At 38.9% G+C, this 288,358-nt stretch overlaps 1 protein-coding gene across 3 annotated transcripts; it reads left to right on the plus strand.

Annotated features, from left to right (window-relative positions):
• Window positions 1–42,305: 42,305 nt before the first annotated feature.
• LOC129726729 (B-cell lymphoma/leukemia 11B) lies at window positions 42,306–230,921 on the plus strand. Of its 3 annotated transcripts, none has more exons than XM_055683769.1 (5): window positions 42,306–44,387; window positions 201,764–201,913; window positions 202,009–202,197; window positions 209,394–209,735; window positions 226,546–230,921. In XM_055683769.1, exons 1-5 carry the CDS (start codon window positions 44,351–44,353, stop codon window positions 229,095–229,097), a joined length of 3,270 nt encoding a protein of 1,089 aa, XP_055539744.1. In that variant the 5' UTR covers window positions 42,306–44,350; the 3' UTR covers window positions 229,098–230,921. The 3 variants fall into 3 exon arrangements, with proteins under 3 accessions (XP_055539744.1, XP_055539745.1, XP_055539743.1); XM_055683770.1 differs by lacking the exon at window positions 42,306–44,387 and adding an exon at window positions 167,114–167,138; XM_055683768.1 differs by lacking the exon at window positions 42,306–44,387 and adding an exon at window positions 183,954–184,813.
• The last annotated feature ends 57,437 nt before the right edge of the window (window positions 230,922–288,358 follow it).

The following is a 288,358-nucleotide window of genomic DNA, read 5'->3' on the forward strand; positions in this document are numbered from 1 at the left end:
CCATACATGTTCATGCAGTGTATAGGCCTCCATCCTATGATTTTGGACGTTTTTTGTCAAAGATGGACTCAATACTAACGGCGCAAGGAATAGATACTTCCTGTGTGGTCGTAGGCGATTTGAATGTTCCGGTGAATCAACAAAGCAATCCCTCTGTCATTGAGTACTGTAGTCTATTAGGCTGTTACAATTTTGAAGTTAAAAATTCCTATACCACGCGACCGGCAAGTAATAATCTCCTGGACCATGTAGTTTGTTCCGATGCGATTCGGCGTAACGTTATTAACGAAACCATATTAACGGATATAAGTGACCACTACCCAATTTTATCGACCTTCAGCCTGGGTAGGACAATACAGAAACGCACGCTAGAGAAGACTATTGTTAATATCCACAAACTTAATGAGGCCTTTATGGTTGCAGTTCGAGAAATTACATACGTATCCGCTGAAGATCGGTTGCGCAAAGTGATTGATTTACATTGCGCTTTGAAAGAAAAAATTTCTAAGAAAGTTACTGTACAGGCGAGGATTAAGAGCCACTGCCCGTGGATGAGTTTTGACCTCTGGAAGCTTCTACGCATCAAAGAAAATGTACTGGCAAGCTGTAAGCGACGACCGTCTGAAAGAAGACCCAGAGAGCTCTTGACGCACGTTTCCAGGATGGTGCAAAAAGTTAAGGATAAATGTAAAAAGGAGTATTATGAGAACTTATTCCACTCAAACAACCATAAACAAAACTGGACTAACTTGAACAGAGTATTAGGAAGAGAAAACGATCGTCCATCCGAAATAAAACTATCGATAAATGGACGGCTAACCAACGGACGGTCGGTTGCGGATGCCTTCAACGATTTCTTTTGTACCATTGGACCCCAGCTCACCTCAACAATAAACAGTCGCCGAGAAATCAACAAATACAATACGCTTTCGCCACTTAATACCTCGTTTTTTCTACGACCCGCGACGGAACAAGAGGTTGTTATAGAGATAAAAAACTTAAACACAAATAAAAGCTGTGGGCCAGATGGCATATCTGCAAAATTTATCCAAGACCATCACCAGACTTTTTCAACATTGATTAGAGACGTTTTCAACCAATCAATATGTGTAGGTACCTTCCGAACTATTTGAAAGTAGCACGAGTAACTCCTTTTCATAAGTCTGGGTCCAAAACCGACGTTAACAATTACAGACCAATATCTGTACTATCGACCTTGAGTAAAATTGTAGAAAAAATGCTCGCAACTAGGCTGCAGAACTTTGTAAATGCTCACAAGATCCTGTATAGTCATCAATATGGATTCAGGACGGGCTCCAGTACACTATCTGCAGCCAGTGAGTTAGTTGATGAGATATACTTGGCATTAGATTCTAAGAAACTCTCGGGAGTTCTCTACCTGGACTTAAAAAAGGCATTCGACACCATCGACCATGATATATTGCTAAAGAAGCTAGAATATTATGGAGTTAGAGGGGTTTCAAATGACCTGATTCGTGGCTATCTCTCGGGGAGAAGTCAATTCGTCTGCGTAAACGGGATAAACAGCTCACTTCGCCCAGTGACGGTTGGCGTTCCGCAAGGTAGCAACCTTGGGCCACTATTATTTCTCCTCTACGTGAATGATTTACCCAAACTCAATCTACATGGAAAGCCCCGGTTATTTGCTGACGATACTTCGTTATCGTACGAGGATGCAAACCCTGAGAATATACTACGTCGAATGAAGGAAGATTTGGTTGAACTCCAAGCATTCTTTAAAGAAAATCTGCTCTCATTGAATTCATCCAAAACAAAATACATGTTATTGCACTCGCCACGTTTAGCATGCCACTACAAAATGATCTAGTAGTTGAATCAACAACGATCGATAAAGTTGAAAGTTTCAAACATCTCGGTTTAATAATGGATTAAAAATTAACATGGAGTGATCATGTGAAGTCGTTACAGCGAAACACCACAGCAATGTGTGGCCTACTATGGAAGGTCTCCAAGTTTCTACCATCCAGAACTATAATAACATTGTACCATGCGTTTATCCAATCGAGGCTACAATACCTAGTCTCTATCTGGGGAGCTGCAACAAAAACCCGCTTGAAACCCCTGCAAACTATCCAAAACTGCTGCCTGAAAGCCATCCTTAAAAAGCCGAGGTTATACTCAACTCTGGATTTGTACAATGCTAGTCCTCCATCAGTGCTACCAGTTCTTGCCATGCGAGAGCTCCAATGTTTGCTCCAGCTTCACAATAATCTGCACAACCAGAAAGCGCATCATAATCAAAATTTGGAACGGCCATTACACAGATATTCACTAAGAAACCCTACAGTTCTACCTATGCGGCCAATACAAACAGAAATGGCGAAGAGATCGGTTTCACATTTCAGCAGGAAGTGTTTCAACTCTCTACCCAGAGAACTGAAATCGGAGCAAAATGCGAACAAATTCAAGGAAGCTGTAAAATCTATATTACGTACGAGGATTCACCGATTTATAATTTGAAACCGGCATGCGCGATAATCTAGTACCTCTACACCACTGGCCACCTTATCAGCTGTCAGAGTTTCAGTACCTCCAGAACCGTGTGAATGAATCCGCCTTCGAGTCCAGCAGCTCCAATTCCATCGATCAGCCATCTTAGTTCATCCGGGACGTATGCAACAAGGCACTATGAGGGCCCCGTTGGCTCTGACCCAGTCGTGATTCTCTGGACAAATCACCATAGATTAATACATTTACCTTATCTTTGTTAGAGTTAGTTATGCACTCCCTTTAAAGAGTTTTTTTTCGCTCACTGGAAGTGCAAGTTATTGTAAAATAATTCAATAAAGACTTTTGTGTTAAATTAAAAAAAAAAGATAAAACCCTTCAAAACACATATGTGTATATATATATATATATATATATATATATATATATATATATATATATATATATATATATATATATATATATATATATATATATATATATATATATATATATATATATATATATATATATATATATATATATATATATACATATATATATATATATATACATATATATATATATATATATATATATATATATATATATATATATATATATATATATATATAAAGTAATCAGTTCGGTTTCCGGAAGGGCAGGTCCACGCTGGATGCTATCCTCTCCGCCACCAAGACTCCAGCGCAAATGAAGGGGCATACGCTATAATCTGTGCAATCTTATGCGACTTCTGGTTGTCTGGGTATTGCCCAATCGTTACGCTTGGTGTGAAGAATGCGCTCAATAGCGCCAGCTGGGACTCCATAACGCTTGCGCTCAGGAGCATCCATGTACCGGTGTCGCTGTACAAGATTCTGGAAAATTACTTCCAGAACCGAGTACTAGCTTACAACACGGAGGAGGGTCAGAAGTGCATCTCAATTACCGCAGGTTCTATCCTGGAATGTCATGTATGACGGGGTGTTGAAACTCAAGTTCCCTGTTGGCCCTGCAGGGGTTTTGATCGTCGGCTTTGCAGACGACATAACGCTAGAGGTCTACGTAGGTCGAGTTGACGGCCGCGCACTGTATACGCAAAGTCGAAGACTGGACGCACTCCAGGAAACTGGAGTTAGCGCACCATAAGACGGAGGTCACGGTTGTGGATAACCGCAAATCAGAGCAACAGGCGGTGGTCAGAATCGGAGATTTCACTATTACCTCAAAGCGATCTTTGAAGCTTTTGGGGGTTATGGTTGACGATTAGGTCACATTTAAGAGTCACTTCAACTATGCTTGTAAGAGGGCTTAACGGCTATTGCAGCACTATCTCGAATGATGTCGAATAGCTCAGCGGTGCATGGCAGCAAGCGTAAACTTCTTGCCAGCGTGGTTTCGTCCACACTTAGGTATGGGAGATACCACTCCGGAGAACCTAGTTCAGAGGATATGTGAAGACCCGAACATCTGGAGGGCGGTGAGTGCGGTCGCCTCTCAATTAGTCCTAGAGTTGCAAATCAGGCGACAGGTTGACCTCCGACACACGAGTGTTAGCCAACTGCCAGTCTCCAGGTTAATTAGCTAATTAGCTTGGAGACTGGATAGAGCCTAGCAGTTGCACAGAGCATGAGAGCCGCTCCCGGAAGCAATGCCTAGCGGTCGTCCCGGGAAGTATTGTGGGCTGGAGACTGGATGGTTTTTAGTAGGTCAAACCCCACACTACTTGGGGTTGGTCTCTCATATGTTTGGGCTAGCAAATTTTCCCTCTACCTGAAATAAAAAATTCCACAGATCAATTCTGCGTTTAAAGTTGAATATCCCATGTTAAAAATACACTTTGATTAATATTTTGAAATCTAAGCCCGTATTGAAATGATACATGCCACTCGGGCTTTTAGGACTCGAGTTCATTTTATGGTTTCGATTGATTTTACGACCTTTGTTTTAGTGTAACAAAGGTAAAATACATAAGTTGGAGTCCGCAAATCAGGGTTGAATTCAAGAACGGATTAGCGGATCGGCGTAAAAGTTGTGTGTAGGTGAGAGGGCTGCCATACAAATGAAACATATATATTAGACAGGGACACGATGATATGGGAAAAAAGCGATGGTGTTATTTTGCACTTTTCGTGTTTCTTATGGGTCCTACAACAACTGTGGACCCATAAGAAACACGAAAAGTGCATGAGAGCGAACATTTATTTTTTGTCCCACCTTAATATATATATATATATATATATATATATATATATATATATATATATATATATATATATATATATATATATATATATATATATATATATATATATATATATATATATATATATATATATATATATATATATATATATATCTGCATAACTCAAGAACTAATTAAGCAAATAGAACCAAATTCGGCATGCAAATGCAAAAGTTTTGGAAGCAAGAAAGTTTTCCATGGTGGTTCGTTACCCTTCTCTCTAACAAAAGGGACGGTTTCCATAAAAATGAAACATAAATTTCTACAGAACTCGAGAGCAAATCGAACCAAATTTGGCACGTGGAAGTTGTTTGAAGTGAAAAATATTTCTCTGGTGGTACAAAACCCTTCCCTTCTCCGGAAGGGAGGGCTGCCTTGCGAATGAAACTCAAATTTCCGCATAGCTCAAGATAATTAAGTTTTAATTGAGTTAATTAAGTAAATTAAACAAAATTTGGCATGTGGAGGTTCTACAGAGCAAGAAATATTTATGCGGCAGTTCGTAATCTTTCTCCCCTCTGGAATTGGAACACAATTCTCTATGTAACTCGATGATTATTGAAGAAAATCGAACCAAATTTGACACGGGGAGGTTTTAGGGGACAAAACATGACGTAGATCCAAGTGAACAGTTTTTTAGTAAACCGAATGAATTTCTCGCTCTTGTATTGAAGTGGGTGCCTACGTCACTTTGTTTTTTTTTTATTATTATTTTATACAACGTTCAAATAAGTAGCAACGAAAAAAAAGATACCAAAAGCTAGGTCATCGAATAATGAACAAATTGGCATGAAAACCCCATATTCGAAAAAATGGCCTTTACGCCACTTTGTCATCTCACGGCAGCATACAAATGAAATACAAATTTCTGGTCATTAAATGTATTTTCGATCAATAAATGTATTGAATTCTATTTATAGTATGATAAATCAGTAGATTGTAAGAATTATCACTATTCAACCATCCAAAAGATAATTCTAAGCAACTTTAACCAACCAAAATTACGGATTGGACGTGAAGCATTGAAAAACTTATGTATTATAAGTAACGATAAAACCAATCATTTCAAGCGATTTACATTTTGAACTTGAAGGTATTCAACGTATATATGAGTCGTCATGCGTTCACAGGCTATAAACAAATTGCGAGGTCAGTCTTTGGATGTATGTGGAATCAATTAAAAATTACCATGCTTTCAATCTTCAAATTCAATTGAATGGAGAGAAAATAATTGGTGGGATGAAGTTTGTTATAATAAAGATCGCAACATAAACCTCGGTGAATCTAGATCAATACCTTCCTTAGTAGGAAGTTTCTACCTATGATACTTGTAGATGATGCAAATTTCTCTGTCTCAAGTATAAAACCTATATTTCCAAGATCCCTTCCTTAATTCATCTGCTTTCAAAGTGTGAAGTTTGTTGAATCAACTGGTCAACTGATCAAGGTTATAACCAAAGATGACTAGAACAAGATACCTGACTCTCGCAGAACTCATCGGACATGATTGTCGCGTGAGCAAAAGTCGAACTAATTTATACACTGTTAATATGATGTATACATAATAGGGTGGGGAAAAATGATCGATTTTCCAGAACCAAGTTTTTTTGGTTCCTTTTGGGGCCCCAAACACCCCTAAACTTACTGGAAGTCGACTGGTTTTATCTCCGCTTGGCGCATTGCATTTCAAATTTGTATGAAAGTTTATATGGGAAACCTACTGTTTTGCATTTACCTTTCTAGAGAGCTCAATAATGATCTAATAATGCACTACATTATGTATAAGTATAGTATTTTAGATGCCTAACAACTTTGCAGAAGGCACTGAAGAGCTAGGATGTTCCTAAGAAGAACTATGGCTGTTCAAAGTTGAGTATGTCGATTTAAATGCAAAAAATCTTGTTTTCTGCCAACATTACCACTGTACCAGCGCCAGTACACTGAAATAATCTCACCTATTCATATTATATGGGAGTGTTATAAATTTGCACTATTAGAACTTCCAATCAAAACGATGTGATCGGAAGTGTGTAATGCATTCTTCATAGGATCGTCTGATAGACTCTCATTACTACCAAGCTTTTAAAATAGATAAGAAAATCCTTTAAAAACTTAAGAACAAATAATACATTAGACTCATTGGAAATGCCATAATTTATATCTTGGCATATAATAACAATTTCATAGGAAAATCTCATACATTTTGTGTTATTATCCTACAGAAATAACTTCACTAAAGGGACTGTTTCTTTCATATAATATGTACATGAAAACAAATCGAAGTGCTTTTTTTATAAAGGATACAAGAATTTATTATAAAAATAATATTTATTTTGAGAAATTGGTACTTGATTGTTGACTGTTGAACGGCAATCTTATAAATTAAAGCAAAAAACAATTACGTCGGTCAGTGGCAGTCACAACTTTCGAGAGATTTCACTACCGACTTCTTGACAAATGATAAATAAAAAAGAAACTACCGGTTCAACGCTGGCCACTTGATCCGAGTTCCAATGGTCTGTTCGTTGTTTGCCCTACGATTATATATGTGTCAATTTCTTCGGTGTGATCTATAGTTGTGAATATCTATGTAAGTTTAAACTCAAAAGAAGTAAAGAAAAATAACTTACTCATTGGAGATAAGAAAAAATCCTTCCAATCGCTCAATAAGACGCCGTCTTCTTGTGGTGTAGCCATTTTGAATAACAATCTGGATTATTCGATGCCAAATCCAAATGTCAAAACAAAACTTCACAAGTTAAACTGACAAAAAGTCACGGCGACATGTGTTTTTAATGGATTTATCAATAAGATTTATATGTTGGTTTCGATACATGACGGTTTTATATTCCTACTTTATGAAATGTATTCCGCAATGTTGCCTGTAAATTTAAATTTTTACGGCACATGTTAGACGTAAATGAATTTTAAATAAAATGGATGTGAAAATCCGATAATTATTATTCCATTGAGCGATTCGTTAAAATTATTGTATCACATTTAATTTACAAATGGATTTCCAATGGAATCATATAAAATTGAGAGATCTTTTGGTACGTTACATTCATTGGACAAATTTAATGGAGAATATATGTCGACTTGTTTCAGTGTAGGATTCCCATCAGAAATAACCTGTCGTAACGAGTTTATACACTCAGCTGGATCAAACAAACAAATTCAGGTCAATATTCTAGGCGTAGGAAGAATCTAAAACGTGTTTCAGAGGTTACTTCTGATGGAAATCTAACTAACGCCGGCACACTGGCAGTGTTGGCAGAAAAAATGATTTGCAACATAAATTTCGATATACTCAACTTTTAACAGCTCCAGTATTTTTTTGGGACATCCTAGCTCTTTGATGTCTTGGGCCAAGTTGTTAGGCATTAAAAAACCTACCATTTGAAGTCATGAAACCTATGGTTTGAGCCGCTTTGAGCTCTTTTGAATGGAAAATGCAAAAACGTTGGTTTTTTCATACAAATCTCCATATAAATTTGAAATGCAATGCGCCAAGCGGAGACTAAACCAATCGATTTCCGATAAATTTAAGATTGTTTGGGGCTCCAAAAAGAACAAAAAAGTAGGAGGTTGTATCCAAGACACGACCGCATAAATGACGTAGAACTATGACACAAATGCATTGAGTGTGTCATTACCCTAGTAACACAACTGGTTTTATCAAAGTTTTATGGCGCCTTTTTGGCTTTATTGAGCGCTATAAAACTTTGATAAAACCAATATTTTTACTTGGGTAATGAGTTATAATGTCTACTAATGAAAGGTTGTGAATTTCGTGAACCGGATTCATTAATTAGCAATTAGCAATTAGCAGAACGTGCCGAGTTAAAAACCATACACAGCACGCACACACACAAATCATGCCACACACACATCATACCATATCATACAGACACACACACATTTTATCATATCATACACACACAAACACACACACACACACATCATACCATATCATTATACCATACACACATCATACCATATCACACACACACAGCAAGCAAGCGACCAATCAGAGGACGTTATTTTTATTTCAACAAGGCTTGACAATTTTCAATAGTGCAATAGTTCTTAGATTCAAACAACATTTTTCATTTGGGCAGATGCGTGTATAATTTTCCAATCGATTGCTGCAAGAATGAGGAAAATCGGTTGAAAACCAACCGACCTATAAGCATTTGAAAAGGGACAAATTTCGTCCCAGTTTTTCAGTTTGCATCCCTGTGTGGTATGCTAATGTAGAACGTAGTTCTACGTCAAAAATAATATTCCGTTATTTCATCATTATCAATATTTATTATTATAATTATTATTATAAATATTCATTTAATTCCACTTTTGTTTACTTAGAAATTTCAATAGAATAATCATAAAAGAGCTTAACTGCAAAAGTTAACAAACACTGTTAGAATTATCATTTACTAAACTAGTGCAGCAGAACAAACTCCCACATGGAACCTGCGTTACGGAAGTCAGTCACTTACATCCAAGGTTTTAACCTGCAAGCGGTCTAATGTATAGGAAAATTAGTAGCCAGATAGAACAAAGCATGATTAGAAAAGTATCTTCACTAAAAAAATACTTTGTTATTCTGTCTTCCCTAAGACACGTTATTAAAAATAACACAAAACATACCCTTCTTCTCCACCATTAGGTGGACAACCATCAGAAGGATTGCCGTCGCACGGGATGCATCCAGACGGCCAATTATAGCCAACCGAAGGTGACATCGGCTCCGAGGGCCGATATCGTTCGTCTTAAAAATGTTTGGATTCCCTGCAATATGAGACCACAAAAACTTGGCTATGTTATTTGTCTACATTACATTTCCTACACTCAACCAAACGACCAGCAGGAAAAAAGAAATACAATTTTTGGTTGAGTATCCAGCGACGCATTAAATGTGTCTCACATGTGTGGCATTCCACGGCCAAGAGGTGCAGCACTATCTACTACATCAACTCTTTCCCCGGGGTTTGCACTCCCCTATCCGATCGTTGATGGCGTTTATGCTGAACGCTCAAGTCATAATTTGAACATTTCCGAACGACTCCTTGGTCCACAACGGTTGTTCTTCGCGGTTGCAGCTCATCATCATCTCATACCGCGTGTGTGTGTGAGCGTCGTGCGACGCGATTTTCTTCGCTTAATCTCTAGCTGAAAAATCTCACAAAGTGGCTTTGTTTGCCTAAGCCGCAGGCAAACCGCAAGCAATGCGGCGGGAGGAGGGAAAGCGATCATCTTTGCTTTCAAGAGCTCGGCCGGCAGCCGTAATTTATCGCTCAGTCACTTTGGCCAGCATATGTTTCCCATTATTCAAGCGGTCAAAAAATTGACGAAAAATAAAGAGAAAATCACGACAGTCTGTCGGGTGCCACTGTTATGCCTTCGTTAGTATTGTTCAAGATTTCTAGAATACTTTAGACGTGACAATTGATGAAAGAATGATATTTGTAACATTAGCACTGTTACTATGCTACCTTACCCGTTTAAACTATTAACAATAATTATTTGTTGGATCATAGATGTGTTGAATCTATTAAAAGTTCAGAAGAAAATAAAAAAAATGAACAATATAAAAATTGTAGAATTATAGGAAGATGTTTTGTGTACATTTATTTTTAATTTGATCCCTACCACTCAATGATTTAAGAAAATTCCTATATGTTTTCTCAGCCCAGTCGTGATCTTCGGTACAGCGAAAGTGCTTTCCGACGCTGCTGCTGCCCACTCATAATTCATTATCGGCCAAACCATCTCCCGGTGCAGGGCAGGCAACTCAGTTCGTGATGAGCGCCTCTTCCGGCAGGCGCAACGCGGGACCAAATTAGAAGGCACTTCGTTTACTTTGTCTGACTTTGGTTGACTGGGTGCCTCTGAAATCTCTATTGTTGCAGCACGACTCTCCAATCAAAACTCACCCACACCTGCGCTCGGTATCACGTGGGGGTGGGATAAGTGTGTTCTAATGCCGCAACATGACTTTCTAACGAGCTCTCGTTCGGTTAATGAGTTACGTTGATTGAGCTTTGGCCAAGAAAACGCTTTGTCGTCTTGAGCGCAAAATATTTTCCGTTGAATGCCGATATTCGAATGCTAGATTATATTCAGAATAATTTTCAATCGAGCCGCATTCGAGCAAGACTTGCTGCCGTAACAGCATCTCAGGTTACTGGTACCATGCTTCAATGAGAAACCGACTGTGGTTAGGGTGAAGGTTGCATTTACCGATCCTTGAAAATGTTATACCAAAAAATAAAATTTAAATTCCTTCTACGATAATACCGACTAGCGGAAATCCTCTTTCCACTATAATACTGGGAGACTTGAGATTGGATCAAACTTTGCTCATTGCCCCTAGAAAATGGTACAATTACTGGACCAGAATAAAGTTGAACCGAGCGATGTTCTTGATTTTTTGCCAACGTCCCTTCAGTAACTTCTCTTGACTTTCGGCTGCCGTCGGAAGCGCGCTGTTTTTTTACATCTCTTAAGGAAGTGGATGAAAAATTAAAGTGAGTGAATAAAAAATAATACTCCAACTTCACGAGAGCCAAGTGCGCCATTCGTGGTACCTTGGCTCTGGCAGAAGAACAAAGCGGGAAACAGTGCCAAAGAGAGCCGACCGAACTCCGGCATCGCACTGTTGCACCACCCGACTCGACTTGTACGGGCACAGGAAAGAAAAGCGTTTATGAAGCCTTGATTTTATGCACCGTATTTACCGGTAAACTCCCGGCCCAGCAGCAGCAGCCGGTGTGCAGTCATAAGCCGACGGTGATGACGATAATGATGCTGATGATAATCATCATTGCCATCAAACGAAAACAGCTCGTTGTTCTGCCGGTGTGGCGGTTTGTAAGAACCTGCCGCCCTGGATGGCGATGCAAAGCAAGGATGGATGCTTATTTCGGAATGCATCCCCGCAGTGTATCCGAACGCAGCGGACGAGGTGTCATAACTCTCGAACGAAAGCGAGAGTGAACCGATGCGATGAAAGGTTTATTGCTTTGTGATGAACTACGCGAATGAAGTGTGAAAGATGAACTTAAACATTTGGGAAGCTATATGTCGAGAAGCAAGATTTTATGATGCCCTTGAAATAGGGCCATTGGGCTTAATCAAATGGCCTTTTACAAGAGCATATCTGTTCCAGTAGTTGAATTCTTTAGAAAACTGCTCTCCAAAACCACACCTAGAAGTTGGAAGGTACGAAACACGTCAATATGTTGCAAATTTAGCGCAAAATTTTGAATTGGTTTGAACCCAGGACAACACAAGTATCTTAATCATAAAGTACTTTTGCATCATTCAAATTTTTGAACTTTTGGTCCGTGAAAACCACACAAGCACACAAGCACACAAGCAAAATATTTACCAATTATGACGAACTACTGTCAGATATGGTTCTGTGTAGCTTTAAGGCTGTTAAATGCGTTATGCTATTCTCGAAACATTTGTGTAAAATCGGATCAAAATTTGTTCGAGAAACACCAATTTATCAACCTAACGGTGTAAACTGGCCTTTCTCATACGAACATACTTATTTGTAAAAATAAGATAGCACAGAGGCTTTTAAATCTGAAAATATATTTGATCTCGGCGCTAAAATAATCCAAAAGCAATAGAGGACAACTGTATTCAATTTTTTAATCTTTTCTTCAATTACAGGACAACTGCCTTCAATTCTTTGGCCTTCGAGACTAAATAAGTGTTTCTATCTGTAACTCTCAAACCACATGTTTAACCCTCTTGTGCCCAGTGCCGCCTTTAGACGGTCTTCAGTCAAACCTCTAAAAAGCTTCTAAAAGAACTCAGAAAATGTTTTTAAAGCTTTATAGTAATTTTTTCGAAGTCCGTCTAAAAAGTAATTTAGGGCACTAGAGGGTTAAGCATTAAGGCATTTTTTTGTTAGAAGTTTGAGCACTGATCTTTTTTTTTGACGTAGAATACGTCTTACGGCAACATATACAGGGACCCAACTTCAATACAGGGATCCAATTTCAAAACCGAAAACATCGAGAGCGTCACGAAAATTGTCCAATTTCAAACGTTTCAAACTCAGTCATTTTCCAACCGATTACTGTCATTTTTGCAGCAATCGATTGGAAAATCATTTAAGCACCCATCCAAATGCAGAAAATTGTAATTTGATTGTTCGAACTGTTGTACTATTGAAAATTCTTGAACATTGTCGAAACACAAATGTCGATTTTTGATTGGTCGCTTTGTTGCCTTTCCCTAAAAAGGACGACAGAATGGAATACCTAGTTAACCGGGAATGCACTCTTTGGGCTATATTAGAGACTGTTTCTCCTCAAGCAAATCAGTTCACTAGCAGCAGGTAGCAGCAGCGGACATCAACACCGATGGCAGTAGGCGAAGTGAATCAGCAGCGGGCAACAGCGGCGGTGGTAGTGGTTAGCTGCAGTTCCTACCTCTTTCAGTTCGGCTTCCCTTCGATCTGAGTTGGACCCCACCAGCGGTAATCCAATTCAGATATCGTTGGGTGAATACAACTCGAAACTGAAAGAAACACGCACCGTCAGGTGGTTTGAGGCGCCATCATCCAGCGTATTTATACAGGATGTGTGCACAAAACGTGTGTGACGCGTGCACAAACGTGTCTACAGCGTGTGTCGCTAGCTATATAAGGTGTGTGGCTTGCTATGTAGCGTGTGTGGCTTGCTATATAGCGTGTAATTTGTTATATAGCGTGCTTGGCTTGCTATGTAGCGTGCGTGGCTTGCTATATAGCGTACGTGGCTTGCTATATAGCGTGTGTGGTTACTATATAGCGTGTGTGGCTAGCTATATAGCGTGTGTATGTCTATAGCGTGTCTGTGCATGTTTATAGCGTGTATGGCTTGTTATATAGCGTGCGTGGTTTGCTATATAGCGTGTATGGCTAGTAGTATAGCTACTATCCTATAGTAGTATAGCAATTATAGATGGGGGAATGCCTTATTTGCCCTCGTCTATAGCTGCTTCGTAGCCACTACCTAAATTAGGATATCTTATTGCAACTTGATACAAAAGACAGCCTCAAAACAATTCGATTTTATTCTTGTTTTAGATACGGCAGCAAGTGAAAACGCATAGCTACACATAGCATCTGCTATTATTCATTGTCGTTACCAGTGCCGGCTATAGAGATAAACGTCATCTGGAGCAGAGAGACATGAAATTAGTTAACCCCAATTGAGTGTATTCCCTCACCTATTCCAAGAAATACATTGACATAAGACAGGCTGTCGTATTCTACGTAATTCTGCGGTCGTGTCTTATAAACAACCTCTTCAACTTTTTTTCATTACTCAAGGGGCTTAGAAAATTTCATACACACAAAAATGTCAATATGAATCACCTATTTTTAAATATATATTGAAAATATTCACTTTTTTCACTGCCTGGAACATTTATATGAGCAAAAACAACCATTCCTCCATGCGTCAAACCACCCAGCCTACGAAATTAATCGTTTTAATCATGGTTTCTTGTTAGATGTAATAGTCGACGCTAGAAAAACAACTAATAACTTATTTATATCATCTTTAGTCAGTAACATTCATAAAATTCTCTGACGTTCCACAAGGGAGCAATTTTGGTCCCCTACTTTTCACACTTCACTGTCACCTAGGAGCCACTCACTTCACGCAGATGATGTGAAAATATTTGCGATAATCAAAGCCTAATCCAATTGTCTGGAATTACAACATTTGATCAACGAGTTAGAAGCATGATACACAATGGATCTATTGACATTGAGTGTTCAAAAGTAAATTTGTTTTAAGGATAGCTACCGAGTTTCTGGATCATTTTTTTTTATGTGGAATTGCACTGCTGTGTCCATAAATTGGAATTTTTGTAGGGTAGCCGACGTTCACGAAGAATGTATGGATTAAATACCACAATTTCACGAAATCATTGAACAAATAAACAAAATAAGGTTACATGCTCTCATGGAATCGCCCAGCAATGGAAATTTATAAAATTTAGCTAGATTTGTACTGAATTTTGTTTAATAAACCATTTTTCACAACGCTCCCATTCTCATCTCAGAACTAAAATCACTGTTAATCACTTTGAGATGAGCCGCATACAGTCGTAGTAGGTTACCTAGTTACCTAGTAAGTATCCGCTGTAGTTGTTTACTCGCAAAAAACCACTGCAGCAGTGCTGTCGATTTATGTCAATCAGGTATGTCGGAATAATTCAACATTTTTAGTATGGCTGATAGGCTCTATCCTTGAGACTTAGTCCGGTGCCCATCTGAGCAAACTGGATCGCTAGAGTTGAACCAGTCTGAAAAAAAAATCTTCGATTTGCTTCCCGGAATAACTCGTCGGACTTACCTCCATAAAATATTCATACTATGGAGCTCGATGTAAGCTACTCGCTGCTAAATTTTTATATACTACTTTTGAATACTACAGCATACAAAAAAAGTAAATTATAAAATTCAATTCATTGTCCTTCTTGCAAATAAATATGAAATTCCGTAACGCAGTTGATTGGTATTATTTCCTTCGTTTATAAGGTGTATCCAATTTTTTTTAAGCCGTGATTATGCTCACAGTTTTGAATCCTCAGTCGTCATTTCAAATCCAAAATGTCTAGAGTAGTGAGGGGCAAAAGTACGCACCTAATTGTTTTTGCAACAAAACTTTTCCAATATACTATCATAAATTTTGGCTTTGTTTCCAAGCGGTACATGAACCTTTTGTCTTCAACACGTAGTACCCTTTGGTACTTATCGAATTTTGTTCGCAGCATGATAATTTCACTTTTTGTAAAAAGTTCTCAAATGCGAACTTTTACCCTGCATGCGTAAAACGCAGTACGCAGTTTACGGGGTAAAAGTTCGCACTGTATGAACAGTGCATTTATTGCTATCCCTAATGAAGTTAATCAGTTTTCTGCTAATTTTGCACCGATTTATTTTAGCTGCTCGCTCGAAATATTTTTTTATCCCCGGTTTTCCGGGGATATGTACCGAAACTGAGGGACTGTCTGGGTATTTGAACAGAATTTTACGATTATTGGTTCAAAGCTCATAAAATTACTTTCACAGGCCGTTTTTATGGTTTTGGGTGTTTTGGTGGTATGCCCCAAAAATGAACCTTCCGGAATAGATTCCACTGGGGCTTCTAGAGCCCATAGAATAAATAAACGAAACAAGGTCAAATACCAACCAACATGGGTATTTCGGACCCGGGATGATGCCCAGAGACCCGAAAACGTCTCTGGACGGCATTCTGAATTCCAAAATGGCGAGTTCCGGTTTCCGAGAAACTGTTTAAAGTGACCAAAAATATCATTCAGCTCTGATATTCCTGATAAAGCGCACGCTAAAATACATATGCTCTTACAGAAAACTACTAGTGACTTTTCACCATTTGAGGAAAATGCTTAGTTTACTTATAATTATTATTATAATATTTATCCTAGTAGAGGTACGTGTGACAAATTTTTATTTTTAATCTTCTTGTGATATGTCCCATAAGAAAAATATACGAACTAAACCTAAAGGATTTGACCAGACCTTTACTATGCAGAATTTACTGGTTGTCAAAATAGGTGAACTACATTTTTGAAAGATTTATGTACCATTGGTTGTATTACTTACCTACTTTATCACTAAACTCATATTTGCGGGTTTGCTGTTGGGCATTCTTACAACATGTCTCACCCATTGTACTCTTCCAGCTTCAGCGACTTTTTGGATACTGGATTTGCCGTAGAGATGCACCAGCTCGTGATTCATTCTTCGCCTCCATACGGCATCCTTGCATACTCCGCCGAAACGGCTAGTGCTTGCAAGTTCTCCTTGAGCATTGTCCATATCTCGCGCCCGTAGAGGACCAAGAGTCTTATGAGCGTCTTGTACATGGTGCACTTTGTAATATCTTGTGGAGCTTGTAGCAGGCACGAAATCCGGCCACAATACGTCTGCGGATTTCTCTGCTGAGGTCTGACGTTACCAATGACCCGAGGTACACAAATTCGTTAACTATCTTGAACTGACCGCCGTCGATTACTACGCTACTGCCTATGCGAGCCTTATCGCATTTGGTTCCCCCTGCTATCAAATACTTGGTCTCATACATATTCACTTTCAACCCAACCTTTTCTGTTTCAGGTTTCAGCTTGGTGTACTGTCCAGCAATTACCTGGAATGTCCTCCCGACAAGGTCCACGTCGTCAGCAAAGGAGATGAACTGGCTAGATTAATTAAGATCGTGTCCCGCTTGTTGATGGCTGCGCGTTTCATAATACTTTCAACATACTTGTTGAACAGGAGGCAAAAAAGACCGTCTCCTTGTCGAAGTCCCTTGCGTGTTTCAAACGGGTTTGATACCGCGCCTGAAACCTCCACACAGCACTGTATACCTTTTATCTTGGCCTTAATCAGACTTGTTAGCTTCGCAAGGGAGCCACTTTAGCCCATGTCTTTCTATAGCTCTACACGGTCGATAGTGTAGTAAACGACCTCAAAATTGATGAATTCGTGGTACGTGGGGACTTGAATCTCTAATCAACAAAACCGGCTAGATAACTTCCCACAAACCTTCGTGATCTGGGAGAGCACTTTGTAGGCTGCATTGAGAATCGTGATTGCTCGGTAGTTCTCATACTTCCAACATTTCTTGTATATTGCTGTTCTGTATTCCAGATCCTGACTATCAGCTGATGCAGACATGAAGCCAACCAACCCGGGCCCAGCTTGATAAGCTCCGCTGCGATGCAATTCTTTCCAGCTGATTTGTTGTTCTTGAGCTGCTTGATAGCATCCTAAACTCCACTAACGAGGAGGGCGGTGTGTCTCTCTCATCCTTTGACGAAGTCGTTCTTCCTACCGTCTTGGTACTCTGCCTCTGCATAATAAAGGTGTTCATTGTAGTGCTGCTTCATCCTATCGATCACCTCACGTGCATCCGTCAAGATTTCGCTATCTTTATCTCGACACATTTCAGCTCGTGGTACAAAGCCTGCGCTGGATGCATTTAGTTTCTTGTAGAATCTACGTGTTTCTTGGGAACGATACAGATGCTCCATTTCCTTACACTCCAGCTCCTTCAGGCATTCAGGCTTCTGTCTTCGTTTCTGTCTGTAGCGGTTCACGTTATGACGGGTCCTCTGTTGCAGCAATAATGCCCGCGCTGCATTCTTCTCGTATAAAATCGCTTGACACTCCTCGTCGAACCAACCGTTACGTTGATTTCTCCCGACGAATCTAAAAGCACCTTTCGCTGCGTTGTTAATGGCTGGTTTCATAGTACTCCAGCAGTCCTCCAGAGGGGCTTCGGTAAGCTCTCCCTCATCCGGCAACACTGCCTCAAGGCTTTACACATACTTAGTAGCGACTTCGGGGATTTTCAGTTGTTCTAAATCATACCTTGGCGGGCGACGGTAGGGGATGTTGTTGACAACCGAAAGTTTTTGGCGCATTTCGACCATTAGAAGATAGTGGTCAAAATTGACTTTTGCGCCACGATAGGTTCGACTGTCTTAAACATCCGGGAAATGCCTTTTGTTAATAAAAACGTGATCGATTTGTGTTTCAGTCTGTTGTGGTGATCTCTAGGTGTACCGATATGGGAGGCTATAATGGAAGTAGGCACAACGTATGACTATGTTTCTGGAGGCGGCGACGTTCGGTTTCGTTCATGAGCTGGTGAGCACTGAACTTTCGAATAACCGGTCTGAATTCCTCCTCCTGGTCAACCTGAGCATTAGGATCTCTGATAGCGATTTTGACGTTGTGTTTCGAACAGCTATCGTATGCACGCTCCAGCTACGCGTAGAAGGCGTTTTTATCGTCATTTCACTCCCTAGGTGAGGGCTTTCCGCAGCTCTGATAGATGGTGTAACTATCTCTGTATGTATGTACAGATATAGAGGCATTCTCTACCAGGACTTGTGATTACTTAAGAATAAAAAATACGAGGTCCTGTACACGCAATTACGCGGAATCACCTCTCTTGGATGATGGAAAATGATTCACTTTATTGAGTTACAATTTGGCTTAAGGGCTTATATATCTTTTTGGTCGAGAAAAATGAGGGCAGTTTGAATCTATTTTTAAGTGCATAGCACCATTTTCATTGCATCAAAAGGGTATTTTTCTGAAAGTACAGTTTATCAACAAAAAAAAATACTTTTGATTTTAAGATATACCCATTATTACTGGAGTAATGGCCGTTTCCCCGAAACGCTATTTTTTTGCAGAGGCTTGCGGTGATCCTGATAGAGACTCAGCGGATCAACCGAAATCAAAAAACTCATATTATTTCATTAGTTTAGAAGTGTGCCGGGTCCTTGAACGATCGCTTTTATGAGTATTTTGTTTTCAGTGCCAACGGAAACGTTTTTCCCAAAAAATGCACGTTTTGAGCGCTAAAAATTGCATTACATTTTTTTTTTGCGGCAAAATGTAACTGTATGTTTCAAAAAGCGATTGTTCAAGGACCGGCGAATTCAATAACGAAAATTTAAAAAAAAAGATGAAGGAAATCGGTTCAGTAGTTTTCCCGCAATCAGGATCACGGCAAAGTCATTTTTCGGAAAACACTATTCCGAGATAATCGCGTGTAAAGTTTCAAGTTTAGCTTATGCGGCCGTGGCGAGGCGAGCTGCGAATCACTCTAACTTTCTTCCTATTGCTCAGATCTTTATGAAAATTTGTGAAAATGTTCTCAAGATGTTGTATTTGAAGATAATACAATAAATTTTTTTTCGGTTTTTTGAAAACTAAAAAGGTATATAACCCCTTAAATATGAACCTACGGGTAGCTCAGAGCGAGAGACTCTCAGACTACCGTTTATCAAGCTATCTTATTTAGGCCTATAGTACTTCTTGGCCTGTCTCTATTTCGAGCTTATTTTTAGTACATACATTCGACTATTTGCTGAGAACATTAGGGCGCGTGAGAGAGCGCGTATTCACTCAGAACCACGCGCAACCGTGAGAGCCTGAGAGCAACCTTGAGTGACGTTGTGCCTCCGGCTTCGGTTCTGTTTATAGTTAAATTAAAAAGGTATACATGGTGTGGCATGATCGTTAGGATATTAACATTTCGTAAGCCACCGGTCGGACGATGGTTCGTAACTCGGATGCTAAGTTATTGTTCTGAACGATGATAAGGATGTTTTGTTTTGTACGGCTTGGTTCACAATAAAAGTGCCTTGATATTGTTTTGTTCGGCCAACGATTCATAATAAGGATGCCCTAGAATGCTATGTTATTGCACGATGTTTCCTGTGTTAAGTAAACTCTTCGGCAAGCTTCATGTTAAAATTGTTTTGATTTACGTTCAAACTGCTTTTATCTACGGTATTGAGTGACTTCGGCAGCAAACTATGGTTCTAGCCTGAATTCTGATGCCAATGTGACAAAACATTGGGTAATTTTCGCGGGGTGTTGCGTCACACAGATATTCCCTTCCAGGATACCTCCTTCTGCGCTACAATGCCGATCTTGCGGATCGTCAAAAAGTCGGATAGAATGCGGGTTTTTCCCAAAAAATTTAAAGACTTACAGTTCCATGCTCCGAGTTTTCATTCGCTAGTCCATATTTTTTGCCTACATAAATGCCAATTGTTACAGTTCGTATTAACGTTATATGGAGTTATTATGAAGAACAGACGCTGCTTTGAGCCGCACAATGTTGGTGAACAGACGCTTAGGTTGTCGAATCATTTTCTCTACAGCCGAGTTATGGTTAACGTGTCAATGATCGCGTCGCACCGCACCTTCTCACTTGTCGGATTACAACACTGCCCGGGATACACAAACCAGTTGTGTCCATGTTTCAGCTGGCAGTCTAGTATGATCGTATGACTTGTTGAGGTGTGAGATAGAACTTGTGAAGACCGGAGCTAAGTCTGACGCTCCTTTCAGGTTGTCAACTCACCATTTGAATCCCTCCATCGCTTGTATGAAGAACATAATAAAATTGTCTGCTTACCTACAGTTTCAAAGCAACTAAGTTGTACTTCTTCACTCGTCGAATCGATGATGCAACATCCTGAAGGCAGAAAATTGAAAAAATTATCAAAATACTAGTCACTTAAAAGTTACTATTCACATTTAAATGTCACTAAAATCACTGTTCTAGCTGAAAATGAGTGAAAATAATAATTTCTAAATTGAAACTAAAATTGGAAATTTTGACAAGGCCTTTTCGATTATTTTTACACATGGAAGACTCATGCCACGCAATGTTTCCGAACGTGAACAGTGTAGAATAATCCTGAACGAAGACAAAAAGCTAAAAATAAGTGTAAAAGCTAATTCGATCTAACTCAAATAGAATCGAAATCTTGATTGAACTAATCATACAAACATTCAACAGGTTGTTCAAAGTAGCGAACTACCGGCTTTAAAGGGCTATTAAAAAACGGAATGTGATGGAGGCAGTATTAGCCTAGCTTATGATGGAAAAAGTTTATTCTGTTCGAAAACTACTGACCAAGAAGGAAAGAGCAGCTTGTTGAGATAAAGAAGGTCCGTCTTATCACTAATTTCTATGGCAAGAGAGATTAAACTTTGAACAAATCAACATATCTCAATCTTATGTTCTAAAAAATCTTTTGAATGAATTATCACCTACCCGAGGTGACACAGTGACCTGAAAGCTCTATACTATTCACTTTTGAAGTGGAATACTTCTCTCAGGAAGTTCGGCTACATAGAGATGTGAAATGAAAATCTAAAACCGAAAAAAGTGAAAAATATGTCCAATTTCAAACGCTAATAACGGTTAGTATTCGATGGATTTCCTTCGTTCTTGCAGCAATAGACTGGAAAATCTTCTAAGATTCTTCCCAAAAGAAGATAATTGTAGTTTTATTATTCACACTATTGTACTATTGAAAATAGTCAAGCCTTGTCAAAACGAAAAATTCGACCTCTGATTGGTCGTTATATGATTGCTTCCCAAGCACAGCCGACAGAAACATAGATCTTGCAATTTGAAATGTGCTATTTGTCAGTATAAGAGTAAGGATGGGAAATATCGACTGATATGGCTATCGATAGTTATCGATGATTTCTTACTCCTATCGATAACTATCGATAAGTTTTTCATATCTATATAAGAGCCTGTTTCAGTCGAAGCCGCTCATAATAGCTCTAGACAGCGACAACAGCAGTCGTCCTCCCTCAGCAGCAGCACTAGCATAGCACTGCAGTGGATACCAGCGATAGCGGATAGCGGCCACAGCTATGGCGTAGCAATGGATAGCGCACTATTTGCAGCGGATCCCAGCAACGATAGCAGCTGGGCCAGCTGATGCAGGGACAGTGGATACCAATGGCAGCGTATAGCGGCCACAACTGTGGCATGGCTATGGTCTCTGTGCGATAGTGGGTACTGGTAAATGCATTCAATAAAAAGTTGACTTATTTTGACAACACATGAGCCGTCTACTGTTTACTTTATCACAACGAATACTTTGTTCGCACTGTCAGTGATAACGCAAAGATGTAATCGGCATCTTATCCGATACTAAATTGAACAACACATACAATACAAACAAATCCAATTCCAGAATGAAATAAAAACCTGATGATTAAAGCGTTAATATTTTCTCTTGAGTTAATTCACATTTTTAAATTTGTAACAGTTATAAGTTTTTTTTTTTATTCTCGCTTATTTTCCGTCGGTCTAGTTCCGTCACTGTTGTGGCCAATTACCGACGCCCAGGGAGGCGACTCCACACCCAGGACCCTAACTCACGACCCGTTTATTAACGGACCGGCGCCAACAGCTTTACTTCCTCATGCGATGGAAGGCGTGATCCCAGAGATTTTTTCGCCTCAGAAAATCTCCCGGTGTCGGCTAGGATTGAATCTAGACCAGTTGGGTTGGTTGTGAGTGGATCACGCCACCTCACAACCATCGACACCTATGTCGGCGGTGGGATTCGAACCCAGGCGTCGAGCGTGGTTGGCGGAGACGTTACCAACCACACTAGGCCCCCGCTGGTTATAAGTTTTACTTTATTTCCGTGTCTCAGAACGTTCTGAATTATCTTTTCCTTCAGTATGAGCACGACATCCGAAAAAATTTCATCTTAAAATTTAAAAATTGTCAAGCCCCAATCTTGACAAGCAACTTACTATATTATTGAAAATGGTCAATCCTTGTTGAAGCGCACAATTCGATTGATCTGATAAGTCAACGTTTATTTACTTGAAAAAATGACTGACAAGCAAGCAGCCGGGTTATCTTTTTTTTTGTAAAAGTATTCTACTTCAACCTTGCGGTCGTGGCTTTGTAACAACCCTCCTGTTATTTGGTCACTGTTTTAATAGAAAGAGTCACTATCATTTTACTCCAAAACCGATACTAGGCTTGTTGCTAGAAAATTGGTAAACCGAACTACTACAAAACTAAACACGATGTAATGCACAAACTATGTGACGAAAGAATTTAGATTTCCGACTCTCGTCCTAACGTTCTATAGGACTCCCCTGAAATTGTGTAACGCTGAACGAGCTACCTCTCCACAAATTTAATTCAATTGAAAAAATACCCAATTTAAAACTAGTTATTTACCGGTCCCAAGTACAGAGCACTTTTACTTAAAATTGCAAATAAAATCGTACTTCGTAGTCAAAATATTTTGTTTACATAAGTGTAAAAGTTGTAAGATCCAGAAATCTTCTGAGAAATTGCAAAAACACAGCTTGTAGAACAACTTGTGATAACTTCTCAATAACGTTCATTCACAAAAACTTTAAAAAAACCGGATTTGGCAAGAAAAAATGCGAAAATTTTTAAATTTTTATTAAGGGCATCAATGGAAAACTGGATCACGCCTTTCGAATGTAGTCATCTGGTATTGAGTGCCACATATACGCTATGACATACTTCAGGGCCTTCAACATACGTTCAAATCGAATGATCTAACGGGTTAACATCTAGACTACTAGGGAGCCACGAATCGTTCAACCATAACTTCATGTTATCCATCGGTCTTTGTTAGGACCGATTTGACATGTGACATGGCGCTCCATCCTGTTGTGGGATGACATATTGATTCTAAAAAACGTTGACCTTCTCCCAGGGAAGCACTTGGTCGTTCAAAATACGAATCAAAAGGTACCGGTTAGCGAGTAGTCTTGGCACGGACCGATTTTATCAAGTTTGGTGTACTCTCGAAGCGCTAACTTGCATTTTCGGCTCCCACTGTTAAGTACTGTCTTGTAGAAATAAACTGTCACCAAATGGCATCCCACCACCTTGACATTCTTCTTCTGCGTCTTTTTGACGAGCAGCAAAACTCGTAATCACTGTTTTGGCGAATATTTTCACAATAAAAAAAACAGTTCGTAAACGTAAACAAATACACTGTCACCAGAAGTAAGTCATTAGTGATACAAATGTATTCAATATTAATTCTCAACATTTTTATTTTTATAAGCTGTCTAACCTTGTAACCGTAGTGCTTCTTTGTTTAAAATTAGTGAAATAGACCTCTTCTTCAACCTGTTAGTCTGTATTTCCATTTCAAAAATCGATTTTCACAATTCGTTCTAAGACACTATACTACCACACAATATGAAACAGCTCATAGTTGAGCCGTTGAGAGCAAAAGTGGTACATGTGCCATTAAGTAAATTTTTCAGGAAACGCGATAAACGAAAACACTCAAATAGTAAATCATTTTCAACAATTTTTTCCAACATAACTGCATTAAATCATTGCTGGAAAGGTTTCGAAAGACGGTACTTGAAAGCATAACGAGTTCAGGTTGAGAAACTTACACGAACTTCAATGGAAAAACATGTACCACTTTTGTTCTATGGGAAAAATAATGACAACCAGAAAACGTTGAGAGCAAAAGTGGTACATGTCCAGTGTGAAGGATGCATTATATCTCTCTAATCTCAGGACGTAGAACATTTATGTCTTCAGCAGAGTTGTCCAAGTGATTGAGTACTATAGAATGATGATCTGTTTGTTAAGGAATTCTGTCTCTTCGTGCCGCTAGTGTATATGTATTTGTTAACAGCTTACGAGTTGATACTGAAATAGGTAAAATGCTTTCTGTTACAAAATAGTCACGGATACACTAGCGCCACGTATTGAGAAAATTCCAAAGCAGACAGATCTTCATCTGAAAGTACTCAATCACTTGACCAACTTTGCTGAAGACGTGATTGTTTTATATCCTAAGATACTCGACTGACAATTCATCTAACATGCACTGATTGGACATGTACCACTTTTGCTCTCAACGAAATTTTGATTATGTTCATTACCAAAAATTGTGTTGGCTATAACTTTGGTTTAGGTTATCAGATCTCGGTTTTTCTTGGATATTCTAGTACATTATTGCGTTCTGCATCAATTTATGCAACAAACCCAAAAAGTGTAAAAATGGCACATGTACCACTTTTAATCTCAACGGCTCAGTTCTAAAAATAGTTCTGAAAAAGATACGTTCGTCAAATAGTAACGCCTGAGTCAAAATGATCCAAAAACTTGTGGACATTTTATGATTGTCAAAAACAATTTTTCTCTACAGTTTTCAAACTTTTTGACTCAGCAGCCCCCTTTGCGAAGCACAAAAAACTGCGCGGGCCCTCAAATGAATTTCAAATACGTGTTTTGGAATACGAGGCAGCGCTTTTCAGTCTCATATCGTCCTGCAAGTCTGATTTGTTTCACTCCTTGGTTCTAATACGCAGAGGAGTCGAAACTCCGCTTTCACAGAGATATCAAGAAAGATATTCAATTACCTGTCAAATTTACCAAGAGCTTCGCGGCCCACTCAGATGAGTCTTGCACTGGCCTTGCCGGCTGCGGAACTCCGGTTGGGAACCACTGCGTTATATGTTACAATCTATGGTACTTCAATTTTTCGATTAAATGCTATTGCGTTGCGGAATATATGTTACTTATATGCAAAATTAAAAGAAGTTGACCTAAATGCGAACCCCGGGTAGAGGTTTTCATAATAACATGTTATTTAAAAAAAAATTGGTATGCTGTAAAAAAGGCAATCCCACTTGATTTGAAAATATACACCTAAAAAGAAGGTTCCCAAGTTTCGGGAAGTTTGATGTTTCTAAGCTTTGTAGTTTTATAATGATTGACAAATATGTCGTTAAAGAATGCGTGGTCTTCTTGGGAAAATGTGGAATATATTTTCTACGAAAAATTCGCAAAAAGAAAACAAATTTTGGAAAAATTCTGACTTTCATTTCTATCCAAATTCAATTAACATCCAAAATCAATATCCCGAATATTGACTGTTTTTTTCTGATTTTTTTTCATCATATTTCACAAGTAGGAGATATTTGGTATTTAGCAGACAATCGACACTATGAAAAACATTTCACGAGTGAAGTTTTTTCATGAATCTCAAAACGATTTTTATGCGGAAATGTACACGCATTTGACACGGGGATTTCTAAGTTTATATTGTTTTGTTCTGCTTTAATTTAAGGTTTTATGTAGTTTATGCGAATTTTGGGCTTTCTGCCATTTCTACCTACGTTTTAGAATTTACTCGATGGTTTTTTATAAATTTTTGAAATTTACCTGCACGTATAGCTTGCGTTTCTATCTCTGAGTTAAAATTAAATTAACGTTTAGTTAAAAATATGTTAAATCTTCTCTATGCCAAAGTAAAATAATGTTTTTTTTTTTTACAGAAATCCATGAAAAGGCCTCTTATCACATATAATTTTCGATGCAATAGCAAGCGCAAACAACTTTCTCATACCCTTCAAATTCAGTTTAACATACACTAATTTTTTGTGCTGTGATCGGGTCCTTAAATAGTACAATTGAAATTAGATCAGTATTTCAATAGTGAATCTTCTCCCATCATTTTCTCATCAGAAAAAAAATGCGATTACTCAGCTCAAATGATCACAATCTAAGGTAACAAACTGCTTGTATCTAACCTTTTCTCGATTGCAGTAATAAATCTCTCAAGTTTTCAATTTATTGCACTAAGTGGGTAAAATGAACTACGAACTCAATAAGCTCATGCATTATTGAATCCGTCAGATGAGACTGCTCTCGTGCGGCAGTTGCGTGTGTCATAGTTAACGTTCATTTCTTCGTGTATCTGCTTTTCCAATAAGTGCGAATAAATTTACACAACTTACTGTCTTGGGTAGCATTCGAACACTTTCAAGCAACTGTCAATTGTTTTGAATAGATAATTGAAAGTGAGGTTACCGACGCTTTGACGTAATTTAGTATGCAGAACCTTGAGCTCAAAATGTCTTTTACAGATTTTCGATTTTATCGGTGGATACCACAGCCTATATGTCGGTACGAATGTTTAACAGTGAATCGAAATTTCAATATTATTCTGTTATGTTCGCTGCCCAAAAATTAGAAGCTGGCAAACATCTCACAGCAATGTTCAATCCTTCTACTACCAGCATCATGCTACCGTAAAAATTCTTCCTGAAAAACAGCAAAGTACTGTGGGAGGCGGGGGAGTTAGTCCTGTTGTTCTGTATTTCTGAACACATAGACACCGAAGACCCGCTTTTTTGGCGGTGGGTGATTCCGGTGGCTCCCTACCGTGCGGTGGTGAATTCGCTGGACCTTTTCTGCCCTCACATTTCGGTATACATCTTCCTCCTACTACGCTACACTTACGTGCACACGACACACGGCACACGTACGTGTCGGTCGCTATCTGTTTCCAATACGTATGTGATATCGGTGGTGGTGGGGATGAAAGGACAGTTGCGTGCGCATGTGGCTAGTCGGAACGGCTCTCCAGCAAGATACGTTTCGTTCGTAGCTCGCATGCAAATACACTCCAGTTTACCTCCGCGAGTCCCTTTCAACCGTGGTTTCCTCCTTCAGCCTCCATCCTGAAATTGTAAGGATTTTCGTTGTATTGTCCCTAGCAGAGGGTTAGTTTCGGATGAGAGCGTGTTTGTGTTTGAAAGCAAGGGGGTGAATATATGTTAATCGAAGTCCAGCGCTGATGGGTATCGAATGTACAGAAAGGAGCGAAAGAGACAGAAAGCGAGAGAAAACAGCTCTTGTGTGAATCTGCAACAGAGTATGTTTGTATGTGGCGAGTTGTGAGAGCGAGCGGTTTTCCGCTAGCTGCACGAGTAACAATCAACAACACGAGCGAGAGGCTTTCGGTTTGTTTTGATAGAAACGAATTCCCGAAAATACTTTTATCGGGTTGTGTTGTTCAGTTGCGTTTATTGATGATGGCAGTACAGCTTTGCAACATCGTTACAAGTGTTGCAATCGGGAAGCGGTAGACTTGAAGGAAAGTTGTGTGACAAGAGCATGAAATATAAAATTCTGAAGAATATAAATTAGAATGAGTGAAAAATTAAGACAAAATTCATTATTCGTTAATTCATTCTAATTCATTAAGTCAACTTCCTGTGTTATTCTGGGAAGCTATTCCGTTTGTTTAGATCTAACTTGTGTATTTCTTGTTGAAATTAAATCCTTAATTTGCTGCTGAAAAAAACTATCATAAAAAAGTATTATATACTATATACAACATATTTTCCAAAAATGTTTAACAGAAGCAATTTTTATTCAACTAGCATTTGTTTTTATTAGGACCAAATTCCATTTTATGTTCTTCATTGTTTAATTTAATCCCATTCAACTTTATATATACGCCGAAACGTACCTATTTAACTTCGGTATGAAGTCTTCTTCAGTGCCAAGTAAGCACTTATTTTCTTTTTAGCTGGACTCTTTACTACGAGCAGTAAAACTTGATTTATTGTGATATTGCCCAGGTATTTCTTATACTCCGCACTTTATACTATTGGCAATAACGCTATCATCTGGCAGAGCGAAATGCTTTCGTCATTATCAGTGGATCACATAGTCGTATCTTCTCCATCGCATATGGTGTTCCGCAAGGCAGCTTTCTGAGGGCGCTGCTTTCGATCAAAATCTGACAAATTGCTGTACGCTGATGATTTCCAATTTATCGCATTGTAAAGTCTCTTTTTGCTTGTTAAGCGCTACAGACGGATATAGATGAGCTACAATGTTGGGGCCTTAAATATGGATTGTTAAACCATTGCATTTACTCGCCAGTAAACTGGAATTAAACTGTATTTTTCTATTGGAGCAGAAACCTCGCAACACGTTGTTTCTATCCCTGACCATGGAGTAATCACTAATAGTAAACTTCGGTCTATTGATCACATCACCATTCCTGCTGTCAAATCGTTCGCGACGACATTTACGGTGCTGTATTACTTCTATCGTTTACTTATGAAATAAACTCGAGAATTTTATTAGGTACTACGCCATATGCCAACTGCCTTGATCGGGCCCAGCTGATCGGTCCAATTATGAAACTTACCGTCTAGAAGACGCACTTATGAAACTTACCGTCTAGAAGACGCTCAATTTCAGGCATATCAACTTGGCAAATGCTTTTTGTGTTTGTCCTGACTCCGGGTAGATTGATGAATTTGATTTTTTTGCTATGATATTGTGCTCTGTATTTCTATTTTGAAACATTTTTTTTTACTCTCAATATTCAATATAGTGACTGTTTGCTTTCGCTTTTTGGTTACGATGGTTGTCATTTTTCTTGTACCATGTTTTTGGCATCCCTTATCTTACTTTTTATAATTTTTTTTAAGTTTGACGCTATGAAGAATTATACAAATTTCTAATTCTAAACGCCAAGTCTGTCTCAGTATATATCTGACCCGATAATTTGATTTCTTTCTTGATTCGATCAGCTGTAAAACTGAGAAAAAATTCATCTAGAAATGGGTTTTTCCATCTCAATTGTGCACACTTCATGTCAACCACCTTCTCAGATTTGGTTCAAAGTTGAATAAAATGAAATTATCAAATTGGAAATCAAAACATACTCATTTGCCGAAAAACACCATTTAATTTTTCAAACATATCTGACAACACTGACACTCAAAACACAATCAGTTTATATTATGAAGTTGTGCTTCTGTAACCATGATTAGAAGAAAATAAGGGTTTTTGGCGAAAACAGCATTTTTATAAAAAAAAAAAACTAGCTGACCCGGCAAACTTCGTCTCGCCCACTTTTGTGTTTAATTTAATAATTTTAAACATTCCAAATTCAATAATTACTAGCGATTTGCTTACAGTCTGCAAATGCACGACTAATCGGCCATGGGATATGACCAAGTCAAAAGTCGAATCGTTTGAAATGATTGGTTTTATCGAAATGACAGCATCCTCGACTTTTGGCTTCTGTACATCACCTCTATTCTAATAATATCCATATTGAGTGGTATTCGATCATTTTCAGCTGCATCAATCTGATTCCAGAAATAACCATATTGGGTGGTGTTCAGTAAATTTGTAGTTTTCCAGAAACGGAAAGTGGTCATCTTTAAATTCTAAATAGTGTCCAGGGTCAATGCTTGGCTTCTATGCATCATCTCGATTACGGATATATCTATATTAAGTCATATTCGGTCTTTTTCGGCGGTTGTTCCGAAACCGGAAGTCGCCATATTGGATATCAAAATGGCATTTGGAGACAATTTCCGGCAACCAAAAGTCGCCATCCTTTAATTCATAATGGTGTCTGTGGTAAATTTTTAGCTTCTGATTCCGGAGATACTCATAGTGGGTGATATTTGGTCATTTTCGGCTGTTTTCCAGTCACCGGAAGTAGCCATCTTAGAATTCGAAATGTTGTATGAGTTCGACTTAGGGCTTCAGTGCACCATTACGATTCCGGAAATACCCATTTTTTGTAAGATTTGGACCACTGTGACCATTATTTTGTTTTTTTATATGATCTAATATGGGTTTTACCCATATTAGAAACCAGAAGTTTCCATCTTAAATTTAAAACATGACATATTATGAACATTTTTGTTACCCCCAAGAATATTCACCTGCCAAATTTGGTTTCATTTACTTGGTTAGTTCTCCAGATGTGCAGAAATTTATATTTAATTTGTATGGCACCCCTTCCTTTCAGAAGAGGGAGGAGTGTCGAACCATTATGGACATATTTGTTACCTCTTAAAACATTCACATGCCAAATTTGGTTATATTTACTTGATTGGTTCTTGGGCTGTGCGAAATTTGTGTTTCATTTGTATGGGATCCCTCCCTTATAGTTAATGAACCTATAGATATGAGAAATGACAAGACACTCACCGTTAAGGCAACTGTCAACATCAAAACGGATAACGGCAATGCAAAATTATACAGATCGCCCGTTTTGATGTTGACAGTTGCCTTAACGGTGAGTGTCTCGGCGTCTCTCTGGTGTATAGGCTGACTACTTATAGTAGAGGGAGGAGTGTTAAACAATTATGGGCATATTTGTTATCCCTAAAAATATTCACTTGCCGAACTTGGTTCCATTTACTTGGTTAGTTCTCGAGATGTGCGAAAATTTGTGTTTCATTTGTATGGAACCCCTCGCTTCCAGAAGAGGGAGGGGTTTCGAACCAATATGGACATATTTGTTACATCTAGAGACATCCATAGGCCAGCTTTGGTTCCATTTGCTTGGTCAGTTTTCAAGATGTGCAGAAATTTGTGTTTTTTTTTGTATGGGACCCCTCTCTTTCAGAAAAGAATGGGGTCTCGAACTATTTTTTTTTTTATTCTCGCTTATTTTCCGTCGGTCTAGTTCCGCCACTGTTGTGGCCAATCACCGACGCCCAGGGAGGCGACTCCACACCCAGGACCCTAACTCACGACCCGTTTATTAACGGATCGGCGCCAACGGCTTTACTTCCTCATGCGATGGAAGGCGTGATCCCAGAGATTTTTTCGCCTCAGAAAATCTCCCGGTGTCGGCTAGGATTGAATCTAGACCAGTTGGGTTGGTTGTGAGTGGATCACGCCACCTCACAACCATCGACACCTATGTCGGCGGTGGGATACGAACCCAGGCGTCGAGCGTGGTTGGCGGAGACGTTACCAACCACACTAGGCCCCCGCTCAGGGGTCTCGAACTATGTTAGTCACATTTCTCGGCCCCTGAAACCCCTATATACAAAATTTCACACCGATCGGTACAGTGGTTTCCAAGCCTATATGGATCAGACGGACAGAGCTGCATTTTTATATGTTAAGATAGTTCAACCGATTACAGTGACGGTAGCCACCAGTCGAGCGTACTTCTATTTGTATTTAATTTTTGGTGTTAGCTTTTAAAGGATGATTATAAAATAACTGTCGAGATTCAACTGTTTTGAATTACTGTCATATTATTGTTGTTCATTGCGCCTTCTGTGATCTCATTTCTTCGTTGAATGGAAATTCTAGTTTCATGAATTGCACCATTTTCCTTTGAATTTTCCTAGTTTTCTCGCCGTAACAATTTACCTCGGACAAAGACGAACACAACAAAACAAAGCCAGCTCAAATCAGACGCTCCGTTGTAAAGTTATGAGCGGTCGCACATATGTAACTTTATTTTATATATAAGAAATTCAATTAAATAAGCTTCACGGAGACGGGAGTGTTTTAATCGGCACAAAAGATAGGATTTTTATCATAGTGGCCCTATATGAAAAATTACTCAAACTTTGAGCCAAATCTGAGAAGCTCATAAACACGAAAGATGATATTTTACGCATCCATACCCATATAGCCATTCAACATGTGATATTACTTTAGAGTCAACATGAAGTCTAACGAAAAAGCATGAACTAGATCGAGTTCAACAGATTTTAAAATACTAGCTTATTCCATTTACAGAACAGGTTATGGTTATTTGAGAGAATTAAATATTTTAATATTTTTTTTAAATTGTCATTTTTGATTTGGTCCAGTAATGGAGGGTTTAAGCACCAGTGTTTTTTTTTAAAACGACAATATCAATATTCATATCGCATATATCAAACCCATTTCTCTTTGGTGTGATAGAAAATATCATAAACTGTCATGTACAATTACAGTTCGTATATGTTTTTAACAAATTAAGTATGAAAAATGAATAATTGTACGCCAATCTTATGTTCCAGTTATGGATGCAATGTTCCTATAATAGTGGAAACTGTGCCAGTAATAATGGTAGTTGATTTTTTCATAGGCTGCAGCAAATGAATTACGATTTAGTTGTTTTTATGCTCTAAGGTAGCATTCCAAACCTCTTCTTCCACCCTGGGCAATCGTCTAGCATGAGCTGTGATAATTATTCGTTTTGAATTTAATAGTGAAAAAGTTGTGAGATGAAAAAAACTACTTTTTTTGCTCCAGATGATGCATCGCAATGCTAGAAGGATCTTTTCCGGTAGTTTTACCCAACTCTACTTTTGATCTTTGTGTCTGCTCAATTTTGTTCTTCAAAGCAAGGGACACGTTACGAGTGCTTGTATGAATCAAAAAATTTGAATGTTATAATGAAAATATAAAAGAAAAACAAACAGTTCATGTAACAATTGTTTAAATAGTCCAAATCAGAGAAAATCAGCAGTAAATAATGTACTGTATCACATTAGCGCTTGGAATGCTTTGAAGCTTGAAGAAGCTCAAGTTTGTCCTTCTGCATCTCATCAACTTTCAGCTGTTCTCTCATTTTTTTTCTCTGTTATATATCCTTGCGTTTCGGCGGTAACTACCACTGGTGTAAAGTGAAATAGAAACTTACCTATGATATCAAAATGTAAGAATAATGGTAACTGGACTGTATTGTGTGAACCGGAGTCAGATTTACACACGAAAGTAGTTCGCGCACTAAAATATGGAAAAATGTAAACAAGATTTTGGTCAGGAAAAATGAAAATCGACAGCAAAATAATAAACTTAGGAACAATGGGCACAAAACGAGTAATAATCAAGAAGTTTGCGAAATCTTCAACGAATACTTTGCGGGCGTTAACGAGAATCTAGCTAAAAGTATTCCTAAAAGCAACTTGAATCCTGTGAGCACTGTTACCCCTGAGAATATATCCATATTTCTAAAGCCTACAAATGAAGAAGTTGTCACTTCTCTTACAAAGGAGCTCAACACTAAGTTATGGACCTGATAATCTTCCAGAAATTATCATACAAAATAATTTTCATGTGTTATCGACAATTTTCTCTGAAGTCTTCAATAAACTGCTAAGAAATTGGGAGTATCGCGACTCTCTTAGACTATTAGTCTACAGATTAGTATTTTTTATGTGGCACCTCTACTGCAATAACTAAGTTGGTTGATTTTCAATAAGAAAAAATAGATAGTGATCACTTCATTGATTTGAAAAGGACACTTTAAATCATAATATTATTTTGAAAAAAAAAAATCAGAACATTTTGGAATACGTGGATCGGCTATTGATATCATATGCAGCTACCTGAGTAAAATACCATAGTTAATGGTGATACAAAATGCGCAGAGTACTCTCCGTTCCTTAGAAGTGGGAGCTCCTCAAAGGAGCAATATTGGACCTCTCCTGTTCCTTCTTTACATAAATGACTTAGGTAATTTGCCACACAAAGGAATACCAAGATTGTTGGCGGATTATACTGCACTATTTTACCCTAACCCTAACCATATCACAACCGTGTGGGAGAGCTAGCCAATCGACATTACTAACCACAGAGCTACGAGTGATTTTCAAGTCCTAGTGAAATATTTTGAAACCAATTTTCTCTCATTCAACTTATCAAAAAACAAATACTTGGTATTCCATTCTCCTAGGAAAAAAATTCCTCACACATGAAACCGTCATTGCGGTCTGAATTTATTAAAAATTATTTAATTTTAAGTAACTAGGCCTGGTGCTGAGTTCCATACATTTAGGCCTGCTGCTGAGTTCCATATTGAATATGTGCAAAGGAAAGTCTCATCCTTATGCAGGATCATGTATCGTGTTGGTAAATTTGTTCCCAGAAATGCCCTCTTAACTTTTTATCATAATTGTATACACTCTCATTTCTAGTATTTGAATATTGTTTAGGCCATGCTTGCAAGACTAAACTAAGGAAGCTTCAAGTATTGCAAAACAGGTGTCTAAAAATAATTTAGAACTTGCCGCTACTACATCCCACTCTACAAATATATATGAATGCTTCACACAATATTCTTCCTATACAAGTATTACGCGCGTTGCAGTTCTACTTATCATCAAAAACCAGAATATGCATCGCAATCTTATTTTGCCAATCAGAAACCATCAACATAACACCCTGTATGCGAGCAACCTTATACGTTCAAGAACCTTCAAAAAACTTGGTCAAATGCGGATTTCTTTCTTACGGTCCATCTGTGTACAACATCCTTCTGGAATATTTGAAAAATACCAACAATCAACTGCTATTCAAAACCAAATTAAACCTCCGAGCACAAAAGATGTCCAAGTTCTCCAAAAAGTTTTTCATTTGGCAAGCAATTTGTTCCTGTGTTACAAGCTTCGTTACCTCGAACACCATGAATAGGCAGGTGTATTTGGAAGAGTGTCTCCAAAATCGGCTTCTGAAGGTTGTACGATCTTTTGGTTGGATTTGATTTCTCACTACGTGAAGGACGTGCTGGAGTGGCATATGGCAAATTATGGCGATTCTCCGATCAATACTGGACTATTATTAAGGATCCTCTTCTGTGACTCCTTAGTATGGGTCAATATACGGAAAATTTTCGATTCCAAGGTTAACCTCATGGCCGGGGTCAGGGCCAAAGTGCCTTAAGATATGAAGACGAAAAAAAATCAATGATGGCAGAACTAACTTTGATTGTTTTAATACACACTAAAAATTTGATAACAATCGAGTGAAGATCTGGATTTAGGGAATTAATATTGTGTGTGCTAATTTTAACCTATCTATTGATATTTTACAGCAAGCAATGTTTCTTTTACCTGCCACAATTTCAAGGTGTTGTCAAAAATAGAAATCATGTTGTTAACACATAAAATGAAAAGAAGAGGTTCTAATTGAGAGCCTTGAGGAACTTCTGAGGTTACTTGAATGGGTTTTGAAAATCTACTTTTGAATTGTTGCAATTAACAGTTAATTGACAATCTGCCAGAGGCGATTTAATCCATTTGAGTATTTGAGAATAAGTTCTTGTTTTGACGTAGAATTTCGTCCTACTGCAGCATTCTGCGGTAGGGGTGCAAATTGAAATACCGAAAAAAATCGAGATCGCCACGAAAATTGTATAATTTCAATTGCCTATACCCCAGAGAGGTTTCGACGGAAATCAAACATTTTTGCAACACAACATCCACCAAAATGCAAAAAATTGTGATTTTATAATTCTAGCTACTGTACTTTTGAAAAAATGTGTAGCCTCAACCAACCAGGGCCGATAAAATCATATATACAAAAACCTAAATTAATCCACCTAGCGGTCAGACCCAGCCTTTCTCATTTAATTTTTTATTTGTAAAAATAGATTTACGTCATGCTTCAATCCAATAAATGTATATTCACTCTTTAGGTTCTAAAATATTGATGTTGTAATCTTTACATATAAAAATGCAGTCAAGTCTGTCTGTCTGTCTGTCTGATCCATATAGGCCCGAAAACTACCGAACCGATCGACGTGAAAATTTGTATGTAGGGGTTTTTAGTGCCGATAAAGGTTCCTATGATAGTTTGAGACCCCTCCCTCTTCTGGAAGGGAGGAGTCCCATACAAATGAAACATAAATTTCTGCACAAGTCAAGAACAAACCAAGCAAATGAAAACGAATTTGGCATGTGGATGTTTTAAGGGGTAACTAATATGTCCATTATAGTTGGATGAAACACAAATTTGTGCACATCTCGAGAACTAATCAACCAAATGGAACAAAATTTGGCAGGTAAATGTTTTTAGTGGTAACAAATATGTACATAATGGTTTGACACCCGACTCCCTCTTCTATAAGGGAGGGATCCCATGAAAATGAAACACAAATTTCGCACAGCTCAAGAACCAATCAAGAAAATACAACCAAATTTTGTATGTGAATGTTTTTAGAGGTAACAAATATGTCCATAATAGTTTACGCCCCTCCCTCTTCTGGAAGTACATGTTTCTTCACAAATTTTTGCACATCTCGCGAGCTAATCAACTGAATGGAACCATATTGACAGGTGAATGTTTTTAGTGGTAACAGATATGTTCCACAATAGACCTCAGACAACATTTTGGATTGTAAGATGGCAACTTCCGGTTTCTGGAAAACAGCCAAAAATGGCCGATTTCCACCCAATATACTAATATCCGGATCTAGAATAATACACAGGAGCTTAAATCGACCACAGATAGCATTTTAAATTCTAAGATGGCGACTTCCGGTTTCTGAAAACAGCTGAAAATGACCAAATACCACCCAATATCAGTTTTTCTTTAACCAGTATGCCGTTCAAAATCCAGAAATTGTCTCCAAATGCCATTATGAAATCCAAAATGGCGACTTCCGGTGTCGGAAAAACAGCAGCAAATGACCAAATACCACCCAATATGGGTATTTCCGGAACCGTAATGATGCACAGGAGCCTCAAATCGACTTCAGACAACATTTTGAATTGTAAGATGGCAACTTCCGGTTTCTTGAAAACAGCCTGGAATGGACGATTCCCATTAAATATTGGTATTTCTGGAACCAGAAAGATGCACAGAAGCTAAAAATTTATCACAGACACAATCTTGAATTTTAAGATGGTGACTTCCGGTGTCTGGCAAACAGCCGGAAATGACCAAATACCATTTAGTATGAATGTTTTCGGAACCAGAATTACGCCCAGATGACAGAAATTGATTTCACAGGCAATTTTAGAGTCCAAAATGACGACTTTCGGCTTCTGAAAAACAGTCCAAAGTGACAAAATATCACCCAATATGAGTTTTTCTTTAACCAGTATCCTAAAAACAATTTTGAAATCCAAGATGGCGACTACCGGTTTTTGAAAAACAGCCTAAAATAAACAAATACTATCCAATATGAGTATCTCTGGAACCAGAATGATGCAAGGAGCTAACGATTGACCTCAGGCACCATTTTTAATTGCTAAATGGCAACTTATAGGCAACAGTCGGAAATGACCGAATAATACTCAATATGGATATTTCCGTAAACGTGATGATGCATAGAAACCAAACATTGACCCTGGACACCATTTTGAATTTAAAGACGACCACTTTTAGTTTCTGGAAAATAACCAAAAATACCTCCCAATATGGGTATTTCCCGTGTCAGATTGACGCTAGAAAGTCTGCTGAAAATGACAGAATACCACTCAATATGAATATATTCAGAATTAAGGCGATGTACAGAAGCCAAAAGTTGAGGATATTGTCATTTCGACTTTGATCATATCCTATGACCGATTCGTCGTGCATTTGCAGACTTTAAACACATTGCAAGAAATCAATGAATTTGGAACGTTCAAATAGCACGATACCATATTTAAATTATGTTGAGGCCACATATATCGATCAAAGCAGGTATAGTTTTAAATAGTCTTTGAATTTCTCTTCTTTCCATAACTTTTGAGCCACATATCAAATTGTTATGAAGTTTGTTATTTGTAAGTTTGAGAGATGACTCGTTCCTATGACACTAGTTATGTTCAAATAAGTCATGTAATCTTTGAGATAATAGACTTTCGTTGTTTTATTAACAATTTAATACATAACGGTTGCTTAAGTTCGATTATAATCAAATGAAATGGGAACGTGTAGGGCAGCCAAACTTTGAAACCACGTGTTCAATCATAATTCATCAGTTAACCCTTAACTAGCCCGCTCATCTGATAATAAAAATCAAATCGGTTGTGTAGTTTCTGAGATAATGAAGTTTCGTGATTTTCACAAGTCGGTACATTACAAATGAAGTTACAGTTCTATTACAGTGAAATTCAAAAGGGGCTTCTGAGGCAGCTAGACCATTCATTTGAAACTAATTTTGTGGAGATCGGGTCGGCCATCCCTGAGATAAGTGAGTGAGTCCAAGTAGTCTTCGGAATATGTTCCTTTGCATAGCTGGATTTCACATTTTTAAACATAACAGGTAAAATAATAGTCCGATTGCAAAACAAATCAATAGGGTCTTATGGGGCAACTAGACCTTCCATTTGACACTGATTTCATGAAAATCGGTTCAGCCATCTCTGAGAAACATGAGTGAGATTAGGTAGTCTTCAAAACACGTATCTTTTCATAACTTTTGAACCACATGTCCAATCTTCATAAAATTCAAAAGTTAAGGCTTTTTAGGTAGCCCGTTCTTTTGAGACCAATTTTGTTCAAATCGGCTGTGTAGTTTCTGAGATATTGTTATTTCGTGATTTTTACATTTTTAAACATAACCTCTAAACTAAAAATTCGATTACAATAAAATTCAATAGGATCTTATGGGGCTACAGGACCTTTCATTTGCAATTAACTTCATGAAAATCGGTACAGCCATCTCTGAGAAAAGTGAGTGAGAATAAAAATCTGCACATACACACACACACACACATACAGAAAATGCTCAGCTCGTCGAGCCTAGTCGATTGATATATGCCATTCGGCCCTTTGGAGCACTTTTATAGTTTCGGTTTTGCAAGTGATTGCTATACCTTTCTAGGAGAAAGGCAAAACGTAAAATACCATCCGATATGGGTATTTTCGAATTGGAGATAATATCCAGAGGCCGAAAACTGACCCTATACTCAATTTTTATAGTTCATAATGGCAAATTCCGGTTTATGGAAAACGGCCCGAGACGCCATTTTGTACTTCAATATGATTACTTCCGGTTTCTGTTAAATATTTAAAAATGACTTAATATCCCCTAATATAAGTAATGCCGGAATCGGGATGATACCCAGCAACCTAAAATCAATTCAGACGCAATTGGGTATTTTCGGAATTAAAAAGATGTCTGGAGCTTACCTGAAATACATCAACATAAAGAGCCTTCGTCACATTGCGGTCATGTCTCATGCACAATCTCTTCAACTTTCTTTGACGTAGAGTTACGTCTTACGGCAACATACGCTAAACTTTTTTCGTTAAAATTCAGTAAATTTTCACTGAATTTTGCCACGCTGAAACTTCAATAGTCCATTCAGCAATGAAAAATTACTGAACGTTTCAGCAATGTGAAATGTCATTTTGTTTGACGGGACTTTACTGAATTTTCAGCAATATGAAATGTCATCCATGTTTGACAGACTTCTACTGAATTTCCAGCATTATTCAAAGCGTTGCCGAACATTCAGTAATGTCGGCTGCCGCATATTGTGACAGTACTTTGCTGATAGAGTTCAGCTAAGGTCCGTCAGATTACTGAAATATCAGTTGAGTGAGAATTCTTTATATGGGAAAACACGTTTAAAATTTATTTTTTCTAAAGGTTTATTTCATCTAACCCTTATTGTACACATATAAGCATTTTTATTGTAAAATGTGCCGCCGAAGTCCATCCGATAGCCGAGGAATATATGCCAATGCCCTCTACCGTACAGCGAACTGAAAATTCGAGAATAATTAACTATTCTACTCACCAAGCAGATTCTCCACGTCGCAACGGTCGGCTTTTAGGTTCTGAAGCACTTCCCCGAGGTCCGGACCCATTTTTCAAATAAATTTCTTCCCTGACAAATCTACGCGCGGTAAACAAATTGACAACAAACTATTTTTTTCTTCATTTTGATAGGCGCAGTACGAAGCAGTCGATGACAGATAACGAATATTTAGCAATTGAAGTAAAGATCGCTGAATGTTGGTGAAGCGATAGGAGTTGCTGAATTTTCAGTACACTGTTAAATTGCTGAAATTTCAGTATATGGCTTTCAAATTGCAAAATCGAAAACATTGAGGACGTCACGAAAATTGTCCAGTCTCAGCTAGTTTCTAAAGGATTTTATTTTTTCTTAAGACAATCTGTTGAACCGATAGAGCAGCAGCTGATTTTAGCGCAGCTAGGCTGAGCAGGCGACTCATCCGAACGCAGCGTTCCACCCGAACCAACCGGTGGACCGTAGCACTGTAAAGCATGGCTGAATCCAAAATCAACGCTTCTCTCGAAGGTTGGTGCCCCTAGCCATTACCAAAACGCGTCAACTTACGTGAGATTTCGCTTAGTAATTGCTCACTGGGTTCGTCGCTTCAACGTCATGTTTACGAGAAACCTCTTTCAAGTCTCTGAAAAAAGTCAGTGGCTAGGGACACCAAAATTCACAGGAATGTTTGAATATTCATAATCTTTCACTTTTCCCGGTTTGGGCTTTTGAAGTGCACCTGTTGACCAGTGATTATCGATACTTTATAATTCTTATAACATTCACGATTTTTTTGTTTATTGTACCAAATAGGGTATTTAGAATTACCATGACTTCCTTTTTTCAAAGATTTTACGTTAATGATTAAATCAGACAATTTTAGAACCCTCTCCGTTCGGCCAGCTATGGATTTTATTCAGGAATATTATATCTTTCAAAATTGTCATCGCTCGTAAAAAAGGCCAGTTTTTGGTGATTTTAGTAATTTTTTATAAATTTATTCAAACATGCGAAAAGAAACAACAAACTTCGAACAAAAAACCTACCGTCACTAGATATTCTGGATAAAACCCGTTATAGGAGTTGTATCGATAAAACAGTTTATGGATCATTTTGTTCAAAGGTATTTTTCTACAAAAAAATTAAGATATTCGATTTCCTGGCTTCGCCACGTGTTCGATTCAACAAGAAACGGTGTTGTTTGTCGTAAATTTTACCCTAGTTCATTGATCTTAACGTCATTATTTCCTTCAGTTTCTGCGTACCAAAGTATATTTCAACCAGTGGGCACTATGTAGTTATACCAATTAAAAAAGTTATTTTACATTTAAGTGGCTACTTGGAGAATCCCCTGCTAGCCTTTGAAATAAATTAGACTACCCAAACAACCCGCGAACATATCGCAATACTAATCCCCTCTTATGTTGCAATGTAATGTTGCACGACGGAAAGCAACATACACACGAGCCGATCTTATCTGGCTGGGTGGTAGGTGGCGAGGCTGGTGGGTATCGTGCAGCGGGTGGTGGATCTACAAACAAAAACAAACGCGAATATCGGGAGAATGATGGGGCTCGCTCAGAGAATAATCCAGAGCGAGAGCTCTCTCATGTTCGGCACATGTTTGCTTTCCGCTGTTTGGCGGTGGTCGTGTTGTGTGGACTTCGAGTCGCGCTGGACTTTCTAAGCATGTGTGTAAACTCCCCTTCCACTGCTGCCTCCCCCATGACCAACCCCGTGGTGACGATAAAGACAAACACACGGCTCGAAGGGGAGGGAAACATGACCGCGGCCTAATCGCACGCGCTCGCGAATGGGTTGGAAATTGAATAGTGAGCGCGAGAGAGCAAACAGAAAACGCGCTCGCAGGAGAATTGTGCAGATTAGAACAAAAGCGCGCGCTTGCTTGTGGTGGTAGTGCGCGGCCAGATGTGAGTGGACTCATATGGAAATTCGGTGTTTTTATTGTTTGAGGGGAGAAAGGACACGGCCGTATTTTGGGTTATTTTGGCGAAGTCAGACACACGTGATGTGGCAGTGCGAGCGAGAGGCACAAGTGTGACGCGTGTGCATGTGTGTCCCATTACCCCGAAAAGGGGTCGTCGTGTGTGGGTTCGGGATTTCGTGGATTGTACATAATAGTGGCCGCACAGTACATTATCGGAACGGGAACGGCGCGATTCGGACCTTCTCTCCCACAGAACGGTACAGTGGCACTTTAGTAGCAGCGGAGTTGCGTTGGTGTGCGTTTGCGATTTGTGGTGGACAGCTCCTGGCAGTCTTGCACATAAATCTTGCCTATATTTGCCGGTCGGAGGAGACTACAGGACAGGTAGGACTGTGAGAGAGCGAGAGCGCGTGGGACGAGCGGCTCACGTCGTGAAGTGAACGATCTGTAGAGAGATAGCCAAGTCCACAACAACGCGCGCGGTGGACTCTCTTCTTCTCCCCGTTCCAGGTTGGGTCCGGCGGTGGCAACGACAACGACGACGGCGGCGTGACAAAACATGCTCATGTTGGGTGGGAGTTTGGGTGTGCGGTGATTGTATAGCACCAGGCAAAGCACGACGTCCTCCTATGTTCGGTGCGCCAGTGTTTAGTCTTGGTTGTTTTATGCTCACGTTCGCCTCATCGTCATCACCGTCATCATCGCCATCATCGGCAGTCAGTAGCGACGGCGGCACCAGCAGCAGCAGCAGCAGCAGCAGTGGCAGCTCAATGGTCCCAGAAGAGATGTGCTGTTTTGGTTGATGATCGTGTGTACTGGCGAAATAGCGAGTGGAACACGGAACGGAACGTGGTGGCTTGGCGTGGATCTTATCCAAAGTAGCGGACAACCAGACGAGCGAGAGAGAGGACGGGTACTGCAGCAGAGTGGCCGTTCGGATACTCCAACGACGAGTACAACGACGACGACGTGCGCTCTCCACTGGCGTTGTTGTTGCCTTCGAGTTCTCGACTCGAAAGGAGTCATCGCGCGCGCCAACAGACGACGGTGTGATATAACGTTTTAGTTGGACCTAGCACATTAGATGCAAACGGACTGTCGCGAAGTGAGGATGTCATAGTAGTAGAAAGCGTATCTCCGGAATAGTTTGCCATCCCGCGCGGATACCTGGTTCAAGCTCGAGCCAACAGAGCACTCCCAAGACCCCTGGGTCCAGTCAGTGTCCGAATACAGCTGACCCCGGATGGGTATCCTATCGGATCCAACAATCAAAAATCAGTGATCTAGTATAAATCTACATACCACACACCTATCCAAGTTAAGCATTAATCAAAACCTACTTCATCCAGTGCAATTGGAATACGGAGCTGCCGAAATTCCGGAACCCTCAGTGATCAAAAATCTTCAAACAAAAACAAAAACAAGTGCGAAGAAAAAAATGTTCTCCAGATGCGTTTTTGTGAGAGATAACCTTTTTGTGTATTGTGTGAATCCTTCCGCTGGAATACCCGGGTTTGTAATACGACGCCTAATTCACCCAGCACTAGTATAGAGAAGAAACAAAAAATCGGACCCAGACCGGAAGACAGCAACAAAGTTTCTGAAGAGGCAAATCGGCGTGATTGTTTGCGTGTGAACGCTAGGGGAAAATTTCCTGAAACTGTTTTTTTTTCGTTTCTCCATCTCCGTGATAGTAAGCCGCTTCCTTGAAGGAAACAGCGAATAAAAAAACACGAATGATCCCGTTGAATCTGTGAATGAAAAACTTCCCAAGTTAATTGAGTTGATCAAGAAGGAACCTAACAGGAAGATACCGAGATAAATTATAAAAAAAAATACTCCCAACCGGGTGCTGCCGCTAATTGCTGGCATCCCACTTCGTCCTGCTTTTGGTTCTGAGTGAGAAAATTTATATAGCCAACAAACCCGGAACGAGAGTGTACTTTCGCGGGGGAAAAAGAAAGTGTGCTCCGCGCGCATTACTACGGCCGTCGCGAATAAAAAAAAAACTCGCGAAAATCAGCTGGTGGTGCGAAGAAAAATAAAAAAGTTGAAAAATAAGTACCAAAACGACTATCGCGAGTGCGGTTGGTTGCTCTAGTATAGGAGCTGCCCCCGGGGGAAGCCCCAGCCGAACCGAGATACATCACAAGAAGAAGCGTTAAAAAAACACAATTCTGAGTGTCTGTGTGCATAGCAAAAAGGACGTTGTGCCCGGCCGGAGCAAGGCCGGAAAAACAACAATCCTGCCAAAATGAGAATTAAAATGCCAGCTGTTCGGATCGCACAAGGTAAGGACGGACCCGTGCAGGGATGATTTCGGGTGCCTATTCGCAAAATTTCCTCTTCTGGTGGTTCGTATTTTCACTGCCGCAGCGTTCGACTACGAAAGTCAGCAAACGGCACCGAAGCCCACTCTGGATGACAAGTTGAAGACTTTAAAGTTGGGCGGAGAAATTTTGCATTGTTTTCTACGCCTTCGCCTTCGCCTTCGCCTTGCACACCCGTCAGTTGGCTGCTGCGGTGCGTCCTGGAATCGATTTTTCCCGACCGGGCGTCGCCGGGTGGGTGACTGCTGCTGCTGGTGAACAAGACGCAGGACTCGCGGGTGTAATTGTGACGTTTGCTAGCTTTAAGTTTTGCTTGCCAAACTCTGGCGGAGTACGGAGAAAATTGGCGTGAATTGTAACGCAAATGTTTCGGTTTTGTCTGACGCAGTCAGTCCTAAATTAATTGTGAAGTAAAGTTTTTCTGAAGGAGTTGGACGCAAGTTTACTGTAGCAAGTGTTTCGGGAGTAAGTTTTTGGTTTGGTTGCGTGGAAAAATAGGTCTTTGTATGTTGATTTAATGTGATATTATTTTATATCAAATATCAATTACCGGTAAATTTTTTGGTTAAATTGGTTAATTGGATCGTTATTAATTGGTTTAAATTGGATCGTTATTATTTTCAAATTAACTTATTATTGCGTAGCGGCAGAAGTTACATACATTGTTATGTGCACAAGCTTTGAAACCCAATTATAGGTTATTTGTGTAGCAAATGAATGTAGCAAATAAATTTGAAATAATTGGGTGTTGGTTTCATGCAAATTCAGGAGGTTACCAGTACCTTGTAATTTTCTACCGATAAATATAGATAGATCTAAAATTAGTAACCAATGTTTGAAAAATGTTAAGATGATTGAAAGACTATATGGTAAAAACTATAATTAGAATAATTATATTGTTGAATCATCGATCATTAAAACTAAAAAATCTGGGATTCACACATTTATGATTTTAGCTAGCTGCTTTTTGCAAATATCTGGAACTAGGCAATGCTAAAACAACCTTTTTCCAATTAAAATCTCTGCTGTGCTTTAAACAGGTTTCTCAGCATTATTGTTGTGGTTATTTTTTGCCTGCCAAATAACATAAAAGTCTTGTTCCGATGTATCAACTAGCATTTGCTTTTGTACTATGTTTAAATATTTAATAGAACATTATTTTATAAACAAGTTCCAATTTCTTTTAGTATATTGAATTTTTGCCTCTGAATTAATATTTTTCTTCTAAGACGATGGAAAAATCCTTAATGTTAGTTAAAATTTGAATGAAATCGCAAACTCTTAATTTTTCGTATCTGCAGCTTTCAAAGCCAACCAGAAACTATACTTAAAAGTAGTCCCTCAATCCATCTTTTTGATATTCCTCTTAAACATGACCGACCACTTGTAATAAATGTGGCTAAACGAAACGAAAGTTCAACGCGAAAGAATTGCGTAGCGACGACAAGGTTTCGGACGATTGAATTTAACTCGAGAAGATTCAGTTTAGATCCTTTCTATTCAACGATGCGATTTAAGTGACTTATAACTAAAGCCGTCTTAGCACTACTACTTCTCACCAGAAGCCTTTTTATTAGAAATCGGAAGAGGATGTACAAATATTTGGTTTAGTGAATTAATATGATTTTGTACCTACTTCAATTTATGTAATAAACACTACCCACCTTTAATTTTCGCTACATCCGAATTCACGTTTATCCCAATCTCGCCAGAGCAGATATGGAAAAATAATATTCTATTACATTCATTCACAAGACGTGATTTTTTAGAATGCAGAACTAAACATAAACCGTGATTTTTTTGTTATCTACACTTTGTTCAAGACGTGTTTTTTTTCGAAAGTAATGAAAAAAGTTTTTTATGGCGTGCAGATAATTCAGAGTTTACATTTTCCAACAGTGAAGTTTCAGCGTTTGTTTATAAAAAATAATAATTATTGGCTAAGAAATCATTATTTTCGTATAAGGCTTGCGGTAATTACAATGGAAGTATAGCAGTTCAACTTGAATCATTAAACCTAATAAATGCTTAAGTTTATCGTTTTCCCAAAAGCTTGGGTTTTCAATCGCAAGAAGCTATTTTTTTAGCACAAAAGTTTCTTCAGTAGTAACCAAACACACTCTTAAACGTTGTAACTTGCTTCTTATTCATTGCTCAAATTTCTATAAAAATTTGGGAAAATAAAAAAAACCTTATTTTCAAGTAAGGTGTATAACCCCTCTATTGTATGCAAAGTTACAATAAAATTTAAAAGAAAAAAAAAACCAAATTCAGCATAATCTTTTTTTAAGGTAGATTTTCAAAGATAAATAACCTGTCCCAGCGTTTGTTAGGTAGAGAGATTATCATCACTATTATCATAAACGGTGATTGTGCCTCTCTTGATCGTAGTAGTTTATTCTCCGTGATGGATCTGAGCTAGTGAAGTTGCACGGAGAACCACGTTTCAAGGAAAGGAAAGGTTGTGTCACCGTAGTAATTGACGGAATCGAACGAAATTGCGCCATAAACTGATTGCTCGCGCCTCTCATAGATAAAATTGCAATCGCATAAATTTACCTGCTGCGAATTACCTGCTACTCTATGGTTTCAGCTGACAGTTTTGGAAAGGTTGAAATGTTTGCAAATTATAATCATCAGGTAATTTTTGTTAATAAAAATACGACAGAGGAAGAATACAGCAGAATAAATTTATAAAAAAGTTCTAACATTTTTCTCTTGCTTTTATTTTCTTTTGAAAGCTCGTAAATTTGTATATTTTGATTAGAGCATTATTTTTTTGGTTAGAAATGTTCAAATAAAGAGATATAATTTTTCACGGGAAGCGCCATAGGTTTGTTAGTTTCCACAATTACTTCGTGAATTTATTTTCAGCACAAGAAAGTGATCGAACACTAATGCTTGTTTATTTAACTCCTTGAGAGAATCGGCCGTTTGGTAACTTTTAAGCAGGTATTAGACGAAGCGAATATTTGCTATTTTTGGTACAAATTTTATTTGCACAAAATAAAATCCGTACCAGAAATAGCAAATATTTGCTCCGTGTAATACCAGCTTTAGTAAGACGGCATTTTTCAAAAGCTGAGTGAATCATGAGCGCAAAAGTTCGAACTTGAATCAGTACCTGTGTTTTTCTGATTCGCACAAGTTTAAATCTGATTTTGCTTAGAACTTGCAGTTTCTGTCGATTAAACCATCACATTAGTATAACTTTTACGCGTTCAAACCATTTCTAATAGAACAAGTATATCACCTTAAAGGAGGTGCAACTAAAGCTAAGCTAATGAACATTCGAGAACATCCCTTCGAATAGCAATCATATTCTCTACATTCAGTTCAGTCTATTTGTTTTTAATAAAAATGCAACATTGTTTTTTTGAAAAAAATAAAATAAAATATAAATCGTTCAAAGTATTGCTGCAAGTTTGCCCCATCTTTCTGGCAGAGCTCAAGTTTAGGAATTCTAATAACGTTACGATAACATTTTTTGTCTTTTGAGGCTATCCACGAGTCAGTTGGTTTCGAGGTATGATGCTGATCTAATAAGTTACTCGTCGCATGTTCGAATCTTAGCAGGAAGAGTCAATAGGATCATGGCATAGTCTGTCAAATAAACAGAAGGTCAAATTCCAGAAGGAATGTAGTATGTACCTGGGCTCTGCTTTGCTTTTAGGTAAAACCATATTTCGATGTTTTCGTATAAGCAGAACTGCTGATAAACTAGACCAAATTTAAGCGTTTTCATATAAGCTTCAACGACTTTAGTATCGTGAGACCGAGCGTTGTCATGCAGTAGAATTTCTTTTTCGTGCCTATGTTCGTATTGTTGCTGTTCTTTGGGCACTGTTCGGCTTAACCGCATCTATCGAAGCCGATACCTTTCCTCAGTGATTGTTTTGTACACGCAAAGTTTTACTAATACTACTAGTACTACTACGTATTACTAAATTAGCAATAACGTGGAATGACTCTTTAGGTAACAAATCTGTTACTTAAAAAGCAATAAAGTTCATCTCCAGTCAAGTAACAACACATACTGTCACATATTTAGCACGTGTTACGGGAGTACGATTATCTAACAATGGACGTTTCAACCACATGCAAAATTTTCTCTGTCGAAAAATGCTCCCTTTCCATTTCCAGTCAAGAAACAACACCGTCGCATATGTTTTTTTTTCTTCACAAATAACCGTCGCATATGTTATACATGCGCTGCGAGGGCGACTCTCCCTGCCGCAGGTTAATGTACAGCACTACTTAGAGCACATTACATTTATACCATTATTCTGCGATATTTTATTTGCGATATTTATTTGCGATATTTGGTGTACCCGTTCAACGAATGCGAATTACCAAAATGACTGCCCCGTTAGCGCAAGCGGAGTGCTAAAATAATGTTCAATACCATTTTTCTGTGCTAAAAACACGTTTCATAATAGAAACCTATCAAAAATATATACCTAAGGCTTATTCCTTTAGAGTTCATCTGGTACTTTTTACTTTATTTGAAAACTTCGCAAAAAATATGGTTTCTATTAATATTATATTACGAGGTAAATATTCATGATAAATCTACAATCGCACGTAAATTTATTGTATTTAATCACAATACCAACCTATCAATAAATTGTCCTTATTCTATCAATAAATTGTCATGATAGTTTCTAGAATGAAGAGCCACGATTATTTTCGTGGGTAATCTGTTTTGTATGTATTAGAAACAACCATCAGCGAATGAAGTTTTAATTCAATTGTGCAATTTGTTTATGACCTTTTAATAACAGGCCACAATTTGTTGGCACTGGAAATGTAAGAGTGGTGGTTATGGTCGTTGTAAAGTTGTCATATATAAGTCGTGTGAAAAATTCATTTCAAGTTGAATATATGTGTTATATTGGCTACGCCCCTTGCGCTTTTTGAGTTGTTAACAAGTTGTTCAAACGTTATTGCAACAGTGACGTGATTTGCCGTATATCAATTACCTATACTTATTAAAAACTAACCGTGTTACTTGGGTAGAAACATGACTGGCCAGTCCTCATGATTTTTTCGACGTTGGGTTGCTGTAATGAATCTATTTTTCACTACCCGTTACAATGCGATGAAGAAAACATGTCCTTTTTTGCCGCTGATGTAGTTGTTCACAAACAAATCGAATCTAAAGGAACCCAAAATAATTGTTTTAGAGTCATTTCCAGAGCATGCAATCGCTTGGAAAGAGAATGACGGGTAATTACTAATGCCGACGTAAGCTGTTTCTGCGATTGGCATGGATCCTAATTGAACCATTTCTCCAAATCAGTGCCTTCAAAGGTTTTTGGCCTTCGGTCACGCGGACAATTGTCAATATCGAAATTATTGTATTGTGCCGTGTCAAATAAATGTTGTGTGAACATCGAAATTACCATCTTATAAAACGGAATTAGTCGTGGCACTTGAATTCATTTAGAGCAGTATTTCCGTAAACATTTTTTTAACTCTCGATGCGCTTGAGCCGCCCTTTTTTGGATGAAATTAAAAATGCCAAAATAAAAACTTTCCGCAAATGAAAATTGCTTGGCACAAAATCAGATGTTTTCACAATATGAAAAGTATATAACATCACAATAAAATTTCTGCTTCGTTCATCAGTTTTTAAAATGTCAAAATCTTCCAGCACTTACTGCTGACGCTTTGACAAATGGTAAGAACTGCGTATATGATGCGTAGATTTTGACGTAGAACTCAAGAAGCTCTGCTACAAAGAAAAAGTGAAAAATATGTCCAATTTTAAATGTTAAGGCGTCGTACACAAATTACGTAACGCTAAAAATCTAGACTGAACAGCCTGACCCATCTCCGAAATTTTCGATTTCAAGCAAATATCACAGTTAAGTAACTATCTCTACTACCCCCCCTCCCCCCTATGTACCGATAAGTAACGCAGACTCAACTCCCCTCCCTCCTTCATGCGTTACGTAATTTGTGTACGACGCCTAATCAGTCGGTTAGTTTTCAATGGAATTTATTCGTTCTTGCCGCCTGAATATAGACAACTGTAATTTGATTATTTGAACTATCGTATAAGGTACTGAAAATTAATTAGCCCTTGCCAATAGCATATTTCGACCTCTGAATGGTCGTTTAATACTTACTTTCCCTAGCTCGTTCGACAAGATTATACACCGAATAAACCGGGAATGTACTTTTTTGGGTATATTAGAGCCTGCTTCTGGTTAAACTAGTCAGATTATTAGTGGATGGCGACCAGGACAGTCCCAACTGAGCAGAAAATAACAGCAGCATTCACAGCGGATAGCAACAGTAAAAGTGGCAGCCCCAGAGAGTTATTTTATTAGTGTTGGATAAAAAATATCAATATTGATATAAGACAGTTTAATGTAATCTTAGTGTCTATCGTCCAAAGAATTATTGCAAAGGAGAAATTTGCTTCGAACTTATCACTTGCAGACATTCCCGAATGCATTAATGCGAGTATTGTAACAAACAGCTTTATGGAGTTGAACATCAACTTTGCCGTCGTGATTTTTCACACAGCTCTTGTATATTTTTCATTAACTTTATTAGTTTTTTTGTTTCATATATTTTTTGAGTCGGTAGTTTCCCTGTGCACGCAAAAAAAAATGAGCCTACGCTCAAGGCATATTGGATGGTCTCTATAAAGACAAGCGGCCAAAATTACAAAAATTCAAATTTAATTTCAAGTTTTGAGCACATTAATTTAAGGTATTTTGTTTTTAAATTTTTATTTTTGAATGAAATATTGATACAGTCCTTCTGAATATGTTGGAATATATAAAATTCTACTAAAGTAGTTGTGGTAAACATACAATTGGAATCCTTTTATATTAGATTCCAAATACTGAAAGAGTGAAAGAAATTAACTTCACAGAATCTGGTTCGTTCCACATACAATATGTAACATTTTCCTTACTTTGACTATCAAAACCAACTAATGTAAGCACGTGTAAGCACAGTTTCTAATAGTGTGTCTGAGAGCTCTACTTATGACCTCCCCCCCCCCTTTCCTTGTAGAAAATGATGATTGAATTTTGGGAGACGTATATTATATCAATTTAGTCCAAACACATTGAAAAAGAAACGAAAAATAATAAAATTATTCGTTTGTATCCACTGCAAACCATTATATTATTTCTTCATTTTCGCCCCTTGTCAATACAACACTTTTCAATTACCTATAACAAAATCATCTACAGTAGAAAACAGACAATTTGATACCAAATAAAAATTCTTGTCGCAAATCCCAATTTTCTGAGGGTAACGTAACATTTTTGAGACATTGACTTCGACGCCACGGATGTAAATTATTTTTATAATCTTTATATACAGGGTGTTGTTAAGATTCTTATTTGGAAACCCACATTTCATGAAAAAAAAACTCTCCTAGGCGACGTTAATATACTAAACGTAAGTTAACTTTTTCTCGATTAGTCTTTACTTGAAGTAACTGTAACTTGTAGATTGCAATCTTTATATGTTTTAATAACTTAAAAAAATAATACATTTCAAAAGCAACAATACTTAAAAGTAATGCTCGTATTTTGTTGATTTCTCACAACAAACGTGAACAATATTTTTAGTTTTTCAGTTTAAATTGAAAACCGCTCACCAACTGCTTCAAGAAACTTAAAAGTTGCATAATTCAGAGTAGGGAGTTTTTTCTTCGAATGCGACTTTCTATCAGCTTCTGAGATAAACCCAACAAGTAACCCAATACCCTGTGTATACTAATAAACTATAAAAACCAAGTACTAAGTACTGTTTACATTTGATGTAGAAAAAATTCTGAAAACCTGTTACAAATCGCGCTTCAGGGTTGAACGCTCTGAGATGCCATAACTATTTCGTATAAATGAGTAAACTCTACGGATTTAACCGTATACTGTACATCTGCAGAAGTGAAACAAATTCGTAGATTCTATAGAGAAATGAATAAATCTGGCAAGCCTGAGTACCACCACCCTCCAACGCAAACACGTTTTTTGCTCAAAGAACTGGGCAATACAAATCCTGTAAAATAGTTTCGCTCACTAGAGGTATTATTGAAATTCGAATTTGGTACTGTTTCCTGGCTCAATCTTATAAAAGACAAACAAACTACTGACAATTAATAAAAAAACAATATAAACTTTTTAAACTGTTGGCGAAGCGGCTGATTTTATAACACAATTATTAGATATAAACAAATCAAATAATAAGCTCATGGTACTCGACAACATTTAGATACAATTCATTCCATCCATCGTTACAAATAGTAAGCAGTAAATCATTTCGAAGCCAATTTATGAATGTGAATGAAAATTTCAAAAGTGAAATTTTGTTAACTTGAAATCAAACAACATCTCGGTTAAGACAAATATTTATTTGTTTATCTCTATAGATGAACATTTTTTCAATGTTTAATAGCATCAACTTCGTTTGTTGCGTGCGAAATAAATATCTGTAAATAATAGAGTAGAACTTAGGATCACGTACACTAGATGTCTATTCACATTCGGGGTAACCTTGTGAGGCTGATACATTGGAATATGGTTATATTATACGTTCGAAAAAGTTGTGTTATAGCTGAGACACTTCTGGTTTAGAATTCAATAAGAAAATGTGCCATCTCAATTTTTGCGTGTAACGTACTGCTCTAGGAATAAACAACTAATTTTGCTGTAGTTTTGATGTTAAAATTTTATGACACTCTTTTATACTATTAAATGTTCTGCTAAGTTTTATCCGTCAATACGAAAAATCCGTAAAATTTGTTGTACTTTAATTTACACTTTACATTGCTGTCTAATGTAAATAAATAAACAGTTAATATTAGCTTTGCCACCAAAAAAGTATACTGTATCGGTTTCCAAAGCGAGGCAAGTTCCTTTTTGCAATAGTTAAAAATTCATACCGAACGTCTGAACTACGAGCCCGTCCAAATGTAATCGCGATTCCAGTTTACCGTCGGCTTTCCTCTGCTGGTAGGAAACGTTCGATACTATCAATGCCCCAACCTCAACGTCCTTCGTGGGTCTCTGTTCCGCGCTTCATCCGCGTGAAATCAATGCGCTCAGCTAAGCTCCGCTCGAAATTGAATGGTAAACCTCCAATCCAATAGTGGACCCAGGACGACATCAATGCCAGTGAGTTGAAAATCCAATTTACCCGTTTTCGTTTTCCTTTCATTTCACTTCTCAACCCATCATCTACCTGCCGTAGTAGTAACCCCCCGAACGGACAGATATCCACAAAAATATACTGTTCAAAATTTAATGAACACTGAGCAGCTCAGGGCTCGCGCTCGCGAGGAAACATGAAAAATCTCCCATTGGCAGGAACTGCATCCTCTCGAAATTCATCGACGTTGTCGCCGTCGTCGTCGTCGTCATCTTCCACACCGTCGACTCTGGTAGTGGCGTGAAAAACCGCCAACACTCACACCACGAACCGCGAGCAAAAGTTTTGAGCTTTTCTTTCTTATTTCCACTTGGCAGCTTCTTAGTTTGCATCATTTTCTTACTTTTCCTCGGTGCCAGTCACGAACACTACAAAGCGATCGTGACACAGTTCACGCGACTCGCGCTAAATACAGATGCACTCTATTCCCGCAACCGCTTTTTAGGGCTCGTTGAAGCCACTACTACCATTCACCCACCGCATACCGGCTGCGATGTTTCAAGGAGAGGTTGGTGGCCAGGGGCTTGATGGAGAAAATTGCGAAGAGCTCAGCTGGGTACGGTACCGTGAAAAGTGTCCTCTTCTTTGCGTGTCGCTATCGCCACAGCAGCCGTGAAGAATGAAGCCGCGGAAAAGTGCAGTACCGTTGCAACCGCTACGACGGCGACGGGCATCGAGAAGAACACAGACATCCCCTCGGTGAAAGGCGACTAATACATAAAATAAATAAAACTTTGCAGCGCGGATTTTTTTCCTTCACTTCATTTCTCTGTTTTTGTTGCATCCTGACGAGAAGTTTGCACTTCGCAGACGGTACGAAGAAAACAAAAAAAAACCCACGGCAGGTTAAAGCTTCGACTGGCCTTGGGAAAACCGGAGCACAGATAAAGTAAGATGATAAGCATCCGAAAATCGGAAAGATAACGGATCGGGGTTGCGTGCTGCCATACTAACTAGCGGAATTCACATGATTTTTGGTTTAACTGAAAACGGTGTGTGTTTGGGTGTAGCCAAGTAAGTTGAAACTGTCGGTGATGGGAAGTTGTCTTTTCTTCACATATCTTGGCGTGTTTGCGCTGGACGGATGAGCTTATTAATGAAGCTGGTAAGCAAGGGCGACTGAACTCAACCGAACTAGATAAAGAGGAGTTGGTTTGAAAAAATGGATTAATCAGCTAATGTGAAATACTTGAATGCTTGTTTCGCGTTTGAATTGTTACGAGCAACAGAAGAAAAAGCAAAGCTAAATGAATTCATACCAAAATAAGCTCTTTATATTTAAGATATTTTTCTTAGCTGTTAATCGTCAGTGAAAAATAAGCCATCGAGCCAATAATAAAGAGAACTTATTCTTTCATGCATGACGCAGTAACCAAAACTTAGAGGCGAAGAAGAAAATGAGAAAAGAAGAAAGGACAGCTCAAACCTACTGTGGGTTTATAGGTGTTATACAACAAGATGGAATTATTAATACCCTCAATTCATTTTTTCACGCGTGAGAACTCTGATTTTTACTAACAAATGTACCAAGCAGCAAATTAATAAGACGAAATTATGAAATTGAAACAAAGCACTAAAAACTTCTTATGAGATTTTGTAAATGGTTTCTCGACAAATAAAGAAAAGTTCAATTACCTAGGAAAACTGCTCCATTATTCATCTCATTAAGCCGATATTCACGACGAATGCACGGAATTAACACCAAATTTTCACGAAATCATTGAAGAAATAAACAAAATACGCTTACGTGCTCTTATGGAATCCTTCAGCCTTGTATATATAGTCAACTTAGCTAGATTTATCCTGAATTTTGTAAAACAAATCATTTTTCACAACGCTTCCATATCCATCTAAAAACTTGAATCACTGCTCAATTATTCATCTCACGACGCTCCCATACTCATTGCACTGTTAATCATGAATGAATCACATTATCATGAATGAACGTAGGCGCAGCCCGTCGTAGTAGGTTACCTAGATATCCGCTGTAGTTGTTTACGTGCAAATTGGTAACCTAGGTAATCACTGCAGTGATGTCGATTTATGTCAATTATGTCGGAATAATGTAACATTTTCAGTATGATTTTTCGTATTCGTATTAAATTTGAGGTGAACATTTAAAAGATTAAAGTATTCTTAGTGTAGTGAGTGATTTTGTTTAGTGATTAAAATAAAAAGTGGTCCATTGTAGCCGTATAGAACAATGCGCGGATTTTGTTTTCTTAGGGAGGTGATTGAATGAAATCAGTTTTCGAGTGCAGATGCCCGACAATAATATCAAATTTAGAGCTTTTAAGAGGGTTTTTGAGGATTCTACTTTATGAGAAATCTAAAGTAAACTAAAAAGAATACATTCCATGGATTAGCAGATTGGTTTAGTTAGAAAATATGTGTTTTATTTCCTGTTTTCAATTGTGTTTTCATGTTGTATGAGATGACTGAGATGAATAATGGAACAGTTCCTCTACAACATTGTGTCTGACGTCCTTTTGAACGCATTTGCAGGTTTAAAGTAATATATTAGCTAATTTTTCGAATACACCCTTCTGAAATGTTATTCTAAATGGTAATAGAAAATACAATTTCGTGTGGAAGCCATCGTATCAGCAAAGTTACATTAAAATTTGAGAATATTGAGAGAAAAATGACGTTTCTCTTTAGCATAAGTTTTTCAAAACAGGTCTATTTTCTTACCCGTTTAAACGTATTCAATAGGAATGTCCGTAGATAATGTATGTTTTTTTTTTAAGAACCAGTAAATGTAGCTTTTTCCAACTAATTTATATATTTACAACGACTTTTACCCGTCAACATTCAAGTTATATTTAAGAACAGAACCACCGTCACAGTAGTTTACTTGGTCAAAACACCATGCCGGAGATAAGGAGATTGCGGGTTCAAGTGCAGTCTGTATGCGGTACATTTTTTCTGTATCATGTTTTTAGTTCGCTTATTTTTCGCTTTCCCAGCTGCACACGTTGTCTGCCTTTAGTAAATGTAGTTATGAAGAGATAGGATCACAAGGTCAACGTAGAACAATGCTGTTTTATTCATTTATCAGTACAAGCTGTAGAATGAGATGTAGTGCTTGATTTTTCGTACAGTTGTATCTAATAGTACTCTCGAATTGCTAAGAGACGATAGGAGGATTTTTGACTCTTCATCGTTACGAAGCAGTAATAGTGTAAACCGTACGCACCTATACAGGTCAACAGATAGAGGCCTAATACCACATGCGTCACTTTAAACTGTGTGGGACGGTACTGCACGAATCATATCCTCAGCAAATATGTCTACCTGCACGGGTCGCCATGTAGACACCAATTGAAACGATTCGCTTGAGTTATATTTTTTACTAAATTTCGCTGTATTGTTTTTCTTCATTTTACAATACAAGTAGTTTGCTAGAGCATTTTATCGTTGGATCCTTTTCTTTTTGAGTTGATTTTGTTGATCTTGAAATGCTATTTGAAGTTTGTACATCTTGTTTTCTTTTTTAACTAGGGAGCTCACGGATAACTGAATGCTTGAACGGGGACACCTTACGCCATGTTCAATACAATATCGGTTGAATTTAACTTCCCAGGTATACAACTTCGCGAGTTCGTATACCTCACTTGATTACTTGGTTGTTTTGTTTTACACTGGGACTTCGTAGTCCAACGTGGGGTAGATTGTTTGTTTGTAGACAGCCATCTGATTCCTCCGACACTTACAAATCACGGAGTACAGTGATGAGAACACTACATTTGTTCACAGTCGTATCCACATGTGACCTAAAAAAAGATATCCAGGGTGAGTTCAAGATAATACCCCACGTTTGACCTATAAGGGAGCCACCGAGTCGTATCCTGCAATCGTCAGCAGAAACAAGCCTAGGCAGAAACAAGCCGAGGCCAGAACGACCTGGGTTCTGGGCATTAATCACAATTCTCTAGTAGGTATAATACTCATTCAGAGCGTCTTGGTCTCCCTGTAACTTGTGTGTCAGAGCTCGAATGATGATTATACTTGATCGCGGTACTATCCGCGAGTTTAGAGAACACTCTACCCCCAGGAAGAAGTGTGATGTCCGAGTTGTTGATGTTGTACAGAAGTGGACCAAAGATACGACCTTGGGGCACTCCTGTAGTGCTTGATTTTTCGTACAGTTGTATCTAATAGTACTCTCGAGTTGCTCTGAGCACACATTGAGCAAGGACACCCGAAAAGCTTTGTCTCGAAGATAGTTCTTAATGATTTTGATTAGATACATTGGAAGATTGTGGATGGTGATCCTACCTTTTTTCCTCTTTTTTTGCAAGGCGGGGAAATCTGCTCACAGACTTGAGAAGAGAGCACAGGGAAAGGGGTTGACTGAAACCGAACTCACTAAAACTCCTCCTGTCTTCAACCCTTATCTTCCTGGAACGACGATTAAGTGTTACGTGGAACATTGTCTTTTTGTGATTCATGCACTTTCTATACTCTTATCCCTCATAGTTAATTACCTAGAAAATTACTGTTAGCTACCAATGGCGTGTTGTGATTGACCCGCTACACACTTCAGAACTATCTGAGAGGTGGTTGCATAAACCGCAGCAGTGTACGGATCTTCGAACACCTTCCGAACCAAGGTGTCCGGAGTAGTATCTGGCTCATCTCATTACCATTATGTCGCTTCTCGCACGCGCAAAACGAGGGCGCACGATGAAGACATGCTCAGCGGTTTCCCCCACACCTATGCGTTCGGGGTACATGGCGCCTCTCGACCTATCCGGATATCTCCGGGATAAGTCGGTGTGTCCATGCACCCTTCGCGGAGTTGGACCATTCCCACTGCTATCGAGAATGACCTTCTGGTACCTCGTATACCCCTTAGGTTACGTTGATCGACGCTTAATGGCGATGCTGGTAGGTATCATGACGGACAAGGCGCAGTTTGCGTCGTACGATACGTACACGGAACCCTCAGCCACATGAGCCTGTATACACTGTATACACTTTTTACCTATACACTAAAACCACGCTGGTAAGAAGTTGGAGATGGATAGGCATTCGAGATAGTGTCGCAATATCCGTAAAGCTCTCTTATAGACATAGTTGACGTGGATAATGAAGTAAGCTCGTTGTCAACCGTAGTCCCCAAGAGTTTTAATGATAGCTTTGAGGTAATGGTGCAATCTCCGACTCTGGCCACTGCCTATTGCTCTGATTTACGGTTATTCACAACCCCTGTCCATCGTGTTCTCGACCTTGGCTTGCGCATGCAGTGCGCGGCCGTAAACTCGACCTCTCCGTTCGCCGTAGACCGCCAGCGTTATGTTGTCCGCAACCCCTACGGAAGCTTTAGCTTCAACACTCCTTCGTACATGACATTTCACAACACGTGGCCCAGGATGGTGCCCTGCGGTACTCCTGGTCGATTGGGTCGCAGGTCTGACCTTCCTTCGTGTTGTAAACTAGTACTCAATTTTAGAAGTAATTTTCCAAAATCTTGTACAACAACAACGGTACATGGATGTTCTTTAGCGCGAATGTATTCTTCACCTCAAGCATGATGATTGGGCAATAGCGAATACCCCTTGCGCTTGACAACCACCTCCGCCCTCTTGGTGACGGAGATTATTGCGTCCAACGTGGACCTATTTCTGAAGGCCAGACCGTTACATCCATTGTGTTCTTTAACAGTCTGTTGAGAATAATCCTCTCAAGCACCTTGCCGGTAGTGTCCACCAGACACTCGTCTGGCGGTTTCCCAGTCTTCGGCGATGGATCTACTCTTGCAAATTCAAATCTGTTTCTCAGAGAGGACACTATTCTCAGTGGTGAATGACAGCAGACGGCTCTGGATTGTTTTCTCAAACATTTTGGAGATGGCAGAGAGTAAACTGATGGACGGTAACTCTTTGTAATTCCCCGGCTTGAATACTTTGACTTTAACTAATTTCCATATAGGGAGGAAGAAGCCAAGCTCCCACCATCGCTTAGCACACCTGTCATCAAATCTACTGAGTTATCGGGGTTGAATGTGTTATCAAAGCCGGGGTCTTCATATCCCTTGACCTCCTTGCAAGACTGTTGAGGTCCACCTGCTCGAAATCCTCCGGAGTATTTGAAGCGCGATCGGAGTGGATGTTTTCATTGACAATCCATCGAAACCGGACCGAGTTGGCGCGTTGGTAGTTTCACCGGAGATAACTGGCCACCGTCTCACTAGTGGCACCCAAGGCCAGCAGCACCGGGTAGTTTTTCGACGATAGCTCTTCAAAGACAAATGGAACCACGGCAAGGAAACCGAAATGCTCTATGTGTTTGTTCCTGAGAAAACAAGCATTCCAATTTCGAATAACGAAGAGCTTACCCTCTTACTTTGTTGGCCGACGGATCAATGACCGGTCTAGGGTTGTACTAGGCTAGGTCTTTGCTTAATGTTCCTTTCCTTTTCTATAATTTCGTTGCAACAACAACTTACGACTGATTATTACTTAAGTAAAAATTGGTTATTTCGGCTTTCCAGTCATCTGCTTATCAAAACAAAAATTTATTTTCTATTACCGACGTTTCGATTTAATATAAAACCTTTTGCATAAAAGTTACCAGCATTTGAAAACTTCCTCTCGGAACACATTTTAGTTTTTACAGACTGCACCTCAAACATAGTCCTACGTCAAAACGAATGAACCAAAATTATGATAGTATACATTTAAAAAAAACCTAGTTTTGTTCATTGTTTGTACATACAATATAGATCAAATAGGGCAAATATTTTTTATTTGAGAAATGTAGAAGATATTTACAGTAAAGTCGTTTTTACGCGTTTTTTCACGCGGGCTGCTTTCCTCCATTACTCAAAACCAGTACAAGATATCAACCTGATTTCAATCACGTTTTCCGTTTTAGGCCACGAGTCTGTTTTGCGATATCAGTTTTCAAAATATATTCACAATTCTTGGTGCAAATACTCAAAATTTAAAATATTGCATTTTGGTCTCTAGATTGGTTACTATCATATTCAAACGACGTTTTAACGTTTTAGGACGGTTTCCTTTGTTATATTTGCATCTCAAAAAAGTCGTTTTTTACGTGGGCCCATACAAATTTGGAACGCATCCCCCGCGTAAAAAACGACCTTAGTGTACATAACTTATTCTGGTCAATTTCAGTACAGCGTTTTTAATTTGAGATGCTAACGACACAACGGTTAAATCAGTATTTGAAACTTGGTTTGGGATCGCCATTTGCATGCCATAATCTGTTAACTTTTTACTAATATTCCTATAGTAAACAATTTTCCAGCTAAAATATACTGTGCAGCAGAACCTACCCATCAACAAAAAATAAATAAATATCACAATCATGCATCGCACACTTTCGATGACACGCAGGCAAAGTAGTTCCGCAAAAAAATGCCAACCAAATCGTTCGTCCAACTATGATGCATCGGCTCTGAGGGCTAGAGCGATAAAGCTCGACCAACCATGATGCAACTTTCGTCCCTCTTCCTCCCCCACACACACACCTCGAACAAAAGAGTCGAACTTTAATGAAGCGGAAAATATTCACAGTTATTATTTTTCCTCCCTTGAGTGAGTTTTGTCTCTTTTCTGGTGCTGTCGGAGAGCTCGACCTGCAAACAGTCGCGTTTTGCCACGTGACGAGAAGCCAACATGTACGACCGTAGGGTGGCCAACTTCAAAGGGCTATTCTGGTGTCATTGAAGCAGCCGAAAAATATCGGTAACCCTAGAACTGAATAACCGCTGGACGGAGCTGCCTTGCTACTGCTGCTGCTTGGTCGATACCATCCCTTTCCTCCGTTGTTCCGCTAAGGTATTTACAGGTCGTTCCCAATACGTTTTCGTTGCTGGCCCCGGTCGAAGCGAGCGGAGACAACCCGAAATAACTAGAGCATGTCAAAGAATGGATCGGATTGTTTAATTCGTACCCAGTGAGCAATAAAGCACCATAAACGGTAGATCGATCAACGCACGAAAGTGGAGCTTTACTTCCTTGACTGGCGAAGTGCTTTGGTTGTTATTAGTATTTTTTGTTTAATTTGGACAATCGATTATGGCCTACCTCGGAAATGGTCCCAGTCAGGCGTGACCAATCGCTAGACTTCGACGACGAGGTCGGATTAAAGATCAAGATCGGTAGATCTGCCAGTTGTTTCTGGCTTATTTTTTCTGTTTTCGGGCAAAGGTGTGGCATTCGACGGCGCGTATGTGGCAACTGGAGTAAGTAGGCATAAGTAAACCTCTCGTGCAAGTATTTTCGGTATGACACCGGTGAGGGAAGACAGATAAAGAAACGTATTGTTTTTCGAAAGAATTGAAAACCAGTCCAGGTCGACCGACTGCTGATAATGTTCGCATATGAACGATTTTCGCCCGCACTTGGAGTCACTGCCTGCGTGTGTGACGAATCGCTGTGGGTTAATTGCGAAATTAATCAAATATTAGCAGACACTAGATTTTAGATTGAGGTTGAGGTTGAGGTGCGGTAAGCGATGTATTAAAAGTGAATAGTCTGTTTCACCGTGTTTCAAATCAAGATTGGAAATTTTATCAACTGCTAAAATACTTAACAATATCATTAACCTTTTAACTAATTTCGTAACAAAACAACACATCATAACCTCAATTTAGCCGCAAGGTGATTCAGAACAGATGACACACAGGTTGCTTGCTCTTCCCTCTGGGGTGCTACAAATGCGAGCGGAAAAAGTTGCGTTACGGTTCTACGAAAAGCCGTTTTCCTCCGTTTCGATCAGAGCGCTGCTGTCCACGGTCGCCACAGATACGACCGAGCGTGTTATCTTGTGGGCTGTATAATAACACTAATAAAAAAATGCGACCGGCCTGCGTTTAGTTGCTGCTGCTGTTGTTGTGATTGTTGTTAAGGTGCACTGTTTTCATTTTCGCGCGCTTTCATATATTGTTTATAGTCGGCACACAATCGTGCGGGTCATATTAAATAAAAACGGTCACATTCGCTCGATGCCATGCCACGGAAGGAAGGGAGGTAAATGGCAGGTAAGGGGAGAGTTTATGATAACAGTCGGTTCAAGACTGTAGGACAGACGATGACTTCCCCCATTCGCGTTCCCTCCGCCCATTCTCAAAATAATCGAAATCGGGCAGTTGCTAAAGGTGGGGGCCGATGATAGTGCCAGGAGACATCGTCACTAGTTAGCAACAGTGTGGAATCGATATTTGTTTCGGCTACATAGACTGCAGCCGCCAGCAGCCTCGGCCAGCAGCGAGTCTGGGTGTGGTTTCAGCAGCACAAATATAACGACTTTCAGTCGGTCCAAACTCGAGGTGAGTCGTGAAACAAACAACAGGCAAAAAAGCCAAATGAGCTGGCATGGAAAAACAAACCGGGCCACTTAATGAGGCCATCCGAGCGACAATGATACTGTGGTGACACGGGGCACTATTCCACTAAATACTATACTGGTTGTGACAGGTCTCGGATATGGGGGTGAGTTTATACCGGCTCCACTTGACAGCTTGATCCAACTGGGTCAGGGAAAAAGTGATAGCAGAGTTTGGCTGTTCGTCATGGGGCAGACGTGTGTGGACTCGATTTTATGTTTTTTTTTGCTCAAATGTTACAAACTCGTTGGAATACGAAAAAAAATCAGTTACAATATCGCTTACCACACAATACTAGAAACAGGCAATTATAAATTGCAGGATTTATTTTGTGAGCATTTCATTGTTTGTTACACCCGCAGGTTTTGGGGCTACCGCTTCCATTCGGTTAGAACATGTTTGTTCCAAGCGTAGCTTGATGGCCAACACATCAAAACCAAAGAAAAAACAACCTTCAGCTAGCCCCGATGTCCATCTGCGCCAATATTTACCATCTCAACACACTGTACATACCAAATTTTTATCTATCCATTTTTTCTCTGTCATTCCGTGAAACCGTGTACCGGTGCTTTTTTATCACTGTAAGGCCACATTTTACGTAAGCTTTACACAGTTGTTGCGAACGTAGAATGACCCACTCTACTGGCCCTCCCGCTAGCTAGTCGGCGATGTCGCAACCAAAATTGCCAACAAAAGATTACAGCAGCACAGAAGCCGTTCCGTGTCCGTGTCATCAGCAGGGCGGCTTGGAATTACCGGATGGGGAGTACTGTTTCGCTGCTTAGCTGTGTGGTTGTGGTTACACGAATAATATTTATCCGAATGGTTTGAAAAACAGTAGTGGTATGATAATTTGTTAAGCTGGAGTGATTACAAATCCAACCTCCAACGTGGGATTTTTAGTTCTCAAAAATCAACTAGATTCCAGTCGGAGTCATTTGATTTCGAACGAGCGCTAGTAGCCAAACACCCAAAAAATAAGTTGTTTGACGGTTCCAACTCGTCGCTTATATTGAAAAATAACATGTGGAGTTTTCCAAAAGCAGATCTTTTGTTTGTCACGGTCGCCATACGACTTTAATCATCAATACCTTCCCAAAATAGCATTTATCAATAGCTTCTCATAAATAAGTCGTTTTCCAAAAAATTAAGCCAAAAGCAAAAAATGGCATATTTTGCCTATAGAAACGTCTATGCAAAGTTTCAGCCAAATCAAAAATGACAATTTAAAAAAATATTAAAACTGAAACATTTTTTGTGGAACTGCTCTATGGTATGTTTGCATACAATTTAAAGTTTTAAAACGGATTTTAACCCTACAGAGTATACCGTAAATGTTCTGATTGCTGAAAATTTGCTCTTTTGTATAAAGAAATGATAGAAAGTTTCCTGCAAGTTTTGAATTTTTAGGTGGCTTATTAACGAATTTCATCGTAGGTATATCGTAGCAATCTGGTCTAAAACACATCGAGCAAACGGTAAATTAGTATAATTACTCGTTTATAAAAACCAACAGTTTTTTTCATAAAAATTGATATATTCCTCAGTTTACGTGGTTTATGGACAACACTTTGTCACTAGCACTTTTCTCGAACGACAAAATCTTTGACAGTATAAAACCAACAATTTGATACCAGAAATTATTATTTTGGCCTGACCTTTGTCAGGTGCACAATGGGAATCATTCCAAGTGAGGGGCTTATGGTTCATATGCTTACGTCATTCACCGCTTTCGATTTGAACTCCTGTACTACAGCCGGTTCGCGTATAGCCTCCGTGAGCAGTGTCGTGGTTTCAAGTTCATAGAGAGCTACTGGTTTAGTTCGAGTTTTGTGCTTCTGGATCGAAGTTTCCTGGGAAGCCTATGAGTTGAATACCTTTGCTGAAAATCGTGCCTTTTGTTACGATGCTCGTTTGTCGGATTTCACCCTCAAGAGCAATTTTGAACAAGTTTTGATGAATTGTGTCAGTTTATCCGGGAAACCGTAGTCGTGCATAATTTGCTATAGCTGGTCTCGGTCGACTGCATCGTACGCTGCTTTAAATTCCACGAAAATTCAATGGCCCGTTATAATCCTAATATTTCTGAAAGATTACCGGAATTTGACAATTTAATCTGTAGTAGCCAGTGCTTGATACTAACCTACGCATCCTTTTGCTAAAGGAGGTAGACGGCGGAACAGAATTTCATGTTTGATCTCCAGGATATCGTGAACTAGGACACTGCAATCGTTTATAGGCACTCCAAGGTTAAATTGCCTTACGCTTCCTTCCGTTGCGCCGCTATCGAGGTGTTCGTCCACCTGTTGACCACCTCGCGCGCGCTCATGATGAGGATTTCTTCTGTGATCCTACACATATATGGACTAGGTGTGTGGCTTTTGCTGAAAGGGTTTGCCTGCTCATAAAACATGTGTGTGTCAAAAGCCCAATAGAGTTGCTGCAGTTATTCACGATCTCTGTTCATCTGCTGGCGTTTTTTGCTTCTCAGAATCGAGGTCAATTCGTTTCAAGCTCGTCGTATTTGACCGCGTTCTCTCTTGTGGTGATACTTAGTTAGTTCTTCCAAACTCTTTATTTCTCTCCATCGCACATACGACGGTCCCTAGTTATATAGAGACCAAAAGAGTGTCCAAAATTACCAAAATGCGAATTTCATATTCAGGATGTTTTGAGCACATGATTTTGTAATATTTTATCTATAGGGTAGATGATCCAATAGTTGTGGTAGCACCAATAGTTGCGGCATCGCTTCTAAATTCATCGTTTAAACTAATTAGAACCGAATTGCTTATGCTACATGTTGAATCTATTATCTGCTATTATTTAATAGATTAAACATAAGTACATATGTTACTACCACAAAATACACTGAAAATATCCGAATTACTGATCAATACTGTATTTTTCAGAAACTTACCCGGAAGGCACCACTCACTACCCATTTTCTTATTTTGTCCATGATTGTTTTAAGATATGTGTGTGGTTTTAGTACGATTATTACTCATATAATTATTTTCCCAGATAACAGTTTATTATGGAAACTGTTGCACAGGTGAAGTTCGTTAATAGATGATCATATTATTTATAAATTACTTCCTCCACTATTGGATCACAGGATACACTATGCTCTTATAGTTGCGGTATGTTTCGCAATTCTGATTTACGTTTATCAGAACATATTAGGGACGAGCAGGTACTAGGGGACATACCTAAATGATGTAACTTATTACTATTCAATTTTTGAACCCCACCTTCCCCTGCCACCGTGTATTTACCGATACTTCATACATGATCGGCCACAAAAGCTATCGCTCTCACCCCTAAAATGCTGTATTATGCATTTATGACTTCTTAATCGATGCTTACCCACTGCTTTTGGTGTTGTAATTCTTTTAACGAACCTTTCACAGCTTCAGTCGCTCTTTTAGTAAACACTAACGTCAAAAATGTAAGCGCAAACATGGTACGAAGCAGAGGTAATAGGCTCTAACTTCCAGTGTTGAGAAGTCACCATTTGCGAAAAAAAAATTCTTCTGAATATTTCAAAATGAGCGCCATTGGTCTTTCTCTTCAGCCAATTTCAGCCCTTTTCAAATGTTAGTCTAAAGACATTTTATAAAAAGTATGCACAATTTGTTTTATTTTAATAAAACCTACATACCCTCACTGAATTTTGCCAACATCTGACCAAATTGGCGCAAAATCCGTCTCTTAGTTAACTTCGTGCATTTTTGTATTGACTTGCAAATCGACTTGTCAACCTATTAAAAACAATATGATAAATAGTAAAACAATCAAAAACCACTTCAAGCGAGGCAAATACCTTCATTTAACCAAGCAAACACGAATGTTTTATATACCGCAACTACAGGAACACCCATTCACAACTATAGGAACTCTACCGCAACTATTGGAACAAAAGCGTGCAACTTATTTTAGTTAATTTAAACCCTCAAAGCGGGTTCAAAGTCAATTTTAAGGTGCAAAATTATCAAATAGAACCCATTTCAACAGAAAATAGTGAAAAGGACCAGCTAGATTCGTTTTTCTTAGCCAAAACATGGCTAAACATGCATAACTCGTGCTTAGCTCCTCCACTATTGGGTCATTTACCCTATTCTTATAATTCCTGAATGAAATCTTGATACAAAAAACGGTATATGTTGAAAATGCCTCTAAAATTATCTATTTCAGAAACGGAGAAAAATAGTTTTTTTTTTCAATATTTTGGAATACAGTAAAGTCTTTTTTTACACGGTTTTTTTTTACACAGTTCTTTTTTACGACGTTTTACCAAATAACGCGGTTTTTTACAACGTTTTTCAAAATAACGCGGTTTTTTTTACACGGGTTTTTCTGCACGGTAAATAGAATCGTGTAAAAAAGAACTTTTCTGTATATAAAAATCTACTTAAGCTATCATGGTATGCTCACATATATTTGAAAGCTTATTAAATTAGTTTCCTAAAACAGGAAGAGTAATGGATTTCAACCCTACAGAGTCAATCGCAGGCCACATTGAAAATATGCTTGATTTTTCTAATTTTGACCATCACAGCACCAGACAGTGTGTTTAAGAGCCCTACTTGTACCCTTCAAGAATCTGTCTTGAAAGTTTGCGGAAAATTTACGTTTTGGTGAAAAAAGATTATAAAAAGTTTTTATCAACGTATTGCAATGTCATTTAATTCAAAAATATGGTGGAACAACGTAAAATTAGTAAGACTATTTGTTTGTATGTACACTTTAGTAGAATTTTTTTTCATTTTGTTCGAAAAAAATTAGTTAATATTAGCAATGGTATGTAGAGGTAGCATAGGGTAGGGAACAGCTTGAACAGTAGCGCCTATTTTATTCAGTTGAAGAAAACAGGCCTCAAACTCCTGCATTTTGATCACTATCGACAATTTCAATGATGGGAACGAAAACTTTGATTATCTAGCTGTCTTGCGAATATGAGAAATACCGTTAATCCCAAAGAAATCTGCGAACAATTGCAATTGGAACAAATCGACCTATATTGCAGCCATTCAGGAGCCACTTCGGGTGCTAAAAAAAACCGCCTGCAAAACAGATGGAAACTGCTTAAAATAGGTTCGGGGTGATTGGAATAGTGTCCCTCGATTGGTAACTTTGATTGATGATTGTTAAAGTTTGCTTTTTGGTACAATTTTTATTTGCACAAAATTAAATCTGTATTGAAAAATAGCAAATATTTGCTTCGTCTAATACTTGCTTTAGTTTTACAATCTGAAAACAAGTTCTGACAGAGAAAACGATAAGGAACAGATTGATATACTACTGTTTAGTTTCACCCAACACATTTCGAGTATTTCGTCTGAATACACAGGCGGTTCCTAAAGCTGCTTAGAATATGTTCCCTACCCTACTTAAAGTAGATGAAAATTTGAAAATTAATTTTCATACTATTCTGGTATCTCTAGCATGTCAATTACCGATTGACATTGATAGTTTAGAAGCTTGTGTAATGAAACAGCGGAAATCTATGTAAAAAATATAAATGGCAACCTAAGACCCCTACGCTACACAAAATCTTAATGCATGGTGTAGACATTCTCAAAATAATGCCATTGCCAGTGGGTCAGATGTCTAAAGAAGCGGCAGAACGATATTGGTCAAGACACTCGCGTCGAACGTCACGGGTTAATAATTTGGAAAATGTGTTCAACCGTCTGTTGGACTCCAGTGACTCGATTATTTCCAGTGATTATTTGGAAGAGGGACTTCTGAAGAAAAAACACAAAATGCTTCCACATCGTGCGCCAACAATTATTGCAAAATTGAGAGGAGATGGAAGTTTGACGTCTTCAGTAGTTTTGTTTGAATTGAATAGCTCTACAACTTTGCTGAAGAAACCATATCTCTAGGATGTTCCTATCAAAAGTTAGATTCGCGCACCATCTTCACGGACAAATCGCGAACTAACTCTCGAAGACATAAGAAGCGTTTTACTATTATGTGCATTTTCACATCATCCATCTCGTTCCAATAACAAGTTATTTCCGTTTTTTTCGAAAACTTATGATATTTGCTTCAGTTTACGTGGTTTATGGATGACCCCTTGTCAGCACAAAATTTTTCTCATAAGACAATAATCCACAGTGAAAAACCAACAATTTGGCACGAAAAAATGAATTTTGGCCGGAAATTTCAATTTTCCCACCATTGTGCATCGCTTGCTGGCATTCCAATCATTTTGTTAGCCCGAAGTTACCTTCGCTAGGGCCGTGGTTGCGGCCACTCCGATGGCCGAAAGTAGCTAGCTTGTAATCGTCATGAATATCATGATTCAAGATTTTGAAGCAATGGTTTTTCATTTTAAACTTATATTTTTTGAGGTTTTTCACGACATTATTAGAACAGTTTTACCATCTTCATATCTGCTACACTGAGCAAACTTAGTCGAGCGTGAATTAATTCATTGGGTTTTGGTAACTTTCAACAATGGTTAACTAATGGTTCCAAATACCCATTTCATTTTTCCAAAATTTGAAGCACAAAATTAAAATGCCTATGAATTTTGAGTATTTTTATGTGAAACTTGAAAGTAGAGGTGTAAAAACAAAAAAAAAATACAAATATTTTTAAGAAGTTTAATTGTCTGTTGCGGTCGCCATATGCATGGGCCAGTTTGACCATTTTTGTTTTGAAGCATGTTTTTTTGCAGTTTTGAGATATAACTGCTATTAAATTTTGACGTCCAATAATGAAAGGTTAATAAGTTTAATTTAACTTATTTGTAATAATTTTCAAAGTGTGAAAAATCATTGAATTCTTATGAGCTAGTGAAATGTGTTGGATATAAATTGAATTATAACATTATTGTTTCGAGGAAAATGTTTTGATTGATCGATATACGTTTGAATCATAAATAAAACTTACGTAAAGTGATTGGAATGCCTGTTTGTATGTGACCCGCCTTGACCTCCATTATGCAAAATGCGTGAGGGTTGTGAAATTCAAAAATATCAAATAAAATTATCAGCAATGCGAAATTTTCGTAACCACGTGAATGTATTTTAATTAGAATTATAACTCAATAACAAAATAAAAGTTAAATCGGTCACAAAAATTTAAAGTTTTACTTTTCAAAAAATTTATATTGATTGCTCTTTCAACAAATACAAATCAGTCTTAAAGTGATGCTTATCTAGGGCGCGAAATCCTTTAAACTATTTGTGTTGAGGTCAAAGTTTTAGATTTTACGAAGCTTGTAATATTTCAAATAATTTCGATTCACGAATCCAGATTTTACTTAGCTTGAAATATTTAAATAATAAACGAAGTATCTTTGAGCACTTTCATGCCTTGTCATGGTCGCCATATGCATTGGACTGTTTCCAAATATATTTAATACCAATATAGTTCACTTACGTGAAATTATGAAGACAAATTGAAAATGACAGAAGCGTTAGTCACCTTTTCGACCGCTAGGTGCGCCACTTCTGATTTTGTTCTTCACGACATGCGAAATAGAGCAACTTTTGACAATAATATTACCCTAATGGGTACACTGAAAAAAATGCACATTTTATTGTGAAGTGGACTCGGCCGAATATTTTATAAAAATAAAGTTCGCCTATGTATGAGGCAATCCATGGGTGGTGTTCCACGGTTTGTACGTTTGTCGACCTCCGACAATATTTTGAGTTGTAAAATGGCGACTTCCGGTGACTGGAAAACTGCTGAAAATGACCAAATACCACCTAATATAGGTGTTTTTTTTTTCAACCAGAATGACGCTCAGAGGCCAGAAATTGCCTCGAAATGCCAGTTTTAAATCCAAGATGGCGACTTCCGGTTTTTGAAAAATCAGACAAAATTTTGAATTGTAAGATGGCGACTTCCAGTGATTGGAAAAAAGAGGAAAATGACCAAATACCACCAATATGGATGTTTCTTTAACTAGAATGACGCTCAGAGGCCAGAAATTGTCTCTGAATACCATTTTGAAATCCAAGATGGCGACTTCCGGTTTCTGAGAAACAGCGAGATATGACCAAATACCATCCAATATGGGTATTTCCGAAATCGTGATGATGCACTGAAACCACGAATCGACCTCACACAACATTTTGAGTAGTAAAATGGCGACTTTTGGTGACTGGAAAACTGCCGAAAATGACCCAAAAACAACCAAATATGGGTGTTTCTTTAACCAGAATGATGCTCAGAGGCCAGAAATTGTCTCCAAATGCCATTTTGAAATCCAATATGGCGACTTCCGGTTCCTAAACAACAGTGGCAAAAGACCAAATAACACTCATTATGGGTATTTCCGGGACTGTTATGATGCACTGAAGCTACAAATCGACCTCAGATAACATTATGAATTGTAAAATGACGACTTCCGGTAGATGGGAAACTGCTGAAAATAACCAAATATCACCCAATATGGGTATTTCTTCAACCGGCTGATTTCCATCCAATATGAGATGTTTCGATACCAGAATGATACACAGGAGCTAGAATCGACCACAGACAACATTTTGAATTCTAAGATGGTGACTTCCGGTTTCTGTAGAACAGCCGAAAATGACTAAATAACACCTATTATTGGTGTTTCTTAAACCAGAATGACGCTCAGGGGCCAGAAATTGTCTCCAAAAAAAAAGCCTAAAGGGACCAAATACCACCAAATATGAGTGTTTCTTTAACCAGAATGATGCATGGAGCTAAAAATTGACCTCAGACACCATTTTGAATTGTAAGATAGCAACTTCTGGGAAACAGCCGAGTACTACTGCATATGAATATTTCCGTAATCGAAATAATGTATACAAGCCAAGCATTGACCCTGGACACCATAATGAATTCGAAGATGACCACTTTCAGTTTCTGGAAAACAACGAAAATAACTGAATACCACCTAGCATGAGTGTTTTCGGAATAGAGGTGATGTACTAAAGGCAAAAGTCGAGGATGTTGTCATTCCGATAAAACCAATAATTTCAAACGATATAAACAAATCGCAAGAAATCAATGAATTTGGAATGTTGAAAATTATTGAATTAAGCACAAAAATAGGCGGGACGAAGTTTGCCGGGTCAGCTAGTAAATACATAAATATGCTGGTTAAAGCAAAGCTGCAAGTGATGAATACGAAGATTAGAACTCGAGAGCAAAAAATTCGGAGGGATACAAAAAAACAAAAAATACTTTCAAAAAGAAGAAAACTAAACATTAAATAATAGTTTTTGCATAACAGTTGTTATCACTAATTATGTTTGTTTTGTTGAATATCTTTTATATATAATATAAAAAAGCTTTTAAACCAATTACAACATGATATGTATCCATACTTAAATTGTTAAATTGATAGAACATTCAAGTGTTATCTAAGCTAAAAGTTGCACAACAACCATATACGACTATTGACAACCATTGTGCGGTTTCTCCTTTTATCTTTTTCACGAGGTAATTGAAATATTCATTTAATTGTACACTTCGTGGCCTGATTATTGAGCTTGAGCTTGACGGCAGCACATTTCGTAGTTGCTTCCCGTGATGGATCTGAGCTAGTGAAGTTACACAGGGAACCACGTATATAGCAACTTGGGATTTGTTTACCATTTACACGTCATGGCCTGATTATTTGAATATTTCTTCTTCGTGCCTCGATAAGCTACATCTATTATATTATCAATATTTAACTCCCGGAATGGCGTTAGTTTTACATACAAACAATATACGCACGAAATCTGCAACATATTTTTTTCAGTGAAAGTATGAAATTGAGTCAACTAAATCTAAAATTGAGTAAATTCAGTTTCGTGTGTGAGAATGTCACACGCTCACAGAAATTCAACAACAATGCACAGTGATACAGTAAGGCAATATAGGCGGACAAAGTAAAATTTTTTTCTAAGAACTTGTTTCTTATATTTAGTCTATCTTTTATGTGCAAATGAAAATTAGGGTGGTCCTGAAATCGACTAAATGAAAAAACTAACTTTTTATTTGCATAAATAAATGTATACATTCATCGGCACAGTTGTAGATCAACTAATTTTAAGCAACTTTCGGTATTTCTTTACAATACTTATACAATATTTGTTCTATCAAATGATACCAAAAAATATTATTTATGTTTGCCCTAAACGGAGACATCAATATATCAAAAGTGCCTATTTTTAAAATAGAAATAGTGAAAACTCTTCATCTGTATAATATATCGACAATGTTTTTTCGTCAAAATTGGCGTATTTTTGATTAAAGTAACCGAAGAAAACTTTGTTTTTAAATTTGAATTGAAAAAATAGAGCGAAAAGACTGTTTTTGGAAACCCAATTTCATGTCTACAAATAAGTTTTTTTACAAAGTTACTTAGAATTAGTTGGTCTACAAGTTTGCCAAAGAATGTTTTATTTCGTTGATTCTAGGACCACCCTAATTTTCATTCGCACATGAATAGAGGACTATGTATAAGAAACAACTTTTTACAAAAACTATGGCTTTAAACCGCAAACCAAAATCGCAACGAAAAGCCTATGTCCGCCTAAATTGCCTTACTGTACCACTGTGCAATGAGTTTAGTTACCTTTTTCACCACAAGAGGGGGTGTTCCCTGTCTGTCTTCACGGGAATATATGGGAAATTCGAGAGTGAACTATATTGTTATTTTAAGATATTTGCTGTTTCACTATGTTGAGCTAGAGCATGAATTTGTTCGCAGTTTTGAAATATCTTCGCAATTAAATACAGTAAGGTCGCTTTTACGCGTTTTTTTACGCGGGTTGCTTTCCTCCATTACTTAAAAACGGTACAAGATATCGACCTCATTTCAATCACGTTTTTTGTTTTAGGCCACAAGTGATCATATATTAGATTTCAAAAAGATTCACAATTTTTGGTGTAAATACTCAAAATTTAAAATATTGAATTTTGGTCTATTATATTCAAACGAGGTTTTAATGTTTGAGGACGGTTTACTTTGTTATATTTACAACTCAAAAAAGTCGTTTTTTACGCGGGCCCATAAAAATTTGGAACGCAACCCCCGCATAAAAAACGACCTTAGTGTATTTGGTATCCAATACTCCAATAATACTAGTCAAAAGATATTGCTCTTACAACACTAGGCAATGTTTTTTTTTTTTTTTATTCTCGCTTATTTCCCGTCGGTCTAGTTCCGCCACTGTTGTGGCCAATTACCGACGCCCAGGGAGGCGACTCCACACCCAGGTCCCTAACTCACGACCCGTTTATTAACGGACCGGCGCCAACGGCTTTACTTCCTCATGCGATGGAAGGCGTGATCCCAGAGATTTTTCGCCTCAGAGAATCTCCCGGTGTCGGCTAGGATTGAATTTAGACCAGTTGGGTTGGTTGTGAGTGGATCACGCCACCCCACAACCATCGACACCTATGTCGGCGGTGGGATTCGAACCCAGGCGTCGAGCGTGGTTGGCGGAGACGTTACCGACCACACTAGGCCCCCGCTCGACTAGGCAATGTTAACGTGTCCTCAAACGCAACTTTTGCATGATTCACATACTTGTCAAAGTTAACCCTTGCATGCCCGGTGCAATTTTTCATATTTTCGAAAAATTCTTTTTACTCAGTTAAAACTCAATCAAATTTGATCAAAAAAGTTTCCGAATAACAAAAAAAAAATATTGAATTGACCTAAAGTAATCTTAGTTGAGGGTTAATTACGTTAAATATGGAGAAGTATGTAAAGTTTGATAAAAGCTCAAAAAATGTAATTTTTAACAATGATCATTCCATACCATTATAGAAATACTGATGAATTCGCAGGAAACCACAAAGATTTTAATTTCAGAGCTAGTTTTTGAGCTTTTGCAACAAACCGAATTAAATCGGTCTAACGACGATTTGATAAGAGCAAATTTAGCAACAAGCAGCTCGTGAACCAAAATAGTCAAATTTTTATCGGAAATATCGTTATTTCCCTTTTCAAACTAGCTGTAAATGATATTTTTCAGTACAGAAATCATCTTAACGTATCGAAAAAAAGCACATTGCCAAAAGAATGTTGGATTTCAAAGGTGATCAATTTCACCTCAATTTACCTCATAGTACCTCATAGAATAATCGAATTTATTTCATGAAGTAGACGATAGAAATTTCACCAATAGCCATAGAGGTTTACTGATGCAAAGACCAGTACTTGTTTTAAAATTATACTATTTGGGGAAAAATGTGCATGAAGCTAGTTAATTGAAAATTGTTATAAAAATTGATCGATTTCACCCCGTTCCATGGTACTTGTAAACTTGGACTTGGAATTGTAGACTTGGACCTGTGGACTTGGAATTGTGGTTTGAGACTTGTCGATTTATGGATTTGTGGATTGTGGATATAAAAACTTGGATCTGTGGACTTGGATTTGTGAACTTGGAATTGTGGACTTGCGGATTTGTGGACTTAGAATTGTGGTCTTAGACTTGTAAATTTGGGCTTGTGGATTTGACCTGTGGTTTTGTGAGCTTGGTATTATGGATATGGATTCGCGGGCTTGGACTTGTGGATTTGGAATTGGTGACTTGGGATTACAGACTTAGAATCACTGACTCCGACTTGGATTTGTGGATTTGTGAATATAGAATTGCGGAATTGTGGATTTGTTGACTTGGACTTGTGGACTTAGACGTGTAGGTTTGGGCTTGTAGACTCGGGTTTGTAAACTAAAACTTGTAAACTTGAACTTATGCACCGGGACTTGTGAACTTCGACTAGTGGACTTGGGCATGTGAACTTTGATTTATGGGCGTGGAATTGTGGACTTGGACTTGTCGTTTTGTGGACTTGGATTTGTGGATTCAAGAACTTGGAATTGTGGACTCGAACTTGTGGATTTGTGAACTTGGAATTGTGGATTTAGACTTAGGGATATAGTTTTGTGGACTGGGGCTTGAAAACTTGGATTTGAGGATTTGGACTTGTGAACTTCGACCAATAAACTTGGAATTGTGGACTTGGAATTGCAGATGTGGGTTTGTGAACTTGGAATTGTGGACTTAGACCTGTGGATTCATGGACTTGGAATTGTGAACTTGAACCTATTGACTTAGACTTGTGGGCTCGGACTTGTCGAGTCAAGTTTGTGAACTGGGACTTGTAAACTTTGATTTGTCGACTCCAACTTGTGAACTTCGACTAGTGGACTTGGAGTTGTGAACTTTGAGTTGTGCACTTTCGAATTTGTGGACTTAGAATTGTGTACTTGGACCTTGGATTTGTGGACCTCGACCTGTGGATTTGTGGACTTGGACCTGCAGGCTTAAAAATGTAGACTTGGAATTATGGACTTGGGCTTGTGGACTTGGATCTGTGGACTCGGATTCGTGGACTTGGGTTTGTGGAGCTGGACTTGAACTTGGTCTTGGTATAGGTTTTAATTCGGTTTGTAATCTTGGTTTCAATCCAGGTTTATATCTAAATCAATCTTTATCAATAAGTCAAGGATTTTAACTTATATTTTTTGGGTTTTTGTAAGAATGTTTGAGAATAGTTTTATTGTACACTGAACAAACTCAGCCGACTGTGAAATAAATATTGGATCTTGCTCGCTGGCTAGTAAATCGGAAAGATTCCAGATGTCCATTTTGTTTTGCGATTACAACAAAGTATGACAAGAATTTGAAGCACAAATTTCAGAAATTACCACGTGATGTTTAAGTAAGAGCCATTCCATACGACGTGTACATGCCCCTTGGGGTGAATTTTTTATCTAGTGTCATTTTGGAAAAATTCCCCCGCTCTGTGGGACCCCCCTTTGTTTCAAGATAACGCATTTTTTGTCAAAACTACTTTTTTCTAATTCCTACAATTTATAGACGTAAGACGTCTGAAAAATAGTGTAAGGTGATTTCTGAAGAAAATAAAGTAGGGAATCCATAAAAAAAAATATTTTCGACCGGATTTGTTGCCAGATAGTTTATTTTTGTAATTAATAACTAAATTTGCACTTTTCGGCAAATGTAGCCAACTTTACTTTAAATTTGATAGATTCATCATATTTCTCGAAAAATTTTACGTAAAAAACACTTATCACCCCGTGGTAATCTGAACCAATTTCGAGATAAAGCAATTTTACGAAATATTAATTCCGAAATTTAGAAACTATTTTCGATATTGTTTGTTTTAAGATCCGACTAGTTCAAATGTAATACTGTTGTTTTCCCGTTTCATTGTATGTATCGACACTGGAAAGATATTTTTATTGTTACCTTTATGTTATACCATTGGGGCACCTGCTTGCCAGTTGGTGAAAAGACAAATAAATAAATAAACTTACTCTTCAACAGAATTTAAAAAAAACATTTTACATGATAAAAATAGTTTTCAACTCCAACTTTGTTGGTGTCTGCTTTAATATCTTCATTGTAACATGATTTCATGATTATTATACTTATAATAAAATTAACTAATAAATAATTTCTATGAGATTTTTTCATATCAATCTTATTTTATCAGGTTTCCTCGTAAGTTCCTATGTTACGGAACTTTCCTATAATTACTACTACTAAGAACCCAATCGAAAGGTTCAAATCATTTCGGACAAAATCAATTCTCTCGTCTCTTCGTGATTTCTTTTTATTTTTGCTATGCGCCGGAAATAAATAAATCCCACACCAAACAAAACACACCGAGTTTCCAACAGCAATTCGGCCAAATTCAGGTCATATCTTCCCAGGCAAGCCAGCTGCCACCTGGTCGTCATCCGGAGCGGAGACCGCGGCTGGCCTGGCCACAATGTTTGCTTCGGTCGCCAGTGGCGACTTGCCAGTCCGATGGTCCCGAAAACGGTGTGCCACACCGGAGAAGCGAAGAAACTTTCCATATCATAAATAATTTTCCAAGAAAGTTTGATCGATTCTTGTAACAATTTTTCCCACTACCTTTCCTGGGGGAGGGGGAGGTCGTGGCAAGGCGGATGTCCTGCCCTGTGAAGAGAGTGAACGGTTTGGTGGACCGAACTACCGCCAGAACTTGCTGGGACCAAATCGCACAAAAGTCCATTCGGTCCGAATAAATCGCAATACCCGGTGGAAGGAAGAGTGGCTGAACAGGGCCGGAAGCGGGGTTGATTGAAACCGAACGAACGAGTACGGGAAGGTACCAGATTATTATTTTCCGCTGAAGGAATTCTTCGTACACCGTCCGTAGCGTTGCGAGGGGAAGAGAGAAGCGGGTATTCGTGTGGGAAAATCGGACTGGCCAAGTAAGCTGGAGCAAGAACTCTATGTGCCCGGTTCTCATGGCGTTTCGTGCCAACAAAGGAAATATTAAAGGACAGGGGCGATGATTTGGGGAAACACAGCGGACGGAGGGGCAAAGTTTGGAGCTGTTTGTGAAGTCCATTCGTTAGTTTGATGCTATCCACGCGTTTGGTTCATATTTTCCCGACCAAAGGATCGTCAATTTGACTGACAGGGATGACAGACTTAAACTTTGAGCGCTAGTTCCGACAATTGACATCGAACGGTAATACCGTGACACAATGTATGATGAAGTTTCATCCCTGATTGCCAAACCGTCGTCTACTGGCTCGGCACATTTTCTTCTGTCAAGGACCTAGCCGTAGCCACAATGCGACGATGAGTAACCCTCGCAAACTTTCGAAAAATCGTTTCTCATATTCTAATGTGTGCTGCTGATGATTGCCCACCGCATTGTTATTTGGCCTCAAGTCGAACGCTGGAACGAGGGGTTCGTTGTTTATATCGATCTAATAAAAGCAGCCACTCACTGACAGAGGCGGCAAACGGTGTCTCCGGAGTGGAAAGGCTATTTTCGAGCTAATTTGAACGCATCACGAGCAGCTCGTGAAAATGTGAGCTCATTCGGCTGGGGGTGAATCAACCTGCTGACATCCTCGGGGCTCGAGCAGAGGGAAGCGCTTGCGACCGGTAAGACGTCGTACGTGCAATTGTTTAAAGTTGATTACTGTTATTAACCGTTGATACAGATGTTCAATTAGTCGGAATGATTTCATCAATCATCGAATCGCTGCTACAGTCTACAGATTGGCAGGTGAGTGATCGATTTGCATAAATCACCGCGTGATATGCGATCTGGTATCGGGTTCTAATTATCTGCAGTACGGCCTTTTGTGACTCACCCCAAGACAAAACTCTTGGAAATGATGGCATCAGGATGACTGGTAGGCGCCAAATGAAGTTAGTGTCCCATTTTCAACTTAGTCGTTGCATTTAAACAATTGCCCAACTACGCCACCGTGTTCCTACGACGCACCACTCGGAGTAATTGTTTCAACTACACGCCGCTCTGCGACAAAGGATTCCCTCTCGAAGAAGGAATCACAGCGCGGAATTCAAATCGACCGTCGCGGCATTGTGTGTCTGACTCTGCTGCGATTCAGGCCAAGTCAAAACACAATAATGATCATCATAATTACAGTGCCGATTTGCCCGCTAGAAGTCAGCACAATCCCTTCACGACGCAGTCGGTCGTCATCGTTCACATCGTTCGCGGCTCGAGGGTCCTCCGATTTCAGCGAACATATTAAATTACACTAGGATTACCCGAAAACTGACTTTGAGACGGCGAACGCGCGTCAGTCCCTAAAATCAACAACAAAAAAAAACGCGACTTGACCTCAAATTAAGAAAAGGTCTTTCAAGTACCGAAGGGGCAGTAGAGGGACAAAAAAATACACGAACTCTTTATTCATTCATGCTCGTACCATTTGCAAAGCAGAAGACGGGTTCTTGCGTAAAGCCGGCGATGGATGGACGACTGAACGCGGATGGACTGCGAAGGGACTGCCACGGAGTTTGTTTTCATTCAGGTTTTTCAAAGACGACAACGACGATAGAACAACGGGGTATGCGAAGAAAAAAACACTTACGCGCATTCGTTTCTTGCATGCCCGGCTATCCGTCGGCCGGCCTGTCCTGACATTCATCTTCAACTGGACGGAAAACTTCGTTTTCAACGGGGATTATGTGTATGAAGTCATCATCGCCACAGTTCGGCCCGAACACGATGGAAAAAGATTTACTCTCACAGAATAGGCAAACGACTAATGATATTTTCGAATAAGGATTATAAATTACTATGAAACTACTTAGCAAATTTAGCAATCTGTTAAGTCTAACAATAAACATTAGTATTTTGGCTCAAAAGACACATTTAGTTGGGTTCTCACGTTGAAACGTCATTGCTTGTGAAATCTTTCACCTTTGATCGAAATCTTTCACTCACATAAGGTCATTTTTTCTTCTCAACAGCGTTGATCTTGAAAGTCCGTTAACATTAACAATTTTTTATTAATTTATAATTTTTAAAATCGAAAAGTGAAACAGGAGACCAGTACCGCATACAGATCCCATAACTTGACCCTTTTATTGTTTTCTTATCCACTCTATGCTTTATATTTTCCCCCCTAAATAATTCACTTTTGGACGCGTGAATGCAAATCGTCGTCACGCCGGAGCCACTCAGGTCAGGCAAGAAATCAGACTGCTTCTAGGGCTTCCCCCAGCCCAGCCGAGCCGGACAAGCTCTTGCTGGGTTAAGATGCACTGACCCCTTCTGCCAGGGCCTCACACAGCAGTCCGGCAAGATATCCGGGAAGTCGACTATTATGAAATTGTCCATCATGTGCATTCATGAATCCGAACAAAAGGTAAACCTTTCAAGAGGCAGAAGGGTTCGGTGCTCGACAAAGGATTAATGGTCTTTTTTATGTGGGGTTTTACACATAAGAAAGTTAATCGCTGACCAGTGGCTACCCGAGACGATAGAATTGTTTTGTGGCTTCTGCGGCAGTTTATTAGCGGAAATCGTTCGGGTTGTTTCAAACTGGAAGGGGAAGAAAGAAGCACCTGTGCGATGTCAACATTTGATGTCATAATTTGTTGGACAGTCTTTAAAAGGGCGTTCTTAGGAACATGTTTTGTTTTAGAATTAAGCCATTCTCTTTGACCCTGCTATCTTTGACATTTACCCGATTATATTTCTCGTACTAATAGTATTATTTTTTGTTCCAGGTACATGTCTACTATAACTGCTTTGCAACTTTTATCGTAAGTATAAAACCTGCAATAAAAAAATCAATTTTTCGATGGACTACAAACAATCTAACGCAATCTTGAGCAAACATCAATGTCATGTATCACCCCGTCGTAAAATTATTGCCACTGTCATGAAGTGCCACATTTTAGCGGAGGATTGGTCAGTGTAAAAAGAATTCGCCGCACATCCAGGCCGATTGGTGGGACCGGCAAAGCTTTGATTGCGAGCTGATATCAAGCGAGAGCCGCGCAACGGCCTGTTTTTATAATCCAGTTCGAGCATTGAAGAAATCATTCCGTCCAGCTGTAAATCTATCCAATTTAAGCAATTCAAGTGTTTAGGTCACTGATTGTTTCCCGAGAGAGAGAGGGGCCCTTATCACGTAGCGATTTCTTTGTCGGCGTTGGTGTCTTTGAAGTTGCAATTGTGATGCAGTTTACTGCGAATTTGCAACTAATTTTACCTAGCGTCGAAATGTCTGCGCTGGAATCGTGTCGCGGAATTGAGTCGATACGTTTTTAGCCCGGTGATGTTGCTTTGGGTTTTCAGTTTCAAGTGCGCTAAGATGTAGGTTTATTTTATGTTTGAGTTTCTCAGCAAGATCAGCTACAGATTTTTTTTTGACGTAGAATACGTCTTACGGCAACATATACAGGAACCCAACTTCAAAACAGGGGTCCAATTTCAAAACCGAAATATTTAAGAGAAGTATTGAAAACGAATGGTTCAGTTCAACAACATCCAGTCATCTTGATCTCTATGAGACAAATATGTTTCTAGTTGTCTACCGTTAGATACAAAAGATGCTTTTTAAATATTAGATTTCGGAATAACACCACAAACTTTTTACCACTATAATGCCATCAAATATAAACAGCGATTTGTCGAAATCTTCAAAAAAACCGTGGACCAATATATGATGAACTACTGTAACTTACGCCGTATTCTAGTTTGGGTGGATTGGTACTAATAGAATCTATAACAGTTTTAAGTATTTCATCTAAGCTTATGCTATGCATTTGCAAGGAAAAGTTCTCAAGATATCTTCTGAAACTTTGCTGAAGAAACCGATCCTGTATCTCTTAATAAAAATCAGTTAGTTTTTTCTAATAATTCATACAGTGTCTAAAAATGATGAAAAATATTTCTAGGATCAATTGACGCGTTATACACAAACTACGTAACGCTTAAAATCCACTTTTTAGACCCCCACTCGCCAATGTAACGATAAGTAACGTTAAATATGATCCCTCCCCTAAAATTACGTAACGCTGTACCCTCAAAAATTTTCGATTTTGAAGGTATATCACAGTTACGTAACTGTTTCAACTACACCCCCCCCCCCCCCATTTTTAATATGTAACAAGAAGTAACTAGCGTTGCTTCCCTCCCCCTTCATGCGTTACGTAATTTGTTACGACACCTGGAGATAATTAATCCTTGAGATAATTAATTATTTATACACACACATACACACACACACAAATACACACACATAAACAAACACACATAAACACACACACATAAACACACACACTTACACTCTTACACACACACGATACACACATACACGCAATACACCCACACACGCGATACACACACTCATTACAAACACGCAATACACACCCACACACCCCACGCGATACACATCCACACGCGATACCCACCTACACGCGATACACGCCCACACGCAAAACACACCCACATGCAACATACACCCTCACGCGATACACACCCACACGCTATACACACCTACACGTGACACACTCCTGCACGCGAGACACACCCACACGCGATACACACCCGCACGCGATACACATCCCCACGCGATACACAACCACACGCGATACACACCCACACGCGATACACAACCACATGCAATCCACACTCACACACAATACACACCCACCAGCGATACACACCCACGCGCGATAAATACACACCCACACGCGATACACACCTACACGTGACACACTCCTGCACGCGATACACAACCACACGCGATACACACCCACACGCAATACACACCCACACGCGATACACACCTACACGTGACACACTTCTGCACGCGATACACATCCACACGCGTTACACACCCACACGCAATACACACCCACACGCGATACACACCTACACGTGACACACTCCTGCACGCGATACATACCCACACGCGATACACACCCACATGCGATACACACCCACACGCGATACACAACCACACGCGATACACACCCACACGCGATACACAACCACATGCGATCCACACTCACACGCAATACACACCCACCAGCGATACACACACACGCGATACACACCCACACGCGATACCCACCCACACGCAATACACACACACGCGATACACATCCACACACGGTACGCACCCACACGCAATACACATCCTCACGCGATACACAACCACACGCGATCCACACCCACAAGCAATACACACCCACACACGGTACACACTCACACGCGATACACACCCACACGCGATCCACACCCACACGCAACAAACCCACACGCGATACATATCTACACGCGATACACAACTACACGCGATCCACATCTACACGCGATCCACATCCACACGCGATCCACACCCACACGCGATATACACACACGCTATACTCACTCGACTTATTGTTGGCAGTAACCAAACGGTTTCCAAGTCCTTCAATAAATGGTTCAGAACACTGCACAATGGTCGGAAAATTAATATTTACGGCCAAAATTATTTATTTGTTTTCAAATTGTTTTGTTTTTATTTCCATGTTGGGTATTTTATCACCGTGACCAATTTTTGATCTTTTGTGAGAAATTGTTTTCGAATTGTTAGATTTCTACTGGAGATGATTTTGTCTTATGAAAAAGTATCGTAGTGACAAGGGGCTGTCCATAAGCAACGTGAACTGAGGCATATACATCGGGTTTTTCGAAACAATGAAAAAACTCTTCAGTGTTTACAAAAAAGCAAAGCCTTGGTGCTATATTCCGATTCGGTGTTTGACCTTCTGTTTACTATACACAGACTTTGCAGCCAACCGTTAAGTGTACAGGAATTGCGGGGCTAGCGCTACGATCCTACTGACACTATCAGTCTCTCCCGAGTCAAGACTCGAACCTACGACGACTGGCTTGTTAGGCCAGCATCGTACCTCCCGACCAGTTGTGGAGGCGCGTCAGTGTATACAAACGAATAATCATACTGATTTTACGTTTTTGCAATGTGTTTTGGGCAAAAATGGTGTGATATAAGAAAAATTTCGTTGATAAATCACTTAAAAAAATTAAAATATACAGAAAAAAATTAAATAGTTTTAATCTTCTTTTTCTACAAAAACGCAAATTTTACGCAAACTTTTAACATTGATTCTTGAATAGCACGAGCAGGGCTCTCAGGCACACTATCAGGAGCAGTGCTTACACGTGTTTACATTTGATGTTTTTGAAGGTCAAAATTAGGGAAATTCCCGATACTTTCCACGTGGTCTGCGGCAGACTTCGATTTCCGCTGTCTAGAAAACATCTAGAAGCAACCAAATACAACACAATATGGCTATTCCCGTGATTGTGACGACACCATTTTGAATTCAAAGACGACGACTTCCGGTTTCTGGAAAACAACCCAAAATTACCAGTACGATGCAATACAGATATTTTCGGAACCAGAATGATGCACAGGAGCAAAAACTCCACCCCGGACATTATTTTGAATTCTAAGATGGCGACTTCCGCTCTCTAGAAAACAGCCGAAAGTGGCCGAATACAACCCAATGTGAGTATATCCGGAACTAGAATGACGTCCCAGAGGCCAGAAATTAACTTTAAATGTTATTTTGAAATTCAAATTACAACTTAAGGTGTCTGAAAAACAACCGATAGTGATCAAATATATTTCCGTAATCATGATGATGCACAGATCCTAAAAATCCACCTTAGACACCATTCTGAATTCTAGGATGGTGAACTCCGGTTTCTGGGAAAAAGCCAAAAATGACTGAATGACTGTGTATTCTGTCCAGTAACTCAATTTTCGAGCCTATTTCTATATTACAAATATGTCACAGTAAATCTGATTATTTTCTTGGTGATAGTTGTTAATTTCAGGTTATAATCAAAAAGCTATTTGGAACTTACCATCTATTACTCTGGCAACTTTGTAATGATAACGATTGAGCGAGAGCTTCATAGCATGTTAAAGTTGGTGTGTGCAAAAAAATATTTCATTCATCTCTTCTTCGCAAAATGTTTTGCTCCAAATCGCTTTTTTCGGAAAATATTGTGATTTTTGCTATGCGGAACGTTAAGAATGGGAAAACAGGTACATCTTGTTGTGAATATTTCTGAATGGCTTTATGTAGATCTTTTATGCCAAATAAGTAAAAAAAATAACTTAAGACACGTGGCTAACCTACACATTGACAGGCAATCATCGTCGTCAGCTCTAGTTACTGACGGTGCCTTGAACCTTAACTTGTTTTCAGACAGTTCTTCCAACAATGCTTTAAATAAAGTCCTAGCTAAAATACCAACGCTCTATCAGAAATTTATTTTTGAATCTAAAAAATCGTTTCACACACGAAAAATACTTTGCGCTTGGGCAAAATTTTATTCAAACCCCGAAATGATCGAATGAATTTACGCGGATTTTCTGATTTTTCAGGCTGAAAACGCTCCACTGTCAATTTATTATGTATTACGAAAACGATAAGCAGCTCTCTTAAACCTGAAATCTTAAAAGTTCAATGTAGTATTTCATTATTCCGGTATTAAATTTGATTGAAGTTAATGAATTCGATTCCAGTTTGTGGTAGTGTTTCCCCTAACTGTCATAAAAAAATGTGTTGAAGTAGTTTTATCTTCAATGCTAAACAATATTGTCTCTAATGCTTCTAATTGTTTTGTAATACTGGAACGATAATAGTTAAAATGGTAAATTTTTTCAAGACTAAATCAGATTTGAAATGGGTACTGAGTGAGAATATTTCCAAATTTCTAGAACCGTAAGATGTATGGCGATATTGCGATAAAGTTTAAGTGACACCGGCATGCTCACGACCCGCAGAAGAGTTCTATAGACTGTTCCGAAAATTATAAATACATCTTCTTTCTTAAATAAAACAAGAAATACAGGATTTTTCGGGTCAATTTATTCTAAAATATAGATAATAAGTGTTTTCTTTCCAGTTTCAATTCAAGTTGGGATTATTTTTCGTAGGATACGCGAGTTCTCTAACTTTTCTCTTAACGCTACACTGGGGTCTTTTTAAACGCGGGTTATTTTTATGAATTTTATTAAACGCGATTTTTTTACAATAAAGCGGATTATTTTCACGCGATTCGGAAGATTATTTGTACGCGGTTTCAAATCAGTTCAGTATAAGTAAATCTAATCTAATCTTTTAAACGCGGTACAACCAACCGCGTAAAAAAAGACCCCAGTGTACTCATAAGCTTTTGCACAGTGTGTTCTCCGACCATTTTTACCACTCTAAGCCAATCTTTTTTAAATTTTTCAACATTGTCCGCTGGTTTGACATATTTCCTTAGCTTTGCCTTGGTCAAAGCCCAAAAAGTTTCAATGGGGCGAATTTCAGGGCAGTTTGGAGGATTCATCTCCTTTGGGACACATGTGACATTATTTGTTTTATACCACCCTAGTGCATCCTTAGAGTAATGGCAGGAAGCAAGATAGGGCCAAAAGATTGGAGGATTGTTATGCTGCTTAACCATGGGTAACAACCTTTTCTACAAACACTCTTTCACGTAAATTTCACCATTCATTGTGTCATTCGTAATGAATGGACGAGATATTTTCCCACATTTACAAATGGCCTGCCAAACCATTACCTTCTTGCCGAATTTTTCGGTGTAAATGGCTTTCACTGGTCCAGGGACATCCTTTCCCTTTGGTGGTGTATGAAATTGCGGTCCTGGCAGAGTCTTATAGTCCAGTTTTATGTAGGTTTTGTCATCCATGATAACACACCCCATTTTTTTGGTCAGAAGTTTGTCATAAAGCTTCCGAGCTCTCGGTTTCACAGATTCAGCTTGTTTTGGATTTCGTTTTGGCTGCTTCTGCTTCCGATGAGTCTGCAGACCCATTCTTCCCTTGGCACGCATAACGTTACTCGCCAAGGTTCCAAGCTTTCTCGCCACATCTCGTACTGATACTGAAGGATGCCGCTTGAAGTATTCCTTAACCTTTTTGTCCATTGTGGGATCAACAGGCCCGGGTTTTCTACCACGTCTTGGGGCATCAGTAAATGTGCATTCTTCACAATACTTCCGCAATGCGGTTTGAACTGCTCCGACACTTATACCTTCTTCTCTGGCTAATTTTCTTATAAAAAGACCACTCACGGTGCCCCATTTGTGCACAATTCGCTTTCTTTGCTTGGCAGAAAGGCCACACATTTTCAAAATTTCACACTAAATGTTAGAAAAAATGACAGCATCTGTTTCTTTTGGATGTAAACAACAGGACGCAGCCAACGTTTGGTTGAATACTGCACGTTATTTGAAATAACGGTTGATCGTAAGTGTATTTATAATTATCGGAACGGTCTATAAAGCCTTCAAGATAGATGCGCGCTATTATGATGGAGCCCAGTATTATTCTTGAATATATTGACTCGAATATTTTCACCCTGAATTTTTTACCTGTCTGATGCTTAACGATTTTGTTCGTATTATTTCCACTATGTCGATTTACTTCGTACACTTAATTGTATTAATTCTCAAACAAGTCGAGTAGATTCGTGTTATTTATTGGAATTTATCTATACCTTTCATGTGACTTTCGTGAAGATGCGTCGAATTGACAATCTTTATTATAACTTTCCCTATGAACCGCAAGGATGTGGCCAGCGCCTTTATTGATCTTGATGAAGGAGGAGTTGTTCAATTGGGTCCTAAAGCTATACCAGTTTTTATATATCATTCGAAAAAGCCGCGTTTTCTGAACAAAACGTGATTTTTAAAAAACGTTTATCGTTTTCCTTCGATTTTTTAATTGAAGAATAAAAAAACTGCTCGAAAGGTCTTAGATGACGTTTCGCCCATGTACGGTAAATGAGAGAACTGTCATTTAAGGCATTTCGAGCAGATTTTTATCCTTCATTTAAAAATCAAAGGAAAATGATAAACATTTTTTTAAAATCACGTTTTGCTCAGAAAATTGCACTTTTCCAGCTAATATATAAAAATCAGAAAACCTTTTAAAACTTTAGAACCCCATTGTTCCCTACTATCCAAGCCCTGGTCAATCACAAAGGTTCAACTACGATGTGTGCGGTCGTCAATGCTCAATGTTCCAAAATTTCTAGTGCAGTGATTTGGCTAACATTGATATTATTTCGGAGTTCTAAAAATTACATTAAAAAATTATACTCTTTATAGGTAGTATTCATGTTATTGAATAGATTGAAATAATTTGCTAAAATCAATCCACCTTTAATTCATTTCTATTTTTTTTTGTTTTTATTTAGTCATTACTTATATACGAAGTCAGTTTGAATAAAACGATCCTTCCGGTACGTCCTCTACTGGACCACCGGTACAACCTTCTTGTTGAGGAACAGGAAAAAAAATTCCATCGTACAAAATGCCCGAAACCAACCAGCCAATAATTAATTCCAAGTCACACCTCTTTCGCGCGTCATCTCGTTCGTCGTCGTGTTCGCCACTCGATTACACGCTACGCAAGACAGGGCGAGGCGAGGAGCCCAACCTCGATTGGATTCGTCAGCAGTCGGCGTTACTTGCTTGACTCATCGACCGGCGGCTAATGTATGCTGTGCCGACTACAACTCACTACACCGTACCGTCGTCATTGGATGCCTCTTGCGCGAGCGGTTTTCAACGAGCGCTAATAACTCAAGCCCACTACTTTGGCTTGGAGTTCCATCGTTATTCCTCCAGGGCAACCGTGCCGATCAAGTTACCCCAAAAAAAAAGAGGTAAAAATAAAACTAAAACCCAACAAGAAAGAAAGCGTTAACCAGCCGGCACCTTACCGGGTACGCACACTACGCTCCGCTCAGGGGGTATTTGGTCAGCCCACCTGGGGCTCTCACTCTCTGAGATGTCGCACAGATTTGGAAGTTGTCGCAACCTCGCGCGCTGAAGTGTTCGGTATGGCTGTCATGACGGGTTGAAGTTGGAGCGGCGTTATTACAAATGCAAGCAACAAGGAACAAAAAATATCGCCGTACTCACATACTTTGTCAGTTTTTGGGCTTTCTCCCCTCTCCTGGATCGACGGACGTTGCTATTGCGCAGAAAGGGGCTGAACTGAACGCGAGGTTACGTGTCTCTGTAGTGGTTCACGGTTCGCGAGATTGTCGCGCCCCGTTACGGATTTTGATTGGACCAACTGGAGATCTTGATTCGAAATCGCGTTCCGCTGTTTCGTCGTAGTTGTGGACTTGTTTTTTCGATGCGTGTACGAGAGCAACTGCGTCTTAATCGAGTAGACGCTGCGGCGCAGCGGTAATTTTTGGCTCTGCGTATCGTAGTATGAGCGCTGAATGCCCAGCGAGGTAAACTTGTGTATCAAGTAGCCGATAAACCTACGCAGTTCAGTTACTCGACGAGTGCGCGGCAGCGCCGCTGATGACGACCGCCATGTTGATCCGTTGAACGTTGTCGCCGGACGGCACCGCTTTTTGTGGTCAACAGCTTTGAAAGTTGATCACTTCCAATCAGACCGGCGATTGTTTTGTCAGAAAAAGATAGCAGTAGTACAACCTACGTCAGGCAGCGAACTGTTGGCTGTTGACTAAAGCTCGCATCGCGAATCGTAGAAATCGATAGCTGTCAACCGGTCGGGCCGGGAGCCTGGCGGATTACCAAAGCCATCGATCGGGTGACAGGTGTACGCCGACGACGAGATTCGAGCATTACGCAAGTCCGCAAAAACTTCGCTCCGCTGTGGCCGGTGGAAATTGGAAACTCCTGCCCGCAGGTTGCGAGTTTCGAGTTCGGAAAAAAACCGCAACTCTCGCTGGGTTTCGTAATCGGTTACCGCTTGGGGCTGCTGCGAACGAGGAGTGCGCTGCTGCTGTTTAAAGTTCTCGTGAACGATTGCCGGACGATTTGAATGCCAAGAACGGTTCTTCACCATAATGGGATTTTCAGAACACTTGACGTACGTTATAAATGTACGCTGGTAGTGCTGCTAACACGAGGATGTCCAATCGTCTGATTGATGGATTTGTCAAATGAAAAATAGTCGAGATGTTTTGTTATTACATAGCATCTTGCCACCGTCTTATAAAACTCAGCAATAGTGGAATAATTGAAACACTGAATAAAGATTACCTTTTCCGTGAACTGATGCCTTATGTTACTTTGAATACCATTAAACACCGATGACAGTTGATTTTTTCAAGGTGGCTACTTTCAGTTTCAGAAGATCCGTAAAAATCGATCATATTTTCCACTGAACTAAATATGTATTCGAATGAAATCTCGGTTATTTAATAATAAAGTTTGTAATACAGAAAAAGTGCTTTTAACTCGAAAGGATACATATTTTCTACTAGCAACTAATCCATCCAGAATAATCTAGTTCCACCTCAATCATCTGTAACCTTTCATAGCGTATACCCAAAACTCAGCCAGCAGCTGTACACGTATACAAAACACTTTGTACCCCGGCCTGGCACCCGAAGCACGTGACCCTGCTGTAAAAGTTCTCCCGACTCACTCGAAACCGGCCAATCTGGCCCCGAGAAATTACACTTTAATTTCATCGATTTTTCTTCTCTGGCACCTCTGGGCCTTGAAGCCTTGAAAAATACACTCCACTGCGGCAGTCAGCTGCCGTTCGCCTGCTCCTTCGAGCGGCCTCATTTTCCGCGAGTTTAAACGCGCGCGAAACATCAGCTGCAAAAGTGAGAGTTTTTCCCAGTTTGCGCGCGGATTTTTTTTCTTCTTCTCGAGCCGCACTTTTCTTTTCGCTTTTCCGCGAGTACTCATTTTATTATGTATATTTTTTAAATTTATGCTCCGTTTTATATACTGGTGTTGCCTACCTTCAGACGGCTTCGCTAGTGCCACCGCGCGAGATCCTTTTAACGAAGAGCCGAGCCCCGTCTTATGTATTCCAGTCGCGGAGCGATTTCCCTCTGCTTTTGCACAGCCAGGCGCATTTGGCAGTAAGATAGACAGGGCACTGTTCTCATCGTTTTGCCAACCAGAAGTTTACCATCAGCGAGCGAACGGAGAAGCTGTAAATTAAGTTTTGAACAAGGTAGCAATGATCTTTTGCAGGATGCGTTCGGAATATCTTTTGATGGTTCCGGCTTCAAGGGTGTGGACCTCGCCGAAAGTGAAAATTTGGAAAGTTGCTATTCGTGAGTCCTGTGGCATCGCTTCAAAGCGAGATGTTTGCTGGACTGTAAAAAAATTATTTTCTATCGATGTGGGGATTAGAAGCGGCGATGGGAATTTGAACTTTGGCTCGCTTACAGAATTCCACTTTGCTCTTAATAATCTATCCTTTCTTAGATTCTCGCTCGCATCGGCGGGGCTTGCTTGGAAAGATAAATATTTACTTTCATTCGCGAGGCAATTGATTCGTTGTCGAGAGTGGAAGACTGTGTGCTTCCTGAGGAAGTTCGCGTTTGATCTTTATTTATGTGATCCACCCGGCAGATGTACATAAACAACAAAAAACGACATCTCCGGATAGACCTGAGCTCAGCAAAAAAAAAAAACAACTAGAACGAATTAGAGGAGCCGCGCATTTCAGGGTTGAACCTCACCAAAGTTTGATTTTTTCGAATTAACTTAAAAGTTCTAAAAAATATCGTTCTTTTTTTACGCTAAGAATGATTCTAGTGTTATTGAAGGTTCTGTTTTTTTTTTTTTTTAATTTTCGATGTTTCCCTGGATGTGGTCCAAAATTAACACCACCACGATAGTTCGAACTAGCAATATTCTTACGATTAATTCTGTCTGGTTAGTTTTATTATCTTCCGTTCGCCGTTCGGACAGGGCCGTCTTTACTTATCGCTCTCTCGCTCCAACTCGCCGCCCGTCTGTCTCTCTCTCTCTCTCTCTCTCTCTCACTAGCTCTGGTAGGGGTAGCGCAGCACCACTGCATAGAGTAGTACCACAGACAGGGACATAAATTTAAATTAAATTCAATTGGTTTGATCCTCTTCGATTTCTGCTGCTGCTGTTGCTGTTATTACTAATAGTAAGCAATCTTCGATGCTAGATTCATTGCCAACTGATAAGGATCGAGGAATACTTTCAATGCAATGCCCTCCCCGCGGAAGGGTCGGCCAGGCGATGCCGGAGATCTGACCGGAAAGATTGCCATGCCATATATACCTTATGAGGCAGATCTAGATCGTACGGAAAGTTGAAATACTATCAATTTATGTTCTGCGGGTATGGTTTATTTGTTTTCGTTGCCGATATCTCCTGATTTTTCAGCTGATGTGATTGAAATATCGAATAATTTCACGAAAAGAAGACTTGCTTGACCAAATTCCCATCCAACGCTGTTGCCAGCGCAACGCTAATTAGTCTATATCGCAACTGGAGCCGTGCAACGTTCATCGCTTCTACGCACATCTTCATCAACAGAAGCGGCAGTCTGTCCTTTACCACGCCAAAACCTGGTCAGCAACGGTGCACCAATGTCTCGCAGTCTTCTACCGGCGGCAGTGGCCTCGGTCCTGGCTCTCACCGGCACTGGCAAAATCGCTTAAATAAGACATAAATTTCCCCGAACCTGTCACATTTATCTACATTTCAAAGGCAATCCCAACTGACTGGCGGGAGCCGAACTGCGCGATCCGCTAGTGACTGGGAAGCGCGCACGCCTTTTTTCCCATTCAGCAGTTGTCTGCTGCCAACGCGCGCCGCTTCGTACCGTAGTTATTTTATTTCCTCTAATTGACCACAGATTGTCACATTCATCTCAATTTTACATGATAATCCGATCGACCGACCGACCGACCGCGGCAGTGCATCCTTGGGAACGGTGACACGATCGACGGCTGAAAATCGACGAACGGAGGAGCGAACTTGCGGAGCGAAGAAGTCTTCATTTGGCTCCCGTATCAGTTTCCAACTTCTGTTCCCGCGGGAGATTGTCAATTTATTGGACACGTTATGGATAGAGCCAAACGGTAGCCCAAGGCAGCGGGAAATCGGCGGCTTCGAATGTCAGGTATTCCGCGCGGGAGACTCCGCCGAGTAGTCCGTTAGTCATAAGGCCTGCCAGAGGTGGTTCCTGAGGGCTGCGATTTGCATTGATCTGCGTCAAGAGTGAAGCATGTCGGGCTTATCGGATAATTCGGTTATATGAAATTTCAACATGTGCGCACATATCTGTTTTGAGTTGAATGACGCCTGTTTCAAAATGTTTCCAGTACTAGCGAGTTTACATAACGATAATTCTACAAAAAAAATCCATTGAATTTGAAACTAAATTAAAATATTCATGAAAAATTGCGATAGAAACATAAAGTATTGCACAAATGGTTAGACAAGGTTAGGAAAACTATGCAAAGGCCAATACCTAGTAACAATATTGGTTTTATCAAAGTTTTATAGCGCTTAATACAGCCAAAACAGCGCTATAACACTTTGATAAAATCAGTTTTGTTACTTGGGATACGACAGAACGGTTTCAAATTGAAAACAAAATTGGAACGAAAAGAGAGCACACTAACAGGTTAATTCTCAATCCTTCTAAAGTTCGTTCTTTGAAAATTTATCACTATTTTTTAAAAAATAAACTGTTTTAGTGTGAAATCCAGAAGTCCATTTGATCAAATTTATCTCCTTGATGATCTGCAGTTCTCAATTTTATATTTTGAAGAAAAACATACAATGCTTCAAAAATTCAAATATCATTTTGTGAAATTTAACAAAAATTTTCAAAATTGTGCTTCAATTATGATTTATATGAAAGAAAATTTTAATTTATTTAAGAAAAGAAAAACAAATGAGTTAAAGAATCTTATGCATAATTTGAAATTCAGCAAATGAATATAAAAGCATGGCAGATTTGAGATTGAACTGAACTGGTATCAGAAGCCTACTGTTATATCCACAAACCTGCTGGAAATATAGCCTAACCTTAGATGAAATAAATCCAGGGTTTTAAATATTAACGATTAATTTAAGTTAATTCAGTATGAGTGTCAATTACGTTTCGTATGAGTCAAATGAGTCAATAAAAATGATGATCTCAATTTATAGAATACTTAATTTATAATTGTTATCATGAAATGGGGTGAAATTGATCAGAGGGGTAAAGTTGATCACCTGAATCTTCGTAATAAAGAATCCTGGTCAAATATACTGATCTTACAACACTAGACAATGTTAACGAGTCCAAAAATGCAACTTTTGTATGATTCACGTTTTTGTCAAAGTTAACCTCTTCATGTCCAGTACAATTCTACATATTTTCGAAAAAAAAAACTCTGAATCCGTTAAAACTCAATCAAATTTGATCAAACAAGTTGCATAATAACAAAAAAGTATTGAATTTTTCCAGATGTTTTTGTCGTTAGTTGAACTCACGGTTGCTTTTTGAATAAATAGTTACGTAGTTTATTAGCAAAAAATTATCTAAACTGAGACAATTTTGTGTTAAAATTGATAGAAATTCAATGAGGCATGTGGAAGTAAAAATACAACAAAAGCAAGAAAAATATTTGAGGAAATTGTGAAAAAAAATCACAAGAACTACTTAAAAATTTAAATAATTTAAAGCAGAGGGATTACGCAATGCTAGCATAAAAGCAGATTTGTTTGAGCCGAAAGCAGACCCTTATACAATAAAATCTTTTTTTATCCGTTTTTTTTACACGGATTCATTTTACACGTTTTCTTTACGACGATTTTCCAAATAACGCGTTTTTTACGTCGTTTTTCTAAATAACGCTGTTTTTTACAAGATTTTTTGCACGATTTTTCGTCTAGTTACAGTAACGGTAACAGACTACAGTAGGGTATTTTTTACACAGTTACGTTTTAACACGGTTTTTTACACGATCTGTTACGACATTTTTTCAATTAACGCGTTTTTTTGTCATTTTTCCAAATAACGCAGTTTTTTACAAAGTTTTTTTTTGCACGATACGTAAAATCGTGTAAAAAAATACTTTGCTGTATAGCCCCCCAAATGCTCGCTTACACTAATAGGAACGTTAAGTCGACTGCTGCTGCCACTATAATGTGACCGTCCGTCGCTTTCGCTAGTAAAATGATTTGTTCGAGCCGAAAGCAGGCTCTTATATAGCCTAAAGATTGCATTCCCGATTTGTTAGTATAATGTCGGTCGTGCTAGAGATAGCATTAATGAATCGTATGCAATCGTACACATTCTGACCACAGACAAACAGACGTGCCTCTTCGAAAAAAAATCCTGAAAAATAATCGTCCTTATTCGAAACGTTACACTCATGCGCCACCTTGTGAGCTTATGGTCTATTAACTTATTTTCGGAGAACGATTTTTGTCTTTGCTATTGGGTGTGCACGCTTGCTTAAATCAACACCAGCACCATTACTGATGTTTTTGTCTTTCATAATGAATGTGCTCGCTTGCTTATAGCGACACTAGCGGCAGTACTGCCCTCTAAGCAAAATTTCAAAATAATCGTTATTTTTGTGGTCGAAGAAATCGTCATCGAGTGGTACGTCTGTTTGTCTGTGGTCTGACATTGGGCGTCATCCACAAATTACGTAGGGACTTTTTTCGAAATTTTCTGCTTCCCCCTTACCGACAATGAGGTTTTGTGACATTTTTCATTCCCTCTCTCCTCCTTCTCAAATCTTATCTTCGATGTTTTTTTCTTAAGAAAAATTATTTTAAAGACATGTTTTTGAAAAAGAAACAAACACATTTTTATTTAGCGGGGGTGGCTCGACTGCTTAGTTTAGCTGTTATGATAGTAGCGAGGTATTCTTGAAATGATTTGAGATTTTTTAGTTTCGAAAGATTTTTTTAAATTTAAAAATCTTTGGTAAGATTTTTTGAATCTCTTACGTCATTCATGGATGCAATTTATGCAATTGCATCATTCGTTTTCTTTTAAGGTTATTACAGGTTATCAAATTGTAACTGTAATCAAAGGAACTGCATAACCGCTAAGTTACAGAGTTCGCTTTTCCAAGCGGGTGGTTGTGGGTTTGAATCTCAGTAGTATCAGGCCATTCGATATCAAGAGGACTTGAGCATAGTTTTTTTATGCCTTTCCTTTAGACTGAATTCTATATAATGGCTCTGTGTGACTTCCTCTTGATAAATAAGTCCCTTTTAGTATAAAACTGGCCAAAAGGACACACAGATGCAACACAGTTGAACCCACTGCAAAATTAGAGACAAGACAGTGACAAGATATTGACAAGACAAAGAAAAGACAAATACAAGACAAAGACAGAACTGAATCAAGACAGTGACAAGATAGTGACAGAACAGAGACGAGACAGACTCAAGACAAAGACAAGACAGAGACAAGAGGCCATTCAATAATTACGTAAGCATATTTTTCCACTTTTTCAACACCCCCTCTCTTGTAAGACATCGTAAGATTTTTTGAAACCCCCCCTCCCCCTAGTAAGATCTTACTGCCAGCATATACAGATTTTTATTTTAGTTTTATCATTATAAAGCAAGCACAGTAATTCGTTTCGTCTTCTGTCCTTTATTCGAGTAATTTCGTAATTTTCTTTTCATGAATTTTACCGTCCACGCTGGCATGAACATGGTTATTTTTCTTACGTAAGAAAATCAATTCACCCCCCTCCCTCCCTTGTAAGATAGCGTAAGAAAATTGTACACTCCCCCTATCCCCCCCCCCCCCCCTATTTGCTTACGTAATTATTGAACGGCCCCACATAACGAAACAAAACAGGGATAAAACAAAGACATGACATATACAACACAGAAGCAAAACGAAGACGAGACAGATACAAGACAGGAACAATATAGAATTATATTGAGACAACACAGAGACAAGACAGATACAAAAGATACACAAGACAGAGACAAAACAAAAATAAGACAAAGACAAGACTGGTACAAGACAGAGACAAGACAGTGACAATACATAGACAAGACAGACGCAATATCAAGACAATACAAAGACAATATAGAAATAAGACAGATGCAAGACAAAGACAAAACTAAGACAAGACAAAGACAAGACATGTACACACAGACAATCAGTGACAAAACAGAAACAAGACAGAGACAAGACAAAGACAAGAAAAGGATAAGACAGCGTCCAAAACAAATACAAGACAAATACCATATTAAGACAATGCAGAAACAAGACAGATGCAAGACATGACGAAACAGAGACAAGACAGGGAAAAAACAGCGACAATACAGAGACATAACAGAGACAATATTACGACAATACCGAGACAAAACGAAAAAAAATCAAACGCTAGACAAAAACAAAACAAAGACAAGACTGATACGAGACAGACACAAGACAAAGACAATACAAAGACAATACGGAGACAAGACCAAAAAAAAAGACGAAGACTAGACAGAGACAAAACAAAAATAAAACAAAGGCAAGACTGGTACGAAACAGTTGCAAGACGAAGACAAAACAAAAAAAAACAAATACGTGACAAGTACAAGACAGATGCGAGACAGAGACTAAACAGAAACTATACAGAGACAAGGATAGGACAAGACAGAGACCAAACAGAGACTAGACAAAGATAAGACTGAGTCAAGACACAGACAAAACAAATACAAAACAAAGACGAGACAATACAGAGACAAAACAGAGACAATATTAAGACAAGACAGGTGCAAGACAAGACTAGACAGAAACAACACAAATATAAGACAGCATCAATGCAAAGACAGAACAGAGACAATATTACGACAATACACAATCAATATAGAGATAAGACAGACAGAGAGATAAGACAGAGATAAAACAGAGACAAGACAAAGACTGTGCAGAGACAAGGCAGAAACAAGACATTAGAATGCATAATAAGAAAGGGTAAAAACATTTACACACAAGCACGGGTAAATAACAAATATTCCACTTCTCAATATCGGTATTAGTACTAATGGAAAAACGGGATACAGCAGATACCCGGGTAAATCTAACAATAGATCAACGATTTTGCTCGCAGTGAGTAGGTCCATACAGGAATAAAACAGTGAAAAAAATCCGCTACAGATACGCAGTCGTCTGATGTTCAATTCAAATCGATAATAGCGTTCATTAACAACGATATACCTACACAAACTGACGCGATTTCAATTAAAAGTTGGAGTGTACTGTCAGTTAAGCATTTCGAACTTAGCACAGAATCTTGCTGTCCCATAAGGCACCGTACACAAATTACGTAATACGTTAAGGGGAGGAGGGGGTTTGAGTTTGTGTTACTTATTACTACATATGAGGAAGGGTGGGTAGTTGAAACAGCTACGTAACTGTGATTTTCCTTCAGAATCGAACATTTTTGGGGGTTTAGCGTTTTGTAATTTAAAGGGGGGATAGTCAAATTTAATGTTACTTATCGATACATAGAGAGGGCGAGGGTATCTAAAATCTGGATTTTGAGCGTTACGTAATTTATGTACGACGCCTAAACACACAGCTACAAAATACAACACTCAATAGTGTAATAATCTGTTGCGTAGCTGAGAATGCTTGAATTGTGGTCCTGCTGCTCAGTCGTAGCTGAGAATGCTTGAATTTTCTCGTCATTGATATTACATACGGAAGTAATATCTATTTGTATCTTGTGAAACTGGGGAAATGACAGAATTTGAAAAAAAGGGGGCGACACATCCAACATGGCTCTAGAGTAAACATCGAGTATCTGAATAATATGTTTTCAAGGTTATTACACATATTCAAAAAACCTTAGGGGACATGAATAAATGACTTAACTTGTTTTTAGGTTTTGTTGACCCCTTTTCTCTTCGTTACTTTTCGTCACAAAGTTGCAGTTCCTCTCTAGATAATAATGTAGCTTCATAACAACACCACCCCCCCCCCCCCCTCCCATGACCCATATCAAAAACATACATTGTATCATTAATAAACAAGAAAATACCAGAAAGTATTAAAAATGACCCTAAATAACGAAACAGTAATACAAAAAAAAAACAATTAAAACAAATACATTACAATATCAGCGAAAATTTTTAGAATTATATTTGGTACGTAGCTTGGTTTGAAACCCCCCACCCTTCCCCTTGTCACATTACATCAAAAAACTGCAATAGGGTAACGAGGGTATTTTGGCCCACATGCATATTTTGGCCCACCAGTTAGCATTTTACGCATTTTATCTGGTAAATTCAATGAATATTAGAAAACTATGCATGCAACATTGACTAACACACCTAAGAATCATACAACACTATAATTTTCGGCGAAAAACTGGCTCTGGGTAGTGTTATTTTGGAATTAGTTCATACATATTAAAAGTCATGGCTGAGTCAACCCAAAGTCAAGAGGAAGTGGTAATATACAAGTCAACGTCCGGAAGCTATTGTAACAAATACGTATGCCTTTGAAACAATTCGTTGTTGTAGTAACATCAATGAAATGTCATAGAAACAGTTTGTATACTCTACATGTTGGAAAAAGTTGAAAAAGTGGTTAAACGCATGTTCGAAACATGTTTGCCCCTTTCTGAAGCAAACATATTTTGGCCATGCCAAGTTTTAAAATCTCCCTTGATTACCGTTCGACCGTTGCACGTGACCAAAGAAGCAGCTTGTGACAATTTACAGGTAATTACTTCTTAATTTATCACATTTAACGATATTAAATTGGATGAGAATGCCTGTCAAACCGCTATTATCCAAATCATTTCATTTTTAGATGCCCAAAATTTACACAAATTTGCATCAGAAGGATGTTCTCCTCAAACCCATTATTTTTGCTCTAAAAATACCGATGATGATCTTAAATATAATAAGTCCGAACTATTTCCATACACGTCTGTAGATATAAATGTGGGCCAAGGTAAAAATTTGGTGGACCAAAATATGTTTTTAGTACTTCGTAGAAATTTTGATATTTCTAGGATATTTTTCAATATATTGCATTGTTGAACGGTGTATTTTAAAATAGACACTTAGCTTTTAACAATGGTATAATAGAGTAGGTATTTATGTTGAAAAATTGTGTTTGTTTTCAATGAACTTGCGAACACTTCCCAAAGCTGGCCAAAATACCCCCGTTACCCTAATCCCTCTCCCCCTTCGAATGTTACGTCATTTATAAATGTTTCCTTAGCGGATGATTTTTATCAAATTGCAACTGTGATCATAATCCACTATCCGTGTGATGTTTATCACAACTAGAGAGCTCTGAACGTAAACAGCGGTATGTGTAATACTAGTCTGATTTCAAACAAAAATTTGGCGTTTTCTGCTGAAAATGCTTAACTAGTTTCAGATAATTCATAACACTTCATTCAAAATATTGGAACATCCTGATAAAAGACGAATAATTCAACTCCACTCTCATATCTGCCACCAATTATCGTCAGCACGTACATAATTTTGTTTTCCCCCAGCCGCACAACTGCAGTATGCAACACGCATCAACTTAATATACTATTACGTGGCTGGTGGATCTGCACTCTTGCTATCTGCGTGCGTTCGACACCGGAAGAGTTTGATAGTCTTCATTTCAAGTCACAACGTGTTATTTTGTTCCGTGGCTGAGAATTTCATTCTCGTACTTTCTTATAATAAAATCTTTTTGTGTGTTGTAAAAGGGAGAATATAAAATAACTTAAAAAAAAAGGCGGAGCCATCAACAAAATGCCTTTATCATAAATATCGCGAACAGAAAGTATAAATGAACCACATTTGCAAGCAGCTCAGATCTAATCTGCGTTTCAATAAGGCTTGACAATCCTCAAAAGAACAATAATGCATGACATGACAATAAACACGTTCGGAGAGAAATGAGAGTATCTATATGAATGATCTCTCTCCTCTTTATGCCAGTATTTCTTTTGGTTTTTTTTATGCATGCCCAGTTCTGTTCAAAATGGCATCGAAACAAGGAGCACTCCGCAGGCACATTGTACAGTTCGCTTTGAAATGCAAAACAATTTTGGCAAAAGGTTCACGGTAAACCACTTTGAAAGCGACTATCTTTCGGTTCTTACCAACACGGAATTATCTGACAAACCCAAAAAAAATGTAAAGTTCTTTCATGGTTTTACCTTCACAAGCACTGACGAAATTTTCCATGCAGCATAAACCATAGTAACCCATGAGTCAGCAGACAAAAAGGGATGGCGAAAACAGTGAAGCTACTTCGTTCAGGAGTTTGCGCGTTCAAGGAACGGTACCCCGCCGCGTCCTATACGGACATCGTACGGCACTTTGCGGACGCCGGATACACTCGTTCCGGCATGCCGACAATCCTGAGCGACAAGAAGCTCTAAAGAATGCTGAAGAGGAATACCGAGGGACAAGTGGCTACATCGCTGCACGTGCTTGGCCGGGTAATCGATGCAACCGGCCAAACAGTAAAAAAATACCTGGCGAATAAGGACATACATTGGCAGTCCCGTTTACTTTTCTCGAATCTGCAGGCAATGACGCAACGGCAGCGGCTGAGATTGACAAGTCGATTTTCCCAACGAATTGCAACGTGGCGGTGTGATGGACGTCGAGACCTATCTCAACCTGGATGGCAACGACTGGCGGGGCACTTCGTATTTTACTTCTCTCACGAAGAAAGTGAACTCCGAGGTGAAGTTCATTTCACACACTAAGTTCCCCACAAAGGTGCTGCTGTGGCTCGCAATCAGCGAGAAGAGGATGTCAAAGCCTCTTTTTTTCGCTCCGGACTGCCTGCCGGAAGTTGCGTCGTTCAGCAAGAAATACCATAAGGGTGAAGACACCGTATTCTGGTCGGATCTGCCGTCGCTCATTGTTCGAAGCTATCAGTAAAGGAAATGGAGGGGTTCAATATCGATGTGGTAAATTTGAAAATCAAACTTTTCCTGTACATTTCATTGCCATCCTATTGTTGATGTATAGGTCGCCCTTCCCTGGCTACACCTTTGTCACCCATGAACCTTCCCTATTCCTTACTACCCACTCGGGAAAATAGTGTGACGCTGGCCTTGTTTGTACACCAAATACGCAAACCGAAGAATTTACCTCAGTGTCGTCCAATAAAAGATATCTTTGAGAATTTTAGTTCCTTCGGTGCAAAATAAACTGAAGATCAAGGAATTGTGAACAGATGATTGGTAGAATCAAGAGATGCATTCGAAAAGCGGACTTGAAGGCCATACAACGCTCTTGTTCCGGAATCATAAGAAAGCTTCGTCGGGAGGCCGGTAACGGACCTTTCTCAAACGCTCAATATTTTTTGTTAATTCACAACGAACGTATCTACATGAAAAATAATTCAGTTTTTCTTAAAGTTAATCTACATTTTTGAAAGCAACGAAAAAATTCCAAATTTTTTGTTCTCACCCGTTGGTTTGTATGATTAAATTACAATGTTCTGCATTTTCCCCACGTTCTGCGCGGAATCAACACTTTGATAGAATGAAGGTGAAACTAAACAATTCCTAACTGTAAGAAAGAAAATTTCAATATATTGAGAAGAAAATGTAACAGAATCTGAAGAGTAAATTAAAACTCAGCACATAATTGAAAAACTATGGCAGGGTTGAGACAGTGGTGAACTGATTTACCCACTACCCATAAACCTGCTCAGAATATATGATTTCTGCACAACAAATAGGTAAAATTGAATAAAATGTAGACAAGGACGCAATTGTCTTGAATGACAAGTAAAATGTTTAATCTCTCATTTATTGGTACCTAACCTGAAGAAAACCAAATACCTTTCGTGTTGGCAGTCGTGAGATGTAGGCATCCAGAGCGAGAGCTTGTAATGATGCTGCTTTGGAATCTACACATAATTTATCGCTCTGAAGCCGACTTAACTTTTATTTTAATTTTTATTACACACGAATTCTGAATTCTCAGCAAAGTATTCATATTTAAATTTCATAGGTAATAATATAATACCATTTTTATCTATATAAACAGTCCTTTCAGATCCACTGCAAATATTACTGAAAGGTTTGAAGTATGATAGTTTGCGCAGTCCTACATCAACTGTTAACAGCACTGTTGTGGTTAGATTTTGTTAAAAACAATTCGATCACCTGTCATTCTCGCCAAAGTGGTACCATCTGAGTCTAAGCACGAGTGACCAGCGAAAGATACACCCTTCTTCTTCTAATCCCAATATTTAACAAACCAAGCAACCTGTATTGTCCCCTATTAGCAAGGGCAGTCAATGCAACTTTCGGACAATCGAACGTTTCGGTTTACTGAACACAGTTCAAACTCCATTAGTCCTGCTAACTTTTTTGCCCTCTAAGCCTTTGGGCGTTCGAAATAGTGACAACCGTTTACGAGTTCTTCAGCAAAACTTGTTCATCAGTGACAAAAACTTTTCGCAGCGACAACATTGTTGCCAGCTGGCGTCTGGTCAAATCCAAAAACAGAACTAACGTCAACCCGTTATAATGTTTCAATTTCATCTGCAAAGCCCGAAGCGAACCACTTTCAGTAGTGTACCAACGAACGTACCTCACGGCCGCGGCGGTGGCGAAGAAGGGAGGCTCCATTGATCGACTCGCTAGCCAAGCAAACCGGGGCAAAATTTATGATTATAGGTTAGGTTTCCAATAATTCCACTCTACAGCGAACTAATGCTTCTTCGCTCGAATCGCCGCCACTTGCATTGCCGTCCATCAGTGCGGGGAACGACGACATGCCTTCCGGCGGTATTCAACACGTTAATAGGAAGCCAAAATTTTCAAAGAATGGTCCTCCCACTCGCACAGCAAAATCAGCAGGACAAGTTGGCGCAAGTCGGCAAGCGGTCTGCAAGTGCTGCTCGGATGGATCCGGTGGTGTTTCCTTGGCATGTCTTGTTGTATCTGTGTTCATCGTACTTTCGTCACGATGACAACCGCTCGGGAGTTTCGTACCACAGAACGAAGGGGTTCCTGTTCCGGAGGGGTGGAGGGAGGGTAGAGTGGTACAGAACGAACGCAAGCTGATGATAGTGGTCGACATCCTTAGACTGGCTTCACGTTTCCGATTTTCCTTTCACCCCGTGCCCGCCAGACCGACAGGAAGAGACGTATTGTTACGCAATCTGGCGAAAATTTACATAAAATTAAAATCCGATACCATCTCGCAAAACGGCAGCGGCAACGGTCTTCATCTTTTCGGGCGTTTAGGTTTCTGTGAGCCGGCAGGCGAAAGTGCATGAAACCTCCGACCGAGTCGCAGTGCAGCACGATGCATCTGGTAGCGTTGTTGCGGCCAGTGGTTTTCTCAAGTACACTGGGGGTGTGGTTTCTTTGTCATGACTTGATTTGGATTTTCCGACCACTTGATTGAAGTTTTTTTTTTCAAAACCAGTACTAGTAAAATAATTTTAAACTCTACAAGAAATAGGAATGTTCTGGTTGGATTGTTTAAAACCTCCCACCGGTTCAGCGTCACGCCACACTTTTGCTCCAGTTTCGCAAGTGCATCCAGATTAAGTTCAATTTTTGACGTGCCTCTCATTGCCTGTTGCACGGTTGCAGCCTGGCTAGTTGGTTCACCTGTTCACTAGCTGGAGCATCAATTTCCCGCTAAATGCAACTGCACAACTGCTTGTACTGCGGTGAAAACGGAGATTAGCTCCAACAGATTAGGCGGTCGCGGGAGGAAGAAAAGTGCACACAATCGACGGGATGCTCGGTGGTCCATGGCGGCATCACATGACCCGTCACACTTACATAGGCCTTCGAGGTAGCGCAGGTTGTGACGGCGAAGCTGAGCACACAAATCTCCCACACACAGTTTTGGTCCGCCTCATCTCATACGGACCGCGTGTGTGAAAAGAGGAAACGCATGCTAGCTGCAGCAGCAGCAATTTTTCAATTTGCCCACGACGGTCACGCAAAGTCACGAAATGCGGCTCTTTAAGGTCATGGCACCTGGCCGTTTGCGATCAGGTACGTGTACCCGTCGTTCCTCTTCAGATCTGTTGCACCGTTTGCATACAAAGTAGCGCAGCTCAGCCGATGGGCGCGTGGAGTTTGCCAGATTTCAGCGTTCCCACCGGAGCATGTGGCGATAGAGAAGCCCGCCCGTTATGAAGGGTTTCGGCCCAGCCAGGACTGTTTTGAAATCAAACGATCTCTAAGAAGCGGCGGGACTGATTTGGGTTAGCGATTTTGTGTCTAATTATCATTCGAAGTAGCAGGTTTTTACGGTGGTGCAAGAGATGATATGTAAAACTGGCATTGTCATGTTTCACTTTATAACAGATAAGGATGGCAGTCAACAACTCTGAACTGTAGTTGAAACTCAAAAGTTTTAGTCAAAAATTATAAAATTATAAAGTAATTACATTACTTACTTAAATTTAAAATAATGGTTTAATGTACTATCAATAGAATAAAATTTCAAAAAAAATATTTGAATTCCTTAAACATAGTCTATTTTCTAATAGAAGCAATGCATTGCACAGCATGTTTCATCACTCTGGTGTTAACTATCCGCGATTGATCGTTATCAGCTGAAATTGTACAAAGATTCATCGAAATTATGCCTTGGAGCAGCAAGTCATTCTCAGCGGGTAGTTCCTGTAAACTAAGAAGGAAGGTTTGAAATGGTCATACTGGGCACAATCAAAATAGCGTGCGCAAAATCTCTGATAAACTATCCTCCAGGAGAATAAATGAGAATGTACTTGAATAAACTACCAGTTGTTCAAAAAAGTTTTTCATGTAGTTACGTTCCCAATATATATGAAACTCTGAATTTATGATTAAATATTAATTCGGTAAAGCGAATTAAATGAAATTAAAAATGCTACTGTTCTCTATTTAAAAAATTTGGGAGAGAAATCATGGGTGAGTAAATTTGTGTGGTAATTTTTTTAAGAATATATTGATTTTTTCTCGATCAGACAATAAGTATTTGATGCCATTTTGATCTTAGTTGTATATATTTCAAGTACCCAATCTTTCTCTTCACGAATAGCCGATGACTTTAAAAAAAACATTCTTCAGGAATAAAATAAGAAGAGTAAATTACAACTACGTGATACTGTTGAAAAGCTTACATTTGACTGCCACATTTTTGACGTAGAGCTCCGTCTGTCAGAAAGGTCCGTTACATGAGGACGTAGAATGAAAGTCTAGAAAGGAGCAGGGAAAATATATACAATTTCAAATGCTTATAAGTCGGTTAGTTTTCAATGAATTTTTTTCGTTTTTGCAGCAATTGATTGGAAAATAACCATAAACATATACATTTGCTCAAATGTAGAAAATTGTTTATTGATTATACGAACTATTGGTGTATGTACTATTAAAGTATATTGATTATTCGCACTACTGCACAGTGGGGCGACTACATACAAATGCTGGCCAAGCAAAAGAATGTCTTCAAATCATAGGGAATACATGGTTTTCATATAATTTTGGGACGCTGAGTCCGAATTTGATGTTATTTTTGCAAGAAAATGTGTATTTTTGACGCCAGGGGAATTTTCATGCTTTTTATATATGTTATATGAGGAAAATTTTACGTCGGTTTCAATGATGCATGCATGATGCTTGAAAGACTTTCATATGCCATAAAAAAAAAACATAAAAATATTATTGAGTTATTAAGAAAATAAAAACATATCAATTGAAAAATATGCTTCGTAATGAAAATTACTTTTAACTTGTTTTTTTTTTTTTTCAAAATGACTATATTAAATTGCGTCTTTTTATCGCATTCTTCTTTTTATTTACTTCCACCTTTATCTCCATTTTTATGTTCATTTTTTGTACCGTTTTAATATCTTAAAGGAGAGTTTTCAAAATGCAGTTTCTAGTGTCAAAATAATACTATTTGTTCTGTAGAAAATAGCAGGCGATTCATTATGTCATGGTTTGTGTTTACACGATTGTTTTTACATGTAACTGGTATGATTCAAACTTACATTATGATTTTGGTACTCAGTGCTGGTGATACGAAACATAAACAATGATTAGTTTTTGATACTGCGTTGAATATCGGAATATTGATGGGTTAAACTTGTTAATGTAAAAACAGTGTGATTAATCATACTGAAACTTGTTTGAAAACGTTGTTATTATCAGATTAATACGAGCCATTTGTTATTCTGTTGACTGTTTGCAGTGTGCAACTCAAATTTACATTTTAAAAATCCGATATGTGCCGAACACTTGTTGTTTCTCTTCGAAAGAAGGGTACTCTGCGCAGCTCTGCGCAGTATCGTACTAGATGCTTGTGAAGGCATTTTTCCAAGCTATCGTTTAAAACTATTGCAAATAGTGTTAAACCCTGCCGTCTAAACTTAAAATGCTGTTTTATGAAAAAAATACGTAATTTTTTGATTCCGCCTAATTTTTTGAGTATTACAATGACATTATGCAATACCCATTGATGAGGATTTATTCTCCACTATTTTACAGACAACTTTTCCTCAGACGTCATCAAGATACAAGTTACCCTTGAGGCTCCTGCAAATTTCGCAACATTGCATTTTTTTAAGAAAAACGCTAAAAACGCTGACTCAGTACACTTTGAAAAATCATAGAAAATTCAAATTTTGTCGTAATTAAATGCTCTAAAATTTGGACTCTGACACTTCAATAGTATACAACTATAAGAAAAATATAATTGAAATGAAATTCGCATTTTCATTTTTGGGTCGATGGCCAGCGATTCCCCACTGTGTACTGGTGTATGTACTATTAATTATTATTACTTTGTACGCCTTATTGAAACATAGGTTTCTATCTCTGCTCACTGTTTCCAAAGCTGCAAAAACTTGATCGAAATTATTTTGACCCAAAAAAATTGATTTTATAGTCGTAGCGCCTTTAGCAAAGTTGATCCATTAATTATTCTCCATTTTATAGAGGTTCAAATTTTGTGATTAATCAACCTAATAGTGAGAAACGAATTTTACTTTCTTTTTTTTTAAGTTGTAGCACATTCTATAATAAACAACTTTGTCGAAGACACCATACTGTTATCTGCATATTCTAATGGACTTTAGTAGAGTTTTCTATCGCCACTAAAAAAAATTTTTTTCAATATAACATTCAGTAGTGTTTTTTAACAATTTTCGATATTCTATATTCGCTATAACGAAACAAACAATATCATCAAATAAAGTTTATTTTTATCTCTTATATTTCTTTGGTTAAAAATGATTTTTATTGATACATTGCACTAATTTACTAAGAGATTTCTTCAAAACCTTAAAATATTTCCAGACTAAACCATTTCTTTTTTGGAGTACAAGTAAAACATTATTGAATTCAGATATAGGCATTTGTCTTTTGCTGTCTCCTGTGTAGATATCTGTGCATTATTTTAATAAAAATCTTCAATAACTAAATAAATATAAGAGATAACATTAAACTTTATTCGGTGAACTTATGTGTTTTATTAAAGTAAACAACAATGTAGAACATTAGAAAATCCCAATAACTATACTATAATTATAAATATTAGGGTGGGACAAAGTGATCGATTTTCCAGAACCATGTTTTCTTTGTAGTTTTTTTTGTTCTTTTTACCGGAAGTCGATTAGTGTTGTCTCCGCTTGGCGCATTTCATTTCAAATTTGTATGAAAATTTATATGGGAAAACCTATTTTTTGCATTTGCCTTTCTAGAGAGCTCAATAATACTGTAATAATGCACTACATTATGTTAAAGTATAGTATTTCATATGCCCAACAACTTTGCAAAAGGCACTGAAGAGCTAGGATGTCCCTAAGAAGAGCTATAGCTGTTCAAAGCGAAGTACGTCGATTTAAATGCAGAAAATCTTGTTTTCTGCCAACATTACCAAAGAATGGAAAATGCAAAAAAGTCAGTTTTCCATACAAATCTCCATATAAATTTGAAATGCAGTGCGCCAAGCGCAGACAAAACCAATCGACTTCCGATAAATTTAGGATTGTTGTGAGCCCCAAATAGAACAAAAAACTTGGTTCTGGCTTTCTGCAATCAAGTTTCGTTTTTTCCATATAACGATTCCCCATCTTAATAACTATTCTCAAGAAAATTTCATAAAAGTTCATTTAAAATGACAGATAAAAGTAAAATGTTGTCTAAAAGTTGTATGTTTATAAAATGTGCTGCAACTTTATCTAGCAAAGTGGATTTGTATTTGCAAAAATTGGAAAATGAATTCTTTTTTTCACTTTTAGGTGGATAAATCACAGAACTCTCACTTTCATAAAACGAAGAATGACTGACAAAATGACTTTGCTGAAGACACTACGGCTCCAAAATCAATTTTCTGAGTAAAAAGTAATTAGTGTCAATTGCTGCATTATCTAAATTAAAATCATCAATAACCAAAAAAATGTGTGAGATAAAAATAAACTCCCTTCGAAAGAAATGTTTGTTTCGTTATAGCAAACAGTATTGTATAACATTGAAAATTTTGTAGAGAATAACTATAAAAAGTTATATGACCAACAATTGATTCTAGGGGTCCTCTATAGAAAACTCCACAAAAGTCCATTCGAATAGGTAGATAGACGTATTATGTCTTGAACAAAGTTGTTTCTTTCAAAATGTGCTATAACTCTGCCGAACAAAGCGGTTTTTTTTTCAAAATAAGGAAAATGAAATTCGTTTCTCACTGTTATGTGGATTTATCACAAAATTGCAACTTCTATAACATGGTACAACTTTTCTGAAGACACTGCGGTTCTAAAATCAGTTTGTTTGGGTCAGATTAATTTCGATCCTTTTTTGGCAGCTTTGGAAACAGTGTGCTCTGGTCGCCTAATGCTTGCCTTCCCTAACAAGATCAAGAATAGGGTAGATGTGCCAGTAATAGTGGGTGTACCAGTAGTGGTGGTATACCAGAATTTAGCGTTATTAAGACATTTTCCGGAATTATTTTATAATATCAGATAATTTGTATTGATTCTGTGGAAATATGTCTATGATTTGGTTAACTATATTGGCTTGAAATCTCATTCAAACACTTCGTATTTAATAATTCATTCGAGAGTTAAAAAAACAGCAAGATTCATACGAAATTTGTAACGCAACAGTGAAATTTCGTATCTTAGAATATCAATGTAAACACGATTTCTGTGGCAATAGTCTTTGTAGAACTGTTCTTAACTATTTTTCTTACCATAATCAATCGAAAAAATCACAAATAATCATCAAAATACTGAATAAATTGAAACTCCACTATAGGAACAATTTTAGTACCCCTGTTCCAGTAATAGTGGTAGTGCTTCAGCCAACATTTGAGGTTAGGTTTGTAACTGAGCAGATGTAAACAAACTGTGGTGCGCGAGCTACTCTCGTGTGTAAATTTGATTCTGGTTCACTCAATACAATTCACTTACCGTTATTCTTACATTTTATTATCTTAGGTAAGCTTCTATTTCACTTTGCACCAGTGGTTGTTACCAGTCATGCCTTTTTTCAGAATGTAGCAGCAAAAGAAAAAACGTCACCAGGTATCTCGTTCGTACACCGAAGAAACCATCTGCGAGTGCCTAGAAAGCATCTGAAGCGGTGAAAGAACGATTTACGGTGCTTCTAGGCACTACGGGGTACCTGAGTCAACGATCCGTTTTCGTCTGAGTTGAAAACGGAGTATTCATTTTTCATTTTTCAAAACTTTTTTAAACTGAAGAACGATAATCAAAGCAAACCGATTTTGACACATTTTTTTTTATTTTGACACATACGTGTGAATGTATTGGTGTCTTCAAAACTGCACTCTGTTTCTTTCGCAGACTGTCCGGGACAGAAAAAGGGTAGTCCGGGATAGTCCGGAAAATGTAAAAAAAGACAGTGATAGGACAAAGTGTAGTCCGCGGGGTAGCTACACCGCAAAAACGAAAACGACATTAGTGTCAGTAGAATCGTAGCGCTAGCCTGTGTATAAAAACAGAAGATCAAGTTCCAAATGGAATGTAGCACTAAGGCTTTGCTTGTTTTATGCTAGACGTTTAACCACGATGAAGAAAGAGGTCTAGGATGTTATCTTAGAGCATCAAAAAAACTAAATCGCGATTACCACCAGTACTGGCACATTTTCCACTATTATAGGAACATTTCCTCCATCACTGGTACATAAGATCGGTTCACGATTATTCATTTTTCATACATATTTTGTTTATAACATATACAAACTGTAATTGTGCATGACAATTTATGATATTTCCAATTACACCAAAGTAACAAGTGTTGGATATTTGCGATATGAATATTGATATTCTCGTTTTTAAAAAACACTGGTGCTTAGACCCTCCATTACTAGAACCCTACCTACCCTATTATACCGTTTTGATTCAAATTTCGAAGAGCACAAAACACTTCGCAACACTTCACAATAAAAATCGAATTATTAGAGCTAGTTAAATAAAAAGCATGATTAATATACACCACTTCGTTCCCTGGAATGTCCCTCACCCAGTAATGCATGGTTCCTTACTGTAGGGCCACTTTCGGGGAATCAGCAGACGTTGAAAAAAGTGACAGTCAGTATCCAGTATCTCTTAGCGATTACGTTGAAGTGTTCGGAGTTTGAATCAAAGCCGATTTTTAAATTCTCCTTGTTTCCGTGTACAAAATGTGTTTAAATCTGTATTAATAGCATTTAATTGCAACAACAATAGAATAACCAACATGCTAAATGCTGCTAATTTTTGTTGATTTTTTTTGTGCAAGAAGTTATATCATAGCACAAGTGTTCGAAGTTTGATGCATTACGGTACCTAGTTGACCAAGTATGCACTTTTTGTGCTGAATAGAAGTCTGCTCCAGCTAAAACCAATTATTTTACTAGCGGGTGGGGGAAAGGACGGTCCCAACTTAGTAGCGGATGGTAGTTGCAGCAGATAGTAACAGCGGCAGCGGTAACCAGCAGCGTAGCGGTAGGGGTAGCAGAAGACTTGAAGAGCTTTTGGCTCAAACAAATCATCATAGTCGCAGACGGCCACTTCCTCTGGGAAAGCTTTGACTTGCTTTAGCAACAATACAAGCTTTCTGAATCGTGGAAATCAAAATCTGCCGGCCATCAAATTTTCAGTGTGAAAAAAGCTTTTCACATTGTTGCCTGAGTTCCTTAACCAAACTACCGAGGTAGCATAAATATGCAATCAGCATCATATGTAATTTCAAGTGAACAACAATAGTCCTGTCAAGGATACGACAAATAAATGGTCGAAGATACAACCTCACTTTCTCATTGAGACAAAATTTTAAAAATATTCAATGTACTTCATTCGAAAGATGGTTGTAAATTCGACATTAAAGCAGCAATTCGAACTCCATTCTTATGTCTGTCAACACGAACAGAATTATGCTGTCCTCCAGCCGCAAAACTGCAATATGCAACACGTGACAAACTATTGCGTATCTGTAAGTGCGCTGTATATTCTGCTTCTTTTGACTGGGAAAATAAAGTAACAGAAGGGTTGTGTGCAAAGCCAACACCGCAAGGTTAACGTAGAACTATACATAGAGCCATTCGTTACAACATCTACGTTGTTGCATTTGAAAGTGATCGCCTTGAATGATGTACGCTAAGTTTACGATAGACTATCCTATATCTATGTTAGTATAAGTCTCTGAAAATAATATTTCGGCCCTGAAAAGATTCAAAATTGCTCGACAAAATGGATCGACTTACGGTCATGAATATCATCCCGATCTCGGTGATATTTAGATGAGCTAATTTTTGACTATTTCTGGCCGTTTTCTACTTATAAGAGTTGCTGCTTTGGATTTTAATATGACACTTGAAGTTGATTTCCGGCCTCCGCGTTATTCCGGTTCCGAGAATATCCATATTGAAAGGGTAAAAAAATAAAACTAATTTTAGTGTTGTAATTGGGACTACGGAGTTCCGTGTGATAGTGGAAGTGAAAATTAAAACGATGCTGCTAAAGTTAAGTATAGTGCACATGCGAGAGGTACCTAGTTTTTGTTATTTCCAAAATTGTAGCTCATACATAGAAAGTGACAATCAAAAGAAGCGTCATTCGATTCCCACATGAAGGCTTGCATGAAAGCTTGTGTGCAGGTCCGAGTAGACAAACAGTACTGCTGTTTCCACCGTAAATCGAGCAGACGCATTGCAAATAAATGTCTTTTTTTCTCTTTTGCTTATATTTTTTAATTGATAAATAATATTTTTAGTTTGATTTTCTTAGTGTTGCCGATTGATACATTTTTTATTACAAGTTTAGCAATTTGTCATCAAATTTCAGGTAATATTTTAGCACTTCTAAGGTTCTATATTGGTACGTATATATGTTAGGATTTATCCATTTTAGTGTGTGGCACTCCTCTAGTCAATAAATATAACATGCTTTAAAATACGGGTCATTTTTTTTATACAAAAGTAAAAAGCAAAGCCTCGGTGCTACATTCTGATTCGGAATTTGACCTTCTGTTTGTTATACACAGACTTCGCAGCCAACTGTTTAGTGTACAGGACAATTGCGGGGCTAGCGCTACGATCCTACTTACACTAACAGTCTACCGAGCCGAGACTCGAACCTACGACGACTGGCTTGTTAGGCCAGCATCGAACCTCAAGATCATCTGGGAGATACTATATGATATAAAAGTATCAAATGAATTGAAAATCTGAAAATAATATTAAAATCTGTAAGATACTAATATTATTTTGAGGCAGGGCTTACCGAATGGAAAATTACCATGGAACGGGGTGAAATTGATCAATTTTTATTACAATTTCGAATTAACTAGCTTCATGTACATGTTTTCCGAAATACTATAATTTTAAAACAAGTACTGGTATGTGCTCCAGAAAACCTCTAAGCTATTGGTGAAATTTCTATCGTCTACTTCATGCAATAAATTCGATAATTCTATAAGGTACCATGAGGTAAATTGGAGTGAAATTAATCGTCATTGAAATCCATACATTCTTTTGACAATGTGCTTTTTTTTCGGTATGCTAAAGATAAATGATGATTTCTGTACTGAAAAATATCATTTACAGCTAGTTTGGAAACGAAAATATCGATATTTCAGGTTAACATTTGTTTATTTTGGTTCACGATCAAGGTATATAGATCCGGTCTAATGTTCTACTAAAATTCGGTTGCTAGATTTGCAATTGTGCAGTCTATAACTTGCCAAATTTTATTAAACTAAATAATTAAGGAATGTTAGGGGAGCTCCGTAGCAGCAAGGTTACAAAGTCCGCTTCGGTAAGCGGCTGGTCGTGGGTTCGAATCTTAGTAGAATCAGGCCATTTGGTTGTCAAAGAACTTTAACATGGGTTTATTCTCAGGCTTCCCACTAAGTACTCTTCCTTCAATCTAAATTCTACAGTACCTACGTTGACTCTCCTTCTAACAAAAATAAGTCCCTATTATAATAAAACTAGTGTGAGTAACGTATGAAAGTTCTCTCCAGGGAATTGTAATTAGGACAGAGGCTCGGTATAGTAGAGCAGTAAGCTTGAAACGGAAAGGTAAAAAACTGACACACAAGCACGGATATGAATGATAAGCGTATCACTTACTTCAATAGTGATACTGCCAATAATATGAAGTACGGAGTGCAGAAAACACCTGGGCAATATCACAATAGATCTAATCTCTGGTCGCAGTGATGAGTCCACACAGGAAAGAAAAAGGAATGCTAAAAATAATAACAAGCAGTGAATGCCGCATTCTATCTCAAATTTGAATAAGATTGAAAAGGCTAGGAGTATAAGCCTTTTCAATAAGTTTTGTACCTAACTGGAATAAAATATTTCGGTTTTACCACTGATTATCACGATAAATGTAGTTTCTAGCTTTACAAATTAGTTTAAATACCAGTGAGATTTATAGGCGAAAAATACATTTTTTTTTCTTAAAGTTGGTTTCTCTGAATTTGATTAACGCAATATTAAATGTTAGTTATTTCTTCACATTTCACCAATGGACAATATAGCAAAAGCATCAACACCAGACAGCAAACTGACAAAATTGCTGATCTGTATTGTTGAACAAAAAAACTTTAACAAACCCGCCGCAAACAATTACTCAACATGCCAACGTCGGTAATTTGACTGGTTTTAATGATCCGCCTCCTCCCATGGCATACAACTGTGGTGACCGTCAAATGTCCACATGGGATGACATCATTTATTCAACCCCCCTCCAAACCAGTGTTGCTCCACCACTTGACCGCGGTGTGAAACTCGAACTACCCGAGCACACAGATATACGCGGTCTGGACTAGCAGTTATTCGCTTATTATCTCTGGAGCTGAAAGCTGGTTTGAAAATTTTCTCGCCGAAAAATACATTCGTCATCCGCAGTTAGATTGCAAGGACAAAGCAACAAAAAAGGGCTCCAAACTACACATTCGGTCGAACGTGGACAGGTAAAAGCATCACTACACACACATACATACATTCATCCATGTCGATAACAACGACACCAGCTGCTGGGTCCTCTGAGGAGAGCGTTAAATTTTGCAACATTGGACACTCCACACCGCCACTGGGGAGGGACAAAATTTTGCCAACGGTGCACGGGCTGCCATTGTTCGGAATCAGCGAACCTTGGGCACCCGCTTCGGGACACTGCCTGCCTGTTTCATCCCGCCGCCGCCAATTCGCTCGACTCCGGAACGGTGAACGGACGAGCGACAATGAATTGGCAGTTGCGGTTCGGAAGGTAATTTTTCTGGTTGGCCACAACAAAGCTACTTTTTTCTGGCGAGTGGCAAACAAGCTTTATCATGGCCATCTCGCTGGTTAGCTTGAAGGGTGGGTCGAAAAATTACGCTCAAGTGGGTGCTCTTTTTCGTCCACATCCACGGAACGGAATCACCACCACCGAGGATGATCCTTGCCATGAGCAATCAGCAGCTGCAGCAACCCTTTGCCATCGGGCGGTGCAACGTTGGGCGATTCACCCCCGGGGTCGGTTCGATTGCCCTGCCGGTGGTGATGTTATCAATTTGCGTTTGGTTCAGGGGGAAATTCTTGAACGGCCACTGGCAGCATATTGAACGTACGCACTTGAGATGTGTAACCGCGATGACATGATATCAATCACGGTTCAGAGTGCAGAGAATCGAGTTCGGCGGAAATTTACCGGTTCACGGAAAAGTGGCTGCATAGTAATGACGGCTTATGTCCTGTCCTGCTGTTCCGCTGAGTGGTGATACGAGAGATTGTGACTATCTGCCTAAAATTAAAAGTCCTTCACAGGACTAGGTGGTAGGGCTCCGGTTTGGTTGGCTTGGCTACCTGGTGCTGCGGGAAATCAGTTCGCTGGGTCATGATGTAGGTTGTGATAGGAAATTATGTAATGAAATTAGGTAAATCAATAATGCAATCCTTAAAGCAAAAACCAATGAATCCTAAATTTTATGAGATTCACGTATCTTCAAACTCAGCTGTTCGCAAATCACAGTCAAGAACGGAGCGTAGCACCAGCACTGTCCACCCAGGTCCGATGACCCCGACGGCCATCGGATGCTGCCAGTGCAATGGGCGCCCTCAGCAAGATAACAATCTCGCCGATTCCGGCAAGATCTCTAGCCACAGCGCAACCGTACCGAGCAAGCGAAACCGACCGAGAAATCGGGAGATCGTAATCTCGTAAATCGATTCTCCGTTTTCCCATGGCGCTTTGCTCTGGAAATTGGACGATTGGACGCGGGATCACGGATTGCACAAATATTCAAATCGCGTTTTTGCGGGTACTTATTCGACGACAACGAAGACGACGACGACGATGACGACGACGGCAGCGACTATCAGCTGCGGTAGCTTCGTTGTGAAAGGCCGGCGCACGTCAAATCTTCCTGCCCGCCCTTTACAGCGGATTTTCTCGATGATTCGTTTTTTTTCGTCGCCAGGTTGTAGTTTTTATTTTAATTTTTCGCTACGCTCTCCAGCCGGGCTGAATGGGTAGTGCTGATTTCAGCCTGCATCTCGGTGCAGTGCAGAAGTCGACCAAAAGGTAGTCACCGTCGGTCCGCGATAAGAATCTACGCGAGCTCTGACTGTACTCTCGGGGCCCTGGCTCAGGGCTCCCGGTCTATGTCAAAGAGCTGGCCGGTCGGTGGCGGAAAACTGCGCTGCATAATAAAAGTCACTGCGGTCACACACAAAACCGAACCTTGCTTCGCAAGGTGTTCCGAACAGAGCGCTGCTGGACTGTCGGCTCGGAACCTGGTGGAAGATTAAGATCAATTTTGATATTTTTGACCGCAGCTCTATTTATTTTACTTTATGCTTACTCTGCGCTGCCTTTTTCACTTTATTACTTTTAATATAGGCGGCTTTCGCCGTACCGCCAGCGCTCTCGGAACAAACAACCGTCGGACGCGCCGGGAAGATGTGCATAATTCAATTGGTACGGACCTGACCGTGGAATAGGAAGGCTAGGACCGGGTGGAACGGGTTTGCAGAATCAGCTCAATGTTTGTTTTATTATCATTTCATGTTTGAATGTCGGATTGTGCTTCACTAGGCGGTCGTAGGCTATTGGCGGACGAGAAGCGTCGGATGGTTGGAGCTGATTCCAGGCGTTTTCCCTTTGGCTTGCCTCACCGAATAACAATAACAACAAGGTTCGGTAATTTGTGGTCTTATCGAACATCTCAAATTATGTTTATCTTGAAGATGGCTGGACTAGTTTGCTTTCGACTCGCAACAAAAATGGCTGTGTTTTGGTTCTCGGCTAGTACCAGCAGTCACCCACAAGATTCGAGCTGAAACGGTAGATTCTGAACTTTGTTATAGATAGAAAGCTGTTACATTTATATATCTACTAAAAATTAATTGCAGCCTTGGTGCCATTAGTACCTATTCCAAATGAAGTAACGTTGGTACCTTGTGAATAAAAATAAAATAATCTAAACATTTCTAGACATTTGCTAAATAGAATATATTCATAATTTATAAAAAATGGGAGCTTTTTTATATAAGAATGACTTGCAATGTTTTGACATAGCATTAGACTATTCTGAAGAAAACTACAGATAAAAATACTATTTAGTAGTAAACTACTAGGTTATAAAACCTTTAAAATTAGCCATGTTCAGTCAATCTTTAAAATCCGTCAATCTTTTATATCCGTCAATCTTTTATATGATCGTCACCAGTGGTGGGCACCGCTAACTGAAAATTTTGGCGACGCTAATCGCTAATCCGCTAACTGGATAATTTAGCTCGATTCCCGCTAAACGCTAAACGCTAAACCCATATTTGCGTAACTTTCGCTTATCGCTAACCGCTAACATACTAATGTAGATTGTCATATGATTATGTTTATTGATCATAAAAACAAAAGAAGATAATTACCTATGACAGCGGTTCTCAACCTGGGGTACGCGTACCCCTGGTGTACTCGAAAGCCTTCAAGGGGTACGCGAAAGATAAATCAGTAATTGCGGACAAAGTAATTTTTCTTCAAAATACTCTATTTGTTGTTCAATCTTGCTTTCAAAATATGACTATAGCAATCCAACAAACCAAAGTTCCATTTGAACTAGACTACCACAACATGATCTACCACTACTCTCTCCCACTCTGCGAGAACATTCCGAGCCAGGGGGTACAATCTATATGAAAAATATCGCTAGGGGTACGCGAACAAAAAATGGTTGTGAACCGCCGACCTATGAGTACTATTTACAATAAGGGGTTCAACATTCACAAAACGGTCTTACTTTAAGATTTTGTGGAATCCAGGAGCAACTAAAGTGATTCTGCTTGTATGTAAAATAAATGCTTTAGGAATGTTTTTAAAAACTCAAATATTATCTGAATCGACAAAGTAGAACCGAAGTTGCCGTAATTTCTGGCGCATTGTAATATGCAGAAATGTTTGGTGTTCCAAAAATCTAATCGAGATCACTTTGGACTTGTTCTCCAGAATGCTCCTGAGGCTCATACGATAACTGGAACTCCGTTCTAGAGTTAAAAAACTGACTTGAACTCGTCGTAAAGAGAGGAATTCTAGACAATTGAACGTTGTTTGAATGAAACATATGTTCCAAAAGTAACTTTCGCAGTAAGGTATGTTCATCATTCGAAGCAATTCATGTAAGCCTTCAGCGACTCACGGTTTAAACCAAAAAAAAAATTTTTGTTTTCGCTTCTCTAAAAAATTAGCAAATTAGCGATTCGCGTTTTGTAAATCAAAATTTTAGCGACGTTAACCAGCTCAAAAATTAGCGAAAACGCTAACACGCTAACTGCATATTAGCGTCGCTAATTAGCGATTGGCGGAATGGTGCCCACCACTGATCGTCACACATACATAGATGGAGAGGCTAGAAATAGAGAGAGACAGAAATAGATAAAGCAAGCAAGAGAGAGATAGAAAGAGAGAGAGAGATGGAGAGAAAGATATAGAGAGAGATAGAGAGAGATAAAGATAGAGAGAGATAGAGATAGATCAAGAGAGAGAGATAGAGCGAAAGAGATAGAGAGACGGATAGAGAGAGATAGAAAGAGAGAGATAGAGAGAGATATAGAGAGAGATAGATGATGAGAGATAGAAATTTAGATAGAGATATAGAGAGATAGAGAGATAGAGCGAAAGAGATAGAGAGAGACATAGAGAGATAGAGAGAGATAGACAGATAGAGTGAGATAGAGAGAGCTAGAGAGAGATAGACGGATAGAGTGAGATAGAGAGAGCTAAAGAGAGATAAGATTGAGATAGAGATAGAGATAGAGATAGAGATAGAGATAGAGATAGAGATAGAGATAGAGATAGAGATAGAGATAGAGATAGAGATAGAGATAGAGATAGAGATAGAGATAGAGATAGAGATAGAGATAGAGATAGAGATAGAGATAGAGATAGAGATAGAGATAGAGATAGAGATAGAGATAGAGATAGAGATAGAGATAGAGATAGAGATAGAGATAGAGATAGAGATAGAGATAGAGATAGAGATAGAGATAGAGATAGAGATAGAGATAGAGATAGAGATAGAGATAGAGATAGAGATAGAGATAGAGATAGAGATAGAGATAGAGATAGAGATAGAGATAGAGATAGAGATAGAGATAGAGATAGATATTTGTATATTGGCCATTTTGTTTGTAGCTTTTTCGCGGCGACTGTTTGTGATTTCAGGTTTGGGATTTTCGGCTTTGCAGTCTCAGTAGATCTAAACGAATATTTTCTTCACATCCGACGTTTCGGCCGTTGGTTGCGGCCTTTTTCAAAGGAATACTAAAATAGATGGGTTTATTTAACAATATTCTCAAACCATTGTGGTCTATCGTTCACTTACAAAGGTATCGTTTTTTGTTCAGCGCATGAGCTTTGCGGTTTTGTGTAATCAGAATTAATCAACTAGGGTATTTTGAGCTGAAGGGAAACGGAGATTTTTGTTTTAACTGTTAATTATTAGTTGTTTTTTCACTCCTACCATTCTACTATCGTTATTCAACGTTTTCTATCGGCAATTTTTCTTCAATATTTCGTTATCACTTATTTGTGTTTGATTCCACTCACTGACTGTACTGTTTAGCCCTTGTGTGTGAGCTTCAACTTAAACCGGTAGAGCTTTGGTGAGAATCGCGGAGCAAGTATTTTTCTCGGAGGGTTGTTGGTGAGTCTATTGGTTGAGACTATGGTTGTTAATGGTGTTTGTGTGTGTGGCTGTGTTTGGTTGTAAGGTTTTGGTGGCTTGTCTTCGTTCTTGTGTTGCTTTCACTTGGTGTAAAAGTCCTGCATATGTGCAATTTATTCCGTCGACGTCTATTCGGTGGTTGACGGTATGTGCGGTGTTGCTGATATGGAAACACTCCAATAGTGGAAGCGTTTGTGGGTTCAGAGTACGGTCTAATATTTTGGTTTCTTCTAATGTGAAGCGGTGTTGGTGGTGGATGCAGTGTTCTAAGAGGGCTGTTTTATTTCCCAACTCTACCACTGCTTGGTCTGTGTATGTATGACCTGACTCTATAAGTCGATCGAGTTTGTTCATGTTGGATTTTAGGCCGTAGATTCTGGACTTCAGGGTGTTGCGTGTCATGCCAATATACTTGCCGTCACAGTTGCTGCATGGTATCTGGTAGATGACGTTGTGCTGGGACATTGTTTCGACAGGATCTTTTACTCTAGTGAAACATTGTTTCACCGTGTTTTGGTTGCGATGTGCGGGTTTTAGGTTGGCATAATCTTCCATCAGTGTCTTTGCGATTTTTTCGCTGAGGTGTGAGATATATGGCAGGGAAATATACGTGAGCTGGATTGATTCTGAGGTGGTGCCGTTGGTGTTTTCTGCTGGGGGCTTTGCTGTGGTGCATCGATGAAATATACGGTTGATGAGGGTTGCGACGTAGTTAGACCGTACTCTGAACCCCCAAACGCTCCCACTATTGGAGTGTTTCCATATCAGCAACACCGCACATAGCGTCAACCACCGAACAGACGTCGACGGAATAAATTGCACATATGCAGGACTTTTACACCAAGTGAAAGCAACACAAGAACGAAGACAAGCCACCAAAACCTTACAACCAAACACAGCCACACACACAAACACCATTAACAACCATAGTCTCAACCAATAGACTCACCAACAACCCTCCGAGAAAAATACTTGCTCCGCGATTCTCACCAAAGCTCTACCGGTTTAAGTTGAAGCTCACACACAAGGGCTAAACAGTGCAGTCAGTGAGTGGAATCAAACACAAATAAGTGATAACGAAATATCGAAGAAAAATTGCCGATAGAAAACTTTGAATAACGATAGTAGAATGGTAGGAGTGAAAAAACAACTAATAATTAACAGTTTAAACAAAAATCTCCGTTTCCCTTCAGCTCAAAATACCCTAGTTGATTAATTCTGATTACACAAAACCGCAAAGCTCATGCGCTGAACAAAAAACGATACCTTTGTAAGTGAACGATAGACCACAATGATTTTAGAATTGATAAATAGATAGAGATAGAGATAGAGATAGAGATGGAGATAGAGATAGAGATAGAGATAGAGATAGAGATAGAGATATAGAGAGAGCGATAGAGCGAAAGAGATAGAGAGAGAGATAGAGAGAGAGGTAGAAAGGGAGATCGAGAGAGATAGAGAGAGAGATAGAGAGAGATAGAGAGAGAGAGAGATAGAGAGAGAGAGATAGAGAGATAGAGATAGAGAGAGAGATAGAGAGAGATAGAAATATGACGAGATAGAGAGAGAAAGAAATAGAGCGAAGGAGATAGAGAGAGAGATAGAGAGAGAGATTTAGAGAGAGATAGAGAGGGATAGATAGAGATGGAGAGAGATGGAGAGAGATAGAGATAGAGATAGAGATATAGAGAACGATAGAGAGAGATAAAGAGAGAGATAGAGATAGAAAGAGAGATAGAGATAGAGAGAGATATAAAGAGAGAGAGATAGAGAGAGATAGAGAGAGACAGAGAGAGATAGAGAGAGATAGAGTGAGGAATAAGAAGAGAAGGAATTTGTCTTCTGATTAGGAGGTTTCAGTAATACCATGTAAAAATTATGTGGTAAACAAAAATCTAGTGCCCAATGCCTACTTTTGGCGGGCTTCAATCAAACCCCTAAAAAGGTTCAGTAAATATTTAAAAAGTGTTTAAAATGGTTCATAGTGATTTCACCGAAGCCCGTCTAGAAATTAACTTCGGCACTAGAGGGTTAATAAGAATTTCTAAACTCTGCTATTTCGAAAATCGAAATACACTGTATTCTATTAAGAAGCTTATAAACACTACTCACACATCCAGTTTGAGGAAACCAAACATAAAATAAAAAACAAAAAAATAAAAAATCAGTAAATAAAATAAATTAAAATACAAAAAATAAGAAAAAGTAAAAAAAAATCATCAATACCTTCCCAAAAAAGGCTTTTCAATAGCTTCTCAAAAAAGGCTTTCCAAAAGCTTCTCAAAAATGAGTCCTGTTCCAAAAAATTAAACCAATAGCACTAAATGTCATCTTTCGCCTATAGAAACGTCTAGGCAAAGTTTCAGCTAAATCAAAAATGACGATTTTAAAAAATCAATAAAACCGGGACAATTTTTGTGGAACTGCTCAACACTGGAAACTATTGATTTTAAACTCAATCAATCCCAATCCCATACTCTTGACCTTCTGAACAACTTTGCAGAAGACCGCAACTTTCTAAGCGATTGATGTTCAGCACTGTGACAGTGCATCAACTAAAAACTCTTGATCTCCTAAACCACTCACTTTGTTGTTGGAATCACAAGATAGAGTTACATAAATCTGTTCATTTCAAATGTTGTCAAACTTTTCGGAGTGTTACAATATTCGATCTGGGTGTTGCAATATTTAGTGAAGCGATTTCAATTTTATGGTGGGTAGTGTTTGAGCATATATTGATCCCAGGAGTCGAGTATGCAACTACTAAATTTCGAAAATCGAAATTTGTTCTCGAATTAATCATTGACTGGACTGTGGAACGGTTTATTTAGACAGCTGTGCGTTGCACGGTAAGTGGAATCACTAGTGATAACAGGAAACCAGTTCATTGTTTACGGTGTCTCTCCTATTCTATTCCCTTTGTTTATGCAGTAACCGATTGGAAAACTAGCAAGGCGTCCACCAGAATGCAGAAAATTGTGATTTAATACTGCTAACTATTGAACAATCGAAAACTGTAGAGCCTTGTTTCTAACGCAGTTTTCAACCAATCAGAGCTAAAAATAAGCCAAATACCATCCAATATGGGTATTGCCGGAACCGGGAAGATATTTAAAGACACTAAACGAGCCCAGATGCCATTTTGAATTCTAAAATGGAAACTTACGGTTTCTAGGAAACAGCCTAAAACGGCCGAATACCACTTAACCCTCCGATGCTTAAACTTGTCTTCAGACGGGCTTTAGTAAAATTATTAAAAATCTCTACAAACTTTTTTGAAGCATTTATTAAGAATTTATATTGATTTTACTGAAGCTCGTCTAAATGCAGGCTTGGGCACTAGAGGGTTAATATGGGTATTACTGTAATCGGGTGATATTCAGAGAGCAAACATCGACCCCAGAAGTTTTTTACCATTTTAGAGCCATGTCAACTAGACAAGGTAGGTTATTTAGGGGCTTATAACAGCTCTTACCTCACGAAGACAATAAGAAAAATCTTACTGTAAATGACTTCAGTTCAATTAGCACTCCTCTTCTAAGGTTAGCGATCATTTGAAAACATGAAGAGGTTGTGTATGAGACACGACCGCAAATGCGACAGCCGGTCTTATGCCAATGCATTTCTTACAACAGGTGTGGGAACACACTGAGTTTTGTCAATTTGATGATGTGAAGCGATAAACTTCAGTTATGATTCTCTTACAAATCTTTTTTTTTCAAATTATTGGTAGCCTTCAAGAGGATTGTTGTTCAATTGGCTTAAAGTCATTTAAAAATAATGGTGATGGTAGCTGGAATACATTGTAAGACTACCTACTTCCTCGTAAAAAATGAAGGAGCTCTTCACCGTTGATAGTAGGAGGATGGATGAAAAGGCAAAAACTGCCTTGCCTCCCCAAAGTTGGCGCCTGTGTACATTAATACAGGCAAACTTCGATATAAGGTACATTTCGAATTTTGATTTGTACTCTATATCGAATTGTACCTTATATCGAATCATGAAACATTTTCAACAAAAGGGCTTCAAACACTTTATTTTGTTGTCTTTTGTCTACGTATAGTTTATTTTGGAAATAGTATCCAACTATAAGTGTGAACCGACTTGTTTCAAATGCAATTCAAATCACATTTTTTTTGCTTTTTTGGCGACTTTCAGCCGCGTCCAAAAAAAAAGGTAGTCTAGAGCATTGAAAATTGAAAAAAAAATTCAATCCGTTATGTTATTATTACTGATTTTCATTTACCATTTATTAACGAACATACACATTTTTGTATCGAAAATACTTCTCTTTTTTTCTTTTTGTTTTCTAATTTTTGGTGCAATGAATAAGAACCATGAATATCTGCTTTCGGATTGAGATTTTTTTCAATTATTTCTCTGTTCCTTAGGATTTCGAAACTTGCATTTCCCTCGTTGAATTTCAAAATGACCGTTTGAACTAACTTTTCATTAAACATGAAAGTGGCCCAGAAATGCACATTGAATAGTGGTTTAAAACGTGAAAAACTTAATCGTCAACCTTTAGAGTGTAAAAATGCCATTTAAATGCTATAGTGTATTCGACAAATTTTGTATATATCTTAAGGAGAAACTTTTGTTGCAAATAGATTCTTGATTAATCTGCCTAAAAGTGAGACGATAATTTTATTTATTTTATTACTTATCAAATCAAAATGCAATCCTTAGCAAAGTTGTAGGTAATTTTATGTAGAAAAACTTTGCTGAAGACACTTTGGTTCTATCTCATGAAAATAGACCACATACAGGTAGTTTCATAAACGCACATTCTCAAAATGTCTAAAAAAAAAACAAATACCAATAAACTTTTTGGGGTGTGATTTAAGAGGCCTTCTATTTCCTAGACATTCTTTCATATTTGAGAAATACATTATTCTGCCGAACATACTTTAAGCATATTTTCAACTTTTTCCTAGGTTCTAGGACGTTTTTGATACAAATGCTCTTTTTTAAATCAAAACTTGTTTCAGCTGAGAGTGTTCAAGTGCGGTTTATGAAAGAAAAACTGAGTTTGGAACATATTTTGAGCATTGTATTTTAAATTTCACACATATTGTTCAGGGGTCAAAATTTAAGTTATTTTTTTTATCAGCTCCCCCGTTCCCATCCACACTATATCATGTTTTCTCGGCAAAATTAAATTTTTGTACGTTTTTTCAAACTTCCGCTGAGTGTAACGTAATTTATGGACACTCTTCAAATAACCAATAGTAAGCAGAAATGTTGACAAGATAACCAGTATGTTGTTTATAGAAGTTTCCATACCAATTTCGGAGTTATTTGTAACATAATATAAATATGTACCTTATATCGAGGTAAAATGTACCTTATATCGAGCAACGCTATATCGAAGGTACCTTTTAACGAGGGTACCTTATATCGAAGTTTGCCTGTATTAGGTTGTCATAGTTCTACGTTAACCTTGCGGTCGTGTCTCATATACAATTCTTTCAATTTTTTTACATAGATCTAGACGAATCGACTAACTCGAAAGGTAATTAATACTAAAAAAATCAAGAAAGTTTCCTCGATAAAATTCACTGTATTTTTACTGTGTAACTAACCATGTAACTCAAAATATCGTCGTAAAAATCTTGCGGAATTTTGGGTGTTGTAGAAGAAAGTGTAAGGTTTCGTTAAAAAAATTGTGAGGAAGGACTTGAGTGACTGAAATCAATATAACCCAGCTTTGGTAAGTTTGTTTTTATAGGAATTAACTCAATTGAGATTGGAAACCGTTCTAATTTGCGATTCGTTAATATTTTCAACTAATCCATGCACAAAGAATTGAATTAAAATAAATTAAAACGAAATAATTATTGAGAGCTGTGTTTTTTGAAAAGTAAGTAAATGAGTTTCTACTTCAACATTACAACTTGTCGAAGAGTTTGAAGTATTCTTAGTGTCAGAATAATTGCAGCATGCATTTGAATTTAACGATTATATATCTTATCTCACACTCTCATTTATTTATTTATTTGCAGGTACATATTCTTCAATTCCCGTAAGTTTTAAACATTTACCAACTTCATCTCCAGTCTAGCAGAAAGGATTATTTCAAAGTCTAGGGAAATATTAAATGTACTTAAAAGTAAAAAATATGTCTGGAGATTCAAATATCAAAAGCTCCAATTGAGAACTTGACCACGCAATTAAATCTCTAATTATTTTGTTATTTTTTCTTACGTCAACCAGTTCACCTTTGCTCAACAATAGACGACAAACTTCATCACACCATTTATCCTTCCGATACGAGCTTCAGTCTCGTGTTCACAATTCGAGTAGCACGTCGACCTCGCTTAAAGGTACAACAGCGTGACATGATCGTACCATTTTGTTCTCTCAATTTATGCCAAGTTTTCACACTGCTGTCCGTTATAGCTACGGCAATGTTACTCTTTCCGAACCTAATCGCATGTTGACCATCTACTTCTACTTGCGCTTGAACCAACGACGACACGTTAGCTTAACGTACGCACACGTGTAAGGCAGGACCTCTCCGTAGGCACCGTACATTCATCAATGAACTTGCTTCTATACGCTTCAGCCCAGGTAAGCGCCGCTGATGTTGGGCTCAAACGTGGCAAACTTTACGCTAGACCCGTTGATTTGATTATTGCGCTTGTCGCCGCCGTTTCTAGGCTACTCGGGTCTTGGCGGGAAATAAGAAACGGTAATAAAGAAGCTTGTACAGCTCCCACGCTGCAGACGGCGCACGTCGTCAGTTCAAATGGCACGGAACACGGAAGAAGTACTCCGTTACAATAGATCCATTTTTCGGGATCAGCATTCCTGACTAAAGGGCTATTCCCACTGCTTCCGTTCAGGGACCGGGCCGGGACCGGCCTCGTCCGGGACTTTTCATGCATTCACACTGCGCCGTGCTTGAACCGTGCCCACGCTGCGCTCTGGCTGAGAAATGTTAATGTGTGTATGTGAAAGAACGTCTTTCTCTTTTTCTCATACCGCAGCTCACTCCGCGCGAAATATGTCACTACAACATACACGCATCCACCCGAGTGCCTCCCGTGCACTCTCCGGCCAACACAAAGTATCGTCGGCAACGATAGTTTTTCTCTCGCACTGCGGCAGCACCACGGCAACTCAACGCTGTCCCGGTCTGGGCACGGTGCGTCGGTGTGAATGCGTTCATAAGAACGCATGCAATCAATCTCAAACGAGCCCGGACGACACGCGGAACAGCCACGGCCCGGTCCCGGCCCGGTCCCGGAACGGAAGCAGTGGGAATAGCCCTTAATTGTTCAAGCAAAGGATTGTGCTCAACGTACCAGAGAGCACCCATAATGGATCCACCCACTTGATACGACCACATTTTGTCCCTCAGAGCTCACTTAGTTCTCTGACAGGTCACGAAAAAAAAATCTCTTTTTTTCTCAGCCACAAAGCTCCCCGCATCGCAACAAAAGAGCAGAGGCATAAAAATTTGTCACTTAATATTAACTCTTTTCTTCCTGTGCCCCGGTCCGGCCAAGTCCTTCGCGCCCAGCTACTTTCAATACACTCTGCCACAATAAATCAACTTTTATAATAGTAAATATTATTTATCGTGGGCTCCCGACCCGCCCTCACCCCCTGTCCTATACGACGGCATCAGCGTCGGCAAGATCCACGTAAAGGAAGCTGACTTCTTCGGCACGGTAAAAGGTGGGGGCTGCCTTGTTACTATTATTTAAACGACATGACCAGCAAACCGAGAGTTCTTCCTTCTTCTGGTTAAGCTTTTTTGCCTGTTGGTGCTGCCTAGTGTGACTCAGTTGGTTTGCCGTTTGTCGTCGGCTCTTGCTTGCATATAATTTCTCACGGTCGATCGGCTTTCAATGTGAGCCAGCCAGGCCGTCTGAGGCAGGCGCTGCTGTGGCAATGGAAACTGAAGCGCGCAGGAGGATGCGAGGATAGCCAATAATGGTGGTGGACAGGAAGTGGAAGAGGTGCAACCGTGGCGGAAGAATCGGACCGTTTTCTGGGATTTGGACATTAGGTTTGTGTCTTCGTGGCTGGGAAGGGGCAACAAGCGGCCAAATTCAATGAACTATTGAAAGCGGGGAAAATGTTTGTATGTGCACAGGCAAATGGGCAAGTCCGAAAGGTGAAAGATGACAAAGGCCTCGAGCTTTGAGCTGTTGGCCGCCTCCGAAGTCGGCCTATAAGCAACCAGATGTTTTTATTGTGCAACAAAATTACTGATTAAAATATAATTTCCAGATTTTATAACACTATGATGTTCAAGCTAATGTTTCAACATAAAACTTTACTCTTATGTGAAATATACTGCATACGGCCCCCCGTCGATCCAATTGAAACCGTGTGCACTGGCCAGCTGGAAAATAACCCATTAGCGAAAAACCATGCTGAAGAAGCGACAAATATGAATGGGACCTGCCTCGCCAGGCATCCCAGCTGTCCCAACGTTTTTTTGTTTCGCCTTTCTCTTCTGACGCCGATTGGCCGGACAGCGCGGAGGGCGCTCGCAACTTCCGAGGCTTACCGCTAGGTCTGTCCCTGTCTGTTATTTGTTTCTGCGGTACCCGGTAACCGTTTTCGGTCCGAGCTAATTATAAAAGTTTGTCTACGGAATTAATTGAATTGATTCGCATTCCCAGCGGGTTCCGATTTTGGCACACTGACGATTGCACCGGTTGTTACCCGGTAAAAACCAGACGCGATTTGTTGCGTTGCGTGCGGGTGTTGTGTTTTTCCGCTTCCCACTTTCATGCTCCACGGTGACAATCCGGCCAAAACTAGGAGAACGAACAAATTTCTCGCAATCGAATTAAAAACTTACAAGAAAATCTAGTTACGAGAGGAATTTTGATTAACTGTTCGGTTTTGTACACCTGGCTCGAGTCCGAATAAGGAAGCCGTTGCCCAGATACTGCGAACTGCGCTAATCCAAATGTTGTGTCAGCAGCGGCAAGTTGACATGTTCGCAGGCTATCCCGGTTTAGTTGTCAGCTAATTCGATTGTGCTGCGGCGAGTCGGGGCATCGAAGCTGTCGCTGCAATTATGTTTAAACGGTAATAAATTTGTTATTATTTTGTCTTGTGCGCCGATCGGGGTCACGTTTCCTAACCTACGGTAACCTGCTCGGTTTGTTTACATTGAGGACTACTTAAAAGGCACGTGCTAACGATGGTTACAAAATCTTATCTGCTTATCTTTTTGAATAGCGAATTACCTTTTTGCTATGAAGCCACTCTAGGAAGATCTTTCTGATGATGAAGTTTTAGATTAGTTTTATATTTATGATTCTTGATTTTACTATTATTTCGAGAAAATCAATAAACCAATTTATAATATTGATTGCATTCAGCAACTACATTATAAATTATAAATATACGTCAATCCACAATACTTTGTATTTTAGGAATATGAAATTAGGTATGAAATTAGGAAAAAATTCAGTTCGTTAAATCTCGGATCATACGAAGTTATATTAATTTGTGAACCAAATTGCTAACTTAACTTAAGTCGGGATACAAGCTCTACTCAAGCTAGCTTTTTCCTACTTCCAAAAGACCTTCGCCCCGTTATGCCTCGCGGTTGGAATTTAGGAGACAAAAGGAAGAGAAGTGTAGCAAAAAAACCAAAAATGTTGTAAAACATGTTTTCGATCATTTAAAATAACACCCTGTTACATTATTCTCTCTAAGGGGGATGGTGTAGCGTGAGAAAGTAATGTAGTTTAATAATTTATATATAGCATGAGAAAAATCCATTGTAAAATAATGTACAGGCAAGAAGCACACCGCCTGTGTCTTAATTTTTTTTCTCTACTCGTCTCCACTTTTATCAAACACAGTGAAACCCATACCGGCCGCTGTGCTTAATGTTTATTGACCAAAAAACCCAATGTTTACAGATTGTATTTATTGATGCCGCCCCAGCTGTCTCATAGGAAGAACTTACGCACTATAAATAGGAAGTGCCTGTGGCGTAGCCAGAAATTCCTTCTGAAGGGAGGGAGGTGCTCGATAAAAATTGTGAATTTTGAGAATATTGAAGAGATGTAAACCTATAGATTTAGGTCTAGGTTTTGATTTAGGACTATCATGTAGCAAAACGTTATTAGAGAAACAGTGATTCCGTGCGCTCATTCACTCCCAATAGGAGTTACGTTGATGGAGTGTTTTCTTGCTATCATTAGCGATATCGCTTACAGTGCAACGCGCGTGCTGCTTGAATAAACTGTTTCGTAGTTTAGTTAATGGTCAATTTGAGAACAACATTCGAATTATTGTTATCGCATGACAAACAGTATGGTGCTAATGAAAATCGTAGGGATAGTCACAAAATTCCATTACCACAGACAGACAGACATTCTAAGAAGCCTTCTGTTGCGTAGTTTAAAATGGTTTATTCCTTGGCCAAAATAAAATGCTGATATCAGACACATTGTTTCCCGTGGAGGAAAACGACGGTCGCATGGTAGTGAAATAAGTAGGCGACAAGATAAAGAGTAGCTATAAAGTTTCCTTTCTTGGTAGCTATAGGTGACAAATACAAAACCAAGAAATAAAAAGCTAAAGAATGACAGGGAGAAAAATCAGAAAGAGAGTTGTTTCTCTTCTGTGTTTGAGAAGGTTAAGTTTAAGTAGAATCTGTTTAATAAATTCAATCTAGCAACAGACTTAAATACGAGCTTTCGTCATTTTGTTCACATGTACGGAAATTATGTATAACGAGAATCTGGCAAAGGTCTTGAAGATAGCCTTTGAAATTGGACTTTCAGTAGTCGTGCCTTAAAGTCACCAAAGTTTCACCTTTCTAACAAACAAAAAGTCATGAAATATCCTATATCAAATTTGTTTTCTTGTCAAATGTCTTAGAAATGCATGAATCGATCTGGTCCTGTCTCTTAAAAAAAACTTTACAGAATCATTAATTTTTCTATTAGCAACTTTTTGTCCTGATATGGAAAGTTCGTCAGTACTCGAGCTATTACCACCATATATTTGAATAAAAACAAAATTCAGTTTCGTTTGGATGCCATTTCAGTTTTTCTGATGCTACACCGTTCTCGGCGTCTGCCACTGTCACTGTCACGTAATGGGCACCACCGTTACTTACCACCGCACAATGGGCGGAAAATTGAAATTTCCGGCGAAAATTCATTGTTTGTGCTAAATTGTTGGTTTTCCACTGCAGATGATTATGACATATAAGAAAGGTTTGTACTGACAAGGGGCTGTCTATAAACCACGTAAACTGAGGTAAATGTCTTGTGTTTTCGAATAAACGTAAATAACTCGTTAGTGAAACGAGATAAACGATTTCTGTTTTCAGCAAAGATGCACATATTAGTAAAACGCTTCTTATAGCTTTGAGAGTTAGTTCGCGATTTGTCCGCATAGATGGCGCACGAATCTAACTTTTGATAGGAACATCCAACAGATATGGTTTCTTCAGCAAAGTTGTAAAGCTATTCAATTCAAACAAAACTACTGAAGATGAAACGATTTAGCAAATCCCGATTTTAGAGCCACCAAATGTTGATACAGTTATCTATGGTCTTGTTTGTCAAAACTGTCTTGAAACGGTGCTTGATCAATTCTATGCAATCATTTATAACATTTTCTGTTCTAGGTTGTATGAACAAACTCACTAAATCGATCTTATTGACTTCCTCGTAAGACATTGCTCGCTTCTTCGTAAAACACTTGAATAAAACTTCAGAACTGTAAAGCACACATAAAACTTTGTTTCCTCCACACACACAAGCAATCAGACCGACTCAAAGGTATGAAGTAGAATCAGTCAGCCATAAAAGACATATGAGCCGCATGATTCAAGAGCATTACAATATGTGTGAGATTGCGGGTTTACGCGTGGAAGTAGTTGTGAGATTGACGGTTAACTCAATGGAGTTTTGTGTATGAAAAACCTGACTGCAATGTTGGATAGTTCGACCATGAGAACCTCCATTTGTTTATGCTGTATGCCGACATATCCGGTACACAGCTTCTACTTCGGCTGTAACTTACGAGTAAATGCCCAAATGCAAGCTCGAACCATTTGTTTAACTCTGGCAGTGATATTTGTGTTTGGTGAGAGAAGTTTGCGTGTGGTGTTTCATGGCCGTGTTTTCATGAAACAAACACTGGGAATCATTTTTGGGATAATAATTCATTTTTTTATTCGGTTAAATATGATTTCACATGAATAATCGCTAAGTCTCTTAGCGATATTGTAATGGGTTAACAAAATAAATTTCAGAAAAAAACTTTGGGTTGATAAAAAAAACATCGTTTGAAAATAACAAAGATATACGCGAAAATCAATTTATTGCTAACATCAACCATTTTTTTTTTTCAAACAAAATGAAAATATATTTTTTACTCAAGTGTGTACAACTGAATAATCATCAAGTCTCCATAAAACTCTGAAAAATTACATAAAAAATTAAAAATTTTAAATTATCTTTTTCTACAAAGACGCAAATTTTACTCAAACTTTTAACATATGTTTAAAACAACGTATATTCTAATAAACCAATTAATCTAATAATTTCACGTTTATTTAGTGTGTTTTGATCCAAATTGCTATAATATACAAAAAAAATTGTTTATAAATCACCCAAAAGTTCAAAAATTGCAAAAAAATGGAAAATTTTTAATCATATTTTGCTGCCAAAACGCAAATTTTCCGCAAACTTTCAACACATATTCTTGAAGGGCACAAGTAGGGCTCTCAGACACACTATCAGGTGCTGTGCTTACACGTGCTTACATTTAATGTTTTTGATGGTCAAAATTGGGAAAATTACGCATATTTTCAATGTGGCCTGCGGCTGACTCTGTAGGGTTGAAAACCATTACCCATCCTGTTTTAGGAAACTAATTTAATAAGCTTTCAATCATATGTGAATATACCATGATAGCTTTAGTAGGTTTTTATATATTCCAAAATATTCAGAAAAACTATTTTTCTCCGTTTCTAAAATAGGTAACTTTGAAGGCATTTTTCAACATGAACCGTTTTTTGTATCAAGATTTCTTTCAAAAGTTATGAAAATATAGATTAAATACTACAAAATCATGTGCTCAAAACATCCTGAATATGAAATTCGCATTTTGGTAATTTTGGCCACTCTTTTATATAGGGACCGTCTTATGTGCACCGTCCACTCATGATATAGTTTGCCATCGCTGCGGAAGTCAACATAAAAATAAACCTGTTTTCTTTGGTACAGATAGTTAAATTCGTAGATGAGAAACTTTTTATGATGAGAAAGAAATATAAATTAGTACCCTCACGTTAAAATTTTATTTCTTAATAATATATATCAGTTTTAAAAATGTTAATCTTACAATATCTTTTTTAATTCCTTATGGTCGCGCTAGCCCCGCAATTGTCTTGTATATTAAACAGTTGGCTACGAAGTCCGTGTATAATCAACAGAAGGTCAAGTTCCATATCGGAATGTAGCACCAAGGCATTGCTTTTACTTGGCAGCGTAATCAACGAGGCACGGTATATAAAAGCAGTAAAGTCTATATATAGGTGTGTAGTGGAAAGGGTAAAAGTATAAAAATTTTACCACGGTGACAAAGTAAACTTACTTTCCGTTATAGTTGTTAGTGATGCAGAGGTAAACTTGGTCTCTGGTAACAACGATTTTAATACTCCCTTCTTTTCCGATCGTTGGGACGTAGCCGGCGCCGTTATCGATCTATACAAAGCGGACGCTACTGGATTGTTGTACATTGAAGTTGGTTAATTAACAACAAATTAGCCATCTTGTGGTGGTTCTTTGTGCAATTTTAATAGCTCAGATCTATCACAAAGGAGCAACTCCGAAATGGGAACACCTAAAAATAATCGGTGTTGATGGCTGAATTATACGGCCACTTGAAAAAAAAACCCTACACTTAGGTTTTGAGGCGGTTTTCACGGCATTTTACACGAATTTTTGAATTACCGCGACTTTATACGTGGAGATTTTAAAGCAACTATTCACACGCAATACTTCGTATACTGTATAGAAACGTTATATACAAAATTTAAATTCAATTTAAATCGAGATTAGCTGAGAATGACGAATTCTTCGAAAATTATTCTTCACTATGCAAACAGATTGATCTTCTTGATGAAGACGGTTTATTTGTGAACTTTAAAGCTTCGCTTCTTCTATCTGTGTCTCGCGACTGCTAACACGAAATGAATTTGTGTTTCCTATGAATAATAGAGATGGTCGGGTTTTGGGTTTTCAAACTTCGGGTACGGGTCGGGTTCGGGTTTGATGGAAAAAATATTCGGGTTCGGGTTCAAAAATGTCGGGGTCAGGTTTGGACACCGAAACCGACTATCAAATCTATAACGGGGTTCGGATTTCACAATTCAGGGTTCCAATCGGGTTCGGGTTTCAAGAAATACAATTTTCAGTTTCGGTACGGGTTTGAAAAATATCTTTAATCTATCTTTAATAATCTTTAATCTTTAACCTATCTTTAATAAATAGCACCAGCTGCCGACAGTAATGATGATGTAAGGCGGCATCCATAAATTACGTAACGCTCATCATTATCCTTGAGCGTTACGGTTTGTTACACAGGGGAGGGGGGGAGGTGAGTTGAACGTTACGTAGCCAAAAATCTCTGGAGAGATTCTCTAAAAACGAGCATTTTTATTAAGGAAATTCTTCTGCAGCGTTACGTAATTTTTTATGGGGGGTATGTGTTGGCGTTACGTTTCGTTACATATGGGGGGTGGGGGTCCGAAAATCGAGTTCTTTGCGTGACGTAATTTATGGATGTCGCCTAACATGATATAGTGAATGGTAGTGCTGCGTTATTGCAAGCGCTCAACACTTACCGTCTTCACCTGCTGCACCCAGAGCCTGACAAAGTAATTTTTAATTGACAATTAGGCCGTTACTAATTTTATTTTCATTTTATGTCATCCCCCACCCCCCCCCCCTTTCAAAAATCTTGAATATTGGAAGGGGAAGAAAAAAAAGCTCAAACCGTTTTGTTCATTTCATTGGTTTTCCGACAACATAAATGCTTTATTTAGCAACAAACAAGTCCAGTGACAGCGAGAGTGTCGTCGAAAGACAAGCGAAATAAATAATAATAATAAAAAACTGTTATTTTTCAATATTTATTTGAGTGCAAGTTACAAACGTCATAACTTGCATGCAAACTTTGATCAAAGATATTTCTTTTTTTTTCGCCTCGGTGTTAATTATTTTTTGCCACCCCCTTTGCAAACTTTGATAACCTTGGACATAAAAAAATCCGAAATTTGTATCAGCCTTATTAGGTGCTAGTGACACTTTGACCCGTCGCTTCCAGTTGAAAAGCTTTTGTATCATTTTCGAGCACTTCGTGAGTCACATGAAACCCAGTCGAAAGCTTTTGCTTTGATTTTGACAACTGAAGGGCTTGAAATGGATACAAATGCTTTTAAATTGAAAGCGCAGATTATCACCATCACCCTCACATAACTATTCTCAATTGACAATGACAATGAGCGCTGACGGAGACAGGAGGCCTTCATACAGTATTTCACGCATATATAAGAAGGAGGGAGGAAATAATTATAGGATTTTGCGTGACGTATTTATTGGATGCCATTGCCGTTCTAACTACGGCTTGCGGTATTAGAAAACTATCATCAAACGACGCGATGCGGTGCTAATTTCAAGTGAGACGCTGAAGGAAAGGAAAGAATTCCTCTCTCTCCATCACTCTCTCCGGCAATTGAAATAGTCAGCAGTTTCATTTGAAATGATCCGATGAACAGCAGACGGGAAAGAAGGAAAGATGTGATTCGACGACAGTAGCCGAAAGGAGTCAAGTGAAAATGAAATTGTTCGAACAGAAATGACATTGCGAGATATTCAGTTTCATTTTTTTTTTGTTTCGAAAATGTAGAGCCCTATTTTGACCCAAAAAATTCAGAGCAGTAGTGTTTTCAACAAATATGTTCCAATAAATATTCTCCATTTTATGAAGGTTGCAAATTTTGTGATTAATCCCCCTAAAAATGAGTAACGAATTTTATTTTTCTCTTTTTTGCATATAAAAATCCACGTTGCTCCGCAAAGTTGTGACACATTGAATTAATATTGATTTTTATTTGAGAGTGTTTTTAACCCAGTGGCCATTCGACACTCCGCGACTGTAAAACTAATGTGTACATTTGAGGGGAAAATTCAATACTAAGCTAATTATATTATATGAGACACATTTTCTAGCAAATAACTTTACCGAAAACACCATTCCGCCATTTCTGCCAACTGAAATTGACTTTTGTGGAGTTTTCTATATAATGCTTCTTGAAATCAATTTTTTAAATATAACTTTTTATATTGTTTTTTATCCATTTTCAACCCTCCAGTGCCCATGCCCCCCTTTTTACGAGCTTCGGTAAAATCACTATAAATTTTAATAAACGTTTTTTCAAGCATTTGTTAAAGATTTATAGTGACTTTATCATCATTTATAGAATCAGTTATAGTGGATGAAATCTTCGAAATATTGTTCCTCAAAAATTTAATAAAAGTAATTTTCTACCCTCTCAACAACTATGAGTTTACATTTAATGTGCATCATACCATCTGCTGTTGAGAGAGCGAAGAGTGATAGTTTCTCTAGCGAATAAACACTACTATTTTTACAGAGCGTAAGTCCAGAAAAACTCATATAAATAACTCATCCGCACAAGGAAAATGGGTGAAATGAAAAGTTCAGTGAGTCTCTGAGAATTGCGTTACTATTCTCATCGCCTTCGACCGCGACAAAAACACTTTGAAATCGATTACATCCTTTGTTCTCTGGTCGACTTCTCACTGAGTAACTGCGACGCTAATGAAAACTGCTCCCTCTCAAACTGAGAGAGCAAAGAAATGAGTTACTTACTCTGTGTGAGAAAAAATTTAGTTCTTTCAGGTGTTTGACAGGTAGAGGAGAGAATGTGAGCAAAAATCAAGAGAATAGATGTAACCAGACAAAAATGTTGTCTATGGACGAGTTATAGACAATTGATTTTTATGTTTGAAAAATATATGTTTGTGTAAAAATTACTACTTTTAATTTGAAACTTTTGAATTAACAGTGCAAAACTAGAAAATTCATTTTTTTAAATTTCAACCATGTAAAATTTTTATCATTTCGAAACTTTTAAAACCTGCCGCGAGATGGCATTTTTTTTTTAGTTTTATTGAAGTATAAATTCTTGTGAATTCATATTTTTCATGTCAATTATTTGTTTTTACTGAAGAAATCATCCTTATGAGGATTAGGTATATCTAATGTATTTTTAGATATTTTATCTAACTTTTAAAAAGAAGGCCTCAAACATTTTCAACGATTTTAGGTAAATGTCTGTAACCGGCGTTTCTATCTCAAAGCGTGAAAGGTTACACTTAGACACTTTGGACCCAAGCAGTTCATTTCACATTAGGCCCAATCGAAGAATCCTCCGCACTCACTGCACTGCCAGGTAAACTTTCGAAGTGGGTGAACATAAACCAGTACAGACCACACCGGCACCGGCTCTTGCTGAATGCTCTTCCGTAGACCAACGGCAAAATGTGGACCGGTTGGGTCGCAAGTAGTCCACGCGGGAAGGTTTTTACTGATTGCGGCCACTTTTTGCCCGTGCAAACTCTCACATCTGTTCCACCCAGGGTACCTTAAATTAATTATAATGAGAAGATTCACACAATTGTATTCAATTGAAAGTGTCCATTTTCATAATTTACTGTCGAGCAGCCGAGTGGGAACGCTGCTGTGGCGGCGTCGGCGGCATCAGCTTCAGGAGTGCAACTTTGCGCGCGCTAATCACTGCTCTGCATTGCACATACAGGGGAAAAAGATGCACTTTTATCTGCGACTATCGCCGCTCCACCGTATCTGGCAGACGGAACAGAGACGGAGGGCTTGGTAGACGCCGCAGTTCTGGAGTACAGTACAAAGAGCCATCATCATCATTGACGTTAGACGCTCGATGCTTGGCACTGGCACCAGTAAAAGAGTGGCGGCGAGCGGTCGGTGCTAAAAGATCATAAGTGAAACATGTAATTTATGCTCCACGCGGACTGAATGTACAGTTGTTTCCCAGAGTGGCTTTGGCCTCATACGGGAAGCGTGGTGCATCTTTCACCGCTGATTAGTGGCACGAAATGAAAGGGCAGTTTTTCGCCAAGTAATTTGAGTCATCTGTTCAACTGGAGGTGAAGTGTGCGGAACCAGTTTCGCTTTGAACCTTGCGGGTGTAGTACGGACTTTGGAGCAGGTTCATAATAATCGCTATTCCCGGACAATGGGCACGCTGCAATTTTTCCGCAACCGACAGTGAGGTGAGGTGCAACTGCTCCACCAGGTTGGTTGGTTAGCCAACGGCGCTCGGTGGACTTGTAGTGGTCAACAGCGCCGCATACAGTCTCGGAAGAGAGGTGGAAGGTTACGAGCCATCATCATTAGAGAGTTGATTAATTTATTACTAATTCTTTTAGGCTAATTTCAGTTCATTAAAACTGATGCTTTGGGAAGGTTGTGTACCTCACGGATTTTCTTATATTAGTTTCAGAACATTTGGAGGTATCTTTGAAGTTATGATATAGGCAATAAAAAGGGAACAAGCCGGCAACCTGACAACCGTCACTTTCCATTTGCTACAAGTGAGCAGCGAAAAAGATTGTTCCGTTGCTGCTGATCGCTTGGAGCTTGGTACGTTCGAGGTTCGCCTTCTGATAGTCATAAAAATCATATTGACCACAAGCGAGACCATCGATTGATCACGCCTGCCGGCCTGTCGTCGGTCCGGTACATTTGGCGTATTAATTTTTCACTTAATCATAATTTTCTAATGCACCTTCACCCATTCCAACAGCAACAGGGGCGAAACGAAACACTTTGTGGGAACTGTTTTTTTTCTGTCCTGCTAGTGCAGCGGTGACGATTCATTCCGTTTCAGTAAATACTATTTTTTGTTGTGTTCTGCCGTTTGTCGTCCAGTGAAGTTCCGTTTCTCTTCGCCACAACGTCAGCCCCTTTGGAATTCCCATGCACACACATATTCACTCCGTTCGCACAGATTCCATTGACAGTCGCAGACCATTGTTGTTCATTCTTCCCGTTCGGCCCGTCCAGTTCCAGGCTTGAACCCGAAAGCAGAGAAAAAGGCCTTACTCCGGGTGATCTGCTTTCTGTGCCTCATAAATCATCCAAAGATGGGCCAGAAAGCAGACCGAGCACAGTTCCCATCAAGTGCTCTGGAAATTGAAACTTTTTAAAAGGATTAACCCCTTCTATGGTAATTGACCATCGGCTGCACGGTAAGTCCCGTTCATTGTCCAAATGCCTTCAGTCAGGCACTTCTTTTGTTCGGCCGCTCGCCGCACCGGGAGAGAAAGGGGTTCAGGGTGGGAAACTTTCCCGCACTTTTTGATTAGTGGCGATCACACATGCTCCGGAATCTTGATGCACCGATTTTCTCACTCAACAACAGGGGGCACTATTTATGCGGTTTGTGACCTGCTTCAGTGGCGAAACAGTACGCCGAGACACCCACAGCACACCCGAGTTCATTAGGCCGGCTGCAATTAAAAGTGCACTCCGATGGCGATGCTTATCAGTTGGATGGTCGCATAGCAGCTCTCGGCTGTTGCAGCAGAACTGACGTACGTGAAAGTGCGAGCTTAGCGGGCCACCGCTGCTGCTGCTGCATTACTCGGGATAACTGTACGCGCGGTGTGAAATGTTCTCACCATTGGACGGTGCGTTTTGTTCCCGTTTCCGGAAGTGTACCTATATGGCGGTGATGTGGTGACCTTCCCTACTAATTTGACGCGCTGACTGACAATGTGGAGCAGGTGCATTCTTGATTGATGGCAACTGGTGCGGAGAGAAAACCTATCGGGAATTTGTTGAAAAGCGGGTCAGTTTTTTTTTTTCTAAATATATATACAGTTTCAAAAGTTTATAATATTCAACACTATGATCTGTGAACAAAAAAAATATAGCAAAAGCAAATCAAACTTACATAATCTCATGAGAAATTGGAAATCATGAACAAAGGACAAACAATGTGCAAAAATAACAAAATATTATTTTGATTTAACAAAATATTTCGACAACAAAATATTCAACACAGTATTTCGAACAAGTTGAAAACATTTATTTATTAATCTGACAAATCTATAATGTATAAAGGTGAAGCAAATGGTAATACGCCTTTTTATCTGATTACTCTTTAATTCTAATTATTCTATCATTGGAATATTCTACAAAAATAAAACTATTGTTGATTGGAACATATATGGTGAAAAAGTATGTACAGGCATACCTCGATTATACACACCCTCGATTATACGCACCCTTTATTTTACGTACTTCGATTTTACGTATATTTTACCTCGATTTTATGCACACTTTTTTCAAACACATTTTTAATTCAAATGTTTTTTGTTTGAATTGTGCATATTGCAGGATTATATTAATTAGGTATCGTTCACAAATAAGGGGCTGTTCATGTAATACGTGGAAACTTAGGGGAGAGGTAGGAAGATGTCCACGGTCCATATAATTTTTCGAGAATTCATATGAAAGTTCATCCACGGAGGTCTGAAATCACCCAAAATATGTCCACAAATATGTCAGTTTTGTTACGCGGGGAATACGTTTCAAATGTGTATGGGACAACGTAAAAAAGACTAAATTGAGTTGAGAAAATAAAGTAAAAAACCGTCCCAAAACGTTTTAACTTTGACTATATATGATAGTGGTCATTCTGAAGGCCAAAATACAATGTTATAAATTTTCAGTATTTACACCAAAAATTGTGAATTTTTTTAAAAACTGATATATGATTACTTGTGTTCTGAAACGAAAAACGTGATTGGAATGAGGTTGATATCTTGTGCTGTCTTTGAGTTATGGAAAAATGAAACCCGTGTAAAAAACCTTACTTTTTATGGATAGTTCCTAATGAAAACTTGTTTGATTTGGAGTTGTTCAATAACTAAGAGTATTTCAATACAAAAACGTCCCAATTTTGATAGTTTTTCTCTACTGTCATTTTTAATCTGGCTGAAATTTTGCAAAGATGTTCTAATTGGCTGAAGTATCATTTTGTGATACTTCTTGATACACATTCGGACACCTCAGCAGCTGTTGAAGCGATGGCTAAGTCAGCAGCGACAGCAGCAGCAGCAGCAGCTACAAACTCAACGACAGGGTCAATAAACAAACTACTCGCTACAATTGAAACCGATTCAGCGCAGTCTAATGCTGATTCTGCTCTTCGTGAAATTCTCGACGAGGTAAAATTTGTCTCTGGAGCTATTACCAGTCTCCAAATTAATCAAACTAGCGCATCACAACAACACAAGTCACTGCATGAAGAATTAAATCGAACTTTGGCAGCTAACAATAAAGCTACGAAGCCCATAACGGACCATTCTTCGCCAGGATGGCGATTTTTGGGCAATAAATGGCGCTGGATGCCAGACTGGTCGGATTATGATGCTAGACAACGGACTCGTAGGCTCCAAGAAAAGGCTGCCGAAAAATCTAGACGAAACAGGAAACGCAGGAGGCGACAATATATTGAATCGAAAAACTTCAACAACAATCGAAACCATACCACCAACAGCAACAGCAACAGTAACAAGACAACGAATAGTAACTATATCAACAACAACCACAAGTTCACACACACTTACCAAAACGACCAGATCCGTGTCAATGGATCGGATAAACAATTACTGGCAACCGCCAAAGTTAAATTTGCCAGACCACCACCAACTATTGACCACCCTATAGCAGGCCTCGCAGTTCCAAATTTCATCAACTTCCGGAAGGGTGAAACCATAAACCCTTACCGTTCAGACAACCAGAACCAACATAATATTGAATCGCCACCAAATGAGAACACTACTTCGAAAGCAACATTAGAATCGCACCCAACATCGTGGTCGCTCGATCCCATGCGGCCTCCTGTTGTCAACCTAACACAACAATCAGCTGTTGGAGACGGGCGTTTTCTGAAGGCGCGTTTACGAGATCCAAAAATTATGCACCTTGTACGTCTTTACCTTGCGTACATGCATGACAAAGACCCAACGGTTTGCTACGACGGTATGACGAAAACCAGCATACAAATTACTTTGGCATCAGAGGGACTACCAGTAGCTGCGGAGGAGCTCAGGAAATTTTTTTTCGAGGTACATGAAGAATTCGGCGTACCGAAACAAGCGGCTTCCGAAGACCTTAATTCTTATAGTAGACACTTGAACAACCAGAGGATTCAATCCCTGCAACGCGCAAGGGAAAGTGCCGACAAATTTTATAGACCGATTTTTCGGAAATAATGACTCCTTTCGATGAGAAAGAGAGTAATTCAAGACGTGGCTCTGAAGAGTTTGTAATTTATTGCCAGAATTTTAACAGAATGAGTAGTTCAAAAAAAATTGATATTCTTAGTAAAAAGATTAGTGGTTGTATGTATTCAATCATTATAGGAACGGAAACAAGTTGGTCTGAAAGTATAAAGAGTGAGGAGGTTTTTGGAAACAGTTATCAAGTATTCAGAAGCGATCGTGATCTTTTGTTAACTGATAAAAAATCTGGTGGCGGTGTACTAGTAGCCGTCAAGACAAAGTTCGATGCAGAGTTGGTCCCAACGATGAAGTATAAAGCATTTGACGATGTTTGGGTCAAAACTGTATTAAACGGTCAATGCCACATTTTTGCATCAGTATACTTCCCTCCACAATTTGCAAAAAAACAATATTATGAATTATTTTTAGAAACCGCCAACTCAGTAATTTGTAACTCTGACCTGGAAATTAAAATTCATATATACGGCGATTTCAATCAAAAAGATGCAGACTTCATCAAGGACTGCGATAACGAATCACTGTTGCTTCCTATAGTAGGAGATAACGAGGCACTACAGCAAATTTTCGACACGACCAGTCAGTTAGGATTATATCAAGTAAACGCAATACGAAATGAACTGAACTGTTTTTTAGATCTCTTGTTCACAAACTGCACTGAAGATTTTAGCGTAGATAAAGCCGTTGATCCTCTATGGAAAAATGAGAAATTTCATACAGCCATTGAGTATTCATTGAACATAGATAGCACTAGATCACGTCCCAATGATAGTGAATTTGAGTATGTGTATGACTTTAAAAAAGCTAATATAACAGAAATCGACCGTAAACTCAGTGTAGTCGACTGGCAATCACTTTTGCGAGGCAAAGAGGATATTGAAAAAGCCGCGAATACGTTTCTCTCTCTATTATACGAAATTATAAATGATACAGTTCCTAGGACGAAAAAACGCACTAACTTTTGTTTCAAAGATCCCGTATGGTACACGCAACAGATCAAAAACTTGAAAAACAAAAAACAGAAAGCCCATAAAATGTACAAACACCATAAATGTGAGACCAATCTGGAACGATACAAGAACATATGCAGCGAACTAGATGCAGAAATCTCATTAGCTTATGAGAATTATAACTCTAGGGTAGAAAGTAATATCAAATCTGATCCAAAGCAGTTTTACCGTTTTGCAAAGGAAAAAATGAAAACTAATAATTTTCCATCACGCATGCATTTTGAAGGTAACGAAAGTACCGAGTCTCAGCTTATTTGCAACCAATTTGCGAAATTTTTCCAGACCGTTTACAAAAACCCGAATGAAAATAGAGATTTTAACTACTTCACGCATTTACCTGAATGTACCAATAGTGTATCAGTTCAAAATATAACTGTTCAAGAAATATTAACATCATTAGAATCCCTAGATGCAACTAAGGGTGCTGGGCCAGATGGAATTCCACCATCTATGCTTAAAACATTTGCTTCTTCTTTTGTAAAACCACTGTTTTGGCTTTTCAATCTTTCAATCAAAACAGGTGAATTTCCTTCCATGTGGAAAAAATCATTTCTCATCCCGATCTTTAAGTCAGGTAAACGCTCTGATATAAAAAATTATCGCGGCATAGCAATCATCTCTTGTATTCCGAAACTATTTGAATCAATCGTTAATAAACGAATTTTCGAACAGGTGAAAAATAGTATTACAATCAACCAACATGGTTTTTTCAAAGGAAGGTCCACAGCTTCTAATCTATTAGAATTCGTTAATTTCACACTCGCTGCAATGGATAGAGGTAACTACGTTGAAACATTATATACCGATTATAGTAAAGCTTTCGATAGAGTCGATATAACATTACTGATTTTCAAACTAAAACGCATTGGACTAGATAACCAACTCGTAAAATGGATTGAATCTTATTTGACGAACAGAACACAATTTGTCCGTTTCAAAGGCCATCTCTCTGCTCCAGTGAAGGTAACATCTGGAGTTCCGCAAGGATCACATTTAGGACCTTTACTATTCATTTTGTTCGTTAATGATGTAACCCTTTTACTTAACCAGATCAAAATTTTAATCTATGCCGACGATATGAAATTGTATATGGAGATTAAAAACCAGTCTGACCTCGAATTGTTTCAGTTGCAGATCAATACCTTCTATACTTGGTGTCTGAAAAGCTCACTTGATATAAATATTAAGAAATGTAATGTCATATCATATACAGGAAAACTTTAATGCAAACTATGAACTATTACATAGGCCAACAACTTGTAGAGAGATGTACCAAAATGAGAGACTTAGGAGTGATCCTCGATTCGAAACTCACTTTCGTGAATCATTATAACACAATAATCAACAAAGCCAACAGTATGCTTGGTTTTATAAAACGTTTCAGTTATCATTTCAAGGACCCATACACAATAAAAACTCTTTTTGTGAGCTATGTTCGATCAATATTAGAGTACTGCAGTATAGTTTGGTCCCCATATCAAGAAGTTCATATCAATCGTATTGAATCAGTTCAAAAACAATTTCTGGTTTTTGCATTAAGAAAACTCAATTGGGCATCATATCCTCTCCCTTCTTACGAATCTCGCTGCATGCTTATTAATATCGAATCTCTGAAGAAACGACGAGAAACAACCATGATTACCTTTGTAAACGATATGATCTCACAACGTGTTAATTCACCAAATCTGCTGGAAACTCTTAACTTTTATGCTCCTTCTCGTCCTTTAAGAACGCGCAATATTTTTACTAACAATAATTACCGGTCACTGTACGCCAAACATGGACCAATTAACAGCATCATGAACGCATACAACAAACACTGCGAGATTATAGACGTTACCATGTCCCGGAACGCATTAAAAAGCGCATTACGTGCTAGAACTCGATAGCTTAAGATTAACGTATACATTAGAATTGTAGTCTACATTGATTGACGAAATAAATTTAAATTTCGAGTTTTTCGAAACACTCTAAAAATATTTGAAATCATCGAATAAGTTAGCCATTTTCACATACTAGTTAGTGAAAATGGTTAATTCATTTGATGATTCCAAACATTTTTAAAGCCAGAACGGTTTATTCGGTCGATAAAGTGTCTTCGGCAAAGTTATATATAATAATAACAACTACCAAAGCCCAGCTGATCATTTATGGTTATCTGATCAAGGAGAATTAAAAAACAAGTAAGAAACAGAAAATTAGATTTTCCATAAAGAGTAAAAAATTTTGAAGCCAAAACGATTTCTTTGACTGGTAATTGGCAAAATTTACAACAGTAATTTTCATAATAAGATAACACAAAAAAATATCTTTACTAACCTTGGAGATATTAATTAAAAATTATTGAGTTAAGGAAAAAAATTAAATTGTTTTACAGTGTTTATTTCATTTTATTTTTATTTTTTTTTAAGAACGAAATTAATATCTACAACTTTGCTGAAAATGATTTATCGATAGAACAAACCGTGTTGGTTCTGGAAATATTTTTATCATTATTGGGCACTCGGCCTAGTCAATTCATGAATCAAATTTCAAGCAAGATAAATAGACTTTTTTCAATGAAAGTCGGCGTTAGTATGGGTAAAAATGTGTGGCCTACATGCCCACACATACACATACACATATACCCATAGTCATTGTTTCATTTAATTCCTTTCAGATATTCTGAGTTAGTTCCTTGCCATAAACGGCTCAGTAGAGAACGATTATAAATTACGTAACGCAAATGATTATCTTCTTCGACTCCCCTTCCCGCTAGGTAACTATTTTTCGGACCTTAAAATTTTTTTATATGGATTGTCAAACTTTCCAACCCCCTCTTTGGACGTTACGTAATAATTGGATATTTCATTACATGTTTATTTGTAATTTCCCGATTACGGAAATTATTTTTGGGTTATTAAAAATTTTGAAAATCTTGCTTCGATTTAACGCACAATTCGATTTCAAAAACGAGAATGTGCGTAAAATGGAGGTATTCCTGTATATCGTTATCTCTCTACTTGGAGGATTCATGTATGTATTTTAAACTTCTGGCACATTTGTCACTAGCGCAAATCCTAATTTTAGCAGACATTGACAACTGTTTTCAACGTTATTTTTAAACTATTCCCTTCACAAAACGCAAATTTTCCGTAAACTTTTAATATAGATTCTTGAATAGCACAATTACGGCTCTCAGGCACACTGTCAGGAATTGTACTTACACGTGCTAGGTGGCCTACAGCAGACTCTGTGGGTTTACTCTTCCAGTTTTAAGAAACTAAGCTCTAAATTGTATGCAAACATGGTATAACAGTTTAAAATATTTTTTTGTTAATTTCTAAAAAAGATAACTTTGAAGACGTTCTTTTAGCATGAACCGTTTTAACATCTCGTTCATGAAATATGAAAATATGGATCAAAAGCTACAAAAACATTTCCTGAATATGAAATTCGAATTTTTTATAATTTTGGCCGCTCCTCTATATAAGGACTGTCCTGTGTGGAATGGTAATTTCTACAATGTTTCTAAAGGAAGTTATCAATAGTACAAGTAATAGGGTAATCACTCCATTATTTATCTCAACAGCTATGTGCACCTATATTCATCTTATTACTCTAATTTGTCCAGTTTACCGTCAAATCTCTACAAGTTTTTGGAAGTAAATCTATTTGCTGCTCGACTTTGTCAAGTGGTTGAATGTTTTACGTTAAAAATATGGTAAAATTTGATGATAAATTGTTCAAAATGGCGTGATGAGATGAATATAGGTACTGAGATGAATATAGAAGCGTTTACCCTAATATTAATTTTATTTTGTTTCAATATAAATTGGTTAGTTTCACAGATAGAGAAAAAACCTACTTCCTACTACCAAGTGCAAAGTACAATCGGTCTTTCTCAAGGACAAAAATACGGTTTTGAAATAATGTAAAATAATAAAATGTGTGACCGCAGCTTTACATACTGATGCACACAATAAAATAGATACTGATTATAAAGTGGAAAACCGATAGAAGTAACATATAGTAAAAATTTCGTGTCGGCTGAAATTGGGACATGGTTGGATTCCATCATAACGGAAACGGTATTGGTTGAACTATAATCAAATTTACTATGGATCATTTTACTTTAAAAAAAAATGCTCCAAAAATTGATTTCATAAACCAGAAAAATATGTTTTCTACCAACGAGACTAAATGAATAAAATGACTGAAATCTGTTCAGTGGTAAAAAGGTTGTGAGAATTCGAAATCTTTCATCCTGTCGTTTCCTGGTAAGATACTCTTAAAATTAGATTTATTTGGCTCCGTTAGACATTTTATGAATGGGGCCATTCACATACCACGTGGACAGTTTTTTTAACGATTTTATACCCACCCCCCACCCCCCGGGGGGAAAACTGCCCATATAAATTCTAAAAATTGCACCGTGGACATTACATGTGTATGTGGATGGCCCCTATTATACCGTGTCCAGACTTCCCGTGCACGCGCTTTTTTTTTTCCAAGCGACGAGAGAAATCTTTCTCTCGCTCGTAGAATTTCCATGTATGTGCGACGAGACGAGACAAATCACATGCAATTTGCAGGTTGCTCTTTCGCTTCTCTTTCGGTTCGGATTGCGATGCGCAAGGCGATGTTTCATCGCACTACGAACTGAGCGAGACGCCCGTACTGTACATACTTGATACAGCTCGTGCGCTACAGCTCGTGAGACTTTCTAGTGTACATAGACTTCCTGTACACGCGCTTTTTACTGAAACGACGAGAGGTTTCTTTTCTTTTTTTTCTTCGGTAAGAGACTGCGGCGCACCACACGATGTCTTATCGCTTTACGAATTGAGCGAGACGCCCATACTGTACCTTAGTGAAACTGTATATTAGAGAAATGACAAAGCACTCACCGTTGAGGAAACTGTCAACATCAAAACGGGCGAGCTGTATAATTTTGCATTGCCGTTATCCGTTTTGATGTTGACAGTTTCCTCAACGGTGAGTGCTTTGTCATTTCTCTAATATACAGTTTCACTAAGGTACAGTATGGGCGTCTCGCTCAGTTCGTAAAGCGATAAGACATCGTGTGGTGCGCCGCAGTCTCTTACCGAAGAAAAAAAAAAAGAAAAGAAACCTCTCGTCGTTTCAGTAAAAAGCGCGTGTACAGGAAGTCTGTGTACACGAGAAAGTCTCACGAGCTGTAAATGCTTAACGGTGAGTGTACCTACATACGATATATGCCGTCAGACCCTTCTGAAGGTGTATTAATCGGAAGAATTCACAAAACTATATTACTAAGATCAGATTATCACGAACCTTCAGAACCTGATTTGCAATATCTATGCACTAAGGTCGCTTTTTCCGCGTTTTTTTACGTGGATTCCGGAATTTACGCGGTATTTTTTTTTTTTTTTTCTTGCGGATTTCGGTTCCTCTTCACTCGGATTGCAGAATTTACGCGTTTTTTTTTTACGCGGACTCCGGAATTTCAATGGTTTTACTATTTTTAACTCCCGAAAAACTTATGTTGTAATTTCAAACCTCATTTTTATCCTTAGAACTACAAAACAGAGTTCTAACATAAGATAGTCAATGACATCTAAACCGACGAAAGGAACACTTCTGTTAACCAACGTAACACTCTGCATCCGGTGCATTTTCGTACCGTTAGCATAATTGGTATAGTAACAAAACGTTCTTAATTCATGTTAACAAAAGTCGGATGAATTAATCATAGAATTTTGAATTGATAAATAAATGAACTAGGTTATATCATTGATAATTCTAACGGTGTTTTGATGCATGCTGCTATAACACCGTAAATAAAAAAAACATAAAATCCCCTGCCTGTATCCTTCTGCGCAAAATCAATTTCCTTCTCGCACCATTAGCGCAAAGCAACATGCGAGGCAAGCTCGCGAGACGAGCTCACGAGAATTTGCACGCAAGCTGTCTCAAGTACGCGACGCCCATGCACCGCACTCGTTAAGTTGAGAAACGAGATATCTTCGTGTACGTCGCTATAAAAATTCCCATGCGACGAGACATGGCTCGTACGAATGGTAAGTTTTCTCGCTCACACGCTGCACACAGCACGAAGCGACTGAATGAGAAACGAGACTTGTGGCGCAAAGCACACTGTCTCTTCTTTGTGCGAGCGAGATTTCAGGAAGCCTGACCGTGTCAAATGAACGTTGCATATAGCATGGCACCCTACTAAGTTAGACGTAATTTTATTTCAAAATTTGTCCTACAGTGTTGTAGTCCCGCTAATTTTAGGCTGGGTCCGACCCAGCATATTTGGCTAGCTCTCCTGATAACATCAATAATACGGGAGGCTTAACTTGGCTGTTCTGTCGCCTATCCGTGGTCCGCTTGTATTTTTGATGCCATCATGATGATGAGTTTGCTGACAGGTACACAGTTAAAGAAAAACTAATGCACTTCACGGGCCACGTTTGTCCTTATATCTAAATAAAACAACGCACTCTAACCTTTTTTTTTCTTTCTTCCATAATGCCATATCCGCGGCCCCGCCTACTTGTGTCGCTAGTTCTATTCATAGGTATTTAAAACCATCACACGGGAACACATGATCATTGTTAAAGTCCCTCTACAAGAAATCAATCAACCATTCCAATTATCATTCATTGGACCACTGACCTTCGCGCGATATAGGTGCATATTTGGAAATCGGTTACAGTTCTCATATATCATGTACAGTACTGGACAAAAAAAGTACGCACCTGTGATATGTTCAAACGTTCTTGATTTAGGTAGAATCTAAGGCAGATGGATAATCAAAGTGTTCTAACAAAAGACAGTACTGGAGGTGTACTTTCGAAAAATGTTAGATAAAGGGACATGAGAACGACATATAAACATAAAAAGAGCTTATATTTGGAAATTGTCATTTTTCTTGTGGACAAAATAAAGTACGCATTATAGTGATTTCTTTATTTTAGTATTTAGTTTGGCCACCTTTAGCTTCAATAACGGATTGCAGGCGTCGAGGCATACTTTTAACGAGGTTTTTAATATGTTAGAAGTCGATATTTGTCAAGCTTCTTTCAAAGCTTCAAACAGTTTGTCGCAGTTGGTGACATCTCCCTTGTCGACATTTTGATCCAAAATCGACCACAAATTTTCTATCGGATTTAAGTCCGGGCTATGTGGTGGCCATTCCAATAGTTTGATACGTGAAGCACGGAAATACGCAGTGGTTTTGTGGGCGGTATGCTTAGGATCATTGTCTTGTTGAAAAGTGAACTTCTTCTCTAAGCCAACCTTTCGCGCCGACTCTGTAAGATTTCTCTTTAAAATGCTGATGTAATAGTCTGCCGTCATTATGCCATCAATTTTCTCAGTATTACCAACACCCGACCAAGCAAAGCACCCCCACACCATGATACTGCCAACTCCGTGCTTGACCGTCTTCTGAATATTTCTATCGGCAAGTTTCTCACCAGGTTTCGTCCAAACTCGTGCTCGTTGTTTGTGGCCAAAGAGCTCAAATTTACTTTCATCGCTCAAGATAACCTGTTTCCAGAACTCTATCGGCTTGTCGATGTATTTTTGAGCGAATTTGAGGCGTTTGATCCTGCAGAAATAAACCTCAGCTAAAAATGTATGCTGAATACGAAGTAAACAAACCTGTTAACCTTTCGAATCAAAGGTCATCGTTGGGCAAATCCACTCTTATAACCCATTTCCTGTAGTCTTCTGCGCACAGCTCGTTCAGAGATATTTAAATCAGCATTTTCACGAATCACTCGGCTGGTAGCGAAAGGATTTTTTGCCACTTCTCGAGAAATTCGGCGATCATCGCTAGTTGTAGTTTTCCGCTTCCTTCCTCTACCGGTCCGATCGGCTACGCTTCCCAGTTCTCCATGCTTTTTGCATATTTTTCGTGCTCCTGCTTCACTTAAATCGTATTTTCGAGCAATTTCTCTATAAGAAAGACCTTCCTGACGGTTGTTAACTATAAGTTTACGAATATCTACGGAAATTTGCTTTTCCTCATCTTATCCGATTGTACCGCGCACTAATAATGATAAACAAATGATCAAACACATTGTTTCGACGTTTCTCTGCAGCAATAGGAATCTTATTGGACTTACGAGGAGTAGGACACAATAAAAAATAAATTATCTGAGCTGAGAAATAGTAAACTGATGATGATATAAAGAATGCGTACTTAATTTTGACCAAGCGAAAATAGAGCTTAATTGAAATTTTGCTGATGTGTGAATTTAATATGCAATTCATAGACAAAATTAGTATACCAATCGTTAGTATATTAGAAATACTACAATTTATCCGAATTAATCGAGTTCATATACCTTATATTAAAAAAGATACAGGGAGTTCAACATTAGGATAGTGGTTGCGTACTATTTTTGTCCAGTACTGTATTTCCCAACCCGGAGAGTAATTTAAATTAAAGTAAATTAAATTAAGGTCTCAATTTAGGTAAATAATAATTTCTATTTCAAGCAGTAAATGTGGAACTGACGATTGAAGAAAGTAGAAACCATCGACTGCTCATAGAATACAGTTAAAAAAAAACTGTTAAATGCCAAATTCTCCAGATGATATTTACAAATACAGCAGTGTTTTTTTCGCAAAATCTGTCCCGTGCGAAAGGAGTTTTTCAGGTAGTACTAGCACGGTATTTACAATCAATCAGACGGCTCCGAATGGTTTTAGACGTTATCTTCAATTAAAGTTCCGTTCAAATGGCTATAGATGTAAGGAATGCATCTTTTTTACGAATTTCAGTACTCGGAGGTCATTCCTAGAACTAGTTTTCTTTCCACGCTCGTGGTTCTGATTTTTTTCTGACATTTAACAGATTTTTAACTATATTCTGTGAGCAATGGTTTCTGCTATTTATTTCCAAAATTCACCTTCATTTTGTAGTTTTTGATCAGCCGTTTTGTGTCAGGGCTGAAATGTTTACCGCGATCCTTTACCAGCGTTGCAAATCGAGCGAGAAGCAAAATCTTTCTTCTCCTTTCTGCTTGAAATGCTACACTTCTCAAGTCTTTTGCACACACATCTTTTGTTTTGGAGATACTCTTTCTTCTATATGCATTCCCCTGAGTAGCAGCAAGCACGTACCGACAAGAACAAACTCTTTCGTATTGCTTCTCAGCTACCGTAAAAGAGTACGCGAGTTCCTGCTAGTGAGTAGGAGTACTCGACTAACATTGCTTGACTAGGCGGAGTGCTAAAAAAACTGTGCTCGAAAACGAAAATGCTTTCTTCCCGACATGCACCGACAGCCGACAGTGGGGCAACGTGTAGGGTATCGGACTGCTTCGGTAAGTTTTTTACAGCAATCTAATGCAAAACTAGCTGAAGCGATCGCTGCCGAAAAAGTCCGATACCCTATCATTGTTTGTCCCTCTGCAACCATCGCAAAGCATCTTGAAACAATTGTCTTCGGCTGGTCGTACACACGTGGAGAGTAGACGGGAGTGTGTGCATATGATCTCAGGAGTAAATGTGAGCAAGAAAGAAAGCGAGAAAGAACGACAAAAAGCATGAATGGAGAATTCTTTACTGTGTGAAAGCAGCGGCACCGAGAACCTCACATGAGGAGATGCATGCTGCTTACGAGCGAGACTAACAACACTGCCTTTTGCCGACAAACAAAAAGCAAAATTATAAACCCAATTTATGAAATATTAGTTTATCATAACAGACTAACTGTTTCCACCCACCGTAACCACCAAAACCATAAATCAATATTTTTCAATAAGCAAATTGTATCAACAGTCACGTCCGATGTATAGTTTACTTTACACCTATTATTTTTTCCACTTAAAATATTGGTCAATGAAATTTTTTCCCGCTCACGAATACAACACCATGAATTTTAACAGATAGCATTTTCCTATTCATTACCCATAATTTGAGCAATCTCAAACAGACATTGCGTTCAAGTATTTCTTTTACATGGTAGGGTAAAATGCAGATGACTTTATAAGCATTGCTCACACCTACTATTTTTCCACCACTGTATCTAACACATGTTGGACCAAGCCAAGACATATGGTATACAAACCGCTATGACGCGTTATTGATTTTATTGTGGCGTCACACACTTTAAGTTGTGTGAAACGTTTGATTTTGTGCTAAATAATCGTCATTTGCAGGAAGTGCTGCTTTTCTCATTATATAAAAAAATACGGGGCCCACATAGAGTTAAAAAGTTTACGGAAATGCTTTTTTAAATGAAACAACGAGCTTGATTCCGAGGCTTTTAAAATGAAATTTCGACGTTGACGACTAGCCTCATGAAGCTTACTAACATAAAACTTTCGGAAACGTTAACTTGGAAGAGTTACTCAATAAGAAGCCATGCCAAACGCAGGAACAGCTTGCCTCGTTATTAGGAGTAACGTGACAAACCATTTCCAAGCGATTGCATGTTTTGGTTTTGTGGACAACTGCTTCAACGGTAAAAAAGAAGAGGTTTCTCCGTTTCATTGTGACGGGTGATAAAACATGGATTAAACTACAGCAACCCAAAAACAGAAAATCAAGGGAACTGCCCGAGCATGCTTCTTCGGCGTCGGCTCGGTCGAATATATACGCTGTAAAGGTTATGCTATGTTTGGAACCAGGAGGGTACTGTTTAATATGAGCTATTGAAACCCAAAGAACAGTAATGGTGATGGGGAACGGTATCGACTTCATTTGATGCCACAAAACCCAGTGATTCGACTGCATGACAACGCTCGCCCTTATATTGCCAAAGTCGTCAAAACTTACATATAAACACTCATATGAGAAATCCCTCTTCACCCGCCAAATACTACAGATATTTATTTAGCCAATAATTAATTGTTTCATTCGAGTGCACATTGTCAGGATGATCAACAGTTTTGCTCATATGAGTACATCGAAAATTGGATTGATTCGTGTAGAACTTCAAAAGACGAATTCATCGTAACGGTATTCGAGCTCTTTCAAAAAGACGGGACCAAAATGTAGCTGGCAATACTTTGAGTGATTTATAGGTAACTATTTATTCAAAATAAAGTTGCATTTTTAATTAAAAAAACAGCTAGAACTTTGCTGCTCACTTAAATATAAGTACTTTTCTAATGCAAATATTGCCATATAGTGTTTGCCTGTGGACCCTCGTGGTCATTTATGATCCTCGTGATTATTCCTATTTGCTTACTACTTAATCACTTTTGAGATAAACATCAAAACTACTCTAAACTAAGTGTGCTCTCGTTAAATCACAAGAAAAAGCTATGTTTGTTGATGATGTTGATGAGGAAAAAAATATAAATTTCGGTCAATCCCATGTTACAAATAAACGCAAAACAGGATCAGAGCTGAAGATAATTAGTAGAAAATTATAGTAACTCTCATTCTTTTAGACCAATTGAAGTGTAAACGTACTTCTCACAATGCTTCTGAATCTAAACTTTATCAATGCTCTTACGATCGTTTACACAAATTTTTTTTTGTTTAAATATTTATTCATACTTAATATAGAAAATATCCTTCAAAAAATGATCTAAGCGGAAATTGTATTTAAAAGAAAATTATCGCTTAGAATATTCATTGACGAGACCTATAGACTATGATATTTGAACAAGGAACAGTTTTAGCGACATGTGCGATATAATAGCACACTATAAAAACAAAAATCTAGAAGGCTTTAGTTGAAACATATTATATATATTCTTTGTATATGAATCACCATGAATCATAACAGGATATATTAGAGACGATAGATTTGCCGATTATGATGGATGATGAAATATAAACCAAATTGATGTTTAAAAAATACAAGAGAAATAAACCAATTATATTCCATTTCCTCTGTACATTCACAAAAACCAACCACAAACAACTTTGCTTTATAATACCAATAGATTTCACAATCCACGTTTCCCATGAGTGCTATTATTTGAAAACTAATACCCATAATAGCAATAACAACCAAATCCAGTCGTCAGAATCACCTTCCGCTAAAATGATTACACAGCACATTTTGCTGTGCCCTCGCGGTGCATCTAATTTATAATAATAATCGGTTGAACTTCTCCCCGAGGCAACCGCTCGCCTATCAGAGGGGATCACCATTCCATCAGATGACCAACGTCCAGCCGGCAGGACCCACCGATAGACTCCCCGACCGAATGCTCCCCCGAGACACAAAGAGCCACATTTCGCGACTTGACATTAGACTGGCCCCGCGGTTGGCTGCTGCAGCGCACTCGGTTGGTTTCGATTTGGCCTCCTCCGAGATAGGGCAAGTCGTGCATTTCTAAAGGGCGCACTCCTAGATGCACCTACGTGATGGAGAGTTCGATGTTTCTCTCGCGCTTTCACTCGCGGCCCTTCGTAGCCGCACCAACCACGAAACCCCCAACCGTAGGGTGACCAACCGAGTGGACCGCAACCGAATAATCACAGCATATCAAGCTGGCCGTCCTATGCAGCGCTGCAATAATGCACCGAAAAAGCATAAATCACATGAGTGTATGAGCAGCGCCTCTTTAGTTCGTCATGCTGTTGCAAGTGAAGGAGAGAATTCCGAATTGTTCACGATTATGTGTTCATGAGCTTCTTCAGCATGTTTGGGATTTTTGTTTCGTCCGCCAATGTCAGCCGCCCTGCCGAGGGAAGGTTTCGGTAAGGAAATGACTCCGGCTGGGGGTACATCCCCATCATACAGGCAGGAGCACATTTGCACTGCGCTGATTATCTCTGCTCTTTGTTGATTTATTGGTTTCTAACAAGACCTCTAGGCAAACATATACCGCCATTGCAATTGTCTCAGAGACTGTCACTGTGGGCCCTACTAGACTGGTAATGCTCACTAATGCACTAATGCTGCTGTCGGCAAATGTGTGGGAATTCGTTTCAAGCCCGCTGACTGGATTGACCTCCCCTGCGGTCTGTGTGCCGTCATGAAATGGCAATTGCTCACGCTCACCATCACACACTAGTCAAGCCAGAATATATAGTGGAACAGCAGGAGAACCAGCGGGCGAGGGAGGTTGAACCATCGAGTTCAACATTTGGCCTATGCCAAGATTTCAAAGTTGACTTTTTTGCCCCGATTGCAGCTTCTCGTCAAAGCAGCGACTTGTGAATTCTAATTAGGATCACAGCGAGATGTCCGAAAAACCCACAAAACCGCAACGCAATACACAACGAGCGCTTTTGTCCTTCGGAAAATGACTTCATTAAACAAACGGTTCAAAAATTGGACACACAGACCCGACATCACACTCGACCGCTCCGAAATCGGTTTCCATCCATATGGTCGTCCATCCAGTATTGCTGGCCTGACCACCGCAAGAAGGTTCCCATCGGGTTCACTTTTGCTTTCGTCCGTCTGGAGGAAGGACAGACCGGGAAAAATATAAAGCCGCCGTATAACCACTTGGACCGTAGTGGATCTCTGAAAGGAGATGAGGCAGAAAAAAAAAACCGAAACCACATTACCGATTGTTGCCTTCCGCCACCGTCTCCGCTCGTTTGCGACTTATGGGCCACCGAACTTCCACTGCTGAAATCAAGACAGGCAGCACACACAAAAAAAAAGTGATTTAATGCTTGCGACCAGCTCTGCTTTGGCCCTGATCTCGCGAATCTTGAAGTGATGCCAGCTATCGAAGTATTCCATTGTTTGGTAATCGTTGATTTGGTTAGTTATGTTTAACTCATATAGAACAGTTTCGTTTCGATTTAGATCCTGAAAAAAGACTACTGGCATCCCTGCCAAAAAAACGCCCATATGTGTGTCCCGTTAGAACGATCCATCGCATATAATCTAGTATCATCATCATCAGCAGCAGCAGCACCAGCAGGACGAACCTGATACCCTCAAGAAGAGGATCTCTCCAGTGTGAAAATCTTTCTTCACGGCACCAGCAGTGAAAAGACGACGGCGACGGCGCACTCTAATAGCCGAGGACCAGATCTCGGTATTTCTATGGCCGCCGTACATGACAAATTTAATTTGTTATGTGGTCTGGTGTATGGTCCCATCTGACCAAGTAAAGCGAAAAGACCACTTCGAGAGGGATGATGCAGCGGTTTGGAGGAAAACGAAAAAACGAAAATCTGTGTCACACTGTGCCAATCCGAATCTTGAGCAACTCTCTTAAAAGTTATCGAAATGCTTCTTTAATCTCGAATAACAATTTTTCCCTCGAATGCACAATTCTTTCTTTAAAGCTAATGCTTAGATTGTGTTTTCATTTCTTATTTTTTAAATGTTTTTGTGCAGTATTTCTATACATTCAAAAATTTCTGGGCTACTTAACTTCTATCTTTTGAATTATGAATGAAAAATATTTATTTTGTAAAATGTTTTCCATAATAGCATGTTACTTCCGGGAATGATTAAGGTCATCATAAAAAAAAATCAACAAGACATAAAATATCAAATTAAAATCAGTAAATATTTTAAGAAGATCGGAAAATTTAACTTTGGAAATTCAACACTTTGAATTAACCTTCTAGTGCCCAAATTAATTTTCAGACGCACTTCGAAAAAATCACTCTAAAACTTTATAAACATTTTTTAAGTATTGATTGAAGCTTTTTAGAGGTTTAACTGGAGACCGTCTGGAGGCGGCACTGGGCACTAGAGGGTTAAAGACTTGAAGGAGAAAAATCGAAGAAATCATGTGTGTTACCAGTGCCACAGGGTAGTAACCTGGAACCATCATTGTTCTCAATATTTATGAATGGCAATCGGAGTTGTAGATTGTGTGTTGCCGATGTTTTAAAAATAAAAATGGGAGGACTGCAGAGAACTGCAGAACCTATCGAATCTGTTTTACAACTGGTGTGTGAGAAATCGATTGATGCTAAGTATTGATAAAAGCTTCGTTATTAGTTACCACTGCACTCAAAATGTAGTCCTTTTTGACATTTATGTAATTGGAACCAAGTTAATAAGAGTCAATCAAGTCAAAGATCTGGGAGCAATACTGGATGAGAAGCTATTTATCGTTCAAGTCTTATCTATCTACGACAGTTGATCATGCAAGTCGATAACTGGGACCCATATTTGAAATTGCTTGTGATTTCGATGATTCTCTTTGCTTAAACTGTATTATTCGCTAGTCCGCTCGAAGTTGCAATTTGCCAGTGTCGTCTAGCATCCTTATCACGAAAACGTGATGAGCTCGGCCCACTACTCGAAGTAATCGTTGGAGGAGATGAAGCGGCTCCTAGCTGCGCCCCATCCAGAGTTTCTAGGCCAAACTGAAGCGTAAAATCCACTTCAACAATTTTGTCGCGAAAAAAGTGAAAAATAAAACGAAGACAGAATTCAAACATGCCCAAAACATGCCAACACGCATGTGGAGTAAGAACTCTGCGGCCTTTTGACGCACTTCCGTGCATGCTAGAGACACCAAAATTTACAGGCATGGTTAAAAAGCTGTAATTTCTCATCCAGTATGAGCTCCAGGGAAAAACCTGTGTTGACTAGTGTAATCTATTTGCTCCGAAATAAAATCAGGTACAGATTCCACTCAGTATTTAATTGAAATTTTCATAAAATCGAAGCTCTCAGGAAACTGTGAATTTGTAATTAAACTTATAGGTGCGCAATTAACCCTCTAGTGCTCAAGCCCGCCTTTAGACGGGCTTCAGTAAAATCACTATAAATCTGTAATAAATAGGTAAAAAGTGTTAACAAAGCTTTCTAGTGATTTTACCGGAGCCCGTCTAAAAGCGGGCTTGGGCACTAAAGAGTTAAGGTATCATTGTTTTGCAATACCGATGCAGTTACCTCCAAATTATTTATAGTTTTGCATATTAATAGCTACGACTTTGATACATCTTACTGGGAGAGCTCGAACTCCGTTACAATAATTATATTCATCTTTCGGTGTATTCGGTTTCTACGGATTTTTTCTTCGAATAAAAACTAAAATTTCCATAAGAAATGAAAATTTGTGTAAATAACACTGGTAAACACTGGTTTTGCCCTAGAGTTCTAACCGGAAAAAATGGTTCAAAAATCGGTAATTTTGTCCACGGATCCGTATTTGCGTAGAAGTGATACAAATTCATAAATCTGTGGAGAAATCCGTAGATCTGGCGAGCGTTTTTTGGGATACTGTAATGAATCCATTTGTGATCAGCCGTCGCGATGCAATGAAGAAAGTTTTTTGCCGCTGGAGAAGCTACACGCAAAAGTTAAAACTTTACTCAACCAATGTGTCCTCTCAAAACGCACATTGGTTGCTCTGGAAGCGCACAAAGAATGTGTAAAATGGATAACGCAACCGTTGTACAATGAATACATTGACAAAGATCTAAATCAGAATATGTATCATACACTCAAAAACCGTGCTGTTTCTGTAAACTTCGGTTTCAGATGAACGATCAGTTTGAGAGCGCACAAAAAACCGTCGGTTACTTGCGCGAGCCGGTGCGTATAGAAGGCTCATGCTTCCCTAATAATCGCCAGCAAACGAAACAGCCAATAGCAAGCCATCTTGCAGCAGGATTCACTGATGCTGGTGCCAATATCGTGGAACCGACTACGTATGAACAAAACGAGAATCATCGTAAAATGCAAAATATATTTTTAATTGTTATTGGTTCGATGATTCTTTGAATGAGCGGTTTCATGAAATAAATATGCGTCAATCTAGTCAGTACCTATATAATCAGTATTGATTACTGGTTGAACTGCTTTAACGAGAGCAGTCTTCTGAAAAATATTACAAATTCAAGTAGAAATTATCACTACGATACTACACCGGTTAATACTTATAAGTGCAATAATTGTGAGCTGCTTAATACATTGAAAATACGGTGGAGCATGAAATACATTATCAACAATAACAAATACGCTGTACTCGTTTCAAAATTACACAGGAGATGCGCTAACTTAACACAATATTGATGTGGTTTCGCACGGGTCTCCTACGAAAGGCAGAAAATCAAAAGGCAGAATCACGAGAGGGAGAATCACGGAAAGCAGAATTACGAAAAGCAGAATATTTCATAAGGCAGAATAACGAATGGCAGAATCACAAAGAGCACGAATAGTAGAATCAAAAAAATGGTCAATTTTCTTTTTAACAACACACACTCGCGGCCTTTGGCCGACTCTATTGTCCAAATGTATGCTGTCCTTACTCGCTACCGCTCGTTCGGACTTAACTAAGGGAAAGAAACCTGTTTGAATAATCCTAGAAAACCAGTAGATCAGTTGTTTGTATACGAGAAGCCGCCGCTTTCGACGGCGGGTCGGTGGCCGGCTCGGACCGCGGAAACCATGGTGCCTTTGTGCCGCTTCGGTTCCTTGCCCTCGATTATGCGTCTTCGCCGCATGAATTGTTTTATATTGATTATAACCAACAAGCCGTTGAGACTAGTGTAAGTTATACCTAACATAAAAAAATTACTCTCCGCGATGCCGTGAGAGTCTTAAGGATCTGAGCCAAACCAGTGTGCGCGTTTCGGATCTAATAATTAGGCTTGATTTGCACCTCCCATCAAAACTGATCATTGCTGTGTGATCAGTTATTATGTCTGGTTACCAAATAATATTAAATAACAAATGTAGAGTAGCAGCTTTGATACCGTAACTAGGATTCGCACCATCACGCACTTGGCTATCGTGAGCCAGGTTCTACTACAAGTGATTCTGCCTTTCGTACTCTTCGAAATTCTGCCTTTTGAAATATTCTGCCTTGTGTGTATGGTCACAGAGTTCTGCCTTTCATGATTCTGCCTTTCGTGCTTCTGTCTTTCGTGATTCTGCCTTCTGTGGCGAACCCGTTTCACATCATTTACAGGTTTTTCAATCATTCCGAAAGCATGCAATTGCTTGGAAATGGCTTGGCAGGTAACTCCTAAAACCGAAGCAAGCTGTTTCTGCGATCATGTTGTGGTAGTCTAGTTAAGGTTCCAAATTGAACTGTAGCTTGTTTGATTGCTACAGTCATGTTTTAGGGGCTAGATTGGCCAACAAATGAAGTATTATAAAGAATACTTGCTTTGTCCGCCATTACTGATTTTTCTTTCGCGCACCCCCTGAAGGCTTTCGAGTACCCCCAGAGGTATGCGTACCCCAGGTTGAGAACCGCTGCTCTAAGGGAAAAACAGCCTTTTTAGTCTCAACAGTGGATCAAAACGCTGCTATGTTTTATGTCCAACGTTTCGGCCTTCGTACTTGGCCTTTCTCAGAGGATCTTAAAATTTATTAAAAGCCATCAGTAGGTTCTCCTTCAAGAAACGTTAAAAATAGTTTAAGCTTTAGAATTCTTTATTGTGTCCCTCATTGGGAATGTTATTTGATTTTTTTAAAAGTTTGCTAAATTAGTTTTACAATCTTAAAACGAGTGCTGACAGAGAGATAGACAACTTGATATACTCATGTTTTTTATTTCATCTTAGGGAACATTCATTAATGACGTAGCATTCGAGGGGGGAGGTTGGGATTGCAGTTTTATGACGAAAGTGACGAGGGGGAGGGGGGGTCAAGCTAAGCTACGTAGCAAATATTAAACTAAGAAAAAAATTTGGAATTTTTCTGATTGTTCTTTTTCATCACTGTTTTCTTATGTTTAGCCCTTAAATGCGCACGACGTTAAAAATCATTTGAAAACATAAAATCTTTGTTTAACAGGTTTGATGCTCTAAAACTAACCAATATGCCTAAAATAGTTGAAAGATTATCTTTCAATTACTTACTTACTTTATCGCAGGATAAAGTCTAAACACTTACTTTTGTTAACAGTAACTTTAAAATTGACCTTTTGTTAGTATAATTACTGATAATTCAGACATTTTCACTAACCAATAATCTCATTTTAAAATTTATTTTCAAAGACAGTCAGCACCAGTCGGGAATCTCGCTATGTTTTTTTTTCGTTCCCAAGATTTTGCAGCAAAAGTAAAAACAAAACATTCAAATACAGTACTTCCAGCTGTTCAGTTTTCTTCGCTAAAGTCTAGAGAGCTGTTACAAAGAATTATATCTCTAAAAAATACTATAATATGTACATATTAAAACGTTTTTAGTAGTGTTGTTTTAAAACAACATTGCTCATTTAAGTGTTAGGGTTATTTTTATTACTTTCTTGTCTTTTGTTGTTCATTTGTTGTTATAAAGCTACGTAATTATCTAGAGGGAGGTCCTGATTTTGTGACGAAAAGCTACGTCATTTATAGATGTTCCCTGACACATTTAGACGTTTTTGTTTCAATACATCGGCGGCTCCATAGACTGCTTAAAATAGGTTCCCTACTTTAGACACGATCTTTGAGAAAACACTTCAGGCTGCAAGTCGGTGTATAATCCAGGGTGGAATTCGGTGAAACTTTCTGTACATCGATAACAATGGTCAACACAGGTACTCTCCAAAATCTCAAACGAGGAAAAAATGAAAATTCATACGATTGGGTAAATTGCCATCATCTTTCATTTTATCCGGTTTGAGCTTATGAAATGCACTTTTTTCATTTTGTCGAATAGCTCGTTTGAGCTCTGACTAATTGCAGGAACATATACAGTAATTCAGTGATTTCTGTTTAGAAACGAAAACGCTCCTCTGTCTTTGATCATTTATATCAGCGTGAGATAAATATTGAATATTGTAAATATTGAAAAAAAAATATAAAATTGAATTCTGACCTAACAATTTTTCCAAAAAAAAGAATCTGTCTTCATATTCAAAAGAAATTGTGTAAATGTTTTTACCTTATTTTTACTTTCTACCATAGTAGAAGACATCTATAAATAGTTTCAAATACTTGGTAAATAAATATATAAATAATATATAAGGTACAAAATTGTGATAGTTACGTCCAATTTTCTATTGTCAATTCATAACAATCGTTTCATATTCTTGGATAAATTATAATTTCAGATTATATGAATTATGTGATGAATCTTCAACTAAGAAATCCCACTACTATTTGCTCTAGTTGCAATATATTTCTTCTTCAAATAATTAGGTATACAACGTACGAAATCTTCGTCTTTTGCTCAAAATTTTAACCCGAAACTATTGCAAAAGCTATTCGTATATTTCCCATACCTTTTCCTCGACCCAGCAAAACATAAAATCCTCGTTCTCACTTAACTCCACATCGCTTCGTTGCTCTAGAAAATCCATCTCTCGAAACAAAAACATACCGATTGGTGGTGAAAAATTTGCATCTTGAAAACATATTTCATAATGCTGCCGTTGTTGTTCCTTCTTCATCATCGGCAGCATCTTCCCTCTAGTCCGAAACCATCGAAGTCCCGTCCTTTTCACGTTCGTTTCGCACCTCTCCTCTTCCTCCTCGCATTGAAGTGGTCAAATATTTACTGTGCTGTGGGAATTTTTTCTTCGCTTTTGCTCACCAAAAAAACACCGATCTATAATCACCATACGGTCGATAAAATAAACCCTGGACGCTGGGACCCACCCATACAATCACCGCAACGCAGTTGCGTTCTATCACTACGTCGCTTGACAGGTCCCGGAGACTCCAATTACATTCCCGGATCCTTGAGCCGAATTTTGACCAAGCTTGTCGTGTCATTTTCAAGTTTTGGTCATATTTTTCACCGCGACGCCGCCGACCGCGTCCCCTCGTCCCTTCCACGGTATTGATTTAGGGCCGCATGAGCAAAAGTGGCGATTCTTGGCATTCGGTCACAGATGGCGACAGACTCTCCGTCCCGCTGCTGCAGCAGCACTAATCGCTCCGAAGATGTACGGGACTGGAGCGGCAGCTTCATTTCGACACCAGATGCGGATTGAAATTGCGAATTGGTACCGCATGGCGACTACGAGCCAATTTCCCCGACACAAAAATGCAAAATCCGGTGATATTTTCAAGTGTGATTGATCGGCGTCGGTCGGTGTCCTCTAAAGCTATTACATTGTCTCTAGGGATTCAAATTTTATGGCTGTCGGTGTATACTAATTCATTGGAATGGTTGAAAAATGGAAGAAAAACGAGCGACAAAAGGACTATTCCTTGTTCTTGCCCTGCCAACAGCGGTCATTTATGGGACGAAGAAGTTTGTTTTTTATTGAGTCGATGTTACGTCATGTTTACCTCCTCGCCTCGCACAGTGACAATCATTAAACATTGTCAATGGGCGTCAGCGGCTGTTTACGATCCGTTTATTGCTGACCTACTCTAAACATTTCGTGCCGACCAGGGTGATCACGGAACGGTTCGAATTTCTCAACTGAGGACGCTCAAAAAGGTCTTTGTGATATTTGCAACACATTTTCCCCCTCGCGATGATCCAAAGCTGGAAGACCTTTGGGAGTTTAGTTCATGTTTGTAGCGAGCAGCGAAAATCGTGATTCAGCTTGCAGCAGTACCACAACTGACCAGCCTAATCATTGTTGCTGCTACGATATTTAATGAAGTATAAGTGATCAGATTTCCCATGTATGTTGAGCTTATAAACACACCACTGCAATTTTGTTCACAAGAATGGTTCGAAATTTTTCGATAGAGTCCGTTTCCCACTTATAAAGAGCGTTTAATCCGTCCAACAGAGCAGCATCGAAGGTACAAAGCCTGGCTTTAATTTGCGCAGATCAAATCGGCTCATCGTTCGGCAGCCAACAGTGCGTAGGAGCAGGTCCAAAAATTGACCCTTGACGAAGCGAAAAAAATACACCTACGACAACAAAACAGCACTTCTCGGTCCGGTTCTTTTCCGTGCGTCTCGGATGAATACCGATTAAAGGATTCTGACGTTTTTTTTTTTGCTTTCCGCTCTCTTTCCTTTCGATAGCTCCGGTAAGAATAGGGAAAAAAGGTTCTTTCTATTGACAGAGGAAATTATGATTTGGGTGTTTGGAATTTGATTGATTCCACGTAAATATCGGTCCCTTGCTGTGGCTTTGGTGGCCTGCACATATTGTTCCTGCGGTGTGGGAAATATTTGCAGGTGCAGTCCGGTCAGAGCAATTCTCTATGCCTTTAATTGGGGGCGATTAAAGATTATAGTTTTCTGGATTTGATATATTGAATGCTGAGAAATTTCTACCACTAAGACACCTAAGAAAGCAAATCATTTTGACATACCTGTTCTACTTTCAGGATGTGTTTTTTAAGAACCAGCTCAGACTTGACCGTACAATGCACAAACAATTTACATAATATGATGATAATCGTAAACAATCCGCCCACAAAAACAAAAACTTAAAGTTTTCTATAGAAGTAGGATACTGTACACTGATGACGAGTAATAATTGCACACGACTCAGGGGGGTCGGTAAAACTCATAAGCAAAATGCAAAACAAAACTGCCCATTGCTCCGCCCCGCTCTGCACAGATATACGTATCGCGTTGCTGCCAAAAAAAAAGAATACCGATCTACTCTATCCCTGGCCCCTGACCGATCCCTGACTAATTGATACATGTCATAAAGTGAAATTCGCAAAGACAACAGGACGGCTTTTGTTTTGCTAAATTGTTTTACGATTTGTTGTCGAAAACAATTTAATACTGGTGATTTCGAGCACCCACCTCTTGGCCGGGGCAGGTACTCTGCCGGACAAAAGGCTACCTGTGGCGGGTCTTCCAAGCTAGAAAGTAGCAACAGCAACACTGACGAAAGGACAATCGTCAAACCGGGGCCTCCCCCAACGCTGTAGAACAGAAGATAAATAGATCGGACAGTTTTTCATAGCTTCAATAAAGCAATAAAAGTTTTCAGTTTTGTTTTTCCCGAAACCTATAGGTATTTAACGAAGGTAAATTTATGGGTTTTCTGTTTAGCTAACTTGCGGGAGCTCTATTGTACGTGTGGACAACGGAGCCGGCCGGGGTTCAATGCAGACTTTGTTTACACCTCCTCGGCGGTATTACCAACCTTTGTGCTCTGGCGGCGGTGGATGGGTGTCCTAGTTGTAATTGATACATTTCCGTTTCACGGTCATTGAGGTTACATCACCGGGATGCTGCTGGAAAGCAAATATTTACTTATCTAATTGTTATTCTATAAGGCTGTGATACAAGGAGAATGAACTAACAAATTGTTTCCTTTTAATTGCAGGTATGTCACGTGTTGGGATGGCTAATTGTGAGTATACAGGAGCTCAGTATTTCGCAAATTAGGACAAAGTCAATGCATTAAAGTCCAAAACCCTCAATCACTAACCTAGAATTCACTAGCTAGCCTATTTGTTAATATAGAAGAATTGTATATCAGATTTTGGGTTAGGTTATCCTTTTCTCTTAGCGAAATTCCTAGAGTAAAATTTTTTTATCGAATACCTATTACAATCCATCCAGAAAATATACAAACATTGAATAGGGCACTACCAATATAAATCAAAGCCCCAATAAATGCGATACATAAGTTTTCTTTGATCCGATATACGACTAATTAAAAGCTAGGTCTCTCAAAGAGTAAATATTGATATCTAGATACTAGAATCATATACTAAAATCTCTAAAGATAAAAACACCTATTAATTTAATCATTGAATTTCCAAAAGAAAATGAAAAAAAAAACAAAAAAATACATTCCATTTTCCGATTCAAAGTTTCACATTTCTCTCGAATATCGCGCATATTTTTACTGTGACACAATTCTGCGTTCTTATATGGAAACAGATTTTACCATTGTTGCTTTGGTTAGATGCACTGAAATTGTATACTAATTTCACATAACAAATATGTATCAGAATATTGGTTACAGCAGTAAATATTCTGAATTCTGGTGTTAGATATTAAACAATTTGATAACTTAGAACTATATCAACACTTGTTACTAACATTGGGATGTAACGCAATGAAACAGGTAGCTCCGCGTAACAGTAAAAAGGCAGCTAACGCTCGCGACGTTCCTTCCTAAATTTGGTACCAATAATGACATCAACATATGGCTAGTTTGAACATTTTGGGAATTACATGAATTCTATATAGTTTTTTAAAGAAATAAATATTTAATGTTATATTAGGTATAAATTAGGATTCTGTTATACACATTATTACTGTAGGTGTCATCCACAAATTACGTGAGGACTGTTTTCGAATTTTTTGACTCTCCGTCCTCCCATAACAAGGCATCGTAATATTTCTCATTCCGTTTTTCCGTTCCCTCTCAAATCTTATATAGGATTTTTTTTCCGAACAATGAGATTAGTTCAAAAACATGTAAAGCACATAGATAAACTTTTTCATATCCAACAAATTCGTAGAGAAAACCATAACCAGAAAACCAGAATAAGTTTCATTTAGCTGGGATGAATCCACCGCTTGCCTTAGTGAGATATTCTTGAATTGATTTAAGATATTTATCTTTGAAAAATAAATTTAAAAACTTTTGAATTCCACGGGAGATTTTTGCGAATTGCCCTCTCCTCCTTAGTGAGCATTCGTAAAAAAGTTGAGTAATTATTCGGTGAACTAAACACTTATTAAAATAAGGAATCCAGAGGCTTTAGCTTAAAATATATCTGGGAATACCTATGAGTCATCAATTAGGTTTGTAAACAGCACTATATGCGTTTTTATGACTATCAGTTTAATGCTAATGAAAATCAAGGATGCGAGAAATATGATGTGCAAGCTTCGTTTGGTATCCCCATTCATGCTTACTTTTGGTAACTTGTTGACAACTAACAAATTGCCCGATATTATCTTATATTTCTTTGTCACAATATATTTTTGTTGCTAGCTTCTTTCAAGCACATCTCGCTTAAAAAACTCATATTATAAACATCTTTTAATTTCATTTATCACTTCAAATACATCATTATTGCTCATAGTCGTGGCCAAAACTAACATTGGAGAGGGAAATGAGATAAACCTTTCAAAACTTAAAAGCTGAATTCAAATTGATATTTCACAAAACAATAAAAATAAAATATTTGTTCGATAGGAACAAATGACTACAACAAGGATAAATTTTCGAAAATGTAGGAAAAATATCAAGGTTATTGAAACAAATCACAAACATTCTGCGCTGATGTCAAGAGCCTAAACCCCCGTGACTATGCCTATGTCTTTATTCCTAGAACGCTTTGCTCATTTATTTTATTTTATGGTGACAAATTACAAAGATCCTATGCCGAATCCAGAATACGCCTCCAACAACTCGGTCTTGCGCTGCTCCTGTCGCATAAATTCCGTGAGGATCTGTAGGCATCGGGACCAAAGCTGGCTTACTTACTTACTTATTTTACTTCTGCGGCGACAGACCGATTATAATCGATAATCATCGATCGAGTGCAGAATCCAGAATACGCTAATTTATCACTCAATCTTGGGCTGCCATCCTCCAGTCTCCTCTAACACCTATTACACGGGCATCCTCGTTGACAGCACACATCCAAAGAATGCGGGGTCTACCCCGAAGTCAACGGTCTCCATCAGATTTTCGGAAATAGAGTTTTTGCTGATCGTTTCTCCGGCATTCCAGGTATAATCCTCAGCCCACTATAGCCTGCCGTGCTTAATCCGCTTGACTTAATCCACTGATTCGTATACCAGGTACAATGCGCCAAACATCATTTTTCGCCGCCAAGTATTGACCGCAAGATTCAACGCACAAAAACATTAAGAGCTCACCGATCAGCCTCTTTAAGTGTCCATGCTTCATGGCCATAGAGGGCCACCAGAAGAATGAGTGTTTTATAGAGTGCTAGTTTTGTAAGAGTCTGCTCATCTCATTGTCGCACGTCAACAATGTACCCAGGTAAATAAATTCGTCGAATACTTCAGATGATTCCCCATCTATTACCACCGCAACACCAACATCCGACGGACTCCCACGCTTTCTACTAGCCACCATGTAAATGTTTTGGCCGAGCTTATGACAAATCCAATTCTCGTAGCTTTCCTCTTTGCAGGTCCAAAGGCCTCTTTCATCGCTCTACGGTTAATACCAATGATGTCGATATCGTCCGCAACCCCTTGTAGCAAGTGAGACTTTGTCATGATGGTGCCGCTTCTCTGCACGCCAGCCCTCCGTCCTTCCAATGCGATGTTGAACAATGAGTTTGACAGTCCGTCACCCTGCTTCACTGGCTATCCTGACGCTTGATGTGGAACCATCAGGGGTGACATGAAACAGTCTAATCAGTTTTGTTGAAAACCATGCTTGTTCATTATCTGCCATAACAGTTTTCTCTTAACTGAGTCGTACGCTGCTCTGAAGTCTGCAAGTTGTGTTCTCGAAACTTGTCGAGGATCTGTCTCAAGTTGAACGCCTAGTTGTAGGTCGTCCCGCTCGAAAACCGCACTGTTATTCACCAACAAAAGCTTGCTGTAACGGCCTTAGTCTATGGAACAGGATGTGGGAGAGAATTTTCTTATAGATAGCGTATATGAGTCCTTCCAAGTCCATAGAGGGTTTCTCCCTAGACCATACCTACAGAATAATGGTGAATTGCACTATAAACCGCTCGCTAACGACTTTGGAAGATCCACAGCTTGCCCATCCTTCCTAATTTCTCTCCTGTTACCCTCGACGACTCACTTACCACTTTGAAGTGTTTTTTCCAGCGCCTGGCCACCTGCGATTCAGGTTTCCCTCTCTGTCATTACACATGGCAGGAACTAGCACGCTCCGGTTCCTAATTCCGTTAATCGCTCTATCGAAACTCCTCGTATTGTACGTGGTGAAGCAATTTTCGTGTTCTCGTTTCTTGCGGTAGTAAAGCCTCTTTTTGGTAGCGCTACCTTCCCAGTATCTCTTTCGCTGTGCTTCTACTGCTCATCCAGGTCCACTTCAACATTCCGAATGTACTCTGCAGCGACTCCTCCCGCTAACAGCGTTTGGATGTTCAGCCATATCTTTCTCTTGGATCTTGATTTGAATACGTTAGACTGCCGGGCGCGGATCACTACCACGAAAAGTGATTTGAATCGACGTTAGACAACCGAAAATACCTCACATAGAAGTTACTAACCTCTAGTCGTTGTTGTTTGTGGTACAGTAAAAGCTTTCCCTACCAATAACGAGGCAAGAGGATTCGTTCCGCCCGACTTGTATGTTCATATCTCCGATGAAGATCTTCATATCGTGCTGTCAACAATTTCCTAACGTTTTCTCGTTTTCTTTATCGTTTGTCGGCTCGTTGATAAGGCTGGATTTGAAAAATCTGCCCTCGATCCTCAATAATCATAGACCATCATTAAAAAGCCTCCACCTAATAATAGTTTCATTTGCTTCATATGGGACATATCTTCATTTTGTAGCAGATTCGTTGACCTTTTAGGAAAATACAGAAAAAAATATTTCTGCACGGTCAATATTTTCAGATGGACGAAAACCTGTGCAATTTGGTGGGTTGATTGCTTTTTCGATGATATCAATTCCATTCTCCTTGTTCTTGTACCAGTTTGACAGGTCAGGCTAGAACTTCTCCGGACCGTCATACGATTGGATGAATGGCAAAATCCGCTTCTAGAGGCACTGTTACTTGTACCGCTGGCCGTTCATGGTTGATCCGGTGATGAAAACCTTGTTTTTTGCCACAGCTGCAGATCTCTCGCCACACTAACCGCTTTCGACCGAACTTGTCAGCAAACACGAAATTAAACCGCTTGGAGACATCACCCTTGCACTTGAACATATAATTTTTTTGTCCTGGGAGCTGTCCGAAATCTTTTTTTACATATAACTCATCGTCCATTACAATGCAGCCGTTGAATTTGTTCAAGACTTTCTAATATAGCATCCTAGTGCGGCGTTTTGCAACAAAATTCTGCTTGAGGGTCCTGTTTGGATGCTTGCTAGCGTGAAACGATCGCAGGCCTTCACGCCGACGGATTCGTCGAACAGTGCTGTACAGTGCCGAGAAATTCTTAGCCAAATTGCGCAGGGTGATCCCTGGGTTCGTCCAAACTTCTCTGCAGACTTCCAATCGTAGCTGCTTGTCAATCGTTCCACTTCTGCGGTTGCTGTGATTAGCGCGATCCAGCGTTAGAGTTTCATTGAATCGTTCCAGAACGCTGTTTACGGTTGATTTGGAGACCTTGAGGTACTACGCAATTTTCGCACCTGACCACGTCGGATTTCCAACATGAGTGTGCAAAATTTTCTCACGTCTTTCACGCTCCATCGTCGAAAACATTATGTAAACAAACCTTCTGCATCACTGCGCTGTCATTAGTTTATCGTAACTGCCACTAAAGACGCCACAGTAAGCTGCGACCAAAAATAAGGTAGATTTAACTTCAGCAAGAAACCATCGTCGCTCTGTCGCTGCCACTGTAGTAGATATGGTACTCAAAAGAAGTGCCCGCGTTTGAGATATACCGCCTGGAATTCACATCCTCTGGTTTTGGGGCCACGCACTTCTTGTATAGCTGCTTTGTCCTCATTTGCCCACCGTAGCTCTCTGGCCAAGATGCCCGCGCTTGCCGATTCGTGCAAAATCCTAACATTCCATGTTTCTAATCGTTGTCCTTTTTCGTTTGTCTAGGGCTATATCGATAATTCCGATTCGCATTATTTTCTTGATTGTTAGTACATAGTATTTTTGGTTTAGCATGTATTCCTTGGGCCGCGATGTCCAGTCGGCCGTTTTGGATGTAGCTGGCGAGATTCCGTATTTCATAGTCAAACGCCCGCTATGGATCTGTCGCTGTTTGAGCCGTCCCTGACATGCGAAACAGATGCTCAGATAAGCTGCCCTCCAAGGAGAACTCTGGATGCTCTGGACTACAGTGGGGCCCATTTTGGTTCCAGAAAAATTGGGTAATATTTGACGCGGAATTACAATAACCGGACTTCGACATCTTGGATTTTAAAACGGCGTCCGCATTCCATTTTTGCTATCAAAGCATCAGTCCAATTAATATTTGACAATTTGGTTTCCGGTTTTATACATCATTTAGTTTTCGGAAATATGTACCCATATTAAATTATATTTGACCATTTCAGGCTCTCATATGAGCTAGAAAAAATAAATAACTTTAAAACTAAAACCATTTCAGGCTATTTTGCAGAAACTAGAGTTCTTTATCTTGGATTCTTGGTCTGGGGTTGGATATAAGCGTTTTTGATTTTGGAAATACTCAAATTAAAGGATAGTTTGTCATTTTTGAATGTTCTCGTTAAACCAGAAGTAGCCATTTTGAGTTTCATTTTGGACATATGGGGTCGGAATCTGGCCTCGGCATCATCCCGGTTCTTGAAACACCCATATTAAATAGTATTTGGCCAACTTGTATAAGAGTAACTCGAAAAAATAAAGGGCACAATCAAATGAACCAGATCAGCTGTGGATTTTCATATTTATCAATGAGAAGAAAAAAAAAACAAGAATCATTGTTAGGGTAAAACATCTGCTTCCGATGCTTGGAATTGGACATTCGGGTAATTTTGAAACCTCAGGATTGCCTATTTTTCTGAAATCAGGGTAGGAAAAGAAAACAATTTAAAACAACACAGCAGCCCACTCTGTATTGAGATGAAATACTCCAAATACGTAAAGTTATATACAAACATAACTAAATCAATTTGTTCACTTTTTTTTTTGCCAGCACTCATAAAACTGATTTGGTAAACTTCTACAACAATCATTTAAAGTTTCGATTAATCGAGGGAAACTATTTTAATCCTTCCGAACGTGTTTTAAAAAGTTTACATCTGTTTCACAGAGGATTTTCTTTAGTACTCAGGAAATGGTTACAATTTTTTCTTCGATTTTTTTGTGAGAATATAATTTTAGAATTCTAAAACCAGTTGTATTTTGTGAGACAGTATAAAAAATCTCGATTGCGATTATAACAAGTGCTAAAGTGATATTCATAACGTGTGGAACATAATTTCATCATACTCTTAAATTCAATTTAATTTATTTAGAATCATCTCAACGCGCTCGAAACTTCCTTCATATCTCATTTTTCTGTAAATTAGCTTATTAATAAGTGAAATTTAATATAATAATCATAGCACCTGTTTAGCAGCTTTGAAAACATAATTGTTGAATAAACTGCAAAAATTATAATACAGACGAATCGCTTTATAGCGACATCGCAAGGGACCGTCGTTATAGAGAAATGTCGCAATAAAACGAATGTTTTTTATGAATTTAAAGCAGGGGGGACCATTGAAAATGTCGCTACAGAGAGATTTGTCACTATATAAGTTGTCGTAACAGAGGGATTCGACTGTAGTTATTATTGGAATGAACCGAGAACGAATTCTTGAAACATATTGAAACCAAAATTTGTCTTCCGATGTCGATCACTGCTTAACTGGCTCCCATCTAAAATCGCCTTTTCAATCTCACATTATTTTAATTCTATGACCAAACTTTTCTTTGAAGCAAAACCGAAAAGCGAGAATTCACATTGAAAACATAGACTGTAAAAATATTTCAAATGAGTTTCACGTTAATTCGTCAATGGCTAGAGAAGACGAATGTTACTCAAAACTTGAAGTGACCAGTTTGCTAATATGATTTTTATCTGTAAAACAAGTTAAAAACTATCACATTTCTTATGAAATATACCCCTAAAAATGTTCGATACAGGATTTAAAGCTCCTTAGAAGTTACAATAATCAAGTTTACCAATTTCCGAGTAAAAATTAAAATTACCCCTAAGCCCTTTCCAAAAACACTAATCTGCAGCTGTATTTTTGTCTCGCTAATTTTATCACAACTCTAGCCTGCACAATCACTCCTCACAAAAGGACGATTTGCTTGTCGCATACAAACAAACCGATCATTCGAATCATGCGCCTGCAATAGTTTCCCTCCAAAATAGTTGTTTTTTTTTTCTTCTTCTCCCAGCTCCGTTTCTCGATCGCTCGTGATTTCTACAAACTATAAACTTAATACGAGAAAATTAATAAACAAGCCAGCGTGAAGTTGAATCGAAACGAGAGGAGAGCGGTAAAAAAGTTCGTCCCAATCGAAACCAGCATCATCCCTCGGGGATGATTGTGATGATTTTTTCCTCGACGTTTCCCTTTTTTCTGCTGCCGGGGTCCTTTCGCGTACCCAACCGTCTTAGAGGTAGCTGCTTTTTTTCTTCTGCGCTTGTTCCTGCCCAAGGACCCTACCTCGCTCACCGGTCCGATGGCAAGCGCATACATTGCTTCTTTCGCCGTCTCGGTTCGTTCCCCCTCGGATCGGATTTACGCAGAAATACAGTTTTTTCGGCATTTCCTTCGGTGCGTTCTGGGCCCGTGAGGATCGTCAGTGCGTAAGATGCCGCGGTTCCTTACCGTACGTTTTTTATGCATATTTTAATAGGCCTTCTAGCGCTGCGTTGCTGTGCGTATGCACAAGGGGAAGGGAGGAAAAATGTGCTGCCGAAATAGCTTAGGGCCCTCGGTCCTAGGGGGTAAGAAATAGAACCCGCGTGAGTGTAACGGTATTTTTTCCCTGCGCGATTCACACGTGATTTTTTTATTCCGTTGTTGGCTCTAGGATAGGAAGATTTTTTCTTTCATTTCCATGCTCATCATTCATCCGAAGATCTTTTGTTATTAATATAAATCAAAGATATAATTAAGCATAAGCGAGTGAGAAAGCGTTTTTTTTCTAGGTTGGGAATAGATGCAGTCGGGAGATGAGATTTTTTTACGTTAGTTGGTTGAGGAAATGGGAATTCGATCTTGACGAGGGACCGTTGTTTTTGTCCCTTCGCCGAAAAAGCGAACGGTTTCTGGTGGCTGCTGGGCAAAAAAATAACGGCGATCGTCCCGGCCGAAGAAGATCCTGTCCAGGGTAAAAGTGCGGGAATGAAAAAAAAACTATCTCATAAAACACGCACTAAACACGCAACTTGTAGATACCAGAAAGCCGATAACACCGAGTGTGTGTGGACGACTAGCCGGAGGAAGAGGGTTCCTGATTGAGTGTGTCAGTCAGGAGCGGGAAAAAGTGAAAAAAAGCGTCAGGATGTGAACGGTTTTTTTCTTACTTCTGGGTAACCTGGAGTGCAGCCACAGAGTGAAGAGATTTTAAATTTGAATACCAACATATTTTCAGTAAATGAATTAATCTTAATTTTCTGGCGGAGCCAAGTAAGCGAAGTAACGGAAATTTCGCGCGTTCAGATTGCATTCACAGCGGAAATAAGCCTCTCTAGTCATGAATCAGTCTTCTCTATGTAAGGAATAATCGCTAGGAAAAGGAGTGAGGGAGTCGAAATGAAAGAAATGCGTCCGGGTGCGAGGAATTCATCGATTACCGTAGCGGCGTGTAGGAAACGTGTTCGATGGTCGGCTAAAAATAGGATCAAAATCTTCGGGTGGATTTCGGTACGTGTGTACAGCCAGAAAGGACAATATCATAATGGGCCCGAGGAACGCGCCCCGGGAGCAGGGTGAGGAAGGAAATAGTTTTCAGCAGCCCACAGGAAGAATGGTTGATGGGTTCCGTTCGGTTGATTAATGGATCGCGAGATTCGAAGTTTTCTTGAATGTAGCTGGAACCAGTGATGGCACAAATTCTCCTGTAGATTTATATATAAAAAATGCAATCTATAATAATTAACGTTTTAGCCCAGATGATTAAAAGATGTGTTAAGGATATTTTCAATAAATCATGTGTGTTCTCAAATTTGATGACCTTTTTTTTTACTTGACCAGCATTTGTATGAGTCGTTCTAAATTTCGTCAAAACTTCTTAGAACCTTTCATAATCATTTAGGAGTTACGATATTATTGATCTACAATCTATCGCTATCCTCCTGGATATCTGAGGTTTGCTCAACTAATTTAAACTTTTGTTTCGTTCTACGGCGAGAGGCACAAACACCGCATCCAACTGTTGTACAATACATGTACAAAACAAATATAGTGAATTGGTTGAAATAGCGCTGAAATTGGCTTGATCTTCTTTCCTAAACAATAAATGAGAGAGCAAGAGCAGATTGCTTTGAGAATCAATTGTTGGTGATCCTTCATTGAAACTTGAGTGAATTTTTTGAATAAATGCTACAAATTCTAATGATTCTAATGAGAGGGTTTTTACCAGCAAATTTTAAACTACAACGTGTCTAATGTATTATAAGAAAACTAGTTTTCAACAGGTCTTACCCTTGTAAAATGGAGTTGGCTTTTTTGCAAAGTTTCTTAACAATACAATTATTCATCGTTAGAGCGTAACCTTTTCATAACGTGAACCGTTGAGACGTAATTTTTGTCGTAGGACTACGCCAAGCACATATTATACGGATTTTAAAAGTCAATGTCTTGATCGACAAGTGAAGCTTGCCCCAAATTTGTGTTATAGTGTTTCTGTAATAGTTGACATATCATTTTAATCTGAATAAATGAAAAGTTGAATAGAAAAAACAATAATATTTTGTTTAATTCCATTCAACCAATCACAACCTCGCTTCTATAACTGACAACAGGAAGGTATCAGTTCTTGAACACAAATATCTTAATTAAGAGGTGATTTTTTCCTTAAATTTTTGGTTTAATTATCAGCATCTCATCTTTCAATTACAGCGAAAAAATGAACCAAAAATCAACTGGAAAATCAGCGATATTTTTTTAGACTCATGTTGTAAGTGGCCCCGCCTTTTTTGCAGGTAGTGTCATTTTCCCAGTTTCGCAAGACGCAAAAAGGTTTTATTTCGTATGTAATATGAATATACGGAAAATGAATCTTATTTCGTATTGGTAAAAAGATTAATTGGACCGATGGAGCTTTAGGCCATGCAACAAAATAAAGCATTGTATCGTGTTGCGGCTTGGAAGAAAGACAATCAAATAATTCTCGTGTCGGATGGACGCAAATACCAACAGAACGTCCATTTAAATTAAAAATTTGATCCCGGTATCCCGGGAAGTAAAAAATATTGCAAAGCAAAGTAAAAACACGGTGATTTATTTAGTTTGTATTTGCTTGTCGTTATCTAGTAGAAAAGACTGATAAGTCGGACTGAGTTAAATTTTCACAAAAGGCATTATTTCAAAACGCCGATTTTTTTAGTTCTTAATTCATAGGTCAATTTTTAAGTCCTTAGTTCGCAGGTAATTTTTTCCATACATTTCGTTAGCGCCCTAAGGAGCATATTTATAGACAAAGAGTGAAACAAATCATTCGAGTTTGTTTATATAAAATCAAAAATCAAAGAATAAGAGAAGGAAAGAAATCCAGTCATAACCAAACAGAAGTTTGTCAAGAGTCTGTGATTTTAAATCAATTTTCCTTAGGGGCCATCCACATACCAAGTGGACAGCTTTGGAGGGGGGGGGGATCTGTGTGATGTCCACGGTCCACACAAAATTTTTAGAATTTATATGGGCAGTTGTGCACGGGGGGGGGGGGTGTTTAAAATCGTTTAAAAACTGTCCACGTGGTATGTGGATGGCCCATTATAGAAAATATTTTCTTCGATCCCGGAATTCGAATGAAAATTTCCCGAGAACTTGGGATCCATCCCTGGACGTTCCGGGAAGGGTACTTTCGGGATCAATAGTGCAGCACTCTCAGACACACAACAGTTTGTTACACTATAGCGTGTTGCATATTGCACCTGTGCGGCAGGGAGAAATACTGTTTGTGTCGAATGGAAACAGATAGCAGGAGGTGCCAAACTCTCAGCCACACAACAGTTTATTCCACTGTTACGCTTTGCATATTGCAGCTGTGTGGTTACAATTTCAATTTGATAAAAATCACTAACGTCTTCCAAATCTGTATAATGACATTTGAAAAAGTGATTGGTGCAACTGCAAATTTCATTCAATTTTAGCATAAACAATAATTTCATTCAATTATCGCACAAATGCGATCAGACTGCGTACGGAATCGGCATTGATATAAAAATGATGTCTTGTCTGGTTCTAGTTTTAAAGGGATTTTGATCATTATACACGTCGGACTCTTTTATATATAGTCTTCATTCTATTTATCAGAATCAGAAAAAAATTGTTTACATAAATGTTTTTTGTTTTTGAATCAATAAAGTTAGTTCTTTTATTATTGAAATATAATTTGAACTAATTTTGTTTTGAAATTATGAGGGAATGCCATTAATTATGCAGCGAAAAAATAAATATTTTTAAAACCCTCTTCTTTTGTGTTGATCTTAAAATTTTTTATATAGCAGTTTTTTTTATTTCTCAAATATGACTTATCTTAACCTGAAATAGCGTAAAGAGAATATTTGAAAAATACGTCACGCTTGGGAAATTGTGATATCTCGAAATTATTTTGGCGCTTGCGTAATAAATGGATGTTCCCTACTAATATAAAATTTTATAAAAAAATAATAATTATAATTTGATTCAAATTTGCATAAAATTAAAAAACAAATAAAAATACATGAAAAAATTTGAAAATTGAATTAAATAAAAACAAACTGAAAAAATATAAGCAAAACAAACAAGTTGACGTATTTGGTTAACAGCAAACAAATTAATTTACACTGATTGAAATTTTTGTTTATTTTTGACTGTATTTACATAAAAAAAACTACACGACATAATGTATTTTTAAGAAATGGGTTTTATGACTTTAAATGGGTCAGTCAAAAATGAAATTGTTCTTATTTATCCAAAAATAACAATCGAATCCGATCTGTATCGTTTCGCTTAACCACGTTTATTTTATAGCAATATTGTAAATGGCCTGTAAATCGCCTTGTTTCAAGTTCTGTCATTTCTCCAGTTTAGCAAAACACACAAAAAGTTTTGTTCCGTAAGTAATACGAATGTACAAAACATGGATCTCACTTCGTGTTGGCAAACAGTAGAACGGGACTAATACGATGATGCTCTCAACCACGCAACAAAATATCACGTTGTATCGTGTTGGAGCTTGGAATTATAACAATAATATTTTTCTCGTGTGGGAAGGAAGTAGACACCAAAAGTGCAGCTCTCTCAGCCACGCAGCAGTATATTATGCTATTACATGTTGCTTCCAGTTTCTGTGGCTGAGGTATAACGAAATTCTGTTCTGCTTTCGAAACACTGTGAACTATAACTGTCTTGTGCCGTGTCAAATAAATGTTGTGTGAACAAAAAAAAACTATAACTGTCTTTCTTAAAACTTTCCAACACTTTGTATGACATTTAATGAAGTTTCTAAAACAAAATAGTTTTTTTACAGTAACTGATCATCGCACACTGTTTCCAAAGCTGCAAAAACGTGATCTAAATTATGTTGGCCCAAAAAACTAGATTTTAGAGCCAAAGTGCCTCCAGGAAAGAGGATCCATTAATTATACTCCATTTTATAGAAGTTGCAATTTTGTGATTAATCGCCTTAACAGTGTGAAGCGAATTTAACTTTTTTCATTTTTGCATGTAAAAATTCACTTTGTTCAGCAAAGTTGTTGCACATTTTATAGGAAACAACTTTTTCAAAGGTACCATACTTCTATCTGCCTTTTTTAATAGACTTTTGCGGAGATTTCTACAGAGGGCCACTGAAAATCATTTTTTTAAATATAACATTAAGTGGTGATTTTCTACATTTTTCCAATGTTCTACATTATTGTTTACTATCACAAACCCACAATTTCATCCAAGAAAGTTTATTTTTATCTCTCATATTTCATCGGTTATTGACGATTTTCATTGAAACAATGCACTAAATTACTAATAGATATCTTCAAAACCAGCAAATATCTGCAGATTAAACCTTCTCTATATTTAAGTATAAGAAAAACGTCATTTAGTCCAGTTATAGGTATTTGTCTCTCGCTGTTTTCTGTGCAGATTTGTAAATAAATAAGTGTATTATCATAATAAAAATCTTTAATAACTTAATAAATTTCAGAGATAAAAATAAACTTTCTTCGGTGAACTTGTGTGTTTTATGGTAGTTAACAACATTTTAGGACATTGAAAATTTTTAGAAAATCACTATAAAAAGTTATATTGAAAAAATGATTTTAGGGGCATTCTAGAGAAAATTTCACAATAATTCATTTAAATGACTATACAAGTATAGTGTCTTCGACAAAGTTGTTTCTTACAAAATATGCTAGAACTTTACTCAACAAAGTGGAGTTTTTTATGCAAAAATGAGAAAATTAAAACTCATTTCTCACTTTTAAGTAGATTAATCCTAAAATTTTAACTTCCACAAAATGGAGAATGATTAATAGAACAACTTTACTGAAGACATGACATGACACTATTACTCCAAAATCATTATTTTTTTAGTTAAGAGTAATTTTTGCAAATTTGCGCATTATTCTAGTTAAAATCGGCAACAACTAAAAATATATGTGAGATAAAAATAAACTTTTTTCAGAGATGTTGTTTGTTTAGTTGTGGCAAATAATTTTGTAGAACATTCGAAAATTGTAGAAAATCACTATAAAAAGTTAAATATCGAAAAAAGATTTTTAATAGCAATCTATAGAAAACTCTACAAAAGTCCATTGAAAAAAAATATATAGAAGTATGATGTCTTCAACAAAGTTGTTTTTTTTTTTTAATTTGTTACAACTTTGCTGAACAAAGTGGATTTTTATATTCCAAAATGAGAAAATAAAAATCGTTTCTCACTGTTGAGTGGATTAATCGTGGAACCATGCGTCAACCATGCGCTCGTGTCTTGGACATCGCTTTTTACTTTCTCCCCCCCAAAGAATTTACACTATGTTTTTTTTTACGCGGGTTGTTTTTATGTGTTTTTTTAAACCCGATTGTTTTGCAATGACTCGGATAATTCTTAAGTGATTCAGAAGATTATTTGTACGCGGTATCAAATAAGCTTAGTACCCCTTTGACCCCAGTTTAATTGTCTTTAAATTGATGTATTTTAAATGAACTTTAAAATACAAATGAATTTTAAATGTGCTACAGACCATATAAAATGCTTGGATGACCACAAACAAACATTAGAGTGTTTTAGGCATAAGAAGATTGCTATATATTCGCAATACGCTAAAACCGCTTTTGATGCGAGAGCTACACAGCGTGTGAAAAATTGGCCCAGATTCTCGAATTTTCGAGTTTAATCGCATTTAAAATTTAAAGTTCAAATAATGCGATTGTAACAGGGGGGCGCTTTATATTTCGTAAATCCCTATACAAATTTGAAAAAATGTTCCTAAGGAGTTGTACTTTTGGATAAAGCCATTGGAAAAAATTAAAACTTCGGCTTCGTGAAGCAAAACTGTAACTTTTCCCCGATAGAAAAGGCAAATGCGATGTACTTGAGTTCTATTCTTATTGTATTGAATTATTTTATACTGTGTTGTATTTTCCAAAGTACGAAAGAAGACGCAATTTATTCATTTTTTTTTGACGATTGGACAGTTGATTCAAACCAAATGGTAAAAACGTGAAAAACATGTTTTTGGAAGACCAAATATTAATATTAATGTTTTTTTTTATTTTGAATAAAGTTTATCAATTTTAAGTAATTGACAGAATACTCTTTATCTCTTAATATTGAATGTCCCCATGTGGTTAGAACTAAATTAATTGAATTGAAATTTCGAAAGCTTTTCAAACTTTCTTATCATCTTATTTTGTTTTTTCCATTCTCCTGGAAAATTGCAGTAATAACTACAAAAATAAAGTACTAAATAAGGTTCAGAAGGTTCGAACGTCATATCCCATTCAAGTTAGTTCGACTCTATCATCTTAAAGATTTATGTGCCGATTTGAACACAATTATTTTGAAATAAACGTGATATTTTTCAACCCAATTCAATTAAATTTCACAACGATTAAGCATATGGCTCGAGAGTTACGGTAAAGGTGTGGTAAAATCACACTAATTTCAATTCGATTAATTCGTGTTTGAATTGAGTTATCAGCCTTTCACCTGGTAATAACATCAAATAAAAATCAGTTACGTTGGTCCCAATTGGATCGATAGATGATCTATTTAATCTTTATATCAGCCAACAAAAAGATGTTTGTCCAAAATATCCTGCAACTAGAGATATATGTCCTGCGCCCCCTTCTTGGTCACAAAGCATTCCGAGATGAAAACAAATTGTTGTTGTTGCAGTCTTATTTTTTGCCGCTATCCTCCGCTTCTCATTGAATACCATAAACTATTAATGTAGAATAAAAGAAACAAAGAGCAGCTTCCCAAGCAAAAGAATTAAACCCATAGTAAACACACATATCGCCGCCGCCGCCGAGTGTGAGCGAACCCGGCCGTAGTCCTGTCCTGCTCAACCAGGGTTAAGCGGAATCCCTGCTGGATGAGTTGGTCGGTTAGTTGACCGATATATTGCTCTCCTGAATCGACTCTAGTCCGTCTCATTCATCCTACTGCGAAAGCTTACGAGAGAAGCTAAGCACGGTACCGTTAGGCCGACATACACGCACGCACATATACCTACATATTTCCTACACAAAAAACCATCAACTCCTCGGCTGATCTCTGCCAGCAGACTGAATAACCGTCAACGGGGAACAGACAAGCCGGTGCGCACGGTACGTATGGCTGCACACGGCGGAGGGGAAGTTATGATGAGAGAGGCCCTCGGATGGGAGAGCGCGGACGAGAGAAGGATCACATGTGCTGCTGACTCACACATCCTCAGTACTTGTATGCAAGAATGATGTATATCTATAGAGGGATTGGGAAAAAAACGTCGTGTGGAATGGAACCCCTGGCCGTTTTTTTTTGCTTCTCGGTCCATTCACACACATGGGAGAATGAGTGGAAAAAGATATGTGAGTGAGTAGTTTTTTGTGTCCATCCTGCAGCGCGCAAGAAATCACGGGCTCAGTGCTTCTCTCTTACTCACACTCGTAGTTGGTTCGGTCTCCGCTGTCGGTCTCCCTCTGTTTGCCTCCTTGCTGCCTTGGTCTGTCGATTGGACTACGGGCAGAAGTGCGCGCGGTGAGGGCTCTCGAGGATATTATTATTAGAAACGTATAGCACAAAGAGTGGAAAGAGAGCGGTCTGTGTTGGTGGTGGCGAAGCAGCCGAGGAGGACGATGGTTTTTCGGAAAAATATCCCAGTCCAGCCAGTCAGTGCAATCCCGTAGACCAAGCAAGTGAGAAGTAACTTATCCGGTGGTATGGTGACGACGGTGATTGAGTCTTGCGGCGATTACAGAATCGTTCCTCCTTGTTGGTACATATACACAAACTGCTGGTACGTACGAAAGAGACGCAACGCAGGCGAGGGTAAAAAAAAACAGTGGACGAACGGACGTGCGTGCGTGTGTTGTCTTCCGAGAGCGGGACCACATCAGGACATCAATCGACCAGGTCGTCTACACACGGGTTCAGAAACAAAAAAGACGTGTCCCAGAGCGGTCGTCGGTCGGTCGGTCGGTTGAACATTTATTTCCTAAATTATTACGGAAGTGCGGTACGTACCCTCACACGATCTACCGGGTGTCATTTTTTACACTGGACGACCACCGCGGTGAGGATCTGGTCGCTCACCGGTGAAGGATACTTTTAATTGATTGTGCATTGTTGGGTGTGTGTGTTCGTGTGGAGCCGATCGCTGATCGGCAGTTGGAGCCCGTTTGTGTATGCGAGTTTTTGAATCGGTGTTCGGTGTGTTTTCTGTTTTATTTTTGTGAATGAATAAACGAACCGAACGAATGGTGAAACGGTGAAAGTTCGCGCCGAAAAATCGGAAAACAATAGCGAACGCGGTAGGTGCGAGAGCGAATGAATTCACCACAAGTGCCATGCAAAAGGACTCTAGCAGCCGGAAACGGAACAAGTGATATAACAAGAGTGATAACAGCGCAGTTCAGCAGTGATTATCTAGCTTTATAGATGAATTATTTTCTGCACAGCGAGTGGTACAACGAGCGGTACAGGAAGATGCTGTCCACCAGCGAGGATGCCGGGTTCTACTCCCACAACCGTGACCGTGAGTGATGTTTGTTGCTACCTTTTTTTGCTCGTTTTTTTTAGCGGATGGTGATTTTAAAGCTGGCGGTGATTAGGTTAGGTTTGCATTTTCTAACTGACTTGTGGTCGTTCCGTTCGAGCCGTATCACGGATACCTTATACTGATTTATGGTTAAGAACATTTTTTTTTCATCCTGTTGTACACAAATGACCAAGGGGAATGATTGTTGGTGCCGCATATGAGAAGGTAAAAAAGAGATGCGATCCTATTTCGACCGTTTTTGCTCAAGAGGGTCCAAAAACGAGCTGCTGTGATGATTTAATGTTAGGGTCCTGTGAAATCCAAGAGTTTGCTCGCACTGGCCAAACCCGTACAGTGAATGTCTCCGTGTGTAGAGTTTTATTGGTGTCATTATTCTAAAGCGTGTTTCTTGAATTTTTATTTTGTACTGGCTGTGATTGTTTCGTAGTTACTTCAGGTACGTGCTGGAAGGTAGATGAATTGTGAATTCAGCAGGAAAATTTTTGAATATATATATTTTAGCTCTCTATTTCTGGTAGCACCTGCTTCTGACTACAACATGTAATAATGAAGTGAGAAACAATAGATAAAAAAAAAATTTCGCATGACCGACGGCTAATGGAAAAGTTTGCAAAATGAAAACAAAAATGCTTTACTTATTTATTTTTAATTTCCAAATCGTTCGTTCAGAGTGTAGGTTGAATGCCCAAAATCGAATTTCTGAACGCTCATCGAGTTTACCTGACCTTTCTATTTTTGTCTGATTTTTATTTTATTACGTAGGTGGAATTCACCCTGTTCTGTAGTTGTTTTCGACAACATTTAGCGGTTATTTCGAAAAACGCACATTTCGAAATTTACACGATTTTTAGAGCGCTTCGTATCCACCACAGTTATTTTTTTAAATAAAATAAGGTAAAGCGGAGCATAACATTGACAGAAAAACACTAACTTCGTTCTGTAAATTTATAATGCATACGTGACACGTTATGCGATTTAAACAAATTCTTTGCCGAACTATCTGATTTTTTTAATTGAGTAAAAAATCACAATATATCTAATGGTAGCAGTGGTCACAAGCTCCTACAAGAACAGAGAAAAACATTTGCAAAGTTATAAAATTATAAAATTTTGTCGTTTCAATTCATACTGTGAAATGCAAATCTTTACTTTGAAAACCATAGGACGAGAAATAAAACTAGATTTTTTCTTTGAGGAAGCTACCAACCGATGTCGAAACGTTAGGTCTTTTTCGTTCCGCAATAAATTTGGCTTTGTTGACAGGTAAAATTAAAAATAAATATAATTACTCTGCATCCTACAGTTCAAAAACATAATTAATTTTCCCTTTCTTTTATCTAGTTTAAACTTCCTTTAGTTATCGAAACAAGCGTTCAGATCAATAAATTATTGGAATATTAGAGTACAATAAATAAAGATACAATTTCAAAAGACATTCGTATTGTGAGCTTATGCACTTCATTACAAATATGTAGGCCTAGAATCATTACAAATATCTCCTAGAATCCCAATTTTATCAAAAAAAAGTACATCATAAAAATCAAATGTGCTCTGAACTTGATAATTTTGGATCAAGCTTTTATCGCTTCTGTAGAGCCAGACTGATTTGGTGAAAAAAAAAACCCACAATTTATTAAAATCTAAAGGTTTTTATAACAAACAGATCTGTTTTTTCCTATTTCTAGTGCTCGAAGTAGTTCTCGTTTTAGTTACTTGGCCTCTATTTTAAATCTAGTCTCTAAAAAGTTTTTTTTTTTCAATTAAAATGGTGTCATTTTTACCTGAAAGTCTCTTTTTATTTCATTTTTTACCTTAATTATTGTTTGGAATTAATGATGCAATTCTGATAAATTAAACATTCAATCAATTTGGGAATGCAGTAGTGATCATGCTACAAAAGTTATTCTATTATATCTTGAAGTTCAAAAGCTTTTTCCACTAATCAACAAATGTTTTTCGCTTCTCAGTCTGAAGTTTATTTCTTAAATTTTCTTTGAAGCTTCTATTTCCGATTTTTTGCTTTGGAAAAAAATATACAATTTTGATATTTTCATATGTCCGTAAGCGGTCATTTTTGTAGCTATTTAAGCTTGAGCTTGACAATCGCACATTTTGTAGTTGTTCCTCCGTGATGAATCTGAGCTATTGAAGTTTCACAAAAACCACGTATATGGTTACTTGGAAATAGTTTACCACAATTCAGTAGCCTCCACTTCGTATAGATCGTTAACGGCACCAGTTACGTCCTTACGGTCAAGGATATCGTAAGAAAAAAGGTGTAGCAATCGCTGTTGTCGGATACCGTCGGAGTTTACCTCTGCATCTCCACGACTGCGATGGAAAGGAGATGTATTTATCACCGCGGTTAGAAACGAAATCGAACAATATTGCGCTTGGAGTAAGCTTATTACGAAGTCGAACGATAAGCATATTTCTTGTCAAATATCGCGAACTTATGCGAGCGGCGCGCCCGGAGACCGTCCACCACCAGAAGCATTCAGGTGTTCAAATATTTGGCTGTTACCAATCACGATTCCCCTCGAGTAAGAAAACGCACTTTGTTTACCACAATAGATTAATGACGATGTTTTTCTACTGAACGAAACCTACTCTGATTTGCGGTGTGTTTTATAAAAGGACATTTTTATAGCTATTTTCCCAAAAACTCAATTTTTTTGAGCGTGAAAAATTGTGATAAAAATGTTTTTCAGTAAAATTAAAGTTAATTCATGAAAAATTGATTTGTTTAGAATGGACAATGTTAACAAAGAACATGATCTAAAAAGATAAGATGTAACTAATCGCTTGAATATTCTAGATTGTGAGATAATCGAGTTTAAAGTTTCAAGTCTAGTTTTAAGTGCCGCAGCGAGGCGCTCTTTTTTTTTCTCCTTATCACTCAAATCAGTATGAGAATTTGGAAATAAGGGTGTTAAACTATTTACTTATTATTCTAAGCAAGTCCATAGATTCGACGATAAATAGGCATAATTTTCATAACAATTATTATTTGTTTAAACGAACATTTTTAACTAATGTCAATTATTGCTAGTTTAGTCAGTGATTAATTACATTTGTTTTAATTGGTTCATGCGTGGAAGACCTACATATGTTGAAGACTATTAAATTTTTCAAACTACTAAAGTTTTTTTTTATCTAGACGAACAACTTTCCAAGGTGTTTCGGGAACCTGAGAAATAATTTGCCAAAAAAAAGATAAAATATATTTAAATGTTAACTAAAAACAGTGATGTTCACCGATGCACTAACAATGATACGATAATAAAGAAATTCGTATCAGAAATTCAACTTTGTCCTTACAACAGAAACAATAAACTTAAATTAAATATGCAATTAGCAAATAACCAAATTTCGAAAGCAGTTATGATAATAAACTTTGGCTTTTCTTGTTACCTGAACCGCAACATTTTATTCTTTTGAACCATTTTTCAAGCATCGAAAGAATTTTTTTTACCAAATCATTCACATTGAGAATGGTAGTTTTTTAAGCATCATTCCGTAATGATTACCTCCTAATACGTGTTCCCGTGTCTTGTTCCCAATATTTTAATGAAAAAAATCTATGCTCAGATATAGCGGTAGATATCTTACCAAAAAAACCAAACCTTCGAAACTATTTTTTTTGGATCAAGACACTTCAAATAACACATTGTGATTCGCCAAATTGTGATTGGTATTTTCCTCAGAAAACTTTAAACTTTTTCATATATATTTTTTGCTACATGAATGACAAATTTTTCCAGTCATTCAAACTTCGATAGAGTGCTATCTTTTTCCGCAACAACAACAATATCGCACGCTTAGCCTTGGGGCTAATAACGGTCTCGATCAACTAGATTAGTTGAGAGAACTCGTTATCGATATTGTTTTCTGTACATTTTGTATGTGTAGGATAAGTACAACGATACACCGTGCCCCAGTGCTGAGTCGAGAAAATTTCCAGCTCGAAAACATCCTCGACTCGTTTGGGAATCAAACCCGGTATCACAACCGTGTGGGAGAGCTAGCCGACCGACATCGCAAACCACAGAGCCACGGGGACCACAATCTTATTCCGCATAAATTTCTAAAACTTTTTCCTATTCTTTCGGAGTTATGTATATAGTTTTTTGACAGTTTTTCATTAAAATCGGCTCACAAGACTTTTAATGTCTCAAATTATGCCGTGTTGCTTGTCTGATCTATTTTTAATAGGAAGTGAGAAAATCCTTTGCACTACATCATAAATGGTGAATCGATAATTATTGTGATTCTTTAGATTGATTGGTAGCTTTCGGGACAGCATTTACTTCAGTTTACATTGATCGGTTAAGTTTTGGGATGGACTTTAGTGAAATACTGGACATTTTTATTTGACGCTTTCCAGCACAATTTGTAGTCATTTCCGGTACATTTTTTCCTGATACTCCATTTCGTCCTTCGTCTCTTTTTTGGTCAATCAATGTTCGCAATTCATCATAAACATGAAATTATACCTGACGGAACGAGATTTCTGCATGAAAATTGATTCGGAAGAGTCGGAATATTTTACCAATCTCTCCGGTGTTCCACAAGGAAGCAACTTAGGTACCTTTCTTTTCACCAACGAAGTCGCCACTATACTGCCACCTGGGTGTCACTACTTTACACAGATGATGTTAAACTATTCGCGGTAATCGAAGCCTTATCCGACTGTTTGAAACTACAACATTTGATCAACGAGTTCTATGCTTTCATTTTGTAGTAGTGCAAACATTTCATCGCAAGTTGAATACAATCATATTTGATTACACAGTACTTAATCATACATTGCAATGGGTAGCTCACATTCGTGTTCTTGGTGCAAACCTAGATTGCGCTAGATTGCTGTCTTGTCGAGTCGCTGGACCGCTAGAATTGAATCTGTCCAGAAGAAAATTTTTTGACATGCTCTTTCCACCGGTTCGCCCTTTAGAGATCAATCACCAAAAACTGATTTAAATTTTTCATAAGCTCATTGTGATCTAATTTATTTAAGCTGGTAATTGGTGTACACAATTAAACAAAACATTAAACCCACCTCATTTGGTGAAAAATAAAATACCGATGTTAAATGCTTTCTTCAGCTTGAACACTGCTCAAAAACTAATCAAATTCTCACTGAACATTTCTGTTAAGTTTCCAAAAAGTGGTCCGGGCGAAAAGGGTTTCACCGTTCGTTCTGCGTCCAGATAAATCCCATATAATTCAATTTGACATTTTTTTTCACTCTCCTCTCCAACCGCTCTGCCAGTTAGAATCAGTGCATTCCGATATACAACAGTAAACCTCTCGAATTGAAAGCAAAATAAAAAAGAAAAGAAATAAAACCGTCAAAGTGGGCACCGCGCGCTCTGCAGGACGCGTATACGACTTTCAGTGGCCACAACAAAAGCACCACTCAAACCCAGCCCGTCGTCGTCGTCGTTCCGTTTCACGAAACGTCGAAAAACTGCAACTGCAAGTCATTCGCGCACTGCCAGCTGTTGGCGACAGGCAATTGCAATTGCGCGACCATCGGGAAAACAAAGCTCGCTGCCGAGCTGCGAGCAACGCCTGAAGAGTACCCGAATCCCGCAGCAAGAAATTCGAAATAAAAGTTGAAACAGTCGCCGCCATCGGGTCCAGAGGGCGGCCACTTATCCTTGATCTGTCAAGTAGTTGTTGTAGCGAGTACGCCAGGAGAGAGAGACGGAAAACTTGTTGGCTGTCGGCTCCACTGCGTGATCGGTTCGAGGATTTTCCCAACTCAACCGTAGGCAAAGTGCGTTTTATTTCGCTTCCTGTTTTTTCTCGCTGTTGTTGCTCAATAGCAGCAGCTTCGAAGGCACACCGGAGCGCAAGGGATGAATGTGCGTATGCTCGAAGGGGAGTGCTAATCCGTGACCAAATATAATGTATAGTGGAGGCGTGATCGACCACCGCAGGACTGCAATAGTAGTCGTTTCGCAAATTTATCGAGGGTTCGGATTCCCAAAGTTAACGGTCAACTTCTTGACAGAAGGACATCGGCTTTCAATTGTGTTGAGGAACGGTTTGTTCCGGTAAGGCGAAAGGATTCAAGCGGAAAAGTACAGCATCTTCGTAAGGGTGCGCTCGCTCTCTCGCTGGCAATTGCGTCGATTGTCTTTTAATCGGGCGATTCGACTGTAAGTGGATTGGGAAACCGGGAAACCCAGCTCCCTTCGATTACACCGGGAATGCGAAACATCGCAATCGAAGCGATAAAATTTTATTAACTTCGAAGCAATTGTCTTGTCTGCTAGAACCACACTGCCAGAAACTCATTAGGTTCGCGAAATTGGCAGATTGGTATCGTGCGCGGTGGATTCACTAGCGACGACGACGACGACGTCAATAACAAGCCCGTACTTAATTTCGGCGGTCTTAGTCGTGGGCAAATTGGTCCGCGAAATTTGTGCTGAGGGCAGCGCGAAAACTGTTTTCCATCCGGGGTAGGTTTCGCGTTGTGATTTGATTGACTTTCGATGAATAAATTTCGACCCTCTCGCCCCCGGAGCTGAATGGGATCATAAGAAGGGGGTGTGGAAATGCTATTCCTGAGTTGCTTGTTAACAGTATAATCATTTCAATAAAAAATACGAGCAAACGAATTGCTTGAAGATTGCCTTACTTGCGAGCTATAACTTAATGTTTGTTTTGTACAGTAGTCAAGCACTGTCATTTGAGTTCTAGCTAACGCTTCACTAAAGTGTCATCTACTTGTCAGATTTCGATTGTATAAGTATTCTACACTCATTCAAACTTTAATAAGCGAAAATTAACAATTTCAAAACGTTAAAAAATAACTCCAGTAGTGGTAATAGGTATACATTTTAACACGACACTTTTTTGTTACACTGTTGTTACGGTGTTGTGAGGTTCAAGCAAGAATTGTACGGTCAATTTCCTGCTACAATACCACAATTTAGGCAACTCAGCAGTTGTTCGTTGTGTGGTTAATGTATGATTTTCCAATTTAAGAATCCCAACCGAAGCCCCGCTCCCTCGCGTGCACTCGATAATGAGCCTCCTGCCGGTAGAAATGTCGCTACTTTAGTACTAGAAAAACCGCAGGCGGGACGTGGACGAAATTTCGACAACGAGAGCACACACTCAGATCTATAAAAATTCATATCGGTTCATAATCAAACAATAAGGGATGAATGAAAACGGAACCTTCCGGTCCGCCCTCTCCTGCGGCAGCCCGAAGGGAAAGTCTTTCTCTCCACGCAAACGTAGGACCTTGCCATCGCTTTCGCCCACACGCGTATATTTATTTATTTATTCATAAAGATTTTGATTGAAATCGGAAGCAAGGTTCGAGGGTTTCAGCTGGACCGAAACCACCGGGGCGGACACAACAATATGCGGAAAGTAACAACCAAAAAAAAAAATAACGTCCCAAATTCGATTAGGAAGTTGTAAATGATATTGGTCCACGGCTGCTGCTGTCAATCGACGTTCGATGACGGGGGTGGCCGGCTGCCGGCTATTTTCAGTGATTATAGCGTTTACTGGAACTGAAATATGTCCAATTTGTGGACGCGTTGAACTGCGTTACCTCCCCGGATGTCGTACGTCGGCATCGTTGTCGTACACTGCCCTCGGGCGCTTCGGTCCACGGAAGTCATACCCAGCTGACTGGCTGACTGATTCCGTTGTTTGCTAGCTGCGATGTTTATATGGACGATAACAGAATTAGCGTAACTAGACCAGCTATGAGGTGGCGTTTCGCACTTTCACTGCGGGGTGAATGCGATTAATGCAAGTCAAGGATGTGGCGTAATGTGTCAGGTTTTGCACGTTGATTTCCGGTCGCCTCCGCCCGCCAGGTGGGTGGAACCGGTTTCGATGCGGTCTAGTAAACGGTGTTGATATCATAGAACAGCCTTGGGTAGTCCCCGATAAGCGTCGGTTCGTGTTGGCGCTGGCCCATCGAACTCAAAGTTGCCAAACGTAGTGTAGAGAAAGAAAGAGAAAAACCCAACTCAAATCGCCCAGTCGTAAATTTGAATAATCATAGTGCAAATATTGAGCGTTCCACATGTGCTGACTAGCGTTGTGTGTTGGTGAAGGTAAAAAAAAAACGAAAGCCACTCTGCGATATTTGCCCTATCGTGTAGGCGGACGTTCTCGTTAAGCGCTTACGGAAAAAGAACTTGTGTTGCGACCTCGTCTCTCTTGCTCGCTACCTCGAACCGCCGACGCGGAACCTTTCCACCAGGTCAGAAGCCGAACTCTTATCAGCCGAAGAGGAAAAAGGTTCTGTTATTGTCTCGCCTGGACCTGGTCGCCGTTTTTTTTTTTCTGGGCAAACATATTTGCATTAGCTGGAACTAAATGTGGTGCGCTGCCAGAGGATACTGTTATTACCATTGGAACCGGCAGTGTCACCAACGGTCGATCGTCAAAGTCTCTTATCAAACCAACAGACCTGAACGCGCCGTGTGCGGAGGTGGTTAACCAGAACAAGCTGGTACTTTGTTGCCCGTTTATTTACCTTTACCGCTGTGGAACCTGTGCGATACACCCGGGTGATGAATCGGGTCAGCCAGGGCTAGTCTTGTGCTGCAGCACCAATTTCAGCGATGAGTCGCCATAGGACTTCCACGGCTTCCCGAACCCGAACGACACAAAGGGCCCTCTTGTTTATCACACGCAACGCGCGGCTGATGGAGACCTGGTCCGCTCTTATCACTTTGTCAACACACAAATGTATCACGCTAATATCTAGCCGTGTTTGGCCGCCCTGTTTGTCCGTCGTCCGTTGGTTCCCGACAGACCGTTGCATCTTGCCCAGGATGGCACCGGCGGCGCGACAATGCGTGGGTGGCAAACGGATATATGTGCTCACACCGGGCGGTGTCCTCTTCTTCACCCACCGCTGATTAGTGTTTTTTTTTAAATAGTGGTGTCAGTTGAGCGCCATGCTCACACACAGCTGCTGCTCCCGTCCCCCCACAAATGTATTGAAAGAAGGCGAGGGGAAAACAGAGAGGTCCAACAGACTGGAAGTAAAATCGATTCCGATCAGCGGGCGTTATCGCGTAGCGCGTGTCCAACCGCGCGAGGATGATTGTCAGATGTCGATTTGCTGACGGGTCGATTGGTTGGTTGTTTGCTCTCTATTGCTCTTGCTGGGGAACGCAATCTGATTGGAAAATTACATGGATGTACGGTTGGATGTTGGACACTCGACGAGCGACGACGACGAACCCTTATGTTAAATTAAGTCGTCTCTAGCTAGTTATATCTTGTCATGTCATTGTTTGGAAAACATCTTGTAGAAACGGTTAGGTATAAAATGTTTACCTAGTTATGTCTTCGACACCGAAATAATCATAATTGCGGATGGAAAAATTAACAGAAAAAGTTCAAGAATCAGTAGGGAAGCAAAAATATACATTGGTTCACCTTTCCACAATTATTCTCTGCTATTCTGAAAAACTGGTTCAGATAGTGAAATGTGACCGTGCATATCCCAAAATACAGAGGCCACAACAACAGGATAATACTGCTCACTCTCAGCGTAACATTTGCGAGCCAGAATTCCTCAGTTATATTCAACAGGAACTAAATCCGCAAATCGAACCCCAGCCCAGCAATTTAACTTTCTGATCCTTAATCCACTGTTAGATTTATCCACTGGTGTGAATAACAGTATTATTCTGTTATAAGTGCGAACTTTTAACGTTGAACGGTAGAAGAAAGCCTTCTAGAACCTGGTTGTAGCCCCTGCTATACATTTAATCTGACAATCTTAAGCTTTCCGGTTGCGCAAAATGCTAACAAAACCATGCATTAAGCTCCTCCAAAGTTTCGAATAAAAAAAAGGTTTTTTTCTTCAAAATACTTTAATATCTGTGAAATCCGCCAAGAACGTTAAGATTGAACTTCATTTCGTTGCTATGAATAACCTGGAAACGTCAAAAGTACCAAAAGTACCTACCTTCATTAAAAATTTTGGAACCAAAATCAAGTTATAACTTGTGAACTTGTTCATAAATCTAACCAAGTTCCATCGCCAATTTATTTTAGTTTTGGGAATGCTCAATCTTCTCTCGTTAAGAGAATGTATGAGATTGGAGCACTCATCTTTTTAGCCCGTTTTTTTTTTTGAATCTTTAGTCAACACTAGACAGATCCCTTTCCGTTTGTATGTGTTGTTTGGGATTCGCCCAGAAGTATTCCAACTTGCTCTTGATGTAATACTTCAATTTGTAATTTTTCTCACTTTGTCGACAGTTCCGTCTTTGGCATTTCGAGAATTTTGTCCTCAAGAAACTCAAAAGACGAAAAAGTCAACAGATCCTATACAAAACAACAAAAATTTTTTAAATAGCACCTGGTCTTATAGAAACTAGTCCGAGTGTAATCACTCCCACTCCCACATCGCGAGTAAAGCATCGATTATAGTATCAACCAGAGCCTGACAAAGTCATTTAATGACGCTGTTAACCGTCGATTTCGCTTATAAAACATTTGTTATTTACATGACAACTGCTCGAAAGCGTTGCGTTGATTTTGACAGCTGACGGGCTGTACAGTGGTTGATTCACAACTTTGCCGAAGAATGTAAACAATTATTTCTGCAAATAAAAAAGTTATTTATTTTATTTCGTCGATTTTAGGGCCACCCCAATTTTTATTTGAACGTAAATAAAGGATTAACTATAAGAAACAACTTCTTAGAAGAAACTATGACTATAAAACCATAAAATCCCATCGAAAAGCTCATGTCCGCTTAAATTTCCTTATTGTATCATTGTTGTTAAATTTCTGTGAGCGTGTGACCGATATTCTTACACACGAAACTGAAAATACTCAAATTTAGACTTATTTGACTCAATTTCATGCATTCACAGAAAAATGACAAATCATGTGAAAAAATTACTTATTGCAGATTTCGTACGTAATTCCACACTATTTCGTGATGAAGGCAAATCATTGCCTTGTTTCGTATCTAGTTGCGCCCTAATCACGAAGTCATTCGGAATTGTTTGTATATAAATCTAACGCCATTCCGGGAGAAAAATAATAATAATAAAATTGATGTGGCTTATCGAGGAACTTCACTTGTAAATTCCTTGTTTTCACAATGGTGAATATATGTATACTATTGTATTAAGCTTTCACTTTCTTTCTTGGCGTAAACTAATAATGCGATAAAAAAAAATTCTTTTATTTTAAAATTCTTAAAATTAAACGAAAACATTAATGACAAATCTTCCATACTCATAATTTTAAATCTACTCATTCGAGTTACACTTTTCCAAATATTAAATTTATTGACTTGACATGTAGAACAGATTAGATGTACAAGTCACATGTTTTGTCATTAGAAGCGCCAATTGTTTTAATCCACGAGACAGTTGCGATCAGCTAATTTCAGTTTGTTCACAACTTCTGACAGCCATTGGTAGGTTCAGATGGTCGCTACTTGGATAGAACCCCCATCGGGGAAGCGCGAAAAACAAATTTTCGATCGGTTACTCCAGTATCACGAGAGAAGCCATCCTTAACAAAACAAATAAAATAACCTTCTTGATTGTTTTGCAAGCGTACTTAATTCTCATTATATAAAATATTCGTTCGAGTCCACTTCACTATAATATGTGGATTTTTTTTTCAGTGTACACATTTGGGTAATATTATTGTCAAAAGTTATTCTTTTTCGAATGTCCTGTAGAACAAAATCAGAAGTGACGCTCCAAGCGGTCGAAAACGTGACTAGCTCTTCTATCATTTTCAATGTGTCTTCAGGAATTCACGTGAGAGAACTATATTGGTATTATAAGATATTTGGCGTCACTATCACCTGATGATTGTCAATCGAAAATGACTTTTAGCGCTAACGGAGACTGAGGGTTTTTATACAGTACTTCATATAGAGGGATGAATAAATTCAAATACCCGTAGTTAGACACATTTGATAGTGAAAATGTTCATCATGATTCGATGACAGTAGCCGGATAAAATTAAGTGAATATGAACCTGTTCGAGTTGAAATGACTGTGTGAAATGTTCAGTTTCATTTTTATGCTTCAAAAATATGGAGTACATTTTATTGAATATGTTCTCTATATCGAACACCCACAACAAATGTTTTGGAAAAACCCCTACCTTAGTTAGTTTCACCAATTCAAACGTTTTTCGTAGCTGTCGCAGGCGGCACACACTGATTCCATGGGTATTTCGACCCAGATCTTCTGCAACCGCGAAAACGAAAACGACAATAGAGTAAAAACTACTCTCAAAAATGCTTTCATGTAATAGACGGAAGGAACTGAAAAGACGAAATACGGTGTAAAGCATTGAAAGTCATTTAAAGATATTCCCCGTGAAAGTTAGAGTGATTTTTGATCGAAATTAGTCTGTGCATTGAATATATTGTAATTTTCCAAATATTTGCTACAATTTTTGCGTAGTTTTACGCATTGTTATCAAAATGTTAGAGGATTGAGAACGAGTAATCATCACTTTAATATGCAAAATAGCAAACTATTTTAGCCTGTAAAAGGTTCTTTGAGGGACATTAAAAAGGGTTTAATTTACTATTCTGAATAATATCAAAAGTCGGTATTAAAAATCAGACTCCATGGGGTGGAACTTTGTAATAATCAAAGGTTCTAGATTTTAATTTACGATTGGATTAATTTTCTTAAGGAAATTTTTGGTCTCATTAAAAATGAATCAATTTCATTTGAAAACAACTCTGCATCAGCGACTCAGCGAGTTGATCTTTATTGCCAATTCAAGTCAGTAAGTAACAAACTGGCAACCTCGAATGCATTTTGGTTGACGTTAAATAACACCTCCCGCACAGTCACGTCGGTAAAGCAGTACTGACCTTCATACTTCGGTTGTGCGTCAGTCAAATTATTACCAACATGACGTTTAGGAATCGCTGTTGAATGAAACAGGGAAGAAATAACATCTTTCATTGCCACTTTGAACCTGAAACTGTAAACTTATGTTGCTCTCATTGTACTGTCCGATTCTCTTCAATTTCGCTCTTATAACTAACAAAGAAAAACAGTGTCAATTTACCATTTGCCACATTTGTCATGGTTCAACTGAACCGGCACTAGCGCTTTGACACACCATTCCAAATGAGGCAGGCCTCAAAAGAGCAGAAACTGCCAATCTTATCTCCCCGCAAACAATGGACGAACCGATTCTCGAAGGGCTGAAAATTTACACTGCCGGACGGGGTCTCCATTTTGATTAGGGTGTTCCAGCTGTCTGTCAGGGCTGCGTGCACTGACAATGATTGACCGTGCATTCGTTTCAGCTGGGCGTCCATTGTTGTAGGAGGCAGACCGGAATCACCATCGCCCGCCACCTCCATTCATTTGCTTCGATTATAGGTTATTAAATGAAAGGCGAAACCTCTGGGTTTTTCTGCAAAACCCCACAAAAGCTGCATCACAAAATTTTTTTGCTCGCTATCACACTTAGCACTTAATAGTAAAATTTTATTCGATCACAGCTTCAGAGTTGCCAGGCAACATGATAACCGCAAAATCCATTACGCGGCCACAATCGGCAACCACCGACCGAAAGCTAACATCGTTTAGCTCTTGCGGTGGAGTGAATAATAATTTTCCCCGAAAACTGCTCAAACTAGTTTCGAAAGCAATCGATTGAAAGCTTCAATTAAATCCATCCCAAAACGCTGGTTGTTCGTGCTTTCTACCTTCCACCTCTCCCACTGATCCGCCCAACCCCCTCTTGATTTTTCGGACACTCTCTAAACATTCTCACACCCGGTTTCGGCTCCCGTATTGGCTACCGATCGGCTCTCGGTTCCCTTCTCTCTCTCTCGCACACTTCACTTTTATCTGTTTGCTTTATTTTTAAACTTTTCGACCCACTTCTCTTTCTCGGTCGTTTCGGGCTTCGACTCGCACCCCTTGCCCGAGCCCGGATATTGGTCACTGTCCGAAAAGAGGTGGACGCCCATTTTTCGTCGACCTACGGCTATTCGTGCGTTTTCTTCCCGCTTCCTTTCGATATCCTTTGCTTCGGCCAGCGTGCCGAAGATTACCGAACCGCGCTGACCGATGGTCAGCACAGAGGAAGGCACAGACAGACGGGCTTGGGTGCGTTCGCAGCATTATGTATGATGCTTTTGAAGATTTATCGCTCCAGGGGTGATTTCGGTTGGATGGTGCGATTGGACGTGTCGGCATTACGATAATTTAATTAATTTGTAACACGATGGACAGTCGCCAATTCGGCTTGCGGGGTTACTAGGGTTTTCTAGCTTCCACTCCGGCCAAACCGGATCACGGGACGACTGATGTGCAAATATTACATCGAAAAGCCTAATCCCTCTCGCATCACTTCGGGGGATTATTTGCTCTACATATATATGTTTTAATAGCGTCAGCCTCTGGTGGGAAGCCCGAATTACCAGAGCAGATGGATATAGATTTTCAGCAGGCCAAACCGCAAAAGCCACGGCCTGTGTGGCTGCTGTACGTACGACCGGGTTCAACCGCAGAGAGCTCTAGTTTTATTAATTTAATGACGCAAGTGGCTGGTCGCACGTATTGCCCCGATCGATGTTTGCTTTATGGGTAGCAGGTTGTGTCCCTCGTCGACTAATTCGGCTCTGTTTGCTTGTTGTTTTGCCCATTTAGCGAAACTTGACAAACTTGTGTTTGCTTATCGCCTAATCTCGATTGTTCTTTTATTTTCGGATAAGACAGACTGTGACGCCACCATGGTCCAATTTGGTGTCATTACTCAACCGTAACTCCCATACCAACAGTGAGGACGAAGACCATTGATTGTCCGCTCTGGCATGGGGGAAAAACAATGCGGCATCGCGTCTCTGTTCGTCTATTCCATGACCTTCCCAGCCAATGTTGGAACATTTTGCAAACAGTGACAACTGCGAGACGGCAGGTTCATTTATCAAATTATTGATAGTTCTATTCTGGCATCCCTTTTGCACGCTCCAGTCCAGCGATAAGCGCCCCGAGTGGGACAAAAAGCCGCTCCTGTCGAATCGATAACCGAGTTTTCCCCGAAGAGCCAAAATTAATCTAATAAATATACGACTGTCAGCTAGCTTCGACCACAGAAACACGTACGGAAAGGGACGAAAAAAAACGCGAATAGAAAGGCGAAACGAAAACAATACTGACTGTGGAACAATCGCGAATTTCTCATGTGGACATTCGCGATAAAGGACTCGAGCTGTGCTATGCTTCGCAACAAATCGAATCACCATTTTCTCCACCCAAATGTGACTCACGCTTAAGATTACTCTTGGCTTTTACGTAATAACATCGTCAAAGCCGCCCGTAATAATTAGCAATTACTTACGCAACCGCCCCTGTAACGCACTTTTTCATTACGCAAAGCGCGCTCTTGTTTTAATCCACGTTGAAAAGGTCAATAAAATTTATCTTCATCGATCTCTGCACCATCAACTCGAGCTGAAAACATATCTGCTATAATATGAATATCGTCCTCTAGCAAAGATTGCGGCATTATTTATTAACTTTTGCAGCGGTCTCCTAAATCGTTCGCACGAATTAGCCTAATATATGGCACTTGGATAACAGTTTTCTCTGCTAGTGCCATCGAGTGCGGCAGTACTACAATTGGCGTGTGTAATAAGGCAAAAGCAGCTAAAAATTACCATATTAATTGTTTCGATCCTTCGCCTGGTCGTAAAATCGAACCCCCTTTTTGCGCTGCATTGGAACTAATGTCCTCTTCATGGACCCCTTCGCGCCGGATCTTTTATTTTATGTGATTCCTCTGCAAATAGGTCAATTCGCAGCAAACCATAACCGCCACAGTTGCTTCAGTTGCTCCGTGTTGGTTTGCTCGCTCGCCTAGACCAACCAAGATCCTGGCAACCACGCAAGGCAAGGATTCCACTAAGCAGCCGGTCGGAAGTTTACGACCAACCGCCCTATTATTTAATGACTACTCTACTAGCACTCATCTGGAGTTTTCTGGCACTGGCAGTGATTTTTATTTCAATTTTGTTTCCGCTACTTTCGCCTCAACTCCTGCCCAGCCAACCATGTTCTTTACGGCACCCGCATCGAATCCTTCTCCTTGCTGTAAGAAACATTAATTACACATCTTCCAATAGATCTAGTGTTATCCTGTCCCCTCTTCACCGCAACCGAGCGCAATCAGCCTTTTCTGTTAAGAACGAAGATAAAATCGAACTTATTTGTCCTTCGAAGCACAGCGTTATACACCATCGAAAATTAGTAGTGAGACGCTCGTGTCCGCTAACCAGTCCGGCGCCTAGCCTTCGGTAAAACTGGAGAGGGGTAAAATTTATTATATTAATTCCCAAAAATGAAAATAGCGCAATTTATAACTCTTGATATAAATAAGTTTTGGGAAAGTGTTTTCACACAAACTTTTATTGTCTCCCCCTGCAGCCGCCGCTGCTGCCTAGAAGAGAACCGAGCGAGATGCTAGAGAACCTTTCGCCAAGAATGCTATTGTCCTGCGGGCAGGGATTCCTACTGTCTGGTTCGGCTGTCGGGAAGAAGAGTGGTGTGTCAACCGAAATTCCTCCAGTTCCTGACACTAACGGCCAATGGTTATTATTCTTGTAGCTCGTGAAATAAAGGGCCACCGTGGATGGAACTCGACCACTATTAGTCCCACCAACTCCAAATTGTTGAAAACGGAAAAGAATTTCAACGAACGCTCGATCCCTTTAATTAATCCAAGAGGCGTGTAAAAACCACCTCCACTTTGCTGGCCGCCAGCTTCGGCCACCGAAGTCACTCATCTTTCGCCTTCCCGAAGACTTTGTGTTGTTGTACTAGCGGCAGCAGAAATCTAATTAAATTCATTAAATTAGCTGTGATGAGATAATAATTTTTAATTCTTCTACCCCTTTAATTTCCGCAGATTCAGACACCGGAGAATCTGAAGGCACTCAAGATATCCTAACATGCGGGTCCTGTCAGAAAACGTTCGCCCTCTCCGACATTGTGCGATTCATCCAGCACAAAGTGCTGCAGTGCAACAAGGAAAACTACGGCCAGTGCTACTCGCAAGGTAAGGAACTTTTGCTATCCGTCAGTGTGGGATAGTGTACCAGTATACGTGTGTGTGGTCGAGAACTAATGGTGGTTTTTTGTTCCTACTTCTAGCAACGGCCGGTGATCGCGATTCGGACGATGGTCGACCGCTTACCCTGGCCAACTCGAGGCGACCCTCGATATCGGCGCCGATCTCAGCCCGCAAATCCAGCGGATCCCGGGTACATACGCCCCCACCGACAAGCCCTGCCGAAATGCTGCGGGACGGTGCTTCCAGTACGCCCAAGCGGCTCAACGAAGGTAAGATCTATTTGATCTATTATTACTGTTCAAAAAGCGATTAAATCAGCTTTGCATTACTTTTCCTGCGCACTGAAATGTGCTGGAAATTTCTACACGTTTTTGGGGATGATTTACAAGACTATTGAATATGTTTTGCATCACACTTGAAACTTCCTAGTCAAACTTATTCATTTATTTTAGTAAAAATTTTAGATTCTTACTTAAAATTGACAATACTAAAACGAGTGGATACACTGCTATGATTCTAATCTATATCTATCAAAAGTTATTCCAATCTATAATGTTCACAATCGGATTGCCGTGCATCAAAGAACAATTATTTCTCCGATGATCTCTTGTTTCAGTATTTCTACTAAAAGTATGTACACTGGGGTCGCTTTTTACGCGGTTGGTTGTACCGCATTTAAAAGATTAGATTAGATATATTCATACTAAACTTATTTAATACCGCGTACAAACCATCTTCCGAATTGATTAAAAATAATCCGCGTTATTGTAAAAATATCCCATTCAAAAAAACGCATAAAAACAACCCGCGTAAAAAGCGACCCCAGTGTAATCTAAAAGCTAACAAAAAAAGCTAAGCACATTTTGAAAGGGATCAAATCAGAATGCTCAAAATTTGAATCTGCATATTGTTTTCAATTTCCGAATATTCAAGAAGTATCTCAGCCAGCCATGTTTGAGGAAGCATGTGCCCCCGCCTGTGCGAACAACATGTTTTCAGTATTTTCATTAAGCAAACAAATCGTTGATTGGAAGATCTTATGCTAATTGATTGAATGGGAAAAACTGTCCACACTGTTGCAAAAAAGAGTAGATTTTTTTGGATTCCTTAGTAATCATAAAACTTCTTAAAAACAATTTCTGGGTCGTTCGTTGGGTTGAAAAGTTAACGAAAATTTTGAAATAAATATGATTGTTTGCTGAAATTTTAAAATTTCTCATTGACTCATTTTACCTAAGTCAATATAGAGATAGGTTTTTCTTACGTTATGTTTTCCGAGGAATACGATGAAACTGTCAAAATTTCAAGTAAAATTGGCTGCGTTTGCGAAAGAAATGAAACATTTTACCTTCAAAATGACTAAAAAATTACCCGGTAACACTTTTATTTGGAGCTGATATTTATTATGAATTCCTTGCCAAATTTACTTTAAAATTTCATTGATTGAAAGATCTAATGCTGGATTGAATGGGGGTAAACTAATAACACTGTTGCAAAAGAGGAAAGATTGTTTTGGAATTTTTAGTAATCAAAAACTCCCTAAAAACAATTGTTGGGTTGTTCGGGTTGAGAGTTAACAGACATTTTCAAATAAATCTGATAATTTGATAAATATTGAAAAATTTAATACTGTTTTCGTAAAAATGTTATGTCTCTAGAATGACTCACATTACCTCAGAGTGATAGGTGTTTCTCACGTAAAATTTTTCAAGGAATACAGTGAAACTTTTAAAATACAAACGATTTAAAATAAAATTGGTTGCTTCAGCTAAAAAAAGCTAATTAAATTTTAAAATGCAGAAAAAATAGCTGGCAACACGTATACTCGGAACTAATATTTATTATGGATTCCTCGACAAATTTAATTTAAAATATCCACGAAAAATTACGGATGTTTTCAGTTTGCTATCCCAGGATCAATAAATTTGAAAAATGTAGAGAGAATTCTCCTGCGATAAAATCCCATTCGAAAAATATGCTTATTAGTGCCAACAACACTATGTACTTGCGTCGTTGAATTACCCTGATAAACACAAATTTTTCCCTAGACCTCAAACAGAAAAAAATGAAAGATTATAGCTTTTTAACCATTTCTGTGAACTTTGGTGCTCTTAGTAAACGTATCTTTTTTAGAGACTTAAATTATTTTTCCCGTAAGCCGACGTAAAAGAGCACTTTGACGCACTTGTGCATATACTAGGAGCTCCAAAATTCACAGGAATGGTAAAAAGCTATAATCTTTATAGGGCAACTATTTTCAGCTTTGGGGCAATAATTTTCTTCGATGTAGACGACCAGTGTTATTTACACAATTTTTCACTTTTATTCGAGAATTTACTAAAATAAAAAAAATTCATACAAATTCGTAGAATATATGGATTTACACAAAATAGCTCTGGGATCTCTTCCCTAGATGAATAATTCTCCCAATTTCGATCAAAAGCTATGATGGTCGACGTCATTTCGTATGGAATGACCTAGATTTATTTACTTGTAGAGTTAGATTAACAAAACAAGTCTATGTAAATGATCGCTCTGCCTACAATAATACTTACAAAACACAATCTCAATATTTACCGCCTAAAATATAAATAAACACTGTAAAATACCTAATAAATACTACACTCTTGTAATTCCAATAACCATCTAGTGCCCAGTGTCGTGACGGGCTTCAATCAAACCTAGAGCTTCAATAAATACTCAAAAAATGTTTATACAGATTCATAGTGATTTTACCGAAGTTCGTCTAAAAATTAACTTCGAAACTTGAAGGTTAGTGCCTGGCTACATACTTCGTTTTCAACTCGATTAATTATTTAATCACTTTCAAATTATTTCATTTTGCAGAGAAAATATTCACGTAAAACAGAACTCAGACGTCAAAGAAAATTTACTCAAGAAGCACATAATAATTGTTTGAACAAAACAGTATTTGACTGTTTCCTTTCTGTTTTAATTGTAAAACTCTGTGTTGTTTCAGTTTTTTTTTGTCATAAGATTCAGTATAGAATAGGGTTTGCAATCCCGGGAACGAATTCCCGGGAATTGCCTTTTCCCGGGATTCCCGGATCCCGGGAATAGGAATATTGATTCGCGGGATCCCGGGATTCCCGAGCTCCTCGGAAAATTTTCCATACAATATTGCAATAAAACTAAATATCGTATCAAAACACGAAACTTACGTCGTAGAAATATACAGCAGCTTCATAGTATGCATTATACGAAGCAAATATTTGCTTCAAACGACGATCAATATTTGCTTGCCGTGTAATATCAAATTATTTGCTTAATTTATTTGTCAAAAATATATGCTGTCTTATTCAGTAAACGATGAATCAAGAAATATTTTCTTCGTCTCATGTCTTTTTTTGCTAGTGAGTTTACTACTAAGCGGATAGTTGCTTGATTTTTTCTTTGTTTATTGACAAAAAATTCTGAAACCTGTAAATTGATAAAAACAATTGAAACCCGTAAATCAATGCGACCAGAAATAAATTAATTAATAAAACTCAGTCAGTGTAACTTGGGTCGTGGCCGCGATTTCACATTAATTACGAAGGCATTCAAATGCTCTAAAATCTGGCTGTCATACACTCAGCTTTATCTTTAACAAACTAAAAGTATTGGACTCTTCAGTTTCTAATGAAATGTAGCAAGCGCTGGAATCGGTGATTTAGAAGTATTTTAGAAATCAGACACCAGCGGTGATTCAGCGATCTTAAGCAAAGTTTTACAGAAGGGAACTACATTATTTGGGCCTAACGAAAAATTGTCAGCGGAACTGAGGCGATTGATAGACGATTGTTCATGAATTTTTGGAGTGAACTTGAATAAATTTTGTTCTTCAATTGATAATTAAATTGTAAACGATTGTTTGAATCTTTTTATCAATAAACTTTATTTGAAATCTCATTTTTGCTAAGGATTTTTCCCTTTCCCGGTTCCCGGGAATTCCCGGGAAATGAGATTTTTCATTCCCGTTTTCCGAGATCTAATCTCTAATCTCGGGAATATTGCAAACCCTAGTATAGAAGGAAGGAAGATTATATTTCAAGTTGGAAAAAATGTGTTTTCTAAAGTGATAACTCTTATTTCTCATTTAATATTTTTCTTTGTCAGGCGTAAAAAGGTCAAGGTGTATTAAAGAAATTAGTTTCTATTTTATTAAAATACTATAGCGTGTAATTTATAGTTCATTATTTGATAAAAAAAAAGTCAGATGAAAGGTTATAAAGATCAAGTGTATATTTAGCAGGATTGACATTTCTCCTCAAAGAACCACTAACGTGTAGGAGAATATCTTCCACAGCAAAAACAACTACCTTCACACTGAGAAATAAACTGCTCTTACACTAAGAGATAACAAACTGGTGCGATCTTTCTCATATGAAAGGGCATTTCGCTCGATAACTAAACAACAGAGCTCACAGCAGTGCTTTTACTGTGTGTCTCTTAAGCGTTTATCAAATGAGAAGAGCATCTCGGTAGGAAAGTAGATTGCGTTGCTTGTTTTGTAACTCGAAACTGAAAAAAATAAATCCAGCCGCCCGACACCGCATATTTGCTCTTCAAACGGTATCAAATTAATCTCAGCTTTGGTCATCACGGTGTACTTCTGTGTATTTTCATTAAAGAGACTCACCACCCTTGTTTCGCTCAGGTGTGGTGGAAGCAGCAACTGTATAATTTTTATGTGAGCGGCAGGAACACAGCACAGAGAAAAATGAACAAGTTTGGTGCAAAAAATTGCTATAAGCAGCGCTCATGCTTGGTAGGAAGGGAGCGAAAAATACTCACTCTGCTCTTCCCACGTATTGAGGAAAATAACAAGCCTGATATTTGAGGAAGCTAAATTTATACCCTGGGAAAGAAAATTTCCAGCAAAATCCGACTCCATACATCACATCCAACAAATTTCTTTTTATTAGTTTTAAGGACAAAATTTGAACTTCTTTTTATTTTTAAATGAGTCAAAGTTTGAGGAAACTCATATTATTTTTATCATTATTTTTCGGTTTATTTTCTTTCGGTGTTTTTTCCTGCAAAAGTTAATTAAATAAAACTTCTCTTTAATATCATCTAAATAAGCTGATTTTCAACAATGCCAAGCGAAACTATCCTTAACATGTTGAAATCTGAAACAAACATATATGATTCTTATGAAATTCTGAAAGTTAAAAAACTACAATCTTTTATTTTTCCAGTTTGAGCTCTTAAGCGAAACCTGTGTTTATCAAACTCTTTGGTTTCGTTTGTGGCGGTCCTGAACAGGATCGTTTTAATTGGTTTTTGTTGACATAATGGTAATGGTTGCTTGCGAAAGCGATGGTCATTCACTGTAAAAAATGCTGACTTCGTTTTGAAAAAATCTTTACGCTTCAAACAAAATAGTGAAACATTTTAAGAAAGATGATTATAATGTAACTTCATGGCAGCAATTAGAATTTAGAACAGAATTTTGTCTGGCGCGCAGCTGCAGGATGCAACACGCAACAGCGTGACATACTATTACGTGGCAGAAAGTACTGCACGTCTGTTATCTGCTTCCATCCGACACGGGAAGAATTCCATTGTCCTTCTTCCAAGCTCCCAACACGATGATGCGTTTTATTTTGTTGTATGGCTTTCAGCTCAAGGTCCAGTTCCACAGGTTGAAAACACGAGATGAGTTTTTTTCTGGGGAATTGGCATAACTTGAAAATAAAGCGGAGCTAATTACTAAATGGTTCAAAAATAAACATCGCGAACAGAAAGCAAACTTGTGATTGGTTAGCCGCTGGTTTTCCAATGGACGTTAGTATTCAAGATCTAATAAGTAAAAATAACAATGCGTGCACGTACAAGTCTACACTATACCATCCTGTTCTCAGCTATAAAGCGAGCTGGTGATTGGTTGAATGCTGCAAAACTCAACCAAAAATTGGCTCAACTTTCCACTAATTTACCGCAAATTTGGAGCAAATTTCACCTTTATATAAAAAAGGCGTTTAGAATCCGATCAGTGGTAGTAACATAGGATGCATACAAGGAGGGCACATTTTCGATACACTTTCCACAGTATGCTACCCTGCTAAAGTAAGACGTAGTTCTACGTAAAAAAATGAGTTTCGAGAATGTATGCAAATTTATTCTTGTAAAGAACTGAAAAAAACTTTTCGTTCCATCTCGTGACAGATTTTGATGTGATAAATTTTGCATGGTGAATATTTGAAAAACCAACAAATATATTTTTTTAAATTTTTGTTCACTTTTGAAACATTTTTTTCAGTGTGTGTATTTTTCGAGCCAAGAGATACATTTTCCTCATCTCGTCCATAGACAACATTTCAGTAGGTTTTGAAATACAATTTTACAAAGATTGTAGCTACTAAAAGATATACGCCGTTTTCAAAAATAATCCTTAACTTAAAGTGGTCTTCCCTGTGGAAATGTCACATGTTCTCTACTCAGGGGCAAATACAAATTGTTATCAGGATCAAGAAGGTTCCGCTTGGAATTGTTGAAAGTTAGAGAAAACCAATAAGGTATCGAACGTCTTCGTCAGTGGTTTTCTTCTGCCCCTTTTTGCATAAGATTGCTGCAGAAGAACTGCCGAAGAAAACCACTGACGAAGACGTTCGATACCCTATATTTTAAAGGAAAATTTATTTCATTTATCCAGACAGATAGTGATAATTCTAGAATTAAACATTATATGTTTTTCACGTCAGAATTTGGTTGGGCCTAACGAAAAAATGTTAATAAATGCGTTCCAAATTTGTATGGGCCCGCGTAAAAAACGACTTTTTTGAGTTGCAAATATAACAAAGAGAACCGTCCTGAAACGTTCAAATCTCGTTTGAATATGATAGTGGCCAATCTAGAGACCAAAATGCAATATTTTAAATTTTGAGTATTTACACCAAAAATTGTGATTTTTTTTGAAAACTGATATATGATCACTCGTGGCCTAAAACGGAAAACGTGATTGAAATGAGGTCGATATCTTGTACCGTTTTCAAGTAATGGAGGAAAGCAACCCGCGTAAAAAAAACCGCGTAAAAAGCGACCTTACTGTATTAACAAAAAAAAAAAAATTGCCGTAAACTTCAAGAAAAAAAGAATTCTATTTCTACCAATATCTTAAAAAGAGAATCCTTATGAGACTCCAAATATTTCCTCTTTTAAATAACACTGATACCCAATTGCAATCTGCAAACGATTAGAACCACATCAAAGTTTGACGTCTCTTGTGAAAAACTATCGAATTTTGAAACCCTAAAAATAATTTTGCATAAAATAAAAACTGTTTTTGAATATTGTTTAAATATACTTCAAATAGGTTAATTTATGTTCTAGCTTGAATATCAATCCAATTTCATAAAAATAAGTTGTTTATTGGGCTAGATTCATTGCTTTTGGTTTTAAACAAGAAAATAGATGTAAGAAGAATGAATAATCCATTCGTTTATTTTTCCCTTTACAGATACCGAAACCGCCTGCTCGACGCGTTGTCCCTCCAGTAGCAGCCCGCTGGGCAACAGTGCCGGCGGCAGTGGCGCTGAGGACGAAGATCCCAGTAGCAGCAGCAACAGCAGCAGCAGCAGTAGCAACAGCAACAAACCTGCCGAACCGTCCGGTGGTGAACCACCGGCGACCGTCGAAATCAAACAAGAACAGCCGGAGTGCGGTGATGTGATCAACAGCAACAACAACAACGGTGACGACCGTTCGTCTCCGGTCAACGATGGTGAGCCGGCTCTGAAAAAGCTTCGCACCAGCGCCACCACAATAGCAGACGCCGAGTCTGCCGGTACGGCCAGCAGCGGTGAGTTTCCAATTGCTTATTTATTTTAATCGCAGAAAAAAAGCGGAATGACGTGCAAAACTGAAGCTGGACCCGTGACACCTTATAAGCCGTTTAAAGAGCACTCATTTAAATTGTGTTCCTGTCTCTTTTGATGGCATTCGCTCTGCTGGCGATGTCCAGCTCAAGCGATTAAGTGCCCTACGGTGTGCCGTCCATGTGTATGTTTACATTCATGCCTGTTTTGACCAGTAGCTTCCCGCCCCAGTAATAGGCATTGCACCACTCGACGAACACAGGAGGGACGAATGTCCCCTGAATAGACACTGTCCACTCACATGTCAATTGTGATTACATGCAGAGTGCATAAAAATATCAATTACTGCCAATTAATTATTCATACGAAGTGCTCTGTAGTCCAGTTTCCGCAACGTGCCCGGTTTTATCTCCGCTTGTCGTCTCTGCCAGCACACTGGTACTCTTGACATTTGGTCTGCCTGCCTGCACAAAAAAACCAAACCTAGAAGATTTAATCCCAAGCCGTTATTGTGTGCAGCGCAGTCCAGTTCGTTCGGTGCCTCAATAGTTCGCGCGCTTGAATGCCTTTTGACAAGCTCTCACTCTCCCCTCAACCCTTTTAACAACACAAGAAACAACCCAGATGTCCATCAAGTCACGGTAGCTGCATTTCGGTTGCATCCATTCGGCAGTCTTTGTTCGCACATCCCCTCACCTGCCCCCGTTTCCCACCATCATCGTGCTAAATCAGCACCCCGTTGCGTAAATTGGTGTTAAAACTCTAGTTCCCGAGGCAGCCGCTATCGAGAGAAAAAAGAGTTTACAAATAATATCGGTGATTTGGAAAATCCACCGTATCCTCCCGGTCCATTGTGTCATCTACGGCTGATGCTGGCCAGCTCTCGGAAGGGCGAAGGGGCCAGCTAACGGTAGGAAGCCAACGATTATGACGTTTTAACTGCGAAGGTAACCCCCGAAACGAAGCGCTCTTTGTTATGCAACCTCAATACCGAAGAGAGTTTGCCTCTTGTTCTTTACCGTTTTTATGCTTCACATTTTTTGGGTCCGAGTCAGCAAATGTCTCTCACCTCATTGTTGCCGAGTGGCTATTCAGAATGTCACGAATCGCTCGAAATCCCCTGCTTCGCCGTGTCCCGACGGTCCGCATGCTGGACACGAACTTGGCCCAGCTTCCACTCGCTTCCCTCTCGAACCGCCAGCTTCGACCCAAGTGGGTGGTATTTGTCTAAGCTGTCCCATCCGCCGCAACAGTGGCAGGCAGTGTTGTATGTTGGTGAATAAGCTTAACCTAGGCCTTTATGCAAATGCAGGACACAATCTAATGGTCGGATGCGACACAAGAAGCGGAAGCACATTTCTCGTTTCCGGACAGGGCACTGCGGCCGGCAACAGTGATGACCCCTTCTTCTCGGTTTGGCTGCGGAATACATACACACATGTGGCGCTTTACGACGTCCGATATTTGCTGTGAATTTGTTTTAAATGTGTCGACTTGAAGATTTTTACGAACGGCGCTTCTTCCCGGTCCTGAATGCGAAAGGGTTGCTTCGGGCAACCAGCACATTCGCTGTGCCCAGTGCCTGCATGTGGGGCTAATCAGACCGGTTTTATTGCTATTTTATTTCTTTGGAAACTATCGTTCTGCGGTGGTCACGCGGAGTGAGTTTTCCGCTTTCTGGAAGTGAACTCCGGGAGGTCCGCGCCGGCTCTTTCCCGGACGTTATGGTTTTTCCTGCTGGCTACAGTTCAAATGTATGTTATACTGTGAAAATGAGAGGACGATGAGGGGCAGACCGAAACTTTAAGATTTGTGCGATTTTCTTTAAATGTTTACATTTATCTGATAGAAGTTTCGCTGACGAAACCACGGATATAATCAAACGGATCGAAACGTGCCGTCTGTGCTCAGTTTCGGTCACCCGGGCACCCGCGCGTTGGAAGCAACCAAGGAAACTGCATCCGGATGCACATGAAACAGCATCGGCAAACGAGAAGAAAACGATACTTTATATCCTGTCTCGACCAATATTCTGTCGCTGCAGAAGCAAAAATAGTGTACGCCCCGGTCCTCGTTCGTCCGCGTCGTTCGTCTGCCGGAGCCAATGTCGTGTCCCCTGTGTGCTTTGTACCGAGCAATACAATTGCTTTTATGTGAAATTCCATTCCTGCAAATAATAGATTTTCCTTTTGCACCAGAATGAGCTTCTTATATCTCCTTTCCCCGTTGGACATTTCAGCCAGTGCCAGTGCACTGCTTCATGTATGGCGCGCCGGTATTGAGAACACTCGGTTTGGGTTGACAGGGGGATACTTCACAATCCTTTTTGCCGGCGAAACCCCCGTCGTGGATAACGAAGGTTGAGTCAGCTTCGTAAGGCACCGAACCACGTGAGGTGATTATCTCCTTGTGTTTCTCTCGAAAGGGAAGAGGTGAAAGGGGTAAGGGCAGAGCGCACAGCAAATTAAAATGTCAATATTGAATGTGTCTCTGGCCAAGTCCATCCACGGTGGAAATCTTCTGGCTTTGGCTGTTATGACGTCACACGTCATAACCAAACCAAAGGCGCGCACAACTGTTCCTGACATCCGTGGACTCTCCGTGGCTTATTTGCAATCCTTACGACGCCGTATAGGATTATCCCTTTTCTTCGGTAGACGGCTCGGTCGTCATATCACAAAACAGCAAGATATTGCTTCTGATTGACACAACCGACGAGAGCGTAATTGATATTGTCTTATTTGTTCTCCCGCTCGGTTGGATGGACTAAGAAAGACTGTGCCACTAGTGCTACGGGAAAGGATTAGATCCCAACTGCACTCCCAACTTCCAATCATCATATCATCTTACACTAGCAGCGAGCAGCCGGCAGGAGCAAGTACACACAAAAAAACCTCCTCTTTTCCGTTGACATTTGAATATGATTAACCCCTTTCGATTAGCACGTCCCGGGGGTGGTAAACAGCATCTGCTCGGTCGCCGTACGCTTTGAATGCACCAGCTGATATCCAACTGATTATCCGGGTTCATTCAGTCAACGAAAAAAAAATCATTGTTTACCCGAAACTCAGGTTTCACTTTCCAAAACCAGGAGGATGCCGTGAAAGTAAAACACCAGGACGAAATCGTCTGACTGCCGAACAAAGGTTACGCCTTGTGTGTGGCACCCGGCTCTCGCTCTCGCTCTCGATCGGAAATAAATTTCGATTTTATAAAAATAAGCACGAAAAAAAACAGCCCAGCCTTATGGTACGCGCACGGGGCCGGTTGTCAGCAATACAAATGATGTCTTCAATCCTTTTTACCTTGCCGCCCCGCCAACAGGAGGAGACAAAGCAAAACAAAACAAAAAACGAACGCATCTTCCGTAAATAAAACGTACGCAGCACGGAGAGCCGGAATCCGACTAACCTACAAAATCGTTCCACGCGCGATGACAGCTTGTACGACGCGAGTACAAACATGTTCGCCCCGCCGCACCGCGATTTCTGTTCCGCGGTTCTCGGAAGCGTGTGCCGGCCGCGCCATGCGGATGTGTTTTTGCCTCTTTCGATTTATTATTCATTCATACAGGCGCTGCTGCCGTTCTACACTCGACGCTTAGCAGGCTTTCCTCCTGGCAAGGTAGGCACTTCCACACGGCGACGGCAACACGCCGAGCGTAAATACGCGCGGATGATGCTAAGCGGAAAGGATGACAATGCTAGGGGATTGCTGCCTCGGAAAGCAACGGAAGGGAGAGAAGAGGTGCAACAACTCGTGTCGTTCATGGTTATGTTAATTATCCTTGTGTTTTTTTGTGCGTCTCAAATTAAAAGGATCGCGTGGAGAAAGGAAGATGAGCTTAGCGTTAGAGGACAATTAAAAAGTAGAAGAAAAAAAGAAACACACTTTCAGAGAGGGAACGCACACATGAAATGTGTTTAATATTCTTCACTCAGAGGACATAAATTTTGTCCGAAACAGGGAACTGTCCGGATCGGTTAGGATCTGAGCTGCGACCTCCAGCTTCGACGAAAGCAAAGGTTTTTATTCAATGGCGACCCTTCCGGTCGATCCTAAGCTGATAATGGGACGTACTGTAATAAAAATCGACACTACTTCGGCAATAGAAAGTGTTGACGGTCGGGCTGTGATAACACGCTTGGCAAGTCCCGGCCGGATTAGAGAGTCCATCCGACAGTAAACAGTGCCTTTGAAGACGGTTGCCCAAGAACGAAAAAAATGTAAATTTGAAAAGGACTAATTCCTCGGTGCTCGTGGGAAACAATTCCGTTCGGAATGGGCCGTACGTGACCTTACCCGATTTCGGCGCTGACCGCACCGCCATCGCGTGGGGGGATTATTTCGTGATCATGTTTATTGGGGACTCAGCGAAATTTGGCTTTCAACGGTCGCTGCCATCGATAGCTGCCGGATCGATACGATTGAGTATGGGTTAGCGGACTGTAGGTGGTTTTACCGGCAAACATTATTACTAAAGAGCCTTCGTTTTTTTTTAACTTAGTCCGGGATGATTTTGATTGGAGATGGCAAAGACAGAGCGACTAGGTTCATGACAAGAAAATTCGTTGCTCATTAGATGCTAATTGAATGTCGAAACGCCACTTCATTTCTTAGACATAGTCAGAAAAGCAATATTCTGCTAGTTGAAAAAAATATATGCAGGGCAATATTCAAAATCTGCTTCTGCGATCTGAAAACAGAAACATGATCAAAATATTCAAATAATCTCAAGTGAATCTTTCTTGGCTAACTTTTTTCCGTTTAAATGGGTGAAGCAACTCATGTATTCATTCATTTGCAGAGCATTGTTTTTCGACGTAGAACTATGCCTTTGTTTTCTGAATTGGGGTGCATTCTGTGATAGTGAAAAAAAAAACATTACCGGGGATGTTACATCAGATTTCAAATTGTTAAAACTGTTTCATCACGTGCGCGTTGCAATCATTTATATGTCTTCATATAAATAAAATATGGAACAATTTTGTGACAGCTGAGATATCATTATTATTTCAGTAGTGAAAATGATCGGAAGGTTTCATGCGACAGATCATCTCATCCTAATATGTTGAAGATATTTCTTTACCTATAATTCGATTGTGGGGCCCCAGAGAACTTTTGTTTATTTTTGGTAACAAAAATTTGCCAGAAATTTTTGAAACATTTTTTAGTTAGGTTTCTTCAACTTAATAATTCTATAATAAACACTCAATTCCTTCAGTATGTCGTATTCGCAACTTCACAAAGCCAAATCTGACAGTTTTACATTCTTTAGAGTCGTACGAAACCTATTTTTCATTAGTTTCATCATCAAAGAGTACGACATTCGAAACCATTAGACTCTAATAAATACGCATGCAACATGCATGCGGTTTCAGTTTGCAGGATACATTTCGCAAGTTTGACGCTCATTATCGAATTGTACGAATGTAATTAAAAAGAAATTTCTCTAGACTCTGCAACTGCTTAGAAAGCTAGTTTGGTTATTGAGGATCAGACTTTTGGAATACGTTTTTGCTTGTGAAAAGTTGTTTTTTTTTCTTGATTTGTGGAGGCCCTTAGAATGTTGAGGCTCAAGCCCTGTCACGGTCGCCATGCAAAGTTCTTAATTTGCTCCAGCTTCCAAGCTGGACCCGGGAGCGTCATCATTTATAATCGATACTCGTTGAGTGACGTGACTTCAATGAATCGCACTAAGCGACCAACTTATGCACGGGTCGATTGCGATCACCTTTTGTGCTCTCGTAGCAGGTGATCGCACCGAGGTTTTATACTGATGCGACATATACGATATATGGGTGGTCACATCGCTGGCATATTAATTTATATTCTAAAATGTCCCTTAAGCTGGAAGTACAAAGTCAGCAGAACAAAGAGTTAATAGCATGAAAATTTAGTGCTCATTCGATGCTCATTTAATGCCATATCGCCGAATTTAATGCTCCATCATTTCTTTGAAAATACTCTTGTTTGCTAGCTTAAGAAAATAGCTAGCAGACAATATTCGAAAATAGCATTTTTAGTCACAAAACTGTTCTATAACGGTCAAAAACATTTAATGCTCTTGAAAAAACCTGATTTTCATGATAATTTTATTGATTTTTTCTAAATTTTTCAAAAATATGATAATACATGAATGGCTTCAATTTATTCAAACATTTTCTTCTAAGAACAATCAAAATCCTTTTGATACGATTAGATACCAATTAAATGCTTCCATATGCGAGCAGTTTCAATAACTTAGGTGCATTTTTCATTAAATATATTTTTTTCAAAAATATTGTTCTGCTAGCTTAAGAAAAAAGTTAGCTGAACATTGCCCAGAAACAGCATTTTCAAGCAATAAACTGTTGTAGGACGGTCATAATAGTTTAATGCTCATTAAATGCTCTTGAAAAAACCTGATTTTCATGATAATTTTTTGATTTTGTATAATTTTTTTTAAAAATATGATAATACATGAATAGCTTCAATTTTTTCAAACATTTTCAAACATTTTAAGCAAGCAGAACAATATTTTTGAAAAAAAATTAATTTAATGAAAAATGCACCTAAGTTATTGGAACTGCTCGCATATGGTAGCATTTAAAATGATAATTATTTTTGAAAAATTTAGAAAAAATCAATAAAATTATCATGAAAATCAGGTTTTTTCAAGAGCATTTAATGAGCATTAAATTATTATGACCATCCTACAACAGCTTATTGCTTGAAAATGCTGTTTCTGGCCAATGTTCTACTAACTTTTTTCTTAAGCTAGCAGAACAATGTTTTTGAAAAAAAAATATTTAATGAAAAATGCACCTAAGTTATTGAAACTACTCGCATATGGAAGCATTTAATTGGTATCTAATCGTATCAAAAGGATTTTGATTGTTTTCAGGAGAAAATGTTTGAATAAATTGAAGCCATTCATGTATTATCATATTTTTGAAAAATTTAGAAAAAAAAACAATAAAATTAAATGAGCATTAAATGTTTTTGACCGTTATAGAACAGTTTTGTGACTAAAAATGCTATTTTCGAATATTATCTGCTAGCTATTTTCTTGAGCTAGCAAACAAGAGCATTTTACAAAGAAATGATGGAGCATTAAATTCGGCGATATGGCATTAAATGAGCATCGAATGAGCACTAAATTTTCATGCTATTAACTCTTTGTTCTGCTGACTTTGTACTTTCAGCTTAAGGGACATTATTCTAAATGGTGCTTGGAAAAAGTTCATTACACCTGGAACCCCCCCTGAATCCGGATCTGCTTATAATTATGATTGCCACGTCGATTATTCGTCTCAGAGTCGTACAAAAAGACCTCCACTGTCGACGATCAGCCGCTTTCGTTTTCACTTGATGCCAGCTAAGGTTTCCTCCGACAGCCTGTATGTAGGCTTCTCCCCCGGTTTTGTGGCTTCCAGTCAAATGCTTCTTCGAAGATTTTTGTCGCACCCCGTCACAGCGTCCCGAATCTCAGTTTCAATTGCCCTCTGATGGCACCGGAGATGAAGTTCCGCGTTAGAAATCTGATTCTCAGGCCACCAAGCGCGGATAATATTCCGCAGAGAGCAGATAACAAACACTTGCAGCTTTTGCGTCGTCTCCGTAGATGTGCTCTACGTTTCACAGCCGTACTATAACGCGGACTTTATGTTTGAGACTTGACTATAAGATGTTCCGGAGACTCACAAAAGTACCTCGAGCCTATCTAATCCGGGTTTTTATATTCTCACGTCCGTTTGGCGTCATCTGTGTATCAAGATATTGGAGGATTTGTACCTTTTGAACTTTGATGAGATGGACTAACTTCTCTCGGACTCCTTTTCGCCTAAGTGCAGTGCAGATATTTTCATGTTTAAGACGGTCAAACGCTTCTTCGAGATCAACGAATACCACTTCACTTGTAACGGACATCAGTAAAGGTTCCTTCTCCACTTTCGGCCGATGCACGTGTGGTCAAAAAAGGATAGCATCGCAGCGGAGCTTATCAAGCTAGGCCCAAATAGGCAGTCTGCATCAGCTGATAGTCAGGATATAGGATACAGAACAGCTGCCGGAGAAGTGGGCGGAGGAGGGAGTAATATGCCCAATATTCAAAAAGGATGAAAAGTTTGAATGTGAGAACTACCGAGCGATCACGATTCTCAACGCAGCCTACAAAGTGCGCTCCCTGACCATCTTTGGCTTTCTCTCGCCGCTAACATGAAGGTTTTTGGGAAATTATCAAGCCGATTTTGTGGATGGGCGATCGACAACGGACCAAATCTTTACGCTACGGCAGATCCTCCAAAATAGTTGCTATGACCAAGTCTCCACGCACCACCCATTCATCGATTTTAAAACCGCTTACGACTGAGTAGAGCTGTGTAGGACCGGGCGGCTTTTAACAATAAATCCAGCCAGCTCATCATTCCAGCAATGACCCAAATAGGGTCCGACAAGACACCATCCTGCAAAAATTTACTCGAGAATGCCTCGTACTGTGCTTCGATTAGATGGACTATCTCATCTGGGGCTCCTCTTCGGCTAAGTGCAGCCCAGATGTTTTCTTGTTTGGGACGGTCTAACGCTTTTCCGAAATCAACGAATACAGGCACAGGTGAGTTCTGGAATTCGTTGACTTGCTCCAGTATTATACGAATCGTTGATCGTCCTGCACGGAATCCAGCTTGTTGCCGTCGGAATGTAGCGTCGATGTTCTTCTGGATCACTGTTAAGGATTACTTTGCAGAATATTTTGAGCGTTATACAGAATAACGTAATGTCACGCCAGTTGCCACATTCCGTAAGGTCTTCTTTTCTGGATCACCTGTAGAGCATTTCGAGCGTTATACAGAGCAACGTTACTCCACGCCAGTAACGATATTCTGTAAGGTCTCCTTTCTTAAGGCCTATGCACAATTTGTGCTCAACTTCCAGCATATTAGCAGAAATGCAATTAACTTCTGGCGACTTGAGGGATTTCGCGCTTTTAATTGCCGCTTTGATTTCAACCAGTGATGATGCCTTAGAGTTAACGTGGTTAATACGACGGAATCTGGGTGCCGCTCATTGCATTTTATATTGGTCATCGCCATTCGGGACAAGAAAGAGTTGGTCGAAGTGCTCGGTCCAACGCTTGAGCTGACCTGCATGGACCAGAATGCCACCAAAAGCATTCTAACATTAGTTCTGGCATCACTGAAGCGGCTCTTTCTCCCTCCTTTTCCAGCTCGGCGTATCGTTGGTTGTGGGACTGACTGTACGCGCCCTTTCAATTCCGGTTTTCACCATTCTCCGTTCGTCGAAAATCCTCTAGGTTTCCGCCAACATCCAATCCTTTCTCCCGTTCTTGTTGCTGGTCCACTGTTCTTCAACTGTTCCATTGGTGTGTAGTTCCAAGGATCGAGTTCAAGTTGTTCGACGTTAGCCCTATTTACCTCTGGGTTCTTCCACCGGTCGACGACATTTGATTTCCTTCTCATGGCGTTGGACAAGCGCGATGACGAGGTGATGGTCGGAGGCAATGTCGGCACTTCACTTGTTACGGACATCAAAAAGGCTCCTTTTCCACTTTCGGCTGTTGCAAATGTGTTGAGCTATCTCTAGAGACTCAAGTGACCTTATCTGCTGGTCGATGGGAGAAGAGCCACAGAACTCTACAAACAGCTCCACCGTGGTGCCCATGATTCTCAAGGTCCACGGAGCCAATCTTTGCGTTGATGTCGCCTATGTGGATTTGGATGTCACCTTTTGGTAGCTTCCCACCCCACGCTGTACAGCTGACTACAAAAATAATCTTCACCTGCAAATCGACAACGTTGGTCGGCGTATTGCACTAGACCATCGTAAGGTTTCTCTCCCGTGTTCTAAATCTAGCTACGGTTATTTGTTCGTTTTCCGCGCTATGCAGGAACCCGAGTGAGGTTTTTGTTTCGAATGCCAACGGCCTTCGCTCAGTCCCAAGATCTCTGCGCACTATGTGCATTCTGTGTATTCGTATTGGACGCCAGTGGGTATCAAGACGGTGAGATAGCGAGTTCAACGAGAAATGTACCGCTCGATCCGGACGACCGCTACTGAACAGGATGTGTCGATCGGCACTGCCCACACCATCATGACTAAGGACCTGGGATATAAGCCGCACAAAAAAATGCCAGATTCACGGGGTAACGATGAAGAGACTGGACAGAGCCAGAATGACACTTGCGCTACAAGCAGGTCAGGAGTTCATGTTTTCTGGTGAGAAGCTCCTTGTTTTGCAACAGACGCACAATGCACAATGGTCCAGAAACCAAATTTAGGGGGAAATTTGGGTCTAGAGCTCTATAGCAATGTTTTAGAGAAAAACTTTCTTCTACAAAGTTGTTACATGATAATGCGCTTATTGAAAAATTATCAAAAATTAGGGTGACCAAAATTTTCGAAGCATTCAACTATCTTACTTTTTTATCTTTGAAGATAGAAGAAAAACTTGTTCTACAATGTTATAGCTCCAATAATTTTAAGTAACTTTGTAAAAAAAAGTTTTTTTTTATCTTTGAAAACAACCGATTTATATTGGAAAAACACATTTCTCGCTCTAACTTCTTTATTTCAAATTTCACCCTTAAACTGCCTTTGAACAACTTTTAAAGCTTTTTGAGAGAAGCAATTTGCAATTCCGATATCGTCAATATCTCTGTTCTACTCAAAGTAGAACAGAGATATTGACGTTCTACTCAAAGTAGAACAGAGATATTCGAAGTTGGTCACGCAAAGTGCTTCAATTGTGCTCAAAATCGCAGGGATGCATCTATGTTGAAAATAATTAAACCCGTATTGCTTCGTTGGGTTGTTAAGGGGACCAGCTCCGACATAGGGTGACCATAAAAACGGCTATATTCGATGTATTTTATTTTAAAAAATTCATAACTTTTGAACCAGTTGATCGATTTTCGATCTTTTTGGATCAAATTAAAGGTAATCACGTCTAGTTAAAAGAAAAAATACCAAAACATAAATCTGGGTGCTTTTATATGCATGATGTATAAAATTATTGAAATTTTCGTCTTGTTGTTAAATTGAATTTACTCAAATTTAAAAAATAAAATATCTATAAAAGTTCCTCCATTTATAGAGTCAAGTATGCCCTTCAAAATGAGACCAAAAGATATTTTTTATGTTTGCCCCAAAATGAATGACATACAAATGAAAAATTCATGTTTTTTGATGAAAAACATCAATAACTTTGAGTAGAATAGAGATATTGACGATATCAGAATTGCAAATTGCTTCTCTTAAAAAGCTTTAAAAGTCGTTCAAAGGCAGTTTAAAGGTGAAACTTGAAATAAAGAAGTAAGAGCGCAAAATGTGTTTTTTCAATATAAATCGGTTGTTTTCAAAGATAAAAAAAACTTTTTTTTACAAAGTTACTTAAAATTATTGGAGCTATGACATTGTAGAACAAGTTTTTCTTCTATCTTCAAAGATAAAAAAGTTAGATAGTTGATTTCTTCGAAAATTTTGGTCACCCTAATTTTTGATAATTTTTCAATAAGCGCATTATCATATGTAACAACTTTGTAGAAGAAAGTTTTTCTCTGAAACATTGCTATAGAGCTCTAGACCCAAATTTCCCCCTAAATTTGGTTTCTGGACCATTGTGCAATGTCCAAACGATCAACTGTGGGCTCCGACGTTGGCCAGCATCATCCCTCCGTCCCACATAAACATGCCGCGTCGGCGATGGCTTGGCGGGCCGTATCCAAGCTTGGGAACCTCCCCACCCAAAATCAACGCCGCATACTATAAGGCCTTTGCCATGCTGAACGCCAACGCAAGCGATCGGGCGAGAGCCTTGCCGTAGGTTAATGAACAGCCGTAAGTAGAGCTGTTCATTAACCTACGGCAAGGCTCTGGCCCGATTATTTCCCGCGTTGGCGGTCAGCATGGCAAAGGCCTAAGACCGAGGTTCTTCGAGGCCTCTACGAGAAGGATCAACACGTCTCTTAACAGGACGGGCCCATACGGCGAATATTGTCCAAGAGTGGTGTCGGGAGAATTTGTCTACTTTTTTCGATGAGATTGTAGCTGGCCAAGCAGAGTGAACATCAAGCAGCACCATTGGCCAATTTAAGAAGCTCATTTCCAAGATCTGGGACGATATGCCGATGGTGTGTGCCGTTTTGAGAAGCGTTCCAAGCTCGTGTCACACAGCACAAAGGTGCTCCCAGCAAATTTCTCTTAAAACTTTTTAATAAACATTGCCTTCATAAAAATTGACTCAAAGAAGAATATCTTGTATGTTAATTTCTTAGCAAGCACATTCTAAAAATGCATTCAAACTTATTAAACACCCTGTAGTTGCGGCAGCCAAGAGTCAGTATCAGCGGTGCAAGCTTTCACTGTCATAAAAGGATTTCCAGTTGAAATTGAAATCATTGAATTTCAACTTTCAACAAACGAGCGAAGAATGAAAGAGACTTTCAGCTCCAATCAATTGACAGTGATAGCAGCATTTCTGTAATTTCGCACACTCTGTGTTGCTTTAGCGATGTTTATGCAGTTGAGAATGTAGATGCTTATATAGTTCATCGAATTCATGCAATGATTTGACTCAAATCAAAAAATTTCGATATCAAATCAGACATCTCGTTTCTTTCAATGACCGGACTTTCATCGAAAATTGACACCGCTGACACTGAAGGTCGTTTCAATATGAGACAGTGAATATGCACTTTTTGAAATTTTTGTTTGCAGTACCGAAAATTTGCAGCCTGGTCAGTATACTCCATGTTCTCATGCTAAAGGTCATTGCCAAAAATCCAGTCGTTGATCCATTTCTTTTGGTTTCTGTAACAATTCGAAAATTTCGAAGACAATAAGTAACTGGCCTTAGGTGCCATCTCAGGGGTAGCTTTCCGGAAGAAAGTGTTTCTTATTCAGCCGATGGATGTCAATCAAACGCTATTTGTGCCGCTCCTCTTGGAGTTCAGACGCACAGGGGTGGGCTAGAACATCTTTGTCGATTGATTATTTTAAAGTGTGTAAATTTGATTACATAATCAATAGTTGTTTAATTAGAGCTGAATAAATAACACTACTAAAAAGCTAAAATGTTATATGTTGTATATGTAGTCTTATCTTCCATCGTTTGGAACTGAGCGACATATCCTACACCTCAACAAAGTTCTAACCTACTTCTTGTGTGTCATTTTCGTATTACCTTTACCGTTAATCGGTAACCCAAACACAAATCACATTTATCGAAAACACAATCCTATTCCCACGCTCGTTGCTGACTGACAAACACAGAATGACAAATCATAAATATATAGAGAAAGATTCAAACAACAAACAATCGAACGCTGGCTGGGCCCATAGGGGAAGGTTCCGCCCCGGGTGCAAACTGACCGAAAGCCCTTCAGCCAGGTTATAAATTTTACTCTCACCTACTTGTTCCTCTGGCCGGTGCAACCAGCGCTTGGCCAACCGATAACAATAGGCAAGGAGTCAGCAGCAGCATCCTTTTTGCTCGAGAAAAAAAAAGGAAAAAAAGGATCATCATCAGATTGTTATCACGCGCGTTTCGATTGGTTTGATTTATCGTTTTCGATCGCTCTTGCTGAGAGCATCGCGATCCATTGATTTCAAAGAATTGTCCTTCGGATGAAAAAAAATGAGTTGAATGTTTTATTTTGCGTTCACTTTTTCGGTTTCTATCTGCTGCTTTCGTTTTTTTTCTGTTCGTTTATGTAAAACCAGTTTGGCCGTTAAATGATGGCCTCGTGCCCAACACGATCCAGAAACACTTTCCCTAGGTGGACCTAATTTACATAAAGGTAACCCTTAGATCAAGTAGCACATGCCACACGGAGATCATCGCGAAAGGGTAAACAAAGGCAGGATGCGTAGCACATGCTCACATCGTTTGACCTTTTTAACTTCGGGAGACGAGTTTTTTTATTCGTTATCGTTTTTATTGATCTGCTCATAACTGGGGAAAAAAATGTCGAGGTCACCAACGCTGAACTTACGGCGCGGTCCCAATCTCGTTAGGGTGACATTTTTTCATACCTCAGCGAAGGAGACTGAGTTATCTTTTTGCCTGCCCGCGAGAAGGTAAACAATATAGAAATGAATTTAAAATGCATTTTTGATGAATGGAGGTGTGCACGATCTTGGCCAAGGCGCGAGTGCAGCGCGCGTGGGCGCCCAGGCAGAGAATTCACTTGCATAATAACAATATTGCTCGTTTCTCATTAATCTCCGCGTGCTTTCTATATTCTTGGCCTGCCGCAGCGATCGATGCGCCTTAGTTGTGGTACGGTGTGGGGATTCCTGTGTGCAAGGCAAGTAATCTTTGCAATCGACGGGTTTGGCCACTCCCTGCTACGGCAGAAGGGCGAAAGATCACGTCGATATTGAAACATCATCGTACCGTCATCTCTCGGATGGGATGGTCCACTGCTGTCGCCGATGACAGCTGGAAGAACTTTACTTTTTCTCGCTATCGTATGTTGTTGCGAAAACCGAATTGCGAGGGGGCGAGAACAATGCCCGCAGTAAATTGCCGATCGGTTCTGAACTGTCACCCGACATCCGAGGGGCTAGTCATTGTGTGGTTTGTAAGTCTCTCAAATGCACCGGACAATGCGGAGTGAGCTTTACACTGTAGTCAACGAGCCAGCCACGCTCTGGAGCTCCGTAATTAGAGGTTAGAAGGCTGTGTTTACAATTTACGTTTTGGACTTCGAAACCCACGGACGGAGGACCGTCGATGCTCTGTCGGACGGACACTGACTGAAAACACGCCTTGGAGACAATCGTTTCTCCGACGCGTTGTCCGTAGTTGGTGGAGAACATGAAGTGCGATGATTAATTGTCGCATATTTCATGCGTTCGCACTTGCGGTGCCTAGCGAGAGCAACGCCGCGTGACGCCAACGCGTTGCTGCGCGTACCGATTAAAGGCGTTCTCTCGCAAATTCTGCTTCACCGTCTCCTGCGTACAGACTGTAATTAAATTAAGATATTCGAAGGGGAACCAAATCCGATTCCGAGGTGTGTCCGTATTATCGTCGCACGGATCATTATCGCTTTACCGTGAAAAATTAAGTGAAAATTTTCAATTTTTCACCGCCAAATTAAAACCAACAGTGGCAACCACTGTCCCTTCCGATAGTGCATAGAGGAAAATAAAAAAAACAGCCGGCCCCCGCCCCTTACCGAACCATAATCTATTCACCACATGTTCCAATCCTGCGTAAGACGTGCTCGGAATGAAATTCATCCGTACTCAACCAAAACTTTGTCTATCCGCTCACTTCCATCCGCCGGCCGTGGCTTTTATTGGCCTTGTCAGGACAATAAAATAAATGTTCTTTTTTTATACTTTTGCACCCTGCCTTCTTTCTATTGATAAGTAGCCTATACTGGCTTTAAAAAAACGACAATCTTTTCCATATATAAACACATCGAAAGTGATTACAATCATTGATCATCTTTAACCCCTCGTTCGTGCTTGTGGTGACGGACAAACTGGACGCTCTTGAACAATCTGTAGCATCCGGGCAATTGGTCACGCCACTGCCACCACTCTATCGAAAATTTCCACTTTTTAATAAACGAACACCAGACCGAGTTTGCATATACGCTACAAAGTTAAGTGGGCCTCCTTTTCCTTTCGACGACGATGTCACAAGTATTATAAAAATGATAAACAAAAGAACGGCAGCAAACCACGCACTTTTCTTTCTAGTGGGGTCCATATAGGAAAAAGGACACCATCTGCCGTAACGCAGCCGAACCCGTACTATCACATAAATATGCGGACATTTATATTCCCCCCGCCCTCTACAACCAATGCTGCTCCTCCGCAAAGGAGCCGTTGGTCGGAGTCGGAAGGAGATGGACCTTCGGTTCCTGTGTGCACGGGCAAATGGAAAAGCTGTTGCTACTGTTACTTCCAGTTCCTGCCACACCGGCGGCACCGCCATTAGTGGCGAGCGGCTGCACTCGCCAATAGGGCCGAACCAAAGAGATGTCCTCATTTGTATTCAAATACGTATATCACTATTTCTTCCCGGGGTCGTTTACTACGGGCTTCTTTTTTTTCTCTGCTGGCTCCTGCTACATGTGTGGCTCATTTTGTCCGGAACCGCAAACGGTAAGCGGGCTGGTCGATAAAAATATGGCCACCCCGAATGAAGACCACGTGTGGATTATGGGCCTATGTAATGGGTATCGTTTTTTTTTTCTTTTGGATTCCTTTCATTTCCGACAAACTTGGCACAGCTTTGCGGAAAGCACCATCCACATAAGATAGAAACGGTAGTTCAAATTATTATTACCCCAAAAACTGCCTCTCGTTTGGGTAGAAAAATATTTCAATTAAATCCCATCAAAGAGAATTAAAAACTCATCGAAAATAGCTCGATTATAGGAGGCTATGAAAATATTTTCAAAGTGCGCACCAACCGGGAGCAACCGGGTCGGATATAAACAGGACATTGCGAAATTATGTAAATATCATTCGGATGGTTGGCATCGGGCTTCCGCCCGGCCTCCTTTGATCGACCGATCGATTGCATTTGACCAAAGGGGGAAAAATAACCGGAATGTACTGTTGTGCAGTACACACAAGCATATGCGACGCACATACGGCACGCCGCTAAAATCGCAGTTGCATTTTTGCACGTTTGTCCCTCTAAAAATAAATATTTATCTCTATCTAGCTGTACGATTCCCCCGCATGCTTTGATGAGCATGCCGAATGTGTTTGATGCAATTTTTGAAATATTTTTTCCGTTTTCTTTTTCCGTCTCTTTTTTCACAGAACCTAGCAACTATGTCTGTAGTACGTGCAAAACCAAATACCATTCGGCGTGGCTACTGGTGCAACATGTCCAGCATGCCCACCGGGTGATGATCTACGAGGTTTCATTGGTGGACGATGAACCGGAAGTGCGGAAAGAGGAACGGGACCGGATCGAAAGCAAACACGCGGATACGGACGAGTGCAACCAGGCGGAAGAAGCAGATAACGGCAACGCTTCGGCAGTAAACGAACCAGAATCGTTGGCTCAGAGTGGAAAATCAACCTCTATGAATAATCTTAGCAGTAGTTCAAACTGTTCTAGCAATAACACGAGCACAAGCTCACGCTCACGGGGAAGTGGACTCAATCTACTGCAGAATCAGTTGCAACTTCCACAGCAACAACAGCAGCAGCAGCAACAACAACAACAGCAGCCCCCTCGTGATTCCCAGAGTCTTCCACCGCCCGGTTTACGGCATCATCCACTTCTCCCACCGCCGGAAATGCACCCGAACCCATTTGGTTTACTTCGGATGCCACAAAATCTGCACCCACACAGCCCGCTCTTTGGCCGCGGTCACCATGACTTTCGCATGGAACACCTCATGTCCGAGCAGTTTCGCAACCATGGTCTCAATCTTGCAGCAGCTGCAGTCGCTGCGGCGAACCAGCTAAAATCCCACAACCAACAGTTTAGTTCCGGCAATCCGGTAACGGAGCGTCCACCGTCATCGGGGAGCATCTCCCTACCCGGCACAACCCCTGCCGGACTCGTACTTGAACCCCACATGGATTTTTACTCACAGCGCTTGCGGCAACTCGCGGGTACCACCAGTCCCGGGACTAATCCCAACACCTCCAACTCTCCTAGTCCCCGCAAGCAACACTCCCCTTCCTTTGCCAGTCCATCCCCTTCCCAGCTACCACCGACACCGTTGACCAACAACTCTCGACCTCAAAGTCTAACGCCACCGGAAAAGCACACCGAACTGGGGCTGGAGTCAGGAACAATCACCAACACGCCCCGGTCGGCGTCGACTCCTCCGAACAAGCAGAGCCAAAGCAACGACGCATTCCATTCGTGCGAATTTTGTGGTAAAAAGTTTCGCTTCCACAGCAACCTGTTGGTGCATCGGCGAACACATACCGAAGAACTCCCGTTCAAGTGTACCAACTGCGATTTTTCCTGTATGGACGAACATAAACTGCAACAGCACATGAAAAAGCATGGCCACCCGAACGAAGATGGCATTAGCGGGCCAGAATCGATGGATTCTGACATGGAGGAAGACTCCGATAACGAGCTGATGGATGCGGAAGATATCGACGGTGAGGACAATGATGATGATCAGGACGAGATGCTCGGGGAAGAGGCGGAAGATTTGAGCATGAGTAGTACTCAAAGCCACGCCAAGAAGGACGGCCAGATGCACATGCCATCGTCGCTGGTCGGTGAGTTGATGGACAAATTCGGACTGTCCAACATTGCCCAGTACTCTGAGGCCTACAAACAAGCCCTACAGGAGTCGGGAAACGCGTTGAAGCTGCAGCTGACAAGTAAAGATCGAGATAACAACAACAGCGCCATGGCCATCCCTGGACTGGCGGAAAAGTTGAACGGACTTCCGTCCGCGCTACGTATCAAAGAGGAACTAGCGAAGAACATGCTGCAGCATCACAACACCCAACTTCCACAAGTTCCTCTATTCAATCCATTCGAGAACCCTTTCGAAGCATCCAAACGCATGAAGCTGGAAGGCAGCGAAAGTTGGTGGAACATGTCCGGCTTGCACCGGAACGATTCCCTCTTCGAGAATCTGAAACCGGGTCGTGATCGAGGCCCGGGCGGTCTTCTCCAACCGATGATGAAGAAGGAAAACAAGCTTCGCAATGATACCTGCGAATTCTGCGGCAAAGTGTTCAAGAACTGCTCCAATCTGACCGTCCACCGGCGCAGTCACACCGGTGAGAAGCCTTACAAATGTGAACTATGTTCCTACGCGTGTGCGCAGAGTTCCAAGCTGACAAGGCACATGAAAACCCACGGCCGGCTCGGCAAAGACGTCTACCGGTGTCGATTCTGTGAAATGCCCTTCAGTGTTCCCTCGACGCTGGAGAAACACATGCGGAAGTGCGTCGTAAACCAAGGTAAGCTGCAGCAGCAACAGCAACAACGCGAACTGCAACACCTCCAACATCAACAGCAGCTGCATCACCAGCAGCAGATTGCTGCTCAGCAGCAACTAGCAGCGCAACAGATGGCAGCAGCAGCTGCAGCTCAACAGCAACAAGCCGCTGCGGCTGCCGCCGCCGCACAGCAGCATCAACATCGTGAACATCTGCAGCAACAAATGCAGCAATCAACACTACAACCTCCGCGAGAAATATCGCTACTTCCGGTGTCCCCATCTCAGCCACCACAACTTCCTTCCGGTCTACTGCTGCCACCACTACCCGTCCCGCCAATCGTCTCACTAGCGGAGCACCAGGAACGTACCGGTACTCCCTCGAATGGCAGCAGCAGTCATCCGAGCAACCCCATTGTCAAAGAGGAAGCGGCAACGGCATGACTTTACCCTCCCTGGAGTGGTTACGAACTGCCCCCGAATCGAATGATGTCCCGGATCTACTAGGAAAATCGGACTGAAGGTACGAGATCCCTTTCCCTCCTCTTTGGTAGGAAACGATCTTCTAAGTTTGGTTCGTTTTTCCATTCGAACGACATTTAGGCCGAAGATTATAATCTTTTGTTTTTGACGACGCAATCCGTCGAAACATCAAAAGCAAAGGAGAATAAACTTCGGCTGCGAAAAAAGAGGAATACATTTAACGTTTTACGAAGAAATCAGAGGCATTAATACCAAAGTTTAAAGCGAGAAACACAATTATTAGCACAAAACAGATTTTTTATTTCTCGATTCTGTAAATACTAGCACGGTAAGGACAAGAAAGGCATTTAATTTAGTTAAAGAAAATGATAAATTATTACTCCTGCACACTTCCGCGACAGAAAGACACCCGAGATATCGGTAGCGACATGTACATTCTCTCCCCTTTTTGTTTTAAGAAAGAAAAAATAAAATATAAATAAAAGTTTAGAGTTTTTATGCAAAAAGTCAGTAAAGCACATCACACTGGGCGAAAATGTCACATTCGAATGACGCTCGCGCCCCCCCATCATTCGGCACTGTTAGCAACTGAAGGCGATCTAGTAAGTTTTTGTTGATACTATTTTATAACTCTTTGAAGTACCTTTCGCTTCGTCTCCTAATTTGTTGTAAGATAACTGTTTAGGCTAATTGAAATATGTGACAAATCTTTTTCACCCCATGCGTTTCATCTGTTCGGTTTCATCTCTTATTAGAACTTCTTTTCTGTTGTTTAGCGTCGTCTTTTGACCGTTTTTTCGATTTTTTGAGGTTATGTTTCTCCTGTTGTATGTAAATAATGGTGACCCTCCCAAGTCATTTGTAACATATTGCAGTAAAAATCCAACCGCTGGCGAATAGTTTTTCTTTATATCTGCTAGATTCTACGTTAAGACTGAACTATTTTCTCTATGTTTTCTAGCGTAATCTTTATTCGATTATATTTATTGGATCTCTTATTGGTTAATAATCGGCTGCATTCTATAGGCACTCCCCCTGTTTCGGCATTGTAAGGAGGAATGTCTATAAAATAAGATGAAAAAAAGGAAACACCAAACTGTTTATCTAATTTTAGAAGTCGCTAAAATGCAAAAATTTTCCAAGCAACAATCGGTTTAATTCTTTCGTTCTGATTGCTCAACATTCCGAAAAACTTTCCTGCAACACTAACGGTGAAAGACAAAGCAGCATTTTCAAAAAAACAAACTGTAGTCACGATACGGTTAATTTTAACTTTAGAGACGACAGTAGAGAAAAAAACAAGAGAAAAATCACACGAAGATTCCTATTAAACATTATGAATTTATGTAAATGTACAAATTGAACCTAAGTATAAAACCGGTGGGAAAAATCATGTAATAAATTTAAACAAAAAAAAAAAGTAGTAATTTATTTGAAGTGAGGCAAAACTCGAGAAACAATAATAGGAAGAGAAAAAAAACAACAGCCACACGTTTGAGAGTAGACGATAAATGGAAACAAAGCAGAAACCGAAAATCATGCACATACAGGCATTATACAACTCTCACATAGACAAACACACTGAAACGCATACTTATTACACACAAAACTAAAAAAAACGAATACAATATTTAATCGAAGTGAAAAATCCCATTATTGTATTTAATGCAAATATAGTAAAATAACGGAAAAAAGATCAGACAAAATGCAAGAAAACCTATATTGTATAACGATAATAAAAACGTACTTAAAGAAATAAATAAAAAAATATAAATGTTTACAAAATATATCTGCTTTTGCTTGCCTAACGAGGATGATGACAGCGCCATTGATGATTACTGTTTATAAGGAAAACCGTGGGGTCGGCAAGACTTCCATTTCGCACAGTTTGACAGCAGCCTGTTGTTTTGTTGTCTGTCCTTTTCTGATGCTTGTTTCTGAATAAAATTTGGTTCCCGTTATTTTCCTTGGAGAACTGTATATTTTCAGTACATATTTGAATTGTATATTTTCAGTACATATTAGAATGAAAATGATAGTTCTCCAAGCATGTTCAATCATTAACAAGATACCAAATTTACGCGTGTACAAATATCGGTATATCGAAAAACCTGCGCTACCTTGTTAAACAATTGGACCCCTTTTGTCATCACACAGCCGTTAGGGCAAAAGCTCGATCAGACAGCCTGAAGGTATACAACTTGATTTCGTCGTTTAATGATGTTCTCCGTTTTCGTTAGTCCTTCTCACCTGCGCGAGAGGTACAATTTATGCGTGTGGTAAACTCGAGCTTTTCTCAGGTAAGTGACGGTAATTGGCTCACCTGAGCGAGTGCTGCGTGTGTTGCATAACCATGGGGGGTAAAGCGTGTGGATAGCGTTTTTAAGGTCAGATGACAGCAGTTTTTTTTTTGACGTGGGACTACGTCTTTGTTTTCTATACTGGTATGCATTCTGTAAAATTGAAAATAAAACCGACAAATGTTTCGTCAGATTTCAAACGATAATAACAGCATAACCACATGATGGATAACAACAACCAATTTGTTGTTGGATAGATGAAATGTTGAACAATTTTGTAATACGCTAGTTATCAATATTTTTTCATTGCAAAGCGGTAAAAATCGATAAAAAGTGTCAAAAACAAATTTACGCGAACAATGAACCAATCACATGCGAGCATTCCTAGCACAGACGACATGAATAAACACCAACCATTCCCTGTGGTATTCTCTGTATCAAAATCAAAACAAATTTTACGGAGTCTCCCCGTCCCAATAGGTCAATTTGCTTTCATGAACCTAGATTAATTTGATGTCTTGAAGGTAAAGGTTTTTCGAAAAGTTTGAAACAACCCCTTTTCTTAAACAATTTCTAAACCTGCTGTTTTAGCGTAATAGAAACTGATGTCACGAAAGAAAACATGCTGGTAGAAGCAGCAGTACCGTTGAGTATATGGCCGCTAGTTTCTTTTCATCTATCATTGCAGCGGGCACGACTTCTATTCGCGTGCAATCAAAACTGCAATGCTGCTACTGATGGTGGTTTATCTCATGAATACTAATTTATAGAAGAGTAAGAGCCGGCGAGTGCTTGTTCATTTTTGTCTATTTACTAAGATCTATTCAGAATCTTTTTTTATATTTCAACATAGTCAGATATTTTTTATTTTTTGCTTTACAAATAAAATATAAATTAAAATATTATACTTATATTAGTTGTTTTCGTAATACAGTGAATGTAATTATTGGCAAATGAAACAAACTTATGAAGCAAAAAACAAAAATGAAGGATTCATTAAACATTAACTTCGTTGTGATTGTTAAATATGGTTTGCACAAGAAAAAAAATACTACAGGCACAAGTAAATGAAGTTTTTTTGAAGGTAATTAAATTTATCTCTAAAAAAATGAAGGGGAGGCTGAGAATTAAAATACGCAAATCACTGAACAAACGAATTTATTGTGTTTTTAATTATAGTAATTACAGTGTTTAGTACCACGTCCCATTTCATACAACCCTAGGGTTGTAAACCTTGTAGTATTCTACTGTGACTGCGGGTTATTCCGCGCGGCACATTTTCCGCGCACTCATCTTTACTGTTTTTCAACAGTATACTTCACTAAAACATACCTAATTTCTGTACTATCAGAGCAGGCTATGCTATGCACATGGTAAATCACGAAAATTAGTTTAGTGCTGCTCGGAATTACCCGCAGTCACGGTATTTCTAAATGCTTATCCCTCTAGTGCCCAAGTTTTTTTTTTTTTACACGGGCTTCGGTAAAATCACTATGAATCATTATAAACACTTTTAAGTATTTATTGAAGCTTTTCCAGGGCTAGTAGCGAACTTGGAGCAAAATAATAGTGACTTTAGTGACTTTTTTCATTAAAATAGTGACCAAATAGTGACCAAATAGTGACCAAAAATATACAAAAGAGGGTTTTGAAATTTATTGTTGAATCATAAATGAATTAAATTTTATCTGAAATTTATGTCTTTAGAACATAGGATGTGCCATGATTTGTTCTCGTAGAAAAAAAGTCTAACTAAAATCTGTATCATAACTTCACATTGAAATGGTTGTATTAACACCTTGTTCAATATATTCGAATACAAGTTTTCAAGTTATGAGTGCTAATGAAAGTACGTGAACGAAGGTATGCACTCTCGAATACGCATTGGTGTGTTGGTGGTCTGTCAGATGTATTTAGTTCTTGATGTGCGATGTAACGAATCCGAAAAATCGTAGTAAAACGATTTTTGGTCAGTGACTGCCCTTGCACAATATTCAAACATCTCAAATCGTGTGAAGCTAGGCGAGATTTCGTTTATTAAACCATCGAAAAATACAAGGAAACATTCTCTTTGGGGGATCGTTGAAAATTCTGTCGGCCACGATTTGCAAGGATGCTGCAAGTCGTAAAATTATGACTGTTATGAAGAAGCGTGTCCGGCGAAATGATAACGGTCAGTTTGTAATTCCCACCCATCTGAGTATATCTATTGAATCGGTCCACAATATTTTGACCGATTCTTTTAGAAAAAGAGGCTCGATAGAGTGAAAATGATACTTTTACAACTCGCTGTTCGCGGGTTCATTGTTTCTGATGAGAAACTATTTGGCTTGGACTGGTTACACAAAACAATCGAATGTGGGTAGCAGCAAGAGACAACATTTCAGAGTTCTAAAGGAGTGTTCCTCGATTGCAGAGTACAGCTTTAGTGATGGTCTCGGGAGCAATTTGCAAACGAGTAAACTTCTTCTGATTTTCATTTACAAAGACGCCGAATTTAATGCTGTTTATTATAAAACGGTAGTTTTGGAAAAAAAACGTTACCCCGTGTCTTAGAAAATTCTTCAGGGCTAATCACTATATGTTCCAGCAAGACGGTGCATAAGCGCATACTGCGAACTTGACTCAAGGTTGGTATAGGGACAATTCGAGGGACTTTTTGAATAGAAATAAATTACCGTTAAGTTCACCTGATCTCAACTCAATAAACTTTATTTTACAAAATCTCCAACTTGTAAAGCGGTTATCCAGAAAATCTGGAAATCCGTTCCGCCTGTGACAGCTTCGAAAAGGGGAGGGGTTTTTCAAAATATATTAAAAATAGCATTGTTCGTTCCGAAAATCTGCAAAAACAATACTAAGCCTGTTTGTCCCTTCAATGATTTTCCACGCATATTTAACCCACTCGACATTTTCTAATCAAATTCGTCCCACTGAACACTCGTTTGTTTGATCTGGAGCATGGGACAAATATGCGTAGAACGGGTTATCATTATGGAATTTTGAAATGGTATCTGGTAAACACCGGTAGGTTCGGATAATTGAAAGCAAAATCCTACGAATTGAGACCTAAACACGACTATGCACAATATAAGCTCGAAATTTTTGAATCCACTTTTGCACTGTTCACTTCGATGAGAAATTTGAAAACATTGCCTGGCATGAAATTTCTATGATGGAAAAGTTAACAAAAATGCCTTACAAACCGAACTGTCCAAATATTCTGTAAATGAGAAGCAAGCTTTCAAAAGTATGTTGCAATACAACAATAGTTATTTTTACATTTAAAGCTAAATAAGTGACTTTAGTGACCATTTTGTCGTAAAATAGTGACTTTAGTGACTTTTTAGCGTAAATAGTGACTTTTTAGTGACTAGGCTCAAAATAGTGACAAAGTCACTAAAAAGTGACTCGCTACTAGCCCTGCTTTTCAGAACTTCGACTAAGGCCCGCCAAATGGCAGCATTGGGCACTGAAGGATCAACTACAGGTATACAAGGGGTAGACAGAATGATTGAGACAAGCTAAATTGGGCCAAATTTTAACTGGCCAGAACTTCACGGAAAATGGTTTTCATTTTACTGGAAAACTATTCTAAAGTTCTACGCTTTACAAAGAGGTACAGGTTTCAAACACACACAGACTTAGCTATGTAAAACTAAAAAATACATACAGCGCATGATTAGATTATCTCCTTCCAAAAAGACGGTCAGAGCGTCAAATCTTATCCTTACAGAAACCGATAAACAGTCAATTCTCCTTAACTCGATATTGAAAGGACCATTGGGATGAGAAGTATATCGAGTGTTAATTTTTGAAAATTTGGAAGAGGAAAGTGATCGAAGTAACCAGCATTTACATCGAATAGTAAAATATTGAAATGTGGAAATTTGGCTGCGATAAGTATTGCTTGAAAATTAAATTCTGTTTTAATTCAAGGGCCACCGATTTGAAAGAATGGTCACTTCCTTTCAAGTACAGTCTGAGAATTAACGAAAATAGACAAATCCTGTTGAATAATATATAAAATGTTATTTGCAGACAAGTACCTGTTTATTCAATCGTTTAATTAATTGGCTTAGGATGATCATCCGTTAAATTGACTACCGACTTTAAAGTGATAGAAAATTCAACTTTTTCCTCACAAATTATCGATAATGAGTCATTATGGTGTTAACACATGGATGAAAAACAAAAACCAGAATTTAGATTTAAATGTTTCTTTAAAAAAACGAGTAAAACTGACGCATTGCTGAAAGCGAGGAGTCAAATTAACACAGACTCTCTTTCCAGGGTTAATAATCCCGAATTAATAGTCGAGCACTCTACTGATTTGATTGGGTTTCGTGTCAATCTGTTTGTATCCTTAGCCATATGAAATAAAAGTTGTTGAAAGGAGAAGGAGAAATCTGTTCATTTTTAAACTTGAAAATCAACATCAACTTTAGGGTATAGTGAGCACACTTGTCAATATAAGTGGTGCATATATTCAAAAAAGTGTGTTATCAGCCAAATTACAAAGCAAAACTAAGGTAATGCTAAGCAACGAAAAAGTTAAAATTGTTTTTCACATTTTTGCCTTTCTCCTAGAAAGGTATAGCAATCACTGCAAAAACTAAAGGTATAAAAGTGCTCAAAAGGCCCGGATGTCGTATATCACTCGACTCAGTTCGACGAGCTGAGCATTTTCTGTATGTGTGTGTGTGTGTGTGTGTGTGTGTGTGTGTGTGTGTGTGTGTGTGTGTGTGTGTATGTGTGTGTGTATGTGTATGTGTGTATGTGTGTGTATGTGTGTGTGTATGTGTGTGTATGTGTGTGTATGTGTGTGTATGTGCAGATTTTTATGATTTGTCAACCAGTGTTATAATCAAATTAAATGGGTACCAACAAAGCAATTAAACCTTCAATTTAAAACTAATATTGTTGAAATCAGTGATGCAATCTTTGGCAAAACGAGTGAATTTGATAAAGTTTTCTGAACACGTTTCTTTTCATAACTTTCGAACTACATGTTCAATCATGATAAAATTCGTTATTTAGGGGTTTTAAAGACAGCCCTTTCATTTGATACCTATTTCGTTCAAATCGGTTGTGTAGTTTCTGAGATAATAGAGTTTCATAACTATTACATTTTGATACATAACAGACAAAGTTACAGTCCGATTATAAAAAAATTCAATAGGGTTTTATCAGGCAACTAGACCTTTCTATTGCAACTTATTTTGTGAAAATCGGTCCATCCATCTCTGAGAAAAGTGGGTGAGTTCAAACAGTCTTAGAAACATGTTTCTTGTCATAGCCTGATTTCACATTATTATACATAACGGACAAAGTTAAAGTCCAATAACAATAAAATTCAATAGGGTTTTATGGGGCAACAAGACCTTCCATATGACACTAATATTGTAAAAATCGGTCCTGCCATCTCTGAGAAAAGTGAGTGAGTTTAAACAGTGTTTGAAACACGTTTCTTTGCATAACCTTTGAGCTACATGTCCAAAAAATATAAAATTATTTTAAAAATGGATCAAAAAACAAGCCCGTTCTTTTAAAACCAATTTTGTTCAAATCGGTTTTGTAGTTTCTTTGATAATGAAGTTTTGTGATTTTTACATTTTGATACATAACCTCGAAACTAAAAATCCGAATACAATAAAATTCAAAAGAGTCTTATGGAGCAACTAGACCTTTCATTTGCAATTAGTTTCATGAAAATCGGTCCAGCCATCTCTGAGAAAATCGAGTGAGATTGGGAGCCCGTTACATACATACACACACACACATATACACACACACACACACACACACATATACAGAAAATGCTCAGCTCGTCGAACTAAGTCGATTGATATACGAGATTCGACCCTTTGGAGCACTTTTATACCTTTGGTTTTTTCAGTGATTGCTATACCTTTCTTGGAGAAAGGCAATATCTAAACTTTTCTGCAATCGACTTCATATGACACGAAGGCTTTTTCCTTTTACGGAAATGCTTGTGTCATCGCATAACAATGACTTTGTGCATCCTGGAGGCAAATCAGGAAGATCTAAAGTGAATATGTTATACAGGACTGGGCCCAAGACAGAACCTTGAGGCACACCTGCTCTGACAGGAAATCTATCAGATTTGAATTCTGATAGACAACCTGCAGAGTTCGATCAGTAAGATAATTTCTCAAAAATTTTGATAAGGAAAATTGGAAAATTAAAAGTTTGCAATTTCGCAATCAAACCTTCATGCCAAACACTGTCGAATGCTTTTTCTATGTCTAGAAGAGCAGCTCCAGTGGAATAACCTTCAGATTTGTTAGCTCGTATCATATTAGTAACTCTGAGCAATTGATGAGTGGTGGAATGCTCATGGCGAAATCCAAACTGTTCATCTGCAAAAATTGAATTTTCGTTGATGTGTGACATCATTCTGTTAAGAATATTTCTCTCAAATAGTTTATTTATTAAAGAAAGCAAACTGATTGGTCGATAACTTGAAACTTCAGCTGGGTTATTATCCGGTTTTAGATTTGGAGTAATTTTTGCATTTTTCCATAATTTGGGAAAATATGCAATTTTGAAGCAGCAATTGAAAATTTTCACTAAAAATTCCATTGTGCTCTCAGGGAGATGTTTGATTAGTATATTAAAGATTCCATCGTCACCAGGTGCTTTCATATTTTTGAAATTTTTAATAATTGATTTAATCTCATTCAAGTTAGTTTCAATTATTTCTGCAGGTAAAAATTCTGGGAAGAAATTAAATCAAATTGACGTGTGACTTCATTTTCAATTGGACTCACAAATTCAAATTTGAGTTATGAACACTCTCAAACTGCTGAGCAAGTCTTTGAGCATTTTGTTCATTGGATACAAGAAAACGTTCACCATCTTTTAAAACTGGAATAGGCTTTGAAGGTTTCTTAAGAATCTTTGACAACTTCCAAAAAGGTTTTGAATATGGTTTCAATTTTTCAACTTTAGTCTCAAAATTTTGATTTCTCAGAAGAATATCTATGTTTAATCTCTTTCTGTTAATATTTATAAATAGTTTTAAAAACTAGGTAACGAGAACGTTGATATTGACGTCTGCGAACATTTTTCAAACGAATTAGAAGTTGAAGATTTTCGTCAATTATTGGTGAATCAAATTTCACTTGAGCCTTTGGAACAGAATAATTCCTGGCATCAACAATTGCACATTTTAATGCTTCCAAAGCGAAATCAATATTCACTTCGTTTTGCAAATCAAGCTCATTATTGAAATTTCTCTCAATATGAGTTTTGTATCTTTCCGAATTAGCCTTGTTATAATTGAAAACAGAGCTCATAGGGCTTAAAACTGATTCATGTGATAAAGAAAAAGTTATTGGAAGATGATCAGAATCAAAGTCAGCATGTGTGATCAAATCACTACATACATGACTTTGATCTGTTAGCACCAAATCAATTGTTGAAGGGTTTCTTACAGAAGAAAAGCATGTAGGACTATTCGGAGACAAAATAGAATAGTATCCTGAAGAACAATCATTGAATAAAATTTTGCCATTGGAATTACTTTGAGAATTATTCCATGAACGATGTTTAGCGTTAAAATCGCCGATTATAAAAAATTTCGAACGATTTCTGGTGAGTTTTTGTAAATCACCTTTAAAATAATTTTTGTGCTCGCGTGTGCATTGAAATGGTAAATATGCTGCGGCAATAAATAAAATCCCAAGTTCAGTTTGAACTTCAATTCCCAAAGTTTGAGTAACAAGATTATCATGTACATCTCAGCCAAAGACACTATACCGAACAAATAAAAAAAGATGTATATTATTTTTTTTTCGGTTTGTCAAAAGACCACGAAAGACCACGCACGGGGGTGAGGGGGTTAACGAAAAGACCACGTGTTCTTTTTTCCTGACTTATAACTTATTGTTGCCAAGAAGTGAAGAATGAAGCTTTTGAATTTTAGAAATATAGAATGTAGGTACCTACTGAAATTTTAATAATGAAAATGTAAAAAATTCAAACGAGTTTTTGGCATTTGACAAATGAAAAGACCACGTGGTTTAAGTCGCAAGGGGGGGAGGGGTTGGCGAAAAGACCTTGAAAGACCACGGGGGGGGGGGTCAGAATGGTCAAAATATGACCACGTGGTTTTGGAACGGCCCCTAATCCCGTGAAAACCTTACCTTTTGATGCTGTTGCTCTCAAAATACACTCAAAATATTTTTCACGTGGTTGTTACGTGAAATTTCCTGTACTTATTCATTTTCTGTCATATTGAATGATTTATGTGACAAACATAACACCTACGTGAAAATCACATACATACTATGTTTTATCACGTAGCATCTATGTCAACTTGGCAACGTCAAACATAATGTAGTATCGGGTGAACTCTTCGTGCAAAAATACAGAGAAATCAAAATGGCGAAGCTGTTGTCTGAGTCAGTCTTTGAACTTGAAAGAAATTCTTCGATGACTTCCCAATAAGTGAGCTTTAGAAAAACCATAAGAATCCGGCATCGAGATTTCACACAGATTCAGTTCAAATTGCGAGGAATTTCCTGAACATAAACAGTTGCAGCTAAGAGTAATGATCGCCAGCGAATATCGCAATATAATTTTGCCATTTTGTATGTCGTTTAATTCACTTACGAATTGGCAATTTTGCATGCCCGTGCAACTTATCAAGCAACATATTTGGATAACTTCTAAAAAACTATCCCTAGTCTCTCAAGAATTTGGGAAACCTCAATTGAAAATTATACATTGTATTAAACGTAGAACCTATCAGACAATCAAATGCTTTTCACTTTACCTGTAGTTAAATTCCACGTGAAACTTACATGAAATGCATATGTCTACTGAATAAGATTCACAGGATAAATAATCTCACCAGTTCATGATGAACTCAAATGACAATCACGTAAAATCTACATGAAAATGACAGTGGAAAATATTCACATAGCTTTTCCGGTAATTATAACGTGAAAAATATTTTGAGTGTAGTTAACGTGGAATTACGACAGCCTCTTTTTTGTCAATGTATTTCTTACTGAAAACTAAATTCCTGCATGCTAGCTGGTAAACTTCTGATAGGCGTGTAGAACAAGCAAGACAAAAAAACGTAAACTAGAGAATGACTAGTAAAGTAAAATATTTCCGATAGCGGCACCAGCGGTCGAAGAATGAGCACAAAGGAAAGCAAGAACTCGTTTATAATGCGTAGTTGCTGATAAAAATTATCATTGTTTTGGTGAGTGACAGAAAATTCTTGACTTCTTTAATTAATTTTGGGGAATTACAAAATGCTTAGGTACTTCTCATAATAGCGAAGAGTTGATGATTTGGCATTATTTTGGATTGCTATTTACCGATGACACGGCATGATTCTAGTTCTCTTGTTTTTCTCCGCTCCGCATACACAATAATCAAGCAAACAAGGCATAACGACCATACACACACGCTACGCACTGACAGCTCTCAGAAATGGCCAAATGATTGAAAACAAACGCGACGCGACAGATCTGGGCAAAATTACTAGCATATCCGGACGTGTTGCTGCGTTACAATCAGCTGCTACTATGTCGGCTGCGGGTTGAGTTAGTACCCAGTAAGAGTTAACCATCCTCTTTTATTCCAACTTTTATGAATGACTACTGATTGTTGAACTTTCGGTAGGCGTGTCTTTGTGGATTAGAGCAAAAAACAACGACAACAACAAATCGGTTATAAAATCAAATCGTTTGTACATTTTATCGCTGGCTGTGCTGGGGAAGAACACTTTCTGTCAGCTCTTATGCGTCCAACAAAGCTCTACATTTTTTAAAGTACAGTAGTTAGTAACCCAAAACCACAATTTTCTGCATTTTGGTGCACGCACAGCTATTTTTCCAAACGATTGCTGTAAGAATGAAGGAAATTTGTTGGAAACTGACTGAGATTTGAGGATTTGAAAATGGATAATTTACGTGACGCTCTCGATGTTTTTGCTTTTTCTACATCAAAAACTTGCATAAGAGGCACTCATTTCATTAGTAGTGGACCTTTTTTTTCTTCTAACGTTCCGTCAACTCTATATATCTTTATTAGCTCTCCGTTCTATAAGATACTAACTACTAACTATTAGTTTTTTAATCTTCAATAATCTGTGAAACTTCAACGATTCCTGATACTTCGAATAATTAAAATTAAGGTTTACAGAAAAATTTTCAATACTACAATATTTCATGCTTTTCCAAGATCATGTATTTCGCACCCCAAATGATAAAAACAATTCATAATCCAAACGAAGTCTTAGACACCAGCCTTTTAATTTCTAATTGTTAGTGCTGAGCTTACAAATTTCTTACTGATACAATATGAGTTTTGAAACTGTATAAACTTTTTATAGAAAGTCATTCAAGTCGTTAATGATTTTTTACTGTTATTTAAAAAAATTATGCACTGTTTTTTGTTATTTTCAAACATTTCAAATTTTGGATAATAATTTTGAATACATATACATGAAGTAGACAAAATGATTGAGACAGGCAAAATTTTGAAAATTTTTAAATAGCCAGAACTTATGGAAAAATGAATCAATTTTGATGGAACTAGTTTCATTCTACTAGAAAACTATTCTAGTTTCCAAAAATAACGGGACTAACGGAAACCGGGAATAATCAAGATTTTGAGAGTAAGTGTCAAAATGTGGATACTTTCAACGCTTAGAACTTTTTCTGACATCTTGTTTCTTTTAGGTTTATATGTTTCCAATAAACTAGAGTTCATTCCGAGTTTATTGGTACCCAAAGGTTGAAAATCTGTCGGAGAACCATCGAGATACGAATTCATTAAATATGTGTGTTGTTTTTGGCAGTTTTTTTTCTTATTGCGTACCATTTTCCTTGGGCACCCTAGCATAACTCAATAAAACTTTGTGGGTGCGTAGGCCTTAGTAAACGAAGCAACTTTGCGAACATTTTTTTGAAATTTATCTAGACTAACATTTGAAAAGGTTTGAAGTATTTAAACCTCTGTCTTATAAATCAACATATCTAAATAATGACGAAAGATAGAGAATAATTGCAAATGGATAACTTCTAGAAAATTATCTGAACTTTTATTGAAAAATTATAAAAAATTAAATTTTAGATCCTACACTGAAAAAATATAATTTTAAAAAACAAATAGTGATTTTAAAAATATCGGTCATTTGAGATTTTTTCAAAATGAAGGTTTTTAGATAGACAATTTAGTTGCCTTAAACTCTTCAGAATAAACCACAGTGCAAATTCTTAAAGGAAAAAAGTTTTTCTAACAAAAACTTTCTCGTGTACATAGTACTCAATAGCAAAAATTCTGCAAAACATACTTAATGAATTAATATCTTGATGGTTTTTCGACGGATTTTCAACCTTTGGATACCAATGAACTCGGAATGAATTCTAGTTTATTGGAAACATATAAACCAAAAAGAAACAAGATGTCAGAAAAATTTATAAGCGGTTCGTCGCTTCCACGTTTAGGAAAACTTATTTAAGTCTCTGAAAAAGTTATCTTCACTAGGGGCACCAAAATTCACAGGAATGGTTAAAAAGCTATAATCTATCCATTTTCCAAAACCTTTCTCTACCAGCGTTTTCTTTCATGTTCATAAATATATTTCAGGGTTATTATCATGATAGCATAATTTTTTTAACCTTTTCTATGCTGGGCATTTCATTTGATTTTGTTCCTCATTACACTTTTTATTTCTTGTGGATTTGTTTGTGCCCAGGAGACTTTAATAATTGTCAAAAAACTCAAAAACTGCAGAATCAATCAAAATTGTCAAATATGACATAGATATGATTAAAAATATCAAGAATGTCGAAAATTGCAAAAATGTCAAAAACGTCGAAAACGTAAAAAATGTCAACAACGTCAACACAATAGATGAAGAAAAAAAAACAACGTCAACACTTTAAATATAATAAAAAACTAATTACTTCCAAAATGTTTTATGTGTCATGTACAAGAAGCTTTCATGAAATAATTCATGAGTCTCATGAACAAACTTGTATAAAACATAAAACTTTTATAAGTCTACATAAGCACTGATGCTTGTTAAAAAGTAAGAACCGAAATAAGAACCGTGTCTATGGACGATTTAAGCGATATTCGATTTCTTGGAGTAGAATGAAACGGAAACATTGCCTATTTTTATATTTACACAAACAATTGATCGGCAAAAGCCAAGTGCCGTGAACCGAGCGCCAAAAACTTTATTTCTAATAATCGGCGTTCAACCACCTCATATGTAGGGTTACCATTTGGTCGAAGTAAAAAATCAGGACAACTTTTTCCAGTAAAAATTTAATATGAAGTGTTTTCTTTTCAAAATACTTTTTAAAAATACGCCAGAACTCTTATTTATTTATTTAACTATTTCTCGGACGATTTTGCAACTTTAATTCATTAGGCGTTAGTAGATATACCTAAAAAATGCAGCACATGCAATTTGTTTAAAATTCGGTCTTAAAGTTTTACACGGTTTTCTGATTTTCATATATCAGATGAGAGAGTGAAATTGTCACATGTCCTGCTAAATCAGGACGGATGGTATCCCTACTCGTATAGTTTCTGCAAGCTGCTATACAAAATTTGTGTTATAACTCCATTATAAACTGTTCAAATGTTTTCTCATTTTGATGTAAGATACCTAGATTATTAATTTTCAAACCGACCGGTGTTAAGAACTCAATTTTCAAAAAAAAAAAAAATGCCGCTTGGTCGGTCTGGTCGTACGCCGACCAATTGACAAACGAAAATCACCGATTTTTCTTCACAGTACACATACAGAACATATGAGCCGTTGCGGAACAGAGTGGTCTAAAGACCATTTTTTTCGAAAATGAGTTTTTTGCATAAACCGCTTCTACTCAAGAAACTGAAGTTGGGAGATTAAGAAAATTTCGAAAAATCGAACTTTAAAGCTGATTTTTACACTGTTGAAATTTTGTCCGAAACAGAATGGCCAGAGATTTTTTGAAAATTTCTTCTCCTGAACAATTTGCTCGATGGCACATAGACCACTCTGTTCCGCAACGGCTCATATAATGCAAAACTACACTCGGTAAAATGCTTTCTGGCATTTTATGGCTTATTTTGAAACCCGGTCTGAACGGCGAGCGAACGCAGATCAAATCAAGTGTATGGCAATTAATTATGTCACCAATATGACAAGTACATTTGTCACCTCCCAGAAGCGCCAGTCATCTGTCATCACATGTCCACAGCGGAAATTGAATTAGCATATTTCCTTTCTCCTATGGCAGCTAATGGTACTGTTTCGTCATCGATTCAGCTGGCACCATAATAGCGGATCAGATCCTCGTAGAAACGCGGATTGGACACAAACTGGGCAGAGGGTATTTTGATAGATGCAAGTCAAGGGATTGTCATTTTAAGCACATTAGGAAGGATTCCCTTCCCAGGTATTCGTATTGTGAAGAGCTCCAAAGGATACATTTTCATCACTTCAGCCGCATCAAATTGTACAAGACAAATTTCCGAAATCGTCAAGTCATTACATTTAATTAGTCCGGCAATGTTCATAAGAGAGACCCTCGTCGATATTCAAATTGGATTATAGCTGTAGCATGAAAAATCATAACTCCAATTGGAAGGAAACCAAAATTTACATACAAACACCGAATCCCCCTCCCTCCGTGGTACCCTTCTCTAATCCATAAGGTTACCTCTCCTTCTGAAGTGATTCGCACACAAATGCGGCTATTAATAATTTACAAGCTTCAAACGACCGGCCGTTCGCGCGCTACGTTGTGCTTCTCCCACCTCTCTCCGGACAGGGTATTTGGAAGGAAACCGGCAACAATACTGCAAAACGGGTGACGCTATGTGAGGAACCAGGGAACCAGAGAGAAAGAGTGGTCCGTTTTTTGCCATTCCCACCATCGTTTTTACGATGTGTTAACAAACATATCTTTTTGTTGGTGCCGCCTGGGGTAGGGTAGGAATTCGTACCAACTAGAAAGCACACCAACAATTGTCGCACACCAGCTTATCTGGTGGACAGTGCTGCCAGAGTGACAAAAAACGATATGCTTTGTTTTCCCATGATTAAAGAGATTTGAAGGAGTAGGTTAATTTTATACATACTTGAAAAATTACAAGTTGAGCGAGAAAACAATTCATCCGAAAGATGTCTATAACTATCCGAAATGACTTTTCCGAAAATTTTTCCCTCTAAATCTAAACCCGCATAATTAACAAACAACTCGGCTTTTTTAAAGGCCGTTCAATCAGTACAAAAACAATTTGTTTTTATATGTCCTGTTTGCATAAGATGGGATCAAATCCTTTTTCATCACATGATGCACATTACATGCTTGTATACGCGTTGCCCTTCAAACAGCGTCGCGAATTGAAAATGGAAATGTAATTGAAGTCCTCTCTAGGAAGTCTGTAAATGCATTACACACACTACATCAATTGGAGAAAAATAAAAAAATGTTATTTCATGGGAAAACTGTGTTTTTTCACGATTGAGACCAGATTCCTAGACTAAAAATGCAAGAAATTATTGCTGGACAACTAAGCGGAAAGACAGCAGGTTAAGATCAAAATAAAAATCAATACTGTAAATAATGCAACGAAAAAAGTAACGAACAAAGATCCTAAATTACGGAAAAAATGTAGAGAAGTAAACAAATGCAGGATCAATGAAAAAAAAATCAGTGCAAATACCAATTGGAATAAGAAAGATGCCACATAAGTAAAGGATATCAAAAGGATAACATTAAGTGGTGTAAGTTACAAAATCTACACAAGATGGTTATTGGGAAGATTGAGAAAATATACTGTAGAACTTGAATTCGATCAGACACGGTTTATCCAAAGAGGATTAAATATTTTGCGGAAGAACGTGCACCGAAGAATTGTTTTTGCCAAAAATATACGCATCTTCAAGAGTTTTCCTTATAAAGTTATAGCATGTTTTAGCATCTTTCTTATAATTTCAATAGTGTATCGCGGGACCTAATTTATAACAGTTTGTAGTACTCGTGCTTAGCTTTGAGAAAAAGTATTGTCGTCGTTCCTCTACTTGCCTCTTTTACGAGGAAGAATTAAAGTAAGGAATAAAAGATCAATAAAATCAAGCGAACAAATAAAGCAAACAAACATGGAATGAGTATTATGAAAATATTTATAACGATAAATCGCACACACAATTCACAAATATTAATGACATACAATATTATGTAAATCACTCGTACCTTTACATTTTTATTTAAGTAACGGCTTCTCAGGTAAGTATATTACTCCTCCTTGTACTAATACAGGTCGGACTCGATTATCCGGAATTTTAGACTCGATTATCCGGAATTTAATTTTTTGGTGTCCGTTTTCAATTTTTATTACTAAATTTTGTCTTTACCATCCTTTCTGGCATATTTGTTACCATTTAAGTCACTTTCGGCATGTTTGGGACATGTTTGAATTTAGTGAAAATAATCAATGTCCAATTTATTTTTTTTGCTTCTCAAGATTTAACCTCTTTTGCTTCAGAAAAAACTTCTGGTTACGTCACTGCATCATACAAGTAAATAAAGAAAAGAAATAATCATTTTATGCTCGTTAATCGCAAAATTTTAGTATTTTTTGTTTGATTCGATTATCCGGAAAACTCGATTATCCGGATGATCGAGTCCGACCTGTACTTGAAATAAACGAAAAGAGAAGAACATTGACGAAAAACATTGAAGTGAATACTAGCTAGCAACACTTCCTGGACTGTCCAGTACTCCATATGCTGTGCATGTATTTTCGGTATAGTTTTCCCCTGCCCCTGGGGCAGGAGAAGCATTAACGTAAAACCACCGTTTTCTCACTCTAAGAACTTTATTTTTCACAGCATACCACTTGCTTTGTTTTCATTCCGACCGTACCTACTTCCGAAGTGGAAGTTGGTTGCTGCGATCTAATATGTGTAAGTGTGTCCACGCTGTATGTGTGTTCGAATGTAAAACTTCGAGACCATATGTGTTCCATGGGTTGGATCTTTTTAATTCCGTTTGGCCCATCGTCGTCCTTTAGCTCGGGCAAGCTGCAGCACTGCGTACATGTGTGCGTGGGCTGCTATATCCTACGTTCTTGCTCGAAGGGTAGAAATCGGAAAGTTTAAAACTTTGGGGTGAGAAGTACCATGGCTTGCGTGTAGTCAGTCGGCGGGCGACCGCCAGCGTCGTACAGGACGTGAAATCTTGTTCGGATGAGAGAACATTGTAGTGGGCCAGCAGTCTGGGCTCTGGTACCGATATCAACCACTAGCAGCAGCAACAGCCAGCACGGAACGGACCAGGGCTGGAAACGGAAGTACGATGAGAGGCTATTTCAACGAGCGGACAGAACTCGGACGCTTTCTGCTTACCGGTGCACAAAAAGTGATGTGGTGTAGAGTTTCTGTCCTGCTTTCGCTACGAATGTGTTTGTGCTTTCCGGTCGCTGAATATTGGTTACTCGAGAAGAGGGTGTTTTTATGGGCAAGGATACATCATGGACATTGCCCGTCGGTCGCCGAATCGTAGCGAGCGAAAAGATAATGTTGCCCGGTGGAATGGGTGGCGCTGTCGAGTGGACTCTGACACTGCTGTGCGCTGGGGGTGATCGCATGGTTGTGTCTGTGAATATTGCACGAACTGACCAATGGCCATGGCCAATGGAGAGAGAGTGGCTTTGGAAAGGGAACACCGGAAGCCAGCGGGCATGTCCGTTAATGAACGTTCGCAGCACAAGTTTGGATGCACTGAATGCTGATTTATATTTTCTGAGAAACATTTGTTAATCAGTTTACTCATGTCGAACTTAACATTTGTAGCTTCGTTACTATTTTGAAACCTGATTAACTTCGACAAAAATTGCATATTAGATTTTAATGACGGTAGTCGAAAAACTATTAATCGATTTCTTCATACGAAAGTGATATTTTCATATGCAGGAAAATAAACATAATGGTAGACTGAGCTTGTGTTTTCCGTTGCTTTGTTTGTTTATTAATATTCTGCTGGATCTAAATTGTGGTATTTCATTCCACTGAGAACTACATTTCCACCGCGCAGCATGGATTCATGACGAACCGCTCAGTTTGTATCAACTTGCTTGAATTTACTAGGATGTGCATTTCACAAATCGAACAAAAAGCGCAAATTAATGTCATCTACACCGATTTGAAGGCAGTTTTCGACCAAATTGACCATGACATATTATTGCGTGAAATTCAAATAAATCTGGAGTTTCGCAAGGTAGCAATATCGGGTCTTTACTCTTCGCGTTATCCTCCAATGATGCTATACTGCGTTTAAAGGTTTGTTGTAGGTTGGTATATGCTGATGATTTAAAGTTGTATCTGGTTTTCCCTATAATCGACGACTGTCATCGATTGCAAAATATGCTATATGTTTTTGTCGACTGATGCCTCATCTGGTTGCTGTTCAACAAGGAAGAAAACGCTTCAAGGGACTCAGAATAAAATTCGGAAAATGATTTTAAAGCATCCTCCTTGGTTTGGTACACTCGAGTTACATAGACTTGCAGGTGTTGAAACATTAAAAGCTATGTCAAATAAAATTATTACCAATTTTCGACATAAATCGTTGCAATCCTCAATTGCTAGCACACCACAGTAGGGTAGGCTTATTTTCAAAAATTATTGCGGGACCCATTTTCCCAGGCGAAAAGTGTCCCAGGCGTTTTCCCAGTTCAACGCATGACGGTCGAACAATATCAGAGCAACGCAGTATGCTAAGCCTGTGGTGTTAGAGTGGAGCTTATTTTCAAAAATGTTCGCGGAACCTGTTTTCCAAGGCCAAAAGACCTCCTTGAGGTTCAATAAGCAACATATAAGAAATTGGTTAAATTTTGTTGAGGTCTAGAGGTGGCGCCGAGGGTCTAAAGGTCAAATTTGAACGAAAGCAATTTTCAAACAAAACTTATGCCAATAGAGGTAAACACGTGATTTTGTGAGCTTTTTGGACGTAAATTTTAAACGTTTTGCGTTAAATTCAACCGTTTTTGAGATATTTGCAATTTTAGTGTATACTCCTGCAATCCCGGGGTATGTGATTTAAAGGAAATGCACAAGGTGCCTGTATAAGTGAATACGTCATGTTCTCGAATATATTCTTACATTAGACATCATTGTTCCTCCGCAAAGAGAGCAAAAGAGAAAGAAAGAGAATGGGAAAAAGAAACTACGAAACGTCAAATGCCTGAAACTTACGAGCTTCCTTAAATTGAATACTAGCAATACAAGCTTTCGTTCCAAATTTGACCTTTAAATTGAACCAATTTTTCATATAATTTTTCCATATAATACTTACAATACTAAATCTGTATGTTGGACACTACAAAATAGAGTTTTTTGTGGAACACCCCTCCTTAAAGTCAGTTTTTTGTCTATAATTTTGTCTGTAATGGTCAAAACAATGCAAAATGTTCTAAGATTTTATTCATTTAACTAAGATTCAAGACTTTATAACATTTATTGTTTTGACCATCATAGAAGAAGTTATAGACAAAAAACTGGTTTTAAGGAGGGGTGTTCCACAAAAAAACTCTATTTTGTCGTGTCCAACATACAGATCTATAGAACGATCAACGGAATCAGGAACCGGACCATGCCAGTACCTGCCATGTGCAATGACAGGGAGGGGAACCTGATTACCGATAAATCGCAGGTGGCCAGGCGTTGGAAGCAACATTTTGAAGTGGTGTTGAACGGTGAGGAAGGGAGGAGAGTCGTCGAGGGGAACAGGATAGAAATTGGGAAGGACGGACAAGCTATGGACCTATCAACATTGGACGAGGTGAAGAATGCTTGCAAAGAGCTAAAGAAACACAAAGCCGCTGGGAAGGACGGCTTACCGGCTGAACTTTTCAAAGTTGGGAGCGAGCGGCTGTGTAGTGCAATTCACCAGATTATCCTAAGGGTATGGTCTGAGGAACAACTACCTACGGACTGGTTGGAAGGACTCATATGCCCTATCTACAAGAAGGGACATAGACTCGAGTGTTGTAATTATCGAGGCATAACCCTCCTCAATTCCGCGTACAAAATTCTCACCCGTATCCTGTTCCAACCACTGAGGCCGTTGCAGGAAGCCTTTGTTGGAGAATACCAATGCGGGCTTCGAGTGGGGCGATCTACAACGGACCAGATGTTCACCTTGAGACAGATCCTCGACAAGTTTCGAGAACACAACCTGCAGACACATCATCTGTTTATAGACTTTCGAACGGCGTACGATACAGTGGAACGCAACGAGCTGTGGCAAATAATGCTAGAACATGGTTTCCCAACCAAACTGATAAAACTGATACGAGCGACGCTCGACGGTTTCACATCATGCGTCAGGACAGCGGGCGAATTTTCGGACGCGTTTGTGACGTTAGATGATCTGAAGCAAGGTGACGGGCTCTCGAACTTGTTGTTTAACATAGCTCTGGAAGGTGAAGTACCAAGGGCAGGTGTGCAGAGGAGCGTGTAACTAACTTGTAATATCTCCGGCTTCTCAGGGCCGACAGAAGGTCAATCCGAGGAGGAACAAAAGCACGTGGACAAAAGATTACCTTTTCAGGGCTACGGGGCTTTTAAACAAAAGAATATTATATCAAATGAATACTAATTTTATTACAATCTTTATACATTACGATTTGCAAAAGGGGAAAAGGAAAAAGGAAAAGTAAACCGTGTACCTGATGGTCGCAGTTGGGGTGCATCACCCTACACCTCGTCTAGCGTGGGTGGATCCGGCGGGCTTCACTTAATGCCACCTCGTGGCTGAATCCGCGATTCTGCTGCAGATGCAATTACTCGTAGGTGGCGTTGATTAGGAAGATCATCGGACGATTAACAGCCGCCGGGCTCGATATCGAAGAGGGCGTCACGGGTGCGTTCTCGACGACAATCATCCAGGGGAAGGTGGGGTCTCCGGGTCGATGCCGCTGGCAATCGTACGTGCTACATGCAGTTGTCCGCGGGTAGTCCAACACTCCGCTTCAGCGCGGTCCCTGGTCCTACCAATCACTTTATCGAGCGAGCCGCCCGAAGTCCAAACTCCTCTGCTGCACTATCACTGGTCCTGTCTTGCACTTTATCGAGCGAGCCGCCCGAAGTCTAAAACTCCTCTGCACTTTTTCGTCACCTTTTTATAATTAATAAAAAAATCACTTTATATTATACGACTACTAAGTTGGATGTCTGTTACCAGAAAGAAGAACCTCTATGGGTTTTCCAGCGTATTTATACGCTAGCAATTTTGCCGACGGGAACTGCTGACTCATCTGGCAGATGACAGTTACGTCAAATGTGCCGGGTTGCAGGCTGTCCGATGTTTACGGTTACTGTCGGAGTGGTTGGGAAGTGGTTTTAGGAGTGGGATTTTGGTATGTCTTTAAATCAACTTCAATCGTATACTTAATTATAGATTTTTGAACGATAATTTTTTTGAAACAGTATTTACATTCAAATTTATAGACTTATAAGAAAAATAAAATTAAAGAAAAGTAATTTAAGTGCATTGTGATCTACAACGGAGGTTACAAGCGGCACCATCATCACTAAGTTTCACATGCTTCTGGGCTTTGCGGAGGACATTGATATAATTGGTGTTAACCGTAGAGCAGTTGAGGAGGCCTTTACGGCTCTCAGAAGGAAAGCTGCGAGAATTGGACTCACCATAAATACTGCCAAAACGAAGTACATGGTGGCTGGCAGAGAGCGTGGTAATTCTACGGGTGTTGGTGCTGCGGTGGAGATGGATGGAGATACTTTCGAAGTGGTCGACGAATTTGTTTATCTTGATACTCTCGTGACATGTGACAACGAGGTGAGCCGCGAGGTGAAGAGGCGTATTGCAGCGGCGAATAGGGCTTATTACGGATTGCGTAGCTAGCTTAGGTCTTGTGGCCTACAAATCCGTACGAAATTTGCGCTCTATAGGACTCTGATCCTCCCGGTGGCGCTCTACGGACATGAATCGTGGACGTGGAAGGAGGCCGATCGACGAGCGCTTGGGGTCTTCGAGCGTAGAATCCTGCGATCAATACTCGGAGGCAAACTAGAGAACGGGGTGTGGCGCAGACGCATGAATCACGAGCTGTACGAAGTATACAAACATGCTGATATTGTCAAGCTGATGAAACACGGCAGGTTACGGTGGGCTGGCCATGTAGCACGGATGGCGGATGAGCGACCGGCAAAGATAATATTTAGTAGAGAACCGGATAGAGGCCGACGACTACGAGGCAGACCGCGCACGCGCTGGATGTGTGCTGTCAACGAGGATGCCAGAGCAGCGGGTGTAAGGGGAGACTGGAGAGTAGCAGCCCTAGACCAAGTTTTGTGGAGCCGTATTCTGGATTCGGCATAGGATCTTATCGATCTGTCGCCATAAAAGTGAAGTAAAGTAAGTAAGTTCCACAGAAAACTATTTTGTCGTGTCCAACGTACAGATAGGACATCACAGTATTCAACAATTGTTTTTCTTTTGAAATTTTTCACAACTTTCCTGAAGGAAGCAATCTGGTATATTACAAATTATAAAAAATATATTTTTTATCTGACTGTTAGGTGGATTGATCGAAAAACTAAAAACGCCAAAAGGGGCCGTTTCTAAACCACGTGGTCATATTTTGATCACTTTTCATACCCCCCGTACCCCCCCCCCCCGTGGTCTTTTGTGGTCTTTTGTCCAAGACCCCCCCCCCCTCCTTGCGACTTTAACCACGTGGTCTTTTCATTTGTCGAGTGCCAAAAATTCGCTTAAATTTTTTACATTTCTATTGTTAAACTCTCAGTAGATTCTATATTTCTAAAATGCAAAAGCTTCATTCTAGACTTGGTGGCAACAATAAACTTTAAGTCAGGAAAAAAAAACACGTGGTCATTTCGTTAACCCCCCACCACCATGCGTGGTCTTTCGTGGTCTTTTGACAAACCCCCCTGTCCTCCTCTTTATGACCACGTGGTTTAGGAACGGCCCCAAAGTAAGGCCTTGTTCTATAGAACAATTTTAGCAGAAGACATTGAGTACATAAAATCAATTTTTCACAGTCAAATCTAGGACGATCACGATTTTTCGAGTTTAGACCACTGTGCACTGTGGAATTTTCAAATAAATCTTTCCATCAACTTTTAATGTCTTGAAATATAACCCTTGGAATGTGTAGAAACTTTTTTGGAAGTTATTTCATAAAACGATGGTTGAAAAACGTGCTTTACAATAAGTATTTCGTCGTTTTCATATCACTTTTTTGTACTTTACGACCTTCAAAAGGGCATTACTCAAAAATGTACCGTACGATGATTTTGGAATTTTGACCAGACATTCTGGACGTCTTAACGAATCGAATGGTGTACTCAGATTCTTTGGTGCCTTTTTTTATAATAACGGTCTGTGGGAGCACCGTGAAACCTTCACGCCAAACACTGTCGAATGCTTTTTCTATGTCTAAAAGAGCAGCTCCAGTGAAATAACCTTCAGATTTGTTAGCTCGTATCATATTAGTAATTCTGAGAAATTGATGAATAGTGGAATGCCCATGGCGAAATCCAAACTGTTCATTTGCAAAAATTTAATTTTCGTTTATGTGTGACATCATTCTGTTAAGAATAATTCTCTCAAACAGTTTACTTATTGAAGAAAGCGAACTGATTGGTCAATAACTTGAAACCTCAGCTGGATTCTTATCTGGCTCTGATTTTTCCATAATTTGGGAAAATATGCAGTTTTGAAACAGCAGTTGAAAATTTTTACTAAAAATTCCATTGTTCTCTCAAGGAGATTTTTGATTAATATGTTAAAGATTCCATTGTCACCAGGTGCTTTCATATTTTTGAAATTTTTCATAATTGATTTCATTTCATTCAAGTTTGTTCCAATTATTTCTGAGGGTAAAAAATTAAATCAAATTGACGTGTGACTTTATTTTCAATTGGACTCACAAAATTCAAATTTGAATTATGAACACTCTCAAACTGCTGAGCAAGTCTTTGAGCCTTTTGTTCATTTGATACAAGATAACGTTCACCATCTTTTAAAACTGGAATAGGCTTTGAAGGTTTCTTAAGAGTCTTTGACAGCCTCCTAAAGGGTTTTGAATATGGTTTCAATTTTTCAATTTTAGTCCCAAAATTTTGATTTCTCAGAAGAGTAAATCTATGTTTAATCTCTTTCTGTAAATCTTTATAAATAATTTTAAAAACTGGGTCACGAGAACGTTGATATTGACGTCTGCGGACAATTTTCAAACGAATTAGAAGTTGCAGATTTTCGTCAATTACTAATGTATCAAATTTCACTTGAGCCTTTGGAACAGAATAATTCCCGGCATCAACAATTGCACATTTTAATGCTTCCAAAGCGGAATCAATATTCACTTCGTTTTGCAAATCAAGCTCATTATTGAAATTTCTCTCAATATGAGTTTTGTATCTTTCCGAATTAGCCTTGTTATAATTGAAAACAGAGCTCATAGGGTTTAAAACTGATTCATGTGATATAGAAAAAGTTATTGGAAGATGATCAGAACCAAAATCAGCATGTGTGATCAATTCAATACATACATGACTTTGATCTGTTAGCACCAAATCAATTGTTGAAGGGTTTCTTACAGGAGAAAAGCATGTAGGACTATTCGGAGACAAAATAGAATAGTATCCTGAATAACAATCATTGAATAAAATTTTGCCATTGGAATTACTTTGAGAATTATTCCATGAACGATGTTTAGCGCTAAAATCGCCGATTATAAAAAAATTCGAACGATTTCTGGTGAGTTTTTGTAAATCACCTTTAAAATAATTTTTGTGCTTGCGTGTGCATTGAAATGGTAAATATGCTGCGGCAATGAGTAAAGTCCCAAGTTCAGTTTGAACTTCAATTCCCAAAGTTTCAATACCTTTGGTCTCAAGATGGGGAAGAACACGATGTTTGATTCGACGATGAATAACAATTGCAACTCCACCACCGGAACCCTGAATCCTATCATATCTATGAATCACGTAATTGGGATCATATTTTAATATAATGTTAAGTTCCAAAAATGTTTAATTAATAATTGCAATGTGCACATTAATTACTGTTAAAACATTAAAAAGCTCATTCTCATTGGCCTTCAATGAGCGAGCATTCCAATTTAAAATTTTTATTGTTTTATTTTAAATCAATGTTAAATTTTAAATTAGAAACAATTTGAATTGTAAAATTCGTTCCAATATGAATAGCTTCAAACATGGATTTTGCCTGCAACATGGCGTTCATAAGATCGAATATTGCCTGTTGCAGAAGAGAAAGTTTACCTGACGTAATAGGCCCCAAGCAGTTGACATTAGAAAAAATATTTTTGGTAACAATATTGGCTGGGGTGATAGATATATTTTTATTTTCTACCGGTTTTTGTTTACCTCCCATGTTAACGATCATTTTCGAACTACCAACATTAGGTGAACTAATATTCGAAATACCTGTTACCTGTGCATATGTTAAACGGGTAATTGCTCGAGTTCGTGGTTTACACTACACAACTGTACACTGCTCCACCATCGTCTTAAATGCACTACTAATAATTTCCACGTCATCGGCCAGCAAAATAAGTTGGCAGGATTGGTTGAAAATCGTGCCCCGTATGTACAGGGTGCGACAGGAAAAATGAGACAGTTTAAATATTTCTTCAATTCCCATTTTCAACTACTTTTAACAATAAGCTAAAAATGTGTGCTTCTCTTTTTGGCACACAAGACAGCCAGTCAAAACATTGATAGCACCGGCAACGCTGGTTGGCGATGTCAAATTTCGACCAACGCACACTGGCAAAAATGAACCCAAATTCCCACTAATTAAAAGCCGCGGGGTTGGATTCCTTAAATATAGCATTTCTTATGTAAAATTGGTCAACAAATCGATTGGCGATGGTTATATTTTGGATAGGGCACGGGAAATGGTCTTTTTCTCCTCTTTTAATCCTATTTTTGCGTATTTTTGGAAATATAGACCTTTTCCCGTGCCTTGCACAGAATGAAAATATCACCTATCGATTTATTGACCAATTTTACATAACAAATGCTATATTTATGGTATCCAACCCAGCGGCTTTTAATTAGTAGGAATTTGGGTTCATTATTGCCAGTGTGCGTTGGTCGACGATTGACATCGCCAACCAGCATTGCCGGTGCTACCAATGTTTTGACTGACTGTCGTGTGTGCCATATATATATATATATATATATATATATATATATATATATATATATATATATATATATATATATATATATATATATATATATATATATATATATATATATTTATATATATATATATATATATATATATATATATATATATATATATATATATATATATATATTTTTTTTTTTTTTTTTTCAGGTGGAGGGGAAATTTGCATCCAAACCCCTGAGGTGACCAACCTCAGGGAGTGTGGGGTTGGTTTGAATCAGTGACCGTACCCACTAAAACCCCTCCAGTCTCCAGCCCATAATACTCCCCGGGACCACCGCTAGGTATTGCTTCGGGGAGCGGCTTTTGTGCTCTGTGCACCCTCTTGGTTCTATAGATCTCTTTGCTAACTTAGCTAACTAACCTGGAGACTGGCCGTTAGCTAACACTGGCGTGTCGGTGGTCAACCTGTCGCCTGTTTTGCAATTCTAAAACTATTTGAGAGGCGGCTGTACAAACCGCCCTCCAAATGTTTGGGTCTTTACACATCCTCCGAACTAGGTTGTCCGGAGTGGTGTCTGGCCCGCTCACTACCATCATGTCGCTCCGCGCATGCACAAAACGAGGGCACACGAAGAAGACATGCTCAGCAGTTTCTTCCGCATCCGCGCACTCGGGACACATGGGGGACCCCGCATGCCCGAATCTGTGTAGATACTGCCTGAAGCAACCATGACCTGACAGAATCTGTGTCAAGTGGAAGTTAACTTCTCCATGGCGCCTCCCGACCCATCCGGATACGTCCGGAATAAGTCGATGCGTCCATCTACCCTTTGCGGAATTGGACCATTCCTGCTGCCATCTGATCATCGAGAATGACCTTCTGGTGCCTCGTATACCCCTTGTGTCACGTTGATCGAAGCATTCTACGTCCTCCTTAATGGCTATGCTGATAGGCATCATGCCGGACAGGACGCAGATTGCGTCGTATGACACTGTACGGTACGCGCTAACAACCCTCAGGCACATGAGCCTGTAGGTACTTTCCAGTTTTCGACGATGACTGTTGGTACCTAACGCTTTGGACCACGCTGGCCCACCATACCTAAGTATGGACGAAACCACGCTGGCAAGAAGTTTACGCTTGCTGCCATATACCGCTGAGCTATTGGACATCATTCGAGATAGTCCTGCAGCGGCCGTTGAAGCCCTCTTACAGGCACAGTCGACGTGACTCTTAAATGTGAGCTTATCGTCAACCATAAACCCCAAGAGCTTCAAGGAACGCCTTGAGGTAATGGTGCAGTCACCGACTCTGACCACCGCCTGTTGCTCTAATTTGCGGTTGTTCACAACCGTAACCTCCGTTTTATGGTGCGCTAACTCCAGTTTCCTAGAGTGCATCCAGTCTTCGACCTTGCGTATGCAGTGCGCGGCCGTCAACTCGACCTCTTCGATCGACTCGCCGTAGACCTCTAGCGTGATGTCGTCTGCGAAACCGACGATCACAACCCCTACAGGGAACTTTTGTTTCAACACCCCGTCATACATGACATTCCACAACACCGGGCCCAGGATGGAACCTTGCGGTACCCCTGCGGTGATTGGGACGCACTTCTGACCCTCCTCCGTGTTGTAAACTAGTACCCGATTCTGGAAATAATTTTCCAAAATCTTGTACAACGACACCGGTACGTGGATGCTCCTAAGCGCGAGCGCTATTGAATGCATTCTTCACGTCAAGCGTGACGATTGCGCAATAGCGAATGCCCCAACTCTTACGCTGGGAGATATATATATATATATATATATATATATATATATATATATATATATATATATATATATATATATATATATATATATATATATATATATATATATATATATATATATATATATATATATATATATATATATATATATATATATATATATATATATCAAGTATTTTGAATATGGGCATTCGTTTATGGTCGTAGACATGCTGCATGGCGCAGAGGTCCTTCCATTATTTACCCCGACTTTAAGGTCGTCGTTGAAAAACAACATTACAACAGTGACTTGACGGAAGACGACGGCGATGAAAAGAGGTACAAGCTGTTTTTGGCTAAGCAACTAAAAACGATTTCTTCTGAGTTCTGACAATTTCAACTTGAATGATCATTTAAAGTGAGCATATCATGCACAGGAAATTAACCCCTTACAGAAAGCAGCTTTGCTCAAGACTATAATCCCTCTGATTGACGAAACCAATAACTTTTCGGGAACGAACTTTCAGAAAAAGTTGCAGTTTCAGTGTCATTTGATCATTTTTTTAACAGTATGAAGCTTGAAAAACAGTACCCAGTATTTATTATAGGGTTGAAGAAAAAAATATCGCCATATTCAGGAAAAATATTTGGTGGGACTGATATGCGATTATTTTTAAGATGGGACAATGCCCAGCAAACAAATTGGTTCATATAACTCGCGCTCAACTCTGTTAAGTGAACCCTTATTTGGTAAAAAATGACCATATAAGATGCATGAAATGCGCCTATGTGTACAAATCTGGAGGCCATATACGTACATTGTAAGAAAAAATTGGTTACGATTTTTTATAACTTCGCATGCACCCTTAAATGGCCCCATTTGAAACTTTAAATTGCATTCTATACGACTTAGAGGATTGACGCATCTTACAACTTTGTATGACACTTTAAATGGCTTCATATATAACCTGATATGGCGCTTTATAGGATTTAAGTTTTATACGATATAAACAAATTTAATTTTGCATTTTATGTGATTTCAAACTTGACATGCACATTTGAGCGACTTAAAATTAACATCCTTATACGACTTCTGGTTTGCTGGGTGTTCTTTTATGTCGCATATTTATTCGATCATTCGAACATGTTTCCTGTGTTTAAAAGTGGAGATCGGCGAAACATAAGGAACTATCGGAGCATAATTAGTCTATCTGCTTCGTCTAAATTGTTTTAAATTGTAGTATTTATGCCCGGACGTTCTGTTACCACAAACCCCTTGGAATCGACCTGTAAAACGCATATGGAGCAGAAGGCACAGGTTGACGTAATCTATACAAGCAGCTTTTGATTGAATCAAATACTTTTACGAAAGCTTTCTCGACTTGGTTCATCGCGACAATTCACTGGTTACGATCCTACTTATGTAAACGAAAAGTACGTTTATAACTGAGTTCCTGTTTATCTTCCACTTTTTTTAACCCTTCTGGAGTACTTTTTCTGCTTTATTTCAACGATGTGACTTTACTATTTATCATTACTACATTTTATAGGTTAGTGTAGTAGAAACCGGCTCAAAGTAAGTACTGCAAAATGCCAAATCATGACGCTCCCCTCTCTGCGGAGGCTATTTTATTCGATTATAAGATCGATGGTCATGTACTCAATAGAGTCGACCACGTAAATGACCTCGATGTCTTGTCGACATAAAGGTAATCTTTAACCTGAACCGCTCTTTTATAATTTCTAAGGTAACTCGACAGATCGACTTTATTGAAAAAAACAGGTCGTGAATTCAAGGACCTATACTGCTTAAAAGCTCTATATTGTTCACTTGTGACCATTATTGCAAAACGCGTGTTATATTTGATCTCCTCATCAACTTGCATGATTGTGAGATCGGGAAGCTGAAAAACAAAAAAGCCGCTGGCAAAGACGGACTGCCGAGCGAGCTCTTAAAACATGGAAGAGAGGCGCTGGCTAGAGCGCTGCACTGGGTCATTTCCAGGATTTGGGAGGAGGAAAAACTGCCAGACGAGTGGATGGAGGGAGTTATCTGTCCCATCTACAAGAAGGGCGACAAGCTGGAGTGCCGCAACTACCGCGGCATCTCGCTTATCAATGCCGCCTACAAAATACTCTCACAGATCCTGTTCCGTCGTCTATCACCTTTAACCAGGAGGTTCGTGGGTCAGTACCAAGCGGGTTTCATGGGAGCCCATGCCACCACGGACCAGATCTTTTCAATCCGACAGATCTTACAGAAATGTCGCGAGTACAACGTGCCCACACATCACATCTTCATTGACTTCACGGCGGCCTATGATACAGTCGATCGAGAACAGCTATGGCAGATCATGCACGACAACGGATTTCCTGAAAAACTGACTCGATTAATCAGAGCTACCATGGCGCAAGTGATGTGCTACGTGCGTGTTTCGGGGATACTCTCGAGTCCCTTTGAATCGCGCAGAGGGTTGAGACAAGGTGATGGACTTTCCTGTTTGCTGTTTAACATCGCCCTTGAGGGTGTGATCCGGAGGGCGGGCATCGACACGAGGGGCACAATTTTCACAAGGTCTGTTCAGCTTCTGGGCTTCGCGGATGACTTCGACATCATATCACGTAACTTTGCGACGGCGGAGGAAACTTACGCCCGACTGAAAGCCGAAGCTGGACGGATCGGACTGCGGATAAATGCGTCGAAAACAAAATACATGCGAGCGAGAGGCTCCAAGGAGAACAACATCAGCCTCCCAACTCAAGTCTCTGTAGACGGTGATGAGCTTGAGGTGGTCGATGAGTTCGTGTATTTGGGGTCACTGATGACCGCCGACAATAACACCAGCAAAGAGATCCAGAGACGCATCCAGGCAGGAAATCGTGCCTACTTTTCACTCCGGAAGACACCTCGATCGAATCGAGTGCGACGACGCACGAAGTTGACGCTGTACAAAACCCTGATAAGACCGGTAGTCCTCTACGGGATCGAGACAACAACGCTTCTCGCGGAGGACCTTAACGCTCTTGGAGTTTTTGAACGAAAGGTGCTACGGACTATCTACGGTGGAGTACAGACGGACGACGGAGAATGGCGACGGCGCATGAACCACGAACTGCACGCGCTGCTTGGAGAGAATCCCATTGCACACCTGGCGAAAGTTAATAGGTTGCGGTGGGCCGGCCATGTCGTAAGGATGCCGGACGGCAACCCTGTGAAATCACTTCTCTTCAGCAACCCTGCCGGCACCAGAAATAGAGGGGCGCAGCGTGCACGACGGCTCGACCAGATCGAAGGAGACTTGCGGGTGATGAGATGCCTGGGGAACTGGCGAAACACAGCCCAAAACCGAGCAACATGGCGACAAATTCTTGATACAGCACGAGCCACCCCGGCTCTCGTCTGATTGACTACGACTACTATCAACTTGCATGAACTCTAAGGATCGAACGAGTGCAAAAAAAGAATTATTGGGCATTAAGAATTTTTTTCTATTCTTCCTGCTAATCTACCTCCGTATTCCGAGCGGTGTCGTCTTATTGGTCTTGACATGCTTCAACGACGCATGAAAATCCACCAAGCTGTATTTGTGGCCAAGGTATTGAATAGAGAAGTCGACTCACAAAAAAAAAACTTCTTGGCTGAACTTTGGTAGTCCGCAACCAGTCACTCCGATCTGCTGGATGGCTTCAACCCAGGAAACAAGGTCGATTGGTCGATTCTCAACTGTTTCGCGATCCACTTGTGAGACTGACCTCGATTTCCCACGACAGCAAATTTTTATGGAAACACTACTTGCTTGAGAGCCATTTCGATAACCACTTGACAATTGTGACGGAATTTGCTGACATGGAGGTCTGAACACTGGGATTGGCTTCCGAAAGAGCTCCACTCCTTTGTCGATATACGACCAAACGTCCCACCAAGGTTGGTTAACCGGTTTTTCCTGAGGTTACTCGCACCTTAATCGGAACCACGACGATATTCTAAAGAAAATTTTTTTTTTAAAGTTGCTATATTTTATTTTTTAAAAATTTGTTATTTTTTATTTTTGTGTAAATTCAATTCGAAAACTCAATAGAAATGTCAATAATTTTTCAATTTTCGCATTCAGAAGTCCACAAATTAACTGTTTTGTATATATCGAATACACCCATTTTTTCTAGCCACCCTATTTCGGAACTGGCCACTCAAAGTGCTTCAAATGTGCTCAAAACTGCAGGGAATAATCTTCATCGAGAACAATTAGACCAGTTTTTTGTTAGGTCACTAAGGCGACCAGACCATAGGCTGATTAGAAAAAACGGCTCTTTTCATATTTATCATATTGAATCATATTATATTGAAAGTAACTATTGTTGTTTGTTTGTTTTTTTTTTTAAATACTGAAGAATAAACTATGTGTATTTTTTAATTCGAAATTATGAAGTTATTCTTCCATGCTTTTGTATACTCTCACTCTTTTCTGATTTGAGACGAAGTCTCTAATATAATTTCTTTGTACCTCTAAAACCCGCGAAACTATGAGTTACTGATCCCGATCCGAACTAATCAGGGTAACATAATGAAAGTTTAGGAGAAATAATAGAATCCGAAGCGCAGGCATGGATAAAACGATACTTAAATGTGTCATTTACTCTGAATAATGACATCGCAAACATGAATACAGCAAAAACCCAGATCAAAATTCTGGTTGAAATTGTGGGTTTATACACAGAAAAAAACGATTTTTAACGTCATCAATAACTTGTCAGAGCTTTGTTCTATGGCCCGACGAATCTTTCGTCTAGAACAGGGATAAAAATACTATTTTTCTGAGAAGCCTAATTACAATTCCGAAGGAGTGGTTAAAAACCGTTTCAATAAGCCAGTTGGCAATATAACTGGAAAAATCATGTTGTTTTAGTCCACTTAGCTATAAGAATCTTTGTATATTACAAAACCCATGTGTATTATAACACAGTCCAAGTTCAAAGAGTTCAGATTAGTAAGTAATCTAGGTAAAAGTGGTATTGTCAGCAGTGTGCTCTGAATGAAACAATATCTTTTTCTTAGCGTTCATTGAAACAGAAATGTCGTCATTTTTATTTTCTTCGAAATAATGGTGCCAAACAAAGGATGGGCAACGTCTATTTGCGTAGCCATCTGCAAGCTTCACGCAATAGCAGCGGGCCCCACCAGATACCCAAATAAGCTGAGTATCCTCTTGGCATGCAGCACTGCCCACACCCTTTAGCATCAGGATGACGCCATCCTTTTGCTGCAAAAACAAGCACATCCCCCCGATAGCTAATGTTACCGCCGACTCCTGTAGATTATTTTAGCACCCTCTTCGAAATAATTTATTCAAATGAGTCGCCGGAACGGAACACTGCTTTTCCTTACAAATCTGCATATGAATACGGCACACACATGAGCTCGACGTTCTCTCGTCCACGCCACACCTTTTCATTCGAGTTTCACAATCCAACCCCGGGGACCAAGCGGACGGCCATGACTTTCCGCTGCGCTGGCTAGAGGCTGCTCTCCATTGCCATCCTGTACCGGAGCCGAAGTAAACCCTGGTCCACTCACACTCTGCGCCCTTAGCCGTGTGTGGTACCTATTGTTCTAACACGACGAGTGTTCCCTCTCATCATCAGCAGCGTCGTTCTTAGCCGGACGATACTGGCACTGGTTAGCGACTCCAGGATGAAGGTGGCGAGCGACGGCAGCAGCTAGCAGGATACCAGCAGCCCTTTGAGAGGCAACGCTTCAAAAATCCCTTGTTTTTTCCTTCGTCGTCTTGAATTGTTGCAGCAATGGGTTGGTACTAGGTATTACTGTGCTGGTTCAAATGGCTCCTGGAACTTTTCGAAAATCCATCAGCAGTGGTGGAGAGATGAACGCTGTAGGGATGTTCCAATGTTATTTAATTTTTTTTAAACTACTTAGCCTTGTGTAAAGCAAATGTTTTTTTCGAACTGATTTTCTTTTACTAACACTAAACGTTTCCATTATGGGTGATTTAAAACTCCCACTTCTCTAGACGTGAACCCCGGCTGCATTGAACAAATAAGTAAATTACTGGGCGTCGTCAGCACTGAACTGGGCAAGTCTGCGGGTGCATGCAGCTACCGCTCCAAAGAGCCGTCACATCCGGATGACATTTTTGATAAGTGGCCTTTCGGTGTTTCGGATGTGCTGTACCGAACATTATTGTTTTACCACCACGTATGCGCACCGTAGCCCTAAGGTACGGTTCCATTACGGTCGACAGAAGAATAAGAACAAGGGATGTGGACACTGCCTGCAGAAAAGCCTTGTACACGCGCATACGTAGAGACAGTACCAAAGGGCAACCCTTCTGGCACATAAAAATGATTTATTCCAATCTGCGTCGGGGTTTTGTGCACAAGCCAGAAACGAATAATGTCGGTCTGGTAATCTTGGGCAAAGATTTAGGCGGAATAGGAAATTAAAATCACGCTGCGGCACCTGAGCTTTCTGTTTTGGCGCACGGGAGACCTTTGTCGGAGGTTGATTGAAAAAGGTTGTGTTTGATGAGAGGCTACGCGATACAATGCGAGTCAATAGGCAGCGCATTCCCGTTTGATGTGTGAACCGGTAGCGGCAAGATCAGACGCTTTACCACACTGATGAACACTGACAAAAAGGCTCTGTTTTCCAGCGTGTAAGGCGAACCTGCAGATGCACGTTTGACATTGCATTGAAACGAACCTCAAATATTGTGTGGATTGAATCCAAGATCAAGTTTTCATTAATAAGAAAAAACAAATGGAATAGATTTTTGATGTCAATTTTATAACGAGACTTACTATCTCTCTACAAAACCAATGATCGAACTGATAACGATAGACTTAAAGTCTAATGAACTGAAAAATTTAAATCAAATATACCCGAATAACAGTATTCACGGACAAACACATATGATTCACATTCGCATAAGTGGCCGTCCTCGATAGGGAATCCCGAAAAAAGAATCCCCAAAAATGCTCTGTATATGGGACTAGTATTTTTGAATGAGAATCGTGTAGTAAGAATCTCTCGGATTCTGTGGGATTCCACATTCGAATCCGAAGAATTCTTATAACACGATTCTCATTCAAGAGCCCTAGTCCCATACACAGGGCATTCCTGAGGATTCTTTTTTCAGGAAACCTTATAGAGCACGCCCACGGTTTCAATGTGAGTCCCATAAACTAGGATTAAATTAAAATCGTGTTATGATAATTCTTCGGATACAAAATCTTTCACTTCATCTATTATGTGCTCGACGGGTTACCCGGGTGCCCACAAATTAAAATTCTTATATCTTTTACATTTTTCATCCGATTTCGATAGTTCAAACGTCAAAAGATTAAGTAATTGATCTTCCTTCAAACTGTTGTTGACGGTGTCCCGAAAGAATTCTCCTTCTTCCAGAAAGTGAGGGGTTTCGTATCCGAAGAATTCCCATAACAATTCCTAGTCCCAGAGACAGGGCTGTTTTGAGGATACCTTGTTGTGTTTCCAATGTAAGGTTTCCTAGGGAATCTATGCGAAACCTATTGGTGCTGAGAACGTATATATGAATTTATTCTAACCGTGTCCGTGTTAGTGTCGGTTGTTGAAATTTGTAATTCTGTTCTCATATTCAGAGAAGTTTCATTCGCATTCTAAGAAGGTGAAGCAATTCCGGCTTGATGCGCTAGATGGACGCAATGTTCATGTTCAGTCGCAGTGTTCAATTTACTTCGTTGATATATATTTTTAATATCAAGTCTTTCTGAATCATATCATTACTGGTTTAGCTCAGAGGAAGCCAAATAAAAATATTAGTAAATTTGGCTGAAATGGACTTTTTATTATGAAAAGTTTTCATTTGTTAACCATCAAGTTACACGAGTGTTTATTCAATATCACTTCCAGACATAGGTTTTATATACATCCAGAGCAGAATTAACAAGTTACAGGATAAGATTGGCAAGTAGAACACTCTGAGAAAGAGATATTTAAGTTGAAATCTTCATTTCTTCAATCAGATCCACTGCCTTCTCAGAAACGCAAATTGATCTAGAAAAGAAAGCAACTTTAACATTCTATCTTTCGTGATGTGAATAATATTCGTTATGATGTTGGTTGGTTCTTCAACTTCATCTAGAAATCATCTTCATCTTGCTCAATGTTATGCTGTACAGTCAGTTTTTTTTACGCGGAGTAAACGTCACTCGTAAAAAACCGTGTTAAAACTCGGTAATTCAAAATTCCGTGTAAAAACCGCTGTCATAAAAAAACTCACGTAAAATAATACTGCGTAATTCGAAAATCTGCGGTAAAAAATACGCGGTAACTAAAAATTCTGCGTGAGAAGCATGATTGATTCGAAAAAAAATGCGTTTATTCGAAACACCGCGTAAAAAACCCTCGTGAAAAAAAACGCGTAAAATTATTCTGTCCGTATCGCAGACACGATTCAAGATTCTGTTGCCGAGTTTGTAAGGTTCTCTGTGTGCTAGTTAGGGATGCGTGTATGCGAATCCATAAATGTCTTAAACAGATACCTAAAAATTCTTAAATTAGGATTCGGAAAATTCTTAAATATGTGATTAAAACAGATTCTATCCGTATCGCAGGAATGATTCCTCTCGCGACTCCGTCACCGAGTTATGGTCATATTTTTGTCTATTATTATACCTATAATTATATTGTTTATCTGTTATTATATCGTTTGTTTCGTTATTTTCAATACAGTTTTTGTAAGGCATAAAAATTAAATTTGTTAAAATAGTTTGATTATACATGAGATCTTTTTGCTTATAGTTATGGTGAATTTTATACTCATTAGGGTGGGGAAAAATGTTCGATTTTCCAGAACCAAGTTTTTTTGGTTCCTTTTGGGGCCCCACACAACCCAAAACTTACCGGGAGTCGATTGGTTTTGTCTCCGCTTGGCGCATTGCATTTCAAGTTTGTATGAAAATTTATATAGGAAAACCCACTTTTTTTGCATTTACCTTACTAGAAAGCTCAATAATGCTCTAATAATGCACTACATTATGTTAAAGTATAGTATTTTAGATGCCGAACAACTTTGCAGAAGACACTGAAGAGCTAGAATGTCCCTAGGAAGAGCTATAGCTGTTCAAAGTTGAGTATGTCGATTTAAATGCAGAAAATCTTGTTTTCTTCCAACATTACCAATGCACCGGTGTCAGTAGGATTCCCCGTCAAAACATTATGGTCATATTTTTTACCCCTTAAAACATCTACATGCCAAATTCGGTTTCATTTGCTTGGTTTGTTCTTGAGTTGTGCAGAAACGTTTCATTTGTATGGGACCCCTCCCTTCCAGAAAAGGGAGGGGTCTCAAACTATCATGGGAACCTTTATCGGCACCAAAAACCCCTACATACAAATTTTCACGCCGATCGGTTCGGTAATTTTCGAGCCTATATGGATCAGACAGACAGACAGACAGACCGGATTGCATTTTTATATGTATAGATTACAACATCAATATTTTTTAAGAGTGAATATACATTTATTGGATTGAAGCGTTCATGTAAATCTATTTTAACAAATAAAAGTTTGAATGAGAAAGGCTGGGTCTGACCGCTAGGTGGATTAATTTAGGTATTTTGATTTGATTTCTGTCTATAGTGACGTCGATATTTTCGCAGTGCTGATTATAAAATAAATATAAGTGACATAAAAATTTAGTTGCGATAATAATTTAGAAGATTGCACGCGTTGAGAAATAATATCATTGATAAAGTAAAGCATTGAAAGTTCGCGGCGTTCTTTAAGTGCTTGTATGTCTATAAGCAGGGTTGCCAATGTTCCAGTTTAAACTGGATTCCTCCAGTTTTTTTCAGTTGATCCAGTCAAACAGCTCATTCCCAAAATGTTCCAGTTTTTTCAGATATTTGCCAGTTTTATACAACAATATCGCACGCTTAGCCTTGGGGCTAATAGCGGTCTCGATCAACTAAATTAGTTGAGAGAATTCGTTATCGATATTGTTTTTGGCACATTTTGCATGTGTAGGATAAGTACAACGATACACCGTGCCCCAGTGCTGAGTCGAGAAAATTTCTAGCTCGAAAAGATCCTCGACTCGATTGGGAATCGAACCCGATATCACAACCGTGTGGGAGAGCTAGCCGACCGACATCGCTAACCACAGAATCACGGGGACCACATTGCCAGTTTTATCCAGTTTTTTATTCACTGAAGCTCCGATTGATTTTCGGGAATATTTTTGAAACGTAAATTTTGTAGATTGATAAATTATTTTGACAATTCTTAACAGCATTTTCAGTATTCTATCTTCTCGCACGAAACACAGTCATTTTAAAGACTGCATGACATGGTTGAGATAGAACCAAACAAATAGATTTTACCAGACCATTAAAAAAATATCTATTTATTTTCTTTTGCATAGCAGTTAAGAAATTGTTAGAAGAATTAGTTACCAAAAGATAGCGAAGCCAGAAATAATTGAACTTCACTGATGTAACGAAAGAAATTGTTGCTCTAATTTCTTAATTTTGAGTTAGATTGATTGCGTAATTTTAAATTTTGCTGCTGTTAGAGAAAAAATTGTCAGTACATAATTTCAACAAAATGTAATGCCTTGTTCAGACTACGCCTGATATCACCCGATATTACCAGATGATATCGGATATCACTTCGAGCGTTCACACTATAGTGAGCTGATATGATTTGACATTTGCTTTGGTAATTGAAAAAAAAAGAAAACAAAAACCAGTCAAAGTTAAAACAAGAGCAACGGGATTAGGATAGAGATGTCAGCTACTTAGCTCGCACCAACGCGCACTCTCAAATGCAATTGTCGTAATGTGAGAGATGAAAATAGCAAAAATATTTCTTTCTTTTTTCTCGCATGCAACGCGAATTGCGAAATTTGTAGAGTTGCGTCAAATGTCTGTTGGCCGTGTTGCTAACTGCTGGAAATGCGGTTATTATTGGTTTTTGAACATGATATCCGCGATAGCATGTAGCCGAGGTGATATCCGTTGACAGCTCGATTGTATGGGATATCAGGTAATATCGCCTCGATAGCACGAATCGCCTGATATCAGGTGATATGCAGTGTACTGTGAACGGGGTATAAGCCTGAGGCAAAACAGTGCTGATTGAAAAAAGTAATTTTTGCGAAGAGTTATCTCTTTAGTTGCTGTATAAAAAACTGTCACTGGATTCAATCCCCATAACAGAGGAGCACTCTCACAATAATTTTTTTGTTTTTTTTTAATTTATTTGGAATCCAGTTTTTTCTTCCGCCTTTTTCCAGTTAAATCGAAAATTTTAATGTTAACTCTGTCTATAAGCATGCACCGTGCTTCATATGATGGTCAGGAAAATGCTGTCCAATTTAGCTTACGAAGCACGTACAAAAGAAATTGTTTTTGGACAGATTCAATGCGTTCTTCATGTGTTACAATATAGGGATTCCATACAATGCTACAGTATTCCAGAATTGGTCGGACGTATGTAATATATATTAGTTTGATTGTATATGTGTCTTAAAAATTATGGCCGAAGCGTTTTATAAAGCCCAGCATACTATTTTCTTTGTTGATTATTGTGTTATAATGTTCTATGAATGTAAGTTTGGAGTCTAAAACTACGCCTAGGTCCCTTACGATTTTTCTACTGGTTGGTTTTCTAAGAAAATGTTTGTAGGTGGTGTTACTGTTTTTCTGCTAAAGGCTATTGAATTACATTTTTTAATGTTGTGTTGTAATAGACTTTTGTTGCACCAAGTGTAGAATATATTAATTTCATTATGGAATATTTCGAAGTCGCCGAAGTGCATTGGTTATTTCTATAAAGAGCTTCATGTCGTCAGCATATACAAGCACATGTATTGACTTAAGAAGAAAGGAAATGTCATTTACGTATAATATAAAAAGAAGAGGGCCCAGGTGAAAACCTTGAGGAACCCCAGAAGTTACTTCTATTGGGTTTGAAAAAGAATTTTTGAAAGCGGACTATTTGTGGTTGTTTTGTTAAGTATGACTGCAGCCATTCCAAAAATTTTGTTTCCATTCTGTATTTTTCGAGCTTGAAGAGCAATAAAGGTATGTCGATTCTGTCAAATGCTTTGCTGAAGTTCGTATAAAGAGCTTCTACGTGGTTACCGCTGTCCATTACAGTCAAAGTGAAAGTTATGAATTCCAAAAGATTTGTAGTAGTTGATCGGCCTTTGTAAAAGCCGTGCTGTTGAGTTGTAATTTGGTGTTTTACTTGCTGAAGGATTTTTTCATGAATTATTGATTCAAATACTTTTGGAATGCATGAAATAATGGCAATTCCACGATAATTCCGAATGTCAGATTTAGCGTCAGACTTGAAAATTGGCACTAAATATGAAGTTTTCCAGAGTTCTGGAGAAATTCCATTCTTTAGGGACACATTTAGGTTTTTAGAGAACCATATATCAGAATTTTTCGTTCGTCTTACGTTTATAAATTGTAGACAAGAAAGTGCGTTATCTTTCAACAACGAGGGGACTTCCACAGAGCGGGGGGTATTCTAATCGACACAAAAATTTGGATTTTTACAAAGTTACAATAGATGAATATCCCCCAACTTTTAGCAAAACCTGTGATGGATGTATCCAAATGATATGCACACGTCGTAAATTAGTTGCCAAAAATTTTAAGATCTTAAATTACTATTTACTATTAGTGTTACACTGCATCATTGGAAGTTGATTACACTGGTCGACAAAATGAAAAAAAAACCCAAAAATTCACAGGAACGGTTGAATAGCTATGATTTTTAATTTTTTTTCCGGTTCGAGCTAGGAGCACCTGTGTTAACCAGTGTTGTTATTGAGAAATGGAGATTTTTTAAAACTTAATTTTTAAGTAAAAATTTGTTTTACATATTTCCATCCTTTCTACCAAAAGTTTCGAAATAATTCCAAGTTAAAAAAAATGAGAGAAAATTCAATTCTTCTCTTTACCTGTATGGACTTCCTCACTGCGACAAGATTAATTGATTTTTTGTGAGATACGCTCGGGTGTCTGCTGTATTCCGCACTTTTATTATTAGCAATACGGCTATTGAGAGGTGACATGCTTATTATTATGTTATCCGTGCTTGTATGTAATGTGATATTACCCTTTCTTTTACACGGTATCTGTTCTACTATATCGAGCCTCGTTCCTCCTGTCAAATATCGCTAATTATAATTTCCTGGAGAAGTATCGTCGCGCGTCCTTCTGGCCAGTTTTATTGATAAGAGGGACTTATGTTTTGTTAAGAAGAAGTCACGCAAAGGTACTGTAGATTTCAGTGTAAAGGAAGGAGAACTGGTGGGGAGCCTGAGAATTAACCTATGCTTAAGGTGAAACCTCATTGAATCTAAAAATGGCCAACTTCGAGTCACCACTTCGAATTTTCGAAAGCACAAGACTCGGAAATAGTTAATGCGTTCCCTGTGAAAATGCTATTTTATGTTTGCTGTAGTGAAGCAAACATAAAATAGAATTTTCATAGGGAACGCAATGAGTATTTCCGAGTTTTGTGCTTTTGAAAATTCGGAGTGGTGACTCGAAGTCGGCCATTTTTGGATTCAATGAGGTTTCACCCTCAAGTTTTTTTTCAACATCGAAAGACCTGATTCTACTTGGATTAGAACCCACAACTATTCGCCTGACAAAGCAGATTCTGTAACCTTGTGACTACGTAGCTTCCCCAACTCTTTTTTGTTTGATTGTTAAAAACTTAGTGTTTATTCTCTAATTTGCGAAATAAGATGCACAATAAAAGTAAAAAAGTAGCATTTAGAAAGTCAATCATTAAAGGCTTTTGTATAAGATGTCCATATGAATATTTAGGAATGATTTGGGTACAATATTTTGTAAAATGTAAAATTTCTTTTTTTTTCTGTTTTCAAAACTTAACCTTCAATTATAATATGTCTTTCGTTTCTGCGTCCTGGACTTTTTAAGAAATTTTCGTTGCAATTTTTATTTTTGAGTTGAAACGATGTTGAAAACCAAAAAATGACCGACTTTGAGCCACCAATTCGAATTGTCGAAAGCACGAGACGAAATAATTAATGCGTTATCGTGAAAACGCCATTTTATGTTTGATGTGATGAAGCAAACATAAAAATGCATTTTCACAAGGAATGCACTAACTACTTTCTAGTCTTGTGTTTTGAAAATTTCGAGTGATGGCTCGAAGTCGGCCATATTTGGTTTTAACACCATTTCACATTAAATTTAAAAAGACTCAATTCATATTTCTTGAATTAAAATTTCGTGTTAGTTTATAATTTTGTTGGCCAGAAAATTTTATAAAGCATTAGGCAGTTACAAATTTTATTTTCGTTCAAAAATCTCAAAAATTGGAAAGGGAAGAAAAAAGAGTTAAGCCATTTTGTTATGTATTATTATTAGTTTTACGACAGCGTGTATGCTGCATTTGGCAACAAACAAAACCAGTGACAGCGAGAGTCTCGCCAAAAGGCAAGCATAAATAATAATAATAAAGTGTTATTTTGCAACATTTATTTGAATGCAAGTTACAAACGTATACAAACTTTTATCAAAGATATTCATTTTTTTCGTCTCGGTGTCATTTAAAGGTCGTAGAAAATCCCAGATGGTCTCCAGGGACGATGCTGACCTAACAAGCCAGTCATCGTAGGTGCGAGTCTCGGCTCGGGAGAGACTGTTAGTGTCAGTAGGAGCATCGTAGTTAGCGCCAGCAATGTTCTGTACACTAAATAGTCGGCTGCGAAGTCTGTGCATAAATAAACAAAAGGTCAAGTTCCGAATCGGAATGTAGCAGCAAGGCTTTGTTTTGCTTTGTCATTTATTTTTCGCCCTCCCCTTAGCTAACTTTGATAACCTTAGACATAAAAAGAGTACTAAAATTCATTCTCAGACGCGGAAACTACTCAGTTCGTTAAGTCAAATACGTGTGCAAAGTTTCATTCGAATAAAACATGTTCGATATTTAGAATTTAGCATGGAATCGCTCGAAAACAGGTAAATAATAGAATAACAAATAACCAGAAAAATATTTCAATAAAATTAAACCCGCGTGAATGTGTATCAAAATCTGGGCTGAAAATCCAAATTGAATTTGAAGAAAGGAGTGCATATTATAACTTTCTTTATAGTTTACAGAAAGGGGCAGTGTCCGCACCAGGACACTCTCTCCGAAAGTCAGAAAACCAAACTGACTCCAAGCTGTGGAGTGTATAAAAATTCAAACTCTTCTAGTCTTGACAAAGACTTTTCAAATTAACTCTTCGTTGGCTACTGCTTGGCTGTGCGGTGCAACAAGGAACACTGTGCGTCTCGAGTATCTTATTTATTCCATCGCAGTGGAGTTATTGTTAGCGACTGAGAACTTCTAATGAAGACGGCCGTGAAGCTGCGCATCTTATATAGGTGAACCGATACCGAATGATTTTATTAAGAAGAAGAAAAAGTATAATTTTTGTTGCAAATATCATTTTGCTGCTTGCGCACGCAACAGGCAGAATCAAACAATAAACAAAACTCTTCGTAAAATACAAAACCTTCAAAATTATTCCATTGCCACCTTACATTTGTCTGGGATTCTGCAATAGAGAATTTTGCGCTTTTTCGAATGAATACGGTGATGTTCTAATATATTTCACGTTTGAAAAAAAAAAACTTAAAGTTCAGCTCCTACCTGAAAAATGTTGATAAATTTTAGAATATAACATGTAAGCAAGCATAATAGTTTTGCGAGCTGCAAGATGTCTCCGGTAAGCCTTCAGGTCACCAGGATTCCTAAAAATCTACCTGCGAAAGGTACCCTATAAATCAGGGAGACCATTAAAAAACTGTCTACAAATTGAATTTGACAAGCTTTCCGGCTCGGACCGCGTAGATGCTCGGGTACCTCGTGCCGGGGCAATTCCAACGGGTTCACTTCGAAACCCCTTCCTGCAGCCGCAATCGGATCGTTTACCTCCCAGGCAGTCCCCGTTCGGCACGTTTGCTGCAGGAAGTGGTCGACGAAAAATATGTAAATTACTACCGGGCCAGAGAAGGGTCATCCGAAACTGGCTAAAATATTGTAGTTTTAATCTCTTACTGTTGGACCTAACGCATCGTTTGCCGGGTACAAAATGTCCACCGGGCACGCTTGGATTTTGGCATGTAAAATGGGCTTCTGAGAAAGGGTTTGGGTTGGTAGAAATATGCAGATATACAGTGTACACAACACACGGCAAACCGGAATCGTCGTTCGTCGCGTTCCAGGGGTCGAAGGGTTTAATTAAACTGTCCTTCGGTCATCCTGGCGAAACCCCTTTCCGCACGGCAGTTGCGTGTTGGATGGAAAATGAAGGGTTCTGATTGAGAATTGAGAACAGAAATGCCGGAGAAGTATTAAAATATCTAAAACAAATGGTAATGCCTAATGTTAGGTTGTGATTCGTATGAATACTATCGAAAACAATTTTATAACGTTCAAGAACTAAAATGATTTTTTTCTTCTTCTTCTTTTTTTTTGTAAAATGATAAAAGTGAGACTTTCGACTAGAAGCATAGACTCAAGATAAGATGACATTTCTTTAATAAAAGAAATGTTACATATCTACTTTGTAAAGGTATTATGTTTAAGATAATTAACTTCATCATTGTTACGCGATGGTAAAAAACACCTTTGTTGCAAACAGGACGACCAAAAATCCCGAACCGAAATATAAATTATTCTATTTGAATCAAAATATTACTTGTACCTTCATTTTGGTCCAGCTGAAAGAAGAAAAGTTTCTGGAAGGGGCTGTCTTGGAGAAGCATGAAAACCGCTGCCATTTCTCTACTTCACTTGTGAGGGAATGAGCCAACGCTCTTTACTCGCTGTAGTAGAGGGTAGTGGGTGGAGCAGTGGGCTTTGGTCTTTGACTGGTAGGCACCCGGTAGAAAGATATACACTGTAAACCGGACGATCGCCGCCATTGCCACAAATGAAAATGCAGTCCAGTCCCATGTGTTGAAGAAAGCATGCCTGATGAGAGCGGCACACACAGGCGAAAACTTTTGGTCCGCTACGCCACAAGTTAAGGCAGCAAAAGTTGTTGCCCGCCAAAACTTGCCGCCTCTCGTATCCATTTGCTCCGTTGCTCCTGTAGTAAACTTTGCCCGGTGCCTGTATTTTGAAACGGGCGTTCTCGGCAAAATCTGAGTTCCGGTTTAGTATGTGGTTCTGGCAGATGGCAGCAGCAGTGTGGTCAGTTTTATAATGGCAAAAGATATAATTTGTCAATTAAAAAATCTTGCAATTGAATATTTTGAATATTCTTAAACTGATCTTGGCAACTGTTCGTGTACAGGTCACTCTAATCAAATAAACTTTACGGCATCCCTGTTTCTAGCGATCGGTACAACGCATACCCACACCGGAAGAAGAAACAAAATAAACGAGCACCAGCTCGAACCACTTTCAACAAAACGGACTGCGGTCCAAGCCGGTGCGGACCTTACCAGATAGAAAGGCTCTTAACTTACCGTACAACCAAGCCGCAGTCAACTGCTGCTGCTGTTGCTGCCAAGTTACCGGACCAAAAGCCGGCTGAAGTTCCTTTGCACCCGTTTCAATTTTCCCGTACAATAGGAGGGGCAGTCAGAGTGGTCGCCTCGAAACTTTTACTTATTATTCTTCGCTATGCTAACCGGACGCCAAGAAGTGGGGGGCGAGAAACTTAGGAAATATACAGTTTTCCGCTCAACCCGCCCTCTCCGGTGAAAACTCGGTTCAGCTCAAGATGTAGAAGATGTATTAGAAAGTTAAGCACAAAAATGGAAAACCGAAACTGTACATTTACGGGCTCCGCTGGCTATCGGAGTGGTTCGTAGCGACTGAGAGCGTACCACAAGGGAAATTTGCAAGGGCCAACAGGATGGCGATTGAAATGTGAAGATGGAAAAGTTTTCCGAAACGGACGGCTAGAAGAGTATGTGTGGTTTGCCGTACGGAAAAACCAACTAGAAGTTCTGCGCAAACTTGTATCGTCGGGGAGCTGAATTAAATGAATTGAGCATCTTTAATACATGCGGTGAAGATCGAGTTGAGTTGCAAATGTGAGGATGGGGCAGAAAAGTTACTCGATTACGTATTTCTGTTTGATAGTAACAAAATCAACTAATAAGCTAACAACCTGACAAAATCAAGATATGAAAACAAGCGACATAAAAAAAATAAACGTCTGTTTATTTATTTATAATTTATTATATTTTTATATCAAAGTTTTTAGTCCCGGAAATGATTCCGGGATTCCTGGAATTCTCGTCAAATTTCTCATGATTCACATTTTCGAAGCAAAAAATGAAATTGAATATTTTGCGCAGTTATTTCGATTCGAACAATTTCATTTTCAGTTGGTTCAGCAACGTGATATGTTGCTTATTTTAATTGACACTGAGAGGAAAGAATCATATTTTGCATCATTTCATGGTCGTTTTCTGACGCGTGAACAGTGTTGAATTGAAAACAATTGTATTCTTTTATACATGCGTCTGCTCATCGATCCACCACAAGCCATCATTGGAACGGCGACGGCATAGTACGTCACGCAGGTTCCGAACAATATTTCGGTTGTTTATTTTTGTTGTTTTTGCTTTTGATGATTCTAAACTGATATTGGCGTTGACAAAAATCTTTCCGTAGGAAAGTATTGAATAACAATGTTACAAGCACAATATAAAGTATATGATTTTCCCAATCATTTTTTTTTCTAAACATATTTCAAGTGACGTCACATAATTTCAACCCCTTTCTCTCCCACCTCCCTCCTACGTCCAGAGGAGGGCAGGGTGTCGAACTACTATATAAAATTTTTTTGCCTTCAAAAGCCTTTACATGCTAAAATTTGCTTCCATTCGATTGGTTATTTCTCGAGTTATGCTAAAATTTGTATAAAACCCTCTACCTTCCAGGGAGGGGTGTCATATGTAAGCTCGTGGAAATAGATTGCGTGATTTTTGAGTTAAATACTCTAAAAAAATTATTTGAATGAATTTGCTCTTACCGACAGATGACTAATACATATACATTGTGAACCTTCCTCTATAGAGATAAGTGAATTTTCACCTACCCACACCAGTAAACGTGTTAAGCTGTGTAAAGTTGCTTTTGTTTCCTCGGAACTATAAATCATCGCAACTCGTTGTTTCGACTTTTGACGTGGGACTAAGTCTTTGTTTTCTATACTGGGATGCATTCTGTAAGATAGGAAACGAAACTTGCAAATGTTACGTCAGATTTTAAACGATAATAACAGTATAACCACATGATGGATATCAATAATTCATATATTGTTGGATAGATAAAACGTGTAATAATTTTTTAATACGCTAGTCATCATTATTATTTCACTGCTCAACGGTGAAAATTAATAAAAAGTGACAAGGAAATTTATACGAACAATGAACCAATCACACGCGAGCATTCCTAGCACAGACGATGTGAATGGACACCAACCATTCCCTGTGATATTCTCTGTTTCAATTTAAAAAAAAAATGGACAGGGTTTCCCCGTCCCAACAGGTCAGTTTAAGTTTGCTTCCATGAACTTAGACTAATCTGAAGTCTCGAAGGTAAAGATCTTTCAAAAAGTTTTGAAATAAGCCTTTTACTTGAACAATTTCTAAACCTGCTGTCAGAGCATAACTGGCAAACAGAGCAAAACTGATGTCTTGAAAGAAAACATGCTGGTAACAGCAACAATACCGTACAGTATAATATACATATTATGTGGAGCAGTCGCCTCGCCGCTGGTCTTTCGTCGTCTGCAGTGGTACACGACTTCTATTTCCGTGAATTTCAGGAAAAACTGCAATGCTGCTGCATTGATAGTGATTAAAAGTTTATCTCATGAATATGGTTACCTTGAAAAAACATAAACTACTCAACAAGAATTGAGCATTTTTGCAACGGTAATAAGATTTTTTTTTGCATTTTATCTTCAATATTCATCAGTGATCGTGATCGAAAGGTAGATTTCTGAAAATACAAATTTATAGAAGCTTAAGAGCCAGCGAATGCTTCTGAATATTTTGTCGATTCACTAGGATCTATTCAGAATCTTTGTTACACATTTCAACATTATTAGATGATATACTTTTGTTTTCAACTTAACAAATAATAACAAATATCGTTGAGTGTAATCGAAGTTCTTTCGAGTGTTGTTCGGTATATTCCTAAAAAGAAAATTTATGGGGCGGCTGAGTATAAAAAATACCTAAACCACAGAACAAACGAATTGTTGCTGTTGTTGTTGCAGATTGTGTAACCTTCGTAACTAAAAATCCTTCTAATTACAGTGTTTAGTCCCACGTCACCATTACATACAACCCTAGGGCTGTATACCTTGTAGTATTTATAACTCTTTGCCATTTTTGGTCGATTATGTTAAGCAGCTTCTCCCGATTCCTGGTTACAAATGAATAACTTATTCAGAACTGAATTTTAAACTATAATAAGTGTTTTTACTTAATATTTGTCAAGCTGCTAAAAATATAGCATTGCAAACAAAATAGTGATTTGTTTATGTTTTCTTCATCAAGTTGAACTAACACATTCTTACGTAAATAGGTCTCTAGGCGTAAAGTATAGTATAGAAGCAAAGAGGTATACACAGATGAGGGAGAAGAAAGACATTTGTCTGTATTAGTAGCGAAAAAAAGGTGAACAGAAGCACGTGTTTGGATTGTGACGTAGATCTCGGCCAACGAGCAAATGCCGTTTGAAACGATTTTTCGCACTGTGAAACTTTCAAAACTTGTGAAAAAATCTAGAAAAAATCTACCAAACATTGTTTTTTCCACAATGTTTTCGGAGTTCTACGACATCACTTTTAATAAGAAAGAAGCCCTTTAAACCCGAGACTCAAACCATCTCCATGTCTTTCTATTTTCCATTTCTTCTGCAAAATTTATTTTCAAGAACATACATTGTATTATTTTTGAACAAGAAAGTATTAAAAATTACCCTGAACAGATAAAACAGTAATTAAAAAGAACAATCCGAACAAATCCAAATTTTTTCTTAGTTTTTAATTTGCTACGTAGCTTACCTTGATACCCCCACTCTCCCCCTCGTCACATTTCGTCACAAAACTGCAAACACCCCCCCCCCCTCTCCTAACGAATGCTACGTCATTTATGAATGTTCTCTCAGATGGATTGTTTGTAAATAAATCATTGAATCAAATGTCCGTTTCGCATACAGGTACTACAGAAATGACAAAGCTCTCACAATCGCATAATATATGTTTTGCACCTAGGTCCGGTTTATTTATAAATAGAAAATTTAATAAATAGATAACGTTTTCGATTGTTTTCTTTGTCAATATTGTTTTGATAGTTTTTGTAAAACCAATCAAGCCATCAGTCAAGGCTTTCTAAAAAAAACAGTCATCGCGCGAAAACATCGTCTGGGGCGCTGTCATGCAATCTCATACAAATTTTGTAGTTCCCCATTTGACACATGCAGTGACGCTGGCGCTGGTGTCTAAATACATGACGCAGCGCGAACACGACAGCAGATAGTGCTAGTGTTACTAACGTAAAGTACTGGAATCATCCAAACGATGATTTTATTGAAAATTTGTTCGACGTGTTATGTCTGTTAGTCTGTGGTCCAAGTGTTACTTCAACGTTAATTTACTTATTCGTACGCAAATACGCAGAAAACTATTTAATATCCTGAAAGTACGATTGTTCTGCTACCAGCAAAGTATAAAATCATTTGTCTAATAAAGATTTTTGGATTGTTTTGATGAGTAGATTCTTTGGAATGAAAATTCGTACTTTTTCAAAAAACTTTGCTAATTCTAAATAAAGCGTTTTACGATCTTCTGCAAAAACATAAACCCATAAAAATTGCACAATTTTGTAGAAGGTCATAAAAATATAGAAAATCATGGGAAAGAGTTATGAAAAAAAATATGAATTTGATTCACAGTTTCACACATGACAAAGTTGCTGAAATATTTCCCCCAACTTTCTCGAAGACACTGGGTGCCTATCTCCAAAGATGACTAGAACAAGATACCTGATTCTTGAAGAATTCATCGGACATGATTGTCGCTGCGCGTGAGCAAAAGTCGAACTAATTTATACACTGTTAATATGATGTATACTCTACGTCAAAATCAACTGACGACTAGAGATACTCAGAGAGAGATAAGCGATAAAAAAAACGCCAATTCAGCTGCCAGATCTCTTCTAAAAACGCAATGTTGACTAACTATTTTATTCGATTCGCATATAACTTATGGTGACGGTGGAAGCCCTGGGAAACAAAACATCGCATCATAAAAACCGCTTACTTACCTCACCAGTCAGCTCTAGGCCGAAGTGTCCCTTGCCGTTCGAAGAAGTCGTCTCCATTCAACTCGGTCCATGGCTGCAGCTCGCCAACCATGTCGTCTGCGGAGGCCCCGCAGGTCGTCTTCCACTTGATCGAGCCACCTTGCTCGCTGCCGCCGGCGACCCGTCGCCTTGTTCCAGTCGGATTGTTATCAAAAACCATTTTCACCGGGTTGTCGTCCGACGCCGTTTGAACGATGAGTGGTTCTCCCAGCAGCCGCCTCCGCCATGATCCATCTTCCATCTGCACTCCACCACAGATGGTACGCAACACCTTTCGTTCGAAAACCCCAAGGGCGCGTTGGTCCTCCACGAGCATAGTCCAGGTTTCGTGGCCGTAGAGGACTACCGGTCTGATCAGTGTTTTGTAGATGGTTAACTTCGTGCGGCGGCGGATTTTATTCGAGCGGAGCATCCTCCGGAGTCCAAAGTAGGCACGATTTCCTGTCATAAGGCGACGACGAATTTCTCTGCTGGTGTCGTTGTCAGCAGCCACCAGTGAGCCCAGGTACACGAACTCCACCTCGTACCACCTCGATTTCATCACCGCTAATATGAATTCGTGGCGGGAGGTTAACACTGTCTTCTCTGGAACCTCTTCCTCTCATGTACTTGGTCTTCGAAGCGTTCATGGCCAGTCCAATTCGTCCGGCTTCAGCCTGCAGTCTGATGTACGTCTTTGTCATCTTTTCACGGGTTCGTGCTACAATATCAATGTCATCGGCGAAGCCAAAGAGCTGAACAGACCTTCTAAAAATCGTGCCACTCGTGTCGATACCAGCCCTACGTAGCACGCCTTCCGAAGCGATGTTGAATAGCAAGCACGATAATCCATCACCTTGCCGTTACCCTCTTCGAGATTCGAAGGGACTCGAGAGTGTCCCCGAAACTCGAACTACGCACATCACCCGATCCATCGTCGACTTGACCAACCGTGTCAGTTTATTCGAAGAGCCGTAATCTGCCATAGCTGGTCTCGAACGATTGTGTCGTATGCCGATTTAAAATCGATGAACAAGTGATGTGTGGGCACGTTATACTCACGGCACTTCTGTAGGTCCTGCCGTACCGCGAATATTCGGTCCGTGGGGCACCCATAAATCCCGCTTAGTATTGCCCCACGAATTCCCTTGAAACGGTGATAGTCGACGGCACAGAATTTGAGAGAGTACCTTGTAGGCGGCGTTCAGCAACGTGATTGCACGGTAGTTGCAGCAATCCAACTTATTGCCTTTTTTGTAGATGGGGCACACTGTACCTTCCATCCACTCCTTCGGTACTACCTCCTCCTCCCAAATCTTTGCAATAACCCAGTGTAGCGCCTTAGCCAGTGATTCACCACCGTGTTTTAACAGCTCGCTGGGGAGTTGGTCAGCTCCAGCGGCTTTATTGTTTTTCAGCCGGCCGATCTCCTCTCTAACCTCCTGGAGGTCAGGGGCTGGGATTCTGTCGTCATCTGCGCGTACACCGAGATCTACTACCACTCCGTCGTCGTCCTCTGCTACATCGCCATTAAGGTGCTCATCGTAGTACTGCTTCCACCTGTCAATCACCTCACACTTGTTCGTGAGAAGGTTGCCGCCCAGGTCCCTGCACATGTCGGCTTGTGGCACATAGCCTTTGCGGGAGCAGTTCAGCTTCTCGCAGAACTTTCGTGTGTCATTCGCACGGTACAGTTCCTCCATCGCCTCGCGATCTCGATCTTCCTCCTGGCGCTTCTTCTTCCGTAAGACCGAGTTTTACCAGTTCCGTGCGCGTCGGTAGCGCTCCACGTTCGCCCTCGCTTGGTGTTGCAGCATTCTCGCTCGTGCTGCATTCTTCTCTTCACAAAAACCGCGAAGGTGTTAAATTTTATGTTTGGTTAATTTCGTATACTTCCACCATAATTGATCAATATTTTGTTGATCATACAAAAGGTTTGTAAACCACCAGTTAAAACTGTGATGAAGCAATTTTGGAGCATTCTCAAGTCATTGTTTAGCAAAACAATATGAAAAACGTATGAAAATAAATATATCCTTTCTTGTACTGCGATTACAATACCTCTCAATGTGTTATTTTTCTTGTTCGTTTGGCTCACAACATTCTCTTCGCATATCTTCCCTCTGAGTATTGTTACTGACGACAAGGCCAAGACATGACTGCTGAAAGGTGAAACATTTTTTTCACAAAACTTCCGTGTAAATTTTCAAAGAGAACTGCGTTCCAAATCACTTGAACACTAGCGCCGCCTGGTGACCTTATCGCTGCAATACTTTTTTTTCGCTGGTGTACGAGGCTGATGTTACTGGTAGCGTTATCTGATTACGAATTGCTACTACAAAAAACTTTACACAAGTTTGGAACTCAGCTTGGACGTCTGTTTGCGATGGAACTTTCCGGAAGAATCAAGAATTATCAGCGCATCATTTAAAATTAAGCGTACCATCAGAACTTCCTGATAACCACTATGAGCACACTCCACAGCCAAGTTTTCCACTTCTGCCGAGGTTAATAAAGCAAAAGTCGGGTGCCCCGGTGAACCTGACCCTATGCACAATGGTTTTGAAACCTGGCTTGCGATATATCAAACTTTCAGTTCTGGTAGAATGGGACCATAAAATAAATATAACTCCTCAATGTAAACCCCCACTCTGACAGTCAATTTCACACTTTTCTTTCGTACTTTGAAGTGCAAAAAATATGACAATAGCATTGAGTGCAAAAAATTACAATATCATTAATCTGCATGTTATCTCAAGCGTCGAGCTGATCTAACTGCTACACCTCTATCATATACAATCTTGAACAGCTCAACGATCGATGACGGATTATGCACGATGAATCGGTTTTGCTCATAGTGACAATTTTATGAGAATTTAAGTCATCAGATGGCAGCACTAACCGTCGGAAATCGGTCGTGTTCAAAATGTATGAAAAATATGGAAGTTAAGTATTTTGTTCTAGTTATCTTTGTCTACACGTAACGCCAGCCAATTGACATGAGACAGATACGTGCTAATAAAAGCACATATTTTGCTGACCTGTACGTTCATGTACAAGTGTAAATTTCCCTTGCAACTCTGTGTTTTGAATAATTGATTCAAAATCAAAAATTTTATATAACTCATAGGCAATAATTTTAAAAAACAAAAAAAAACATCTCTAGTCCTACGTGAGGCCTGCATTTTTGTGTACCTAGACACAAACATGTCTACTTTCTCTTCAACTTTTTGATTTAAACTCTATATTGATGGTTAAAAACCCATGGTTAGTTTTCCAAAAAAACTCGTTGTGGGGTATATTTTTATTTTGTTGTGGTATAAATTATCAATGAGCAGCTTAGTTGGAAAAGAAACATTTTGAAATAACATTTTTATTTAATCTGAATTTAGACGAGCTCATATTGTATCTTTTGACATCATTCTACTTTTTACCGGATGTAAGCAACGTAACTCCAAATAAACCATAACAATGGTGGCCACTCGAATTATTATCAAGGCGCGGAGAATATCCACCTCACGTTACATTTTCTAAGAAAAACTCTATTTTCCTTTATTTATCCGAACTTTCGCGGTTGTATAAATCCATGCCAAGTTGAACTCCGGAGCCTACGCAAGAGCTTGTTCCCATTAGCTTGCGGATGGTTATGAGAACGAATCCGCTTGAATGGAATTTTTGCAACCCAACAACGAACCGGCAGCCGGGTAAAGATTTCGGCATCGGGACTTTGCTATTGTCGGTCGCGAAAAAAAAAGAATGCAATGTCACTGTTGCACAGACGACTGTTGTAGGATGCATGTTTCGTGCGTTGCTGAAATTTATTTTGCTACGACAAAGAGAGGTATTCTTATATTGCATTTTTAACGATCTCTCGTCGAGTTTTTTCATAATTTTACGATGAATGTTTGGTCCTAAATGCGAACGTTTGCAGCATACAATTATGAAATGTTTCATTTTGATATCTGCGCATAAGTCGACGAGAGCGGCGGTTTGAATCAAAAAACTGTTTAGAATCTTTATATTCCCTGACTGAAAAGCGAGTACTCGTGTGATGGAATAAATTACATTTATAAGTCATACTGAAATCAAAAGTGATTTTCGTTATCATTCTGCACCGATTCGACGATAAAAAAATTAGCTTTTAAAACCATCGTTGGAGTCACATATATTACTTGCGGATGTCATCTTCAAGACTTCCTACACAAACAACCGTCATTGAGTCGTCTCAAGACTACTCGAAAGATCAGAAGAATCTTCCAAACAAATCTGAAAGAGCATCACTAATTACGGAGAAAAAGAGGCCCATAAAATATTCCATTACCCGTTTTCTATCACATGTGTAAACTGGATGTCCCCAAGTAAAGGCTCATTTGGTGGAATCGCTGTGCCCTCGCAGTTCCACGAGCGCGTTCAGTCACTCACCGACGAATGAATATTGTGATGGTTTCAGCTTAGCAAAAACTGCCACCAGGCTGGGAATGAAAGGAGAGCCCATACCACCCTGATTCCGCACACGTATCTACTTGGGTTTCGCGTCAGATTTGCTCATTCATATCGCGCACTCTGAAGGATTGTTTTGTTGTTCAGTTGGGACTCCACTTTTGTGTGGATCACCAGTAAGAGGTCACCAATTCTCTGATGGAGCTAATAGATGAAAAAATGCCTCATTGGTTTGTTAGAGGTATGCGAGTGCTTCGGATGTATGAATTCAACTCATTAGAGCAACCGTTGATGAGTGGAAGAATTAGAGCTAGAGCAATAATAAAAATCGACTTGTTAACAATGACTCGACTTGTTAACAATGACGTGCAAAAGCGAGTATCAAAGATTTACGAATGAAAAAACAAAAAGTTTGTGCTTGTGCATGTAACATATTTAATTTGTCGATTGAGAACAAATTAAATTATACATAGGAGTACAATCAAAATTTTGTTTATGGACCCTGCCTGTTTGCTTCGGAGATCTTGATCTCTCTGAGAAACCCGACCGTTCCAGCTAACCCTTTTCAAGCGATCTCAAGTGTAATATCATCTCTTGACAGATTTAAAATTACAATCTAGACCTACATCGAAAGGGTGGATGCCGCATTTCTTCCCAACTTTTCATCCCGACGGGATTCGTCCGTATGGAAGGGGCCGCCATCACACCACGCACAGTGACAATAACGACGGTCCCACGAATAAGGGGTCAAGGAAAAGGCCAGGACAGAACAACAGGGACAAGATGGTCATATCACACCCCGAATGTATACAATTTCACACATGCGGCACGGGTACGGGTACACGAAATGACACTTTCATTTCGGCCCCTTGTCCGGAATGGCCGTGCGTGTTATCTGATGTTTAAAATTTGATGCCCGGCGCTCCATTTACGAACCAATACTGCCGCAGTCGCAGTTGGGAAAAAGGGTTACGACCGGCCAGCTTGTCGGACGAGCGGGAATAAAATGTCCGTATCTTGTGTCGTTTTTGACCGACCGTTGAGTTGGGTTGATACACACTCACACTTATCGAAGTCATTGCTTAAAGTCTGTTACTCTGATCAGCAGAGGAGATTTTTAACCTTTGCCTCTGTTGGGATCAATGTAAGGACAAATTTTAGGATTTCATTCAATTAAAAATTGAAAAGTAAATTTTGTAACTATAAGACGTTGAAAATACTAATAAAACTGCGGGATACTAATAAATATTGGTAATTATTAACTCGACAAAAATGTCATTTAATGTATTTTAATTGGCGTTATTTCGCCAAAAAGTCAACAATCCTCATTTTAAATCTGTAAATTTCTCATGAATTTAAAGCGAAAAATGATCCTTTAGTCATACAAATTGTTACCTCTCTAAATTTTGTCACCAGCTTGATCAACATAGCCACCGTAATTTCGGTTTACAAGAAGCCAAAACATACATGTGAGAGCGATTTGTGGCACTGGCACTGTTGATCCTAAAATAATACTTCGAATTATTTATTTGCATTTTTTTGATTCTAACTTTTTAATTTTTTTTTTTAGAGATATAATCTAAATTTTAAAAATGTTGTCGGTAAAATTTTCTTGGGTTTGTGATTCGAACGACAAGCGACCCACGGACTGTTGAAAAAATGATTTTACATATGAAAACTATGGACAAAGTGGCACTATATAATCTCATGGGTGTTTCTTCCTTTCTTGAAGGTATATCAATACCTTCAAGAAAGAAAGAAACACCCATTCTAATAGTTTTTACCATTTTTTTTAATAAGGGGAGTTGTTAGTAATTTAAGTATTTATGATAAATACTAGTGAATAATGAGTATGTGTGTCCAATCATAAATGGTGACTACTCAACACTATTAACACATTAATTTTCATAATATACGATTGTTTAATTATACCATTTTTATTCCTCACCTGAAAAAGCAGTGATTTCTGAGCAAAACATGATTTTCAAATAATATGTATATTTGTCCTGTGAATATTTTTTTTATTTTGTGTATGTATCTCCCAGCTGGTTTCGGGGTACGATGCTGGCGTAACAAGCCAGTCGTCGTATGTCAGAGTCCCGGCTCAAGAGAGTGTCAGTAGGACCGTGGCGCTAGCCCCGCAATTGTCTTGAACACTTAACAATTGGTTGCGAAGGCTGTGTAAAATAAAAACAGGAGGTCAACTTCCGATACGAAATGTAGCATTTAGGCTTTGCTTTGCTTTGTATCTTTGCCCTCCGGTACTAAAATCACACACCGAGACTACTCGAAATCTGTTCGAAATCCATTGAATGAACAGTTCATTTATGTACCACCTGTCATCCTACAGATTCCGAGTGATTATTTATTTTTCATTTAAAAATCGAAGGACAAAGATATATTTTTAGTAGAAATCATGTTTTGCTCAAATTATTACACTCATTCAGTTGATATATGAAAATCAGAAATCCAACCGTATTGAAACTAGGTTTATAAATGTAGGTTATTGGCAGTTTTTTATACTTTCTCGCGCAACAGGTTATTAATTTATTTATTGAATTCAAGTTGTAATTCTCTTTTGATTCTTTCTTTTTTAAAAAAAGAAAGGTGCTTTAAAATTTGCTTGACCTGAGATAAATATTAAAAGCTGCTGGAATACAGTCGTCGATAGCGCACCTCTTCACCATAAATAGTGGGTGTTATTACTAGAAAAACTAACAGACGGAGTTGTAACTATTTGCTTCCTCTACAATCTTAAAGCGAAAGTAACAAAAATGTTTGTATAGGGGATGAAATTTTTAGTTATTAGGTTCGTATTCAAATTAGCACTTCCACTTTGTGCATATTCAAATTTGAATAGGTTGCGATCGTAACTTGTACTGACAACACAAATGTTCAAGCATTCTTTTCGGTATTTTTGAGTAATGTAACAAATGGAATACGTGACACTTTGGACGGGTGCAGGTAACAGTCCTGCATGTAATTTCACATACACATTTAAAAAACGAGGTTATTATTAAACGAGATTATTGTTTATTTACTTATTCGACATTCCGTCATAATGACATGGTCCGATTAACAAAGTTTCTCCAATTCATTCTGTTTTTGTCTGTCTGGGGCACAGTGTACTCCCCGCCAGATCTCGCTCCACCTGGTCT

This window comes from Wyeomyia smithii, chromosome 3 (genome assembly GCF_029784165.1).
Source record: "Wyeomyia smithii strain HCP4-BCI-WySm-NY-G18 chromosome 3, ASM2978416v1, whole genome shotgun sequence".
NCBI lineage: Eukaryota > Metazoa > Arthropoda > Insecta > Diptera > Culicidae > Wyeomyia > Wyeomyia smithii.

Coding starts and splice junctions, on each gene's coding strand:
- LOC129726729 (XM_055683768.1), top strand. CDS start 184,717: ATGAATTATTTTCTGCACAGCGAGTGGTACAACGAGCGGTACAGGAAG. Junction 201,914..202,008: donor CGGCCAGTGCTACTCGCAAG/GTAAGGAACTTT, acceptor TCCTACTTCTAG/CAACGGCCGGTGATCGCGAT. Junction 209,736..226,545: donor TGCCGGTACGGCCAGCAGCG/GTGAGTTTCCAA, acceptor CTTTTTTCACAG/AACCTAGCAACTATGTCTGT.